A 288,358-nucleotide genomic window follows, 5' to 3' on the forward strand; every position below is an offset into this window, starting at 1 on the left:
ACTGCTGCTAAAGGTATCTTGAAGGGCAGGGCAGGTTTGACCCTTGAGCCATCTCCTAACAACTGAGTTCTACCGAGTTCAAACTTGCCTCGACTGAGTTTCAAGACACAGCTATAACCTTAACTATTGTGCGCTTAAGGCAGGTGCAGCTGTGATAAAAGAAATATCCCTAGTGGTCTTTATGGTTAGTTCCTAATGCATTCTACTCTATATGAACTTCAATTTAAAGAGTAGCTGGGTGAAACGGCTCCCAGGGCAAGACATCATTCTTTATTATAGCTTGGCCTATGGGTTCCGTCTAAAAAATCAAACAAAAAATCCTATCCTCAGTCTTAAACTATGATTAACTCAGAAAGGCTTTTATTAACAAAACAACCAATTTATAGTTTATGGGTCTGAATTGTTGCTGCTGAAATAACTGCTAAAACTTCTGCTGACTTGGAAGATGCAGTATCTCACTCTTCATAGGAACACAAATGCCATCCAATTTCACTGGTTCTGTGAAAGGCCAGCATTAGTTTCAAAAGGACCAGTTTTTCTTTTCTCACTACAGAGACACAATTGTGTGCCCACAATTAAAAGGTGACTTGGAACAATCAGCCTAAATTTACCAGGAGTAGAAGATGCCTTACAAGCCTGGTTGCCTTCTATGACAAAATGAATGTAGTTACGGAGGAGGAAAGAACAAAGGATGTAATTTACCCTGGCTTCAGCAAGACTAAACACACACAATATTCACTTATGGTAATCTTCAATTCAAATTAGTATCTCATATTCTGAATGGATGAACAAGTAGAGGCATAAAAAATTGTCTGGATAATCAGGCTTGGGGGACCATGGCTAAGGGATCGTATACCTCCTGAACAGTAACAAGGGAGTATCAGAATAATTTTCCTGAGTCCTGTTCATCCCACATTTTTCTTAATGACCTGGAGGAAGCAATGGAGTTGCCATCAGGTTCCCAGATTACACAAAATTGGAGAGACCAGCTAAAATGTCCAAGGATAGATGTGCCCTAAGAAGGACCCAAAGAAAGTGGCAGAACAGGCCAACAGGAACACCATGAAATTCAAGAGGGATAAATGCCCAGCTCCTGCCAGGGAGAGAAAACCCTCTGCGATGACACAGCCTGGCAATGAGCTTAATGGGTGGCAGCTCTGCAGAGGAGATCCTGGGTATCTTGGCACACAGAGAGCTGTAAGCAAGACAGCAGCATGCCCTGGTAGTAAAGACAGTCAACAGCATCCTAGGCTGTTTTAACAGTAGTGTAGCCAGGAGATTGCAGAAAGGGCTTATGTCTCTCACTAGTCCACATTTAGACACTGCATCCAGTTTTGGTGCCCTCAGTCAGTACAGGAAAGGTATTGATAAACTGCAGTGTGTAAGGGGAAAGCCACCAATATGGTTTGGAACTTGAGCAATTGCCCTTTTGGGAAAGGCTGAGGAACCAGGGCTTGTCCATTTTGATGATTAAATAGCTTCAGGGGCAGGGGGAGGGGTGCGTACCTGATAGCAGACCCCTAGTATCTAGAGGGAGGTCATTCATGCCAGGCTCTTGATGGCAATGCATACTGCAAGAGACACATCTGGCATAAATTTAAATAAGAGGGGTTCAGATTGCATGTTAGAAAAAGCTTTTTTCACCATGAGGACACTCAGGCATTAAAACAAGTTACCTAGAAAGGCTGTTCAGCCTCCATCACTGGAGGTTTTCAAGTCCTGACCAAAAAAGTCTTAACTAACGTGGCTTGACCTAGCTGGCTCTGCTTTGATCAGGAGGTTGGTCTAGAGATGTCCTGGGGTCTTTTCCAGTCCAAATTAGATCCTGAAATATGAAAGCAGAAAAACAAGAATAGACAAAGCTAGATAAGGGGGAATTGCGTGTGAAAATAAAGTGAACCTGGAGCAGTGAAAACGTAAACAAGAAGGCATTTAAAAGACTTTCTTTAGAAGTCGGGCATGCAAGCCTCATCTTCATAGGCCATGTTTCAAAGTTTCTCTCTTGCTTACATGAAAGGCTTTCCTCTCTCAAAACTTCCTTCTATCACCAGGGATGCACCCTTGACAAGTAGTGGATTACAGAGAATTTAGCAGTCGTGATTCTTACTGACACATTGAGTCCCCTTACTCATATGCACAAATCAGTAATTTTACCACAAGCTAAGTCTCTCATTATAGTAGGAACTGTCTTCCCAAATATTTCATGACACAACTCCCTAGCAACTATTCTGCAAAATCCCTGCCTAGGATGGGCATCTAATCAATTAAACACAAAGCTATTATAAGGCAAAAAACCAAAAGGTATTAGATCTGAACAGTGCTTCCAAACTTCCTTGTTGAGGTTTCATTGTTGTTAGCCATATTTGTACGTGAAAATGCTAAGTTGTTATCAAAAAGGAATCCTCCTTTAATTCCTCAGTGCTTGGCTTTGTAAACATAAAATCATTTTGTATGTTGGAAATAAGTGTAGAGCTGGATTGTACTGGAGCCAATGAAACAAAAGGTTGGCCCTGAGTGTTTTTCCTGCTCACATCTAATTCACGCACTGGAGGACAGACAGCCAATCCTATCAAACTTAATCTGGGAAGGACTCATTCAGTATCAGGCTTCACAGAATTGCCCTGATTGCTGTCTCTCTTAAAACACTTTGTTCATACAGAACAGCAATTATCCTCCTGAAAATGTCATGAGAGAGTGCCTCCATGCCTGTCAGAATTGGTGCTTTTCAGAGATAATAGATAATTAGTCTTTTGTTAGTGAGCATGACCCATCATGGAAGAGAGATTCATGAAAACCACTTTGACAGGCATAGCAACTTTATATCTTGCCTGTATGTTCATGTTATTGGATCTCTTTTTGGTATTATCTTGCGTTTTCCCTCTGATATGCTGAGGTGGCATCATTTATAGTATTACAAAAGCTTATTTTCATTTCTCTAAGAGCTTCCATATACAAACTCCTATAAGTAAGCATAGTATTCTGTTTACTATAGAAATAGAAAACTTTTTAAACTGAAATCCTATCTCTGTGTAATGGCTCACCCAAAAAAACCCTCTTCCAAGCTCACATTACACCTTTCTTCAGTTCTTTCGTCAGTATTTCAGTTATTCTGTCTTGAAATTTTGAACAATAAAACCCTTTTCTTATGTAGAGAGAATTGCACTTCTAGGGTTTCTTTTTTTAAGATAACAGCAAGAAAGATACGCTTTTAAAAGCCGAATTGTTTATTTCTTCATCTCTGAGATCAGGATGGTTTCTGTGTAACATATTCTAGTACTGTTCACTTAGTTGTTCCTTGACTCTTTCAGTACCACATTCTTGACAAGATTTTATAGATGCAACAAGAAAACTTTTAACATATATACAGAATCACTGGTAATCTGATGCCAAAGTTTCATGGATTGCATGTAGCTGATGCAAAATAAAAAATAATGGAGTATACGCACACCGTTAAGTTTGAGTAAGTAACTTTGGCACAGTTAGAATTTAAGATCTGCATGTTTAGAGAAAAGAAGCGGGTGCCCTGATAGAGTATGTCATAGCTGCTCAGAATACTTCATTAGGAGGCCAATGAATCTATCTGAATATTCCCCAATGTCACACAAGTATTTCAAAACATCATTAATCCCAGCAAAACCATTTCTTCTAAGCCATGTCTAGGTGTAAGGATGACCATTCTAGGAAATAGGGATAATGAAAGTAAATTAACAGCTCATGTCCTTTGTCCAACTAAATCAGAAGTGGAGCCACGTAGCACAATCCCATCCACAATTATTACAAATGAATTAATTGAGGGGTCAGTGTATTTTTACAAAGTTGGTGGGCAAGATCTTTTAAAAGTAAATAATTTTATTCTTTTTTCCATTTCCAAACCTCTAAGCAAAGGCAAGAAAACTTGAGTAAGAGTGAATTCATTTTCTTCTCTCCTATGTAGACTCAAATTCATATCATCTACCTGTTGGGGCCTAAATGCACCAAAAATGTTAACTGCAAATCCATAGCCGCAATAAATGTAAACTAGAGAAAATTTACAGAAGGAGAGCAAGTTAGCTGGTCTTCTAAACTGGGCATTCTCTGGCACCTCCTTTTAAGGCTGACTGAAATCCTAGGGGTATATATAATATCTTCAGAATGTGACCCTTATTAACATCATCAGAGAGAGATTCTCAGATTCAACGCTCCTGTTTAAGTCTTTTCTGGGCATAGTCTTTAGGCAGTAAATTGGTTCATAAGCATGCACTTGATCATCAAAATTCAAGGTGCTCAGTTTAGTTTTAATAAATCTCATGTTTAATTTTAGGAGATCTCATAGATTTCCACTAATCTACTAGGGTAGACAAGCTTTTCAGGTTTCCCCTGATGTGTTGGGTGCTCTGATACCATTTCACCTTTAGTTACTTACATATTTTCAATGTAACCACTACTCTCACTGGAATAACTAGAGACGACGCCATTGGAAACTCTTATTTTATTTACTAAAATACTGAAAAAAACCTTGATTATCTGGTTTTACTTCCTAACAGAGGTTTGCCCACCTGTGGTAAAAATAGACGTGAAGCCACATTCTAAGAGCACTCATGTGACTTTAAACTATCTGCAGCCACCAATACTGCATCGATTCCTCTCCCACATTCTTTTTCAATCATAGCCAGACTGCTAATCTGTTAAATGCAAGACAAACTTTTACCTTCAACAATCTATAAACTTATGGTTCCAGATATCTCTTTCTTATCAAGAAGACTGTTTTTGTAAAATCATATGTGGAAGTAGTTGAAAAAACCCTGTCACTCTAGGTTGTCATTTTCATTAGTAATCATCAAAGAAAACTCAAATTTTGAAGATTTCCATTGTTGTTTAAGTGATGTACTAACCCGATGAAGCTGAGGGACTTTGTGATGAATATTAACAGATTAAAGGTATTTGAAATCACCTTTAGCAAAAGTAGGGAAAAAATACTAATTATTCTCCTATAACTGAAACTTTTTATTTTGTGAAAACACTTATTCAGAATGCACATTCTATGATGCCAAAACAGTTCAGGAAAAACTGCTAGTTACCTTTTAGTGTCAAGGTGATTGGAACATACTGTTTACAAAACCTTTATCAATGCTTCCATTGTGTAGTGTACCATCATGAGGGAGAGAAAATACAAAATTTAATATACATTGCTAGCAATTTTGAGGAGATTTGCTGGCACTAAGTAAATGATAGGCTATTAACTGACAGCAAAAAAATAAGTGTGATATATCAAAATCTGTGTTTGCCTATGCTTAGAAGACTTTCTGTATGAAAAACACAGCAGCCAGACCTGACTCAAATAGAGGTCCATCTGTGGTGATAAAGCTATACTTCATTCAGGTGAAACACCTACACTCCTCTTTGCAGAAGTTACATCAACAGCAGCTGCTTTTCACTGGGGTACCGGCATGTTTTGGGGGCTTTTAACATCTCAGACAGGGCTTCACATCCTCATTCAACTTGGGCATACTGGCAGAGCTTAGTGTTTGAAATGCAGACCTAGACGCTTGAAGTATGAGGCAAATAAAACCAAAGCTTGACAGCTCTGTGACAAATAGTGCAAATCTACAATGATGGATGGCACAGCATGTGGAAGCTAAGATATTTCTATGCTTTAAATTCTGTGTATTGAACAGAGAAAAGGCGCTCTCAACTCTTTGTGAATGGCTTAAATGCTGCAGCCCATGTTATCCTGGGACTCGCACACATGAGCAACATGTTTAATTTCCATGAACTGAGCTGACCAGAAAGGGCTCTGCATTTAAATGAGAAGAACCCTGCCTCTCCAGGGTTCTGTGTGCTGAACACGTTAGCCTCTCACTCACTTCCACTTACTTCCTTCACATATCAAAGTGGGGCACCAAAGACAGAAATATTTTTAAGAGACATATCCAACTATTTTCTCAAAGATCATAAGAGAGTACATAGAATACTTACCTCGTTAAAGAGAAGGTCTTCCTAAGTAAAAAGCAATCTATTTCCCAGCTTGTAATAGACTACTGCTGGAGGAAAGAAGCACTTCTGCTGCCAAATATTCAAGCAGAACCAGGTTAGTCCAATCTATATATGTACCTGCATACATTATGAGAGAAATCAAGAACTAGTCTTTCCCTTGCAATAACTCAAAATAAGGGACACTGGGGTGGATCTTTGAAGTCTGTGGCAAAACTTTATTCAATACTATGTAAAAATAAAAAGGCTGAGCCTGTGCTTTTTCAATCACAGATTGAAATTATTTTAATAAGTGCTAAACACCTGCAGCTTTTATACAAGTAGAGACTATGAAGGTTGAATTTTTCCAGGAAACAAATGAGCTGCATTCCATTTTCCGAGCTTTTGACAATAGATGTGCAATTATCAAAACAGCAGCATATCTGGAATATCAATACAATGAGCTAAGAAATTACCCATTTTAAGAAGTCACATTCACTTAATCATTGCTCTGTAAGTACATAAAAGGATTACACAAAATCGTTTGTATTGGGTAATTTACCCAATAGATCCACCACACATTGTTTCTATGGCTCCGTAACACATATAGGGAAGCAACAAACTGAGGGTTTGTGAGCATGCCAACTTTCCCAATTTCCATGACTTTCAGTAAACAGAAATTCTATCCTCTCACAATTCTTGTTCTGAGACTTTTCCAATCTTCAACAGTATGAAAATATAGAATTACTATATTATTACTCTCCCTCTGTACTCGGCACTGGTGAGACCGCACCTCGAATACTGTGTTCAGTTCTGGGCCCCTCACCACAAGAAGGATGTTGAGGCTCTGGAGCGTGTCCAGAGAAGAGCAACAAAGCTGGTGAGGGGGCTGGAGAACAAGTCTTATGAGGAGCGGCTGAGAGAGCTGGGGTTGTTTAGCCTGGAGAAGAGGAGGCTGAGGGGAGACCTTATTACTCTCTACAACTACCTGAAAGGAGGTTGTGGAGAGGAGGGAGCTGGCCTCTTCTCCCAAGTGACAGGGGACAGGACTAGAGGGAATGGCCTGAAGCTCCGTCAGGGGAGGTTCAGGTTGGATATCAGAAAAAAATTCTTCACAGTAAGAGTCATTGGGTACTGGAACAGGCTGCCCAGGGAGGTGGTCGAGTCGCCTTCCCTGGAGGTGTTTAAGGAACGGGTGGATGAAGTACTTAGGGACATGGTTTAGGGAGTGTTAGGAACGGTTGGACTCGATGATCCAATGGGTCCTTTCCAACCTTGTGTGATTCTGATTCTGTGATACTACAGAATTAGAAAATACTATGAGTTCAGTAGTATATATATACTACTGTATATTTGAAACAGTATATTTGAAAACTCTTGGATTTTTCTTTTCTGATTCAGAACATATGAAAATAAAACACGGCTCTTTTTTCCTCTACAAGAAACAGATAAGTAAAAAAAACCCTACACTTATGAAAAAATATTTAATTAAAATCATAATGAAATGCATACAGAAAATGAATTCTCTGGCTTTTAAGTAAAGAATTGGAGTATGTAAGTACATTCAAGTAGGAAGTCTTTCATTATTACCCTGGATAATTTATGAATATTGAAATATAATTAATCTAAGGCTTCCTATCCAATAATTTCAATCTCTACATTCGGAAAACCACAAGGAATGTAAGATTTGTTTTCTAGAGGAACATATACAGTATGCAACTATTTATTGAGGCTGCCCTCCTAAATTATTTGGAGTTCAGGAAACTCTCAGAAAAAAGAAGAAAAATAAATCTTGAAAATTAAAGTCATCATTTTAGCTGCAGCCAAATTGTAAAAGAATGGAAGACAGCAAAGAAAAGAGAGTTATATTAAAGGTGGTAAAAATTAAACCAGCAGAAAAGTTAGACACATTCAGTCAATGTTAAGCTTGTACTTTGAACACAGAAGGTAATTGGTGGTTGAGAGAGTTTACACAGTAGCATGGCTGACCTTCCACTATTAAGTGCTGGACACTCATGTGGCTTTTTTCCTGTGATCTGCTCTGACTCAAGAAATAGTTGTGGGCTTGCTGCTAAAGTTGAGTTCTGACCTGCCAGAAGCCAGATTAAATGATTGGAACATTCTTAAAAGAACCCAGAGTCTGTGAACCTGTGACAACTCTGGCCTACATAACGGAAGGGAGTTTGACTTCAGAAGGGGACACAGGATAAGGGGAAATGTCTCCAGGTTCTTCAATTCAGCTAGGCAGCCATCCAGTGGTGAACTTGAAGCCCTTTGCATTTGGAGAAACATTTTAAGCACAAGCTAAATTTCAGCATGCATTCAACTCTCATGCTCACTAAAGTGTAAGGATTACAATTAAATAACACTATGTTGTCTTCAAGAGGGAGATTTCTTAAACTGGATCTGTAGTGACTCAGTAAATCTTTAGGATCAGTATTCTGTTGTTAAATAGAGGGGAGTAAGAAAAGGCTTCAGTACAAAATTTTCGCTAGGTAATAGGAGTAGTTCTTCTGGCCTTACCTTCTCCGTCAAACACCCATACTTCAAGAATAGTTCAAACTTCAAGTCAGGCTTTCAAAGCTTTGTTGACACCTAACCTCAAACACGTGTGTACTTAAAATAAAAACTATGGGCTTGTCCTTATTTTCACATCAGTGGAAGTGAAAGAAATTTCTTGGTTTCAGTGGACTTAATGAAACCCACAAACCTCTTTACCAACGTCTACTGAGAAATTACAGAGGTAACTGAATACTTGGGCAACAAAAGCCATCATCAGCTGGTGCAAACTGGCTTACTTTTGTTTACTGAAACAGTACAGGCAAGGAAAGATCAGGTGTAACAAAGACATCAAAAGACATAGTCAAGTAATAAACTCCAGTTTATACAAATGGTTTGGTTTGGTTTTCTTAATTTTCAAAGAAAAATTTAATTCCGAGGGAGAAGCTATTATAACAGAGCTACAAGTGCACAAAATACTGAATTAAAATGCACTGTCTGAAAACCATTTAAGACAGCTCCATATCTCACTATATGTTGGTTTTCATGCTATCATTAGTCCTGTAGGTGAGAACTGGCATTGCTGACTGTCATATTGTTTCCATGTTTAGGAGTATTCCAAAAGCAGAGCCAATACAGTCAATATAGAAGTCTTGAAGTAGCTACTACTGCGTAAATGAATCAGATGAGGGGAAAAAAGCATGCAAAGGTTTCCTTCCCTTAGAAGAAACTGTATATGGGAATTTGACCTGCTTTCCGCTGACAGTGCTGTGAAGTCTGAATAAAGGATCTCTTGGCAAGACAGAAGAGACAGAAGTCCAGCTCTCTGTACAGGGTACCACCTGCTACATACACTCCACATCTAATAACATTCCTCTAGCAAGGACTGCAGCCATCTGTCTGTCACCAACTCCCCCTTTGACCTGAGGAGTGGGTATAGCGTCAGAGTCACCTCAGAATGTACTTTAGTAGGCAGATTACCTAGGCCAAGCATCAACTGCGTCTCCAAGCTCGTTCTTTTCTTCATTTATCCAAAGCAGTGCTTTAAGTTTTCTAGAAAAATAGAGGAAAACAGGAAAGAGAATGCTTAAATTTATTTACTTTCATGATGGTTTTGGTGCTACATGAAAAACAGGCTTTTTCAGTATAGTAGAGTTGCATTTACAAGTCATTGTACCGGCAAAGTTGTTCTCAAATCCCAGCAGAAGTCAGTCCATAATATCCAACACAATCAGATGAGACCATTTCCCCAAATGTCTTTGACTTTTGGAGACTACTGTCACGATGTTATTTAGAAGAACATGCAAGTGGGCTAATCCACTTAGGTAAAACATCGGTTTATAGGCACAGGGTCAGTTCTGTGAATAATCATAATGAAATGCTATACTCAGCAGAACTTATTATCGTATCCTAGAAAGAGTTAATATTAATATGAGTGGGCAAGGGGAACACTAGAGAAAACATTCACTCATCTGTAATAGCTTTTAGTGTATACCGTTCCTTTTTTTTTTTTTTTTAGTGTAGAAAGATTTAGGTCAGGAAATATTGTTCATGGGAAACAACCAGTTCATTTGCAAACCCTTCTTGGAAGGCACATGATCTTGGCAGGTTAACATTTGCCTAAAGGAGTCTCTGATGAAGAGAAACAAGGACTTTGGTTTCCATCACAGTCAGTCCATTAGCATTAGCCTAGATGAACACACAATCTGCACTCAGAGACATGAAAACAATAGCTTTCCCTCAGAACAGTAAACAAAATCAGAGGAAAAAAAATAATTCTGGTAATGGGGGGCAACCAAAATTAAAATGAAACAAACAAAAATGTAAGATACCGCTTTAATTTGGGGTTTGATTTTTTTTTTATTATTATTAGGGGGGGGTTTAATGGTGTAATAGCCTCTACTTTAATTACCTGTCTGGTATGCCAAACTCGGTCTCAGAGGATTAAGCCTCCAAGAAACAGCTGCTCATTCAAGAACTTTACCTTCTTGCTCCCTCTAGTGTTCCGAGAGATCCTCCACAGTTTCACCTAGCCCTAAGCAGATTATTTTTCTCATTATTTTCTTCCCACTACATCCTACAGGAGTGATTTGATAAGAAAGGATCGAGAGTGACTTCGTTATGGCAATAATTTAGAATACAAACCTTCACCTGGCATGCTGCTAAGTAATCCAGACTGTTGTAAGGTCCTTTACATTGCTCAAATTAGTATGCCTTATCTTTCGCAGACAAAGAAACATTAGGGCTTGAGAAACAAAATACAAATATAGGTATCACTACAGCTGCTTTTAAGCACATGTTTTTAATTGGACGTTGGTGTTATAGACCAAAGCTGTGATCATCAATTAATCTTTCCTATAACCAAAGGGAAATAATGCCAGTATTTTTGTGCTTAGTTCTTTTTCTGTATCGTGGTACAAACCCACAAAACTAGCGGCTATCAGCTTCAAGAAAACGAGCTTCTAAGCTTAAAAGAAAAGCAGACCTCCACAACTGCCATCATTAACACTTATAGCCTGCTATAGATAGTGGTATTCCTGAATAATGAACGTCTGAACTACTTGATTATATATAAGAAGCAGTAATGCCACAATTGCTCAGGATAACAAGCAGCAAATTCATATTATTCCCCAAACATCACTGGCACTGTCTTTTAAAAGTTCATCTTTATCTTTAAAAAGAAAAGCTGTAAAGCTAAGATACAAAAAATGAACACAGCATGACACACTGGCTGCCTATAACTCCAAACTACTTAAACCAATGCTACTCCCAGGCACCCTCAGTGGAACGAGTTAAAGTCCAAAACGCCAAGCTAGCAAGACAAGATAGTTAATTAGCTTCCTGATGCGTAGGAGTACTTACAGCATCTACAGAATCCACTGTGGAAAACATTATTCTCTGATCAAAATACTGTCCAAGCCTAGAAAACTAGTGCTTCTATTTTTTCCAGTCTGACTTCTGCCAATGGCAAGCTGGAAGCATCCCCGGGGCAATAAAAGGTGAAATGATCAAAGTCTTTTCTGCTGCATCAGCACAATCCTGACACTGTCTAAAATCGAGACAGGGAAGAGCAGAGATTTTGGTTCTCGTCGTTTTCAAATAAGTTTTTAAAAGGTACTTTTGATACACACGGAAATATCTTGGATCAGAAAGATATAAAATAAAGATTTTTGCTCTTTTTTCCACGTATATAAATCACTGTATCAATCATGGGGTAAAAAATGGCAGTCTTTATATATAAGTAATATTTCAAGTTCCCATTTCTAGGTGAATGTCATATTCTTTAACGATATATCAGAAGGCAAAATTTTTCACTCATCTATTTCAATTTAAATTCTATTTCCTTCACCATGATATGTGCCTAAATTCTGGAAGGGACATTTAAGCCAAGTGCTATGTAGAGAAAAAACCTAAAAGATAGTGATGTATACCAGAGAAAGTTTTAACATAATGCCTGATCCTGAATCACTGACAGAGTGATAGGTTCTTTTGATACACAGATGTACCTTTTTGAGAAATCAACTCAAAATATTTTCAAAGGTACCCATAATGCTGTCTTAACAAACAGGTTCATATTCCTTCTTTACAAAATCAATTCAATGTGAATCAAGAAAATGAGTCATCCTTATTTCCTCACAGTCTTTAATGTTTCTGGCTGCTCATAGTTTAGTTTCAGATCAAAGTAACATAAAAGTGAATTAAAGATTCTTCTAATCTGTTATGCATATCTGACTAGAAATATATTTCTTTTTACCTACTGCATAATATTTCATGTACTTTCTTCTGTTGTGTTTTGGTAAGAGATTGGAACATAATATGTCTGTGGAAAATTAAATTTTATTTAAGTTTAGAGAGTACTTTATCAGCACTTACAAGGTAATAGCATATTAAATCTCTACACAGATAAGTAAATTAACTACAAGAATCATGAACCAAATCAGTTAAAATAGTGAACACTTATTACTAAAATAATTGTTTATGTTTGCTTGGTCAAATTTGTAGGGTAAAAAAGCATAGAGTTTTTAAAGGAGCCTAGGGGATTCATTTTCATAGTCAATTTAATTTGGTAGACTGAAAAATAAAATAGAGGCTTAACATCATCTTAAGAGATCTTCCATTTTGTTTGAAAAAGTTCACAGTCAAAAATATTTTCTTCATCCTGTCTTCCCATCTTCTACTTTCCTACATGAAAGAAAACCAAATCAACAAACCCTACAAAAACCAAATTGTCGTGTCCTCCTGCCCCCCCGACGAAAAAGAGAGAGCGAAGATTAAGAAAATGGAGAATAAAAAATGAAGAGCAGAAGAATGACACATATTTTACCAGCTTTGCATCAAAGAGCACTTGTCTTGTTTATGAAAGATAACAGACAATGCTTTTCAGTAGATGAGTTTTAATAATTGCAGACCAGATTACTATAAAAAAATACCCCATATTACAATATGTGTAAATTCCTCGTAAGGACTGATCCTTTCCCCAAACAAAATAGTAGGGGGAAGGAAAAGCACCGTTATATCCTAAACAGTCACAATCCTGTCTTTGCAATGCTGCCAGCTAACAAAACTGCTTTCTGCTGGAATAAACTGCATGAAAGAGCGGGTCCTTGTTTTCTTCATGCTTGCCAGTATACTGCCATTGTTTTCAGATGTTTCCCTACCTATTTTGCCCTTAGTTTAGTAGTTCTTCTCAGCAGGTGGTGTCCCTCTTGCCATCGGACCTTGCTGTCATAACATAATTAAGACTTGGACTGCTGTACCACCTCAGGGCTGCATTAAAGCCAAAGGGCCACGTGCAAACATACTATTTGCTTTTATGTCACTGTACATTACTGTGATCTAAATCAGTGTCATAACTATTTTACATGCTGCTTAGCAACAGAGGCAGAAACCACAGCAACTGAGGTCACCTGCAGCATTTTGTACATTTCTACATTTCCCGTTCAGTTGAGAAGGAAAGAACCATCCTGAAGACACCAGTCAGACCGCTACACCTATTCTGGCCTCAGGAGATTCAAACCTTGAACAGAAACAATTAATTCTAGAGTAGATTTCCCGACTCCGCTCTAACCCACTGAAAAAGCCCTAAAATGTGTCTATAGCTTTTGAGACACTTTTTCTATTTCGGCTCTTGGTCATGTCAATAAGGACCTTTCTGTGAGACATCCACATTTTTCACCACTTCCAAAATCACATGAAGAAAGGCTAGTAGTCAAACTGAAATATTTCCCCAGCCTGTGAAATCAACTAAAACTCTAATTTGTAAAGCAATCGATGAAAATTAGTTGCCAAAAGCCCTCCATAACTTACTGTAACTATTGAAGAAGCACGGTAAATGTCTTGGACTCAGATCTGATGAGGCAATATACACAAGAGTGACAAAGGAAAAAAAACTCTGACTTTTGCTATTGAACCTTGAACGTTGGCTCAAATAGACTCAAAGTTGGCTTTCTGTAAATATTATCTAATGCTTGTAAACAGTTGTTCTTGTGAACACAGCTACTAGGAAACATTCTTTAATGACTGGACCCCCATACTCATTTTTTTTTCTTTTTTTTGTGAAATCATGCAAAAGCATCAGCGTTTTCTTTAGTGTTTTCTTTCAGGTCGTCCTGAATAAGGTATTTTTCACCTGACAGCCAATAATACACCTGAAGCTGGCTAAGAGCAAGTGTGAGATTTGTTACTGAGTAGAATAGATGAAAAACATTGGCAACCTCTTTGAGCTCTCCAAGAGTAGTATATTTATTTAAAGAAAATGCTCTAAATATTTACAAGTGAAACAGAGTAACAATCCACAGGAAAAGTCTAAGGTCCTCTGTACTCCCTACAAAAACAATGTAGGGGAAGGTTTTCACACCCAAGATCTGGCAACTAGTATAGTGAGCGAAAGGCAAAGTAGCTGTCAAAGGGAAAATATTCCTTCAGATGCTGAGGCTATTTCAGCTGTGGTGTTTTTAAAGACTTGTGTTACAAGTAGTACCAAAAAAACATGACATGAGCTGCAGCTTGACACCAGTGGGGTAAAAGCCAAAGACTGAAACAGTGATTGATAAAAGCCTACTAAAAGAAGAATAAACTTGATAAAAAGTCCTAGCAAATGCAGCCTTGGTACAGACAAGATCTCATTCTTCCTGAAACACCTGTGGCAGTTTCTCTGTTATGTCTATATATGTGTAGTCACAGGTATTTATAAAGGAGCAAGGCTCACAGCAAGAAGCTTTCGACTTCTTCTCATGACCTATGTCTTGAAGAGGCCTCTTTCCACTTTCTAGAGACATGCACCCTTCAGGCACAGAGTAACGCTAGATATCTACTCTCAGACTGTCCCTGAGTTCAGACATGTAACAGATGCTTGGTGCTCCTGCGACACTTACCTGAAGCGTAAGGCCCAGAAGTCAAGGAAAGGAGGAAGTGCACAGAGGATGGGAAACATCCAAGCTGAATCAATTTACTAAGCAAGTTCAAAGCTGTGGTACTCTCATTATTGGCCTCCTCTAACCTTTCTTTTCTAATGCACTTGTTGAGAATCTGCATGAGAGAACGTTTTATTGTTTTCATGTAGCTAATTCAGTGAACCATAATTGTAAATGAATAACTGAGGGCTTCTTAGTGTTTGGAGAAATTTATTGTCACTGGTATTTTGCCCTTTACTCTTTTCCATTACAACTTCTGCAACAATAAAACTGTAGCCTGTGGTCAGCTTTTAATAATAGCTGTGTAGTCAGTTCTTTCCCCAACACTGTATCACATTTCTTCATTTTCTTGAGGCCACAAGTCACCTCCTTGCCTTCTTATCTGCAGTCAAAACTTCATCAGAATGTGCATATAAGATTGAGGTAAAATGCTGTGTAACATATGTTTTTTTACATATCAAATCTAACGTAATTTTAAAAAGATTATACATGTAGGAATAAATCCAATTCAGTATCACATAAGCAGAATCCATGGAACAGGGTGTGGGGGAAGCCAGTGAGTGGAAAATTGCATAATTTCGTATGATCAGGTTGCTCGAAGCCTCAACCAACCTCTCCATGAACACCTCCAGGGACAGGGCATCCACAATTTCTCTAGGCAATCTGGTCCTGTGTCTCACCATATTCATTCCTTACATCTAATCAAAATCTGCCCTTATTCAGTTGAAAAACATTATCCCTTGTCCTATCACTACATTCCTCGATAAAAAAAACCTCCCCAGCTTTCTTGTAGGCCATCTTCAAGTAGTGGAAAGCTGCTATAAAGTCTCCCCGGGGCCTTTTACTCTCTAGGTTTAACACCTGCAGCTCTCTCAGCCTGCTGTCTTAGGTGAGGTGCTTTGACCCTCTGATAATCTTCGTGGCACTCCTCTGGATCCTTTAAGCAGGTCCATGTCCCTTTTATGCTGAGAGCACCAGAACTGAACACAGGCATTTCACAAGAGCAGAGCAGAGGGGCAGAATAACCTCCTTTGACCTGCTGGCCACTCTTCTTTTTATGTAGCCCAGGATACATTTGTCTTTTTGGGCTGCTAGCATACATTTCCAGGTCATGTTGAGCTTCTCATCAACCAAGCTTCCCAAGTCCATCTCCACAGGGCTAGTCTTGATTTGTCTGAATCCATGTTTGGAATTGCCTCAACCCAAGTACAGGACCTTGCACTTGGTCTTGTTGAACTTCATGAGGTTTGCACAGGCTCACCTCCCTAACCTGTCCTGGTCCATCTGGATGATATCTCTTCCCTCCCCTCTAGAGTACAAACAACACTGCTTAGGTTGGTGCTATCAAATTATGTAAGTTTGTTGGTTTTGGTATTTTTTTTTTCATTACGTCTGCTTGAATATTTGAACCAGCATTCTGGTTTGTGGAACAACAGGCAAGGTAAGCGATTTTGCTAAAGTCTTCCCAGGTCCTGACTGAACTGTTATGTGAACACAGTGAACTAAGTTTTTGAGAAAACAGAATTTGACTCTTACCATTTGTAGGGATATGTTTGGCAACAAAAGGCAGCACAAGAAATAGCAACAAATACAGAGTCAAGCTCTGTGACATACTGAAGTAGCCTAGCTCCTACCAAAGGCCAGGTCTTGATTCTCTATTGCTTCACATCAACTTGAGAACACAGCATTCTGCTGTCCTGATGTGTCAGTGTTTCATCCATACCTTCTATTGGACAACACAATGTTAGAAATAATAATAATAAAATAATTTTAAAAAGGCCTTAGAAATTAGTAGAATTGTAGGTGATCAGCACGATACCGTCCAAGTTCATATACAGTGAACAGAAAATAAGCCTGGCCTAGCAGTCTTCACAGACATTAACAAGGAAAAGAGTACTGTATTGCATTGAGTTTCTTTTCCACAGGCATGAAAGGCTTTCTTTGTTTTCTTATGAAAGTCCTAGCCTTCCCTCACCAAAACATTCTATGTGAGTTGTCTTTTATTTCTCTGAGAAAGACACCACCACCAGCTGGCTACCTTCAAGGTTCCTCCACTTCAATCTTCGAGCAATAAAAATTCTGCCTCAGAAAACTTTTTTCTTTCACTCTGTTCCCTCTTTCTTTACTTTATTCCTCTTTCCTCTCCTACCACCTCTCTTTTGTTCTGGCTGCATACACAGATAGTAGAAACAGCTTGGATAATTGTCAGAAATGTAGAATCAATAGAGTCCAAATGGCTTAAAGCTCAATCTGTCCTTTTCACAATTAGAAATATGTAATTATGGATATATTTTTTCACAGTTAAATATAAGGTAGATGTCTATATATTATATACACACAATAATGCAGAACTTTGTAACATATTTCTTTTTATACTATTTTAAAATTTACTTTAAAATGTTTCATGCATGAAAATACTTAAATTCCTCGATGATACCCAGTTGCTGAAGATCTAGAAAATCTATTTCTATTTGTAGAGCTTGCAAAGAGCTAAAAAATCTGCGCTAAATATTCTGTATCTTTTTTAACACCAGTTCATCTAAAAAATGAACTTAGCAAAACAGAGACTCCTAAAATGGGCGCATAGGGTTGTCTCAATGACCAGCATGTAAACAGTATCAGCTCTAGGCCATCAATGAGCATTTTCAGTGACTAGCTGGCTACTGACAAGTGCCACTATTAATCACTTAGTTAACTTCGGAAGGGTAGAAATACCCAAACAAAACATCATTTCAAAATGTTGTGCATAACCTTCATTCTTACCTTTCATATACTGAGAATACTCTCTTATGTAGATTCAACCTATTTTGGATTCACATGGTGCTAACAGAATTATTCATAATAACAGACTTCTAAGAAACCAATTTCAGATTCTTCTTATTAGACAATTATCATTAGCTACAAAGTACTAGATAACTACAACCCCTCAGCTAGATCATTACATGCATATTCGATTTGACTCAGAATAAATGTCACACACTCCTTCACTCAAGTTCTCAAATATAATTATTAAAGTCTTAAGAACCAGCTCTGAATAAAATTAAAGGAACCCCCAGACAGACAATCTTTCACATTTTGCAGCAGTTTAGTCTAGTTTCAAAAGATTTAAGTCTGAGAGTACAGGTGAAGTTTTTTGGGGGGTCTGGTATTGCATATAGTAAGGTATGTAGACCAGGAATTAAGAGTGGTGTCAAAACGCTGTACGGAATAAAGGTTGCCATATCTCTATTTCAGTACCATACACAAAAATATCTTTCTGAAACTTCTCTTGAATTATAGTGATTGCACTTAATTATAAACTAGTAATAGTTGAGCATGGAAGGACTCCTGGTTGATCTTACTTTATACCACAGCATGTTACAGGACCCTATTCCTTTGCTGCTAGGTATCTTAGAGTCAGCTAAATCCCAAGGGAATTCTTTAAATTGTCATGACAAGAACTAGCAGCCTAAAAGACAGCAAAATTATGCATATGTGTTGTCCTACAGCTGGAGTAAATTAGCTGTTTATGGAAATCTCACCTATTGACTTAATCATTTGCTTATGTAGCTTATACTTCCCTTTTCTCCATTTGTATTTGTGCGAAATGAGGTATGAACCTCAGTGATCTGATCTGCTTAAGCTAGACACACACACACACTTCCACAGTGCAGATGTCTCTTATTATGGATTTTACAGAACCAATGTGAGAGAAACTAGAATTTGCCCCATGTGTTTCCATGTAGCAATAGGCATGAGGGGGGCTGCTGGAACAGTGCTCGCTGTGATGACACAAAAATTTAATAAAGAAGAAAAATGCTTTGATTTCTTTCAGTGATCCATGTCATTAATCAGCATGGATAATTCATCCATTAAAACATTCAGCAGTACCTTGCCTATTGATAGGAGCAGGCTGTTGCTTTCTGTGAAAGAATAAGATAGCTGTGATTCATGCTTTGTACCTGCTGCCCACCTTCATTGTACTTACAGCACCAGTTTTATTTGTAACGTCTCTATCACGCAACTTAGGAAGCATTTTCTTTTTAAGTTGCTGTAGGTCTTAGGAAAGCTGTCTGACCTAGTCAGCTCTCAGTCACTTAAAGAAATATCTTTGCACTGCTAGTTTTGATCTCCTTGTTCTTTAGAAAGAAAAACTGAAAGCGCTGACATAAAAAGATTAAATCATATTCAACTGAATCAAAGAAACTGTCGGCTTTCCTAGTTATGAGGAAAAGATCAGGAAAATAACATTCTTACCTAAATAACATTCTTACCTAAATTTAGGGGTTTAGACTGATCAAGGAGGGGAGCAGTTCCAGCAAGAGTTGGATTAAACTCCCTAATTTACAAGATTTCAGACCCCAGCCATTCAAATTTCACAAGCAAATACAAGCTCAAATGTCACACAATTTCTCTGCTAGAAATTTCATTACACACCGTCTGCTTCCCAGGTTTTGGTCATGACTGAATCAAACCAGAGAAAAGTGTTTTTTCCTTTCAGAAATTTAATGTCTAGCAGGATTCAAAATGACAATTCATGAGTTTTGCAATCATGTCCATTACTACCAACATCCTTTTCCATCCACAGAATTTATTGTATTTTGATTTAAAGTTCAGACCTACAGTTTCTTTTATCTCACCTCATTCTATAACTGTAATAAAATAAATTTAGGGCCTGAAACAATCTGCTCCACGGTTGGCAGAAGCCCTTATTTGACTCAGGTGGTGGGATAGTCACTTAAAAGTATGAAATTTATCTCCTCAATTTCAATGTTGAGCATTTTAGATATTCAGTTGATTTTCTAATTTTGAACTTAATTTTAGTCTACCATTTAGGGCAAAAAGTACACTTTCATAGCCAGAGAAATTTCCAGTTGAATTAACATGAAGATTTCCTAACAAAAATGTCACAAGAGAAGTTATTGTTTAAAATTCTCATCTTTCGTTTGTTCAAGATCCAGAGATCTTCTAGTAAGAGATATTTCTTTGTGACTTTTTAATTCAAGGAGTCTTTCATCATTAAGGTATAAATGACCTTTTCTGTCCAGGATCCTAGTTTGGGAATTTATGTTTTAAAAAACTTAAGAAACCTGAAAAATCTTCAAAATATTTTTCTTGAAATTTACATCCTTCAGGAATGGAGAGGGAAAGTTACATACTTCAGTCAAGGAGAGGGAAAATGTCCTCTGAGACAGAACCCAATATGCTGGAACTCAATTAGATTTTGACCTTCTTCAGCCATAAAGGATTGGTAGACAGACATTGTTTTCTACTTGCCTGAATTAAATTGGGTCTCCTGAGATGCATATGAAGCAATTTAAAAAAGAGAAAACCACAGTTAACTGAATTTATTCAACCATCAATCTGAAGTAAACCTTATTTACAGTATTAATCTATTAAACTAATATAATCTTTCACATTTTAATCAGAAAAAATGACATTTAATTACTGTTGAACAGCCAAACCTTCAAAAAGCTCCCCTATCTAGGCATTCAGCTAGGCTACCATTTTTCAGTCTCACTACAGTGAGTCTTGTACACTTTTATGCTTCCCTTGGTCTAAGTACACTGCAGGTCAGTTTTATTAATTCAACTCCTTGACATGTTTTCTAAGCAGGAATATGCACTATGCACTCTTGTCACCATTTTCATATAAATTACACCTTTTAGTTCAGCTGCCTTACATCGCAAGAACAGGCACTACCTCCTTTCCCAAATCCATTCTCCAAATGTCCTTGTTTCCTTGTACATCTGTTTTTCTTTTATTTTCTTAGCACTTGTGATGGTCAAAGAGATATAAGTTTATTAAAACAAACAAACAAACAAAAAAAAAAAAAGAAAGACAAGCAATTCTAATGTCAACTATTCACAGATCTAGAAACGCCAACAGGAAAAAAAAAATCCCTTTCTATTTTATTCATGTGAGCAAGAGCTCCAGAAATGTTCTCTTGTGAAGTAGTTTCAGACTATGACTTAAAGATGCTTGGCTGTGCCTTGTACATCTAGTTTCTTCCACCCTAACATCCCGAAACTGAGTAGGATGCTTATGATAACATACCCCTCTTTGTGCACAAATTTCCTGCATCTGCTTTTGTTTTCTTTCACCTCCACTTCTTTTCATACTCAGTTTTGTAACACTGACCTTTTTTTATTCTGACTGTGACCTTAGGAACTTTCCAATCCCAGCCTCCTGCAGAAGTTTGAGATAACCGATTTCATCTCCAACATACCTATCAGACTGTGCCATGACATTTCTACCTGGACAGTGACTATTGGGGTACAATGTTTCCTCTGTGTTTTGGATCTTGAGGAGCAGGGCAGAGTTCAGATATTTTGCAGCAGACTCTATATAATAAGCCATTCTAATGGTAAAACAGTTTCATTAACTCACTCACTCTGATCCATATATGCATGCATAACAGATCTGTAAATCTTCACTTTTTATTATTTTTCCAGAATTCATTTTCACATTTATAGAAACAGATAACCTGAATTTTGATTTTTAAAAAAGTATAGTGAGTAAAAACACACCAACAAATCAAGCCTCAGTCATTTGAGTCAGCTTGCAAAGCCTAAAATAGAAATATATATTTTTCAATATTTCATCATTGTACAAGCAGGGAATTAGAGCAGCAGCACTGCCAAATTGTCCATATAAAATCAAATTCTTCCATATCAAAGTACCCTTCACCCTCCTCTGCCCACCCCAGAATTATATTGCAGCAATTCACTTTTAAATCACTGGTTCTAAAATTTCAACTATCAGACAATACAGTCTAATAAAAGTGGCCTTAGCTACTTTTCACAGGAGCCCCAAACACTTTGTTTTGGAAGAGGCAGTGGTTTACTGTAAATTTTTTTTATAATTTTTTTTCTCTCAACAGAATACACAAGGTTTTTTTAGTTCAAGTCTTTATATATACTGAAAGCTGTGGCATGGCCTTGTCTGAAGTATCTAGCATCATAATATAAGTTTATTGAAAAGTTTATCAATCAGTGTCTGAATACTTATCTTATTATTCATTAACATGACCATTAATCAGCATTATGACATTCTAGTTTTTTTTTTTTTAAAAAAAGAAACAAAAAGATAAAAAAAAGGAAATAAGTCATTAAAAGAATACTTGAGGATTCTTCCTGCAGTAACCTGTAGGCATGAGGGAAAACTCATTGTCAAGTGTGATTTATGAAAACTTGTTAAATTTACTTAAGGTAACTGTGAAGCAGACTAGTACACTAACAGTCTTTTTAACGTAAACCCTTATGGAAGATAGTGCATCATTTATTGACTAAAAAAGCTTATTTAACTTGTCACAACATAGAAATTAATTAATATAGAAGTCAAAAGGCTGTCAATTTGTGCTATTAAATACAAATATTGGGTGGTAACCTAGCTATTGATACCATTCAATGGATTTCTCTCGCCTTCTCATGTAAAAATTAGATATTAAGTGCACATGCAAGAGATAACTATAGTGCAATAAATGTAGAGCCACTACAAAAAAAAAATCTACTATATACTGTGACATTTCAGATCAGCCTTTTTTTAGATTTTTCTTTTCTTTTTACACAAAGATGAATTATTAGGCCATTTATATTTTAAAACACCAGTTCATTAAGAAGTATTACTTTCTAGCAGATTTTTGGTCTGCATATAACAAATTTCTTCTTTTACTGAGAACTGGTATCACTCCTTCTGGCCTACAAAGGCAAACTCACCTCTGTTTCTACTATTTTTTCTCATACACAAATTCTTAACAGCTGAAAACTTATTGCATGTAAAATGCACTCATACATATATACATAAACATATATGCTGTTGAAGCTGCATCCTGCTCTGAGCCTAGACTGGCAGGTGGTCATCTCCAACAACAGGAGTTTCTTGTGAAGAATTCAAGACTCCTTGGTGTTGTGTAGCAAAATTAATGAATACCTGTAAGATATGAAAAAAAAGTAAGACTTTCAAAATAACGGTAGTTGAACTGAGACTCTGGAGACATAGCTCATGGTGGGTTTTAGTTGCTTTCCTAACCTTTTGTGACACAAGAATTATAGTTTATGTTGAGGGAACACACCTAGAGACATGTTTTGTGAACTCTAGAAATAATCCCTCTTCACATCTCCAGGTAACACAGACTGTGGTGGTGACAATTCGCAGTCCCACCTTCTCATCTCACATGTCTAGATGCATCAAAGTACTGATGAGGATTGCACACAATACAAATACATGGCTTTCTGCTATGTTTTTACTGTGCACACCTCCACTGTAAAAGCAGTAGGGTTCATGAAATTACTGTGTAAAGTCTGAGATGGTCTGGAACTGCTGGTTTATTGCATACTGGGTAATCCAGTAAACATAGTAGTATTCCACTACATCAACAATTACAATACATAGACTGTTTCAACCACAACAATAAAAACAAAAGAAAAGAAGGGGGAAAAAAAAAAAGAAAGAAAAATTAATTAAAGAAAAAAGTTACTTACCTGCTCTAATGTGGTTTGGTTAATGGAATAGTGTTTGATTTGAAGAAAAGCTTTGTGATTCTCTAAGACTCTGAAGAGCTCTGCTAAGCATCCCTGGCTTCGTGGTACATGGAACTCAAGCAGGTTATGGTGCTGTCCCTTAAAATGAGCAAAAATGATAAAACCAGACAAAAGTGAATGCATATTATAATGAAGTTACACTTGCTTGTAAACCAGTCTAGCTTCAATAGGCTCTCATTGGAGATTAACATGGAAAATATGAGCTTTTAAAATAAGAGTATATTTTGTCTACATTGGTGGCACAAAGAAATGTTCATACTCAGAGCACAGATTTGGTGCATGTTCTGACTTGATATTTTGTTAATCTCATAAAAGATATGCAAATTCAGGACACTTATATGCTATAGGTTTTTAATCCAACAAACTAGTCCTGTTACAATACAGTATGGGAGAAGACTTATAAATATGTATAAACATACACAAACAGGTCCGTATCTGAGGTAGTTATAATTTTACATTATTCTTTTCCTAAACACAGATGAAGTAAAAAAATAAATGAAAAATTAAAATTAAAGATAAATTTTTCTTGGGATATAATTCGTATACTGAGACTTATCTCTGGACTTTATCAGGAATTAATCAAACCAAGTACTCCCGTTGACTACAATGCACTCCTACTTCAGGTGAACATCAAGGTGAATTTACAGCCATCAAAAATAAGAGCAAAAGAAAATTTTCACTCAGAGAAAGTCCCTGTTTATTTTACATTTATTATACATTGTCTGAATGTCTGCTTGGAGTTGGCTTAATCAATGTCAGAAGTCATATTTTTAAGAATTTTTTTAGCAAGAAAATAGAAGGGATGCTCATACATACTTTTTCCAAAAAGATCAATATTTCAAAAAGTGTATGCATTGTTCTTACCAGCTCATACTTAATGCTGACATATAACAAATACTATGATGAGCTTTAGCTGTACCTTAAACTGTGTTCCAGGAAAATGCAGTTGTAGACAGTCCAAAACCATTCTTCCATAGTGTATTTCTTTACTAAGCCAAACCTTGACAGAATATCCATCTCCAAACCTGAGAATGATATACAGAAACATAAATCCATTTGTCTACACTATGAGGCCAGGAAGAACACTTGTTTCAACTATCTCCTTATAATTATGTCAAATAACATCATATATGCCTACTATACTATCACTGCAATTTTAGTATTATACTACTGAAAAACAGGATTTCAATCAGAAAGTTGTTAAATTAATGATAACAAACAGAAACAAAAAAAATACGTTATGCATACAGTTGAATCGCTGCAGTATGTTTCACTATCCAATGTACCCGAACTTCTGTTAACTAAACTGGGTTTGAATTGCTATATTGCTTTGAAAGTTTAGCAAAAAGCAATGAAGATAACCAATCGCATATACAGAAGAAAAAGGATCTTTTAACTTTCCTATTGAGAAAAATGGGTATGTAGTACTATTTTTCATTTTTTTTAACAAATCTGCACATTCATATGCATATTTCAACTGTGTGAGTGCAACTATATGCAAAGGAAAGTATAGGGGTACTTAGTGAGATGGCAAAGTTAATGAATTTTTTAAGCTCTAAGGCCACACAATCTGTCTCAGAGTAATTCAGGAAATGAACTTCTCTTTCTCAACATACACGTGATAAAAGCTAAGTACAGGAAATCTAACCAACAAATTATTTTTCATCAGATCTACTCACTGTTAATATTCAGTTGGGGAAGTTGCATTAAGCCCATAAACACTGAAAAGGCAACTATATTCTTATGCACATTGCCTAAGCCATTGAAATTATGCCTCACCTATTCCCAGAACAAGGCACAAGGCAGAGCTCAGCAGAGAGGTGGGGTGACGTAGAGCTGCTGCTGCATCCCTCCCCTCCCAGCCCTGCTTTGCAGCTATATAGCCTCTCTTTGGGTTCACCTTCTTGTTTAATTGCTAGCGGGGGAAAAAGAGCAGCAGGAGCTAAGTCAGAAGAGCTTTCCCCTGCCACTGTTGTTCCTTGATGCTGGGGACAGTAGAAAGGCAGAGAAGGTAGAGGGATATGGAGCTCAGACTGCACAGCCCATGTCCCTCCAGAAACCTGCCACTTCCTCCATCTTCCCAATGACCACCAAACGTACATCCTTCACTCCAGCATTACTCCCTTTTCTTCATGCGCAAGCTCTGTGATTACTCATCACTAATCTTTTACTCCAGTTCCAAAGTTTCTAGTCACTATCCTCTGTATTACTGCCTCTTTCTGGGTACAACTTGAGATTTAGGGTAGCAGCTGGATTAAATGGATCTGACAGGCATGAAGCACTTTATCACGTAATAAAAACAAGTATATATGACATCACAATCTACAATGCTGCCCTTTTCCAATATAGGAAAAAATGTCTATAGAATACCAATCAAATGTAATTAAAAAAATCAAAAGGACTATTCTGAGACATGTCCAGTTTAACCCACTGTCTGAGCAACTTCCAACAAAATACTTCACATGAAGCACTACATGTTCCTCATCTACACTATATGTACAGCAATGTAAGCGCTTAATTTTTATTTTGTGTTGGATCAGGAACTCTTTTGTTATAAAGTAACAAAGTTGTCATTGATTTTAGATCAGGGCAAGTTTCCTCAATGAAATGTTGTAGACCACAGATATTATTCTATTAAGAATTTCACATGAATTCAAAATATATTTTCCAAGGATCTTCTCAGACAAGAATCCTATTGCTTTGTGTAGAATGAAAACAGAGTTGCTACATTTCAGGTATTATAGTGGCAGCTTCTGCATAAAAAGTTGCACTGCACAAAAAGTCTCATTACAAATAAAGTACTCCAGGGTCCTTGGTCTTTGGTTGGGTTTTTTGTTTCTTTTTTCTTGCAGTTAAATGCAACCATTGAATTGCTTGAAACACAGTAAGAAGAAACATTCCTGATGTCCTCTTTGTTGGTTTCCGAAGGACTTTATTTAAATTAAATCCTATTTTGTCCAAGCTGCAGGGTATCACATATTCACTGGACAGCGTGACCTGACAGATGAATACTGCTGTTACACAAAAGAGATCCAGAATAAGGTGGAATCCAAAGAAGTGGCTGGCTGATTTGCTTTGCAATGATTTACTAACGCACAATAGATCTCTAATTAAATGTTTTATATGCATAGCGTCATCCTTGAAAAAATATGTGACAATAAAAAAAGATTTTACAAAGGTGAATACAGTTGAGAAGGGTGTTCAATTTAGTTGACAGCCAACTTGAGGCAACCTTTTACAAGAGATCATCGATTCTGATCAGTTTTCTGGCATCTCTACAGAGCCACTATTGAACTACAGTTTGAAAAATGCTGCTTTGTGGAGATGTTCAACAGCCTCATAAAACGAAATTGTATACAATGAAGTTTCCAAAGAAAATGAATCAAAATTCTGATTAGCAAAGACAGAGGTGTCTGTACAACTTTGGTTTAATTCTAAATTGTGAATGGCATAAATACCAGCATGGTACAAATAAAAAGCTTTAAAAGATTTTTTTCTTTTGGTTCGTCAAATTACGATGCTTCTATACCTTGATTTTATAATTCATTTTAGTACAAAAATTCCCCATATAGAGTGAGTGGATCAGCAATAAGCATTTCCCTTTGCTATAATCAGCAAGCTGCTTTCAGTAGAGAACTGAGGCAATGGAAATTGAGTTGACCATTTATTTCACTGTTTTCCTCTTTGATTCAGGCAATATAATTAATTCAGGAACCCGAAGTGGAATTAAAGAGAAAAGCACAATCTGGTTTGATTAGCACTATTAGGATCAAACCTTTAGCACCTGATAGTTCAGGACCTAAGGAGGGAAACATTATCATTAAAATGGCATAAGTTGAGCCAGCACACCTGTTCAGCAGCCATCTGCTACAAAAGAATCAACATCTCTTCAAAGCTATTCAACGAAGATATTTTCCACTGCTAATTTCTACCACATTACTTTAAGAACAGCTGCATTTTCATTTGTGTATACACACACACAAACACATATTCTGGCAGAAAATATATTTTTTCTCTCTATCCTCCTTCTTCTCCCTAAGTTAAACTCATTGTTTACCCTTGACTTTCACCTCATTAGCAGTTCTGGGAATACTACTTATTGACTGCTTTACCTACTAAAATGTCACCATAAGACTGAAACTGAAGTATAAATTCCCAGACTGATTGTAAACTGATTAAGTTGATTTTTAACAACACCATCAGATGCAGATGAATGAGCTTAGCAAACACATCCAAGAACTCCACACATTTAATCACACAGGTCCACAAGCTAGCTGAGCAGCTCAAATAACAAGGGAACAAAGGAACATAAAACGGCAGTAACAAATAGGACAGTTTCCATATTGGGTATTACTAAATAGGCTAAAACTTTTCAGCATTGAAGAAAGTTGACAAGATGGTAGAAAAGTGCCTTTACAGGGCCCAGAATTGTGACTGGCCCACAGAATATAACTAAGAAATGATTCTTCACCCTCCTATGTTTCTTGTGCAAGAACAGGGAACATCAAATTAAATCATAGGGAAGGCAATGCAAGATCAGTAAGAGGAAATAATTTTACTAAACCCGCCCTAGACTGGTTACAAGGGTCCTGAGAGGTACCAACCGAGTGTTTTCTGAGGTTTAACCTATGAAACCCTGTTTTCTGTGAAGGATGAAAAACAAGGAAGTCTATTATCAGCAGACTTCTATTGGCTTTAAAAAAAATAAATCTGTATTTTCATTTAAAACCTTGAGGAGTTTGAGTGTCTGTAAACAAAGAAAATCAAACCTAGAAACCACTGTTTTAACTTACTGCAGGGTCTAGAATGATGAGTTCATTGAATCACACTCTTCCAAAAGTCCATTTACCATCTCTTCTTTCCTCCAAACAAAACTGCTGAATGTAACTTCAGGAAGTTGAGAACATGCCCTTATTTTATAAACCTTGATGAATAAGTAAAGCATCTAATAATCCATATGCTTTTTTTCCACTAATCAAAGACTACATTTCCTGAAGAATTTTGCACTGTATATATATATACACATACACATATCAAAAAATTACAGCTTCCATAAAGTTTACTGCTGGAAGTATAATGTGCATACTTTATGTATGCTCTAGTTTGTTTGATCAAAAGATTACTTCAAAATGACATTATTGGATAACAAAATTTAAAAAAAAATAGAGAGAATGTTGGTACTTAGCATCTACAAGGAACCGCATCTTTTGGAATATATGCCATGAATCAAAGAGAGGGAATAATTTGTTACTGTGCTATTTGCTCTTCTCCTTTGGTTTACATTCATTTGCAGACAGATATGGTTCTACTTTCCATAAGTGAATAGACTTCATCTCAACAAGCTAACTTAGACATTCCAGTATTACTGCTGAAGCACAACATGCAGATTCAGGTTATTCCTCTTACAGCATAGATGCAAGTACAATTTACTAAGAGAACAAAGCTTAAACAGCATCGAAAACAACACACTTTGCAAAACATTGGGGAAAAAAAACCCCACAAATTGAAATAAAATTATTAAAACAATTAAATCACATTTTAAGATAGTTTAAAATCACACAATATATTTAATATTTTATCTATTAAGTAGCAAGTAAAGGTTATTAAATTAGAAATAGTTGTTTGGGGTTTTTTTGAAAAATGTTAAAATGAAAATGTATTATCACTTGCAAAATGTGAATTCCTTCTGCAAATATTCAGAACAACCTCAGTGTCGCTTAACCTGATTAGATGAAAACAAAGAGACATTACAAATTATAAAGTCACCTTCTACATACTATTCATAGATTTTGTTTCATCATTTTTTAAAGGATTACAGGTTTTCTGGGGCAACAATAGAAATATGAAAACAGTTATTTGAACAAGTAACATTTGTTCTAGTATACTATACATGCACTACTTGTTCACACACACTCCAGGCTTACATGTTGAGCCATCTAAAGTTAATTTCTGTATTCAATAATATCATTGCCATTATAGTGACAGGCTCATGTTACGAGCAATGAAGGGTTCAACTTTGCCACGCTCTTTGAACACAGGCATTTAAGTGCTTAGGCATGATTTCCAAATATATGACATAACCTTCAAAAAATCTTGTTAATTGTTCATATATGTGCACATACAAAATTATGTCTGATTATGAGCTTGTATGTATGCACATACAAGTAAGTATTAGAGATCAGTTACCCTTTTATTATTTATATATTACATTCCCAGAGAAAGATTAACAGCAGAACTGTAATTCTGTCTAAGGCTGATGGTGCAGCTTACAAGGAACAAAAATCGTTTCCTAAAAGTACCTTCTGGGTCTCAACAGTGAAAAAAACAGTGAGTAGTAACATTATCATTGTTTTGCCATCACTGTTTTCTGGTGTGCTTTATTTTTAAACTGAGTTTAAAAAAAAATAATCAGGATATGACATACTAAAATGTCTGTGAATAGGAGCTTATCAACCCTTCAAGGTAAAATTCTCAAGTTAAAAACTGCCAGAATGCAGACCAGATGTGAAATTAAAATTTAAAGCACTAATATATTTGCATTATGTAATAAGCTTTAATTACATCATCACATAGCATCTCTTCATGAAATCCTTGTTATGAATGCCTTCCAACACATATTGGAGGTACCTGCCCAGATAAGCAGCTTTCTTTACTGCAACATCTAAAAACGTAGCAAATAAGACAGCAGATTGATGAGAAAAAGAAAGTAAGTTCTTCACGGTGCTGGTTCTAGGCTTCCTCGCTAGTACATCTCTGTGATCTGTGGTAATTCACCCAGACCATATTTCTCTCTCTCATTAAGGGCCCACCTTGAGACCTGGGGCTCCAATTTGCAGAAAGAATTTGTAGCATTTTCACAAGCACCCACAGAAACAGCTGAAGATAACAAGCCTGTACTTCGAGTTTACTGTTAGACAAACAGAAAATATTTAGCCATAAACCCTTATTAAATTTAGCATGATGCTTCAGTTACTCCTCTACAGAATGGGAATAATTTTTTCAAATCCAGTTTCCTAGAAATATTGTGGAAAATATAGATGTTGATTGTTATGAAGCTTTGTTCCAATGGATGTTGATAATACTAGATTTAGAGAGAGTTTTGAAAAATATCTAGTACAAACAGTACACAGATCAGACACTAAAGAAAACAGGAGACTATGAAATCTTAATTAGCTGCTGCTCATTGAATGAACAGGTACACAAGTACAGTTCAGTGTCCTGTGGAACACATAGAATAAAGTGACAAAAAAATACACTGAAATGCACATACACAGTAAGGCTGAGTTAATGTTGCAGAAAGTTTTATAAGAGTGCAAAGATAGTGCTCATTTCTGAACTCTCAGTCTTTGTGTTTTTAAACTCGTAAGAACTTTTTTCTTCAAGTTTTCATCTGGGAAGATGAACTAATAGCTATATTACATAAATACACATCCTCTGCCTTAACGTATGTTTCACGTACAAAATGAATTTGTTTTCTAGTCAACAGGAATAAAAATTATATTCACTTCTGTATTTTATGTCACATAAGAAACTTACTGCTGGTTATCTGTTATAATACTGTTTCCACTGAAGGCTGAAATATTGATGGGATCTTTATACTTAATCCTTGCTTTTCGATTTAAGAAACCTACATGTGTCAATTTGAAAAGAACAATAAAATATTCTCAAATCAGCCTTTAAAAAAAGAGGTAAAGGGTCAATAGCTTGCCAACACATTTTCTACTCTAACTCTGCAATATCAAATGAATTATTTGTTGGGTAATGTAATCAGATGGCTTGCTGATAAAATGTGAGCGAAGACTTGAAGTGTGTCCAGCACTTGAAAAATTGGCATAGATTTTTCTGCTATGAGAAGCCTGTCCAGATGGCCCAAGAATGAAGGATAGTATTGAAAATGTTGTTCCCAGAGGACTGGCCAGCTGTATCTAACATTGAAATACTTTTGTGAATTTTTAAAAAAACATTAAGTATAATGGACAACACTGGAGAGAGCATTCAAATATAATCCATTCACAATTTGGAGTAATTGGTTCAGTTGGCAGGAGCTGTCTGAAATTAGGTTTTAACGAGCACAACTGCTAACATGTCTAACTCATACAAACTACATCTAGAACTAAAATGCTAAATTTTTGGAAATTGCCCTTCAGTTTGTTCTTTCCAGCTAACATCTTTCTTGGCATTATTCAGAAATTTTCCACCTACAACAAAAAGCCATTGTAAAGAAGTTCAACTCTTAATATTCTACTGAGAAACATTTGAGGGTATTTTAAAGGTATTTAAACATGGATAAATATAGCCAGGGCTCAACAGCTGGGAACAGAAACCCAGACACCTACATTTGTAGCAAGAAGACACTTTGGGATGAGCATTTTGTAAAAGGCTTTCACGAGAGCTGGAAAAATGAATTAAGTCTCATACATGAGAAACAGTATCACATTTTATATCCCTATGAAGATTTTAGGTTTCACAGTAGCATCTTCCTGGAACTCACCCATACCCTTCATAGAGAATTTTGTACCACCGTCTGACAAAGCTGTATTCAGTCCAAGACTATGGTCTTTCACACCTGAAAGGGCTGAGGTTGTACTAAGAGAGAAAGCTGAATCCTTGAAGCTTCCCACCACAAGGATGCAAATTTAACCGAGTCCCAGAGAAGACCCATTAAGCCTTCATCACACATTTGTCAGAAGGTGACATTTACAGGCTGGAATGGTACTAAAGGAAAAGCAAATAAAACAGTTGTGAGGATTTCCATCAAAACAGACAGAATCACTAGGAAGGAGAGAAAAAAAATCAGTTTAGTGGATGTAGTTACTTATAAACAAGAAAAGATTCTTGAGATGTGCTAATGTAATCATATGTCACATCAAAATGTGTTCCTACTGTTATCTCTTACAATAATGATACAAGACCCATTCTATCATAAATAAGAGCTGTAAAAAAGTTTTCTTTGGTTTAAGTGTTCATATGGTGTTTAGATTTCCTTCTTTCTTCCAGTCTTCAAAGACAGATTGGGACAGTTGATTTTAAAATATTTGTTCAATTTGATTTGTAGAAACAAATTGAAAACAGACTAAAGGATATCAAGAGCTGCTTATAAAAAAGAGCAAAGTAAAAAAAAAAAAAAGAAAAGAAAAAGAACTGTACAATCTAACAGAAAGAACATGATAATCTACAATTATTGTCCCCATTAATTTTTTTTAGTACCGTTCTTGCCTGTTAAGATGCATAAATATATTGCTAACATAATTCACTCATAGAATGGTCTGGGTTGGAAGGGACCTTAAAGAACATCCAGTTCCAACCTCCCTGCAATGGGCAGGACACCTTCTACTGGATCAGGTTGCTCGTAGCCTCATCCAGCCTGGCCTTGAACATCTCCAGGGACGGAGCACCCACAACTTCTCTGGGCAACCTGTTCCAGTGTCTCACCACCCTCACAGGAAAAGTTTCTTCCTAATAGCTAATCTGAATCTCCCCACTTTCAGCTTTAAACCGTTCTCCCTTGTCCAATCCCTGCACTCCCTGATAAAGGGCCCCTCCTCATCTTTCCTGTAGGCCTCTAAGTACTGTAAGGCTGCTATAGCATTTCCCCAGAGACTTCTTTTTTGGCAGTCTGAACATTACCAATCCTCTCAGCCTGTCCCCATAAAGGAGGTGCTCCAGCCCTCTGGATTCACTGTCCATTTCAAATAAATTGTCATAAGCATAATTATATTTTATGAGAGTTCTATGTAAATTCCTTAGGAAATGATCAAGATATTTGTGACCCTTTTAGTAAGATTTTTTCAGTGCTACGTATAAAAATAAGAGATACCTCCAAACAGAAGTTCTCTGTAAGCAGGAACAAGGTCACTACAAGGTCTCCCTTCTCTTCTCTAGACTAAATAAGCCCAGCTCTCTCAGCCTTTCCTTGTATGGCAGGTTCTCCAGCCCTCTGATCATCTTTGTAGCCCTCCTCTGGACTCACTTTAGCAAATCCATGTCCTTACTGAGCTGAACACACCAGAACTGAATGCAGTACTCCAGGTGAGGTCTCACAAGAGCAGGATAGAGAGCGAGAATCACCTTCCTTGATCTGCTGGTTACACTACTTCTGATGCCACCTGGGGTATTGTTGGCTTTCTGGGCTGCAAGCACCCACTGATAGCTCACATTCAAATACACGCACACATCACACAAAAGCATCATCAAAAACAATTGCTATTGCACAAGTAATTTAGATTAAATTAGATTCAGCAAAATCAGTTTTGCTTATGCTTTTCTTTACTTACATTGCTTCATGGAAGAGTTTTTTTAAACCAAATGTAAGGCGATGGGATTTTTATTATAAGGTGGAGCCAGGGACAAACACACTAAATAATACTAATTTCAGCAAAATACTGAAAACCAGAACTGACTACTGACTACACCAGTGGAGAAGATTGTCAAGGAAAATGTTGTTCTGTTGGTAGGTGTTTCTGAATAGTAGATTAAGAAATCCTTTCAGTCTATCACTTTAGAAGGTACAACGTCTTGCTCTGTAGGGCAGTGAGAATGATAGGGTTGTTAAGTCATCGGGAGAGAAAGAAAATGTGAAGGAAGGAATAACACAATAGTTTTACAAGTCCTTGAAGTTTTTCAGGATATTCACAGGTGGAGCGGAAAGTGAGAAGATGAAAAGGTTAAAATAATTTAAGTCTTAATTATTTCAGTGGTTTTCTTTGGAGTAATAAGTAAAAGCATCCTGCTTCTCTTCTGCTTTTCCATCTCATGTAGATACAGAAGCCTGCCATAAAGTGCACAGAAACATATCTGGAGACTGTCTTCAATTAAGTTTGGAACGTGAATTACACAGAAGGACTGGGTTTCTTAACCCCTTAAAAATTACTTTATTTATTAGGTGTGCAATAGCCTGGGGTTTATGATGAAGCATTTTGTTGACAGGTAAAGAAAACCACAGTCAGGAGTTCTGTATGGAGGGGAAATTTGGAAGCTAGAGTAAGCAGTAAAATAAAAGGAGTACAGTGACAGGCTTTGGCTTCTCTTCAGCTCTTATCAAAAGTTTTCCAAAGAAAGCATGGAAAGCACTTTTATTGTATGCTTAATATTAAAAAAAAAAAAAAGGAAAAGAGAAAGCTTTGATAGCTGTGTGTATCTGAGGTTTTAAGACTGCTCTCTACTGTGTCTTTGTTCCCGGAAGCCAAGAATATTAATTAGGCAGTCAGAACAAATACAGACAACTGCATGATTTTTAATTAAATCTTCTGATAAAGTTAGTGATTATTTTTTCCTAATAAAAGGTTCTAAAGTTTCAGAAAAAAATCCAATAGATTCCTGAACAATACATGTGGAAAATCTTGGGAAGTAAATCAATCAATAGGTTAGGAGAAAAAAGGATTTCAGTCTTGCCTTCGATGAAAAATCCTAGTGCAGCTTCAGCTACACAATTTCTATGGAAAGCCTCAGCAATATTAGTATCCAGAACACATATTATCCCACATGAATGCCACTGACGTGCATTAAGGAACTGCCATGGCAATACAAAGAACACAAACTTGCTGATAGTAAGAGATATTCTTAACATGGAGGTGGTGTGGGTTTTTTTAAAGTTACAATAATTTTAAACAAATAATTTCTATGAATATGACTGCCAAACATTCTTATCATGACCTTGCTTTGGAGAATTTAAGAGGTGTTCATACAGTCTTGATTCTTGAATGGTTGATCTGATATCCTCAGAATTAATTTTAAGGTACTTCCAGAGTATCATATAGTTTATGGTTCTGCATTTATTTGCTTGTTGTAATCTGAAAGAAGTATATCTAGAGAGACAGTGCAGCAAATTGAAAAATAACTGTCCTGTTTATATGAATAGGGGGCATACTTATGAGTATGCTTATGATGTCTTACTTCCTAAGAAGGTGGATGAAAAGGCACTGCTAAAAGAAACATCTAGAGTGGCAAAAGAATGACAAAGTCACTGAAAAGGTAAACATGAAGCTAGCATTTGTGGCTTGCCTATTTTGCCCTCTCAGGGTTAAGCTGGGAAGACAGAGAAACATGATCACTCCAGAAGATCTGAAATATAAAAAGGTGATACCCACGTTTATCCCAGCAAATTTTACACAGTCAGCTGAAGTGCCTAAATGATACCATTTGTCGTTATTAGAGGACATATACATCTTCAAAAAACAGTTTTATCTGCCCAAGACTGCGCTGTCCTCTACAGACATCTGTCTCTCTTACTGCAAAAGGAGCAAAGGGTGCCTGCACACCTGCTGAAGTACTAGCTAGTGAGACAACAGGTCACTCCATGTCATGAAATTTGGGAATAAGAGACAGGATGGCAGAGACAAACAGATTGTTACAAAAGAAATAGAAACTACTGAACAGCAATTGACTTCTCATGCCTCCAGAAATTGAGGCAACTGCGCTCTGAAAGGTATGCCAACATGAATAGAAGGCTATAATCACACAGAACAACCAGAAATGTAGATACAGACCTCAATTCTTACCACCACCCAGTTAGCAAGTCCCTAGCTGGAAGTTTGTCTTGATGAAAAAAAAAAAAACAAAAACAAAACTTGGAATGAGAAAGCTTATTAACTTAAGTGTGAACCAGGCCTGTCACGCTAATGTGACTGCAAAACAAGGATCTACAGTTCTGCCCAAAAGGAAGGACAGAAAACCAAATGTGCCCCAAGGGACAAGACATTATCTGAGACACAGATAACTTCTGCCCTATAACCCTGGCAGATAACAATTCCAAAACATTCCTGAAGAGCTTGTTTACATTGTTAAATGTATCTGCATTCTAAGAGTGCTAAATCTGAGCTAGTACAAAGCAGTGTAGGTTCACTGCTTGTAAATGAGCTGTTCCATTTTACACAGTTGACTGTCTGGGTGTCATAAAAATTCTGCTTATTGATGAATGTGAATGTTACAGCTATAAGTTACAGCAACTTTCCTCTCAGCTCCTGATCCTGTTTCCTTTGTGGTTTGAGCACAAACTGTAAATAAACATCCTCATTAACAGATATTAAATTAACTCATGAGAAGATATAAAGCAGAAGACAGGCTCATGCACACCAGGAAAAAGAGACAGAAAGATACATAAGTATCTATAATTGCCACTGAATTTGGTAGAAATTAGAGATGCTACAAAACACATTGTCTTGCTGGCTGCTGATCTGATAAAAGTACTTCTTCCTGTTACAAGAAGTGTATTTCACTTCAACGTCTTGAAATCTCACAATGGATTTCTCAGATTGAGAGCAGAAGTGCTTCATTTTAGATACCAATTTGTCTCTTTCAATAACTAGTGCAAACTACAAAGCATTTTAGCAAAGCCATATGACAATTTAACTTGCTAAGGTATGCTAATTGCTGCTTTTTTAACTTCAGTGATGGCAGGAAGAGAAAGATGTGTTTAGCGGTTGTATTTTTGCCCTGGTACTATTAAAATGTATAAGAGTACCAGTTCTTAGATTGAGTGTGGCTGCAGAAGGTTTGGGTATCACATATAATACCTGTTTTTAATGTGCTGGGGAGAACCAAGACACTTGAAACTTCCATTGACCATAATAGCAAGCCGCGTGCAGAGGGCTTCACATTCTTCCATACTACAAATAAAGTGAGGAAAAAAAAAGATTAAAAGAATAATAGTGCAAACAGAGGTCATTATTTAACCTAAATTTAGTTAAAATGGAAGGAATCTCGACAGCTACAAAAATAGGTACGTAAAACCTTTGATTTTAAAGGGACAGTTCAAATTGCAACTCTAGTCAGTACATACCAAAAGTTATTACTGCATAACAGCTAGAAGAGAGCCCTAAAAAGGAATTTATGTTTCTATTCCAGAAGTAATTGGACAATTCTGGCCACAATACAACTGTTTTGTTGCCACATGCTACCTGATAGGCAGTCTCACAAATGCCACTGAGTGTGAGAGTCATGAACTTGTTATTCCGTGTTGTATCTGCTTGTGGTCATTCTGAGTTAAAAGATATAGGGAAAAAAATTAAGTAACTGCTTTAAAAAGTAGTTATCCTTAGTCAGATTGCTGGATAGAAGGAGATGCAAAACACTACAATCCAAACAGAATTTAGGACGTGGAAATACAGGCCTAATAGAAAAGCAGAATTCTGTTAGATGCATTTGCTTCAGATGATAAATAGTAATTTTGACTTGTAAAGCTTAGGGCAGATGGGCTGTCATTCTACATATTGTACAGAATTGTGTAAGCAGTTCTTCCAAAACACCGCTTCAGACATAGGACATCAGTCAGGACATATTCCTCATCTCAAAGAGGAGCCAAAGTAGTTTGGTGTTCCTGCAATTCACTGCATGCACTCTCCAACACTTCTGAAATAACTAAACAAGAGTTGCCTTGTGTGTCTCAGGCATGTACCAGTCCAAATTAAAATGCTTTTACTGAACAAACATGGCAATTAAGTACCTTCTTAGGAACAATTTCCTTAAAATAGGACACAATATGGTAAGAACTGCCAAACCACTATATTTGAAAGATAGTGAGAGGGCTTTGTTCCTACAAATCAGCAAGTTAGCTGAGTCTTTTGGCGGTGCAGTAACTCTTAGTGCTCCCCTTGGCATAACACTCCCCAGCTGTTGCAAAATAACATAAATTGGCCTGTATGGGCAGTTATACAACCTCTTTCTCTCCCCCTGAAAACAAAAGTTAAGCATTGTCTTTGAAAATTAATGTAATAGACCTAAAAAACTAATTTTTACACAGGAAACCATCTCTATACCTACTTACACATATTTACTGATATGCATGAAGATTCATTTCATTAGAATGCCTTCACTTATACAAGAAGCTTTTGAAAGGACCTCAAATAAATCTCTGACAGCATCCAGCAAACAGTACACATAGCATAAAATAATTTCTCCTTCCTTCACCACGGCGCAACAATGTCATAATAATTAGAAATTAAATGCCTACATTATCGTTGTACTTTTAGCTGATTCAAGTCACTCATTTGTAGAGCTAAATGAGTAATCAGTAACAATTTGTTGGATATTTGTTTGTTTGTTTACAGCACATTAGTAATGAGACCATAACACTCTTCTGTTCAGCTGGTATTTTAAAACTAACCATTCTTAATCCAGACTGAAAAGTCAAAGCACAGTTTACTGAAAACCACTCAGCTTAGTTCACAACACGTAACTTGTGTTCCCTCAATGAGTGAGATGGTAAGCACTTGGGCATCAAATATGGATACGTGATTTTCAAGATTCAACTTCCATAAATAACACCATAAAAACTTTTGAGAGTATTTTTCTATTAATAATGTAGCACACACATGTATAGGGACAACAAATACATTTAGAGAACATCAGGAAATATCTAGAAAACATTGAGGGATGTTCTGCTGTATTCTTATTGATTCATCTATGCTTCTGATCTCATTTGGCAAAAATATTACATTGTTGTTTTGATTAATGAGTTCTGTCCTCTCTGGGCATGTTTTCATGATCTCTCCCTCATTTAAGGACATTTTATATATAATTATACATACTATACTATATTGCCAGAGGGAAAATGTAATTTATTCCATTTTACTAGAGATGTTATAAACCAGTATTGATGTTTCCTCCATTAAACTGATATACCAATGACCATAACAGAGAACTGACAAGATATTTAACGTAGAGAGACTCTTCTAAAAGGATAGGGTCACTCCTACCATTTCCAGAAGTGTATACAGAGAATAGCTGAGGCATCTGCCTTTATGATGCCATGGCATAGTTAATTCATACACTGATCCACAACAGAATCCTTAATAAAATCAGAAGAGGGTTTTTCACTCCCACCTCCCTTTGTAAGGATTTGTAAAGCATGCAGCTGCAAGAGGATAACCTGGTGTTCCGAGCAAGAAGAGACACTACAGCACTAAATAGAAAAAGCACAGAGAAAGAAGAATTAATTGCAGCATATTTTATGTGCCTGCAGCCCTTTTGAAACATATATTAATTCCTGAGAATTAAATATAGAAAATATTTAGGATCTACACAATTTCAACTTTCACAAGCAGGAAGGAATTGCCATAATATACCAGGACATATTCTGCATTTCACATCAGGGTGAACATGCCTTCAGAATATGATGTTGACAGCAAGTAGGGAGGGAAAATAGGAATATGCTGTCTGCTGGGAAAAGAGTTTTACCTGTGGGATGTCAGCACAGCTGCACAGCCATCCTGAACTTCCTTCAGGATGGTTTTCCAAAGGTAGCGTTTAGAACAGGGATCCATCCCAGAGCTGGGCTCATCCTACAGGAGAAATTAACTTGACAGCAGCATGGGAAAACAAATTCACAGCTCCAACCCACATGAAGAATTAACAAAACTCACAATAAAATCATACATTTTTCTCTAAGAAAGCTACATTTTCAGGAAGTCATTTAAAAGACACTCTGATCAGTTTTTCATTTTAACACATGTAGTTTCAATTCTAAATTTAGAGAAGGCGCTTTTTTATTAAGGAAATTTAGATATATAATAATATGTTTATGTATTATATAATGATGTATTAAATATAATGTAATTTATAAAGATACATATGTTTAATTATATATATATACACATATATATACAAACGAGTGGAGGAGAGGTCTTGTAACTACCAACTGCTTGCACTGTTCTCCCCATAGACAGATGTGAATAATATTTTTGGATTCAATATCCTCCAGCAGTTATTCCCAGAGTCCCTTCAAGAAGAACTGTCACACATGGTGGAGAGAATCCACAGGATTAAATAACAACTCATTCAGTGCTGCCTAATGCAAACTATTTGGAAAACCTATTTACCACTCAGATGGCTTTTGTGGAGAAGGAAGCACAGCTACAAAAACTACATTTCCGCTTCCTAGCTAATCCTGCTGTCCCCACTAAATAAAATTTTCACCTGGTTTACTTGTGGAAGCAGAAAAAATGACATCTGGTTGTCAAAAGCCAGTCTCTATACCTACAAAACTAGGGAGAAGGAAACTCTTCCTGTTTCTTTTTATACTATGGATTTCATGAGGCGTGTCAGCACCTATTAGCGTGGCATGTAGCCTTAGCCAACGTATTTGCAGCAAGTAATCCCAGCTGAACACTGGAAACAAAGTTCTCGAGAAAAAAAGCAAAGAAAACATCAAGTTCAATGCTGATTTTGGTATTTAGCTATCAGTGGCAGAGGAGAAAAAAAAAATCAGTTCAGCCTGCTATTATCTGTGGATGGTTAATAAAGAAGACATAAAAGGTAATAAAAATAAAGCAACCAACCCGCACTATTACTTAAATTAATAGCTATGATCCAGGATGCAATCTAAAAGCAGATTCAGTGGTTTACATTGGTGTTTTTCTTTTCAGACAAAAAAAGCACCCTTTAAAATACTGAATAACTCCATTAAAATCTGCTAGCTTTCCAAAGCCAGCCAAATGTTTTAATGCATTTGACATGTTTAGATATTTTTCTTTCCTCTTGTCATTACATATGCAATAGTCTGTGCCCTGTAGCAAGAAGTGGGTTGAAATGGATACTTGCAGTGGCATGCTGTCGTAAAGACATTAAAAAACTGTTGGAGCGTTTTCTAAGATCAGGAAAAAACACTGATTTAAGATTATCTCCTCCTTTTACTAACTGAGCCAGGGTCAGTTTAAGCACAAAATGTAAATGAAATAATTTAGCTCGGAAGCAAGTCGATGATAGGAAGTTAGAAGCAGCAAAATGTGTCTGATCATGAAGCCTGTGAGAACACCAGTTTTATCTGGTTCTACTTAGCCTATGATCTAGTACTGGAAGCAGTGGTTTCCCCCACCCAACTCTGAGAAGTCTAAACCTTCCTTCTGACAGGTTTCTTGCACTATTGAACTTGTTCAGCTATTCGCAGCCACGGCTCATGAAAGTGATTCTTAATCTCTAGTGAAACAATGGGCAACAACAAGAAAGAGAATGGGGTGTCATAATGATATAGTTACTATAGCTTTGTAATTCCCTGATCTTCAATACTAAAGGCATTGTCTAAACTGGAGAGGCAAGTTTCAAGCCTAAATGAGCAGCAGGTTGCAAGCACCAAAACAACATGTGATAAATAATGCAAATTAATACCATACAGGAGTAGCAGTTTAACTGTGTAATTTGTGAATGCAACAAAATCTATAACAACTAGCTAGATTTTTGGAGCATGATGTAGCAACGAATTTAAATATCCTGTAAAGATGGGTCAATAATTAGTAGCACCAGCTCCAAATTTCTCATTATAATAAGAATCCTTAAAGAAGCCAGTATAATTGTTTGTATATCTATTTCTCATGTTATGCACAGAACAGAAATATATAAAGCATTAATATATTTCACATTACATTTTTTTTTCTTCTATCACATAAGAGAATCCTCAAAAAAATTACACATCCGTGGTACAATGGCATTTGTGTGGATTTAGGGCCTTTCTTTTTCTCCTGTTCACCTAACTACCCAAAGGCGGAGGGGAGTGGGAAAGGGAAAAAGAACATCGCTTTCTAATTTTGTGAACACGAGAGAATAAAGTAAATTTAAAGGGTTCATACAGCAGAACAAAGAGGATAGTTGTACATCCATGTGTCAATCACTCCCTGACTGACCAGAAAACTACCGGATTTTCTTTAGAGCAACAAAATTCAATGTAATCTATTTATCACAGGCACAGTATTACCTTTACTCACCAGTAAAAGTATTTGAGGTTTCCCAACTAAAGCCACAGCAGTAGAGAGCTTCCTCTTTGTGCCAGCACTGTACGTTCTCACCAGCTGGTCAGCATGGGCACTGAGATGTAACCGGTTAACAAGATCCTCTGCAACCTGTGATTTAGAAATTTGAAGGCCAGCAAAGATAAGCCAAATTAGGCAGTGTTTGTGCTTAGATTGAAAGAACACTCTATTCATGCATATCAAGCAAATGTACGTGTTGTATCCTTATTTACATCCACTTGCTGCATATCATTATTTTTGAATCCTAGACACGTACAAAGAGCTGTTCCAGAACGCTTTAGTTCTCCACAAAGCATAAGGATTTTCTAACATAGAAGATTTGGGTTTGAAATTATGTGTAACAGTCATTTGCATTCATTTTGCGTTGATGGGTTAGTGATCTAAAATGTTCCTCAGTTCACCTCATTCTCTGGTATTTATTCGATCAAACATATTAATGACTAAATATTCAGAAAATAAAAGTCTAAATTAGCCATAAAGATAAAAATGGAAGAAAAGCAAGTCACAGGCTGAAGACTTAGAGTTTCTTAAAAACAAAAGGTAACTTAAAGTTAAATTAATATATGTTTCTAGTAACTGAGAGGGATAAGTTGACCCTAGGTATTTTGATTGTAATTGCTTAAATAAGTATGTGTGATGTGAGTAAGCTGGGCAGGCACATAAGCAGAGATGAAGACAATGTTCATGCTGCCATCTATGGTGTTTCTTCTTCATCAAAAGGTAATATAATTTGTAATAGACCCAGTATGTCTTCAACCTGGATGTACCACAGCTGGGAGATTCAAGTCATGGCATGGTGCTCTATTGCCTGAGATCAGCTGCCAGAACATCTCTAGCAGTATGGTGCATCCTTCTTGCACCCTCTGCACTATGTTCAGCAAAAAGGCAAGGAAGGATTGAATCAAACCAGATAGACAATCTGCAATTAATTCAGAACATCCAATAGAAAAAATATATAAATAAAAATATTGTTACTTAAATATTCACTATTGATTTTGAATAAACTGTCATAAGAATAATCATATTTTATATATGAGTTTTATGTAAACTCCATAGGAAATTATCAAGATATTTGTGACCCTTTTAGCAAGACTTGTCAGTGCTATGTATAAAAATAGGAAGTTCTCTGTAAGCAGGAGCAACACTGCAGTGGTGTGAATATGCAGTATTCAACTGTGGATTCTAGCACTGGTATTAAAAGTCACTTGAGTTCCATGTACCTTAATGTATAACCTGACAACACCACCCATTCTCAGGCAAAAGCTGCATTTCATAAATATTGTTCTGACTACACTAAATGCAGACTTTTGAGAAAAAAGACAATGCAACCAACAACCATTAAACCACCCATGGGTAATTTTATACTGAAAAGTTCAAGTCTTCTGCTATTTCACAAGTAATTCACAGTGATTTACTTTGGTTTAAACACTATTGCTGCGTATAAATAGAAGTGTTGCAAATTCAAACATTCTGTGGGTTTAGAAGTGGTCAAAATTTTTAAGCTATATTCCAAGATATAATAGCTGAGCTTTTCAGTTTGTTTGGGGTTTGGGGAGTTTTGTTTTGGTTTCGTTTGCTTTGTTTTTTTGTTTGTTTTTAATTCTAGACGTTGGTCTCATTATACACTGAAATAGCCTGTAAAGTGAACTCTTCTAAAGTGTATGGTAGACATCTTATGCAGTTTGCTAAACTGACTTGACTTCACTCAAGCATTCATTGCACTCATGTCTATGTCGTGTCTTGTTTTGTACAAGGAGAGAAATGCTGGCAAATCCTCCACTATGGCAGTTTTGAGAGACAAATTTTACTTAAGGTAAGAAGGGAAAGGTGGAATCATTTCACATTACCCACTTTGCTGCTTCTTTGAAATGCAGAACTTTCAAGATAAACCTTGCAGATCATTGCAGTACATACCACAATCTGGCTTGATATCTAGATACACTTCTTTGGTGCAAAACATATCAAATTAGAACAGATTTTTATGCTGAGTCACATTAGCAAGACAAAGACAGAAGAATTACCAGCTTTGTTACTCCTAATGATCTCCCACTGCAACTAAAAAATCTCCTATTCCTGCTATTCTCCTCAACCTTTATATTTCAAAGGAGCATTGCAGAGCGTGTTTCAGCAAATTTATGAGCATAGAGCTCATTTATCTTTCAAGAGATGGCCCCAAACTTTTTTCTTTAATGTATATCATAAGATTTCTAGTAATAACAGTCCAAGCCTCACCAATACGACCAAACAGCAACAAAAATGTCAGCTGAATGAAATATTATGGATATTGAGTAGAAGCCTGCACATCTCCATTATAACTTCATTTATCTGTACAACCAGTGGTATCTTGTGATTTGTAATATCGTATACTATCAAGCAAAAATGAAAATCCCCTTTAAACTACTTCAGAACTGAACATCTGACAAACCTCTAAACCAATACACAAAATGATACAAGAGATTTACAATTCTAATGGTTTTACTTCCTTTAGTGAATGTGAGATATATACACAAGCACCTTCCCTCCTTACTTGCCATATTCATTTTAGTGTTCTATTTCTGGTTTCAATTACTTTCAACAGTGAAGAGTAAGGAGATAGATCAATTAATTTAGCAAGTGGGTAACATTGAGGTCAAATTAAAAGACAGTGAGTTACATGCAAATATATACATTCTGAGTGCGCTTGAACCATAAAGATGTTTTATAACAAGTTATGGCTGAAGTAATGTATTTAAACTCTTTCTTCCCCATTCCCAACACCCCCTACCCCAACCCCCACCATTCCAGATTACAACAGATTTTAGATCTACAGTTAAAAATTTACTTATTTTCCAATATTCCATAAATTATTTACTTTCCCGTCACCAATTCTAACATCCTTAGCAAAAGATCTTTTTCTCCAAATTAATTTGGACTAGTTCCCCTAGGTTTGAAATAGGCATTGAAATGAACCCTTCAATCTGTAAAATTGAAACTAAACCCTCCAAAATCCTGCATTTCCCAGAGACTACATCCATCCCAGTGGAGGCAGTAAGGTAATTTGAATTTTTGTACAGACGTTAGTATTTGCGGGAGTAAAAGTTAAAGTAGGCATGGTGTACTCTATCCACCAGGGAACCAAAAGGCACATCTACCTCACTGAAAAGCAGTAAGTGATCATAACTATGTAACCGCTAATGCTAATGACTTTCCACTCTCCTTGAAATTTACCATTAAGATTCAAGTAAAAATTTAAATGGTACTGAGAGTTGTCAGATAAATCTTAAAAAAAAAAATTGAGTTAGAAAAGACTCAATCTATTAGAAAACTAAAAATGTGATAGCGTGTCTATCCTTACTTGAAAGTTTCCATGTATCAGTTTATTAATTTTTCATCATTTCTGACAAAATAAATACAATGTGAAACTCCTTGCTATTTTATTTTGAACAAACCCTCATATAGCAAACCTGACATAATACTGAAATTGTGTGACATATCTAACACAAATGATAATAAACATGTGATGAATTCCGGAATCATCTGAAAAATAACGAAACATTACCAAAATAGTTATTCAAAGTGTCAGGTTCTAGTAGGTGAACGTATTGTAGTTTGAACATCTTAAGCAACAATCAGTCATCAATTCCACACCAAACAGTGTTCATTCTGCTTCAGAGTAAAGTCTAAAGTATTAGATTTTTTATGCTAGGAAAGCACATATCCATGGCCAAAGTTCTAGGGGAAAATAGTACTTTATCTCAGAATCTTATAAAACTGTATACACAAGTCCCGCTTGGGGTCAGTGCAAAAGTCTTCATGAGAGTGAACATAAAGAGAAAACATACTGACTTTCCAAGCAGTTGCTTCTGAAGGTCTGATGAAGCTGGTTTTGAGATTTGCAACACAAGTTTTAATGTGGATGGCATCTATAATTTAAGTGTGTGTCCGTTTTTCATATTTTTTAACAAGCTGTATGCTGTCTTTTGGAACAAATCGAAATATTGAAACAAAGAAATAAAAACAAGAATGAAAAACCTGTCTAAATAAATCTGTCTGATTTTTCCATTTTTCATGCAAAAAGAAACTTTCACAGAGTATTTGGAAAGTAAAGTAAAGCTTCGCATTACATGAAGCTTAACATCAATACCAAATGACCCGTTTTTCTCCTCCTTTCCCATTCAGTTAATTACTGTTTTGGAACATTAAGTGCACTCAACTTTATGTCAGGCACTTAACTCCTGCTGCTGATAAATCTGTCTAGCAAAGGATTTGATCCTTGAAGTAAGTGCTTCAATAGATTACTTTAGCAGCAGCATATCCTGTAAGTCACCTGCCTGCTTGCCAATTTATTAAAAAACAAGGTGAATGTATATTGCATTCCACATCAAAACCGTGTATGTGAGTGTACATGTTAGCATACACTCTCACTGGTAGGCATTCAGAGACAGGCCTGAAGTGCTGTACCATAGGCAGGACGGAATGAGAAAATGGCATTTCCATACAGATGTTATTCCAAAGCATTCCCAGGCCTTATTTTCTTTATAGGGAACTAAAATGCACACATTCTCCAGGCACCAGCCATTTCTGAGTTGAAACACAGCAGCTGTTCAACACTTGACAGCAATGCCACACAGTTGGAAGGGCCCACTGACAAAGACATTTGTTTTCCTCTGAGATAGCTGCATTTCAGTTTTTGATGAAGATAAACCAGAGTAGCTAAATATTATTTGCAAGGGCTCTTTGGTGTCTTGATCACAAGCGTATGGCAACAAAGTCTGCTCTGCAATCAATACAGACAAAAAAATAGGACAACTGAAGAGGAGTACATTCTCTATATCACAAATGTGAAACTAAGGCACAGAAAGCTGTCTATGAAGAATAGTCTAAGCCTACAACTAGATAATCTAAGGTCCAGGATAATCAGAAGACTAACTTCCGAGGAACTTCTCCTCAAACAGTTTTGAGAACAGCCGTTGGAGTAGCTATGTACTAACTGTCCAGGGAATAGCTGGATCTGAACATCAAGTGGAAGCTTGTAGGTACCCCAATTATTCATAAAGCCTTCTGCATTTAAAATGGGTTTTATGAATGCCAGATATTTCAGAGAGAGCACTAGTCTCACATTTTCTACAGAGAAAGTATAGAAAGTCAGTTTACCATTATGGCTCCTCACCAAATACATACAGGAGACAGCATCTGCAGTAGTGTTCACTTACATATGAATATGTAGAGAGTGTAGACACAGTATAGAATTCTCTTGGTATTGTCTCGCTCATAGCAATCTGAAAGACTTCCCAAGCACCTGAGATAAACTCAGAACCACATGGGACAGTTAACTTATGAAATCCAGGTACTTAAGCACACCCCAGATCTCTCTTCATTCTAGAGCTTCCATACAGATTCTGATCATGCTTCCTATCCTCCAAAGCAGTTGCTGGGAGACCAAATGATCCAAAGGAGTCATAAATCAAGCAGCAACAGCAGGATTCATGTGCACACATGGGCACTTTCTCCTCTACTACGCCGTGTTGACAGGGCTTGAACAGAGTGAAAATTAAAGCATTAACAGCCCATTGTAATGCATGGATCAGTTCACACTTTTCAAAGCTATTGTCTCCAGTTGTCTGCAGGTGAGATATTACCAATAAGAAAGTGTCTGCCAGTGCCACCTGAACAGTTTTTTCTCACAGCTGTAAGTACTAAAATAAACCAATAGCGTAGAGTCTCCTGCTGCAGGAGTCAGAAAGGTAGCACAGCACTAAGAGCCCTACTCAGCTTTCACTCAGAGATATCGCTTTTGGCAAAATCAAGTCAGGTACAACAGCAGCTTTTCTAAGGAGATTGCAACAATTATTTTAACCTTGGGAAAGTCCTTGTTAGCTTACATCATAGGTTCATTCCTATTCCATTTCTCTCTCAGAGAATCACCACCTACACGGATTTCTGTGCTCAGCCTATTCGTATGCAGGGACTACGCTTACTCTGTATACTGGAGTGTGCTTACTGATATTAACACTGTATGTATAAAACCTAAAGTATATTAGTTAAGAAAGTACCATGAAATTTAACTAAAATTATGTACTTTAAATAGTCAGGTATTTCTGAGATTTCCATTCTTCTTAGAGGGTCTTAAAAACTGCTTCATTTATAGTACATGGTGTACCATGGTGTGAGTCGTAGAACAGGTTGCCCAGTGAAGTTATGCATGTCCCATCCCTGAAAGTGTTCAAGACCAGGCTGGATGAGGCTTTGAACAACCTGACCTAGTGGAAACTGTCCATATCCATGGCAGCTGGGGTGGAACTGGATGATCTTTTAGGTCCCTTCCAACTCAAACCATTCTATGATTCTGTGATTTGGACATAAGCATTACAAGAATATATTGTCTTTCCTCAGGAAAATGATAAGACAAAAAAGCTTAAAAGCTGTGTTCAGAGCATTTTAAGAGTGCACGGCTGCATAATTAAACAATCAAAATGATTCCTGTTTTAAAATACATTTAGGATAAAAAGTATTCAATAATATATGTAAGAGGTAAGGATATTTAACAGCATCCTTTTGAATAACTACAAAGCATTAGAGGAGATGCCAGAATCTGTTGCCACTTCTGTGTCTATTAAAGTGCCATGATAATAGATGCTAGTTACGATAGGCTTTTAGCCCGGCTGTTAGAGAGGAGCTGTCAGTTCACAGAGAAAACAGGTAATTATAGTTGAGGGGTTTAGTGCAATAACAATTATCCCTTAATATATTTCCTTTAGATCAATGGAAACATATTCAAGTTCTCAGTGTTCTGCTATTACTCAGAAGAAAATACTACCACCTATGAGTTATGAAGAACAAACAACTAAGCAAAAGACTGTATGATGATTACTAAACAGCGTGCAAGAAATGTACAGTCAGTCCAGTCAGGCAGGATATTGCCAAAGAGACAGGGCAAAGACTTGTATCTTTTATTTCCCTCGGCCTCTCTTCCAGAAGCACACAAATGATTAACTTAAGACAGAAAAAAAATAAAATATTGCCTGTCCTTATGCTGTTATTTGAGAACAATGGCAGTTATCTCTGAATATTCAATGTCGCAATGCAGGGATCATATGTTTTTCTGGAATAGTACCTAGCTACTGAGAAAAAAGCTGCAAAGAACCAGAAGACATCCCTCTTACATACAGACAAGGAACTGACTATAAACCACCTAGTGGACCTGTGGTGACAGCCAGGAAAATGCTGGGTAGGTAGATAAAAAGATATTTCCCTTTTGTGCAGTTTTACTTCTGGAAAAAGGAAAAAGAAGACAAGTAGCATTTTGGAGGTTACAAGGACAACCCTACAGCCACAGTGACTAAATGGGACCCATTTACACAACAGGAATGACACTGATTTCATACTGCCCTCCAGTTTTCTCATGTTAATAGAGATGTAATTAAGCACAAGAGACTGAGCTGTTAAAGTCTGTGTCAGATCAAAAACTTCCATCTGCAGAAACAGAGAAAACCCCCACATTTTACACTCTATCCATTTGGTACTTAATTTCTGGTATTGGCTGACTGAGTGCCTCATTACACAATAAAAGCACTGTTTGTTAGTCAGCAGAGGTATATTTGTGTCTGTAAATTGAAAAACTCCCAGTGACATTCCCAGATACTGTCGTTGTGTATGTTAGCAAGCCCTTAAAGCATTTTCTGACATGAGTTTGCCCTTTCTCTTTGGACAACTCCAGGCCCAGTATGGCAGCTGGAATATTTTAGGGATTGTTCCCAGCAAGTGCTCTGAATGCAGCCACCATCTGTGGTGGCTGAGATGAGGTTGTGAAGGTTAAGGCATTTACTAGTAGAGAGCTGACATCTCTCATCTCAGCATCCAGATGTTTGGCTTATTTATGTAATCAATCAATAATTTTTAACTCCTTTGGGTCTTAATCCCATCTCTGAAGAAAATAGTTTCTCAGAGGCACATGATTCAGGACATGCAAGGTCCCCTCCTGTTTTTTTAAGTGTGATAATGAAGGTGTTGAACCATTAATAAATTTCATTTCCTCTGGAGGTTTTGTGTCTGAGGTTTCATTTTCATTACTGTTCTTTTAGTATTCACAGTGACGTTATTGTGTTTTTAATTGGCATAACAGACAGGAAAAAAATCCATATTTTTAAATATGTAAAGAAAAGTGTTATTACTAAAGCTGTTCAGATGAAATATTACATATCCTCTCATGTAAAAACCTACAACTGTTTTATAACTCCACAGCCCAACTTGTCTCCAGCTTCCCCTGCAAATCTCTTCTGAATACTTACCCTATGGATATCCTGTTCTGGAATTCCACGCAGTGTGCAGTAATAATAAAGATGCTCCCAACCCGTTAAACGTTCATCCAGGGCATCTTGCTGCGGACAATAGCCAATGAGAATGCCTTCAGAGCTAGCAGACAGTATATCCATTTCAGACCTGTTTAAAGAAAAAGCAAAATATTTTAATGTTGTTTAAGAAAACCAAAGCCCTGGGCTTCACTGTTGGGATACAGTCTTCAAGACCAACACCCTTACCCTCAACTCCATGGGTAGATGAGTTTGAATCTCCTCACTATGTTCACTTACCATGGCACCAACCATACAGAATACATGCTTTTTATCCCTTTCACATTAGTATTGTTGCCCAGGTATCACTATTCTAACAATGCATGTGTCAAGGTGAGCAGATCAACACAATAGTGCAGATCTATGAGAATTAATTCTTTCCAGGTTTACCTCCCTTATCTTTTTGGTAGACTCTGCTCTAGGAGACATATCTCAAAACCATACTGCATGCATCACATTCAGTATTAAAGGGACAGCAGATGAGAGAGAGAGAAAAAAATGTACTGCTGTGTATTCTTTGTGCATCTGTGCACACGCATACACATACATGTTTTCTCTAAACAGCAAGAGTAAAACAAAACACAGAATATTAAAGCCAAGAAGGTTAAAAGACAACAGAGGAGAAAAAAAAATAAAGTGATCCTGATTTAAGAGACTGCAGCCATCACTTTGTAGCTGTACAGCATTACTTGAAACGACATTCATTGCGAAGAAGTAAGCTTGATTGCAAGGGTGTCTCATTACCCATAATGACACTAAATCTATCCTATTTATTCCAACATCTAATTCAACATTCAATGATGCTGATTTACATGTACAGAAAAGACCTGTCAAAATTAAGATACTTAACAATAAAAAAATCTGAGCTTTGAAAGAAAAAAGTTTTTAAAAGGTTCTGAGAACAGAATGATTTTCCACTTAGTGATTTTCTACATTTCTTGTTAAGAGAGCTAAATTTATGATTAATCACTTAGACTCAAAGTGAATGTATTAAATGCGGGACCTACAAATACCATCACCAGTGAAAATATAAATATGTACCTCCTGTTAACAAGATTCAGGAGTCTGGGGAGAAAAAGGAAACACAAAAATCTGCATTTTACATAATGAATCACAGCATTAAAATATATTTCAATGCTATCAGAAGATAAATTATCATGATTATGATGAAACTTGCTAGGGACTAAATAGAATGGTCTTTTGCTCTTAATGGCAAAGATGCAAAACTTCACTATCTTTGTAGGCTTGGATGGTGTCAAGGAAGTTAACTGCCTGCAGACATCTCTCTAGACAAAGACTTAGCAAAAAAGAAAAGGGATGTTAAAGGGAAGATGATACCAGAAGTGTATTTCTTCATTGATTTATATCCACTTATAAGTTATTTTAAATTACTTATATAGAGAAGTTCTAACAGCTTCCAGCCATACCTAAATCAAATTAAATTATTTTTTCAAGGTCATCTTTACCAGAAGCTATGGATTGATTAATGTTGAGCTTTTTGCATAATCTGTAAGATGCAGTGGTTTCCTTATCTAACAAACACAGTGAAACATTGTCCACACTGAAGTGCCCTCTTGATGCTGCTAAACACAGAGAGATGTGTCTGAGGTTTGTTTTACTAGGAAGATTCAGGCACTCTAGTAAGGTTTTCTTTTGGTGCAGCTGCTCTCTACGGGGAAACAAGAGACTGGACTTTTGGTAATATGTCAAGTTCAGTCACAAAAGAACAAATCCCACTCAGGGACATTTACTCAGCCTAGACCCCGTAGCTGGATAGCTATATCTAGTCTCAGATAGGTCCACACAATGAAGAACAAAAAATAAACATGCACAGCTGCAAAAAACAAGAGGCATCTAATGTTCTTTTGCTAGAACTATATTAGACAGTAGTTACTCAGTTCGCATCAGGAAATAAAAACACTCCAGTGTCTCCAGGGCCAGTCGTACAGATATGATTTGAGTGCTATGCCTCCTGTGAAGCACACAGTCTTAGATGACCTTTGGCTTTCATAAAGGAAAAGTACAGTGAGAATAGATTATTTAATATTCTTATCCAGTTTAGTCCTTATCTTGAAATTTTATCTATTAGTGCTGACCTTGAATACTTAAAGAGTTCCTTTTAATAACGAGATTCTAATGTATTCACTAAAGAACTCACAAATCTCTTTTTTTTCATCTCTGTATCTGTCAAAGCAGAAAACAATCTGATCAGAATGGGAAAAAAAGAAGTCTTTTACTGAGATTTTTCTTTTTTTTCCTTTTTGTTATGCATCTACAATGCCTACTCTGCCCTCAGCAATATAACTGAGTAGATTTCCAAATCGAAAAGCTGGAGATCGTCCTGCAGTTTTGTTTAGCCAGATCCTAAGAGTTTTCTTAATACGGAAAGAATAAATGAAAGAAAAACACAGCGTAATTTTTAATTATTGCATGTATCTTACAACAGAAAACTGTTTTCATTTCTGGAAATTGATTTTCCTTGAAATTCGGTTAACCTCTCAGATTTAATTTTTGTGAGTCTAACTGAAATAAATGTTTCAAGCAGTGATGTCATGATATCAAAAAACCTTTTGACTAAATGATATCTTGTGAATTCTTTTGGTTTTTAAAAAAATTCACGTATGATGTTATCTGCGTTAAATTAGAAATGTGCATTTTTAATATTTTCTGAAATATAGGTCAGAGTGCAGTAAAATTCTGATTTTTTTTCTGATGCTAGAGAAAAACAGGCATTGGTTTACTGTCCTTCTATTATCAGCATGCTAGCATTGCTCATTAGGCCATTCATACAAACAACAGGACATACAGGGAGGAAAAAGTCAGCTTATTTAATAAATAAAGAACATCTAAGTACATACTCCAACCACTCTCAGCCTTTTTGTCCTTTAGTATAGCAAACACTATGAATTCCAGCTTAATATCCAAAAACCATAGGCAAGAAATCAGACTTTTACATTGAAGCAGGAATTTCTGTATCTTTATAAAAACACTGAGCAATTATTATCTTTAAATTCTGTCAGTAACTTTGGTTACATATCCTGATCAAGTTAAGACATTGTAAAACTAACTTGGAACATGAGTTTTCTCCTTCCTTTTTAAGACTTCAACTTTAGACTATATTGTTATGCTCAGTTAATACTTCCACTTACTATTTTTTTTCCATTAAAGTGGAACAGCTGCAATGTATGAACCTAACAGAACATGTCCAGAATACTCTACACGTTAAACCGAAACTTAAATTTGTAAAATTACATTTGTAGTACACTTTCAGAAAAGGTCAACAGAACCTATGGAATCCTCATGAAAAATAGCACAGTCTACTAATTGAAGTGTGGAAGATGTTGAATTTCATCCCTTTCTAAGCGCTTTGTTCTCCATTACGCATTGTTTCTCCATCAGAGAGAACTATGATACTTTGGTGCAAATCATCCTGAAAAAAATCAAATAGGACTCATGGAGGCTTCCATAAGTTTGGTGTGCTCTTCTTACAGAGTTTCATACTGTTGATGAAAGAAACTTGCAAGTTACTGGGGATAATATGCTAAACTCTGAATGAATATATACATTTTTTTATTTTAAGTTGTTCCTCCACTGATCACTTTAAGGCCTTTTATGTCAATCTATTTCTTTTGTGCATTGAAAGACACCCCTGAAATCTGATTCCAGCCCTGAAAGATATATTTGGGGTACTCCAGTAGGAAGCCTTTGCTGGCACTGGAAATAAACTAAAACACTAGAAAGAGTAAGATTGATCTTGGATAAAGTCTCTCCTCCCTGAACTGGACCTGTAGTTTCCAGATGGCTGGGGTGGTTTTTGCAGAAACTAGATTTGTTTCTCTTGTGTTACATTGGTTAGTGGCAACACAGTTTATAAGTAGCTGTGGATTGACATTCAAAGCTACGCCTTAGTTTCAAGTTCCAGACACAACTTAGTACCCTCAATTTCAGCCTTATGGCTATCTTCAGAAAAATTGTTTAACTATTGAACTGACTGCACTTTGCTGCACTTTTGTATGCTTTTTCTGCAGTTTTTGAGGGCAGTTAATATAAAGGCAGTGGTATATATAGCACCTACAATGGCTTCTGTAGAGAGATAAATTCCATTAATTAGTCAAAGTGAAATATAAATTTACAAATTGCAAAAGTAGTTAGACACTCCATTGTATTCTTAACTACATATTAAATTCAGTGCATACTAATGCTCAATTAACATTACAAAAAATCAAAGTTAAAATATAATTAATGTAACTATAGCTTAGTTATAATTAAACAAATTATACTGATATACAGTGTAACAACAGCTCTCTCAGTCATTATACTGATGCAAATTTATTCTGCCTTTCAAGTAAAGCTATTTGAATTACACTTTTAATTATTTATCAAGTTGAATGTCATAACTACCAAAAGAGTCCAAGTTCTAGCTATAAAGAAATATTTTACTTTCCCCTCTTTAGAAACCAGTGCTTTGGTCCTATGCCTTTGTAATCCAACAGCTGAGATGACTGATTTTTAATTCAAATAGGATGGGGAGTTCCTGTCATGGAGGATCTCTCTGTGCAGAAGGAAGATGGAAATTCATGGGAGATAAATAAATTACATGAGGAAGACAGCCAAATGCTTCAGGCCTCAGTGGAGTAACTTAAGAACAATCTTAAGAAACAGCTTATTTATTTCTTCCTCTGTGTACCCCACTACAAGGGATACCCTATGTATGAACTTAAAGTTAATTCTAATCAGCAAAGTATTGTGGCAAAGACTGCAAATCAGTGAGAGCCAAAAAGGCAAACAAACCATGAATAACAGTGTGACACTTAACAGGATTTTGACACTTTCCCTTCAAAGCTGTGTTTAGACCTTCTCTATTGAAGGAGGCTTTATGACAAAGCATCACTAAAAAAGGCTAAGATGGAAATATGGAAAGGGGAAGAAAACAAAAAAGGCCCCCACCACCATAATATCTGCTGATGCATTTATTCAAAGCCTATGAGATCTCACTTTGTTCTCCTTTGTCTTACCACTTTGTTAAGCGTCAGCTTTTCTTAGTACCCACTTAATACAGAACTTATTTCTTCAAGCTATTTGACAGAAAAAGTAACTACAAAAACATTTACAGCTTTATACTAGTTTACATTTAAGATAGCTCGCGCACGGACGGCAACCTAGTTATGGCAGTAGATATAAGCATAAGCTAATTCGAGTTCATTCGTACCCAGTCAAAGTCTCCAAATGTCATATAGCACCATACTTTATAAATACAGGTAAGAAAATCTTATTAAAAACTCTTCTTTCTAGTCATGCTTTTAATATTTCTGCCCTTTATGAGAGGGACTGCTTGTTTTTCAATATCAGTATTTTATTTTCACATCTTCCAAAGTAACCGTTTCAATGCTGCTACTTCTTTTGGCAGTCTTTTATATTTGGGTTGTAAATATCCATAATATGGAGAAAAACTCTCTGTATGATAATTATTTCTACATTTTATTTGGACAGCTATGTCACTGATAACAAAAACGTTAATAAAGGATACGAAATTATAAAGTCAAAATAGTCTGTGAATGGCATTTTACTATTATCTTCACAAGATTGGTAGCGGGTAGTGACATGTTCCTATTGTTTCTCTTACTAGACTGTCTTTATCACATCACAGTTACAACCAGAATGGGAATGCAAAGGTTAAAAGATGCCTGAAAACATTTTCTGCTGAAGGATTGGAAAATTTTTAAAAAACAGGGTTTTGGTACACTGTTTGGCTTGTATACTATAACCATACATTTGCATACATGTAAATGCTAAGACACAAACTTTAGGCACACAGTGTATTTAAAATATCTATTTAATTTGTAGTGTATCAGAAATATAATTACTTAATAAAAATGTATCAGAAGGCTTCCTTACCTAAAAGAATGCCCCCATCAAGAAGGTCCCCATCAAGAAGAATGCAGGGAAAACTTGTTTGTAGAAGAGATGAAGTTGGCTCTAGTATTTAATAAACATTCCTGTTTAATAACACCTCAACTTATGAATTTCAGTGATATCGAAAACTGTTACGTAACATCTCACTTTTATGATTTTACTAAGCTTTTTTTTAATCTAAACAGGCAGAGTTTTTTCTCAGATTCTTAGGAATAAGCTCCTTACTTGCTGTATGAAACATCAAAAAAAAAAACCTAGAGGCCAACAAATCTTTTAGAAGTGCTTGAGGATGTTATGAGTCTGCTGTTCTGCCCTGTTAAAAAGGCAACTACTGCTGAGAATTACATTTTTCTTATTTTCTTTGAGAATGTAGGAGCAGTTCCCTGTATACAACACGATTATCCATGTGTGAGGCTCTTTCTATATAACCTCATGCATCTCTGAGATGTTTTAGGTTGAACTTCCCAAAATTCTAATTTGCAATTCAACATGCACTTTTGAAATAACTCATCTTCCATTTCTAGTCCCCTGTGTTGTCTAAGAGTGCAAAATGTGTCCTGTAAAATTCAAAGCTGCTTTCAGTGAGCCTTCACCAAAGAAACACTTCTGACTTCATTCTAAATTCAGTGAAACAATTACAATAGCAATCAGGAAAATGTATACATGTTTTTGTTTGGGGTTCTTGTGGTGGGGTTTTGGGGTTTTTTTGGGGGGGAAAAAACCCAACAAACAAAAAACCACAAAAAAATCCCACAAAACTGCAAGAACTTCCAAGCATGGTTATTTAAGGAAACAGGAACTATTATGAATTAAGGCCATTAGTTAGGTTCTCCAGTATTTGCAATGATAATTTTGCATGCTCATTTCGTTCTTTGATCATGAAGAATGTATCATGGAGTATCCATTCGATTATAGCATCCTGTCCTTTCAGGGTCACAGAGGAAAAAAGCTGTGTTGTTTCTAGTCAAATCCAACAGAGATAGGATCTACATCTAAGCTGCTGCCCAAATTATTCATTAAGAATTGCTATCAAAAGTAATTTCTCTGTGGAAGCTGCTTCATGACATAGATCTTATACAAAGAAGACTAGATCTGCTGACCAGCAAATGGTCTGCAACTGTGACCAGTGACTGTTTTCGTCGCCTGACTCTTGTTCTCTGTGCCAGGAATATTAGGTTTTTAGCACACTACTGCAGTAAGAAAAAGACAACTTCTTACTATGCTATCGCCCTTCCGCCATTTATCTCAGATGTAAATACATATCAAACTACCTATAAGTGCCTGGGTTAAGCAACTTTAGCCATTCTTCAACTGTTGAGAAAGGGTTCACCACACCTGTTGTGGTTATAATCCTACCTATGCAACACTCAATAAATTTGCCTTCTAACGATTTTAAGTAATACAGCAACACAGTATGCCATTATCTGCTTAACTGCAGTTGCCAAAATATGAATAAGTTACAAAGTCAGGAATGGCATGACTCTCTTCTCTCAGGCTCAAAGGTTTTTGTTTCCCCAAGTTTAGCTCCTGCACAACTGCAGCTCTTGCTTGAGGTTGCCTTCTCTACTTAGTAATAAGCTCTGAAAACTTGGGGATATTGGTTTTAAATTCACTTCAGCCACTTCAAACCCATAAAAATCCATAACCTGGATTGATACCACCATAATACAGGTGATAATTAATGCTAAAAAGGGTATTTTGGACACTTAAATGCAAATGTGTAAGGCTTCATCTCAAGCCTCCTAAATGTGTCATTACCTGTTTCTTAATATATGGTAAATAACATCACATCTTAAAGTACACTTTAATATTGGATTTATAAAACACAGTGAGGGTATAAAATGTATTACACACAATGTGCAGGGAGAGCATTTAACCTATTGTTAAATGCCAGTAGTATACTAAAGTTGACCTCAGAAGAATTTCTATCTGTTTAGCCACAGGCATATAACACGTCTAGTAAAGGAATAAAGGCATTATTAAAGCGTTTTGTGGTTTTTCAAAAAGCATTCTTTAGCAATTCCGATAAAATAAGTGATGCAGACAATAAACATATTGTAAATGCCAATATATGTAACAATTAAATATACACATATTCTTATGACTTTACAACCGCTTTCAAGTTGTTATTAAAATTTTGGAATTGTCACACCATATCAAATCTTTTGCCCTCATATAGATCTTGTACCGCATTTTACAGGGAAAGCCATACGCAGTCTACGAATGCACGAGTTGGACCAAAGGCAAGTCCCATAAAAATCTATAGAAAAATATCCCTCAAAACCTAGGAGCATAAATTCTCCCTTGAGAGGAATGTATTATGAAGAGTTATTACAGAGTCAGACTTCAGAATCATTTAAACTTCTGACTTCCGCAATATTGTGGTACAAAGCATTCCACCAGTTTCAAAGAACATCAAACATGACTTTTACCTGATTGTAAATCGCTTTTGTTAACATTATTGTTGTTGCTTCTTGTCTGAAAATCTTTGTGATCCAGGAAATTGTAAATGAAAGCAACCATCTAAGTCTCAATAACCCCTACAAAGCCTCACTCATATAATTTCTTATTCTCTTAAGAATAAATTTTTCAAACCCTTTTTAGTCATTCTTCATGCTTAACAATTATCTGATGGTCATTTTAAGAATTCCTTGTTATCAAATTATTTTTACACTGAGTCTCTTGAAAAAAAACCAGTTGTTATGAAAGATTATGAAAAAATCAAACAAAATACACTTAAGTAAAATCATGTTTGGTAGCAGTGATTGTGTTCATTTCAAAAGAAGTGTAAACTTCCCAGAAAACTGGATTTTGCCTTGAATGAAACAACTTACATTTTAAAGTTAAGCCTGCTGATCATTCTCTTTGTAAAGAAGTGAGGAAATACTAGCTTATGCAAGAGTTTAATTTCTAAAACAAAGATATGTAATATGTCATTTTGGAAATCTCAAAATGCTTCCTTTAAAAATGTTCTGAATTAAACCCTTCACCTGTACTTCTCCAAAACACATTTTGAAACAGACATAATTTAAGAAAACAGATATTTTAAAATTGTTAATTAGTCCAGGATATATTTATAGATATATGTAGACATTTTACTTTTGCCTGACTGAAAAATAACTTTACTTCCCCTTCAACATTGCTGGAAAAAATGGTAAATGTTGGTTACATCTAATCAAATAAGTTCATTATTCACTTATCACTCCATCAAAGTTAACCGCAATATAAGCAACACTACCTCCTATTCTAATTACATAGGATATCAATCAAATAATTAATTAATGACTCTGTAGGACACGTGTCAGAAAATATTTTAAAATTGTCTAATCCAAGAACTGGTCGTCAGCCAAACCCTGAAAACTTTCAGTGCAGCACTACTATAGGGGATGTGTGTCATGCATCTGGACATACATTCATAATTGTTACTATTTTAAAAGGCTATATATTAAGGCTTCCTAGAGCCTGCTCTTTTGTGATCAGATGAGTTTATTCTCAATTAACAAAGCTGTCAGATGGAATTAAATAATGCTAAATTACTTTCCTGCATAGACTAACAGCAATAAAGCAATATACATTTAAAAGGGAACAAAATAGGTCCTTAGAGTACAGTATAAAGGACTCAAGACATGCTCAGTCTTTGATCATTGGCATTATCAATTACCGTTATTCTGACCAAACCCTGTGTTATTTACCCTGTAGGAGTCCTGATAACAGCACGTCCTGCAGATGGGCTGATATCTCCAGTCAACATCTTAAAGGTTGTGCTTTTCCCAGCTCCATTTGTTCCCAGGAGTCCAAAACACTAACAGAGAACAAAAAAACCAAAAAAAAACCAAAAAAAAAAAAGGGAGGAAAAGTAATCAATATTATCAATATTAATTATTCTTCTCCCATTTTCATATTTCCTGTTCCATTTTTGTAAGATACAATATATGGATATTCTGTACGTGCAAATTCCCTTTCCCACAGAAAATAAGTTTTCATAAAACCCACAAATACAATATTTTCATTACTGCGTAGGACCTAAAAGTGATTTATTCAGAATCCTACCCCTCCACTTAAAACCTTGCCCAATAACTGTGTTATTTATCTATATTGTTAGTAAATGTTAGATTTGAACCTAGGGATCTAAAGCTTTGTTTGAAAGTCCTGACTACCAGTCTACAGAGTCAATATTTCTGTTTCTCATGAGCTGCTTCACTCTGTACAAGTAATGGAAAATTGAATAACCAAGACACATCCTGACTCTCAACAGTTGTTTCAGAACCCCAGCTGCAATGAATATATGCTTAAGCTAGGACAGGATTCATATTAAGCTTACATAGAGCACTCCATAATTTTTAAAATACCTGTTTCATTAACTTTTTAGATGGTAAATAGGCTTCAATCAGCAATAACATCCTCCTCGTTACCTCAGTTACCTAACAACTGACCTATAACTGGCAGGATATCACTGGACCTGTGCTGCTGCCATGCACTAATTTCTCATATCTTCCAATTTGCTTTTGCTGTTATGAATCAAGAAAAGTCTTTTCCTAATCAGTAATTTTGAAATTAATATCTGCAACTACCAAAAGCATGAAAATCATTGAATTAAAAAAAAAAAACGTGGCAGCTGTTCTGAAATCTTAAAGATTACCACATTGAGCGCTAAATTTGAATGTATTAAAATAGTATGTGATATGCTATATCAAAATATACTGTGATTATTTCAGCACAGGAACTACAAGTTTGCCACAGTGACAAACTCAGGATTCCATCTACAGTTACAACAGACCTTGGTATTCTTTGCTTTCTCTTTTGCCATTGAACTGCTATGCTACCTACTTGTTTTTTATGTTAGCCTATAAAACAGTAATTTGGTACAGATAAACAAGAAGAAAAAAACAAGGCTTTCATGAATTTTTAACACAAAAAATAGGTGAAGAGTTGCTTCTTAAACACCACCATAACTTCTGCTTTTAACCAGTTATTTGTTTTCAGAAAATACTACAATTGAAGTTGTTTTGCTATTGTCTACAGATCTTGCTACTGTCTATAGATCGTGCTACTATCTACAGATACAGTCAGGGACTGGTAGGAACTACCCACTGTAAGAGAAGATCAGGTTTAAGACCACCTAAGGAACCTGAAGGTGCACATGTCCATGGACCCTGATCAGATGTATCTGCAGGCCCTGAAGGAACTGGCAGATGAAGTTGCTAAGCCACTATCCATTATATTTGAAAAGTTGTGGCAGTCCAGTGAAGATCCCACTGAGTAGAAAAGGGGAAACGTAACTCCCACTTCTAAAACAGGAAGAAAGGAAGAGCCATGGAAGTAGGGGATGGTCAGTGTCACCCCTGTGCCTGGCAAGATTGTGGAGTGGATCCTCCGGGAAACTATGCTAAGGTATATAGAAAATAAAGACATGATTGGTGAAAGCCGATATGGCTTCACTAAGGGCAAATCACAGCTGATGCATTTGGTGGCCTTCTACGATGGGGCTATGCATTGGTAGATAAAGGAAGAATAACTGACATCACCAACCTGTGTTTGTGCAAAGCATTCAACACTGTCCCACACTACATTCTTGTCTCTAAATTGGAGAGACATGGATTTAGCAGACAGACCACTTAGTGGGCAAGGAATTGGCTGGATAGTTGCACTCAAATTGCTGTGGTCAATGGCAAAATGTCCAAGTGGAGATCAGTGACAAATGGCATTTTTCAGGAGTTGGTATTGGGACCAGTGTTGTTTAGTATCTTTGTCAAGGACGTGGACAGTGGGATTGAGTGCACCCTCAGTAACTTTGCCAATGAGATCAAGCTGTGTGGTGCAACTGACCTGCTGAAGGGAAGGGATGTCATCCAGAGGGACTTTGACAGGCTTGAGACTTGGGTCTGTGTGAACCTCCTGAAGTTCAACACAGCCACATGCAAGGTCCTGCATCTGTGTTAGGGCAGCCTTAAGCACAATTACAAGCTGGGAGGAAAATGGATAGAGAGTAACCCTGAAGAGAAGGACTTGAGTGTGCTGGTGGAAGAGAAGCTCAACATAAGCTGACAATGTACACTTGCAGCCCAGAAAGCAAGTCATATCCTGGGCTGCATCAGAAGTGTAACCAGCAGATCAAGGGAGCAGATTCTCCCCCTCTACTCGGCTCTCGTGAGACCTCACCTGGAGTTCTGTGTTCAATTCTGGAACCCACAGCACAGAAGGGACGTAGATCTGCTAGTGCAAGTCCAGAGGAGGGCCACAAAGATGATCAGAGGGCTGAAGCACCTCCGATTTGAGGATAGGCTGTGAGAGTCTAGGCTAGATGAGGCTTTGAAGTCCAGGCTGGATGAGGCTTTGAGCAAAATGATCTAGCATAAGGTGTCCCTGTGCGTGGCAGGGACGGTGGACCTAGATGATCTTTAAGGTCCCTTCCAATGCAAACTGTTCTATGATTCTATCCTACGATTTGACCATAGACATTTCGATTATGCCTGAACAATTGTTCAAAATTGTGTATATTCTGAAAGGTGAAAAAATATCTCTTTACCTCACCCCTCTGTATTCCCAAGCTAATGCTTTCCACAGCTGTATTCTTCTTACTGAAACTTCCATAACACTTCCTGAGGTTGTACAGAAGGAGGACATCATTATCAGTTCTTCCACCAAACAGTCGTTGTCGCTCCATTTCTACATCGACATCTTCTGAAGGGCTGACCATGCTGTTAATTGAACAATGACCCCTAAAACAGAAGATGGTAATAAATGATATATCGCAAATTTGACGTTGCTGTACTCTGGGTATTTCTGGTTTATTTCCCTGATTGCAAGCCCTTAAACTTGGTGATCAGATCTCAGCAGAATCCAATGGAAAGAACAACTACTCGTACTTTTTCTGCATTTTCTGCTAGTTCAGATAGACAGTGTTATCAGAAGTATACATCTTCAGACTTCAAGGAAATCTATAATTTTCTTTCTTTAAAAATATGTTAATTGTCCGCTATGACAGAATACAAACGGCAACACACCTTGGTTTCTGGAGGAACTCCCAGTGAAGAAAAAGCCGTAGAAGAAGAAGTAGTGTTCCTTGTATGGCCATTTCCACAAAAATCCAGCCCAGGAAATTCATCTCAAAGGGGCTCACGTATGAATCTATTCCAAAGTTGCTGGTCAGGTCAAACTTGATCTGATTGTATGAAAGTTCTATTAAACCCTGGCCTAAGCAGAATTGTGGGAATATGATGAATGCCCATTTGAGGATACTGTAAATGTTCTGAAAACTCTGCATTAAGAATCATCAAGAAGGAGACCAAAGGAAAAAAAAAAAAAAAAGGAAAAGGAAAAATATTAGCCTTCTGTGACAGCATATTAAGCACACTTAAAAAGTTGGATACAGCATTCAAATCTCCCTCAAGGTCAACTGATTTCAGAAGAGCATTTTGTAAACTAATTTGGGACAGGGTTAAGCTCTTGTTGTATTTTAGACTGCCTAGGACCTTGGGACTCTAACTTTAGTTGAGGTTCACAGACAGTAACAAAACACGTGGCCATGATCATTCTATTTTCTTAAAAATTTGGTACTTGAATGTTATTAATTCTAAAACACCAATTTAAATCAAAATGAAGACTAAATCTGCCTCCAAACTGGAGTAACATGTAATTTGACTTCAAACATCAAGTTTTTGACCTTGTACATGCATAGATATTCATACATATTCTGGACCTCCTCTCCAATGAGTTGCATAATTACCATTACAATTAATGAAAATTACATAAATAGAGTGGCAATGCATATTACAATTCATACAGTGCACTACACATCCTAGGAATGCTTGGCTTATCTCTTATGTCAATATTTTTCAAACACATTTTAGAATGCATATAATCTATTCAATGGACCAGAACAGCTCTCATTATGTGTCAATTACAACTTAATGGTCTGGAAAATGTTAAGATTTCCAGTAACACTGTTTTTTTCTGTTATTATGGAGCATTTTTTTTTAAAGTTATAAACAAGATAAATTCAAGATAGTTATACTAGGACAGAATAATAATGAATGTTTAAAACACGTGCTCTTCTGCTGGAAAAAATCTTTTCTGTACATATATATAAACATACACATACATAAACAAACACATTGTAAAGCGGAGTTTTTATACTGACCTGCACTTTGGAAATAATAGCTAGCAAACGAGGTAAGAGAGTAACCAGCATGGTACACAGGCCAAACACAAAATTTAAGGAGATATAAGAAATAAAAGCTACATCTGAACTTGAGAAGAATCTGGATATAAGATACATCCATGGTAAAGTTGCATATCTGAAAGTTTAAAGAAACAAAATTATCACAATCACTTATGTTTTGGCTCCATAAAAAAAAAAAAAAGAGACAGTTATCATACTAGAAAAAATATATATGCTTTCTCCTTTTAAGATATGCAAACAACTCTTTTGATCAACTGAAAAAAAGGACAGGTTTGGCATATATATACTTAATTATATATATAATATATTATATATTTACTTAATTACCTCAAATTACCTTAAGATTCTGTAGATGTATAAATACTTATTGCCATGCAGTGAGCAGATATGATTCATTTTTGCATATATCAACTGCATATATTTACTTTCTTGTTCCAGAAATCTCCCAAACCTGATCTCTGAATGAGTACAAAACCATGCATCTTGACAAGCCGCTCACATAGAGACAGAATTAAAACCAAATATTTGAAACTTAAATCATGGATGGTGAGCAATCACCTTTTCTTATAGGCTTTCATAGACAGAAAAAAAATCCAAAAACAAAACAAAAAAAAACCAAGGAAGGAGATAATGAGATATTGAGCAAGGAAATGAAAAAGAAAGAAAAGAAGGAACTTTCCTTTAACGGGAACTATAATTTGTGCCAGTGATAAAAAAGAACTGAAATTTGCCAGATATAGTGTTAGAATGGTAATCAAGTATTCAGTTTGTAGAGTAATGGGCATCAAAAATGAGTGCACAGTTACTTATTGTCCTTATAAGCCAGCATGTTCATGACTATGTAATTTTCAATGTAAATCTTTAAGAAGGAAGATGCTCTCCATTCTGGCAAGACACCTATCCAAAATGGAGCAGTCATTTTTCATAAAGACTAAGATATGTCTAGTTCCACAAAACAAATGCCCAGGCAATTCGATGTACATGAATGTCATGAAAACAGAAATTTGTGTTCCACTGAACGTAGGGCAAGAGTTATCTTTCCAGGAAACAGTACATAGACTACAGGAGCATAGAGCATAAATATCAGCATAAAAAATTACATGATGATAAGTATGTATGTAGTGTGTATATTTACAGTTGTGTTAGGTGTTTAAGGAACGGGTGGATGAAGTGCTGAGGGACATGGTTTAGGGAGTGTTAGGAATGGTTGGACTCGATGATCCAATGGGTCCTTTCCAACCTTGTGATTCTGTGATTCTGTGATTCTGTGATATAAATCCTTCTTAAATAGTATTAATATATGTATCTATAATAATTTTAACAGTGAGTTCAATGAAAAGCAACTAGCCAAAGATCTGTGGATCCCTTCCTTTAATGCATTAAACAGTAGTTTAGATTATAAGCCATAAAAGTCACTTTAAAATTCAATATTGTGTGCTTTACAAATTATTTTTTTCATCTAAGGATGCCAAAATCCATCACCTTAAGAAAAAAATTTTCACAGAACCAAAAAACCCCTTAGGTTGGAAAGATTCTCAAGATCATCAAGTCCAAACATAAGCCTAATACTGCCAGGTTCACCATTAAAACATGTCCCCAAACACCACATCTACACTTCTTGTAAATACCTCCAGAGATGGTAACTCAACTGCTTCCCTGGGCAGTCTGTTCCAACACTTGGCAACCCTTTCAGTGAAGAAATATTTCCTAATATCAAATCTAAACTTCCCTTGGTGTAATTTCCTCCTGGTCATTTCCCCTTATCACGTGTTACTTGGGAGGCCAACACCCATCTCGCTATAAACTCCTTTTAGGTAGTTGTAGAGAGCACAAGGTCTCCCCTCAGCCTCCTCTTCTACAGACTAAACAACCCCTGCTCCCTCACCTGCTCTGCTTAACACTTGTCCTCTAGACCTTTCACCAGCTTCATTGCCATTCTTTGGAAATGCTCCAGCAACTCAACTTCTTTCTTGTAGTGAGGGGCCCAAAACTGAACACAGTATTCAAGGTGCAGCCTCACCAGTGCTGAGTACAGGGGAAAAAAATCATTTCCTTCATCCTGATGGACTATTTCTCATACAGGCCAGGATGCTATTGGTCTTTCTGTCTACCTAGGCACACTGCTGGCTCACGTTCAGCCAGCTGCAGACCAACACTCCTGGGTCCTTTCCCACCAGGCAGCTTCCCAGTCACACTTCCCCACGCCTGTAACATTGTATGGGTTTTTTGTGACCCCAGAGCAGGACCTGGTACCTAGCCTGGTTGAATGCCATACAGCTGGCCTCAATCCGTCAGTCCAGTTATCTAGATCTCTCTGCAGAACCTTACTACTCTGAAGGAATTGCTCTGAATTAGAATACTGTAAATACAAGACAAGTCAATCCTTGGAAATACCTCCAGAAAAAGACAAGATTTAGAGTGCTATTACTATGCAGTAAATGAAAGCAAAATTTGGTTTGTTTGCATATAGCTGCTGAGAAATGAGTAAGATTTTTGGAACACTAAAGTTGTATGATGTTCCAATGCAGCCTTTGAAGTAGCTGCCAGTCACACCTACATTGCTATCCTCTTTCTTTTCCTTCAGCTTCAGCTGTAGTTACTTTGTAAGTATCAAAGACAGAGCATTTTGGACAAAAGCGCTTAATCAGTTGTACTATATAACACTTGTGTTATCAACTAGAAGAGAAAAAAAATGCAGTTGAGTTAAAGGAGCACCATATTTTTAAAAGAAATCAGTTGTAAAGTAGCACGCTAGGAAATCGTTGATTAGTCTTTCCAGCACACCATTTTCTGGGCACAGGTTAACTTTTTTATATAACTGGGCGATTTTTCTCTTTGTTCTAGACCAGAAATGGTTTACAAATGTACCTTGAAGAGAAAAATAAAACTTTAAAAGGAAAAAGGATGCATTATGGAACGCAGATGAATGAGAATTACATGAGCAGTGCTGAGAAAGGATAAAATGACCACATTAGGCTTCATCAGATTTACTGTGCAGTTAGGCTGAGTGAAGGGTAGAGTAGGAAGAGTGGAAACTCTGAAATTTATCAGAGTGCCCTTGAAACATGTTAAATTTACTGATCAACAGCTGTTTTGTCTTTAATATATATTAATACACACTGAATACATAAACCTTCTTGTTAAAAATCACTATAATGTCAGACAAATCTGAATGGTACAGGGGGGATTATGTTGAGATGATTAAGCTGCATCTGCAGTCAACAAAAAGACATCAAGAGACATTCCAGCTTTTCAGTGAATGCTTGTTTCTTCTGAAATGCCCGAACTTTAACTCAATACTTTGGTTAAAACAATGCCAGCGTAACTCTTACTAACAGAGAAAATGTCATGACTCAGTACCACAGAAAATGTCATGACTTCAGCAGACATACGATTATGTACTGTATGCTTTGCTAGCTGCTTGTCTAAGATCTTTATAGATAGCTTTTGTTATGCTAAGCTCAGAGCAACTGGATGACAAGAAGGATTCAACAGCTGTAAGTGTAAGACCATCTTTACACTACGACTGATAAGAATTTCTGCCTTGAAGAAACTTGAAGAAATTAATTGGTAGTAATGCAGGAGGAAAGAGAAGGAAGACAATAGGAAAAAAAGAATGAACTTTGGATGTTCCATCTACGTTATTTACAAGATCCTGGCATCATGACCTCTAGAATATTATACACGAGCCTGACCACTCATGCCCAGAAAAGATGAGTGCAAACTAAAGTTATAGGGAAAAAAGATAATGGAATTCTCCAGGGAACGGATAATTGTGACAGAGAAGATGTTTCATGAGGGGGAATTATTATTATGGCTCCAAATAAACTTAGGCTGGAATTTCAAAGAACACATTCAGCTATGGAGGCACAGAAAGAGTTTTCCAAAAAATGAGTTGGTGGAGGCATGACATCTTGAAAACAGTTGGAAGATTAAAATAAGGGTTCTGTTTTGTTGTTTTGATTTGGTTTTTTAACGTTTGTGTGTGATTACTCCTGGAATGGAACATGTCCTGATCTTGTAGAAGGTAATTTCTGTTGTAATTTCCTCCCCTGTGATTTAGTCATGGAATAGTTTTATCTAAAAATATGTCTCATAAGATATGCATTCCACTATACAAAAGCAGCAAGAATTAGTTCTTTGAAATAGGAAAGAAACTTCTTCCCAGAACGCTTATGCTGTAACTATTAGTCTTCAGTATATCTTACATCACCAGGGACTGCACATAGAAAGAGTTAAAGGAACAGAATACACAGACCATTATATTGATAGAGCCCAAGGCTCAACAGCTTTATTTCTACAGAGAAACCAACCTTCTGTTTAACCAGTTATTTTAACTTTTTATGACAGTTTTTCCACTGAAACCAAGCAAGAAGGTGATATAGAAGGACTATTTCTGTCACAGTACTATTTGGAGAAAACCTTCAACCAGCCCAGCATTGGACAACCTTCTTATTGGAAATTGGTGGAACTGTGATGAAGGACTGTCACTTCTTACCTTCTTGATGGTATTCAGAACAGCTAAGTACTGAAATTCTGACCTATATTGTTCTTTCATTTTTTGGAAGATAACATACAGTTTCTAACAGCAAATAATTGTTATACAGGCTGAGCATTTCCCCTTCACCTTCTGTGTGGAACATTCAAGATCATGTTTCAGCCTGTTTTCTCACTGCCTTTTACTGAATTATAATCATTCCCAAAGAGAAAAAATCATGCATCCAGCAGCAGGTGTAAACCAACTCTAAAGATTTCTGTTTGTTTCTTCTAAGCTATAATTCCATAGCAGCATTTCCAATCACATACCCAAAAAGTATTAGCAGGAGAACAGTGGCTGCCAAGTTCTTTCGGAAAGTGAAGGCTGACAGCTGGAAGGCAACAATAATACCAACACACAGGGTGACTGGAACCATGTAAAACAGCTAGAAACAAAAGAAAAAAAGGCACTTAACTGCTGAGCATCTCATACTGGTCTTACTTAATTAACATTGCAGGGCTCTACAAATTAACTTTTCCATATTTTCAATAGAATTACACTATAAATTAAGAAGAATTAGACAGAAGAGGTCCAACATTTCATAGTACACACTTGCTGTGAAACTGCTCCTCTTACACCTATACACATGAAAATGCCTGACAAAATAAAATCCGACTACTGAATATTTCCCTTAATTCCATTCTATTGATGCTTCCGATACACCCATTTAACAAGCTAAGTTTTCAAGATAATGAGTCTATGTGGAACTATTGCTCCAAAACATCAAATTATACTGTGAATACAGAGTCTTGGATACAGAAATAGGAGTTTCTGGTTATTGCTTCAGTCATAAGAGTAATAATACAATTTTAAAGGAGACTTTAATGAAGAACTGTGAATGCTGATCAAGCAAACAAGAACTTTTAATGGGAACAGACATGATATTTAGAAGAGTTACAGCTATCAGGCAACAGGCAATATAGTTTCTCTTTATAGTCTCTTGACATCCTGGTAACCAAATACTTCAGGTAAGGAGGATGTGATTGGTACAGGGGATTCATATCCACATATTCAAGAGAGATGGGTTCTGCTTGCAGCTAGGAATGCCAAGATCTGAAAATTTCTGCTCAGTCCCAGCCTCAGTGTTTGCTTGCTCTGTGCAATGAAGGTGAGATCATTAGGGAAGTGACTGCTCCATTTCTGGTTATATAACATTTAATCTCATCCTAATATAACTGAGATTTTGAGGTGCAACTTCAATTGAGGCAGCAAATCAGTCTAGCTAAATATTTAGTGTAGAAGAACAACATCCTTACCATTAAAACTGGACTTTCTAACTGATGTACAATGCAAACCTGTTCAAAATTAAACCCAAGTGCATGACTTCTTTCCAAATGACAAGACAAGACTTTTTTTTAAAAAGAAGGGCAATAGAGTGAAATGTAGGCAGACATAATGTTCTCATCTTGTTCACAGTGTACCTTATTCAGTGACATGTATAAATATCATACCATACCATCGCACAGGTTACGTTTCAGTTATTATAGAGCTGTTAAAAATATGATAGAGAAATGACAAGGCATTTGAGTCCTGGTATGTTTCAACAGACCTGGGACTTTTTCGCGATAAATAGATAGATAGACAGACAGACAGATAAAGTTTAAACATTAAATTCTATCAGAAATCTTACCTGTAGTCATGGTATGTTATAGAACTTGGGCAAAAATAAAATAAAATAACCTTAATTTTGCCCCTGTAGTGACACAACCTTAATCTGAACAAAACATCTATATTTGTCATTAATTTTTTTTGTATTTACACAATTTCCATTTGCTGAGTTTAGTAAAGAATACCATTTACATGTATAAATAAAGTAAGAACAGCCTGATTCTCATGACAGCAATTTCATAATTTCATATACCAAATATTTTGCAAGTCTAGTAGAGATTATGCTACCAATAGTATAGGACATAGTCTGTAATACTTAAAATATGTACAGGGATTTCAAGTTTGACAGTTCATATATTCATGTGTTCACTGTCTCTAAATGATCTGCAAGCATTAAAGCAGTGTTTTTTCTTTCCCAGATCATGATTGATCATGTAATATTGTGCTGAATTTTTGAGAATATTTTGAAAGGAAGAGATTGGCAGAAAACGAGAAGTTGAGTTTGCTGCACACGGAGAAACTGAATGATGAAGGACTGAGATTTTAGCCGAGCCCTCTTATCTGACACAGCAGAAAGGGAATACAAAGATCGACCAAGAAAATAAAATTTGGAGAAATGTGCTCTTACTTTAAGCTTGCTCAGCTGTGAAAATTCTGATTTCAAGCATGGATGGGTGAAGCTGTAATGTTTCTGATTTAGAAGAGTCTGAGAAGAGTGTTCCAGAAATCTCTGTTCCTGCCCAAGGTAGTTCATGTATATGTTGCCTATGCTAGATCACAGCCCTTCCTCCCATGACCCAGTGTGTCAAGCGAGGTGCAAAAAGTTTGTCCCTTCTTTGGGGCCAGGAATCATTTTACTTTTGAATAATCCAGGTGACACCAATTGTTCACAACTGCCTCTGAAACCAATCTTCCAATCCAAAACAACTTCTTTAAAAAGCAAACTATCAACACACAGCATGCTAGCTCTTTAAAAACTGTAATTCTCCCCCTTTCTCGGAAGTAGATGATCTAATCTCAAATTCCCACTGAACACTCACCTAATGCTATAGCCAGCCTCATCACAAGTGAATTATGAAACAGCCTTTCAGTAAAGGGACGTATATGAATGCCTTACATTATATATATACACACACATACACCCACACACCAGTGTGTGTATATATATATATATATACTGTATATGTGTATATATATATATACACACACACATATATACAATGAAGCAAATTTTAAAATTAGTTTTTAAAGAGTCATCTTTGAAAAAGTTATTTGAAGATAATTTGTGGAATTCTTGCCTACATGGAATCCAAATGTGCACCACTGCACAACTGATGAAAAATCAATGACTGGGGACTAGCAGCATCTCGAAAATTTCCTGTTTCATTTAAATGTGCTGGCCTAAATGTGGCCTACCACAGTGAGGTCTCAGTGGCATTCCTGTCTTTACATTTGATTAAAAAAAGCAAGATTTAGAGAAAAATAAATTTTTTGTGGTATTTTCAAATAAACTTTTGTGGTATTTCTAAAAGAAAAGAAAAGAAAATTTTCAGATTTGTTAATGAAATTATACAGACAATACTATTTGTAATGTTAACAATAGTAGAAATAACTTTGTATGAGAAAAATAAACATTCAAGACAGAGACTTCACCTGTTTCTGATCTAAGTAATTTTGTGTATGTGAATTAATAAAGAATATTTTTTACTGCCAATCTAGCCAGAAATAAAAGGTATCAGTTATGAGTATCTCTCGTATTACCCACCATCAGACAACATAATTATGCCTTTAAAGTACCTGACTAGCATTTTCAGGCCTCTGCAATAATGTGGAAGATTCTACCAGTGGCAAATCAAAGCACAGAAACTCCTGTTTTGAGCTGCTGTCTGGAAGATTCTCTTTGTCTAGGCTGATCAGCCAGCTTCCTTCTATTTGTAAAATAGTATAGTTATCTAATGATATCATATGCTTCACCTTACAATTCAACTTTGGAGAACAAAGAACACAGTCCCTACCTTAAAGAATTTTCTTTCACAGTGTTTAAGTAGGAATAGTGTCCCAATGCCTGTTAACATGATAGCCAAGAGCTGCTGTTCTGCATAATTCAAATCTTATTCACGTGCCTTGTAACCTTATCTTCTTTTGCTCATTTATGAAAAACTAGCCAAAAATTTACACCTGAACACACACGGCCCCAGATGATACATACCATATCATAGCAGAAGTTAGCAAGCCAGTAAGTTTTGTAACCCAGGCCTGTGATGTGCTGTAAGCGTTTTGTGCCAGATACTCTATCTTTCACTATTGCACTTCCAATGGATGCAGTAAGGATAGAGAAACCCAGCATGATACACAGTGCTACCCCACACTGCCGAACATTCTCCATTCTAGGGTAAAAAGCAAAATGGTATAATGAAAACACAATGGGGAAAAAAATCTCACCAAACATAAGCATTTACAGGGCCAGCTTCTTACCAAATGAAAACTAGACATTAGGACCTTAATCCTGTTTGCAGACACTGCGTTTGTACACTGTCAATGTCTAATCAGAGAACAGGAGCAAGATGATGTGTTAAGTCACAAAACTATATGCAAGTTATAGAACACAGCATGTGTTTAAATCTGAATAGTAAAGTGAAGCTTTTGCAAATATTTTTTATCTACAGAAAATTGAATTTTAAAAACTAGACAACCATTTGAAGCAGTTAAGCTGTTTGAAAATGTCATGACCTGCTCACAAAACCACTCTGTAAAGTACAGCCAGTGTAAATTCAGTATTTTTCTTTACAAAATAAGGCAGTTATAGCTGGTATAATCTCTAGACTTCACATAGAAACACCAAAATAGAGAAAATACTTCACTCAGTGAAACTGAACTGCATCTGTGGAGTCACAACATCTTTTGCATGCAGCATACATGCTTACTGGATTAATAGTTTCAACTGTCTGCTGATTACAGCTGTTACGTATTTTTTGAGATACAGAGTTTGCTCACATTTTGTCCTCATCCAGCAAGGCTCCTCCATATGGCTGGCTGTAGAGTGTGATCCCTGTGAAAAGAAAAGTAAATTATGAAACAGTAAATGCTACATCAGGACTTCAAGTTCTAGAGTGCATTGCTGCCTTCTTATTACACAAGATGAATGAAAAGGCTAAATACTTCAGAAGCAACAGAAAAAATCAACCACCAAGTTGCCACACCAAATACTATCTCCTATTGAGTGATTTCCAGAGTCTGGATCGATGAAAATCTAATGAATAAACATAAATAAAAGCTGGTTTTCTGCATTCTGAACTGCAGAAATGCATTTAACAATATTGTATAATACTGCAGGGTCTACATCATAGAAGAGACTAAATACAAAACCTAAGTACATGAAGATATTTCACTTTATCTTCCAGAGTAAGGCAGTTGTATTTGAAATTTATATACTTGGTAGTTTGTCATTTTTTAAATATTTTTTAGATTTTTTTTTGCAAAGAAAAATTGTCTAGCTAAGTTCATCCAAAAAGCAACCCCTCAGATTGAAATCGTAGAGCTTCAAATTAAAAAGATACTCAGTTTGGGAGACCAAGAAAAACTCCAAATAGACAATGGATTCTTAGGCTTATTTTGGTTCTTGGCACTGCCAGTCTGTAACAATCTAACAAATGAAATTTTGGAATCAGAAAGTAGTTGAGAGGAAAAAATGTGGCTCTTTTCTTTTCAAACCAAACAGTAGTTAAAAAAATCAAAAGAAGATTCAAGCCAATAATGTTTTGATTCATCGCTAGTCGATACATGTGATATTTGCAGTTTTTCTTGTTGTTTGCCTAGGGGGACTCTCTAAAGTTTTTCTTTTACATTATTATTTTTTTAAACAATAGGTGCTATTTGTTCTGAAGCAAAAAAATCAGCATATCAAAGAAAACTGTTCCCATTGGAACCAAGTATTAGTCAAAATTCCATTTTTGTAAAGGAAAAGTAGCATGATAGAGAGAAGTTTCATTCCCAGGAATTTTTTCTAAGCTTTTCCAATGGTTGTATAAAGGTGTGCATATTAGAAAAAAAGTCTTTAGTCATATATATGGGATTCCTATTGAATCAGAAATTAGTAGTCAGAAATACAATTAAACCTGATTTTTACTGTACAGACAAACTGAAACCAGCCTGAACTTCTTTTCAGATCTGGATAGGAAAAGCAAAAGAGAAAAAAAAAACCCAAAAACCGATATTCAGGCAATCTACTTACAATGGAGGAAAGCTTTTGGAAAATGGGAATCTTGATGACATAAGTACTGCTAAAACTTGAAGCTAACAACATGAGAAGTGTTTCTTGTACATACTACTCCTGATTCACATCTATTTTACCTGATTTTTGAGAAGGGTAAAACTGTCATGTGGACTGTGGCAGAGCCCATAAAGTGTCCAGAACCAGGGCAGCTTGCCAAAAATTCAGGAAAGCTCTCTACTATATTCCATTAATTAATCCAGGCTGGTATTAATTATCCCACTGCTCAACTGCTATCAACTATCTGTTGTATTCAGTGAGAAGAACTGCATTAGCAAAACCAGAAACATGAATTCATGCTTGTGCATTTTTCTGTGCAACTGAATTCGTGCTCATAAACATCGTTTTGACCACTTGTGCATTTTTAGAAACTAGTCAAAGAATTTTGCAGATCATCTGCAACGCCGAAATTTTTCAAAAAGACACACAGGAAATTAATGAAACATGCAAAACATAACCAAGAAAAAACATCATCAAATATTTCACAAGGAATAACTTCTCCTCAGGAATATTTACTGTGTTGGGAAATAATTTCTCTCTTGAAATCACCATAGCCTGTCCCTGCTAACTAAGTGCACAGATCCCAAGCAGAAATAAAATAAAATTCAGACTACTGCATTGTATTAAACAGAAGTCTACAGTAGGTGACCTGGGTTCCATACAGAGAAAGACACTCATTTAACTTTCTAGTATAGACAGAATAAACAGAGACTATGAAAAAGAAATAACTGCTGTGGGAAATAAAAAACCTCCATGACATTAAATAACATAATGCTCATTGCAGTTTTGTATGACACAATACTGATCAAAAAGGAAATTGCACTGAATTAATTTCCTTCAGTGGAAGGGTCCAAAAAAGTAATTGCTCTTCTTAAAAGTAGTAACTATTTTCTACAGTCAATTTCTATTTAAACCATGTAGATTAAAAAAATGACTGCATTTTTTGACAATTCATACACAGAACTGAGATCAAATTTCCTGGGGCTGCTGAATTACAATTAGCCAAAATATGATCATGTTAAACTAAGTTCAATTCTGAATTAGAATTCAAAATTGTATCAATGCATTAAATATAATACTTGCCTTCATTCATTATTTTAAATATTTCAATTACTCTGGAGCATACAGACCTTCTGCATTTGCTACCTTTTTTAGTATGATTTCTTCCCTCCCTCCATCATCCAAAAATAGATAATTAATTTATACGAAGGCAACAAACTGGCTTGTAATTCACAGAGAAAATAAATGTTCCTTTGAACCTAAGGAGGAGTAAATGATAACTATTGTCCAACAGCAAAATGAGCCAACAGATTTTATACGCGTTATTTGCTAGTATATGTATTTTTATAGAAAAATCTCTTCCATGTACTTTCATAATCTATTCCTTCCTGAATTTCTCTGAACCACCTAGATAACCTTTCTTTACGTATTCTCTGTTCCAATACAGCTGTTACCGTGATGTAAAATGTACTTATTGATTCTTTCTTGCCTTTATATGCTCTCTTACTATGTAAAGCTGCTATAATGATGCTCATTAAGTTGAAAACTGAACACTATCTTTGAGGACTTAAAATAAAACCCAGAAATGACAAAAACCCAAGATGGTCTAAATAATAAAGCTCCTATTAAACAGATTTATGTGGTGTTTATGCAAGGGCTTTTTAAGGATTGTATGTGCAAGCTTTGTGTGAACAGCCTTCAGGGTAAATTTTACCAAATCAGTATTCACAACTTAAAAACAGGACAGGCAATATCAACAAACATGATAAGATTCATCTCTGTCTGCTTCTTTTCATAGATTTCTTGACATAAAATTTTCTTTAGCATCTACAGATTGCCATTACGTTCTCCTGACTTAATCACAACTAGAATTTCCCCTATTGTCCTAAAATATCCTTTGGCTATGACCTTGGAAAAGTGTTGGTCATATTATTTTTACATTGATTTAGGCTTCTTTATGGGCACAGGTGAAAAATTATGATGGTAACCAATACCAATCTTTCCAAAGCCCTGCATAAGCAATTCAGGAACAGCAAAAAAATGTGAGCAAGGAGATCCTTATACTATATCAGGAGTTTAATGCCGTATTCAGAGAGTAAGTGAATACCATGATGCTGAGACTTTCTTAGACCATTTAACCCTCTCTAATGTAAAAAAATAAGAGACTGAGAAACGAGAGGCATTATTTTCCTCCTATTAGAGTGGTGTGAAGAGGAAGGGAAAAAGAAAGATGCTATGTCTGTATTCTATCTCAAAGAAAGAAACACAGCTCTATTTTGGTAATATAATTTTCTTAGCTGGTTTTCAGCTGAGTAACTTCTTTTTATTTCTTTCCTTAGTTGTTTTGCCTACTGTTAAATACATTTTTAAAGTGTTCTTTCTTTCTTTCTTTTTCTCTTTTTCTTTGCCACTATGAGCTTCATGCTGCCTGCTTCATACTAAGAGAGGCAATAAAAAATTAACAGTACCCTCTTCAGCTTCTCCATGATTTCCACTTAGTATTCTCCCTTCCAGGCTGAAAAATCCTATTCTTCCATTACACTGTTCTTGATTAAACAGAATTTAGATTCTAATATGTTAAAAAGGCAACCCTAACCTGGTGAAATAAATTAAAAAAAAAAGTTTTAAGTGTTACAACATTCTCTCGTATAAAACTGTCCTTTTCCATTCTGGACAGGACAGTTCACGGGAAAAAGGGAAACACATCCACATTACACATGTTTGAAATGAAGAGCAACTTGGTTGTAGTAGGAAAAATCCTGCTTTGTTGTCATTCAGGAGTTGAACAACTGAAGAAATCCTTTACCATATCAACATCTTATTAACAGTCCACAAATGGTACCGTCAAGAGAAAGTGCACGAGATCCATTTAAAATCTGAAACCTGAACTTCTGCCAGAAAAGTTAGGCACATGCAATTCAGCATAGTCATAAAGACTTGGAATGTTTCCAGCCCAGTCCATCCTGCCTGGGTGCAAGTTTCCACATAATCACATGTTACAAAATCTGTGTTTTTGCAGTAAAAATGAGGACAGTGACACGAATCAAGCAGTACTTTTTCAGTATAGGGTGGAGAAATCTAGAGGAAAAAATCTCAAGGATATTCAAGATTGTGTGCCACCACCATAAATTAATCAGAGCTATCTTTACGTATATTTTGTGGTTCTGCACTGTATTTTGAGTGTGTCTGAGACTGTCTCTTGGCACTCCTTCTCTTTCTTCACGTAGCATGCCCAGTGTTAAGTACATAGATCAATTTGGATCTGTACTACTAATTCTAAGTGTCATAATTGTTACAACTTGAATAGAAGACCAATCTAGGGTTCTTTGTTCCAAACATTTTATCTCAGACTAGGAAAAAATAAAATAGTATGTGTGACAAAAAATTAAGATAGCATACATATGTGTATATATATGTAGGAATGCTTTTCCCAAGCTCTTATTTGTGGGCATTTAAAATTCGCTAGGCAGCATCCCCATTAAAGATTTATATTTTACTTTCCCCCACTAATTAGACATGGTTAAGAAGGTGCCTGCAAAATGCCATTTCACAGGCTACTTTGAAAAGAGGCTTAAAGTTACAATTTGCAAAGTAGTAAGGAAACTATACAATAACTTTCCACCAAAGCTCAGCTGAAAGTGGGTCTCTTGATCCCTTTAGTTCTTTTGAAGAACTGAATCTGAAATAAATGAGGATGCTGTATGAACATTCACAATGAGCCCTAGCATGAAAGGTTTTTGAAAAATTGATGACATCTATTGAAGTTCTGAGATGGGCAGGTGCATCACACAAGGCCTTTCTATATCGATACATTTCCATTATTTGAGTAATGATGTGAGAACTTTCATTGACCACTGTACTTTTCAGACATCATTAGATATGACTATTACTACTCTTTAATTTATATAGCCTTACCCTAGCAGGTAGGCAATAGTCCTTCCCATACATTCCAGAACAAAAATCTCATTCTGAATCAGCCGTGCAGTCAAGCGAGAAAATTAACATAATTTCCCTTCATGAAACTTTCTATCTTAAGCTTAAGTAAAATATGTTTCCTTTTGGTTTTCTATTCCTCTTATTTCATTATTCCATTTTTTTGTTTGCTCACAATTACATTATCAAATAGTGGGGAAGCAGAATTTCAGAAAGAAATTTTAAAATATACAAACCTCATTCACATAAGCTTCAAGACCAGCCAGAGCTGAAGAGTTTTGACGAAAACCCAGCACATCCTACCTTGTCTGTTAAATAGTCTTTCTCACATTTGTTTTGTTGTTTAACACTCTCATTTACATTATCTTCCAATGAATTTATAAACCACTATAAAACAGAAATGTATTTTGTTTCCTTTCTAGTAAGACAGATGACTTTGATTTTTTTTCCCACAACAGAAAAACAGATTTACATGATTATGAAACTAGTGGTGGCTCTCCACATGGTACAGAAGCCAAGATATTTTCATATAAGAAGAATTCCTGAACTGCTGTTTCAAAAAGACATCTGATCCATTAACAATGATAAACTGACATAAATCTATCCGGCTAACTTCTGTTCCTCTATTTATTTACATGCACTCCCAGCTGGCGCACAAATCTTCAACAACAATACCACTCTCTACAAGAAAAATACAAGAAGAAAACATTGTAACTTTCCAAGCAGCATCACAGAGAAGCTTGCTGATAATCCTGTGAAGGATAGAGGAGGAAAAAAATCTCTCCACTTGCCAAGAGAGAATTTGAACAGCAGATTACATAATAATAAACTGTAAATATTTTTCATCAACAAATAACTATCATTTCCTGCTCCTATATGCTTGGAATGATCAAGAGTCAGTAACTTGGCATGACACAGGAAAAATAATAATCAATATTTTTCACAGCTTTTTTAATAGATACAAGCCTTCCTGGCTTGTATCAATACCGTACTAATTACTACTCTGTTTAAAATCACAGCAATACTCTACCCTATTGAAGTAAGTCTCTTGCAACATAGCAAGATTAATTCTTTGTGAAGAAAGGAAAGACCATTTCCTCACACTTCCTTTTCAAGGGTCAGATTATTTTTATGTCACTTAAAAGCAACACAGAAGCACCAGTTCTATCGACTTGAAAAAGTTATCCCATAGGAAAAAAAAATGGCAGTGTATGTCAGAATTACAAAGCTACATTTTTGCAACATCCTAACAAGTTTCCTTGCAGTAATTTCTTATAATATTCCAGAACTGCCCTTGCATTTAAAAAAGAGAGGTTGCAAGGGGGGAAAAAAAACCCAAAAGAATAGATTAAAATGGCAAAACGCAGTATGTACAGGACTGCATAGAACTACTTTATTAAGAAGAGTATATAAATAGTTCTTTCATCAGAGCAGTATCATTGTGTAAGAGACAGTTAAAGTGAACTGAGCAAAAGGGCCCTGTACAGTATTGGAAAACTGCTGAGGGTTTGGTTTTTTTAATAAAATATACGTATGTATTTGTCTCTCGAAATACACACATATATATGTGTGTACACACAGATGTATATATATATTTGTACATACACATATATATACATACATGCAGATAGATAAATGACTTCTCTTTCTAGGTTCGCCCTGACAGGTACTTCTGCATTATTTCTCAAGGGCATGGTCAATCCATCTTTATTGCACCTCTCCAGTAGTTATGCACATAAATGCACTGCTTTCTAGTTCATAAACTCTACTTCTGCAGAGACTTAGCCAACATATTCTGTCAGAAGACTGTATAATGAGCCCATAGTTGTACAGATGACAGTCCAAGACCTGAAATATTTATTTAGCACTGTTTTGCTTGTTGGGTTTCTATGTCATGCAACAACATAAAATATATTCCACCATCCCTGGGACATCTATAATTTTCTCTGATTGTAATCGCCAACTCTCCATAACAGATATAAAAGTAAGGGTACATAAGCATTTATGTTCCAGAATGGTATATCAAATGCTGCAGAAAATGAGTCACCATCAGTAGTATTCATGAAGTGCTGGGAAATTTGATTAAAAATCAATTTCTATTAAAAATTCTCATTCTCTGTAGAAAAACATTATCTTTGACTGGTTCTCATAATTCATTTAGAAAAATAAAACCGCAGTCATCTTGAAAGCAAGTAATTATTCTTTTCTCATTGACATTCTGGAAACTTGTATTAACAAATTTTTGTGTATAGATACTCAGGATTCTTTCCCTCTTTTCACTGGTTTTTGTTTTCTTTCTTCCCTTTTAATTATAAACACACTTAAAATCATTTTACCATTGCAGATAACCACCCAACCTTTCCCAAAGCTCTTAAAAATTCATCAGAACCTATTTTTAAATTTCTCTAAAACAAACCTATTCCTTTTTAAGAGAATCTTAAAAATTAAATAAACTGGGATGGACTGATAATTAGCCTGAACTATCAAGCTCAGTTTTTAAACGAGATCTCAACATCCTAAATATTCACCTCCATTAACAGCAGATTCTTTGGCTGCAGTCATTTTTTAAAAAGTCAGTTTGCAAAATTTTTGTTTTAACTATTTTTTATACAGTTCAGGGATATCTGAATTAGAGATTTCAGGTGTGAAAAACACTAATCTCTCTTTTTTAATATACAGCAATAAGATATACCAGCCTCTCCTGTTCCTTGAGTAACACGATGCTATGGAATATCAACCAGAAAAAGAAGGCATAACCTGACTGATGAATGAAAACGGTGACCTCGTATCAAGAGACGAAAAGGCACAGGTATTCAACAAATTTTTTGCCTCAGTCAAAAGAAGTGTGATGAACAGGTTGAGGGAGGTGATTCTGCCCCCCTATTCCTCCCTTGTGAGACTTCATCTGGAGTACTGTGTCCACTTCTGGAATTCGCAACATAAGAAGGATATTAAAACTGTTGGAATGGGTCCAGAGGAGGGCTACAAAGATGATCAGAGGGCTGGAGCACCTTCCCTACGAGGACAGGCTGAGAGAGTTGGGGTTGTTCAGCCTGCAGAAGAGAAGGTTCTGGGGAGACCTTATAGTGACCTTCCAGTACACAAAGGGACTACAAGAAAGCTGGGAAGGGACTTTTTATGAGGCTGTGTAGTGATAGGATGAGGGCAAATGGCTTTAAATTGGAGGAGGGAAGATTTAGATTAGACATTAAGAAGAAATTCTTCACGATAAGGGTGGTGAATCACTGGAATAGGTTACCCAGGGAAGCTGTGAATGCCCCCTCCCTGGAAGTGTTCAAGGCCAGATTGGATGGATTCTTGAGCAGTCTGGTACAGTGGTAGGTGTCCCTGCCCATGGCAGGAGGGTTAGAACTACATGATCTTTAAGGTCGCTTCCAACCCAAACCGTTCCATGATTCTAAGATCATGTTACAGTGTGAATTTATAGGATACTCCTCATATAGCCTGGATATTTACATAAGGAGAGAGAGTAAAGTGAAAAAGAAGTTATAAATTCATAGTCTGTTGTGCATCAGTCACCCCATTCAAACAATCCATCACAGTGATTTCACAGTGACGATCATCCTAAGTGTAGCAGACTAACTTGCACATATTCCACAGCAAAATTCTTTGTAAGAAACTTCATATGGGATAGTGAGTCGTAAATTCAAATTTCACCTTATTGTGTCATAAATGCCTCAAACAAACAGACTGTACATGTAATTAAAAGTTCCACTTTCAAATCCTACCAAGAAATGTGTAACTGTGCAATCCTAGTTTATGCTATGAAAAATTTCCACACCTAAATTTAGTTTATTTTAAAACTCCTTTTCTAAAGATATGAAAAAGGACTTAAAGAAGGACTTTTACCATACTGTCTCCAATCCACATTAGGAGGCAAATTCATCCACAGAATAAGGTTATTGAGTTCGTTTAAGTAGGATGGCAGTGAATGGAAACCTTTTTGATTGTACCACACCTAGAAGAGAGAATGGAAACTGTGAATCAAAATGAGGTGAATCTGAACACTGATCTGAGATCTCCCGTGCCTTGAAGAATTGCATGAAGATATCAAATTCCCCTGTTAAGTTATCTATTCACAGAAGAAGGTGAACTAAGCAAAACAGAATCAGTTAATTTGTATGGGTCTTTTAAAAGAATGTATCAGATTTTTTCCTACAGTTGGGTCTGTACACCTATGTTAATTATTAAATTTATGTTCTCTGACCAAATGGAACATCATGTTCTTTCCTTTATACACATTTGATTGGAAAAATAAAAGGAAAAACCACTTAATTTAACTGCAAATACAGAGAGATCAGTGAAACCAGTGTTACAAGTGGAGAACAATATTTAAATACAAAAAAAATCCCTTATATAAATAATAACTGCAAGTGGTACACAACAGAAAATGCCTAGGAAAACAATATTCTAGAAAGTGGGGGGAGAAAGAATCAAGGAGACGTTATTTACAAGGTGAGTATGAAACTATTACATAAAGGACAAGGTTATGTCCCCACTTTCAAGAAGTAATTATTAGTGGAGGAATGGAGCATGGAGGAAACTAATAGGGACAAACTTTAAGGCAGAGGAGGCAAGCAAATTTCTCAGAGGAGCACAGGGAAGCAATTCTGCTGTAACATATACTTCATCCTCAAATCTTGCAGAATCACACGGACTCAATAAATATACTGAAAATTCACACTTCCACATGCTAGAAACATTGCCAAGAGACTGACATATCCCAAAACCAAATATACTGAGGTCTGAGGGTTTTTTTCCTTTGAAAATCGATTCTATTTTGATGCCTCATTACTGTTAATCACAGTGCACTTGAACCTACATTATCCATCCAGAAAACTGGGTCAAATTTTTATGTATGCTTGTTTTCTGTTTTAGTGACATGTTTGAAATCACTATCTGTTCCTCAGTGAGCATCAACCTTTCATCTCCCCTTTTTGTTTACAGCTTTTGCTATTTGATAACAGCTATTTGTTAATCTGCATTTTTTATATCTCAGGTGGATGCTGGACAAGTCTCACAATTTCTGGAATCATACTGTAAACTGCAGTTTTTATTACAGGTCTTTCTTACCCTAACAACCTTCTTCTGGGATTTGTTTTCTTATATTCTTTCTAAAATTACTATCTATATAGTTACATCTTGGAAATTTCCCTGAAGATTCTTTTCTCATGTCACTGATGCTGTTCTCACATAGTGCTCTTCCATATGTATGTGCCTGCTCTTGATACTGGTGTAAACTTTGACTTTGTTTCCTGTTTTCATTTTATTTGCAGATAATTCTATTTTTTCTTTCTTGCAGTATCCAGCTACAATCATTACTTGGACACCAGTTCTAGATTTTGACTGGTTTTTTTTGTTTCATTCTTCTCTATGTTTCTCCCAGTCTATGTTGTTAATTTCCCCATCTTAATAATTATTTTCTTCTGATTTATTTTTCTAACTACCTACTTGTTTGGATCTCCACATTGTACTCTGTTCAAGGCAAGATTTATCAACACTCTAATTGTTCATTCAGTTTAGCCCCATCTATCCTATATCATGCTTTCAAACTTCACTGTGAACTCCACTGTCACTTCTCCTATGCCACTCACCCTCGAATCTTCTTTGCCATAAGCTCTGTTAATCATTATTTTAAAAAATTAGTAGCTTTAGTCTATGACTGCTCTTACTCGCGTCAGCTTTCACATTTTCTCCTCTTCTCTATGTGGTCTTCACTACTGCTTGAAATCTTAACAGTATCTTATGCCACCACATTTGAAGAAAAAAGAACAATTCCCAAACTCTTTCCTTCTTTGCAAACTGATTTGCGACTCCTTTGTTTTCCTCCAGTTCATTTCCCACAGATTACTACACAAACTAGATCTCACATTGTTTAATCAACAAGAGAGTTCTTTAAAGAAATGAAGTGAAATAGAACCTTTGCACTGATGGATCTTCTGTGCAAATAGCAAACAGGGCAAAGAGACATAAACAAGTGATGAAAAATAGCCAGTCTTTTTTACAGCCTCACACAGCCGTTCTTATTCTATCTTTCTTTAAAAGTTTTGTGCGAAATAGAAAGTTATACATACATAATGAAACTTCACTGCAATTGCGTTCATTGTATTGAAAAAAAAGACAATTAACAAAACAATAAAGCAAAATTCAATGACACATCCTCGCTTAATGAAGAAAGGCAAAGGTGTTCATAGAATGCCTTAGAAAGATAGTAATGTGATCAATAATCAAATGAAAATACAAACCCCACAATAGACCATTCTGTGCAACAATACATTTCAATATCCCACACATTAATTAGAATTCTTCCTTCAAGCTATATTATGTAACTGAATCAAACTGCCAAGAAATAATCAAATTGAAGCTGGATATTTAATTGTTTAGAAACTGGCAAAAGAGGCATTTTAAATTGCTCATTTCAATAGAAGCTCTTTTTTTTTCTAAAATTTTTGGTTTATTCTAAATTGGTTGCAAAGCTAAAATATAAAAAGGGAAAAATTTTAGTTCCAGCTGAAACATCTTTTGTATTTTCTTGCATGCCACACAAGCGATTATTCACAGAGGGATGAAAAGAGAGGAGCAACAGAAAAATATATAGATTAAGAGGATTATTTTTTATTTTCGTTATTTTATCTCCTATCCATGGTTGATAAAATTCCTTCCTAAGTAAAACCATGGCCCCTCATCATATTAGATACGAGTTCTGTAAAGATGTGGATTTCATTATTCCATATGATTCTTACCTTCTATTAATATTCCAGAATAATACTAGACTGACATTTTGACCAGCCTATGGCCTATCAAGAAAAAAGGCTGAGGAGAGGCAGAGAAATCCCTAAGCATTGCTAGACTAGATTCATAGTAGGGAGGCAGAGACAAGAGGTATTAGACTGGAAAGATATATCTTCCTTTGGACACTTATGGTATTACTATACAGAAAAGTTTCAAATCCCAGCCTTTGAGATTGGAAAAATATACACTTCAGAAGGCCACATAAACAGCAGAAGTTGCCTTTCAGGATTATTTTAAATTACTACATCTTCTTCCTATATTTTATAAACAACAGTAACTATATAATCACAAAGGAACACTTTTTGCCCATATTATCAATAGGTATCAAAGAATATAAAATCGTGAAACCAAAAAAACTGAAGAGGAGTTGTGCTTTTCACACATAGCAGCAATCATCAACGAATGTCAGTAACCAATTGTTTTAATCAGACACATTCGTCAAGTGGTAGATATATTCCCTCGTATATGCACAAACACACATTCTCTGTATACATGTATATACCCCACCTATGTGGTGTATAAAGGATGGTATGTTAAGGTAAAGTAAAATAGGCATTGAATAGGTATTTTCGATTTGAACTGTAAAAATTGTTGACTTTTTGAATGGAGGAGAATAATATTTAAAGATTCAGGAATTTTCTAAAATGAAATGAATTGTAAAGTAAGTCTCTTCAAATGCAAATTTTTCATTTTCTTTCATATAAGGCTATGTAAGCGGTACATTCACTGTCTCATGAACAAGCCTGAAAGGTCAAAGTAAAAGTCTGGTCATTAATTACTGAAAGGTTAATGCAATAATTTGACATTGCATCAGTCGAAAGACACTTCCAGGAGGTTTTTTAGATAACATTGTGCCCTTTGTAAATCTACTCCACTATTTTCCTGGGGTCTGAAATAGGAAGCTTACTCACTAACAGTACAACTGCAATGTATCCCTTTGCTGATGGCAGGTGGAGCTCACTGCCAAAGACACTTAAAAAACAAAAAAGGAACCTGACAAAAAACGCAGTGAAGGCATGTCAAAACAAGAGTCTAAAATGATTAAAGATACATAGGACAAAAGCAGCAGCCAGAAAAGCACATGTTACTGCAGTCCTCTCAGGTTTCAAGTTCCTAATGAAGGATTGATGGAATGAAGTTCAAAGCATTAGAAAGTTGTGAGTAGAAGGGAGATCACAAATGACCTAAATAAAAATATATCTCAGGTAGAGTGTGTATTCAAGATAGAGAGATTTTTAATGAAACAATATGGAGAAGACATTGCAAACAGGCAGTGATTTTGCAAAACTAAATGTGAAATTATACTGAATTGGAGAATACCTTTATATTGTTTTAAGACAGGGTTTATTTAACACTTTGTACCAAAACAGATTTGGGGTTAGAACTTGTTTACACTGTTCCTTCTATTCTTCTTTTATAAGAGCAAATAAAATCTAGTTTCTATACCCGCATAAAACAGTTTAAAGAAAGAAACATCTTTCTTTCATATTCTAATCTGGAAAGTCCACAGCTTCCTCTTGGCAAATCTGTTTTACCTTGAATACAAAAATAGACACCACTCAATGCTATTCTTCAATACTCCTCCAAGACTGCCATTCCTCTGCTCATTGCTCGTCTACATTTGAACAGCTCTCAAAAGAACCTTTCAAAGCATCCCAAAGGAAAAAAAAAATCCCTTGCACTAATAATTGGCTGTTAGCCTCTAGTTCCCACTCCAAGTTTTCACAGGATCACCATATCCTTCCAGAGCTTACCAAAAGGCCTAAAGGAAAAGCTCTTTATTTCAGTTGCACTTAGAGTAATCCTCCTTTTCTTAACTTCAGAGGTAGCTCCAGACAGAAAATTATGTCTCTGTGTAGCATTGCAAGACAGTGTGGTATACTGTCAAAAAGAGACTCAAATTTCACATGACTAATTTCAGCAAGGCACACTTCTGTTTCTCTGGGGTAAAAATGGAAAGTTACTCGTGTATGAAAGGGGGATTGTAAACACAGGGTAGGATATTTGTTACACACAAGTAGCTACTCCTAGAGGCTAAACCTTTACTTTGTTTGGGGTGGGAAGGAGGGCATGGAGTGGAAGATGGGGTATGGAGAATGTGAGAAATGTAGCAAAGAAAAGTCTTCCTCGCAAAAATGAAAAAAGAATTAATAATATATTTTTTGAGATGTTCAATGAGCTTTTGTTAATACTGACATTGACTTTTTGTAGAAAACAAACAAATAAACGGAAGTATCTGGGCTGACTCCTTGAAAATGTTTTAAAGGTGAGCTCAGTTAAGACTATGAAATAAGTTCCCAGGAAGAAAAAAACAACAAAAGCCGTATTGTTTGACTCATTTAAAACTGCTTCTCAGAACACAGGAGAATACTTAAGAATTGTGAACAGAGAAGTGGACTATAACAGAGACTTTGTCTCCCAATTTCAAAATGTAAGTATTTTACGTGATGATTTATTTGCTAAGCGCTGTGAAGCCTAGAGCCTGAATAAGTAAGCAACAAATACATATAAATATGTACACATACATGCAACCTTTACCTTAGCCAGAGGCTTAGATTTGGTGCTATCCATTGTTTCCCCCTGGAGTTCAAATGCTTTCCTCCCTTCAAAAGACCAACCACCATATCTGGTAAGGGAAAATAAAGCAGTAGCAAGTTACCTCTCTTAAGAATAGCGGTCTTTTCTTGCAATTATAAAGTGGCAGTACCTACATTAATGTTTTATTTTTCACAACCCCATTCTCTGTTAAAAACAAAACATCAATGTACTTTGAATCAGGTGAATATTATTGCTTTTTTCTGAGGAAGGGATTCCCTCAGATAACAGTTTCTACTTTCTGAAAGCTGAAATCCCTGAGCAACATGAGGGTTTGTGAGTAAGTGAGGTATTACTGGCTTTCGGAAACATCTTAAACAGCCTGATTTCTTCATACTCTTTTCATATTCCAGTTCAAATCTTTCTTCCTAAAATGTTTACCTCTATTTTTATCAAATCAGACACACTTTTTCTTTAAGGAATAAATGGTTAACGCTTTCTTCTCTTTGATAACATCGTATTTGTTCTATGCATTTATGTCAAAAGCAGTGATTGAGCTGTAAAGGCACCTAAATAAACCTGAACATACTGCAGATTATGTGGCTGGTATAAAATATGAAGTCTTGCCATGTGGATACTAGTTGTTTAGTTCAAAGAAAAGATTAATTTGAGTATATCCACCTCTATTTGACTGAGTCTCTGACAAATGGAAGCTATATTTTTCATCTGATTTGCATATGCATATGCATTTTCACTCTCTGAGATGCTGAAATAACTTGTGGTGTAGCAAGAAGAGCCAGGGTATGCCTACAGGCAATTATCAAGCAACTGCTGGAGGAATCTCTGAGAAGTGAGATGAACCATGAAGGTGGTTCCATGTTACCTTAGCCTGACTCTACATCTTGATAACAACAAACAGAAAAAGGCAACTACCCCTTATAATCTCAGTGACATAGCTCTATGCTGTGGATCAGAGAGGATTCTGGGTTTTATACACAGAAGACAAACAAAGGTTAGTTATTTTAAGGTTACCTTGCCTTGTTGGAAGGTCTCATTAAATATTCTTCCACGAGGAACCCTGAAAGATTGTATAAAATATGTCCTTTCTTATTCTTCACATAGGGAGCAGAGGTATTGAAACTTAGACACATCTGAAAAACAGTATCCATAAAATAAGTAAACAAATCTTAAAAATCAGTGGCACTACATTTTGCCATATTTTTTTATTTTTCCATAGATTTTACAGCATTGCTTTTCAGCTGTATTTGCCCTTCTCAGGTTTGATAGCTTTTCATTAAATTATGTATGGTTTTATGTTTATGAGTCACCTAACTATTGGACCCAAATTTGAATTCTCTTGCCACCTTGTCATTCAATTTTGTTTTAAAAACACCAAATCTTGTACAAAAGTTTAGAAAAGTTTTCAAGAATGAAAAAAGCAAGACTGCTATTCACTTGTTCTTAAGAAGAAATAATAATAAAAAAAAAAAGCACCAGATGAATAAGAGATGAAAATAAAATGTTAGTAGTTAATGCAATAAGTTTCCAGAAAGTTCATTGATGGACTGAAGAGAAGAATAAAGGAAGATATTTTCTAATGATTCATTGGGATATTCTCACAACCAAAGAAAAGGAGACAGGTATTATGATCAGTATCTCAGGAGCCTTATGAAGTATATTATGTATATCAACTGAAAAATGTTAAGTCTTTTTTGACATTTTGACCCTACACAAATTAGAATTCACTCTCAGAGATTCAGATTTTCCTTAGCTCCCAGATACAGGGAGCTTCCACCGTCAAGTGACTTCTCCCTTTTGAGCTTTCATGGTTAATGGGCCTCTCCCTGTGTGAGTTCCCATTCCAATTTTATTTAAGCTTCTCATATTTTAAGTATACGTCTCACTAGTATTATAGGCAAATCTGTTCCTTGACCAGCAAAATAAAAAATTAGTTTCCTCCTCCCACTTTTCCCAAAAGTGTATTGCTACGTTTCAGATGCCAGTGCTATGAGGGTTAATTTCCTCATCTCTTTCTCTAGCTTTTCAAAAAGAGACAAGGTATTAGGTGTAACATACACACACATAGTGTTTACATACATAAGTAAACGTCAAATGACATACCTCTTGCTCAGCCACACATCTGCATGAATCCTGGGGCAACACAGATTCCATCTGCCAACATGAATTATTTTTTCTAATGGGAATAAACACAATGATAGGAACAACCATTAAATGGAAGGAATATATTATTTAAGAGAAGAAATCTGCAGAGTAACAAGAAGATCTGACATCTTCAACATCCTGTTAGCATTTTATCTCAGTGGCAGCAGTCTCTAAAGCTATATCAGTTTTATTCATTTATATCAAAGGGGATTAACAAAAAAATATATATAAGTAAAGCAAATGAGCTGCATGCCTTGTGTTTGCAGGGATTCCATAAGTAAAGCATGGTCACCATTCTGCACTCCTAAATTTGGAAATCCAGAATGTTTCTTGAAACATGTTGTAATTATTGTTTAACCTTCATTCATATGGACACCAGACCTGATCAAATCCCTTCTGAAATTAATCAGAAAGTTCTCACTGACTTTAAAGGGATTTGTATCGGACTTTTAACAACGAAGCCTACTTATGCACTTTGCCTGGATGCCAGCTCCTTCATCTGAGCAGATTTGTCATTAACCTCAGGATGCCGAGAAAAGCTTAAGACAGTCCACATTATGCAGACATAAAATAATGAATTTACAAGATTTACAATTTACAGTTAAGGAAGTAGATATGTTATTCACAGTTACCCTTGTTTTGAACGCATGCATGTGTGGTCCCAATCTGAGAAATATCTCAGCAGAATCTGAGAAAGATTTCCTAAGTTATCATCTTCAATGCTGTTCCAAGTGGGTCACAGGGGGGTGCAAAAATAAAAAAAAAAGAAAGAAAAACACAAATGTTAATATGTCTAGTTCTATTAGCTTTCATGCTCAATATCCTACATATTTAAAGAATTAAAGAACTATATAATATATCCATATAGGCTTTGTTAATACTGTATGCCACTTTCAAACTGGAGAACTATTTTTAGAAAATGGCAAGTAAAAATAAAGCATGCAAAGGCTTGTTTAAATGCATTTGTGCGTTTACATATAAATGGTCATTACTGGTATTGAAACATACCATCTAGTTCAAATTGCTCCAAAGTCTTTGCCCTTTTCTCATTAAAATCCTTTGCACAATGCTTTTCTAATTTTCGCCCTCCATCATAAAAACATATAAAAATGTACTAAACATCTGAAAACTATACAGCTATTGTAAAAATTAACATATTGTCCTTCCAAGCATGCAAATAATCTTTAAAATATGAGAACTCAAGGGTAAAGGTCCTAGAATCCGGGATACTATGGTGGATGAGCCCTTTACCTAAAGAAGGATTCCGCATTGTCATAAATTCTTGGTGTCAGCTTGAGAGAAGGATAGTCAATAGCCAGTGGTTTCACACTAAACAAGGCCATTGCCAGTGCAACAAACAGGACAGGCATCAGTACATTTGACAGACTTCCTCTCCAGTCTCGCCTAGTGCAGTGAAACCTTTTCATCAGAAGGGCAATGATCTGTGCAAGAACAAGACGGGCTCCACACACACTTGAGGCCCTCGTAAGTGAGATATCTGAATGAGACAAAAAGCAAGTAGAAATTCTGTCTTTAAGCAGTTACAATCCCAAGAAGCAGATCAGTTTTCAAGGGATGACTTTTTACAATAAAACAGATCTGTAACTGTTTCCAGCTGAGCATCCTTGAAATTGTAAAATATACCCTCTCTCACTTATGTAAGTAGTGAAATGCCAGAAAAAGAGCATAGATTGAGATATTTACTGTAGTCCTGGACCTGTTCATAGACTATAAGCATTCAATGTGAGCAAAAGATGCTTCAAAATTTGCCCCTTTGAATCGCTGAAAGAGGACTATGACAGATACTTTCTGGGGACAGAAAGCGAAATAAAAGCTGCCATTCACTCTTTTTTCTTGACAAATGGAGCAGAGAGAAATTATAACAAATTGATTCAGATTGAAATAGGAGGAGAAACTGTCATCCTGAGCAAAAATAATTGTTCATTTTGTCCAATATCCTGCCTCTTACTCAATATATTTAATGCTGGTCAGCCAAGATACATCACAAAAAGAAGCAATAAACCATTATGTTAAAAATATACATTTGCCTCAGTTATTTCTTCTTTTTAAAATGATTTGTCTTTTCTAAAACAGGTATATGTTTATTATCTAAATTCTCATTGAGAAAGGTGACAAATATCTTTTTGAACCTTCTTTTCATTTCAGTCTTCATTACTTTCAATTCGACCATTACTGTGGTTTTCAGGTAAAAAACAAAAATCTTGTTTATCTGTCTTTAATTTATTCTGTTTGGTGGTAATACATATGCTCTTCTATAGAATCATAGAATCACCAGGTTGGAAATGACCCACTGGATCATCAAGTCCAACCATTCCTAACACTCCCTAAATCGAGCCCCTAAGCACTTCATCCACCCGTTCCTTAAACACCTCCAGGGAAGGTGACTCAACCACCTCCCTGGGCAGCCTGTTCCAGTGCCTGATGACTCTTTCCATAAAATTTTTTTTCTGATATCCAGCCTGAACCTCTCCTGGCGGAGCTTCAGGCCATTCCCCCTTGTCCTGTCCTCAGTCACTTGGGAGAAGAGGCCAGCTCCCTCCTCTCCACAACCTCCTTTCAGGTAGTTGGAAAGAGTGATAAGGTCTCCCCTCAGCCTCCTCTTCTCTTGGCTAAACAACCCCAGCTCTCTCAGCCACTCCTCATAAGACTTGTTCTCCAGCCCCCTCACCAGCTTCATTGCTCTTCTCTGGACACACTCCAGAGCCTCAACATCCTTCTTGTGGTGAGGGGCCCAGAAATGAACACAGTACTCAAGGTGCGGTCTCACCAGTGCCGAGTACAGAGGGAGAATAACCTCCCTGGACCTGCTGGTCACACTGTTTCTGATACAAGCCAAGATGCCATTGGCCTTCTTGGCCACCTGGGCACAATACTGGCTCATGTTCAGTTGGCTGTCAACCAACACCCCCAGGTCCTTCTCCTCCAGGCAGCTTTTTAGCCAGACTTCTCCTAGTCTGTAGTACTGCATAGGGTTGTTATGCTCCAAGTGCAGGACCCAGCATTTGGCCTTGTTGAACCTCATGCCATTGGTCTCAGCCCAGTGATTAAGATCCCCTTGCAGAGCCTCCCTACCCTCCAGCAGATCAACACTTCCACTCAGCTTAGTGTCATCTGCAAACTTGCTAAGGGTGCACTCAATGCCTTCATCCAGGTCATTGATAAAGACATTGAACAGGGCTGGACCCAGTACTGAGCCCTGAGGAACTCCACTTGTGACTGGCCTCCAGCTGGAGTTAACTCCATTGACCACCACTCTCTGGGCCCGGCCATCCAACCAGTTTTCAACCCAGGAGAGTGTGCGCCTGTCCAGGCCAGAGGCTGACAGTTTCTGAAGCAGAATGCTGTGAGAAACTATGTCAAAGACTTTAGGGAATTCCAAGAAGACTATATCCACAGCCTTTCCCCATCCAGTAGTCGAGTCACTTTGTCATAGAAGGCAATCAGGTTAGTTTGGCAAGATCTGCCTTTCGCAAACCTATGTTGACTGGGCCTGATCACCGGGTTCTCTTGCATGTGCTTCATGATAGCACTCAAGATTACCTGTTTCATGACTTTCCCCAGCACTGAGGTCAGACTGACAGGCCTATAGTTCCCTGGATCCTCCCTGCAACCCTTCTTGTAGATGGGCACAACATCAGCCAGCCTCCAGTCTAGTGGAACTTCCCCAGTCAGCCAAGACTGCTGGAAGATGATGGAAAGGGGTTTGGAAAGGACATCCGACAGCTCCTTCAATACTCTTGCTTTAGGAGGCAGGTTATAGTAGTTTCCAATCTACCTTCTGCATAAATAATCTCAACTTTTCACGCTCCTCTTATAAGAACATTTATAGTCCCAATCACCCTCACCATTTGTTTGTAAGTCCCTTTATATTACCACTATATCAGTCTCAGGATATATCTGTCTATCAGATGTGGAAACACTACTGAATTATACAGCAGCATTATGCATTCTTGTACCGATCCGCTTGTCTTCTTTATGCATCATACCATTTTGTCTGACTGCAGCCACGCTGTGAAAAGTAGACTTGCACTGGGCTTTCCATAATTGACTCAATATGGCTTTCAAGATTCCCAAGGCATTCATTTATGAAAAAAGAGATTCTGATTACCACCAATAGTCATAAAGGCTAGAAGACAAGACCAGCTGACCTCTCTGTTATTAAGTTAATTTTTATGTTGAAAGCTTATGGAAATACTCCCATTAATATTTTAGATCACAAAATTAAAAGTCTGACCTAACTGTTAGAATCTGTCTTGCTTGACTTACGATTGCAATTACCTGTAAGAACTGCAATTACGTTCACAATTAGGTTGTACTTCCCAATTCATTCAGAATCACCTTTGTATTATGGAAAAGATTTGTGGCACTTTCCAATTCATATGGTTAATAACAGGGAAACACAGATAAAATTTGGGAACGAAGATTTTGGAAATCCTTACCTATAGACTGCTCTAGAAGACCAGAACTAAATATTGTAAGAGTCTAAGTGGATATTAGACAGTTTTCTCCCCCATTTTACACGTCTAGAAAATAATGCAATTTTAAACTTTTTTCATGGAATAATAAAACAAAGAAAAAAAGGGCTATACAATGGCTATGTAGCAGTCACGATTAGGCATTTTCAATTCTGCTTCTGTCATTTTGGCATTTAGACAAGTGATTTAGAGGAGGTCTCAGTTTAGGGAAGATAATGCTGGAACTGAAATAGCCTGGCAAAACAGTTCAGATAGCTCACATGAAAACGATTGTATTTAAAAGCCGTATATATTTATTAGTTTATCAGAGGTTCTGTGCAAACAAATTGTAGGCTGAACTAGTGATCTAACATCACTCTGCATTTCTGCACGCCATAGTGGCATAGAGTTAGCTGTAGCTCACCAGTCTGCACACAGCATCCCATTAGAAGGTATAAAAATGTCTTCCACCTTCGTACAATTTGCTTTACTTATCATAAAAATAAATATAATACTGAATTTTTTTTCAGGAGGATTTTGAGAACTGATTTTCATATAGGGCTTTTGAATAAAAGGCACTTCAACAGTGTGAGGTATAAAGGGAGTGCCTCTAGTCTGTGTTTTGTACAACGATTGACTCGTGCTTATTTGTAACAGGATCATGAGCTGTCTCCATACAGAGCTTGTCAGAAAAAAAACCCTGTATTTTGGGAGAATTTCACAAGAGAAATTCCCTTCTGACATTTTTAGACATAAATCCTCCCATTTTAGCCCCAGAGCATGTGTCATTTTAAGCGTGGTAAATATCTCTTGTAAAAAGTTGATTCAAATTGTTTCCATCTTAAGAATTTCCTGTCCAGAAAAGCAAAACTTCAGCATATTCCCTCCCCCATATATACTACTTAATCCAGTTAAGTGACATTTTTTGCAGGGAAAAGGTGTTTTTAATTTAAAAATTCAGCTTTACATCCTTGGCTCCAGATTCTAGAATAGAATTCTGCATGGGCCTTAAGATCTTTGAGACAAAATAATAGATGTCTAGGTAACTGCAGTGTTCACCAATAAAATGTTTTGAAGGCAAAGCATTGATGTCTGTTACTTCACAACCCTGTGGAGAATCCCCATCACAAATCATATCTCCCAAGCCCTTTTCCTAAGCCAGACAGATGACTGATAAGAGGTCTTCCTTACTTTATCTAAGACATTCTTATGGTTCAATATGCAACATGTTTAGTATTTTAGCACAGTGAAGACCACTGAAAAGTCAGCAAGAAGAGTGTAGCTGATTCCTATGGAAAATCAAGAAAGAACCAACATAACCAGAAAAATGTGTTGAATATTGTCTCCACGAAAACTCAACAATAAAACTCCACAAACTGAAAAACTGTCCCTAGAAACACTATTGGCAAACTTGTAAAGTAGGCTGTAAAGTAGCTCCTTATTTTTGCATTTCCCACAGAAAGGTATAAGAATTTTCATTTCAAGTTCAATGTTCATTTGCTGGCAAGAAACCTAGAAAAAAAATAAGGCAAACTTCATTCAAACTACCCACTCTCTATTTAGAAGAAATTAAGTCTAAAGTCAGGCCTAAACACAGCAGCTATGGTCTCCCCACAACAATGCGTAAGATGCTGGAAAATCGATTGGGCACCACTGTATCTAAATCTTTTAAAGGCAAGAACATTTTACAGCAACCTCACTCAATCTTTTGAAAAAGACATACATTTGATCTTCTCTTCCTAGACGAAAAACACATCCATATCCATCCTTTTGTGCAGAAGGAAAAGTGTAAAACATGCAGGAGTTGAAGAACAACAAGGCTTTATCTAAAAATTCTTTACTGTTTCCTGCTGCATTGTTATCAAATCAGTGACAAAGTTGCTTCCAAGCAACAACATTTGATCCTAGATATCATTGTTTGCATCCAGGATTTTCATTCAGGTTTGTTGCAGGTGGCAAACACATTGTACAGATTCATATAAGGCACATAATTAAATGGAAGTGGAAAACACATTGCTAGTATCCACCAGAGAAAATCAAAGAAACAAGGCACATGTATAACAGGTTTATGTCCCCTTAAATCCTGGTCTTTCATTTTAGTTTTTCCACAAAGCACTATGACATAATCTGAAAAAATGCATAACAAACACATGAATTTCTTACCAAGTAAAAGAATATATAAAATATATATATATATATATTTTTGTTGGGAGCAAAGGCCAGTCATGGTTTCACATGAAGTAAGCCTGATACTTAAATCTAAAAGATTCCACTTCTCTTGCATGCTAATGCATCCTAACCCTTTCTTCCATGAGATACCTTTGGGATGGCTAACTAGCAAATGTCGAAATAATTAAAACCAGGAATAAATTTGGGGTGCTGAATAACAAAACTAAATATATTATATTATAGTCCACAAAATAATGAATGGAATAAAATACATTATCTAGATTCTCAAGAGCTCATTAAACGGATACATTGCCTTTGCTGATATGGGCTAAGCAGTTAGAGGTGAAAACGTGGAATCACAGTTTCAACACTGCAGACATGTCTGTATCAAATTACTACCACAAAAAGTTTGATTGCTGACCGCCAACTTCTTCAGCTTTTGTACAGATTATTAAGTAAACTTGAACAGAGTTCAACTAATCTACCTATTCCTACAGCAGTCCAGCATCAGAATGTGATGCTGCAAAGATCTACAAAAGACTCAGAACAGTAGATTTTTAGTATAAGAATGAATCAAGGTGTTTACTTATTCTTTCCAGATATACCGCAGCCTTTTCCACATAATGAATATCAGCCTTTGAGTTCAAGAACTTGCAGTCTTTTCAAAGTAGAATATATTACCAGTATTATACGGACAAATAGGTGAGCACCATTGAATACAAGCCAAAAAATTCTTAGGAATTCTACAAATTAGAGAAAAACTAAAACAGTTAGATCCCAATTTTCCTTTCCTTTGCACCTTCACAGGCATACATGATAATTTATATTCTATCACATGAAGTATTAATTTAGGCAACTGTAGTATCCATAAAAGATAAAAAGAAAGAAAGCCAGTCTCTTGAATTCACATAAAACAAATACTGAACTGCACAAAGCATCTCCTGACTGCTCTAACTTTCTATTTAATGCAAGAATACCCAGTTTTATACCACTGCAAAAATTCATTAAGCTCTCTCATCACTCATATCAAAATAAAAAAAGACCCTCCAAAAGTATAATTGCCACGCCACGCAACAGCACATCATGTGCAGTAATAAATAATAATCTTAGAACAGATGTGCAACACAACTATTCTTTATTTTAAGGGTAAATTAGGGGAAGCAAAAGAGTCCAAATGGCATTTAGCAAGTCAAGTAAATATGATAGAAAGTCAGAGAACCAAGACCTCTGCACTTAATTTATGGACCTGATTTGTAATCTTACCTTCCCAAACCTGATCTTCTGTTTTCTCTACTTCTTGCATTCAGCCTTAATGCTAGACTGCAAGCTGTCAAAAGTAGTGAGAATCTTGGGGACTTTTATCCTTACTGTTAGCGTGTAGGGTGTTTGGAACAACAGGGTTGTTCAGATTGGGTTTCCAAGATACCACTACTAGTAAAATAAACAATAATAGTTACCAGAACAGCTAGGAAAAAAACATCCTACTTGCTGCTGAAGTGTTAGCCAATGAAAAAACAGCACTTACTGTTTTTACTGATATGAAAATAGGCATTTAGCCATGAAAGAATTTTAAATTGAGTACACATTTATTTGGGAATGTAACACATTTAGTAAATGGTACAAGCACCTACTCTGGTTATAAAAGCTCTGTCTTAACTTTAAATTAAAGGAATTAATTTTCTATGACAAAAATAGTCAGTTTTCTTCCTTTTCCCATTCAGAAGTACACAAATAGTGTACAAGCATAAAGAAATGGGAAACAACGGTACTGCCTTCCTATCCATACCCTACAGACTCCAAGAGAACCAAAAGGGATTGATACGTTGACAATCAACCTGATTTGATGAAAGGCCATCTAAACTAGTCTGATTCTGATGGAAGAGAAGGACACACTGCTGAACGCACTGCTCCCATAATTCATAAATATAAGGGTTAATTTCTTTCCACAGCTGTGTCTTTCGGTGCCTACTACAACATCTTTTGTTACATTTCCATGTCTTCTGCTTTGCCTTGATTTATCTCTCCTCTCTGCATTTTAGTTGGGGTTGCTGCCAGCCTAAAACACATTGAAGAAGATGGAACTAGGAACCAAGTATTTTTTTTTGGTTTTATATGGTAAAATCTGCTGGGCCTAGAACACCTTCATCATGATGAGATGGGCATATTCTTTGGAAACAAATAAAACGTAAATATTCAGCCAGGTGGACACAATCCTATCATACTCTGAAAGGGAAATTACTATAATTTTGGAAGCCCTAATTCTCTGAGTTTCTGCATGATTAACTTGCAACATTAACAAACATCTTAATTTCAATTTCCAGGAGATAATTTTCCAAATAGATACACTTTTATTGTAGCATTTTCTCCCCTGCAGTGATGCACCTGCAATGAATTGCCATGTGGAGGAGGGGACAAGAGGAGAAACAGTTGAAAAACAGGCACAGAATGGTGGCTACAAAACGGAAGTCTGTTTGCACCTTCTGTTTGTATTCTTTAAAACTGCAAAAGCAGAGAAGTACCGTCTGTCAGAACTGCCAAAAAAAGATCCCAACTGAGTTCGTACATATATATAAAACTCAGATTTGGCAGGGAGAAAGAATACATTTCTACACGCACAGTCAAACATCCAACAGTTACATCTGCACTAGAATATATTCTCTTATGACAGTAAGTCACACACCTCTTGAGATCAGTTCCTTTCCTTCGTACAAGTGTAAAGCGATATTCAGAAAGCTATTAGAATTCAGTCCACTGAAATCAGCCCGTAGACTCAGGTTACAGTATTTCAAGGTTGAATCCAATGTAGACAGTAGGGCTACAACCCACAGTACTTTTGCTATGTTTGAAGAAGAACCGATGAAAGAGCAGGAGAGCAATACAATCTGAATGTTTTCTCTACCACAGCACTTAAATGTGCAACATTTTCAAATTAGACAAATTAAATATAGCAAGGGCTGAAGGAGCTAACTATTAAATACAGATGTTCTCAAGTACTTCCCACTGGTAACTTGCTTCCCAGAAAGGGGACTCTTAAACTGTAACTGTCCAGTTTTGTACTGCAGATGACTTTGCTATGCAGCTGCTCTGACTGCAGTGAGTAGCCTTTGAAAGCACTGTATGAAGCATTCTTGAACAGGTCTTCTGGAACTGTTCACAGAAATCTCAGGCAAGAAATAGAGCAAATCTCTCCAGCAAGGCCAATATTTCACCCTGATAGATAAGGACATCCTTAGCCACTTTAACTTCTACAGTTTGTGCAAGTATTACCTTAATATGAACAAACTATTTGGTCTAAAATATTGTAACTTCCATAATCGAGAACATTTTTAGACACTATCTCTACTGGAGTTATTCTATTAGCAATAAAATCCTATCAGAGTTAGTGCAGAGAAGCAATTGAAAACTGAAAGATGACTGTGTTCTGCAGGAGGCATGTTTTATTCAGAACCACAGCTACAGCAAACAATTGAAAAATGTATTTGATGAATAGACTTTCCTCAGGCATTCTGGTATCTCATAAATAATGGCATTAAATAGCTACAAGGACCTTGATTAACAGAACCAACTGTTCCATTTTTTCTCATGACTCCAATGAATATGGTAACCTAGATAAACTGCAAAATAGAAAAAGAGACATATAAAGAGAAAAAATTTTACGGGTAAAAATTTCTACCTGAGTAACAGTCCAAGACAAGGTCCATGTATCCTAAAGTCCTACTTACATATTACAAATAAGGAATTACCTAGCAACAGTGCAATATACAGATCTTATCAAAGTGTCACCTTGTGACCTATGTAATTCTATTGCATGAATGTTTAGCAAAAATAAGTGCAGTCCTAACCCCTGGCTGCTCGGCATTCTGTCTTTCATACTGAATCCGCTTTGGAAGTTGTCCCTGTAACTTCTAAAATAGGTTTTTGTTGGCTCTGAGAAATGAAAATCTTTTAGTCCTGCAGAATGTTTTTAGTATCGAGAAAGCAGACGTGATTTCCCAAGTTTTTGTGGGTTTTCGGTTCAGCGACAGAGCAGAGACAACTATTTCACCTAAGGAGGTACTTCTGAGAAGATAACAGACACATGAAAATCTAGTTTCACATAGAAGTGTCAACCTCAAATAAAGTCTTGATAGCACAATAAAGATGAGTAGCACATCTTCTACACACGTGTTATTTACTCGTTAGACAAAGCAAGATGTTAAGACTGCATCAAGCCCTTTTCCTAAACAGTGTTCCCTTTGAGAATGAAAAGTAAGTATACTCAGTTTTGATAAGCATTTCTTAAAAAAAATTGGCATTTGCACTAAGTTACTTAGATAACTGAAATTAAAGTATCCGTATTTGCTGGTGGAACAGCAGTTATGTTTCAAAACATCTGTGTGCATGTGTATACATACATTATCTTAATCCATTGAAACATATAGATACATACACACAGGGACATTGTGTATATAAATAAAATATATACTCCACTTTGTAAGCTAAAGCAAGGCAAAAAAACACCGGTACTTACTTTGTATGCAAAACCTAAAGACTAGCTATTAGCAATAAATATTTTGTGATACCTGATGTGTGACCTTGTGAAAATTATATAAGGGTCAAAATTTTCTGCAACACATAGCCCCATTTTATGAGGGAGAGAAATAATCAGTTCGTCTTGAACACGCTGTGTTTGGAAAACTCCTGCTACTGAGGAACAGAAAAAGCATAAGCCAAAAAGGTTTTCACTATTTGAGCTGGGAAAAAAAAAAAATTGCTAAAGATGTAGCAAAAGCCACATTAGAGTTACACCAGGCAACCCATCATTGCTGTTACATCAGGCAACTCATTGCTGCTTGACTTTCAGTTGTTTTTTCAGATAACAGATCATCATACACTCCATACAGTGAATACAAATTTTTTTAGGATGTTGCAAAATTAAAAAGAGTTGAATACCTCTGAAAACTGCAATCGGGTCATTCTCAAAAGCGATAACTGAACACAGGAATACTGTCTGCCAGATCTCATTTATCCTCTGAGGAAGAGTTCTACTTCTCTGAGTGTTTTCTTTTTTCCTTTTATTAATAAAAATTACTTAGGAATCATTACAACATGAAACAGAAGACAAGCAGTCCTGTAGAGTGGAGAACAAGACTCCTAAATATTTCATTAAAAGACAAGATTTTAAAAATATCATGAAAGATCATAAAGGCTGCCAATGTCTTTCCCCTGCCTGCAGCTGTTGTAATAACCTCAACAAAAGAAATCAACAGGAAATCCTGGAGTGTAAAGGAAAGATTGGTGAAAGAGAGACAGAGGGGTGCTCTTAACAAGTCTGGGGGAAAACAGAGACTGTAGGAAGAAATATACAGTCAAGAATAAATCAAAGAAGCGCTTATGGGCATGACATAAGAGCTACACAGATGAGATGATTTGATCACTTGTTTTTCAAGATGTTAAGGAAGTTCACATTCTAACAATTACTTTTGGACAAATAAAGCATTTCTAGTGCACCCACAACCATCTGTATTGGTTGTCTTTCAGCTAGAAGAAATATCTGAGCATAATGGATGAACTTTCAAGTTATTTCTTGTTAGCTACTTAATAACTAACATGACAAACAATTCAGATTGTGGCAAAGGCAAAGCAGCATGTTGTTTGGAAGAGCAGGTTCCAAATATTTGCATACATCTACATCAGACAGCTAGAGCTGAGAGATGTTAATATCAAATACAATTTTATGTTTAGAAGGTGCAGAAATTCAATATATAGCCATCACCATCCAAAGTTATGCACATATCAGTTATGGTGACCCACAAGTTACAATAAAGTCTCTCTGATGATTCTGTATCTTCAAGGTAAGATAGAAAAGGTATCATCTCTTCCACTGTAAAATGAAGTGATGGAACAACCTTCCTCAACCGTTTCCAATTAGAAACTGGGAATACTCATAAACTTCAGATCATAATCTGAAGTATGGATCTATATCTATGGCAAAAGCCATTTCTTCAGGCATACCTTTCAGTCTAAATGATATTCATACATTTTAAGAAAAAAAAATACCGAACTAAACAGTGAAGGAAAGCAGCTACTAAATCACACAGGTGACCTTTTATGGAAGCAAGTGAATCCCATCAACAGGACACATTCACAAGCAATTGATCAAATTTTCAAAATAGAAATTTGAGAGAGGATTTTTGATTTGTTCTCTGATGCTCTAGCACTTGCAGAAAACTATAGTCTTTTTTTTCAGCTGAGATCCAGTATTGGCAAGTCTATTTTTTTCCCTGGAGTTGGAGAGGGCAAAAGAAGGTAGGCAGGGTTCACATTTGTCATTTGCTGGCAGTTAGGAAATGAATGTGAGGACAAGGTTGTGGGGAACAGGAAGTGGATAATATTTTTGGCACTGTAGGAGTACTTCCCATTACTAGAAAACAGCTGTCTTTCCATTGTTTTCCTAAGAGTCTCCTGATGTCTGAACCTGTCTAATAAGGAGCCCAGGACGTCCATATTATGGATGAAAAGTGGAAAAGGACCAGGCAGCAAGCACAAGAAAAGTAGGCAGGGAAATTATTTGCACAAGAGAAGAAAGTAGTGGGTGAAAAGAATGAAACAAATTTGAAATAAGTGAAAAAACCTGATCATTTACTTTCAGAAAGATAGGAGTAGTTAGTTAAGCACTTGCATACAAATTTGAGTAATCCTTAAATGAGTTAGATGATCATATTTTTGAGATCAGATATCTTTTTGTGACTACTGATAAGTAACGTTATAAAAATGCTCCATCCTCATTTTATGCTTCATGCAATTCTAAAAGGGTGACAAATGGAAAAGGAAGCAATATTCAGGGTTGTGAAGTATAAAGCTAAATAACTGGAAAAGGCAAAATTAGTTTTCAACATTTGCTAGGTGTCCTGCAAGAAACTATTTAAAACAACAATAAAAAAGCTGAAGGAAAATATAATGTATCCAAGAATTTTAGATCACTTATTTTGGCACTTCTTTTCCAGGGTCTAGTGCTGAACTTAAGTGATAGTATCATCTATACTAATAGACCACCAGAAGACTGAAAGGTATGCTGTATCTTCTCCATATCAGTAGTTGGCAAAAATTTGAAAAGTTTAATATCTCTCTTTGTGTTGGCAGCAATTTCCTCTAAACAGAGCCACCGTTACTTATTGTCCACAGTTTTGTATTCAGAAAACAAGTTCTATTTTGCAAGCTGGATGATTAAAATCATTCTTATGTCCTTTTACGTGAACTTTACAGGGAAATGAAAGAAGGAATATCCAGTTAAGAACTTATATGTGATATAACTTCAAATATATTAGAAAAAATACTCCATCAACCTTAAATTTTTAATTACAGGAAACACAATTTGCCACAGTGGAGTAAAAGCTGCTATCTAAGAACAGAAGAAATTACTTGATCATCTATCAACAGACATCAAATTCCACTCTGTTACCCATGTGCAGAAATCAATAACACTTTTTACAGTAGCATATTTTCTGTGAGGCCTCAGGCTTGTGTCAAATGCAACAGGAGAGGGAACATACTTCCCTGGGTAGACTAACTCCAACTGTTAATTAACCTCTAGGAGAAATGACTGCCTTTAGCTTTCAGCTATTTGTTTCTGTTATTTCTTCCTTTATTGCATTTACTCTTCTGCCTCTATAAAAGATAGAGCTATACTTTAACAGACACACAAAAAACTTCAGGCTTTCTAAGCAAAGCCCTTCTCTATCTTTTTGAAGATTAACTGAGCCCCGACACTGCCTTTATACTTCATTTCCAATCTCCACTATGAATTCTTCTTTGTTCCTTTTCCAAATTTTCAAATTTTCCTTTCAAACTTAAAAAAATACAGACACAAAAGCTGTACATAGTATTGTAGCATCAGTCTCATCAATTTTGTATTGACAGTCAAAACAACCTGTTTATGTCTTTTTGAACATTCCGTTGAAACATAAATCATCTCAGTCATACTTTCTTAAAATGCCTTTTCACCAGGATTACTAGGTAACTTTCAAAGTCAGTGTTTTCCAGGATAATAATCCCCATTACATAGATTTGCCCATCATTTGGCTTAACTAAAACACATTTTATTTAGAATAGATTCAGATTTTCAAGTGATCTAATTCACTCTTTCAGATTGGGCTGACACATAACCATTCTACCAATCCCTTGCAACAGTTGCTTTTTTTTTCCCAAAAGCAAGGTCATATTTACTTCAGTATTACTGATTAAAATAACCAAAACACAGAGTTGAGATGCATTAAAAATTCCCTGAAAGGTCTCCAGTTTTACGTTTTGGTATTTATGAATGCTTTTTGTCAGCTACTATTTCTTAATTAAATTAGCTTTCAGATGTGCTTTATAAGTACTGTATGTTGTTGATCTCTTGAATCTTAACAGGAGCAATGTAAAATTTTGCCCAATATCCTTCAAAATGGTGAACACCAGCTGCTTCAGAGCAAGGTTTAAGCAACGATAAAATTTAGTTATGCATCAACTTGCTTCCACTCCAACATTTTCAGTGGCTAACATATCTAAGAAGTTCAAAGACACATAATCTCTAATAGCCCTTCTGTTGTTATAGTTATTCATATTATATGTACACTAATAACAACCCACTGGCTTTTTTAAGCCACAGTCTCCATAAAGTTTTATGGCAATGAATTTCAAATATTATGTACCACTGTGTGAAAATTATAGTTTTGACTGTGCTGAATTTTATACAATTTAGTTTCACTATGCCTCAGGTTCCAATTGTATTTTACTGCTTGAAGAGGTTAGATCCAAAGTTGGTATCTCCCAAACATTTCCAAGACTTAGAATGCTGGAAAATTAATTCATTTCACTCTTCAGCAAGACATCTGAGTATCTTAATGTTGCAGTATTGGTCCCTTAGCAATCCAATGACCCCACTCTCTAGCCTATTGCCAGATTTTGCATATGCTCAGAATATTTTATTATTTATCAACAGTTAGCTAGTCACCCCTTAGACTTGCTCTTAGCTCTCCTGATTATTTTTGTACATCTAGTGCCTTCTGTCATTTATGATAATTTTATTGGACTCTATAGAGTTGGTTTCTCTGTTTTCTCAAGGCTATTTGGCTCCAATGATCTTGTCATGCATCCATTGCAAGCTCAGTCTAGCATTTTTTCTGCATGCTCTGTATACATCTACAAAAAAATCACTATCAATTGTGTGCCCCAGCTGTGCAGAAATCAATTATGCATGTCTGGATTATAATATATACATTTATTATGCCTACACACGTAGGCATTTCCTTTGTTAAAAAGAAAATGCTAGCTGTTCTCACCAGAAGGCGAGTTTTATTCCTAGTTTTTTTCATTAGAATAAAACTAAAACTTATTAGCAAATCTTCCACAAAGGAAACTTAAACCACTAGAAATTATACAGCGTGCTTTAAAGATACCAATATTAAAATTGTTACAATTAATTTAATTAATGGACTGCTACTTACTTCTAATATCTGAATTTAGAGAGGGTCAAATAATTTTCAGTTTATTTTACATTATTGCAGTGTGCTGAACCACACAGCTGCTCTCTCACATTTCCCCCTCCTCTAGCAGGATGAGAGAGATAAAAGGAAGTGAATAAGTGAGAAAACTTGTGGGTGAAGGTAAAGATATTTTAAGAAGTGAAGGAAAAAGAAAGGGGAAGAAAAAAAAAAAAACACAAAAAACCCCAAATGATGCGAATGTCACCACGTCCCACAAGCAGACTGGTAGCAGTAGCTATTTCCCCCCCAAAAAAAGCATCCTCCCAGTTTTTATTGCTGAACTTAACACTATACGGCCTTCAATAACTGTCTGGTCAGCTGTCCAGGCCATATCCCCTCTAGCATCTAGCTCACCCTCAGCCTACTCACTGCAGCGAAGGGGGGCAGAATGGGAAAAAGAGAAAGCCTTGGTATTGCAAGTACTGCTTAGAATAGCCAGAACACTGGGGTCTTATTAACAATGTTGTAGTCACAAATCTGAAACACAGCACGTAAGGGCTCTCATATGACAAAAATTAACTCCATTCCAGCCAAACCCTGTATGATAAGACACTATAAAACACAGCTACAAATTATCAGAGCTCTGAATTCAGTGACATACTGTCAAATTTTTCTAAAGTGACATCTCTTGGCTAGTTTTGGCATTGGTCATTAGCCTAAATGTAGTGATTTTTTGCAGTTTTGTTTAAGAACGAACGTGCACACCGCTCCACTACACCTCCTGGTCTGGGAAACAAGGGACAACACTTTGGTTTCTCTACAATCCGGACACCTCAAGGTTCATATCAGTAAAAGACAGCTAACGCTCTTGCTTGCAGTGAGATCCATGCTTTGACTAAGCAGCTCTCTAATCCAAGTACTTTCACAACTCAAACAGCAACATCCTGTGATCTTCTCAAAAACCCAGCTGTTTGCTCTAGGGGGTTTTGAAGATTCATTTGACTACTTTGACAACAGAAAGTTTGACTGCCTTTGAATGTGCTTTCAAAGACAAAATTATACAGGTCAACCTATTGCCCATGGACTATTCTGGTTAGCTTTGACAATGATGGATACCATTCATGACCATTTCCCAGATCCCTTATGCCTACATTTCACAACTGTCCTTAATGATGAATGACAGTCATCCGCAACAAATGACAGTTTTCCAGTAATCTCATCCCCAAAGAAATCGTATTATCATATTTTCTTGATATAATTTTTCAGATCCTCTTATTATAAATTCACTTTATTAATGTAATAACTTGAACAAATACTAATTTGTGTGTTTTGAAATGTGGATGGTAAAAGATATCAACTTGTTAGGTACAGTATACTCTGTTTTCATTAATTTAAGAACTGTAAATCTTTAACAAAAATGTGATGTGGAGAAGAGAGACTGTTTTGATTTGAAATTGGTTCAGATATCCTAGCTGAGTCTTGAAGAAATGCACAACTGACTGTTACAAAATAAAGGGATATTCAAAGCTGTATTTTTAATGGATGTCTTGTTCTCACATTCAAAGGAATGGATATTTTATTTGCTCAGTGAGAGTTTTTTGCTATATAATTACATCTTACTGATTCAACAGGGACTGAAATAGTCCAGCAAAAAGACTCTCTGGAAAATTCATCAAGTCAAGTTTGTACCTTGTAAGAAAAGTTCTCAACTTAGGCAACAATTCTTGGCACTGAATACTCATTACTGGCTGATCCAATTGAATTTATCTTAATAAATAAGAGAAGCTTGGTTCAAAATTAAAATTTCCATTAATGTGTGAAAACAACGAAGGTCCTCAGTCACAGACCAGGACCTCTCTGCATCTGTGTTCTATAAAATTAAAGCAAAAAAGCACTGCATATAGAGCAAAATGTTTGACATCTAACTGAAGAAGACTATAACCCAGATACCATCAAATAGAAAGAAACATGATGGATATACAAGCATGAGAGTCCCAGGAACAACAAGAAAATATCGATGAGCTTGATGGGCACTGTCATTACAGAACCTGAGTCTTGCATTTTGTAAAGTGTCACATTAGTTACTTCTATGAGGAGTTTTTAAGAAGAACAAGCTTCCTAAGGTTTCAGAAATCTTAATGAGCACCTTCTCCCAGGCTTGTAGGACAGGATAATGGAAAGCATGAAGGTAATCATTTTAAAAGAAACAAACAGTGAAATAACATATCTTTTGAGAGGACAAATGATTTTCTAACATGGGAGCATCAGCTTTTATTTTTTTTTTCTCCTGTTTGCACATATATGGACATGAAAACACCCTTCTAATGGCTTGCAGATTTTATATCTGTGATATATCTTATATCTCAGCAATATTTATCCATTGTCAGCACGATTTAAAGAGAGCAGTTTCCAGAGACTGGTAGGAAGCAGTACATTAATGCTGATGCAATGAAAGAATTCTTGTGAGCATGTCTACAAATAGTAGAAGGTGTGAAGGTGACTGTGAAGAGATACAGAGGTGAATCACAGTAGACACAAAAAAACTAGTACCCAAGGTAGATCATGTCACACACATACAAAAAGAATTACAGGATGGTAACAGGCAGTATTCTCCATCTCCTGTGCATTCCTCAACTTCAGGAACTTCATGCATGCTCATTTTTGCATTTGAGATCTTTATAAATCTGGCTGCTTCAGAATGCACCTAATTTTCTACTTACAGGTTGATTTAGCACCATTTGTATGGTCCAGGTGCGCTGCCTGTGGAACACGAGGCATCTTCTCCGAGTCCTGCAGGAGCTTCAGAAATACCTTTCATGAAAGAGGAAAAAAAAATAATTTATAATCCATTTTCTAAAAAACTACTTTATATATACCTTAAACCACTCAGATTGTCAGATAACAGTAGTGGCTGCTATAACTACTCTGCTGTAATATGACTGTAAAATGAGTCAAGATGTCCAGAAGAGAATTCTTGGAGATAAGGTTAAATTAATAAATGCCAATAGATGGAAAACCACCTATGCAAAGCATCGTTAGCCCATGCACACTACTATCTGAAAAGATTTTTCAACAGACTGGCTGCCCTTGATTGACATTTTATGCTCCTAAGTTGTGGTGTTATCTTGGAACACAATTACTGCAGTTTTTACCAAGGGCATTTTGACAACTTCAAGTCTCTTCTGATACTCTATCTAGAAATCTGTGGTCACAGCTGGAACTGCTACCAAAAGTTTTAGTTGTATCAGTACAATTAAATGTAATGTACAAACTCCTACAGAACTGAGAATCCACAGAGCTCTGGGATGTGTCTATAGATAGTTAAGGAGACTTTATCACTCTCTATAACTATTGGGAAGAAGTCTGTAGTGACATGGGTACTGTTCTCTTCTCCCAGGTAACAAGTGATAGGTCGAGAGGAAATGGACTCCAGTTGTGCCAGTGGGTGTTTAGATAGGATATTAGAAAAAAAAATGTCACTGAAAGAGTGGTAAAGCATTGTAACAGGCTTGGACATCAGCGGAGTCACCATCCCAGGAGGTGTTCAAAAAGTGTGTAGACTTGGCACTTTGGGATATGATTTATGGTAGTGTTGGGCCGATGGTTGGACTTGATGACTTTAGAGGTCGTTCCAACCTTAATTATCCCACAATTTTATGGTTTATGCAAGCATGTGGGCAATAACGCTACTGAAAGACATTTATTGGACAATGCAATCATTAGACATAGCCAACATTCACAAAGTCCTGTCTAACTAATACTATGGAGAAAACTATGCAACAATGCATATTTCATGACAAAACTATTAGCATGCATAACCCAGATTGGGAGATGACAGGATAGTGTTACCTGAAATCAACATGGAAAAGACTTTATATATATATATATAAAAGACTTTATATATATATATAAAGTAACAATATAAAAGTCTGCACTGGAGTAAAATTGTAAAGGTTAAATCTTTCGAAGTGTGGGGATGCACATCAGAAGTGAGTTAAAGATATCACATAAAACAAAAGAGCAGAATTCACCAAATTTGTAATTATGGGATGTGTTTAAATGGTATATACACTTTGCCAAATAGATTCGCATTCAACCTACTACCTCTTGCTTAATCCTGTTTCACAGTTCTGTCCATATAAAGTCCTTCCAATTTCATAGAGATGTATTTCATTTATCAGTCTCTCATCCTTGCAGAAGCTTGGACCAGCTTTCGTAGCAAGTCAGTTAAAACACTCACCCCACTTCTTGTAAGGTAAAATGAAAAATAGCATTATCATTTTCTTGTTCTAACTAGAATTGCAATTTAAATAGTGAACGAGGAACTTAAGATAAAAAGAAAGAAAAATGAACAGAAAATACAGCTATCATGAGCATTTTTAATAGAACAGGCAAAAGTACAATCAAGGTTTACTTTTCCTTGATAAAAACCTTCTCTCGCTTTCTCTTCTCTGTTCAGGTTGAGCTGCAAGACTCATAACAACAGTGTAACTTTCAGAAACCATTAAAAAAAATTTATTTCCTCCCGTAAAAGAACTTAATATCAGATATAACAAAAAAATTCCTTGTTTCCAAGGAGCATGTATGATAAACAATAAAAAAAAAAATCAATTTGAAATAGTTTATAGTTGCAGAAAGACATTTTTTGACTTGTTAAGGTTTGACTGCTGCATAAACCATATTTTGCTTAGTCAGTATAACTGCAATTTAACAGTAGTTATTGATTACACTTGTTACCTGCCATCTTTCAGAGAACACTTTTGGCCATTAATAACTGCAAGGCCAGAACTCAATACCTCCCGAAATGTCTATGTTAGACCATGGAGGGAGATCCTAACTGCCTAAAGCCACATTCTGATTTGTTGCCTTGGACCTATTTGCTGATGGCTCCCCTACACACTAATTCTGTCAAGAAAACCAAACTAAACAGAACCAACTAAAACCACAAAGGAGCTACTCCTGTGTGGCTAGAATGAGGGCTAGGCTGCAAAATATTGCCTTTCACTTCAGTGAAAAAAATTAGGCTGGGATTGCAGAGAAGCTTTCTCTTGTTTAATCACATCATTTCACTTGAAGAGAAGATGTAACTATATTTTAAAAAGAAACAAAACCACCAAACCCTTCTCTAATACAGACTATGCCTACTGTAGCTTCACTAACACAACTATTCTAATACAGCTATAAAGTCAGAAGGCTACCTGCATCACCCAGCCCTTCCCACAGTAATCAGACAGCTCTCAAAAGCCGCATTCAGAAACCTTAAGGAGCACATCGTACAGAAGAAATGATAATTTATCTCGTGTTTAACAGAATACACTGGACAAAATTGTACTTAACAATGTTTTTAGCAGACCGAGTACCCTCCAAAACACAGATCTGGAAAAGTCAGAACGAGACACAATTACAGAGAAAATGTGTTCTTGTCGTACCTAAAAGACTGGATAAATTCAACAAGAGAAGGTCTCTTCTATACCTCAGCAGAGCATTCACTTCCCTACATCTCTTAGCAACTCCTGCTTAATTTCTTCTTCTTCTAGCAAGTCCATATCTGACCAAGAACTTCTCCAGATGGCTGTTTGTAAAGGAATCTGAGGAAACAGACATTTTGTGTACTCCCTCCAAACTGTACCAGGCTTCCTATTTTCTTCTTTGGGACAGCATCATAAAAGCAAGCCTGGTTCACTGTTGCAGTGGCACAGTGTCCTCAACACTTCACTGCAGAGCATGGAAACCCTGTCACATTCTAGTTATCATTCCTAAAGAAAGAGAAAGAGGAAAGCGGGGAAGCAAAGAAGCAACATATATAGGCAGTTCTTTATCACCTAAACCCACTGATTAATATCTTAGCAACATTTTCGGCCCTCCTATCCCACAAATCCCATGTTTACCCTAGGTATTTTGCAGTGAGAAAGTGTTAATGGCTTGAATTGCTTGTTGTCAGTTAGCATACAACAAGAGCCTGAGAGAAAAGTAGTCAAAATTGTGAGTGGTAGTGTATTAACTAACACAAAAGCATATAAAAGTCCCTATTAGCAGCACATGGAATCAGGATCACAGGGAATTATCGCTTAACATTTTTCCAATAGTTTTTGTAGACCTATTCACTAGCACAGGTACACTCCTATGAGCATATGAGTCAGCACAGTCAGTGCTAAAACTCAGTCGGAAAATCTCCCTTTTAGGAAATATTAATCTTCACCTGTGAAATGTTTACATTCAGTATTATTCAGCATCACTGAATTTTCTTCAGTAACTGAGTGGTACCAGGGCAAGTATCCCCGCTAGGTTTCCAAGTTTTAAATTTACATATGTAATCCATATTTTACCTTACATAACTTCACTGTGTAGGAGCCAAATTTCACCTTACTACTTTTTCTATTCACACTGGTTTTATATTTTCTTCTGGGTAGTCCACGGTCAGTATAGCCTTCTGTAGCTACTGGCATGTTTCACTAAGCAGAACGATGCAGAGCCAGTCTTGGAGACATTCACTGAGGATGACTGTTGACTAAGAAACATTTGCAAGCACGCCAATGGTTATCTACTAAAGAGGAGCACTTCTGACTGTCAAACTTGGATATACGCACACAGAAGGAGACAGACACTTGACACAGCTCAAAGCCAAGGGAAGAAACTTGTTATGATTTGGAGGGAAGTGCTTGAAATAGGTGATGAGTAGCCTGGCTGATTTCCAGCATTGCCCCTGTGAGATTGCTCAATGCCAGGCACTGAAAGATCACCTTGGTTGCTCTTGGGGATGGTGGTCATGCTGTCTGTTGAGACAGACTATCCTGCTTGTAAGCAGCAGCCACTGTACTGGCTGCTTCTTTCAAAACACCTGATTGTCAGTAGGTATAGGAAATGTTTTTGCCTTCTAGGAGAAAAAGGTCTGGCCAGATGGTAATATTACAGTGACATAATTTAATGTTATTGTGTCATTATCAGATGTTGTTAGAGCACTCTCTACAAAACTGAATCTCATTAGCAGCTTCATTCATGTTTGAAGGCAAAAATATTTCAAGGAAGAGTATGGCTTTTGCTGGAAAGTTTTGGGGCAAACTCTAGGAAAAAGAATTTAAAGTATTACTCCATTAACAAGTATTTTGACACATCTTATTTTTCAAAGAGGTTTCAATGGTTTCATTCTCCCCATAAAACAAAGCAAGAAAGCAGTAAGCTTTGAAGCCTCCAGAGTTGCCATAAAGCGAAACGTCATCCTACAGAGGGCTCTCAGTATACATTTAATGAAATTAAAAACCTTCCTACTTTTGGTTCTGCCAATGCTCTTTGGACTATTATAAAGTAGACAAATATAAATGATTGGAAAAGAAATTTAAAACATAAAATGAAACAAATCTAATATTAGATATATTTGAAAGTGTCAAGAAATGATTTTGTTAGAATTACAAGATTGGTTTGAAGTATGAATAGAAGCCTATTTTTCCTTGAAGAGTAAGTTTTTTAGAGAGTGAGGATGTCCCTCAGACTGAAAAAGAATATTGGCAAGTGTATGAGAGAACAAAAAGAAAAGATAAAATAAAAATTATAATACCATTCTTCCTTTAAAGTCAGAGTTCTTTGTTTCCAGATTGAATTGTTTGACTAAGTAGTGCTATTATGTGCTATCCATTTACTTACCAATGCAAAGAGGCTTTTGATAAGAAAATAGAGAATTGAGATTGTAACAAAGACTAATGATGAGATGCAGAGATGACAGAAATAATCTAAATGACTGCATTAACTTTTCAAGCTGTAGAATAATACATTAATAACTAATACCACCTTTAAGGCTTTTTTTTAACCTCCCCTGCAGAAAACAACCAGAAGCTAGCTCTCGAATAACAGGTGCAGTACACTGAGAAAGCTTCCTCACATTCCATGGCAACTTCACATTTACTTTACAGATGTCAGTTCTGAAAAGTCCTATGATATCGCGCAGAAATGTATTCAAAAAAATTCTCAATATATACATTACCTCAAAATCTATAAAGTTTGGCAATGAACAGTAATCTTTCCTGTAACACATCAATCACCCTATATAATTTGAAAGAAAATTAAAATTTCTCAATAAGATCTTTCAAGTTTTTGATTTGTCTCATGGAATTGTATAGCTGGAACATCATTTACTTGTATGATTTTTTTTCCTCCACCCTGACTCCTTGGCATAGCAATGCTTGCCTTACTAGCTTTATGTCCTGCGGCCACTTATGAGAGAAACGCTGAAGAGATGATTTTCTTTTTTTTCTTTATAAATAACTCAGTTGTGTAGAGATTAACTTTAAAGGAAACTACGTTACTGGTAGATCGTTCTTTGGAATGCAGTTTGAAAACAAATGTGCAAAACCATATCTTTTATGCTTGTGCAGGGCCCTAAAAACCTAAGTAGCAAATCAATAGAGTCCTAAAGATGCCTCCCAGTAGACCACTTCAGGATACACCAACTTCACATGATGGCATATTGGTTCAATAATCTTCACGAACAGTGGTCATTTTAGGTTTACTTGCCTTATTAGGTTTCTATTTATATTTTTCCACGGATTATAAAAGATGAACAATTCTAAACTTGCAAAACAAACCCAGAACTGCTGACGCAGTTTTAAATATCCGAGTACACTAATTCCCATATGTATAGCTCACACAGCAAAAATACAATGCATAAGTAATGTCTGACAGACTATCATCTTCATAAAACCAGGAAAGTTGAGCATCTTCCCTGGGGAATCTTGTGTTCCAGCTGACCACAGTACTACATCGTATCACCTTGTACATTTTCGGGGAACAGAGAGAGATGGGATACACCCCTTTTCTATACATATATATATATATAAATATCACTCTACAGGAATCTGTATTTCATTATTTTTGTGGGGGTTTTTCTAACATATATTAACTTTCCTGTTACAAAACAGTCCAACCTTTTCTGTCTTTAACACTGTAGGTAATCACTGGAAAATCAGTTTCACAGTAATACTGGATGAATTGCATTACCAAATAGAAATAGGTGTGTTTTGTGCATAAAAAAATATTGACATTCAAGTCTCCTTGAAGAAGCAGAAAAAAAATATATTTTTAAAAGGATTTATAACAGAGAACTCAAGCAGTGGTGGCTTAGGGAATCTTAAAGTTTAGAAGTTATAGCAGGGATAAAAATTGTTTAAGGAAAATAATTTCTCACTGATATGGCTTTTTACACAGACCTAAACTCAAAAGCAATGAAAAAGCGTAACAGAGGCTCTTTCTCTTGTCTCTTTGATGTATACATATATCCACACACATACTAATATATATATATACACATATTAGTGTGTGTATATGTTCATTAACACATGTATGTAAGTCTGGATATACACTCTGAATACTCTTTAGAGATTTCCTCACACAGTTTTGCCAAGTCCTAAGCTTCAGAACTTTGTAAGTTAGAGAGTAATCTCAGCATTTTTTTTCCGTACCAAGAGAAACCTGAACTGAACCTCCAGCCATGCCAGTTCAAAGCTCATTCCAGTGCTAGAGATTCAGGACAAGAGTGATACTCATTAAATTAAGGATATGTTAAATTTTCCTTAAGTGAATGCAGAAACAAACATTGAAGCATTACAGAGTTCTTTGATGCTCACATCAGATTCTTGAAATAAGAAGTAAGTCATAGTAGAGCAGGTGCTGAAAGTAACAGAAAGAAAAATGTATACATTTTGCCCAGAAATTTGCCGGGGTTTTTTTCCAATAAAACATGTTTTTCACAAGAATTGTTTTGAAAAAAATGAAAGAGATGATAAGAACAACTAGAAGTCAATACAGGATTCTCTAACAAAGAAAATGCCATTCCACAGAAAAATTTAAAGTACCTCTTCCAACGTGGTGTCAGAAATGCCATAGCCAGTCACATGTAGATGATGAAGGCTTTGATCTAAAGCCTGAAAAAGACCTTTAAAAGAGGTCTGATCTGCCCTTTCTGGAATCACATAGGTCAGCTCAGTACCGCTGTTCTCTTTCAAGAAGGCTTCGGGGAAGTGGGTCTGTACCAAAGATGTGACCTGAACAATATGCTTAGGATCTTGGATTTCAAAGACACAGGGCTATGAGGAAAGAAAGATAATCATGCAGAAAATATTAAATGTTACCACAAGTATGGGTCTCAATAGGAAAACACATACAGCAAAATTTCCACTGATAAAATTACATCCAGCCTGGGACACAGACACTAATTCCCAGGAATAAAGGATAGTAAGACAAAAGTCTTTGCAGCTAAAAATTGCAATGCATAATTTTCAAATATGTCATAACATACTTCTAAATAGTAACAATAATAATAATAATAATAATAATAACAACAACAATAATTGCACCACCCACACAAAACACCAAAGAAAGTTGACAAAAATCACATTTTGTTGGCTTTTGAATAATTTATATTGCATATTAATTCCTGGCAGGGACATACAGGCCCATTAGAATACACACGTATTATTTGGCAGTCACTCTTAAGTTCTGTACAGTGCATTTTAATATACCTTTTTTATGAGTGTTAGACTGTGTCCCTGTCCATATGTTTCTCTCAGATAAGAGGGAGAACCACAGCACCTCAGCTCGCCACGCTGCAAGATGGCAATGCTATCACTGAGAACTTCTGCCTCGTCAAGATGGTGAGTGGTAAAGATCAGAGTGCAACCTGCATCAGAAAGATTGGTACATATCTACAAAATCTGATTTCTAGAGAAACACTTCTTGCTTTCACAAGGGTCCTTTTAACCTTAAGGGAACATACTGCAGGTCCGTTCAAAACATAACCACAAGACACAAACAAAATCTACATTCAGTTACAGTCAGAGTTAGATTCAGGTTGAAACTTGCTTTGCCTTGTTTTAGACATAGTAAGCAATATTAAGCCATTACAACTTCAAGCTGTTTTAAGAGCTTAACAGATCCCTTAAAACTATATAACAGCAGCGCCTGCTTCAATTAATCATTCACTCTGAGGTATTACAGCTAATTGAGTGTTCACTAGCCGAAGAGTTTGCTTCCCACAGTCATTCTGTAATTTTATTGCACTTAAAAACATTAGTGTGACAGACTGACTGAACAGTCTATTTTCATTAGAAGTACATAGGCATGTATACACAGATACATGCAAAAAGGGAAATGAAAGCCAGAAAATAATTTTGAGAAGCTAAGAAAAAAGTAAAATAGAAACTTCAGGACAGGACTCAGAACTTAAGATCAGTTTTCTTTTAGATTGGGCATCTTTCTGTGAGACAGCAGATAATTCTTGTAATCTCACTTGGCTGCTTTAAAGTTTACTAAATGAGATTAAATGCTATTTCTGAAATTAATGTATTTAGTTACTGCACAGCAATAGTAATATTCTGTCCTGTTTAAATTTATTGAAACAGAATTTCAGAATGGAAAATAAGCAGTAAATTATGTGCATAAGTTTTGTACCAGCTTTGTACTTCAGAAGAACATCCCAGATGCTACGGCGAGAACATGGATCTACTCCACTGGTAGGCTCATCTAGAACAACCGTCTTTGAGTTTCCAATAAAGGAGATGGCAATTGACAGTCTCCTTTTCATTCCCCCAGAAAGGGATCCAACAGGTTTGTACTGATGTTGGGATAAATCCACATCTTCCAGAGCTCTGAAATCACAGTATAGAAACAAGACCAATTTGGAAAAAGGTCTTTCAGTCACATCATGTCCACAGAGCAAAATTACCGAAAACTCAATGCAAATGGAAAGTAAAACGAACACCACCGCTGACTAATTATACAATTTGGTGACAAAAATTAATGGAAAAAAAAATTCTCTTTACCTACAAAGTACGAACATTCATCACCACCAGTTCTGGAAAAGTATTGTACAGGATAAGAACAGGAAATTTTGAAATTAAGTCCCAAAAAATAAATACCAGTTTGTCCAACAATTTCAACAAACTCTAGATCATTGTCTCTTAAACCATGGTAAAGATAGTTAGTTTCATAACTCAAGCAATACTTCAGGTTCTGCAACCACATTAAAAGTTAAACTCCTGAATTATTCAAGTGAATATACAGTCTGTAAACCACACTACTTACCCTGAGAAACTTTTTCATTTTTAACAAAGCAGATTTCTATAATTGTTGCATAGATAAGCATTCAGAAAAATTATTCCTAACCTCTTTAGAAGCCTTTATTTTGTTAAATAAAACAGAATTTTTCCCTTTATTTTGTTACTTTTCTAATTTTTAAAATCTTTTGTTGTCTTTAAAAAAAATCTTTTTCTTAGCAAAGCCTGCAGAGTCCTGAGTATTCTTATGTGCCATTAGTATGACAGACCGTTGCTGAAATTACAATTCAGCAGTCTAAACACAATAAAATAGAGAATATTATTTTACATTAATTTAAACCAAACACTGTTTGATTTGTCCTTGTTCTAGAGAGTTCTTTCTGTTGCTTTTAGAGAGTATGCAATGTCCCACACCAGAGATTTTTCAGATCAAAATTTTAAAGTAACAACTACTTAAAAGGAAAGTCACTTTGCCACAAATGTGTCTGCATATGCTTAACTGTTCACTTAAGAAGTCCCATCCACTTGTCATTTATTTCCATTGAAGAATGGAAGTGCCCAGTCCTCCACATAGTCCAGCATAAATCAGAAGTTAAAGAGAAAATATTTCCACTGCAACACTATTAGAAGAGCATATATTTTATTCCAAAAGTTCAGAAAATGTAATTTGCTATTAGTGAACAAGATTTCATCTTGTATGGTTTACTAGTAGTTTAATAAACTAGATGCAAAAAATGATGAAGATGTAGATTTATATCAAAGACGTAGCAGCCTAAAACCAGTAATAAACATCATCAAACTAAGAACTGTCTAATTCTCTCTTCTGCAATCATGTCAGAGCTCTGGCTTGTTTTTCCTATTGGATTGTTTGTTTTGAAACCCCTTCACTAGTTAAACACATTTAAAGTCTGAATTTGACAAAGAATGAAGTTGATGGTCTATTTAAAAAGATGTAAGAAGCACTGCATTTACCTGTCCTTTCTGGTTTTCCAGTCTTCCCTCTAGAGCAGGCAAGGGAATACAGGATCATAACCACATAAAGTCAGTGTTGACTTCTCTGAAAATTCAGGGCAAACAGCAGTTTAACTTCTATCTGCCTCTCCAGCAATGATGGAGGTAAGGCAAATAGCACAAGGTACAAGCCACTGCAGCTGTTACCCAGTGAACCATCTCCACTCCAGTCAAAACATGATTATTTGATAGTTCTTTAATATCAGGTTTAAAACATTGATGGTTTCGCTACAAATACATTCAAATAAAGGTTAGAAACTAGGAAATCTATTTTCAAAGCACAATTTCAGAACATTAAGTGTGATAAAAACTCACACAAAACCTGTAGTTTCCTTTCACTTCTTCTTGCAATTTTGCTTTAGTACTTTCTTCCCTGGGTGGCTTGCAATAGACTCTGCTGATTTGTTTGACAGATTTCAACAAATAAGAGGAAAACTTACCCATTGACCTGCTGATTCAAGTGTTCCTTTGTCCAGCCAGGTGCCTTCACTGATCCATAAAGCAGTAGATGTTCTCGCACCGTGAGTGTATTAAACAGGACATCATACTGTGGGCAAACACCTAGCTCCATCCTAATGGCAGCCAGATCAGTGCATATATCCTTTCCATTAATAATAATGGTACCAGAGCTTGGTGGATACAGACCAGTCAACAGTGATCTGATGCAAGAAAAGAAAGAAAATCAGCAAGATCATGTGTAACGACTGTATTATATAGCCCACTCTTGGATCAGGTACATCTTTACATCCTTATAACAACACCAATGAACTTGAGCGTAATTACAGAAACACATTGATGCTTAGGGCATTTTTTTTTTTTTTTAAGAACTATCAAATAAACAAACAATAGTCTTTCATTTCCTTACTTCCAGAACAAATTCCATTTTCCCCCAACCAAATAGAACAGACTACTGCTTCTTTTTCACGTGTGTATTCTAGATGAGGAGTAATTCCTAACTGGATCCTATCCCGCACACTGGTTTTATTAAAACTGATAATAGCTAACAAAAAGGTAGAAACACAGAGTTCTTAACTGAGACATTTTGAAATGTAATTTTTATGTTATTTTCATTTCTGGCCAACTGCCAAGAAGTCCCTTGCAACCTCTGGGAACAAAACACAAAACCACATAAAATTTCACACTTTCCATGTCACAGAAGTATACATGAGATTCCTGATAAGAACACTTTCCTGAGGTGTGTTCAACTCTACAACTCAACCTGCCCAGCTCTTACTTAAGCTGCTCCTGATTTATTACACAATAGTTTCGTTGGCACAGAGGACCCTGTTCTCTATTCATTATATTGCTTTTGTCATGGATACATAGCTGTTAATTTCCATTGTGCTGGGGATTTTATTAAATATTTATTTGGAAGGAAAAAAAAAGACACAGGAAAGCGTTCACAACCATTTTGAAGCAAGAAAGCATAGCTAAGGTGGAAGCGTAAAAGCATTGAATGGCAGACTTACATTACTGTTGTCTTCCCAGCTCCATTAGGTCCCAAGAGTGCTGTTATCTGTCCTTTATGGAAAGTGAGGCTGAGATCTTTAACAGCAGCTTTCCGGCCATCTACGTGCTCTTTGGTGAGAGACACTAGCATGACACCAATAGTGGCTTCTTCCGTGCAAGGGCCTTTCCAGCAAGGAGGTGCTGGGTCTGTATGGGAAAGGGCATCAAGGGGGCTGCTGAATGTATGTTTATGTGTGTGCGTATGAACATCAAATTAACTTAATCTCTGCTGCGATTTACTAAAGCCTGGAACAGACGTTCACATGCTCCAAACTGACATAAGCTTCACTGAAATCAAAGATACTAAGACAGTTAAAATTTGCTAAGAATTTCGCCTATTTGCAGATTTAAAAAGCAACATAGAAAAATTACGTAAAGTTGTGTGCATGCCCACATATATTTCCACAGAGTCATAAAAAAATCATTATATTTTATTTCTAGTAGAAAAAACACAATAAGATTGCTTGAATCAATTTTTTATGCCCATAAGTAAGAGAAAATTCTGTGTGAAGTACTCCACATATGCCATCCAATTTCAGGTAAATAACATTAAAATAACATCAACAGACAGCTAGTTAGTCATCTTAGTTCCCTCTGACAATAAAGCAGAGCAGATGTCTCTGCAAAATGATTCAGAGCAACAGTCTGGTCTAAACATAATTCAAGGTCCTCAATGCAAGTTAATACCCAGCATTTTTCTGAGCGTCAAGTAAACATGTCAGCAAACTAAGATGACCATGACACAGATCAAGCTGACTTCCTTTCTATGTTAGGAAGAAAGGTTGGCGCTACAAATTATGTGTGAATGCATTTATCCCTTTACCAGTACAATGACACCCAATCCTTGTGAAAGAGAGCAAGTTCCTTTGCATGCATGGCAGCACTAGAGTTCACATATGGGCAGTTTTCTACCAAGTACAGACGTACATCAGTTTAAGCAGCAGGGAAGTGAGACAGAGATCTATGAAGTGGTACGCAATCACTTGGATGGCTTGAGCCAGGGAGCACACTAGTGGTGTTTCAGGCAGAGGAGAGTTTTTCCTTTGCTTTCCAAAGAGGGTCTGGTGAACCCAATGGAAAACGTTTTTAGTAAGGGCCAAAGACAATCACCTCAGCAAAATTTGCAAAATTGGGACAAAATTAACATGATAATTTTTCAGTGTTTAAATTAACCTCAAGACATTTTGAAGTTTGCCCTGCTGTAAGAGATACCAATACACAAAACTGTTTAGTTGTTCAGTTTCTTCACCTACGCTACAGATGACTGAATTGTTTCCAAGCTCCTGTAAATTCCAAATAAACACAACAACCCATCATGATGTTCTACAGCTTAAGATGGAATATAAGTGAGGTTGACTTACTCCTTCCTTCACAAAATATAAATGAAATGTGAGAAAGTCATGAGAGAGGGAAAGGGAGAGGGAGAGGGAGAGGGAGAGGGAAAGGGAAAGGGAAAGGGAAAGGGAAAGGGAAAGGGAAAGGGAAAGGGAAAGAGACTTGGGAGGAGATAAAAGGAAACTTAAAAAGGTAATTTAAAACCTGGATCAACAAATAGCAAATGATCATAGCAATGATCATGATCAATGATCATAGCAAATGATCAACAAAGAGCAGTGAAAGTATGTGGAGATGGATAAAAATTAGTTAAAATAACAGCAGCTTTTTAAACAAAATGTTAAGAAACAGAGACAGAAATTACAGAAGAAGGAAATAAGAAATAGAAAGAAAAGAAAATAGCAATGTTAATTTTACCACTGAAAACAAAAAGTAAATAAAAACAGCAAATGAGGAAGAAGAAAATCAGCTTTGGGGGGGAGGAAGTTAGTAAAGCAAAATGCATTTCAGGTTCATTAAGAGCATGAAAGTGTTCAAGGAACTTCTGAAGATCCTAACAATGCAAAGAGGTAATAGCCAGGGACAGGATGAACTCAAGAGATACTTATTTTATATTTGCTAAAGAGTTTTCTTATAATTGTGTACAATAGTTTTAACCGAACAATTCAAGCATTACAGGTGACAGTGCAGTTAACAATTAGTAAATCTAAATACATAGTATAGTACCAAGCAATGATAAAAGCAGATTGATCACAACCAGCACACCATTCAGGAATAAGCCATTATTAAAATTCTGCTATGACTACAAACCTTTTTCTTGGAAGGTTTCATTGAAGAAAAACATATTAGAATTCAGATAATGTCTTTTCCTCCTATCTCCACCAGACAGGTTCTTCCAGTAGGAAAGAGTAAAGGGAAAGTACCATCGGTTCTTTAATCCAGATTTTCCTAGATGACAATTATGATACAATCTGTTGTAAAATTTATATTAATTTCTTTTTTTTTTCTTCTTAGTAGACTAGTACTGTCCTATCATTACTTACAAAGAGCCAGTTAGATCATGTAATTAGTTCAAACTCTTTGCTACACATAGCAAAACTTAATAAAGCGGAAAATAGCCATTTGGCCACAACACAAATTCCTGCCATGAAATAATCGATCCTCATTGATACCAATTTAAAGCGTAACAGAACCACAGAGTTAACAATATGCAGGCATAGCCTACCATAATCTTGTAGAGGACAGGCACCAAACAGCCTGCCAAGGCAAATAGCCTTATTTTTATTTTTTGTTAAAAGAGTAACCCATTGTACAAATCATCTACCAGTACTATCTGCATGGTATAGACAAATCAGTCAGCATAAGAAACAATTTTTGTAATATGCAAACACAAAAGGAAAAAATGTGCTAAACTTAAATATGCACAAACTGAACATTGGCATTTCCTGATCATTCCAGGCTTCACTTACTAATCACACAATACACTCTCTGTGTGTTTGGAGTTGTATTTCATGGACGCTGAAAGGCATGTGTCGATTTAAGATAAAGTTTGTAAAATTCAGTTGTATATTACCCACACCCCCACCTTTCAAGGAAAAATTCATTTTTTTATTTTTATATTTTTAAGCAAATACAGAGAAGCTGAAAGAAAAGGTGACATACGCCAATCAGAGGAAAGGTAAATTTCAAACATGTAGTGAGGCATTAGACTATGATTAAAAATGTATTAAACGGCTCAATAATATTCATAAAATTTGGTTAATGAAAAAAATCCCACTACTTTACGAAAATATACTCGGAAGTTAAATAGTTTTCTTTATGCATTGGACTGTGGACTGACTGGGAGCAAGGTACAGTCACCAAACAGTTTGAAGTCTTTGTGATCCAAAAATACAGCAATTTTCATGAGTTTCAGCCCAAGCACTGAATCAGAAGGTTTACCAGTTTCACAGGAAGTTTGGCTAAGCTTCGTACCATCAAATTCCTAGGTCCTTCAAACATTAGTCATCCCCGTAAGCAAACAAAAGATATTTCATACCTGGCTAGACATTCTAGTCTACATGTTAGCACTACCCAACATTTATGTGTGTAGGAAGACTTTCTTGCCCAGTCATTAAAGGCAATCAGGCAGTTTTTCACACCAAAACCTCAGCTAAAGAAAAGATATGTTTTTGGTTTAGTTGCACCACAATGAGGAAAGCTAATTCCGTACATGCCATTTAATAACTTCTTCTATAATGTGAAAATAAGGACAAGTCCATGCTCTTACCAGGAATAATATTGCTGAAATACCAGCCACCTATAGAATATAAAATGGAGTCAAAGAACATCATCCAGCACATCCATCCAAAGGTCATGTATCCTCCTTGTTCCATTGACTGGTGCACATTATTCCACTGAATTCCTGGTAGTAATAGTAATGACAACAATAATAATAATGATTTTCAAAAGGTCAAAGCTAAATCAGTACAGCATTAAAGATCACAAACACATCAACACTGCACAATTCTGTGTATTTAAGCACTGACACAAAAAAGACCATAGTTAATAACAGTAATCCTAATGAATAGAAATGAACTGCTATGCCTCTACAAGCCTCTGCATAGAACAGCAGGCGACACTGCTGCTGGGAAAACGCAGAGAGGCTGTTGTAGAAAGGGCTGTTTACGAAATTTTAGTTGGCCCTTAATTTGGCAAAAGAAAAACAACTACAACTCTGACAAAATAAAACACTGACGTCTTTAGTGAATTAGGCTTTATGCCATTCTGCTGATATTAAAAGAAATGGGTTACACAAAGTTTAAAGTAATTTCTATGAATACTGAATACTTAAATCTGTGAATTCTAAGAAACAAGTATTTGTGTGCATTTACTACACTCACAGGTAAACAGGAACAACAAACTCACTGAATAATTGCTTCATAAAATTATTACATTGCAGAAGACACAAAAGGAAAAAAGGTACAAAACACTAATTCTACAGAAAGCTGTCATACTGCTAAATGGCAAACAAAAGTAACCAAATTACAGATGTATGAGAAGCACTACATTTTTTATCAGAAAACATTATTTTGTTTGCATTACAGTAGGACATGATGTGGTTTCTACATTGCTTTTGCTGTGATTGTCAATGAAAGCAAGTTTTCCACAAAGTATGTTTTGCCTTTTCTTTAGTAAAGACGAGTCATTTTGATGAGGTATCTGGTGGGAAATGTAAGTAATATTTTCTGCAACTGTCTCTTCCATTCTTACAAACTTTTGTATGATTATGATGTTTTTCAATGCCTGGTGGTTTGAAATATCCACGATCATAAATATTGATCTTGCAGTAGCAGTGAAAAAAAGAAAGGAATTACATTCCTTCACATACTCAAATACATAAATGCATATCATTTGCAGACATTTGTCAAGGGCCAGGACATTCAATTCTTATTTTTCTAAATCTTCAGCTTCAATAGGGGCAGCTCTTAGCTTGGGGACAGCAGAGACCACTGTGTAGCAGCCTACCCAGTTTCCAAACACTTATTTCTTCCTAACGCTTAAACATAATAGGATGTTCCCATGCACTTCAGCATCTGCACAGTAGCTCAGCAGGTATTTCACCAGCTGTCTCTAAGCTTGCAGAAGCAAGCTGCTACTCAGGCTGACTACAAATAGGTTCACATAGGAAAAATGTACAAAATACTTTACAAAGTAAAGGTATTTTTTTCTTGTTTTCCAATGCATAATAATTAAATATCAATCTTAGCATAAAGTTGAGAGTGAATAACTTACACTGTTCTTGTTCAGCATATTCTTCTCATAAACCTCCATTGTGTTATACACTACTGCATGTATGAACTCAGACATATCTACCGAGCTCAAAGATAGTTCAACCCAATAAATAGGAAGTCAGGTAAAATGCCAAAAGGCCTGTATGGATGAACAAGAGGTTCCTGGCCAAATTCAAACACAGAAAGGAAGTGAACAGATGGTGGAAGCAAGGATGGATAACCCATGAGGAATATAGAAACATTGCTCAAGCATCCAGGGGTGAAGATGCAAAACCTAATGTACAAATGGAATTTAATTTGTCCAGGGATGTTAAAGACAACAGGGAGGGCTTCTATAAGTACATGGGTGGCAAAAAGAAGGCCCATTGCTCAATAGGAGAGAGGACCTCATTACACAGTAGGTAGAAAAGACTTAGGTACTGAATGTCACCTTTGCCTCAGTCTTTTCTACTAGGTCTGGTCTTCAGAAATTCCATGTCTCAGAGACTAAGAGAAAAGTGTGGAGCAAGTGTGATATACCTTGGGTGGAAGAGGATCAAGTTACAGAATACTTATGCAAACTGCACATACCTATGTCCATGGACTCTGATGGGAGATACCCAAAAGAAGCTGCAGATGTCATTGCAAGGCCACTCTCAATAATCTTTGATTGATCATGGCAATTGGGAGAAGTGCCTGAAGAGTGGAGGAAAGCAAGTACCACTCCTATCTTCACTTCAAGAAGGAAGACCCACGGAACTAGAACCCAAGAACCAGCCTCATATCAATTCCTGTGAAGGTGTTGGGGCAGCTAAACCTGGAAACTATTTCTAGGTACATGGAGGAGAAAAATATCACCAAGAATAGTGAGCATAGCTTCACCAAGTGGAAGTCATGCTTGGCCAACTGGATTAAAATTCTACATTGAAAGGAATGGCCTAGCAGATATGGGGAGACTAGCTGATCTTATCTATCTGGACTTCAGTACAGCTTCTGACACTGTCTCCCATAAGATCGTCCTAAAAGAAGCTGAAGAAGTATGGGCTGGAGGAATAGATAACAAGGTGGATTGCAAATTGGTTGAATGGCTAGACCTAGAGGGTGGTGATCAGTGGTATAAGGTCTAGTTGAAAACCAGTAACTAGTGGTGTACTTCAGGGGCTAATAGTGAATTTGATCCTGTTTAACATCATCATTAATGTTCTGGATAAAGGGGGTAGAGTGTATGCAGAGGAGTGGCTAATAGGCAAGATGGGTATGCTGCCACCCAGAGAGGCCTGCACAGGCTGATGAAACAGGCTGACAAGCACCTTATGAAGTTTAACAACAAACGCAAAGTCCTGTACCTGTCAAGAAACAATCACACGTTCCAATATATGCTGGGTGCAACCCAGCTGGAAAGCAGCTTTGCAGGAAAGGACCTAGGGCCCTAGAATTATAGAATCACCAGGTTGGAAATGACCCACCAGATCATCGAGTCCAACCATTCCTAACACTCCCTTAAACCATGTCCCTAAACACTTCATCAACCCGTTCCTTGAACAACTTCAGGGAAGGTGACTCGACCACCTCCCTGGGCAGCCTGTTCCAGTGCCTGATGACTCTTTCTGTGAAAATTTTTTTTCTGATATCCAGCCTGAACGTCCCCTGGCGGAGCTTCAGGCCATTCCCCCTTGTCCTGTCCCCTATCACTTGGGAGAAGAGGCCAGCTCCCTCCTCTCCACAACCTCCTTTCAGGTAGTTGGAGAGTGTAATAAGGTCAACCCTCAGCCTCCTCTTCTCCAGGCTAAACAACCCCAGCTCTCTCAGCCGCTCCTCATAAGACTTGTTCTCCAGCCCCCTCACCATCTTCGTTGCTCTTCTCTGGACACGCTCCAGAGCCTCAACATCCTTCTTGCGGTGAAGGTTCCAGAACTGAACACAGTATTCAAGGTGCAGTCTCACCAGTGCCGAGTACAGAGGGAGAATAACCTCCCTGGACCTGCTGGCCACACCGTTTCTGATACAAGCCAAGATGCCATTGGCCTTCTTGGCCACCTGGGCACACTGCTGGTTCATGTTCAGTTGGCAGTCAACCATTAGCCCCAGGTCCCTCTCCTCCGTGCAGCTCTCCAGCCACTCTTCCCCTAGTGTGTAGCACTGCATAGGGTTGTTGTGCCCCAAGTGCAGGACCCGGCATTTGGCCTTGTTGGACCTCATGTCATTGGCCTCAGCCCAGCGGTGCAGCCTGTTAAGGTCCTTTTGCAGAGCCTCCCTACCCTCCAGTAGATCCACACTTCCACCCAGCTTAGTGTCATCCACTAGTGGACACCAAGTTGAACACGACACAGCGATGCGCCCTTTCCACAAAGGAAGCTAATGATTCCCTGGCTTGCATTAGGAAAAATATTTCTATCAGATGGAGGGAGGTGATCCTTTCCCTTTATTCAGCACTGGTGAGGTCATGGGAGGAGTACTGTGTCCAGTTCTAGGCTCGTCAGTACAAGAGAATCATGGAGGCACTGCAGAGAGCCCAGCAAAGGGCCACACAGATGACAAAGGGACTGGAGCATGTCTCCTATGAGGAAAGGCTGAGAGAGCTGGCACCACTCAGCCTGGAGAAAGGAAGGCTCAAGATGGATCTTACAAAAGAATATAAATACCCGCAGGGAACGTGCAAAGAAGAGGGGGACAGGGCCTTTTCCATGGTGCCCAGTAACGGGACCAGAGGCAATGCACACAAACTGAAAGAAGGGAGGTTCCCTCTGAATATCAGGAAACACTTTTTCACTGTGAGGATGACTGAGCACTGGCAGAGGTTGCCCAGAAAGGCTGTGGAATGTCCAGCCTTAGATATATTCCAAAGTCATCTGGACATGGTCCAGCAATATGTGGCCCTGCTTGAACAACAGGGGTGGAAGAGTTGACCTCTAGATGTCCCTTCCAACCTCACCCATTTTGTGATCCTACATAACTTCCTGTTGATACACTCACCAGAAAGCAAGCATTTTACAGCTGCCATGGACATCAGCAAAGACTTCTAAGAAATTGCTCTAAATGCCTTGCCAAAGCTCCCTCCACTGGAATGAGAGAAATACTGTACTGAATGAGTGAAATATTTAGTCAGATGCTCACCTTTAGAGTAACACTTAGGTAACTCTACAGAATTTCACTAAAAATAAAGTTAGCATTTGCAGTAACGCAATTTCTTTAGCTGAGTACACTCATTCCGTCATCTAACGGAATGTGGAGATTTTCCTCCAACCTGCACTGCAAATAGAGCAATGCTAAGCCCACTTTAATTTCCTGCTAGAAAGCAGCAAAAGTCTAACTTGATCTTCAAGGAGCATTAAAAAAGTGTTTTCTCCAGTTATGATATACCCTGTTAACCGATGATTAGAGATTTTTTTCAGAATACAGTGAAATGTTTTTCAAACTGTATTTTTTGAAATAACAATTACAAAGATTTTCTTCTAACCGGAGAGCTTACCTATTTGTTGGCCCTCAAAGAATGTAATGAAAAATACTCCTTGCCCAAAGGCAGTTGTAGACAGAAGACACTACAACAGCAGAGGAGAAACAAGGTGTAAACATCAAGTATAGCACATTCTTAACAAGGTCCATGAAGAAAAACAACTTGCAACACTACAAGCAAGCACTAAAACTTTTGTTTCACATAGGCTAATGGTCATTATTTCTTTTTATGTTATAACTATACTATTCCACATAATGCAGTAGCATTTTCTCCACCTTAAAAAGCTCCACTGATCTAGTTATTAATATTCCAAAGCACTATTTAACCTTATAACAAGATATAGACCATCAAAGAACTACTACATACTGGAAACATATAATGTATAACACTGTAACAGCGTGCAAAGGAATAAACTTTCTGTAGTAAGAGCAGTGGTCTAACTCATTTTCGAAAGACCAGAAATCAAGAAGAGGCAGAGACAGAAGGAACATGCACACTAGGTACTAAATGCTGAGATGGCATTTTTTTACAAGGAAATAACATTTGACTTCAAGAAGCATCATAGTCATGCTGTATCACAAAAGTACAAAATAAAAAATGAGAAAATTAGTGATGTAGTATAACTAGGAAGTGTGACTGATGATCAACGGGAAAACGCTGGTGATCTTGTGAAGGCTGATGAGGAGATGCAAAACATTACTAAAATTAATAAACATTACTCATTGATAAAGTTTTGCAGTTTGAAAATGAGCTGAAACAGAAGTGTGTTTTATCTCTTTTTTTAAAATAATGCAGTTTAGTAAGGTTTCTGCAATATTTGATACAAAAGGAACACATCCTGCCAGCAGTCTGAAGAAAGTTGTATGACATAGGCTGGTCCTTAGAAAAATAATCAAAATCACTAGCAGCATGGATTGCATTTTTGTACAGAGAAGTTTTTACAGAGAAGTTCATGCTAATTCCCATCAACAGAATCCCTGCCTCTTACATTGCTAAGGTTTCACCATCTTACTTGACGGCCTCTCCCTTCTCTTCAGAAATTAATGCCTTTCTGATATGCTGTTGCCTTTGATTTTCAGCAAATCTAGGACACCTGAGGACATATTTTGAAATAACTGATTTTAAAGTGTGCAAGTTATCTGATTCATACTCTTCCCTCTTTGTGGCCCAAAGGAGGGGGTGAGGGAGAGGAAGCAACAACAATAAAAGTAAAAAATTCCACCCTGCCTATTTATGCCTGAATTCTGCAGTCGTACATCTGTGCTTACTTCTATGCAAAGAAAGAGTATATTTTGTCTGACCAATTGACACTGACAGTGTCCATTTTTTTAATAGTGTATGAATTATTCCACTAGCTTACTTTAATATGTGAGTTATTTCAAAAGAGAGAAGCCGTAATGTATGAAATATTGTTTGCATTGTGTGATGGTGATATTTGATATCCCAAGAAGGGATGTAGTATATTAAGACAGTACAAAGACATAAAGCAGTCTACGGCATACATATAACAGGAAAGGACACAGAACAACAGATACCAAAGAAACATATAACTCAGACTGTATAGATAATTACTCACTACACAAACACAAATTCCTAGTATAATCCCTAATTGCACTCAACAGAGAATCAATCACTAGTTTTCCTCCAAACAAGTAATGACTTTCCGAAGTGGAATATCATCAGGTAAGCTTGAAAGTACACTAACATTACAAATATTTTGAGGCCAAAGCATAAAGAGAACTCATGAGCATGAGGAATGCAACATCCTTATATTTTCTGTATTTTTATAAAATTTCCCTGAAAATTTATTTTTTATTCCTCTCCACATTCAAAACATTTTCTCAATTGGATACCTATTCATGTGATGTGTTTCACTAGAAGTTATTAATGTGACTTATTTCTAGTGAAACACAAAAACAAACAGAAACTTGGGAAAAATTAAGTAAATTAGGATCTAAAGTTTCAAAATTACAGAAATTCACAGTATGGTTGGAGGACAAAAATTAGAAAAGCAAAAGAAATATTTACCATTATAATCTGGTTGGTGAAACTCAACTGGTTCTGCAAGACCAACAAAACTATGTAGGGCAAAAAACTGATCATATACACAAGGCTGGCACACAGAGCTGCTGTATCGGCGCTGCTAAAAAATGCTCCCAGAAAATAGCTCAACATAATAACTGTAACTCCAAAATCCAGGAGAAAGAAGAAGATAAGGAAGCCGTTGCTATAAGCAAAGATACCACTTGCTTTTAAAATGATGGCCAGAGTGCAGCTGCTTATTGTGAGGACAATTAAATTCTCCAGAAACCAAGCAAAGAAATGAATGGCTGGGTGTACACCCATTGTCTTCATGTACTGCAAGACAACACAGCAAAGAGAGTTAAAGTTAGGAAACAAATTTTCTTCTTGCTTTCTCTTTTTTTTTTTTTTTTTATACTGTTTTAAGCAAAACATGTTGTCACCAAGACAATACCAGTTCCCTAAATGGGTGTCATCTTCCTGTCAAATTAGTAATCTTTCAACATATTTTATTTTCTTTTATGCTACCCTTTCCGCTGCTCCCTCCTGGATCGAATGTAGTTCTGAGCAGCACTGCCTCTGTATGTTTATCACATACAAACACAAAGAATCCCAGTACTCAGGCAAAACTCTTTTGAATAGGGTTACAGGACCAGTTGTCAGATTACTGCGTCCTCCTGAGGAGTTTGCTTTTTTATGCTCTAAAAAGTATTGAGGATATCTACAGCTACGTATAAACAATTTTTTTTTTTCCCAGCCTGTTTCTGGACTTAAAGTAGCATATGGATACGTTTGTAAACCATTACATATTAGCACGCAAAAAACAATTTTGCCATGTGTGAGGAATCACTCCTCTTTTCTGAAAAAATTGCTTCTGGAAACAAGCCAATACTGCTCCTGAAGCACTTTTGAGAAGATTACCAAAATTAGCTTTACTATATTGATTTAATATTTTAAAACACTACAAAAAATAAGACCTATCAATTCCCCAAATTAAAAAAAAAAAACCCTTACTCCAGCAGTACAAAGATCAGTATAATTCTTCAAAAGAAGTATATATATCCATACAGAAAAGGTATCATAAACCCCCATGTCTTCCTGTATCCTTAGCACTTGCTAAAACCAGCCATTGATACAAGAAAATAAGTGTCTCATTTTTTCCTATGTGATCCTCCCCTATATTTGTGATGATTATACAGTGTACGGTGAATCTCCAATTTGGTTTAGGAAGTTTTATGACTTTGAAAATATATAGCATAAAATAATTCAAAATAAAAACTATTCTAATCACAAGGACTTTTTCCAAACAGCAGTTTTGAGCTTCAACTTTTACAGAATTTTTTGCTTGTTTCTCTTTGTCTCAGGGACAATATTTGTATACTAAGAGAACTGATGCTCAAACAGTGCTGTGAATATGAGTTGGCAGCTAGAACTGGAACCTATTGCCCAGAGGAGAATAAGTGAAAACAAAGCCAGCTGGATTTTGATCATGTAAAAGTACTTCAAAGTTTACAGTTTGTATTTTAGTACCCTCTAGTAAATAAAGTTTATTTTCAGAGGCTAATCTGTCTCTTACCTCTTCAAGATTAATTTCTCTTTCATAAACCAGCTTGCGAACCATGCCAGCAACTGAAACCATCCATGTTAACATCATCATAAGTGGGAAAAAAAACCCTATATTGTTCAAGAATCTATGAAAGATATATATGCAGCATTGTTAGCCCCCAAAGTTAAAATAATTTTTATGAGAATGTTAATAGGTTAATACTGGGACTATTCTCACTGCATGCACAAAATGAGATCAAACAAGAAACACTCGTCCTTGTTCTAGTCAGAATTACTTATTTTTAAAGTAACAGGCTAAATGTATGAATTGGTAATGTAACGATATATTAGTGTTTTTCAGCGATACAACTGATGTAATTACTCTTACGGGTTCCATACAAAGTTAAACAGAATTCAGATTTTCGTCCGTGGCTAAGTAAGGAATAACATGAGCCACTCAACTTTTGCTCCACTTTAGCAGATTTATTACCACTGACTAGTTTTAAAGTCTCGTGGTCAAGATGTTTTGACAGCTTTACAAAAACAATCCTGCACTTTTTCTCTTGCTTCATCAACTTCACACTGTATTTCAACACATACCAGAAACCAATTTACAGTTTGTGTACAGGACAACTAAGGATAGAAAGTGGGTTTCTTAGCATAATCTAAGTTAGTATACAATATGTTGATACAGTCTGAGTCCAGCAAACTACTCCACAGTAGAGCTGCAAACAGCTTGTAAGGGATCATTTGCCAGAGAGACATAATGTGTTGTGGTCACAGTTATTAAACAACATTTGTTATGCTGTGATATTATGGTATTGGACATACCAGTTCAGTCCTGTGCTGAGGTATACATTCACCCACTACAAAGACCTAGTAGCTTCCCAAGTCCTCTAGTACTAATCGTATAGGATAATATATTAAATTTAAAAGCTGAAAGCTTACTCACAGATCACTGGTATGACAAGGGTAAGGCATAGCTTGCACCTGAATGGCTGGTTCCAAGATATCTGTTCCAGTCTGTGCTGAAACAATTGCCCTTTCAATCATGTCTTGAAGAGGAATAAAGATGTGGTTGTATTTAAACCCATCAGCTGGCAACTTCTGGGGATGGGATTTCCACATCGGGTTTTTAATCAAATCCGTTCTCATGCTGTAGAGAACACTGGTTCTAATTGTATATGAAATATGTCGTGGAAGGAGATTGCTAGAATCTTGAGTCTTGTTCTTTGGTGAATCAAAGATGACACCTGCCACAAGAAGAAAAGGAGTTATATACCCAAGCTTATATGTTTTATGCTATTTACATAGCCAACTCATTGCTAATTATCATACGATAGTAGAAACATTCATTTGCCAGGGCAAGCCTCTAATGTTTCTTGACCTCCACAACACAATAATGGTAGGCTTCATAGATACTTACATTTTTTACATTCATTAATATGAAATGTAAAAAATAATTCACACAATAAACGGGTTTGCAAGCATCATTTTTATCTGAGAAAATTCCCTCTATTGGTTTGGGGTTTTGTTTTTTAAACACGGTTTATTCTCTTTGGATTCAGATTTAACCTCTTTCGGAGGACTGATCTCAATTCCACAGTGAAAGCAGTGGCCATAAAATTTTCCATCAAAGGATAACAACCCCTGGAAGTGGGTCACAAAGTAAACAGTACCAACTCAGTAAAATTTAATCTGATTTTTAATTTCAGAGTCAATTACAAAACTTCTCTTTTAGCACATCAAAATTGCATGTCTGTTTTCCCTAGCTCTGTATTTAAAAAAAAAAAAAAAAAACAAAAAAACAAACAAACAAACCAAACCAAAGCAAAAAAGCAGATAAAACCTTTTTGAAACTTTTTAGGATTTCTTGATGAATGTGAAATGCCGACATTTTTTCCTTAGGAAGGAGGATAGATGTCTTACCTAATCATGTCTCTCTGAAAGATAATATCATACAGGATACTTAAGGCTGCTGTAAAACTTATTTTTTTAACTGGCCAATCTCATTTTCTCATTTACGCAAACACTTAATTTTCTAAGACATTTCCTGAGGCTATGAAGGCTTTGAAGATTGCAAATAAAGAAAGCAAGGAAAATTCCACAGTAGTTTCATATCTTCCATATCTTCCCTCTTTAAGTATGTGAAGATATTTTAAGGCCACAGAACAAAAAAAAACTCTGAAGTCTTTGTTTATGCTAGGATATTATCCTTTCCTATGTAAGTTGAAGCAAAATGGATCTAGAACTTGACAATTCAGTTTTCCAGAGGCCAAGAGCTATCTGTCTGTTAATTCCCTTGAAGAGGCAAATAATTTAACTTCTTAAAAAGTGTTCCTGAGAAATTTTCCTCATCTCATTGAATGGCTTCTTTGTTTTATATTGATGAATTTCCACATTCTGGAAATAGGAGGTTACAGAACAAGCATAGGATCCAGACAGAGAAGTTTCATTCTCAAGAACTGCTTTGACATATCTTCTATTGTGTACTCATATGACTCCAGGAAGACAATACAAACAGAAACAACAGGCAAGGGGGAAATATAGCACCCTTTACATAGACTTTAATGGGGCTCTATTTCAGAAATGCTACACGGAACTTAAAGCATTTGTGTCAGCAGAGAAAATGTATGTAGTAAGAAAAATGTCTTGCCTTTTAAACTCTATTGTACAATTGATTCTCAGCAACAAGGATATAATGCAGGAAAAGGATAGAGAGTGTAATCCCAGGACCGAAAAGAAATAAGTAGACTTCTTAAGAATTTATTTACTCTGAATAAACAAATTAAATTATCTGAGGTGTTGCTGTAAGAATAAAACTCCCCCCCTCAAAAATGCTTTCTTTCTTTTTCACAAATCCAACAACATAAAAATTAAAATTCGAAAAGACGTAAACAAGATGCTCTTGTCATAAAGAAGCAGTCAAATTTCCTCAGTAATACACACTTTTCAGCTCTTTTTATCCTACTTTAAACATTTATGACTATTCCTTTCAACATTTTGTTAGAAATAACGGACTCCAAGATTCATTTGGCAGATGATAATTAGTCTTTACAGCATATGTTACAGCTCTCAAATGCTGGGTAATACTTTTAAGGTAAATGTGCTTTATTTTGCCTGTATTATATGTGTTTAAATACACATTTTGAAACTGTGCAAGCTTAATCTACCTTATCGACAAACACAGACAACACCTACAAAGTCTGACGTTTTCTGTCAATATACATCTTAAATAATGTACTTACTAGCCAAAAAATTATTTTGCTGCATGAGTTCGTGAGCCTTCTCCTCCAATTTCTCAACAGAGTCAAAAGGCTGGAAACGGTCCAGTAACACACAGGAAGAGATATTTACTACAAGTTGTGACAACAAGTCAGTCTGTTTACTTGCTGAGCTGTTAAGCATCTTGTTCATGATAGTTTCTAAGATGAAGAAATAAATTGGACTTCCTTAGTTTTAATGAACAAAACAGAAAGTTATATTCTCACTTGCACATCCTATAAGAGTAAATACCCTCTGTAATTAAAAAAAAAAAAAGAAGGAAAAAAATTAAAACCACTGGAATTTTAGTGTGAACATGTAGCAGTGCAGTTCATGTTTCGGTGGCTTTTACATGTCCTCAGTGTCCTCAGTTATGTTTCCCTTCAAGTTCAAAGCAGTAAAAACGTAATAAATTCTAGCAAAGCTCTAGAAAAAGACCATGTCCTAGAAGATTTAGGAGTTTTAACCTTTCCTTATCTTTCCGTAACTGCTCACACGTGAACAAGCAAGTTACTGTACTTCAAACATCACAACAGAGATCTCTCTCTTTCATCTAGTAATGTGTTGGTCAGTTCTTTACTTCTTGACACAGCAAATATTTCAAGCATTTTGTTATGCAGGGCATAAGCATTTTAGCTGAAAACCTACTTTTAAAAAGCATTTGAAAGAAAGCTTACAACTTCTCTGTTTTGACTTTGATCTTACATATGGATCCAGATGAATGTATATACCTCAACCAAATCCTCGTTTCCAAAACTGACTGAACCTTTGGAGGAATTCAGATTTTTACCCATTGATGAGTAATAGAGAAACAGTGCTGTACTTACGTTTGAGAGAAAAACTTTAAGTAAAAGGTCACAAGAAAAATAAATTGGAACGAACCAACAGTAAACAAATATAAGTCAGAAATTAGGAGAGAGTTTCTAGTTATCTGGCAGTTTCAGTGGTGGCACAGTTTTCAGTGATGATGTCAGTGTTGTTTCCAGCTTTCTATACGTACATGAAACTATTTGATTGCAATGATGGCAGCAGAAGGGGTAGCATGGAGAAAAGCTGCCTGCAATATTTTTACCCTGGCTAGGTCACATGTAGCCCTTCACAAGAATGGCTTGGCAGTGGAAAAAAAATTCACATCTAGGAGAAATCACAGATGAATGACAAGAGAAACTCAACAAGCAAGAATCTAAAATAAGAGCCTGCACCACAACTGCCTCCCATTGCCCCTTGAGAGGTTCTTAAGGACAGTGCCCAACAAGGTATTCAAATGGTCTAGCAGGCCAAAGTTTCTAAAACATTGGTTACATGCAGGAAATAATTGCAATGTGCTGAGCTGGAAACCAAGCATAGAGGAACACAGTTGCCTTGCCCACATGAAACTACCTTAGAAACTAAAAAGGGGTTTAGAAAGAAAACCACAAACTTTTCCACCCTCATTTAAATGTTTACTTTGTTCCATATGATTAAATTTGACACTGTCACCCTGTAAAACTGTTTTAGAAATTAATATCTTTGCAAAATCTTACATGATAATTTTTTAGAGCCTTTCCAACCTCTATCAACCCACTCTGAGTCCATGACACTTTCTAGCAGCAGTAGCAGGGTGAATAACATATAACTAATGATTTCTATAGCATCATAGAGAAATAAAAAAAGACACAAACACAAGCACCATGGATTTGAGTATAATTAAAAATCAGCTTAATATGAGAGTAGCTGTAATAAACCAAAAGAATATTTGCCTTAGTTGTAAGACATAATCACACAGAATATCATAGAATCATAGAATAGCTAAGGTTGGAAGGGACCTTAAAGGTCATCTAGTTCCAAGCCCCCTGCCATGGGCAGGGACATCCCACTGGATCAGGCTGCCCCAACCTCGCCTTGAGCACCTCCAGGGATGGGACATCCATAACTTCCTTTGGCAACATGTTCCAGTGTCTCAATACTCTCATGGTGATATGTGAGTTTAGAAACCTTGAGCACTGTATGGAATAGACTATGAGTGGTAAAACCAAGAACATATATGGATACAATTAAGACTTCGTTTGGATCCAAGCAATACAATTACAGGACTAAAAAGCTGTTGCAATATAGGAGTAATGAATTAAAAAAAAAACCAAAACATAAGAATGGAGCCTTACAGTAACATGATTATGTGCATGATTATAGACTAATAAAAGGAACAAAAAAAACCCACATACAAAACCAACATAAAATAAAAAGGCATAGTTATTTTTCAAAAAGCAAAACAACAAAGTGAATGTGTAAAAAGAATTGTAAACAAAATGTAATCAAATTATAAATGCAGAATAGAGCTCTGGCATTTTGGACAGTACAGTTTCACAAAGGCATAAATGGTATTGTGATCTATAGTTCATATTGATTTTCACTTTTTATATGATGTTAATTTTATTGACTGTATTCTTATAATAAGGAGGTTCTAGTTTCATATGGCATTCTACTTAAATGATTTTCTGTATTGGCAGTCCAAGACTTTTAACCAATTATAACATATTGTCAAATGCTCTTAGTTCTGTTAAAATGCTAAAACTTGAGAAACACAGGCATAGATTTCTGTGAGGATGTTGTCAGCTAACTGTAAAGATCTTGATATCTACTTAATAAAATATTTTTTGCCCATAACCTATCATATAGTTCCCCAGTGTTACTTCCAAACAAAAAGAAATCAATTTATACCTCAACTAACATATTGAGACAGCTATGTTTCCAGCAGGCCTTGTGGTTTAAGAGACTTGTTCTTTCCTGCCTCTCAGCTTTTCAACTGTGTGATTCTGTGTTTTTTTCATTTTTCAAGTGTATCGTGATCTCCCTTCACCATGAGGAGTGAGATGTGCCTGACCCAGACTAGGCAACAATTCAGTGAAAGAAGAAAATCTTCCTAAGAGATAGCAGATTCAAGTTTGTGTCTCACCTAAGGAGGATACTGAGCACAGATTCTTACATTCTAGATTGAATTCTGGACAACATTTGCCATTTTTCTTACTGAAAGTTGCACAGCTAGTCCTAACCATCAAACACAGCACTCAAAGCAATGCCAGTTCTAAATAATTCTCTCATCCTGTGTGCCAAAATAAAACCAAGAACTTCAGTTCATACCAACCATGACAGCACAAGTTGTACTACTGCCCTAAACTGAAGACTGAGAACACAATTCATCATTTACTAGCTCTCATGGATTTTGTCCCTCTCCTGCCTAGGGATTAGGTACTGAAAACCAGTAAAAGTTTTACTTTAGGTACATTTATTTATTTTAGTTCTAGACTTAAGTCTTTGACTGTAGAGCATACTTAATAACCTGTATTGTTGTAAAGTCCTTTTTTTTCCAGCAACAAGGGCAATACAGTCCCTTCTTGGAGGCACCTGAGAGGTCATTACTGTCCTCCTGCAATAAAGGATTGGAATACTTTGTTCTGACTCAATTATCCTAACACTCACTGATAAAAAACTACACAGATCTGTCCTCTTTGCCACTGTCCCCCTCTAGGAAGCATTCAGCCTCTTTTGTACATGATGTCACGCTATCTGTTACTGCATTTTATCCCACTTATCTCTCTTTCTGGTCCACAAAATCATGAACTTGTCTTAAATGACATTAAACTGTGCTTTGGTAGGGACAGTTCCTTCTGGTACATGTCAGCAACAAATTTCATTATCATGCTTCTACCCTACTGACAGCGGGACATAATGAGATTTTCAATTATCAAATTCTTATTAAATCTTTAAGTAACAAAGTTCAAGAATAACTCTCTCTTTTCTCTTCTTTAAATCCTTGTATACTCAAAATTACTCATAATAATCCCCATCTTGCCCATTTAACAGTTCCCCTTGGGATATCTATCCCGTCCCAGAGAGCATACTCTCTACTCCTGGAAGTCTGGCTGTGAGGGCTTTGTATTAATGCAGAAAGGGTGCAGCCAAGGACGACTGTGACCCAGGGGAACACTGCTGGGCAGCCCCATGCGGACATCTGAGCCAGGGCCACTCCTTTCCCATCAAATCTGCACAAAGCTCTGGTAGGCTGCAACTCCCACAACATTATAGTCTGGCTGTGGATGTGGCCGTGGACCTGGCCGTGGACCTATTGATCTGAGCCAGACCCCTTGCCTGTGGGGTGATCGTCTAGCCTTGGCTTCAGCATCACACCCATAGCCTTGCCTGGCCACCCCAGGGCTGGTCTGACCCTGACTACTCTCTGCTGAGTCCAACCACGCTGCTCCCTGACTATAACCATATTTCAGGCTTTTCTGTGGCTCAACAAGAGGACATCCAACTAATTGTCAATAAAAAGGAGAAAAGAAAAATACAGACCGCTTTTGGTTAAACACACTGTATCCAATCTTATTTTCTGTTTATTTCCATTTGAAGTATATGGATTTCCTTCACAATTTATCTCAAAAATCTACTACTATGTAAAGGAACTGTGGGTACTGGGATTACTTCTCCCTTCCCTTCTTTTAAGTATAGGTCCTCCGTTTTTAACTCTTCCATGATAGTTTGCCACTTCTAATTTATTACCAGATTTTTCAAGCCTTTCAATATTTTGAAATGCAAATTATCCAGTCACTCAGAAGAAAAAAAAAAAAAAACAATTAGAAATATTCACAACTGACTCAACAAGTAGATTTAAAGTCTGGTGCTTTAGTACCACTTAAGTAGGTTAAACATTCAATCTCTACTCAACATAGCTCTAAGTTCAAGTTAAAGTCTAACAAGCGTAATCAGTAAGTGCACTTTTATGTACATACCATATACTTGCATTTTTTTAAAGAGGTCGTCCATGTCAATATCCAAATTACTTTCTATGAAGTGCTTTATGAAATTGCTTTGCAGCGCTTCCTAAAATGAAAAGTGTTACATGTTACATCAGGTTTATTTTCACTAAAGAAATATTATATTCATATGTATATGCATCTATGTCCAATTCTATTGCCAAGATTTCCTCTGTAACACTCCAGAAGTCACTTAGCCTCTCCATATCGTCAGTCTTCCCCTTTTATCAGGTTATCTCCACACATTTCAAATAAGCAGCAGAACATACGCTCGTCATTGCTGTACATCACTGTCCTCCTTTACTGCAAATATTTTAACTGTGAGTCTGTTCTAATATCAGTGCAAGTCTGTTGGGATAGAAACCCATTTTCTTTTCCTGTAAGACTCTTGGGCCTGTATATTATCAGCACTGGAAGTACTAAAATAAAAAACTTTTAAAAACTGGCATTTAAACTTCCTTACCATTTTTGCCAAGGTTCTTTCAGTTAATCTTTCCCACAGGAGTTCTTCTATCAGTTGTACATATTGTTGGAAAAAGCAAGCAGTAAACAAGCAAGTTCCAGAAAACGTTTTTTTCCTACAATCTTATATTTGTTTTAAATAATTGTATAAAGCTTGAAGGTGTGTCTTTTTATATTTTTCTGTTTCCCCTATTGCCTGGGAATACAGGACACAGTGAGGTAACACTGCCTTTAAGTACCTTCTGCTCAGAAGTTTCTCAGTATCACGCTGTATGCTCATAACCTAAAGCTATTCTGCCTCTTTTTCAGCTCTTTTTAAATCTGAAACCAATACACAGGCAGTTTTATACATACAGAAACTCAATCTAGATCATATAACAATTCTAAAATAGGAACCTCTCCCACAGTTAACTAACCTGCAGTCTTGAGATCATGAGGACATTTCCACTGGTTTTAAAAACCTCAGACATCCTAAGCCATGCCTCGGAATAAGTCTTCAAGTTTTCCACAAAACCAAAAGTAAAATTAGCCTGTGAAAAAGAACATATGGAGACAAAAAAAAAAAAAAAAAAGTAAAACTGTCCATAGAAAATCCTAAGAATTAGGAAAAACTGGCATGCTTCATGTTTTCTGCAAGTCCTTTCCATTTCACTTTGGCAGTCAGCAGTAAGGATATCTATGTTTTCTTTTTTCTATTTAAGAAATAAAAAGTGTTTATTGCAGTCTCTGAATACCAAGCAAATCAAAGAAAATTCTTCCTGCAGCTTTTACGTTTACCACCTGAAGTATCACACAGACCTCTTTATTTCATAATGTCTCTTTCAAACAGAGTATCATAGAAGTGCTTCAGAAAGACAGAGGAAGAAATAAGGTTAGGACATATATTAAAAAAGGCGGGGGGGGGGAAGGCCTTTGCAGAACTCGTGGGTCTTTTATTCAAAGTATTTTGACAGAATATATAATAAAAGTGAAAGTTCGAATCATGATCTGGACTATAAATTCAATTGACCTATCAATCTATTTCAAAATATTCTCACAGTGGAAGTCTTGAGTACCGCAAAACATTCTCTGTCGCAGTCAAACATAAGCTACAATTTATTTCTTAAGCCACTAGCAAACAACCATCCTTTTTTTTTTTCTGTTATAAACAGATCATGAGTGTACTCAAGATTAGAAAATATTGGAGTATCTTTTTGTTTAAATTGGTGTTATCAGTCACAGAAGTGCATTTAAGAACAATCCAGCATTGTTATCATGGTAGAGATCATGACGTTTCCCAGCAAAGAGTGCCTGCGATGAGTTGTAAGCTCCAATTTGGAACCATGTTTTTTGCAGTAATTCCTGTTGAAAGCACATAATTTTTGCCATCATATTTTAAGCACCTTTTGCAAAATTCCACCTCTAACACAACATGGGAAAGCAATTTGTGGCGATTCTTTCTTCCCGTCTGTAGCACAGTAGACTCCAAAGAGACCTTTGCAGATAATTTCATTTTCCTGAAATAACTTATGCTTTGACTTCTATGAGAGTCCTTATTTCACTTTTAATGGGAGAGTGACCCTAAACATTAAACTGAAATTTGGTGTTAAATGAACTAAACAAGTCCTGTTAACAAGCAATAGAGAAACCTTACGGACTGAAATCTCAAGCTTGAATACCAAAATCATGCAACACACTGTCCAGGCATGATGGTGAAAATCTGAGGGAGACCAGAAGGGCTGCAAGGGTAGCAAACAGCCAGAAGGGAAGATTTCTATTTCCCCAGTACAGAGTAACAGGTCACACCAGAACACACGGAGATCAGATTTTCAGACATTGTTAGAAATTGTAATATCAAGCAGCTCATAAGATCTGAGCCCTATTGAGTGCTCCTTGGCTTGATTCTGAATAGCACAAAGGATTTTAATTTTTTTTTCTGAAGTCACTTTCAAAGAGCTACAGTAACCATAATGTCATGTATTCAGCCTCCTTATACAAACAATAAAAAAAAATCACTGTATCAACACAGAGTTTTGGAAAAGATGAACTTTATACAACGGAGAAGCTTATTTGAAAGACATTAAAAGCAGAAAAGGGATAAATTGTGTGTGGGAGGTAAAGAGACTATTTAAGGCAGCATAGAAGAAACTGAACAAATACATATTGCCTACCAAAAAAAGATATAAGAAAGACCTGAGAAAGGCCATATGCATGCATACACAAGCTACACAGCAGGAAGCTATTAGAAAACAGTCTTTTAAGAATTCGAAGTTATAACCAAATAGGAGAAGAAAGACTAGGAGAAAAAAGGTTTTCATTTAACATGTTCTTGCTTTCTCATTCACCACTGTAGGCCTTTGGGAAGTTCCTGTATCAGAAGGCTTCTGTATGAAAAACAGACTTTAGAGAGTCTGTCACGAAATGAAGGTAAGAGCAAAGTAAGTTAAAAATTAAAGTAAAAAAAAGTCATAGTAATTAACAAAGTGACCAGTAAGTAGTTCCCAGGGCAAGATGACTTTCACCCAAGAATTCAAGAGTGCCCAAGGATTAAATAGTTGAAGTATTCACCTTCTTGATTAAAATTTCCTTGATATCATGGGACTGGAAAATAACAAAAGCAATGCTATTAATAAAAAAGACGCTGAGGTAACCAGAGGATAACAGACTGATAATTTTGAAATCTGTACAAAGCAAATTTTAATTTTGCTATAATAATAATAATAAATTTCAATGAAGTTTAGTAGGGGAAATGTAAAATATAAATAAATATAGTCGGGAGATATAAACACAGGATTTTAAAAAAGAAGTTGGGTCAGTTGAAGCTAAAGAACAGGCAAATGAGAAAGTGGTTGTTGATGCAGAAAGTCTCACTGCAGGCACTATGAATAGCAGAGTTTATATAAGCTCTAAAAGCAAATGAAAGATTTATAGCCATGAAGTCCTGGCAAACCTGACCCTCAAGTTTTTGGAAGTTGGGACAGTATTGGAGGGGGATATCACTTTACTGATAGGTTCTTCAGTTCTTCCCTATTCAGCCTTTAAAGATTACTGTTGGAACCAGAATCTAGGGCCAGATGAATGTTTAACCTTACATGATAAAGAAATTCATGCAAGTTTGTATGCTAATGACTAGCTAGACTTTGAAGTTTAATAGAAACTATCTTCAAGTTCTCTTCTTCCTCATCAGTGAATATCCATTTAAAATACACATTCTTTCCTATACCCAAGCTGAATATTGCCTTTGATTAGAGTCTTCAATATCAACTATGGTCCTATCTGGATTGAGCATGTCTACACCTCTTTCTGATGTAAGAATAAATAAAAATGCAATTCTGAGCTTACTAAACTGCTTTTATAACGACAGCATTTAACAGGCTGACAACTCAAGTGTGCTTATGTGAAACCAAACAAATATTTAAGTTTTGAATAAGAACTTACTCAACTCATTATCAATTTTGCTAATTACACTAGATAAAAAGGCAGGACACTGAAATTAATGAATTTGCTAGATGAGTCTTATTTCTTTGATTTCTCAATTGTCACATTTAGTTATATATATATATATATATATTTCTGACTGTTCCAATTACAAAGAAATTCCACAAAGTCATCCAAATGTGATTGTCTGAATATAAGATCAAGTCTGAGAATCTTTTGAAATGAAAAATACTTTCACAAGATCAGCTCATCAGTGGCAAAACATTCAAGTGTGAAAGCAGAGATCAAAGACACCACAAGTGGTCTTTGAACTCCTGGATACCGGTTGCCACTGAACTATTTTTGCTCTCCGTTAGCACTGCAGCCTGTAACTGTTATTCTACACAGTAGGATTGTTGAATTCTCAGAAACTAAAACCAGCAACTTCACAATTTGTTGAAGAACAGTAGATAAGACACTCTTGAAAAAAATAGACCATGTGAAAAACTTACTATGCAAACATCAATGTTTTAGCTTTAATCCTCTACTTTTCCCTTCTAGCAAACGTCTACCAGGAGGTCACATAGTCTAAAATTAATTAGAACTTCTGTTCCGATTTCATTGGGAGAATTGGCTGTGTAAGTTAGAGGGCTGGCTTTCAGTAGCTGCGTACAAGATATCTGGGACAATATTTTGCATTTAAATTTTGTTTCTGTTCAGACAATGGCTGATAGGCTTTTGTAATAAAACAAAGGAAGAGAAGTGATGAAGAAACTTTCCTACTGTCTTCATAGTTACACATAAAGAGATACACATGCATAATTGCTCGTTAGATCTATAGGTTTTGGGGAAGCGTGGGGGTGCATTTATAGAGATTTCTGAATAAGCTGACGGAACTTTTGTGAGCCTGAGAATACATAATGAGAAACTGTCCTAAGAACACAAGCAAATCTTATTCTGAACTGTACTGCTCAGTCTTGATTTCACTAAAACATATACGGTAATGTATGCTGGGAGATCTACCTGTCTTACAGAGGCTTTTAAGAATAGGGGTTTGGGGTATTAATTGGCAAAATAATTTAGAAACATCTTAAGTGCATTATTCTAAATGTAACTGTAACACAGAATATAATTATGTATTCAAAACTATTTGAAATTTTCATAATTTCTTACAAGTCATTGTTTATAGAAATTCCATCTATAAGCATCAAGAGAAGTTTTATTTTTAATAGACAAAAAAAATAAAATTAAGTATACTCAACTCCAGGCAGATGGTCTGTTGCCCAAATTGAGTTATTTAACTGCAAAATGTGAAATCACTGAAACCTGGTTTCCAGTTCACAGCAGAAACTATAAAGTTACCTAGCACCACTATCTAGTATGTGGCTTTTGACTTAATTTTTTATGTTGTCTTTTAAGAGCACAAATCAGAATACCACACCTTACTCCATTTATATGGTAAACAGTTTTCATCATATTTAAAGTTACTACAGATTTTTCTATACCACTTAGAAGCAGCGAAGCTTTTTTCTGGATTTTAAATTAACATAATATTCCAAGGTAAAGAGGAGACTGAGGGGAAACCTCATCACAGTCTTCAAATTCCTCACAAAGAAAGAGAGGGGAGAAGGTGATGATATCTTCTCTCTGACAACCAGTGATAAGACTGGAGGTTATGGCAGGAAGATGTACCAGGGGAGGTTTATGTTAGATATGAGGAAAAGGTTCTTCACTCTGAGGGTGATGGAGTACTGGAACTGGCTCCCCAGGGAAGTAGTCATGGAACCAAGCCTGACAATATTCAAGAAGCATTTAGACAGTGCCCTCAGACACATGATGTGAAAGTTGGGGTTGTCCTATGCAGGGACAAGAGTTGGACTCAATGGTCCTTGTGGATCACTTTCAGCTCGGGACATTATATGATAACTCTAATGTTTATTTTAAATAAGTCATCATCCTTCTTTCAATGGAAGCATCTCAAAGGTAGTAATGAGCAAACACATCATTGTAGATAATCACGCCCAAGACAGAGCACCTACCATGCTAAAACTGCAGAGACAGTAATAATTGTCGAATAATATCAAGTCATAAGCATCAATACATACAGCAGCTCAGCTACTAGTGATCATTCATAGAATCATAGAATCACCAGGTTGGAAACGACCCATCGGATCATCGAGTCCAACCATTCCTAACACTCCCTAAACCATGTCCCTAAGCACGTTGTCCACATGTTCCTTAAACACCTCCAGGGAAGGTGACTCGACCACCTCACTGGGCAGCCTGTTCCAGTGCCCGATGACTCTTTCCATAATTTTTTTTTTTCTGATATCCAGCCTGAACCTCCCCTGGTGGAGCTTCAGGACATTCCCCCTTGTCCTGTCCCCTATCACTTGGGAGAAGAGGCCAGCTCCCTCCTCTCCACAACCTCCTTTCAGGTAGTTGGAGAGAGTAATAAGGTCTCCCCTCAGCCTCCTCTTCTCCAGGCTAAACAACCCCAGCTCTCTCAGCCACTCCTCATAAGACTTGTTCTCCAGCCCCCTCATCAGCTTTGTTGCTCTTCTCTGGACACGTTCTGGAGCCTCAACATCCTTCTTGTGGTGAGGGGCCCAGAACTGAACACAGTACTCAAGGTGCGGTCTCACCAGTGCCGAGTACAGAGGGAGAATAACCTCCCTGGACCTGCTGGTGACCTCATTTCTGATACAAGCCAAGACACCATTGGCCTTCTTGGCCACCTGGGCACACTGCTGGCTCATGTTCAGGTGGCTTACAACCAACAACCCCAGGTCCTTCTCTTCTGTGCAGCTTTCTAACCGCTCTTCCCCTAGTGTGTAGCACTGCATAGGGTTGTTGTGCCCCAAGTGCAGGACCCGGCATTTGGCCTTGTTGAACCTCATGTCATTGGCCTCAGCCCAGCGGTCCAGCCTGTTCAAGTCCCTTTGCAGAGCCTCCCTACCCTCCAGCAGATCCACACTTCCTCCCAGCTTAGTGTCATCCGCAAACTTGCTAAGGGTGCACTCAATGCCTTCCTCCAGGTCATTGATAAAGACATTGAACAGAGCTGGACCCAGTACTGAGCCCCGAGGAACCCCACTTGTAACTGGCCTCCAGCTGGAGTTAACTCCATTGACCACCACTCTCTGGGCCCGGCCATCCAACCAGTTTTCAACCCAGGAGAGTGTGCGCCTGTCCAGGCCAGAGGCTGACAGTTTCTGAAGCAAAATGCTGTGAGAAAGTGTGTCAGAGGCTTTACTGAAGTCCAAGAAGACTACATCCACAGCCTTTCCCTCATCCAGTAGTCAAGTCACTTTGTCATAGAAGGCGATCAGGTTAGTTTGGCAAGATCTGCCTTTTGTAAAATCATGTTTACTGGGCATGATCACCCGGTTCTCTTGCATGTGCTTCATGATAGCACTCAAGATTACCTGTTTCATGACTTTCCCCAGCACTGAGGTCAGACTGACAGGCCTATAGTTCCCTGGATCCTCCCTGCAACCCTTCTTGTAGATGGGCACAACATCAGCCAGCCTCCAGTCTAGTGGAACTTCCCCAGTCAGCCAAGACTGCTGGAAGATGATGGAAAGGGGTTTGGACATCCACCAGCTCCTTCAGCACTTTTGGGTGGATCCCATCCAGCCCCACAGACTTGTGGGTGTCTAACTGGGCAAGCAAGTCTCTAACCACCTCCTCTTGGATCATGGGAGCCTCATTCTGCTCCTCTAACTTCAGGGTTTGTACACAGAGGGAACAACTTTCCTTGCTATTAAAGACTGAGGCAAAGACGGCATTAAGTACCTCAGCCTTGTCCTTATCCCCTGTCACTGTCGTTCCTTCTGCATCTGAATGGATTCAGACTGGGGACTGAATATTCTCCCTTGTCCTCCTTTTCTTGTTAATGAATTTGTAGAAAGAATTTTTAATATCTTCCACAGAATTAACCAGTTTGATTTCTAGTTGGGCCTTAGCCCTCCTGATTTTTCCCCTGCATGATCTCACTTCCTCCCTGTAGTCCACCCAAGATGCCTGTCCCTTCCTCCAAAGCTCATAGACATTGTTCTTCTTTTTCATACATCTCAATATCTTCCTGCTCAACCAAGCTGGCTTTTTGCCCCACCGGCTCCTTTTCCGGAACACAGGGATGGCTTGCTCTTGAGCTGCTAGGATTTCATTTTTTAAGAGTGCCCAGCCCTCATGGGCTCCCTTGCCCTGAAGGACTATCTCCCATGGGACTGTGCCAACCAACATTCTGAACAGTCCAAAGTCTGCCCTCTGGAAGTTTAATGTGACTGTTTTGCTAATCCCCTTTTTTATCCCACCTAGAACTGATACTACTGGTGTTCAAAACATAACCAAGGAGGATGGACCCTATATTTCTTTATTTCTTTCTTTTTGATAAATGGAGCTCAGTGACTCCCTCAGAATAGGTTTTCATTCCTGTGAAGTTGCTTCCCCATCAGCTCCTTACACTACCCCATTAGAGTTCCCATCGGAAGAAAATGTTGAGGGTAAAAGCTTACATTCCTACACCTTGATACAGTATATTTGACACGACAGTTCTGCTAATGTGTTCTTTTTGATCTTTTAATACAAGGTTTAAGGGACTTTGAACAAAATTCTGCTTTTCACATTGAAGTGAAAGTATCATAACAAGTAGGATAAAAGTTAAAAGAAATAGTAAGCTTAAAGTGGAAACAAGGTGAGAACTCAAGGGGGAGGGTGGATCCAGTTTTCTAAAAGGCAATTATCCAACTGTTTCTACCTACCCTGAAAGACACGTACCTTTAAATTCAAGTGCAAAGAAAAAATCAATGAGCGGAAATAGTGTTTCTTTTGACACTCACCTTCTCTATCACCAGGTCAATCATGTTGATGTTTGAATTGTACAGTATCTTCCCGTGTAATAAAGGTTTCAGGAAAGTCCATAGCAAAGCCCCATTAGAAGACTGCAAAATCTCCTGATAAAGCTTCAAGCAAAATGGAGCTGCAAAAACAAAGACAGATTCACATTTAAGACCGACTGCAGAGGTGAGGTGGGATTATTATTAATTTTTTCAATTTAAAAAAATCTGGAGTTTTATTTTAGAATCTGCCACAGCACTATGTCAAATACCATCCAACTGCCACCAAGCAGTCACTACAGGTTCTTAAACAGAAAATGCACAATAGTGCATTTTAGAGTGGATGGATGCACGCAAAACTTCTGTCCAAAAAATTGATGCTAAGGGAATAGTCACGTTTAGAAAAAAGGACTGCCTACACATCCTCAGCTGTTCTGCAGCTCTTTATTCCTTCTTAAGAAAGAAGTAGCAATATACAACTTTCTTCACAGACTTTATTTGCATATTTTCATAAGAAACTAGCAAAAATATAGGAAAAATATTGGCATGACATCTAACTTCTTGATTTGGAATATCTAGCCAATTTACTTTTCCATTCCTTAATAAAAACAGGTTCCTACATCAGATGTAGTTATTAATGTATTAGAGTGTATGTCTTTCAGAACTAAGAACCAGGAAATAGCTTCCAAGATATCCCACTGCACTTGCACTCACATAAAGGCAATAATTTTCCTGTAAGAAATATCTAGACTTTTATGCCCAGCTCGTGTGTTTGGGGACTTTTTATGTTATTTGACTGGATTTAGAAATATCCTGCTTCCAGTGTTGTGGGGAAATATTAAATAATGTCATTAACTCCTCAAGGAAGACAAATTATTGTACATAATGCTAAACTAGGCAAAAAAAAAAAAAAATCTTTCAGAAAGTAAAAGAAACAAGCCTCAGAAACGTATCATCAAGAACACCTAGTTCTTTGTCCAAATTTTTACTTTCTTCAAGGAAACATTCATTACTAAACATAATCATTGCTAAATGACAGCAAGGAATTAAGAGGCTCCGAGCCGGCCTGTTAGAAACATCAATATGTTAAAGACACAGAAGGATTGCTAATGTGAGTTTGCTGTGATTTCCAGAAAGTCATTAGCATGTGCCTGGTACACGAAATACATACAAGTTAATCACTGTTGAGGGAGTACAAATCAAGTTTCTGTGGCCTCATGCAATTTTTTTTTTTATTTCGTCTTTCATTGCCTCATTTAGCAGTTTGTAAAATATGGGAAACTATTAATTCATTATAGGAATGTTGGAACTAATTGATGCTTTAAAAATATTTCAAGGCCCTTAGTTAAAAGGTGTCTCAGCATTCCAGAGCTGTGACAATATTTAAAAATAAAGACAGAAATTAAAAAACAAATAGTGTTTCTGGCCTAAATAGTTTTGAAAGAGATTAAGTCCTGAATAATCAATCTCTCTAATCAGCCTACTAACTCCATTCTTCAAAAGAGAAGCAGAGCTGTCTGCTTCCTGCTATCCCACACACAAGTGAAGAAGGATAAGGTAGAGCTCTGGCTCCCTCCCAAGGGTTTCAACCAAGCCAGAGCCAGTTTTGGCTGTAGAAACTGATAGATGGTAGACCCATGATTCTCAGTCACAGATGCTTCCCTAGTGGCACTTTATCACCATATTCTTCTCATTGCACAGGGTCACTGAGGCACTAACACGGATATTAACAATATTAAAATTAATCAGGATAAGTCAAATATATATTGAGGAAAGGGAGCAAAGGTGAAATTATGTAAGAGCTAAGAGATTTTTCTGAACACTTGATAAAGAGAATAGGAATATTAACGATTAAAAAACTCATTTTACCCATAAGGCTTGCATATTTTACTGCACAATAATACCACAGTATTGCTTTCACAGAAGAAAGGCATGCAGCAATAAATTCTCCATCTTCTATCTCAAAGATATTTTAATGCCAAGTGCTTTAAAAGTTGTAATAAATATGCCTCTAAGAATGAAATATTCTTATTTATTACTTGAAAAGACAGAAAACAACTGGAATTGCTTGTGTCTCATCCACAATTACCTCATAGCCATAAAAATTTTATTGATCAATTCTTCTGCTCCGGATTACAGTGTCAGTTGAGATATCAGCTGGTATAAAAACATTTATGTTTAACAGGGAAAAACTTCTCTTAACTCTGAATACATACATGTAAGTTGTGGTTAATGGTTTTTCTTACTTGAGTCTTCAGGAATGCCATATTTTGCCATATTGTCCTCCAAGAGTCCCACAGTTCTGGGCATGTTGATGAATAGGTTTGCATTGCTGAAAAATGAAGATTCTTCTTTACACATCGCCTTGATTACAGAGTCCATGGATCCAACAGCTGAACTTCTGAACTGCCCAACTTGTAAGAACTAGAACAAACAGAAATACAGATGAATCAAAGTTGCTTTTAATAGCTTCAGGGAGTAGCCCTGGTGGTCTCTCAATATTAGCATCCATAAAGGTTGACAAAATTAGACTGCTGAAACTGCTTACAAGAATGAGGTCCTGCTGTGCTCTTTTATGTTCTCCTGATCACCATTGTCATGGCTGGGGGAGTGTGGAGGGGAGGTATTGCAGTTTTAATTGCCAGGGTACTCAATGAAAGATGGTAGTGTTATGTACTGCATTAAACTCTGAAAAATGCTGCATATTTGTCAGGCAGAAAAGGAAAGAAAATATCAAGAGACTTGGACTACAGATTCCTTGATAGTAACGTCAGTTTTCACAAAGTCTACCTTTCCCCATGCAGGTTCATTTTTCAGATATCATGCTCAGTTTTAACTGGTACCTCATGGAAGGCTGTACAGGTGTGCAGTTCTTAAAGAGGATAAAACTGCAAGACAACTTGCTGCTGGAATATAACTGAAGGATGCATTGGCCCACCTGATACTCAATATTTTTGCAGACACTTTTCAAGAAAAGCATAACTAAACTATTAGACTGCATAACTGGCAAACAGAAGAAAGAGGCTGCGATATATCAATCAAACATATTTGACACAGAAATAAATCAGCATTTTGTCACTGGACATTTTTTTAAGAAGAGTCAATTTTCAAAGTAGTACAGCACTTCACATAAAGAATAAATCACAGACAGTTTAGAGAATATGCTGTTAGAAACAGTTTATCCTGATCAATGCATTTATTGAAGTGCCAGGTGCTTCTTTAGTAATCCTGGAGGAACATTAAGAAGTGTTATTTAAAACTCAGTGCTGGCTGCTCCCAGAATCTGAGTTTTTGCATACAGCTTCAGCATACAGCATAGCAAACAAATAATATCCAGATTTCCTAATACCATCATCTACAGCTCTTGAATGAATCTTTTGGCATGAACTTTACTGGGGGAATAAACTTTATGCACAATGCTGAATAAAAGTGGTTTTGAATCTTTATTAGTAACTATTTGCACTAGAAAGATAAATAAGTCTTCTTTCAGTCAAAGAGCACAAACTTTCTAATTAATTCCAATTCCAATCAAAATAATTTGATATTCAAATAATGAATATTTATGCAGTAAGCTGCCACCAACAGATTGAATCTACTTACTGTCTTTCAACAAAATATCCTCTGACTCAATAAGATATGTTTCCTAAAATTTGGTTTGATAAAGTGCAAGAAGTATATAGGATGGATGTTCACAAAAAGTTATCTTTGATCCAGTTGTTCTACTTTAAACCAAATGAAGTCTGTCATTAAGGCTAATGATTCCAAACAAGCAAAGGGTGGTACTGAAGATTAAAAAGCTCTCTGAAACTGGATTCTCAAATAGGGGCAAAAACCTAATAGCATAAGGGCTTCGGACCAAAATGTACAGCTGTATGCTTAAAAAAAGATATTATGGATAAATACAAATTCATGTGGAATAGAAATATCAGCTATTCAAAAAAGGAAACCTAAAACTCAAGCCAGATTACAACTTGCACGTAGAACTCAAATAAGTTCAGAATCACTACATTAAAAGAGAAAGAAAAACATGCAGTTTCCCTGGAAAACTACAAGGAGGTTAAACGTAATTCAAAATTTGGTGAAACTGAAGGATTAAAGGAAACAAATGTGGAGAAATAGCTATTCTTAATCCTGTGCAGAACCATAAACAAAGTCTTTATTGTACTGAAATTGACAGAATGGAGGGGGGGAAATGAAAAAAAAGGCAAAATTGCTGATTTGGTTAAATTACTTTTCATAAGCCTGTCAAATGTAGATGGCAATATTTGAATGAAAAGTAGAAAAATCATCTATACTCAAGAATAAGTGATATAATGATTAAGGAAATAATTGTTCTCTCATTGTGATGTTTAATAGGGCAAGTTATACAATAAATTTTACAGCATTGAAGACAAAATATATGTGAGTAGAATTTAATGCATTATCAAATTATCATTCCAGACCAATACAACACACTATGTGGGAAACCAAGCGCTTTCTCCTGAATAAGACATATGCTATCTCTAAAGTAGGTTAACTCTAATGACCAATTCATGCTCATCCCATAATATATTAATCAGCATTAATTCAATAACTGTCTGACAGTAAAAAGCAGTGTTAAAAAGTTATTCCAGGGGCCTTATTAGAAGGAAGGAAAACACTGCATCACAGAGAAATTGCTAGTGTTATTTCTGTGAGACTGATCTTAGATCCACTGTGACAAGATTTTTAGCCCTGAGAGAAGCAAATTGCTGAAATTAGCCTATAATTTAATACCAGAAAGTATTCCAGATGAAAAGAAGATCAGAATGTGACATGGAAAGAAACCAATTACCTAATTTAAAGTAAAATCAAGTAATTGAAACTGAAAGTAATTGAAATATAAAGATAACCAGTGCAAAACATCACTTAGCAACTAAAACCATTGATGCTGTTCTAAAATGGAGCTTACCTGTGTATACCATTGATCCTTGATCAAGTAAGAGGCAAAAATATGTGCAACTTACGAAAAAGCTAAATGCAAGATTAAGAAAGTCATTTCAGTAGGTACAGACATGAATGAGCAGAACTACAATTCCCCTCAAAACTTGTATGAATTTCTTGTCCGAAACTTTCACGCTTAGCCTTAAAACAACATGTGAAGATAACACTAGGATGTCTGAGGTAACTGAGAGCCTGCTAGAAAAAAGAACACTAAACCAAGCAAAACAAATACTAAAATAAATCTGGTTAACCGATCAAAACAGAGAAGGACTATGACTGGATTTATACAAACACGTGGGTGATACAGAAAAGTTATAAAATCTACAGAACATTTTTGATACAAGAGTAAACATACTAGCCATGGATAAACCTAAGTCAGAATTTTATACGTTCATAACACCAAGAGGCTTTTCAGTAATGGCAGTTTAACAGAGAACTTGTTGAAGTTTGTGAAGGGATTAGAGAATGAGACCACCTTTCACAACTGACAGCATTTAGTAACTCAGCAAATCCTCTCTTGCTTATTTATTCCTGAGTGACAAAGGTATTGACAATTAACTATGGAAATAAGTGATTAACTGCAAACTACTAACAAACAAGCAAAAATCATGATGTACATCAGCAGAGTTTTTCCTCAGGGACTTCACCAAATGTTGCTAAGAGTAGAATGTAGCTCTGCATTCCAATTTCTATTAATTTTTTACACAATACTTAGCATACCAATTCAACTTCACATTTTACAGATATTTTAAAGGTATTTTTTGCTTTTCATTTTGTTTTTCAGGCAAAAATCCACCCGCATATTTGACAATTACTTTATTACCGCATTCATTATATAGGTAAATATTTTTTTAAAAATCAATTCAAAATAACTTATTCAGTTAGATGCTGATGAAAGACATGATCTGTCTTACTATGTGCTGAGGCTCCACATATTTTTTACTTCAAAAAGATTCACATACTTTATTTGGTAGTTCTCTTAGATCAGTGAACTACTTCACTGCTGGCTATCATGCAAATAAAAAAGAGAAGAAAGACAGAAAGATGGACTCTTTTGGAAATTAAATAAAATATTTAAGGACAAAAGTTACTAAGCAATATTGCACTTTATTAGCACACTTATTCAGTAGCACAAGTTTGGATACTAGAAAAAAGAACCAGAAAAATTAATCAACAATTAAAGGTATTATTGGAAAGTAGAAAACCACTCAGTTAAACCTGAAAAGGAAAGGATACTTAAAAGTAAACAACTTCTATTAGTCTACAAAATGAGAAAAAGTGACAGACAGAAGAGCCCTTCAATACACCAAACGTCTGATTCCTTAAGAAAAGGAATAGACACTGATTTTTTAACCACCCACAAATTATTAGTTGACAAAAACAAATGGCAATTTCTCAAAAAAAAAAAAAAAAACCTAAGAAAATTAATATTCTGTCAGGTAAAGAGACCAAGACAGGTCAGTTGTAAAAAGGAATAAAAATTCCAAGGTTAAACCTATTCTATACTAGAGGATGCTATGAGTAGCATAGGAGCAAACATTAAAACTGTGAACAGATGGCCCTCTGCTGTTCAATTTATACCTTCGCAAGTTTTTTGAACCGGACGTTTGGAGAAGTTCTTCTATCAAATAAGCAGCTTCAGGATTTCACCCCAAAAAGAATACTTCCCTTGTTCGAAGGAAAGTCTGTGACAAACAGAACTAGTTTAAAGAAAGCGTAAAATATACAGGCATCTGATGAAAGCCACATCTGTTCTTAGGCCTGAGAGAGGCCTAAGAACAAAACTAATACGCACAGAACATTGTTTTAAGACATGTCTCCTTGTTACACAGATTAGAAGATATTGAGAAAGACTCTTAACACTCAGGAAAACACTATTTTAGGCAGCGTTTACTCTCTACTGTAGTCACAAACCTATATGCCCTTTTTACCACTGAGGGATCTTTTAGAGCTTTGCAATTTTAGAACCAGATTCAATCCTAAAGTTTCCATGCAGAACAGGAAATCCAGAAAGTAGTGCCATAGGGGACAGAAAGTCTTCCTATGGAATTGTACCCTGCTTAGAAATAAAAATCTTTTTTTCTGATTTATTCAATAGTAGATCTACAGATTTGCTAGCTGTACAGATGTGCACACAGAAAGTGCCCTTAAAGGCAGGAACAAAAGAAATGTCCTAACTCACATCTTATACTACATTTTTTTTAAAAAAAAGTCAAGCAGAATTGTCCTACAAAAAATTTGAGCGACACTAACAGAAGCCCACGGCAGACACAAGAAATGCATATGGTATATTTAAATCTTATTCTTTAGAAAGCAAAGCTATTTCATATAAAAAAAGTAACAGTATGCTCAACAGAAAAAATATAGCATTAGCAGAAAGACTATCTCCAAATCACAGAAAACACGTGATATTTTTAATTAGTAGGCTAACACCATACTAACGTGGGCTATGATCTCATAAGTTAATGAAAAAGAAAGAGATGACAGAAACAACACTTTGATAGTCTAAAAATTACTATGGTGCTTGAAAGAGACCAAAAGAATCTTCCTAGGTTCTATGGAGTTTCTTCTCTAAAAGTTACCAACTTTCTAGGGCACAATTTCTATTAGTGTTCTTCCTTACTAAGCACACATCCCTAGCAAAGCACTTCATGAAGGGACTTAAGTTTGAACACTGAAATCACACACTTACCTGCTGCAATGAGGAGGTGTCAAGCACATCAATATTTTTAATTCCTTGGAGGAACACTGGAAGGTTTTCCATAACATGGTGGGCTTTATTGACAAGAGTGCTGATACTGGTAACCACATCCAGTAGTATATTTAATACATCGCCTATCTCAGATGGGATCTTAATCTTGGAAAAGAAGGATAAATCACAGTAATAAATTCCAGTTATAAACAAATGTTAACCTTTCAATGAAACACTCATTCAGTCTTCTTCTAAAACTGAAGATAAAATGTTCCTGCAAACCATATTTAACACAATTCCTTTTAGTGTAACTCCCCAGATACTCTCAAATTCGGCTAAAAAAAAAATTCTCTTGTTATGTCAGAACCGGTCTATGACAAATCAGGGATTAAAACTGAGAGAACATGTTCACACCTACCAAACTGAAGAGACCTCCCCTGTCCAAGATAAAAATGGGATTTGCAACATCCTGCCCCCTTGACATTCAGTGTAAATGAGACCTTTCCCTATAATAGGTTCAAGTTGATCAATGCAGAAGTTTAATACTTTAAAGATAATTCATTAGTCAAATTAAACCTAACAGCCAATTTACTTGCTTTAGGAGTCATATTAGACGATGAATTTTCCTGTCACATTGCTCCTCCATTTGCATTTTTCATATGCACCGTCTTTTACCTAAAGTAATTGCATACAGGTCAATCTCTACTTGACTAAAGTTCAATTGGTTGTTTGATGTTTCCAACATACAAGTTTTGGTATGATTTTTCTCTTTATTTCTTTTGCTTTTATAGGCTATTTAGATTATATGGTAATAATACAAACTGATTCATTGTTACCTGCCCATGCATGGTAGTAAAAAGAATATAATCTCGTTATATACTTCCAGTGGCTTCCTTTGATTATCCGTATTTTATCCACCTTTATTTGACTTCCTACTAAAATGATGTCTGTGCTTAAAAGAAACTAAAAAAAAAAAAAAACCAAAAACTACTAAAAAAAACTTATTGAGATTAAAAAAATTAGCAAATCTTCCAAACTTATTTAGGATGATCTGACAAATTTTTTTTTATTCCTGGCTAGGAATTAATTATGCCCAGGTAGGGTTCAGTAGAAAAGTCCATCAGAATAAGCACGGTGGGTTTTTTCTCCTCTATGTTGGTGTTGTGATGATTCATATGGTAGAAAACTTTTCCCTCTGGCATCTTAAACTATTCTGGGAAATTGCTTTGTTTTTAAAAGTGTGTGGTGGCCAACTTGTTTAACTGCACATACATCCAGAATATAAACTAGCACTTAAATCTTTAGAAGAAAATATTTTTCCTTCCAATGCTATAACTATTTTTCAATGATTTGTGGTTACATTATCTATCCTGTCAATTACCTCAAAAGAACTGAAACAAACATCTACTATCAGAAATCCCATCCAATAATTTTAAAAGTAATAATATTATCTCAGTGAAAAGCCACACTAGATTCCAGATTATCTATATCTGTACAGATAATAAAGTTTTGCTACAAAATTCTGCATACTTTTATAATAGTTTTTGGCACTGAATTACTCTTTACAAAGCTCTTCAGCTTGGTTTACACAAAAGTCGTTTAGCCTTTTAGAGATGCAACCTGAGAGTTAGAAAAGCTCCTTCCTGAAGGAGCCACCTGAACTGCCAACGTACTTTCCGCAGTAAATAAAATGCATTCTGGAATGCTACAGATTTTTCCTGGCAAATAAATTTGCAATTCTTGTAACGTGAGTTCCCATGCTTGTTTTAGTTCCAATGTTCCCAGACCAGTCATCCATACTTACAAATTAAGAAGTGACCAATAGCATGAAATGCAAACTCTGTTAATGATTAGTAAAATTATGTTTCCATCCTCCTATGTTTTCCCTGAAGCTTTAATAATTAAATTCTCAGTGACAATTCTCCTGAGGAAGCAAGAAATGGAATACAGTAGCATCCACCAACCCTGTTCTTCAACCTTTGTGTTTGCTTTGAGGAGCTAAATGAAAACAAAAAAAATGCCATACATCCATTGTTTGCTTCCACACAGAAAAAACACCTGAAGAAATAATAGAATTATTCATTTATCTACCTAGATGATTTAGACCACTTTGAAAAGGAAAACACAGGAACTGAATGCCTCTTTTCTCCCATCTTACCTTGTAAATGATGTGACGTATGTTCAAATTCTGTATAAACAGTACAAACATGGTGTACAAGTCCACTGCTGGTAAAGAACATAATTCTTCCACTGCCATGGAAGTTTTACTGTTTTCAGGTAGCTTTAGCAGCAGCTTAAGTACTTCTTCATCACATCTTCCAGTTAAAGCTACAGCAAAGGCACTGTAAAAAACCTATCATAATGTATGTATATTAATTTTTCTCCCTGAAATGCATCACTTTCTTTAATAGCCAATAAGGTGAGAATTTGTGTCACAGTAACATGACTATTTACAGTCATCAACAGACCTGAAATAAGGAACAATACAGCTCTATATCATATTGGTATGTTCTTACTTTGTATTTTCTGCACATATAAGGATGAAGTATATTTCTTATGAAAATTTACTTCCATTTGTGAACAGGTTGATCACTCATTCTATGAGCATTCATACCAAAAGCAGGTATATTTACAATGCTGAACATACCTGTTCTGGCAGAGATACACCTTTGTTACAGAAACACCTAAAGATCAAAATCTAGATGTATGACTCACTAAAATCTAAAAATATGAACCTTCCTTCTTTCAGAGGTTGCACAAATTTAACATTTAGTGTCTATATGGCACAATGTTCACTCTGAGCCATCTCACAACTCTCAGTTCAACACTTCTTTGAAGTGTTATTTTTTAATAGCGGATGATGGAACAAGTGCCTAAGCAGACCTTGGGCAAGAGTACAATAAAAACTCCTTGGAAAGTGATAGTTTGTTTATTCCTACAGAAACGTCACATCAAAAGACAAGTGCTTGCAGCTGAGACCTCAGGAGTTCTTAGCTATTCTTTCTTCTGAAATGCTTGAAAGAAAGCAAATGACAGCAAGATCAGAAAAATTACAGGTCTGGAGCCTGTACAAGCCCAAGTACAGTACTCAGGGCTCTGTTGTACCCTTTAGGACAAAACTTGCCTGTACTGCCTCCGCTGGATGCATCTGTAGCTAGTGACAGCAATCAGGGAGATAGAGGAACCCCAAGAAGATCAGATTAGGACCCAAAGTTGCTCAAGATATGCAATTTAACTCTTTCGATTCCTATGACCATTTTAATTTCCAACCTATTAACTTTACTTTCTGATTTTTATTCCAGAACAGAATTTTGTCTTTGTGATTTCAAAGGATTTCCTATATAGTTAAATACTCACTTTTGGTGCACGTACAAGGAACAGGATAAGAGTATAACTATAATTCTACTAGCAGCATAAAAGGATACTGATTTGGACTTCTTATTGTGAAAAAAATTTGACTCAGTGATATGATTTTAAACTTATTTCCTCATGCCCCATAGAAATAGAATGATTTCGGTCCAGTTTTAACCCATTCAGTATTTTATCCACCGGATTAAGTCCTGAATTTTCCTTGCAGCTTTGTGAATACCAGAGTTAATCCAAATTCTTACATTCAGTAACAAATGCTTATGGTATTCACGTTACAGGATTTAAGCAGTTTCAGAACACTTAATCAGATGTCAGTGAGCATGGCCAGAGCATAATATTGTGACAGAAATTAAGGGTAAGTACAATAAGCACAAACACCTCACAGGCTTACTCATACCTTTGCAGAGGCAAGCACAGTAGCAGCGTACAATCATAGAAATATAGGATTGCAATGGGCCTTCAGCTGTCATTAGGGTTATCAGACAGTGGCTACATAGACCATAACCATAATGGGCATGCTTAAAGAGTACTTGTGCTTCTTGAATAATCAGTAAGAGACATATGCTTTACCGCTCCAGCTGGACTAGGAAAGGATTTAAGCACTTAAGCAAATAAAATTTCTGTATAGATATGCAAATGTGGGACATGTACGTATATCTAAACTCTGCACAGGACTTTGGAAAAATAAGGATAGAAAGTAATTTTAAAATTCAGTCAATTAGCATTATTATTCTGAAAGATCAAAGGTGCACCGAATCCCATTTAACTGAATTGCTTCCAGACGACTTCTCTTATTACCATTTACTGGCATCAAAATTACAAGCTAACATTAAAGGCAGTCACACTACCAAGGAAGCAGAAGATCAAATCAGCTATAAGTAGTTACAATGGTCTGAGCCGCCTTTTTAATAGCCACACTTTTCGTAAAAAACTAACGGGCAACTGTTTCTTCAAGTGGAACACCAGTGACATCCAGTGGCTGCTTGATCAACCTGATTAGTTTGTACCAAATATAACCTCAAATCTTTTCAGTCATAAAAATATTAACAGGAGAGAGAACCTGTTAGGTAGCATTTTTCATGATTTCTAATAACTTATGGGATCACAGGAAACAGCAGCAACAATAACATACACAGTCCTTCACTCAGAATATTTAGACAATCCACCCTTTCAGACAACACTCAAGAGACAACAGACAAATAAAGTGGAGGTAAGACAAAATACTGATAAAATAATGTAAGAATAGCGAGGAGTGCATGAAGGAATATAAAGGATCAGAGATGGGAAGTTATGAAATTATTTCTCCAGAAACCCTCACCCTTTCTACAGTTCTGAGACAGCAAAGCTTAAGTTCCGTGTCAGCACAAGTGGGTAAAACACTGCTGAAAGTAATGAAGAAGTTTATGTAGACCAGAAGACTAGTGCTACTATAAAATGATATCTTAATGCTTCAGATTATTATTTCAAAGTCCTAAAACTCACTAGATTTTCCAAGTGAAAATATAAGATTCCACAAAACAAGGTGTCTCGTTTTGTTTCAATTGGCACATCAGACTATAGGTTGACCCATTAATTTAACACTTCTTTTAAATTTTTTTACCTCTGAATGAGAGATACTGGCTTCCAAAATAGTACTGATAGTTTCTTCAGAAATATTGACGGAAGAACCGATGTCCAGCCTCAACTGAGTAAGATTCTGCACACACTCTTTGACTTTCACACCTGGAAGGGAAGAAAAACAGTACCAACAGTAGGAATCATCTTGATTAAATTGTCCACAGATTATCCTTTTCATAAGGTTTATTCTGAGGGGTGATAAAGGACACAAAGAATTCATATCATGTAATTCAAATGTAAAGGTTACTCTCCTGTCAGACTGAAGGGCTTGTGCATCTATTTGCATTACCCTATAAGAGCACAGGTTATGCCACATCTCTGTAGTAATAGAAAATCTGAAATTAGTGAAGCAGCCCTTAATCCTTTAAGATTTTCTTTCCCATTAACTTAAGGCTCCGCTATTTCTAATGAACCCCTGAATCTTATTGGACAGGCTCTGACGGAGTAAACTATGCTGCTCTGTGCCAACTCAAGTTTGTATATATGTACATGTGTACAATGAAAATACATTGCATTTTGCCAGTATTCTCCATTAGCAGTATATCTTTCAAGTTTGAGGAATAATAAAAAAATTATTGCCCTGCAAAATTACACAGCAGTGATTTGTAATAAAAAAAAAAGTGAAGAATACTGGAACCTACCATTGAAAAGATTAAAATTGTTGAGAAAAGCTGCCGCTGGATTTTCTGACAACTGTAGCTCCGAATTTTCAGCCACCCTGAAACAATAGCCTTCATTTCACATGCTATCACAACTAAGTCACTCACATTACTATGTATAAAGATTAACGTGAACAGTGAGACCGCCACTCAATGAGGAAAAAGAGTCACATTGTGCTCTATGTGCACACACTGCACATGCAGCAAACAAGTCTACAGACTTTCCCATGCTGTATTTCTATGGTGCAAGGATAATGATATTTCATGCCTAAATGAGATTACAAATGTAGAGATCTTCCCATGATTGCCAAGTGCTCTAGCAAACAGTAGCTCAGTAGCTTGCAGAGAAGCACAGGTCTAGCAATGTCTCACTTCCCATGTTTCTTACTGAACTCTCATTTTCAAAACCTAGAGATACAAAGCACTGTAGTTCAGGATAAATCAAATCCTTCTAATTGTAATTTAAGTAATAAAGAGTACACATAGAGTTGCTATAATTTACAAATTGTTCAAAAAAATGGACATAAGTCTGAGGTCCACAAGAGCAGCATTTAAGCTCAAGATCTTCTGGTGTTTTTGCTATAATTCACAGGCACCATTCAAGTCCATTATGAAAACAATGCAACAGTCAAATCAGTATAGCAAGAATCGTAACAAGGACAATTTCTAACTGACAGCAAGTTATTATAGTTTTATTCATTTACTTAAAACATACTCTTTTTCCTCAAGGGAGTAGCAACTATCTGAAATTATTTGGAGTTCAAGCCTGTCTGTTTACAAGTACTACTCTATGTTTCTGTCTGAACTGCTGAACTGCTTTGAAAATTTAATGTTTTGCAAAAGATATCCAGCTACTGAGAGGACAAGGCCATCGAAATACAGCTTTAAATAAAAAAATTAAGATATCAAAATTTTGACCTAACTCAGGTCATGGAAAATTGAAAGATTTCTTAGTTGTGCTTCAAAGCATTATCTTTGTGGAGCAGCAAAATCTACTGTAAGCACTTAGCAATCATATAAGATCTTTCAGAAATAACAAGAATTTTGCCAAATTACTTCAATAATTTGTGCATTGTATCAGCTCAATTTTCATTTAAATGAACAATGATTAAAGAGGCTTCAATAAACAGTATTTCTCCTGTAATTACCTAATTGAGAACATGGAAACATGTATAAAATAACATCATTAATAGGAACAATTTGGGGTACCAAAATGTAAAAAGCTTTACATTTGCAGTTGTCTCTGTATGTTGCCCAAGATTAGTTGACATTCACATCTGTTGTTGGTGGTATTCTGCAAGGCTTTCAGGAAGTTATCCAAAGTATTGGAAATTTTTTGGTTTGTATACACCATACTCTCACAATCCCCACTGTTGAATTCAGGCCACATTCTTTCAATATCCTGCAAAACACAGCCATCATACAAGTTTGCAAACTCATCAGATTATGTTATTGCTTGAAGTAGCAGGTCTTGGCAACCAAATGATGCATATTTTCAAGTGATAATGTGGGTAAGGTAATACTCTTTTGCTCACTGTATTGCAACTGAAACTAGGTGAGAGGTTTTCAAGAACTACAGAATTTTCAAAGATTTTAATTTTGGAAACAACTAAAAATATTTGTGAATTTTACCTAGCCTATCAAGGAGATTCATGCATTAACAGATATGCCAAATTTTCATCTGAAATGTAATTTCAAAATTAAATTATATTTTCTATTTTTTTTTTCTTAGTCTGAGCATTTTTCATCTTTTTCCCAAAAAATTGTTTCTGTTCAGCAGACAAAATATTCAGATGCCTATATCCAAAGTTTTTCGGTATCATGCTTTGGGTACTATTAACTTTTATATTTTTTCCTGAATATTCACATTTCTGATTTTGCAAATCATTTTTAATATTTGTAGAAATAGGTCATAGAATGGTGGTGATTAACAAAATGCATTTGTTCCGCAAAAGTCTGCTTTGAGATATGAGTGATCCTTCTGATCTCCGTTTGCCTTAAAACATCGCTGCTACTATCAGCAAAATGTCCAGGTAGACAAACTGAGAGCTATTTCATAAAGAGGATACAAATTCTATACTAAAACCATGACATTAGTATTTTGGCTGCATGTGCACATGTGTGTGCACTATCCAAAGGCTGGTTTCCAACTCTGTATGGGTGCCTAAACGTCAAATGTTACTTTCTCCTGCTAGTAATTTCATGCACTGCTAAAGAAAAACAGACTAATTGTGATAACCACAACTGTTATGTTAGCTTGAATGACTCTGATCATGAAGTTTATTTGTATCTAGCTTGATTTCACACTATTCCTGTGAAGATTTAAATGTACTCGGAAATTAAATTAGTAGTATCACAACATTTAAAGGAATTAAAGATGAGCTGTTGTTTGGTATTGAATGGCAATCTTGTTATTCTAGTTGTATTTACAGTTTTCATATCTCACCACTGTTTACTTCTGGAATTCCTTCTGGGTATCAGTATCAAAACTATCAGAGTTATACCTATACAATACTCAATATAGCCACCACCGCGGGCACTCATCATTCAAACAGCAGGAGAAAATTTTATTAGTTTCCAAAGCTCAATGCCTGTTGTAAAGAACATATGTAGGTGTGGAAGCCACTCAAACCTGGTAATGATCTCGATACAGAGTGATTCCTTCAATGACAGAGAGGAGTAGGCGATTTGTTAATCCATCTTTACACTTTGTAACAACACAGAAAATGTTGCTAATGACAACTGGTTCTTCTGTAAGAGAAAATGTCCAGGCTTAATCAGTTAAAAAAAAAATAAATTCCTACAATCAGATGAAAAGTTAACCAAATAATAAGGAACAGAACACATTTTAAAAGGAAAGAAAGTCTGATGTGTTAAGGTACCGAGAAATATTTCTACTAAATGTATTCATTGCAGAGGGCAAGAGGGGCTGGTTTGACTCCTTTTCCATTACTCTTCTCCTGATCAATAGTAAGAACAGAAATACCTGCTACAGAACCAGAGAACAAAACTTCATTTTTGCTCTTTGTGAGCAAGAAGCATAACTCTGAGAACCTGTTTACGTTAACCATATCTACCTCCTCCTCTGTCAGGCTAACCTTATCCTACTTCCTTGTGGAGACATCAGGATGTTACTAACCCTCTAGTGAGTAGTGACTTTCAAACCCTAGCTGCAAAATGAGGGAAACAGCACTAGGCAGGCATTTTGCATATCTAGGGATAGAGAATCCATATAGGGGATATTTATTACCTGAGCACCCATAGAGGAAGTTTCTACCCAAGCTTGCAGCCCCCATGTCCCTGGAAAAATCTCCGTACCCCTGCCTGCAGTGAGTTTGTGCAGGGAGTGGCAGACAAGGTGTTCAGCTTGAGAGCTGAATTCTGGTTTATGGAAGGATCAAATAGTGAAATGCTGCTATTAGGCCTTCCCAGATCCTTCTTTTCTCTAGGCTAAACAAGCCCAACTCTCTCAGCCTGTTCTAGTATGGGAGGTGTTCAAGCCCTCTGATCACCCTTCATGGCCGACCTCTGGACTCACTCTAACAGATCCATGTCCTTCTTCTGCAGAGGACTACAGAACTGAATGCAGATAAAACCCAGCTGCATATACATTCTTCTGCTAGGTATGTGAGTCAAATAAATAAAGGAAGAAATCTTGGTATGTCAGAGTAAGCCCAGGAGGAATGAAACGAGTAGATGGCTAAAAATGAGATAAGAAAGGCGTCAAGACTTCCTGCTTCCACTGAGATTTTGAATCAACATGACCACTCAAGAAATAAACCATCCCTTTACACGATCTGCATTGATTTTTTTCCTGTGCCTCTGTCAGTTTAATTTCCAGGTAGCAGTATGCTTGCCTTGCTTCACGTCATCCAAATTAACTTATTTTTACAAAAGGCTGCTCAGAGTAAAGCCTTAATATTATAGTACTAATACATACGGTGACCTATACAATGACTACTGTGGTAACCAACCTGAAAAGATTTTAAGAACATTCAAAATGGCGAACTGCAACTTCTGCAATAGAAGGACACTAGTAGGGTCTAAATGTTTCTGAAGAATCTTGCAGATTTTAGATGCTCTGTAGAAAGATGAATAAGAAAGAATTATTTTCATAACAAGGGTACCAAAAAAAATTTTCAACAAGTGACTATGTACGGTTACCATCTTCAATGGAGCATGTAAGGATTTCAGTATTACAAATACTTGATTTGTCTGAACTATTTCAAAATCAGAACGCAATACTTCTATGTAAACAAAAAAAAACAAAACCAAAAAAAAAGCAGGTTTTCATCAAGGTAGCAAGTCGTCAGCTTTCTTAAGACCTTAGGAATGCTAAGAAGTACCTTAGCAAAATAAGAAACATCATGATGTCTTCAGAAATACTGAAAACCCACAGCATATATTGACTTGACAGCAAAGAGCAGAATGCTCAAAATCTCTGATAATCAGCATTTGGGGAAAATAAGCCACCTTTCTAGTAACTGCTTTGATTTTTCAACAGATTTGGCCAATACCTGGCCCTGCTAACTGCTGGTTTAACATATTTGAACAAAATTAACCATAAAGGTCTAAATACCACTTCAGTCATGAATCAACTTCAGTATGCCATTTCTCAGTTGGTCTTGTTAGTAGGATCAGTAGCTCTACCAGCAAGACACCCTAGAGCTGTTGAAGCAAGCATCCTGTGGAATTCATTCAATTAAGATTTACTTAAATGCACCAACTCCTGTCTAGAAGTATCTTTATTAAATAAGCTGTCAATAAACATTGTCCTGAAGCAGAGATTCCTCTGCTGCTGGGTTACATTTGATTTGAGTAATCTGGCAAAAACAATCTTTTCCTCAAGATTCCTTCAGAAACTGTAATTGTTAAACTGGACAACTTAACTCTACAATTGCCCCCACATTGTCATTTTGCTAGCACAAACTGCAAATCTAAGCCAGCAAATTTAAGCTGAAAACATTTCAAGTGCAGTATAGCTGCATTTGGATATAAAAAGAAAAAAAGAAAAACAACCACAAAATATTAGTTCCAAGGTTTTCTTAATGTTTATCACCATAGCCAAAATGATTCATAGTAACAATTGTTCAGTATTAACACCTGCAAGGATTTTAAGACATTATTATCACCAAAATTTTTGTTCCATAGTAATTCCAAAGCAACCACTTCCAGTACCAATACAGATGACTAAACACATCAGTAACCTGGTCCACACAATATAAAGTGATACCAAATATGACTAGTCTTAAAGGTATAAGTGACTAGCCATTATATCATTCTACTCAAAGACATAAATCTGAAATGAAACAGTAATTAACTTAATAAAAGTTTTGACTGAGCCATTTACAAACAAAGATTCCCTTCTGTCATTGGCAGTACACTCTCAAAATGAGTACAAAGAAAACACTCACCTTATTTCTGCCATTATACCCTCATGTAAATCCTCTAGTAAAAAGGTTATTTCATTCCTGTTACGTTCTGTGGTAGACTGAAATATCATTTTAAAGATGTCTCGCATGATCTCCAGAGTTCTGTTTTGGGACTGAGTAGAAACTTCTCTGTATTTTGCATTATCAAAGAATGAATCAATAACGTCAGCCATCTGAAGTTCAGTATCGTTTTTATGAAAAGCTTCTTCCATATCACTAAGATCAGCAATTATATGAAGGAGGCTATCTAGAAAAACTGAATCAGTGGTATAAGTATTGTTTGATTTTTCTCTGCTAACACAATCATCAGCAAGGAGTATACCAGACATAGAATTATTTTGGAAGAATTTCAGAATGTCAATAACATCTTTGATGACTAGTAGTAGGTCATTTGATGAATTTTCATCAGTCATAAGGATAATTAGAGCATGCATTATTTCAGAATAATTTTTATTGTTAAATAAAAAGCTGTTCACAATCTCTTGTATGTCTTCATAAGTCCTTAACATAGATTCTACAGATGATGTATTAAACTGCTGTATTACAAAATCAAGAGACATTGAAGAGGACTGTCCAGTGGCTAACCTTACTACTTCAAACTCTTGGTCTAAGACAGCAAGTAATTGTCCAACATTAAAATTCAACAATAAATCTTCTATACTTGTAATTAGAGAAAACCAGAAGTTCTCAAACTCATCCAATATATTACTGCTTCCATTTAAAGCTGATAATGTCATAAGCATTGAGTATGTCTGGTTTCCAAAAGAAGACAGTCCCATTAAAGGCCGAATTGTAGAAAGGAATGAAAGGATAGCTTCTGTATGCAGGAGTCCAGAAACTTCACTGGTCATATTCTTAACGTTAGTAAGGACAGCCTTTATAAATGATGTTCTTGAATTGTTCCAACTTAGACCACCATAAAGATCATGCAGCTGTTCAAGAACACTTTTGGCCATTTCCATTTCTACCATTTGCATACTGCCTAGTGTTTCTACGATTCGTAAAACCGCTTGTCTCTTTGGTGTGGAGGAGCAATTGACTGAGTATGTATTATTCACATGCAGTGGCACAATATAGAGGGATAGCTTATTCCAAAAATTTAGCAGCTCTTTGAGAACTGAGCCATTTGCATGATGGAGCTCAGAAAACTTCAAAAGAATAGTGTTCCATTCTTTGATCTGATGAAAAAAGCAAGTCAAGTTGTAAGTGATATCCATCTGAAAGTCTTCCATAGTGCATGAGGAACTGTCCTCCAGAATGATGAGTTTCAGCTCCTTAATGACTTCAATGACTGCACCATTATCAAGAGTAGAATTGCTATGCATAAAGTCACAAGGTTCAAATGTGGGATCATTCTGAGGTGTTGCTGTTGTAAGAGTCCAGCAGAATGCTGCAGAAAAACAAACTGAGACCTCTGCAGACTCACCAGATGTATCAGCTAGAATCTCTAGTAATGTTAGAAGACTGTCTACTAGATTAGAGAACTCCTCTTCAGTAAACATTGACATTTTTTCTTCCTGAGTCAGTATGAAAGTGTATACTTCAGCTAGTCCTTCTGTGACATTTCCATGAGCTAATCTTTCTGTAAGGCTGACGATGTCGAAGAGAAGATGAAATGTCTCTTCTATATCATAGAGCTCATCTTGTTCAAAAAGCCGTGTTATTTGCCGTAAGCCAGTCAGGTTCCAATTGCGTGAATTGTTCTCAAATATATCCCACCAGTTTGTTAACACTCCTAACTCAGAGTTTTCAATAGAGAAAGGTTTGATACTTTCAAAGAAATTATCTAGGCTCCTCTGAACCTGTGTGAATTGATTTACCAAGAACTCAGCATCCATGTTCCCCATATTTTGCACCAAGGCTACCATATGCTTTAGAAACTCTTTATCATCCCCTAATAGAAAGCCAGTAAAACTAGAAGCCTTGAAAATTTCAAGTGCCTTCCTTATCATTTCAATATTCAGAGCTGCTGTTTCCACCAGTTTCTGGAGAAATGTCTTGTGCTCACCTGGAAAGTTTGAGTCAAGTTTACTAATCACATATTGGAACCAATCCATCAACAATCTGGTATTTTTCTCATTCAATAAAGATTCAATCTCAATATCCAAATGAGACGAGCTGTTTTCTTGGATTTTGAATGTTTTATTTCTCAGAAGAGTTTGAATTTCTGCCAAGAGTTCCACTGGTGGAAGCTGAACATGATGAAAAGGATTAAGGAACATCCTTGAAGTCCAGTTAAATCCAGGGACTGAGTGACTAAAATGGGTCTTATTTGATATATACTGTAAGTGCCCCAATAAATCATTGACAGACATTTCTGTTTGACTTCCAGTGTTGTTTAAAAGTGTAAAAATAAATTCAAGCATGCTAATGTAATCTATTACATGAAATTCAGGGTTAATGAATTTTAAAGTTTTTGCAATAATATTGAAATAAACATTTACACAAACCACATCAGAACCAGCTAGGGAACATTCAGGTAGCATCAAATTAAAAATAAAATTAACAAAGTCCGTCATATTAATTAGATTAGCATCTGTCTCAAAGTTTCCCAGAGATTTCAGTAGAAATAAAACATGTTTTGCACTTTCAAGGTGGGAAGGAAACTTGTATTTTTCACTTAGATGACTTAATTCACGTATAAATTTGTTACAATCCTCTTCTCCATCTACTGCAATATGAAAGTTTAGAAAGGAATTAAAATTAGATGAAAATTTTGTTTGTGAATTCCTTATGTCTTTCAGACTCTTGTCTAAAATTAGTTTGGTAATATTCTGGAAAATGCTGATACAACACATATATTTGCCTTGAGCTACACTTTCAAAGAAAGCAGCTGTGTCTTTTATATCAGTGAGAATAATTCCGAGTTCCTTCGGAGAGAGCTTGAGAATAGTAGAAATGGAATCACCAATGGTAAACACACCAGAAGACCTATTTTCTCCCTCAGATCCTCCTGAGATGAAAGTATCAAGCCAAGAACTCAAAAATTCTCCATTAACAACCTTCAGTATAGATTTCTGCAGTTCAGTTATCATGACTCCCATCATTTCTAAAACACTCTCTAAACTGTTACTTTTAAGAGAGCTTGTGATATCAGTTATGTTGTTAAATGCATTTTGAAGATGAGCAAGGAAAGCTTCAAAATCTTCCCAGTCATTTAAATCATTACCTCCTTCAAATATGATCTTTAGTAGATTCATTGCTGCTGCTGTAGCTTCAATAATAACCATATCTGTATTATTGCACGCTTCGTCATGAGTTGTGTTTAAAAGACTTTCAGAGAGATTTGCCAAATCTCTTCTAAGGGAGTCAAAATAGGTTGAATTCAAATTTAAGATTATTGATGCTCCTTCAAAAATCTCTGCCCAAGTTTGAAGCCATGTGAAAGTGCAGTGTAAAGCAGAAGGCACACTTATATTACCTCCCAAGTTAGTTACATTAGACAGAACACCATCCAATGGAAGCAGAAGTAAGTTGTAAACTTCTGCTGAATGATCTACAGAAGTAATGTTTGATAGATAAAAATCAATGCATCCATTATTTAACAGGCATTCTGGGGAGATATCAAGAAACTCTTCCAAATAACAGAAGGCAGCTGTTTGGAGCTCTTCATCTATAAACAAAGTTTTTAGACTGCTCAGAGTGCTATAGACAATTTGCATCTCTTTTTTTCCTTTCTGTGCAAGAGACTGGGCCTGAAACTCTGTGTAGTTGTAAAAGACTAGTAACTTTTCACAAAGAGACTTACTGGTGATGTTCCAGAGCAGATCAAAAGTTTCAGACAGAAAATCAAAGACTTGGTCCCTATCTTGGAAATCACGCCATACTCGAAAAGGTGAAATATCTTTTGAAGTCTCATAAAGAAATATTAAAAGAGTGCTATTGCTCTCAATATTTAAGACCAGATTATTATTCTGATACAGAGAGAAAAGTACTGGTACAAGTGAGGCCACACTAGTATTGTTAATTTTTTTTATATTTTTTAAGAAATCATGCACAATTTCTCCTAGTTCTTGTACTCTGTATATAAAAGTTGCATTTGAGAGTAATAAAGAGGAGGCATTACTCATTCTATGAACTGTGTTGAAAGGCACATTGATATCATCAGCAGTCAATGATTCGACTTCATCAAGATTCCTTAGGAAGAGTTCAATTAAGTGTTTTAGATCATTCAGAGCATCAATATTTAACTCTGGCAAATCAGTCATGATATCTTGGAGTAATAGCATACTTCTCTTAAGGATTTTATTTTTTGTAATGGAGAATATATTTCTAGATAAGGTCTCCAATATCTCCTCCTCTTCCACATGAGTCAAATGAGAGAGCTTAGAATCAAGTTCATAGAACACAATTTTCACTATATGCCAGAAAATCTCCATCTTCTCTTTTGTCCAGAATCTCCGAAGAGGCAAAAACATCTTTTGTAGCTCATTATGGAGTTCAGAAACTGCAAGCAAGAAATTGGTTGGAGATTCCTTTCCCTCAACGAAATTTTTCATCCATATAATTGCATTATTTAAGCCATTTTCAATTAGAGACTCATTTAAAGAAGCTGAGAAATCAAGCATTTTAATTTCTTCTATTAATTTTACAAGATGAAAAAGATTATCAATTTGCTTCTGATGAGAAAAGTTTTCTTCTCTCTTCAAAAATTCTTTGAAATGTGTTAAAATCCTGAAAAATTAAGCACAAGTTTTTTTCTTGTTAGTTACCTAGCAGACAAACAAGAATTAGATAAATATATATTTTATAATTTTAGAATATACTTTTATTTACTTAACTCAAATAAAGTTCAAATAAATAGCAGTCACAAATTAATCAACATAAGGCCTGAGATAGCAAAAATGTAAATCACTTTTGTTTTAAAAGATGTGACAAAACTCACTGAGAAGTCACAGCCACATTCAAATAAAAAACTGAATGTAGGCTGCTAGGTTAAAGAAGTGTGCATTTATCAGTAATTATAATCAAGCTTCTAAGCACAGAGTCAAAAAATTTAACTGTGTCACATTTTCAGCTGCTGAAAAAAGCAAATCCCTTATTCTCCATAGACTAATTATTTTATAGAAATCCATAAAATCAATCAAAACTCTAATTTTCAGTGAATTTGGAAGCTCTTTTTTTGTTTATTTTAATTATTGAAAGTTGAAACATTCCAGTTGACTAACAGCTGAACATAGCTGTTGCTTTAATATCTAAAAAAAAAATCCAAACAAACCAAATATAAAATGAAATCAAAGTGAAAACTGGAATGCTCCAGCTGATGCTTCCATTGTGACAATACTATATATCAAAAGGAAAAACGTTTACTAGCTCTGTAAGACAGAGCAGTATCGAGGTGCTAGGAAAAGAGGAGCATTGCAATTCGAAGGTTTAATGCTGAGAAATACCTTCTCCTTAAAAACACTTTCTTTTGATAGTTAAAAAGAACACCGCACACCATTAACAAGATTTGTGAGGGAATGTCTGTGTCAGCTACTGGAATGGCTTCTACCGAAGAGAAACCAAGACGTCAAACAGCGGAAAAAAAACCCAAACCCGTTCCCCACATAGAATCTCTTGCATAGACTTATTCAAGACAAATAAATACTTCTGCATTTCAGCAAAGAAAACCCAAACAACTGAGGTCATTTTGTTAGCATTACTGTGTGCAGAAAATAGTGCATCCTCTAGAAATAACATTCAAGACAAAAATCCAAGTACTTGCCCTAACAGGTGTGTCTGCATTAATCTCTATATCAAAGTTGCAAAAGAGCATAAAAGAGAAGTGATTGAAAATTCAAGACATCAATTTGTATTCTACTCCTGAACTTCCATTTTGGTTTTACTGTAGATACCAAGAATATCTAAGATTTTGAAAACTAAACCTGTTCTTTGCTTCTAGAGAGCATTTTAATCAAGCTGCTGAAGTACCTGTCAGGTTCTGTTTGAATTAAAAGCACAACATGACCTATCTAACAGTGGGTGAAATATTCAAATTATGCCATTTATAAACTTGATTATTCACCTTTCATTGCACTGATAGTGATTATTTCCATTTGATAGGTTAAACAAGGGATTGATTTAGTAGAGAGCTAAATAGCAACATAATGAAAAGTTCTTAGTCCAGAAATGAAATTAAGAAAGAACTCTTATCTATTAACAATTGTGATCACCAGCATAGCACAGTAAATCAGTTATAGCACTCAATAGAAGAGGCAGCACCCAACAGTAAGTCTGTTCCTTGAGGGATATCTTTTCCTTTTTTTAAAACAAAGAGATGATTAACTGTCTTCTATTTCACTCTTCATCTAAACATTAGCAGGGATATAATGCAAGTAACTTGGTGACAAGAAGCCCTTGCAGCCACAATCCTAACTCCATCAGGAGTCCAGCACTTTGGTTACTACTGATAACTCAATAGAAAAGGAGATATCTTAATGCTTTTGAGTGTCAACCACAAGGACATAACTTTCTTTGCAGGATTCTATTTCTATTCCCAGCAATATTGTTAACACCAGTCACTTGGTGAAAATAAGCAAGGTAGTTATGTTCAAGAATTACAGAAGTCCAAAGCAGAGGTGGAGTAAAAGATTTCTGGAAAACGGTTAAAAATATAAGTGGCATTGACTAGTTAAACCTCAGCCTCAGAACACAATGAAAAACATTGGTAGCTACATCTGCATATAAACATATAGTATTGCATGGTAATTCTGTTCCTCCTAGTGCACTTCTGTTTCAAAATCCAGAAGATTTCAGACGCACTGGACTTGTTGTACACGAATAGAAAGATCCTATAGCATACATCCACAAGAAGCATTACCAAATCACAGCAACTATTTTGGTGAATTAGACTTTGTTTGCAGAACAAGACAAAGAATACAGACTCCACAGTTCAAAACACTTAATTATGCACAACTGCTGATTCCTATGAGTCTTGATCATGCACTTGTGCCCTCTGCTGACCTTGTAAGTATCTGTGCTCTGAATCACAGAATTAATTTCTCTTTCAGAATGTGTGCATCAGCACAATTATTTGACTGTAAGGTTTTGAATTACAGAATAAAAAACACAACCAGAACCCAGACAAAAATCAGAAATCAATTAAATATAATGTGAAAACAAATATTCAGATTAACTTGAATTTTATTAGACAAGGTACAGAAAGATAACTCACAGATCATGAGATGCAGTATAACCTTCTGAAAAGTAGGAATCTGATATCTCATTCCATTGCTGGATCAGGGTATTTATCTCTGAAAGAAGCGTCCTGGCTTCCCTGTCGTCTAGAAACTGAGACATTAAATCACCTGCGACTCTTTCAAGTTCCAAAAGGAGTTTCTGAGAGGGCCTGCTGCTGCTGAACCATTGCTCAAATATCTAGGAGATTGAAGACAAAACAGAATGCACCTTGTTAGAGAATCAAAGCTTTCTTATTTAGACAATAAATGGAATTTGCACATCTTTAAAAAAAAAACACAACCACACACAAACAACACAATTAACAACGACAGGAAAATGTCTCCCTAACAATGTGCCTACACTCTAAAATGACTGGCCTCACAAAAACTGCTTTTCAATACAGTTTGGACTGACCTGCAAGGTGGCAATATAACATGCTACATCACAAAGAGAACTAACATCCTGTGTTGTGCTGTCCTCACCCAAAGACCCAGGAATGGTAAGGAGATGGCCTGAGACTAAACTCAACTAAAAGCAGACTTCTACAGGTATGAATTAAAAATTACACAGGCTTGCTTTCCCATACTGGACTTCTGCCTATACTACCAACAGAGAGAGGGCAGCAACCTTAATATTTTTGGGGGTTCCATGACACAAAGACATGGAGAAGCAGCCTGCATGCTCCCATTGTGTAGCCCAAAATAAAACATACAAGGCCTGGCCAAACGAACTGACTGGTCTCCTTTCCTCCACCATTATATATTTTTTAACTCCAAGTGGTTATAACAGATTTTTACTGTAAGAGGCATCCTGTTCAGCAAGGGTATTCCCACTGACCAGCAGCTTACAGTACTTCAAGCTGTCATTATAAGGATGAAAGCTCTTGCAAAGAATTTTAAAATCATGGCTGAAATTATTACTGGATTTCCCATGACTACAATATGAATTAGTGTATTAGTTTGGGCACTAAATTACTACTTCAAGTCAACATATATGAGTGAAACCTTTATCAAGAGAGAAATCAAAGGCTACATTTTTGAGGAAATAAGATAAGTTCTACAGGCTTTCCTTACATGATATTACAAACTTCTCCAGAGCAGCTTGATACACTGTTAACATCATTTAATGGTGAAAAGAAAATCATATTTAATTGCAGGCACAAACAGCAGCATTAAAGCAGCTAGGTAAAAGTTTTCCCTAGGAAATATCTGAATGGATTATCCTTTTCTCCACGCAATTCCACCGTGTCATCATAGAGACTGAATGCCAAACTGCTCTACTGGAGCAGAATTTTAAGATGCCAAACCAGAGATTTACTCTCATACCTTCAACGTGCCTCAGCCACTATTGCCAGAGATAGTGGAGGGAAATTAAAAAATAATTATACAACATATCAATGTAGGCGTGCAATCCACTTTCAGTTTTGCTCAAAATTCAGGCTCAGGTGGGACAGTAAATGGGTCTTCCCTCTGTCAGGCCTCAACAGTGCAGTATATTTCACAATATTTCCTATTAGATTTCAAAATTGTGTTCGAGTTAATGAGAAAATCTGATTAAGTGGACACGTGGTGATAGATTATACTTCCACTGTAATGATTCTGTATAAGGATTACTTTGTTTTATTAGCATGATGAAAAGAGCTCATGACAGTAACATTTAATAGCTTATTCAGGTCTTTTGACTGAGTTACTGTTGACAGCCTACATGTAAAAATTAGGAATTTAATCTATTAACTTATTAAAGTATACCTGTGCATAGAGTCTGAACTTGCTGACATGATGAACAAGATACATTTTGGCTTCATGCCGTCCAGAAATACAGGTGTATTCATTATTCTCTTTGTTTGCTTCATCTTCTGTCACACTGGACAGAGCAGAGCACACAAACTGCTCCAGTGTCTCTCCTGTGGGAATCTGCGGGAGATATGAGAAATTGATGAGCATTTCAAGAGAGCTCCTGAGTGTTCTCTCTACTGTCATCTTACTTATCCAGTGAAAAAAGAACATCATATAGTCTACTCCAGTGAGAACAGAGCCCATTTAGTCCGGCCCCATATCCTGGGTCACATACTTCAAAGCACTTCACACATGCAGAGTGCTGCATAAAGTACCAGGGGCCCCATTAGGGTCTTCATACACCAGGCAGGATGATGATAGATGGATATGCAAGGAATTTTCACCATGTAGCTACACTAGTTTTGCTAGTCTGCAGTCATTTTCAGGCTGATGCTGAACTAACCTGACAATGATACAGTATACCTACACTAGAAATTTGCACTAGAATAACTGTATTGAAACAACTTCCCAAGTATAGAAACTACTAATGTAAAAATCACTCAGTACAATGTTACATCTCAACAAATGATTACACGCAGCAGACTAGTTTTAAACTGAAGTTGGCAGATTACATTGTGGTCAACAGGACAGATTATTTTTCCTCATAGTCTGACTCTACATTCTCTGATGAAAGATTTATTATTCCGAATCATATAAGTTTTATTAAAGCATACAAAATAATTTAGCAGTTTTTAATTCTCCCTGCTAATATCTTTCTGAGATAGTCCTAACTCCTTTCAATTGTCACTAGAAAATTTATTAAGAGTTTTGCAGATGTTTTGACACTAAATGAACTGGGGCATTACAAACAGAGCTGAAGTGCTCAGAACAGACGTTGTCCAGGCTTCCATACTGACCTTCATACTTTTGGAGGGCCTTCAATGCCCCACCACAAGTACACAATGTCAAGATTTTAGTTTAATCTATATAGAGCTAGCAAATGAGTTGCCTGGGATTACACACACAACCATAGTTAATAGGCTGCAATCAAATTTAGTTCAGTTGATCAAACGGGCTATCACTAATTTTTCAGTTAAAAAGCCATTCAAAAGTCAAGTATTTTTATAATTTACCCCTTGGTGTAAATCAGTTCTTTTTATAAGATGATCTTCAGGAGTACAACCCTAGACTGCACCTGGCACAGAGCAAATAGATTTCAAATAAATATCAGCTCTTCTATCAAAAAAACTGCGGACTTCCCTAGAAATTCAAAACAAGGTTCAAGTTTTCTGCAGTTCAAACCAGATGATCACAATAGATCACTTTGGTCTAGAACAGAGTTTAGAAAGCCCTCTCTGAGAAAAGATATTTTCTTCAAAATTTGACACATCACTCGTATATTTCAATAACCTTCCCTAAGACAACTAATCAGTCCAGTATATTCATATCAAGACAGCACAACTGAGAATAAAGGAGTCTTGATGTACCTCAGTTTTCTGCACAGAAGAGACAGGCATTCTTTGTCCAGCAACCATATAAAAAAATACTACCTGCCAAATTAATCGAGGCAGCTTCAAATCTAGGATCTGGTTTAAAAGCTTAGTGGAGAAAAAAACAGAATTCTCTACAGGACTGGATAATAAACATATGATTTCAGCACATTCGGTGGTGACTACAGAGAAGCATAAATTCATTAATGTACACAACTAGACCTATCAGCATCTACATGTACCTCTGTAGGGCATAAACAAATCCCTTCAGCACAGAAATAAAAACAAAGATGAAAGGGATGTAGGGACACTGAAATTTTTCAGTAGTTTACCTGTGTTAATTGTGCTGTGTAGCTTAGCAGCTTCTCAACATGAAGATCATCAAAACCAAACCTGGATTCAAGTTCTGATCTCACAGCATGTGGATTCCACAAAACATTCCCAAGAGAAAGATTATACTGAAAACCTGAAAGGGAAAAAAAAAAAAACCCTTCTGTTTACATCAGTCCTTGATGATTCATACTTGATGAGATCCAAGTGTTTTATTTCCAGGTTTGGCAAAGAAAAAAATTATAACGTGCACCTGAATACCAGTTTCACTGGGATAAAATCCATTATTATATTAGTAATAGGTAAGGTCAGTTAATCTGATTGTATTCTGACAGCTGATACGATAATGGACAAGATGCACAGTCCATTATCTGCACACCCAGCAGACTCAGCAGGGTGCCATTCTGAACTGTGTGTCTAATTCTGTATGTAGTCATGCAAATGTGTGCTTGGGCTGGAAGTGAACCATTGCTGAAAGGGAGAATACTAGAAGAATACCTGAAATTCTGTCAAATTAAAGCTCACTCTGTGTGCAAAGGCTCCAGCATATTACCTTTGCATCACTTCTGTCTTGGTTTTGACAGCTGAAGCGGGATTCAGGTCGCATATAATTCTTAGTTTGACCTTCTTTGCAGAGCAGAAAGCTGTACCTAGAATCTAATTGTGTGCCACCAGACAATTTGCCAATGAAACTTGTTCCTGACCTTTTCTTGAGTAGTTGTCCTGGGACCAGCCTACCTTCTCCAGTTAAAATCATCTCCCATACTCAGTCAGCAGAAGCAGTAATGTAGCTCTTCAGCTGACACCAGAATTTATGGTAACAAAGGAAAGAAGCTTAAAGTAAAAAAGCCATAATGCTGAACACGTATATGAAAAACACGGCTATTCTTCTATCAAATTGAAGCAATTGCTGTTTGCAGTGATTTAGTCTCTATCCAAAATTGACCACTGAAAAAGTCTTTCTGAACACGATATATTACACCAATGTGCTCCGTTTATCAAATAGTTGCCAGCATCTGATGGAAGTTAGTTATTAGTATTTAAAAAACAGGCCAATAAAGAAATGAGTTAGCACTACAGCAATATAGTTCAATTCCTAGACATTTTATATTAGGAATTTATCAGAACTCAGATAGTTATTGCTATCGCATACTCCCAGTGTGCTTATGTACTTAAAAAAAAAATCTGAAGAGAATTCCTTACCATCTAAGCTCCTATCCTGTATTGATGCAGCAGTTAAATTCAGTGCTGTTTTCACCACATCATAGAGACTTTCACCCAATGTCATCGTAGCTAAATCCTTCAATGATTCTAAGGTACTGAAAATTAAATATAAAACAAAAATCAAGCATTCTACACACCCAGAACAAGCAAAAGGCTTTGGTGGGGAAAAAAATTGAAGTTCAAACAATTGAATATTAAAATACTTTCCTTATTTTTGAAAAACTGAACTTTTGTCATATTAGACTTCTCATGAAAAAAACACCTAAGTTAAGATTTTACCTATGGTGTTTGTCTTCCAAACTAACCATTAATCATGGTGAAGCCCAGATTTCCTGGAGATGGCTGAACACCTGCCTGCTGATGGGAAATAATGAATACCTAGTTCTGCTTTGCTTGTGTGTGCAGCTTTTGCTTTCCCTATTATGCTGTCTTTATCTCAATCCACAAGTCTTCTCACTTTTACTCTTCCAATTCTCTCCCCCCTCCCACCAGAGGGGAGTAAGCAAGTAGCTTTATGTGGCTTAGTTGCCAGCTGAGATTAAAACACAACGTAGGTAAAGCAAAAGTTGTGCATGCAAGCAAAGCAAAACAAAGAATTTATCCACTACTTCCCATCTACAAGCAGGTGTCCAGACACTTCCTGGAGAGCAGGGTCTCAGTATACATAACAGTATACATAACGTATAACTACGTGGAAAGACAATCACCACGACCATGAACACCCTCCACTGTCGTCCCCTTCTTGCTTTGTCCATACTATAGGCTCAGGGTAGAGAAATCACTGCCGAGATTATATTAAAAGACTAATAACTTCACCCAGCACAGCAGCCAATGGTTACTGCTATCTTTGCTTAATGTTGCTGAAGAAGAAAACAATAACCATAAACTTACAATCAAGTGTCTGTCTTACTTCAGGAACACTCAGACTCCAAACGTCTGCAAATCGTTCAGAAAAGACTTTTGCTTTTGGGATATAAGCACTACAAGCACGGTTAATGCAGGTTTGTGTGGTAATAAATCAGAGAACAAGCTGGGATAAAGTTACAAATTAATCAGGCATAAAGGGGAAAAATAAAAAAAAAAGCCATAACAGTGGCAATTCACATATTGTAATTGATATTTATTACCTGATTTTTTAAAAATCGCCATCATAGCTTTATATATTTCATTATTAGGAAAAAGTGGGATGCTAAAGGGTAACAAAATCAGTACAGCAATTCCCACTCAAAGTCCTTGGGCCCCTGCCTCCCCATGGGGTAAGGGTGATGAAGTTCATGGCCAGCCTTGCACAGGCAGCCAGGTTTGGTGACCTCCTCTCGCCTTATAAATACATTAATTGACTACAATGACAATTACCTATCAACCTATTACAACCAACTACCTACTCTGGCAAATACATTTTTTACTTTTTCCCAACAATTCCCTTATTTTACTGAAAATGCCTCTAGATAATTGTCTTAGTCTGTGCTTTTGATACTATGTCTTCCCCTGAACCCAGCTCTCCTTTACCTGAGGCAGAAAACTTCATATTCAGAATAAAGTCTCTGTGGGGTCTTTTTCTTACTGCTTCTTTTCTTGCAAGAGAATAGCCAAAGCTGTTTTGGCAGCAAGAGGCTTGAGAAACAAAATGGAGTAATTTTCACAATATTAACCAAGGGCTAGATGAATATTAAGTCAATTAAAATCCAAACTATTATTTTCTTATATTCATATGTAAATATTCTGTCTTTCAAGGAGTTCCAAAGCACGTTACAAAGTCCAAAGCCACGTTTAATGTGATGGGCTAATTTCAATTATTGCAGAGATGAAGCTGCTTCTTGGAGACTCCTAGCAAATCTCTGCTGAGCCAGAGATGAAAAATACAGTTAGGAAGGAATCAGAATTTGTGACATCTATCACAGCTCTGTAAAAGAAGAATCTGGTAAACAAAAGAAAATTTCAGCCTCTTCATACCAATAAGGATGCTTATTTTATTAATTAGCCGTCAAGAAGAACAAGACTTGCAGGTAAAATATTAAACCAGGGCACATTCAAGCATGTAAAAGTACTTACTTTTCAATAACTTTTAGAAACTGTGCTACGGCAGCTAACCCATCTTCTGTGTAAATACTGTTCAATTCAAGGCGAGGGAGTGAATGCAGAAAATTCCAGAAATGTGGTTGCTTGTACAGGTTTTCTGCTCTAGAAATCATTTCTTCTGCTTCATTCAAATCCATCTTTATGTGAAGAAAACACATTTATATGCAACATTTCCATTAACAGAAAAAAATATCAGATGCCTGTTTCTTCCCCCACCCCTGCCCTCTTACATTTAAAAGATTTCCAATGTTCTTTTTCAAGAGGAAAGATACCTCCAGTTTTGATAATTCACCACATCACTTTGGGGGTATTTTGAACTCATGACAGCTTTGTTTCAGATGTTTCTCTGCTCTGTCGGAAGAGGGAGCTGGGAGAAAATTTAAGCAATCTTTCTGCTCAGAAGTGTAACTCCCAAAGAGAGGGATCATCTTCAAGATGTCAAACACGAGGAGCTCTTTACCTCTGCAATGAATTTCTAAGTCTAGGGTATAAAGACCAGGGGACTGCCAGGGACATTCTTTCCTTGCATCACAGCTCTATAGGGAGTGTGTGGGAGGGTGAAATAATAACTGATAAGTATGGCTCTCTGAAGATGGACTGGGGTAAAACCAGGATCTACCATACTTGTTTATGATGTGAGCTTTGTTTCTCTAGATGAACATTTTACTAGGGGTAACAGTAATATGGGCATGGTTTATACAAAAAGAAGCTTGCTCATACCAGCTCTGTTACTTCAAATGATAGGCTACTTACAACTAAATATTTTCTTAATTTTGATAAATATTTTCTATTTTACATTCCATTCCAGAACTCCAGTTTCATATCAGTACAGCTTCTTTCAATCAATTACCTTATGAGCAATTTTAAAATGTTACTATAAAAATGCTACCTAATTTAGAGTTACAGATTGGAAATCAAGTTCCATGGAGTAGCAGTTACAGTCAATCACATGGAGAAAATCCACTGTAAAATGTTTTTTTAAGTTAAACCAGTGATCTGTGAAAGGTACAAAAATGACAGTAATGTAGATCCACTACTGTGCCCCTTCAGCCTTCTCTTTTCGTTGAGACTGCAAAGGTGAAAGTCTAACGCATTAGGAAAACTAAACTTGTCTCACATAAACTGTCATATTGATTAGGGAAGGAATTACGTTACATCTTGCAAATCTGTCTTCCTTCATCCCCATTTATGTCTGCTTGCCATATTTGCTAGATCACAAATCTGAATTCAAAGCAGGAGCCCTATGTTTTCAATCTCACTGCAGTCCATTTAAGTCTTGCATCTCTTTTGGTTGGTTGGTTTTGGTTTTGTGTCAGTTTTTTCATTCCAATAATTTCTTTGCAAGACATTTTGTAATATGATTTTATACAACCACACAAGGTCTAGCAGATACACTTGTAAACTGCTCCTAATGATCAATTAATCTTCAAATAGCTACTAACAACCTATACTAGTTTAGATTACTAATTTAGGAGCCACTGAACCTCTATCAAATTTGCAAGATATCATTTTCCTTCAGCAGCACACCAAACTGTTAAAATGGTTTACTAAAACGTGACAGAATACAGATTTCTAACCGTTATAATAAGGATGCCTCAAAAGCCAGAAAAATAATTTAAAAATAGACTGTAAAAATACTTACAGTAAGAAAATCAGTGATGTTATGAAGCCCTGTAAAATCAAATATTTTCTTTACAGAGAGGCATAGACTTCAGTAGAATCGATTTAATAAGCTATAGCATATAGTACACAAAGGGCATTTCTACAAAAGTAAAGGCATGTGAAACAGCTAATACCCTGGAAAGCATAGTGATTCACTTTGTCCCCTGTGCTCTCCAATAGCTTTACTATTATCAAAAAAACAATTAAAATAAATTGTTGACAATTCGCTTTTCAGTAAGACAAACACACCACATCAATATTAGATTAAAGTACTAGCTCCCAGACAACTAGGTATGAAAATCTCTCTTTTGCCTGAATCTTCCTGCTTGAAAACTCAACCAAAAAGGCAGGGTAGTAGTAGGTCTTACATGCCCACTTGCTGCAGCACCAAGGCTGTGCAGTCTGGATTAGAACAGAGCAGGAGCACAGAACTTGGTGTTTCTGGTCTCACTTATTTAGTGCAAGACTGACTTGTTTGCCTAAAGATCACCAGCTGTGAGCAACTGAGGTTTTCCATCCCTATACTCTCTAGTACAATAGAAAAACCTGAGAAAGACTTCAATCCCAATAACCTAATTTTGAATACGTTAGACCAAGTAACCATGTACCAGATTATTAATGCTTGCCTTTCCCTCGCCATACTTCGTGAACTATCAAGTAGTAAAACACAGGCACAGTTCTAGAAAGATAACTTCAAAACCATCAAAAAAGCTGTTAAGTCAAGCTAAGGCCACAGTAACAGTAATCATAAGCATGGCTCTTTTTCAAATCAGCTAATATTTTAGTTTGTTCATTTCCTTTTTAGGATAATAGTATTCCTTTGTTTGATGGCTATCACTACCTGACAGACAAAGCACTTCATTATTAGAAAGACTGCAGCTTACCTGAGAACTTTGAGTTTTCCTCCCATAGCTTTTCTAAAGACATGGTTTTCTCTGTGGTCTCAATAAATCCCCTTGCAAGTTCTTCCATGTCTTTCATGAAGTCTAGATCAGGTCCCATTAAGCTATTTGGACCACTTTGGACACCGGAAGCCCTTTTTCACAGAAAGAAATAGGACAAGGGAAGTCATTACAAACTGGAAATAAGAAGCTGAAAAATGTGCATATACTTACAGCAGTATTTTGGGTGTTGGAGGTTTGAGGTTTTTATTTTAACTATTATGCATTTAGACAGCTTTTATTTATTTCAGTTCATTAGCATACAAGTTGCACCACTGAGTCTCAAACCCTCAGGAAAGAGGGCAGCTCACCTACACCAGTAACCCAATTCTGGCAGCAGCCAGAGACAGATACATCCAAAGAAGTCTTTGATGTTTCTGAAAACACTCAAATTTTTTCTCATGGTTTATCATAAGTCCAGGTGATGGATCTTTGATGGCCTGTACTCAGAGGTTCAGGCTTTCCTATTGCATCTAAGGCAACACACTGCCACAAGAACAGGTATATTGGTCAGTGTCACCAGATGAAATACAGGCAAGTATTTTTTTTTCTTGGACCTGAAGAAAGTTGGTGCTCCTTCTTTAGTTAATTTACTAAGCAACAGAACCACGATCACAATTCCACCACCTTAACAAACAGTGTCCATAATAACCAACTTACGCCAATGCCAGATGACTTATTCCTCAAGATACCTCTCTAGTTCAAAAAGAGAGAAGAATGGTGTGTCTGGCTACATTTTTTTGCCTTACATTGACCCAGCCCACAAGAAGTGTCTGCTGTTTAGAAAATCTATACATCTAGTATTTGTGATACAATAGTTTGCTTTGCCATATACATGCCACAACCTATAAAATACTACCCTGCCATGATTTTAGCTATCTTAATTTTAGCTTACAGCTAAACCCCTCCTACATTCACTCTCTATTATCTCAATCATACTACCATCTGGTGGCTATTTAATTGAACAATTTTCTAACCCTACTTTCAAGAAACCAGAAGCCAGTCTCATTTAAACATCTCCATATCTCACAAGGCACCACAAGCAATGGAATAATCATATTTAGATAGGAATAATCATCTTTTAGTAGGCAGTTGAATTCTGTTTTATCTCAGAGGAAGTTAAAATTATCTTACGGTAAAATCCTCTGTGGCCAAAATATTGCTATTTTTCATTCAAAGCGCAATTAACTGTCACACAAACCCCACTACAAAAACATAATAGTCACAGTCCCTTCTTGGCAATCTTGTATATGACTACTAGTTTTCAGCACAATTCTTACCTATTGGTAAAGAAAAACCTAATGAGCTAGATTCACAAACTGAAGAAAAACATCAGCAACTGCGTATGGATTCTCTCATTTCTCTTTCTTTGCCTCCCTGATCCTCATTTGTTCAGACACCTGCAAAGCTGCCTGTCACTTTAGACGAAGGGATGAAAAGAAAATTTAATCTTAAAACAATCAAGCCCTTGATTGCTTCAGTGCAGTTTATTTTCCTCCCAACTTGGCTGACAGTCAGTAGGAGTTTGGAAAAATCTTTCACCAGCCTCAAACTTTAATGGATTAAAGGCTGAACAGTTCCTCACCACATTTTGTTTCCCCTTTAAATGGAGTTTTAAAAATGTTTCTGCTGTTCAGAGGGCAGCTCTTAGGGTATTAATAGATGAACTTTAGCTCTTCCTTTGAAAAACTACCACAAAAATACCAATATCACTAATACAACTACTGCCTGAAATTCCAGACAGCTAGAAACACTGGTGTTTGGGAAAAGAAAAACAGGAAAATTAAATATGCGCTGAAAATCTTCTAGCGCTGTGCTTTTTGAGCATGAACAAGTGACCAGTGCTTGACCAGAATGACAACCACCATATTGGTTAAAACACAAATCAAGTTAGAACTTCACTCTGGATCACTTACCACAGGATTTTCCATAGGTTTGGGTTTTGGTTTGTTTGTTTGTTTAGGAGGAGGTTCAAATACTCACTGAACTTTAAATTGACAACCACTCTCACAAAACAAGATAACTTAATCACAAGTATTCATAGAAGTGGAGAATAAAGGTACTATTTCAACCCACATTGTATTCCCTCCAAACTAGACATAAAAGCCTTGCATACTAATGTACAATTTTCCCTGTTTGAGAAGGACTGAAAACAATAATGCCCTGGAGGGAAAATATGCTTTTACTTGCATGGGAGTGTTGTCCAAAATACGGGTCTGTTACCCAGTGTGCAATAAGCCAGTAACTACATTACCAAGAGAGATAGTGTTTTATTCAGGTCTGTGCAAATCCCGGGTACTTGGAGGTTTTCCTCAAATCAAAGCACACCTCAAGGGGTTTGTTACCTTTATTTATACATAAAGTTACACAAAGCCATACACTATTTATCGAGGATGTAATCATATATCTACATGTAACCACAATAAATGCCAAGTCATTCCTTGCATCTTCTGCACATGCTCTGAGGGGGGTCTTCAGGAGTGCCCGGTAGTCTTCACCCTAAAAATTACCTGCCAAATTCACTCATCAGTCAAGTACACCCAATCTCCCTCCTGGTTATTGTTATGTTCAAACTTCTAGCTTGTGACTTTTTAAATTACTTAAATTCCCAGTTCCACATTGAGAAGCCACGCTAGTGAATTGCAGTATTCTTTAACCACACAGATGAAGAAACTTTAGTCCCATATCACAAAAATTACAAAAGATACTCATTAACTGGGACCCATCTTGTGTAAATCCCCTGCCTGCCTGATGATTCTAAGATATTTTTTAAAATATTAAAACTGTCATGGGCTTTTAACCAACATGAGCTCACGGCTGGGCTCTACGTTGGCACCAGGGCTGCCGGTACCGCCTAGCCTCCCTGGCAGCAGCAGGTTGCATAGACACCAGTGACAGAGGAGTTAATAACTGCCCTTACTCTTCCTGATTCAAGGCCTGGACTGATAAAAAGCCGGGGAAGAAAAAAATCGGAATCTAATTTTATGTTCTATAGCTATCTGTTCAATACACAGCAGAAGCAGCACACCTGATAACACAGGCTGAATTATGTGAATATTAATCATTTCTGAATCTCCTAAGAGTACACCCAACCCCAAAGCTATTCAGCTTCACACTGCACGAGCAGAGCAGCAAGTGGTTTTCTGGGAAGGAAGGTAGCAAATGTAATAGATAAGCATGGTCTCTTTAGCAATAGCTTTTCAAACAAGAGGAAAACTGAGCTCCCCCACTCCTCCAATATGAGCAAAGAAAAATGCTATCTGCTCTTCATTGCTTAGTTTCAAAATGTTTCATTGATAGTTATAAAGCTTCCTCTGAAGAAAAAGTTGGGCAAAAGGCTTCAGGTCACACTGCCCTAGGCACTGTGTGAGGCAACAGCCTGCTTAGCCCTTCTGCTCTGCCCCTTGCCCAAGCAGGACACCAACCTCAGTCCCTTCAAGTGTCTCTGGGCTTGAGGGCTAGGAAAATAAGTCACTGCCCTGCAAGCGATCCCATGGAGTACACAGGGTCAGGGAAGATACACAGACTAGAAATATTAAAGAAAATAGCTGGAAGCACTTGGAGCTTGGTGGCTCTGAAGAGCTCCAGGGAGAAGTGCAGGGAAAAAGAATTTGGTAGTGGAACTACAGGGGGAGATGGAAAACAGTAGGGAAGTGTAGATGTTATGGGCATGAAAGAAGAACCCCAAACCAGCCATGAGACACAGCTATTACAGAAGAGAATGCAGCAAGTGCAACCTGTAAAAAAACCTCATAGCTACACCACACTCCCAAGTCCAAGCCTCTCAGCAGGATGAGAGCAGCTGTTCAAACATGCTGTTTCTGAACTATTAGATTTATGGGGATTTCCAGGGCAGGAGCAACGTCAGCCAGCTGCCATTCATTCCCATCTTTTGCTGTCATTGCCACAGCTCTTCCTCTGAGCACTCGGAGGTAAGTGGCACCTCCTTTGGAAGAAGAAATAGCAACAGGCATCATATTAGTTATCAGGCTCAGTTTTACAAAAGATTAAAATATGACAGAGGTTCCATTTCCTGAATATCCATGCTATTTTTAAAGAATTTTATATATCTTCAACACAGTAATAGGAGACCATATTTATCTACTTATAAGAACGCTATGAGATACTACTAGTTTCCTAATTCAGCACAAGTTACACAAAATTGCAGGAAAATATGATCTTGCTGAAAAGATAAGAAACTCTACTTCAAAACCAGCTGCAGGGACAGTCAAGACAAACAATACCCAGACAATGTGCCAGCAAAAATATTTGTTGTACTCTTAGTCTCCCAAAGACACTTCAGTGTGTGCTTTCTGGGGCAGAAGATGACATTAACTTACTTGTGTATGTGTAAAGGAAGTCAGCAGCAGCAGTTGCTAGGAACAATAAAAAGGAGAAGCAAGGGATGACAAAAAGGATGAAAGGAAGAAGAAAATATGTAGGAAAGGAGATACATAATTAAAACTGGGATGCTGGGAAAAGGTACGTGCATACACATATCATTTCATTATCATTCATGGTAACTCTTTCCTTAATGGTGCATTTCCAGAAAGACTTGCATGGAGAGAGAAAAACTAAATACATGCATTCATGCCATACATTTGGCCATGACCAAAACACTGCAAAAGAGCAAAAGTCTGCATCTCTTTGGGTGTATAAAAAAAATTGGCATTCCTAAACCCATGACTCAGAAATGCTAATTCCGTCCAAATTACATAGTTACTAAGAACGACAATAAAAACATTTTGGAGCTCATCTGAAATCTCAGCTATGATGCCCAATGCCATTTATTCTAGAGATTTTCATACGCCTCTCAGCAAATTCACCTCAACCTCACTCCCATCACCACATTAAAAATTTCTCTCTAAATTTGCGAAGCCCCAGCTGTGCTGGCTCCTCTTCTGCATCATCTCAGGACAGCCTGGAGACATGACATGTCCATCAACACCAATACACATACTGGACAATAACTAGCTTTGTGTCTGTCTCAGAAAGGAAATATTTCCCCCTTCTGTGTTGCATACTTTTATAACCCTTCTAAAATGCTATGCACAAAAAAAAATATATAGAATCAAAAAAAAAGTGTTGTTTTTAATTGGTTATAAAATGGAGAAAACTCATGTCTACAATTTCTTTTCTCCCCAACTCTCTGGCAATCCGTAAGATCACAAAAACTGTTTAGGTTTCTGGTTTCCAACTATATCACACAAGACTATAGAAGGTTGCCCAGACTACATAGTGTTATAATTCCAATAAGTTGCTGCAGATGTACAGCTATCTTGCAGAATTATTTCTGTTATCATTTGAAGATACACATCATCAAAGAAAAGTTTGACCCTCTAAGCAAATCTTATGCAAATGCTATCATTGCTGCTTAGACCTTCCTTGATTTCATTTTTCTACACCTGCTCTCCGTACACGAGCTCTTCTGACACTGCTCCACTAGAGAACCACAGAGCCCTGGGTAATAATAAAACAAGTAACAAGAAAAGGACCAGTACAAATGGGGATGTTCCTGGAGAAGGCTATGCCCTCACAGATGGGGCACCATCCCTCAGGATCCTAGCCAGCAAGCAGAGCCAGAGTCACAGGTTCCAAAAATAGCTCTAACAACGTCGGATGAGCCCAGGAGTCCAGTCAGGTGCCAAAGGAGACAAAGCTACCACATGGGTCCAAGGGGTCCATCCAGGAGAAGATGCCAGTGACAGATCTGGGCTACTGACACACCTACTTGATGAGGCTGCTCAGACTGCTTCTACATGTAGCTAAATAAAGAAAAATAAATAACATGCTTAGAAATAATGATTTAGAATATTGTTTTCATTGTTTTTATAGTTCTAAATCCAAGCAAACCTAAGCCTAATTTTCTTTAAGGTACTGAGAAGTATAACAAACATAGATCTGGGGGTCTGAGCTGAAAGGGCAAAACCCAGTACACTCTGCAAGATTTGCAACGAAATTAAGAATACAGGGTATACATTATGCTTCCATGCACATGCACTATTATTTGTGGTCATAAGGCCATAGAACACTGTGATGCATGGTTTTTATATGCATATTCTTAATATTAGTGCTCCATTAAGATGAGACGGGGCTGGAACACTCTGGAAAGAGCAGGGAAAAAAGCGTCCTTTGCCATGGAAGCTCCTAAATATACTTCCAAAATATTTCCTCACTCCTCTGCTCTGAGATACTGCTGCGTATAAAATTCTAGGGAATCACATCAAGGAGTTGCAAGCCAGGAGTTTTTGCAGTAGCTGAAGAGAAGAACAAGGAGCAAAGCCTTGAAGCTACTGAGAAATGGATGCTTTTTGAGGCATCAGAGGACATGGCAGATTTTGCTGCAAATCAAAGTTAGTGAGGTAGTTGTAGCCTTTTCCTGGCTTACCTTCTCACTGTGTCGGTCTGGTAATGCAGCCTGTTGGCTGGGGTGGGGGGAGTAGGTTGGTGGCGCCACATCCGTGAGGGCATGGCATGTATCAGGATGACTTCAACCCCTGGTTCAGCCCCACTCAGGAAACAGCCCTGCTCAGTCTGCTTACTGACAAATAATTATTGGATATTTTATGGTTTTCATAGTGGAGGTTACAACAGAAGCCATAGAATTATGTTTTCCAAAAGACAGCTATAGAGACTGATAGCACCAACGTGTTATACACAGTGAAATCAAATGGGTTAAATGTCTGTGTAAACTGTGCAGTCTTTGATTTACACTTAAGCGCAACAACAGTTTTATATTAAAAATTGTCCTTGAAAACAATCGTAAAGAACCACCTATCATTTGACAGAAATCCTCAAAGGGGAGACAATTGGTATTACTGTTCCTATGCCACCCCTTCTCTCCAGTCAACACAGGGTCATGGTAGGATTCAGTTATGTTTGGCTGATCAAGCTGGCAGTCTGTATTCCTAAGGCTGTTGGCAGCCAGCACAAGTCAGAGCAGCTGTGAGGCTGATTTGATTTGTACTGACGGACCTGCTGGAATAGACTGACCTCAGAGTGAACTTCATCCTACCTTTTTACGTCTTTTACCTAGGCTATATGCTACTCAGTGTAGCCTATTTAGTGTATAAATATGCATACATGCATGTGTTTTATTTTTTAGCTGAAAAATTGAAAGCCATTGAATAATTTCCTCAATTCTTAAGTAGGTCTCAGATTGCCTCCAGGAATTTTTTTCTGCTTTTCTTTTGAGATGAAATACAATTTGGGCCAGTTCAGTCAAAGCAGCATAAATAATCATGCAGAGCAGTCAATACAGTTCATAGTTTCTAGAGCTTTAACACACTCAGAAGGCATCTGGACTGGTGATATAAGTAAAAAAATCTATCCTTTTAGGAAACAATTTTTAAAAAGGCCAACAGCCATTGTAACTTTACAACCCAGTAATATAGTACTGCTGCTGCAATGGCCATGGCCGTTTGCTTTACTACTATTTGTCATAGTATAATACCACCATAGTTTTATACAGATGGTAGCAGCCAGCGATCATTCAGTGCAAAACGAGGTATGTAGAGGCCTTCAAAAATGGGGACACAGGATACACTGTACTGAAGTACATGTCTAGGATGACAACAGGTAGGGCATCAGCTGGCACTGAGGACCCCACACCTACAAGGAATTCACCAGCATTCAGTCAAAATGCAGAACTATAGCCAGACAACACCAGTTTCTAAGTACCAAGAAAAAAGAACAGGTGTCTAGCATATGTAAAAGATATCACAAATTCAGGTGCATCGTATTGCTGCAGACCAATGAAGAACAAACAAGGTATGAAAGCACATTAGTAAACATCAGTGATGCCAAGTGCACCCCGAGTGAAAGAAGCAGCAACCAACACCACATTCCTCTGGGTAAAGGCTTCCAGATCATGACTTGCCATAACCCCACTACCACCAGATTGCAGCCACCCACCTTATGACCCAGAGCAGCAGTGGAAAGGTGAGCATAATACTGCATTAATAATATTAGGAGAGTTTTTGTTTAGAGATATTACTATAATACTGTTATTTCTGTATATAAGTATCCTGTGTAATAATAGATCCAGACTAATAATGATTCATGGCTTAAGCTGCTAATTCTTCAATCCTATTAATGAATTATTGCTTTATGTAAAAAGTGTTTGCCTATAAACAAAATTTTTTGTGCATGGTCTTAGGCTCAACTAACAGCTCTCTATATAATATAACTAACTAGAACAGACTGTCTAGATCAAACAGTAAGTATTATGGCTTATTACTGTGATACCGAAGATTTCCAACTTGCTGCATGAAGAATTTATTGCTATCTATGAAATACTACAATAATAAACTATAAAAACTGGATGCTCTCACATATCTAGTGCAAGCCTCTAAGATCTTTTTGGTAAATAATCCCAATTTTCTGACAATAAGCATACAAACTTATGTACAAATGTATATTCTGATTAGCTCACCTTAATTTTGCTTGTCTAATAGTTTGTGCTAGTTTTGGCTGGGATAGAGTTAATCTTTTTTTTTCATAGTACCTAGTATTGGGCTTTGTTTTGGATTTGTGCTGGAAAGAGTGTTGACAACCCAGCAATGTTTCAGTTACTGCTGAGCAGTGCCTACATAGAGTCAAGGCCTTTTCTGTCTCTCACGTGGCCTCACCAGCAAGTAGACTGGGGGTATGCAAGAAGCTGTGAGGGGACACAGCCAGGAGAGCTCACCCCAAATGACCAAAGGTTTGTTCCAGACTATATGACATCATGCTCAGCAGTAAAGCGCTGGGGAAAGAAGAAAAAGGGGGACACTCAGAGTGATGGCATTTTGTCTTCCCAAGTTACGTGAGATGGAGCCTTGCTCTCCTGGAAGTGGCTGAACACCTGCCTTCCAATGTGAAAAAGTGAATGAATAGCCTATTTTGCTTTGCTTGTGTGCGCGGCTTTTGCCTTCCCTATTGAGCTGTCTTTATCTCAACCCATGAGTTTTCTCACTTTTATCTCCCTCACACAGCTGTGGAGGGAATTGATCAAGAAGCTGCATGGGGCTTAGTTGCTAGCTGGCATTAAACCACAATTATATGTTTTGAAAGGCTGCTTATGACTAGAGCCTTCAGCTAACTTACATAGGTGTTTTTGCATATCAATGCTTTTCAACATTTTAAAGTACATGAAATTACTCTATTTCTTAAAGAAAAACAGAAATTCAAGTTCATCTTTCTTCCTTCTGCATCTGGGTTCCTGTGGCAAGGCCCTCTTAAAGACTACTTTTCCAAGTTCTTTGTATTACAGAGCTTCTGTTACTCCTTTTTGCCTCTGTGAGGTTTCTTACTCAAGGACTATCCTTGTTTTGCTTTTCTACATACTTCTGCCACCATGTATGTTCCCAAACTACTCAAAGTTTAAAACCTGTCTCTTTTTCTTCTTTCCCCAGCGCTTTACTGCTGAGCATGATGTCATATAGTCTGGAACAAACCTTTGGTCATTTGGGGTGAGTTCTCCTGGCTGTGTCCCCTCACAGCTTCTTGCATACCCCCAGTCTACTTGCTGGTGAGGCCACGTGAGAGACAGAAACATACCATACATGTATGGTATGTTTCTCGTTGCTCAATCTCACCATCATGGAATAGAAGACTTTCTAGTGAAGGGCAAAAGTATGCTTTCACAGGGCAGCAGTGAAGGAAACAAGGTATCTGTGCAGTTTTCCCCAAACCAGTTCTTAAAGTCAAAATGATTAAATGACCATGATAGGGAAAGAAAAGTTAGGAAAACTAACCAAACCCCTAAATTAAACTAAAATCCTACACTTCTCCATTTATAAAGACACTGAGGAAACTTTTAGTACAGAGGAATGAAGATCCTATCCTATGTGTATACAAAGAATATGAACATTTGCTGCAGAAAAAGATGCACTATGATACCAACAGCTCTGTGAAATTTGCATATCTTACCTTAAGTGGTTTATTTTCTGTGTGGTGAAACTAGTATTCTTGCATCTTGAACCAACATTACAGAAAAGAGTCCGCACAAAAGGATAAAGGCCCCGACTTGGCAAATCTCGCGCTTCTAAGTAACCTAAAACCAAAGAACAGCAGGAATAAAACCAGTAACATTGAAAAAAACTGTACCATCACATTATGTTCCCTTTTCCAAGAAATTCACTTTGTCATCAGCTAATAATGAAGTACCTATAGCGGATGTTCCATTTAACAACAACCGATTCACCACAGAAAGTTGGTAATTTCTGTGCCAACAGATCAACAAAATGACAACAAAATAACATTTGAAAGCAGTCTTTGGAAAGCTGACTTTCATAGTTGTAATGCTGTCACAACATCATAGGCTTGTTAGCCACTGCGCAAAATGTCTTGTGACCTAGATTAGTATATAGAGTTCTTCATGAAACAGTATTTTGGGTTTTTTTTATCCCAGGCTTTCATGAGATAAAGGAGCTACTATTCAGCATGGTCTGAATTTATTTCCATTGAGACTGTCTAAATAACTCTCAGATTTTAAACTTCAAAATATAAAGCAACTTTCTGCTTTTTTTGAAACATAAGGAATAGCTTTGGGGTTCTTAAAAAGGCAGATGATACATTCCAAGAACAAATCTAACGTTCTCAAACCAGTAGCATGCATTGCATCCTTGGGCCTAGGCTAGAGATAGTCTAACTTAGATGTGTGTATATATATATATAAAATACACACTAGATTCTGAACAGGTGTTTCATTCCACTGATCTACAATTGTTTTACCAAACTGATTTCTAACATAACTAAAGCTGGTTTATCCCTAGCTTACCGACATCTGTGAATAATGATAAACTCAATAGACTATACTATCACAAGTCACCCTTTTTTGGAATGAAATTTGTTTGACAAGATAAAAGCAAAAAGGAACTTTATAGGGTAGAGGTAGTCATAAAAGTTTTGAAGTGTTGATGGAAATGGAAGAATTTACCATTTTCAAGAGTTCATTCTAAACCACAGGAAGTAGACAGGGATAAGAGTCATGTTATCTAACTATTAACAACTACTGCACAATTATGAACCTCTGAGCTAGTGATCCAAATTCTATTAGTCAACAGAAAGAAAAATATACAATTAAAACCCAACTAATCTACTTTACTTCAACATGGCTGTCTAAAACTGGTCTGACAAATCAAACCTTAAAATCTGTAGTTCTTTCCTGCTGAAACATGACTTGCTGAGATCCACAGCTAGACAACATTGAATCCCACTCTTTGTCTCTTTCCATTGACTCCCTTACATTTAAGTCACTATTCCTAGGGATCATTAAGATTTTCTAAATACATCTACAAGCAGAGGTGACCAAAAGAGAAGACAGCTGAATGAAAACATACAGTTGTCCTTGTATTTTGGGGGCTCCTGGAAGCGGATTGCAGCCAGAATCAAGAAAAGCGCACATGGCCAGAGTATTTCAGTGAGAGACAGGACCTGAAAAGGGAAATCAAAACATCATCAGTACTATAGAAAACAGGATTTGGGAAATAATCATTGAAAATCATATATCTTTTAATTAAAAAAGCATTAAATATCGCCTGTACAGCTAGTAAAGGTAAAATAAGATCATTAAAAGCAAATTATTAACACTTTTATTTAAAAATTTCCAAACACATTGCTTTCAGAGTACAAAAGCAGTTTCTATTTCTTCCATTTATAGTGTTTGTAGATATTTCCCTCTGGTGAATACAAAGTGACTCTGACAACATGATAACAGTGACATCCAGCTTTCCCATACCTGAGCCTCCTAAGAAGCCAGCAGCATTCTGCACTATACTGCAGCTCCTCCTGCTCCTCTGAACCCTGCCCAGCAACACACCTCCTTGACCTTCCCTGGCTCCCTGACTGCTGCCATTACACCCTTTTTTTTTTCCATCTGCAGTCACCTGTCTTCAAAAGCTGCCTTCGTCACCTCCAGCAGCAGGGCATTGCGAGACCAAGCTAACGTGCCTCAGGCTGCCCACTGCTATGCTTCTCATTTCTCCATCTTCCCACTTCCAGGGCCACAATGAAAAGGCATCTAAGCTGGTGTGCTGTAGGGCTCGCAGATTTTAAGCATGCCTCCAAGCAAATTGCACGTAACATCATGTGCTTGCACCTTTGGAGAGGGGCTGAAAATTAACAGGTGGAATGCATGGAGCCAAAAAGCCCCAAACAAACAAATACAATTGCATGATTTTCAGCTCCAAGAAAGGAAAAAAAACCTGCCCTTCGGCCAACTTTCAAGAAACTTCTAGATTCACTAATTATCATGCTAGGGAAGTGTGAATATCAAACTCAGTAACAGAAATGTGGTAGAAATGATGAAGAACCACACTAAAGCTCTCATTAGAGGCTATTAACTTCTCCAAAGGGAAAGTGACTCCCAAATTTGGATACATTAGAAAAACACCTGAGAAAAGTATCATATTGCTTAGAGACAAAGTCCAGCAGCAGAGTTCTCCCTGTGGAAGAGGCCTGCTCTGCCAAACTTGAGGCAAAGAATAAATGGCTTCTTGAAATGTAGGGAAATTGCCATTTATCTGACCTGAACACGTTCCAAACCCAATAGCAGCCAACCAAAAAAAAAGTGAAGTCTGTTGCTTACAAATTTTCAGGCACCAGCAAGATCCACACATGGTACACCTCACAGCAGGACAGGGACCTCACCTGCTGGGATCCACCTCATGAGGCAAGCAGGGCAGGACCCGTCAGCAAAACCAACTTCAGCCAAGAGTCACAGTCTTCGGGCATGCTCACAGCAATGAGGCAGGACTACAGTCAAGCCAGAAAGACAATGGCCAAGCACAAGAATTGAGCTGGAGAGCAGCACTGCTCTCGCTTCACCCAGGCAGGACCCGAGGTTCCAGAAGCCCTATTTCAGCTGAGCTCTGGGCCTAGATGGAGCCTTAAGTGAGGTCAGTCAGGACCATCAAGGCTTTACAGTGTCCCCAGAGCCTTGGCAGCAGCCTCTTCTGCTTGGCATGTTCATCCCTATACCTCCCATCTGGGATCAGAGGGACCTTGTTCTGGAGCAGTGCCACTGCTGCAGGGTATCAGTGGGCTGTTTTGGGGGAGGTGGAGCCAGGTAAAACAGGTGAGTCAAGGGACATCACAGAAGATACCTAGAGAAGGCTTCATCAGGCTGCCCCAGAGATGAACACCATCACACACCCCATCGTATGGTCAATGCTGGGGAAAGATCCCACAAGAAGTCCAAATGGGGGTCAAACCTGTTGAACTGCAGACCTCAGTGGGAGGCTCCTGGAGGGAAAAGCCCTGGACAGCCACAGGCTGGTCTCTGGTTCTCACCTCAGGACTGAAGGCAGTCACAGCATCGTGCATCACCACCCAGCTGCTCCCAAAAGGGCAGGAAGCCAAAGGGAATGCCAGGCCAGCAGGGTCCTTGCCAGGCAGGGACCATCCTGCAGCATCCTAGCAAGGCAAGTGGGCTGGGCAACAGCAACAAGGTTCAACGGAGTCTGGATCTCCAGGCAAGTCCGCAGCAATGAGGCAGTCCTAAGACCGTACCAGACAGCTAATCTGCTACTGAATGGTCACAACCAGTGAGATAAGACAGGGTGCAACACAGTCACCAACAACATCCACAGAAAAGTACAGCTGAGCCAGAAACTACCTCACCCCTGACTGAGTTTAAATAGAGCTGTGTTTGTGGGTGGACACCCCAGGTGAGCCTGTTCAGGGCCATTAAGACCTACCAGTGCCCTCAGAGCCCTGACACCTGTGAGCAGAGCTGTAGGTGTATCTAAGTATTCACTTGATAAAGTACTATAGGCAGGGTAGAGTTACTTATTTTCTGTCCTTCCTTGCTCCTACTTAACTTTCTGTAATCTGGAGAAGGATTCCACTAGGAATTCTGCATCACAGACTATCTCTGAGAAACTTGTGGACTAACCAAAGCCTCTGATTTCAAGCCAGCTATTGTGTACTCCATCTGTCCAACTGCACTCCACTTTTACCAGGAACTTCCATTAATTCTTGCAAGCAGGTCAAACAGAAACAAAGAAATTGAAAGTGTGGTTGGCTCAATAGTTTCCAAGTCCATTGCATGATATTCGGAATCATACTTACGAGCCCTGGGCACTAAAATAACAGTGCCAGCTTTGTGCTCTTTCAGTAAACAGCCAGAACAAAACACAAAGTCATGTAAATAAAACCATGGCTAGGAGACACCACAACTAATTCCAGGCAACTCTACCTCTGAAAGCCAGGACTGAACTTCCTACTCCTGCTGGCCACACCATTTCTGGTACAAGCCAGGTTGCTGTTGGCCTTCTTGGCCACCTGGGCACACTGCTGGCTCATGTTGGGCCGACTGTCAACAATGTCCTCATGTTCTTTTCCACCAGAAAGCTTTTCAGTCATTCGTCCCCAGGCCTGTAGCATTTCATGGGTGTTTTGTAATGCCAGTGAAGAACCCAACACTTAACCTTGTTGAACCCCATACACTGGGACTCAGCCCATAAATCCAGCCTGTCCAGACCTCTCTGCAGAACCTTCCTTTCCTCAAGAAAATCAACACTCTCACCCAACTTGATGTTGTCTGAATCCTAGGGAAAATAATTTGTGACTGCCCACCAATGGGATTTAACTACATTCTTCCGTTCACCACAACTACTTGGGCCTGGCCATCCAGTTAGTTTTTTATCCAGCAAAGAGTACACACATCCAAGCCATAAGTTTCTCCAGGAAAGAGAAACCCCATATATAGATATCACAGAGTGTCATCTGACTAGACATACTAGAAAAGTCACACAGGCCGTAACAGTAGAGTATGCCAAGTACAGAACATTAAAGGTGAGAACTGTCCTCTAGTTTCAGCTCTTTGAAAATAAATTTGCATAGTCTGAAAATCCAAAAACTCTGGCATGCAGGGAAGGATTGCTATTCCAAATCTGGGACATACAAGCCAAAGAGTCTTAAAATACAACAAAAAATACAACAGCAGCATTTTTAAAAATGGCAAATTCTCTGTATTTTTTATTATTACACAAACTTAGGGATCAAAATGAACATTGCACAATGCCATTAACATTGGCACTTGAGGACAAAGGTGTCAAATGGAAGTATAAGAGATGCAAACAATTGTTACTCTGATTGTGGGCTGCTTTCTCCTTGATTCTTGCCATTTATATCTAAAGAATAGGGTAAATAGCAATGATTCTGGTGAATCTGTAAAATTCAAGGTTTGTTAAACATATTGAATTTGTGACTGGACAATACCAGTGAGCTAAGCAAGTACAGGCCTACTAGAATAACTTCTGTTGTTTAGAAAATTTTAGGAAAATAAATAAAATCCCCATCTTCTGCTTATCTCCAGAATTTCAGTTTGCATTAGTAGCTTATCAGAGGTAGATTTCTCAGTCTAACCGTTTTACACCTTTCTTTGTTAGAGTACCAGGAATCTGGATGTTGATAATAGCAATTGCAAAGAACCTAGGAATATTAAGAAATAATCCCATTGTCCACATGGCCATAGTCTGCTCCAGCGGTCCCTACTACCATATCAACTATGGCCAAGATATCAACAGCAGTACCACACAGCTGATGCTTGGATGTGGGGGAGCCCAAATAGCGAGAGGTTTTTTTCCTAGCCCTCAGAAGAGCCCTTAGTAATCCTGTCCTTTTGTGAACTAATGATTTGTTTTACAACTCATGTCAACTCTGGTGAGTTGCACCTAGGAAGAATGGTGAATTTGGTAATAGAGGTTTAGGAACCTGGCTGATAAAAGCAGACAACTTTGTAACCGAAAAACAATGTGTGAAACAACGCACTCAACAGTAAGCAACATTTAGCGCTGGTTATATATTTTAAAGTGTTGAAGAAACACATGCGAACTTTAAAAGTCAGAAGCAGGGCAACGATTACACTCATTGTAGCAGCAGATGAAGAGCAAGAATTGTACCAGCTTTTTTTTTCATGCTTAATATTAAACCAAAATTTAAAAAATAATAGCTACTTTTTTAAAAAGGCATGGTTTTAGGATAGACTGTGTTTCTGTTTCTTCCTAGTAGCCGTATGAGCAATTCCAAGCATTTCACAACATGATTATAATCCAAATTCTCCTCTAAACTGGGGTAACAAAACAAGGGAATTTGGGAATCATATTTCATCCTTTATCTATCTGCAAATTTGGATGGTAATAAATACTACATAAACAACAGTTAGGAAATGCGGTGACAGAAAACTTAACTAATACAGTTGCCCGGTAGTATCTCCAGAGCTCCCAGAATCTGTAGTTCAGAAGCAAAAGCTCCTGAAAACTAAGAAATGAGATGGCATCATCCATGCAACTGTAATTTCAAACTCCAATTGATGTCCAGACATAGATATTATCCTGTGCTGGCTTTGAACCATATTAATAAAAGGTGCTGATGCCTGCCTGAATTTCAATCAAAATACCAATTTTTTACAGAACACATACATCTTTCATAGCCTCTTTACTCTTCATTGTGTGATATCAACTAATGCCATCTGACACTCATGACACATCATTAGTGCAACAAACCACATTTGTCTTCTAGCCCTAACAGCTGATAAATAACCATGAGAAGACAATCGCTTTCTATAGATACATCTACACAATATAGCACAGAGCTGAAGCACACCAGATCTTTCAGGAAATGCATTCCACTTTAGATTCACAAGGGTCTGACCTGCCCTCTGCATATGTAGATGATCCACCTAGATTTCTCCTTGTATAATTGCAAATGGAATGCCTTCATAGCTCAGCGTTCACACAATGAGCACATAAGGAGGTTTTGCAAATTCCCCAGGGCAGCTCCTGGCTCTGGACAGTCAGAATTAAGTTTGCTCATTCATTTCAATTCCAGGTTTGGGGAAGCCTGGCATCTCAATGAACTCTCCATTCAGGAAAGTAACTAATAAGGCAAACTTAAATGAATTAAGATTTTGTCCATCAAAAATACATACAAGGGAAAACTAGATCACAACAAAAAGATAAACAGATCTGCATGGAGGAAAACAGAAGATACTACTTAATGAACACTGGTTGAAGTAAAAGGCATAGGAAGTGTGCGAAGTTCTTAGGAATGGAGAAGAATATAACCAACAGTAACCCTTCCCCAGAAATGTCTATCATATTAAAGCAAAATCACTTGAAATCATTTAGAGAAGAAATTCTCTCTTTAAATCACAACCTTATTTATGTGAAATATTTCTGAAATTAAAAGCTATATGTTTATTTGATGTAATGCTATCTGAAGCAGCCAACATACCTCACTGAAAATCCTCAGATCATCACAGACAAGGGAAATCAATGAGAAGCTATCATTTTTAGTGACATATTTTCCCATAAAAATGTTATCTCTCCTGAGAGAATTATTTTCCTTCTGACTTAAATTTAAAAAATCATGTCAATCACAGTAAAAGTGAACAACGACATTGCATCTCATATTTGAGTATTATTTTAATTTTGAGTACTGCTGAAGTAGCTGCCTTATTCTTCTGCATATTGTAATTGGAAAGGTTAAATTAGGCTTTCCAGAGTGGACAAAAAAAGGGACATTTGGAAGCATATACAATTTTAATATACAGTCCTGTATCTGCACTCACTGTATCTAGATTTTGATCTCTATTGTGCAAGCTTTCTTACATTGTCAAAGAGTATTTGTAATGTGAAGAAAATTGATTTTCATCCTTACTACTGCTACAAGCACTGGTAATATCCAATGATAATTAAAAGATAAGCTGTTGTTCTTCAAAATTTTTATGAGGTTTTCAGTCTCACTTGTAAATTATGGAGCATTTCTATGTTCAGCCATTTTAGAGTTAAAACACACTGTTGTTCTCTGGTTTTGTTTTCAACAATTAGTAAACTAATGGCAAAACAGGAACCACTTGCAGCCAGCCATCTCTAACAATCTACACTGAAATGGAAAAATCAAGTGAGATACACTCTTTCCAACAAATATGAAAAGATGATTTAAAATATTCCTTTGTTCATAATTTCCAAAAACTTACCGGTTGTCTGACACGGCAGAGCCAATTCTTCCAAAACAGAGCCTTGAACTGGTGCACAGCATGCCCCATATTGTCTCTTCTTTCTTTCATCTACTTGCAGAGTGGCTTTTAAGGACTTTCTAAGTTAGAATCATGTCACCAAGCAGCCTGAACGTATTATTCAGCAGCTGATTAATTCCAGCACTAGAGAAGGGTGCAAGAGATTTCCCTGCTTGCTGAGAAAAGATGAGATTATATTTCTACCTCTTGTTTTGTGTTCGTTGAGGAATCTCATCTTTCCATTTGCTTAGTGCAATGAACAGTAAGGGGATGGGTTTGTATAAATGCCTTCAGGGTGCTTTACTCCACAGTACATATTCTGCACTTGTTTCCACTTTCCTGGAATAAAAATGAATGCAAACAACAGGAAAAAAAAGAAATTTGTCTTTTTTTACCAGAGTATAGTGACTTTCTGTCTCTGCAGTGTTAATCTAATTTTTTGTGCATATGCTTAGATTTTTGAAAAAAAAGTTATACTAGGAAAATAAGTACACTCTTCAACCACATATCCCTATAAATTTCTGTGTATTTCCAGAACACATCTAGCACTGTGGTGGTCCACTGCATCATCCTATAACTGTTTAATTTTATCTTATAAAGGGTGTGTGTTTGGCATTTCATTTTCCTTTTTCAGTATGCATTACCTACGTAAAGGTGGAATATGGGCAAGTCAGGACACTGTGTTAATTAATTGTCACATGCCACCCAATGAAAATTAGTCTTCTAGTATTAAGTTCAGCAAAGAGGAGGGAGGACAATTCCTGGAGCTGTGTAGAGGGGTCTGCAGGAGGGAAGCCTGCACGTAGCTGTGGTAGCAGGGCCACCTGGTGATGCAGCAGGTATCTGGTGGTGCAGAGCTGTGCTGTTTTACAGGGGCTTGAGGATGTTTGCCCTACTGATCGGGAATGCTGCCTTGAGCAGAGGAGTAAACTCTCTAGATGTTTTCTTCTATTCAAATCATAGAATCATAGAATCATAGAATCGTTTGAGTGTAAAAGACCTTTGAGATTATCGAACCCAATCGAACCTGTCCACTATTAAACCATATCCCTGAGCACTTCATCTACCCATCTTTTAAATGCCTCCAGGGATGGTGACTCAACCACCTCCCTGGACAGCCTGTGCCAGTGTCCAATAACTCTTTTGGTGAAGAATTGTTTCATGATATCTAATCCGTACCTCCCCTGGCACTACTTGTGGCCATTTCTTCTCATCCTATCTCTAGTTCCTTGGGAGAAGAGACCAACACCCACCTTACCACAATCTCCTTTAAGGTAGTTGCACACAGTGACAAGGTATCCCCTCAGCCTCCTTTTCTCCAGGCTAAACAGCCCAAACTCCCTCAGCCGCTCCTCATAAGACTTGTTCTCCAGCCCCTTCACCAGCTTCGTTGTCCTTCTCTGGACACGCTCCAGCACCTCAATGTCCTTCTTGTAGTGAAGGACCCTAAACTAAACACCATATTTGAGGTCCCTGACAATGAATTGCCTAAGACAGAATGAGTATATACCTGGAGTATTGTGTCCAGGTCTGGAATCCCCAACATCAGTATATGGAATAATTCCGTATGACGGGGTGTCTACTGAACAGATAATCTATTTTTCCACTAACCAGTGTTTCCTGTTCCACTCCTCTGTCATGGTACTGGAAAAGTGCACACCTCCAGCAGTCATCAAGCATGTCACTATGTTTCTGCTTCCTCCAGCACTGAAAAGCAGCCACTGTGCTGTGCAGCAGAGGCGTGTCCCCCTACCCCTCATCACTTCCATCCTTTTCCCAGCTCTGGGTCTCTCCTCATGGCATAGAGATGGCAGAGTGTTGCTGAGCAAACAATCCAAAAGGAAGAACATACCTCACTTCACAGCTTGCTGGCACTTGCATAAGGGATGTTTCAGCTTTTAGTAAAGCGATGTTAAACCCCTGCTGTTTCAGAATATGCACAGTAATTTTGCTCATCCAGACCACCAAAGGCAAAATTCTGGGATAGCTGAGATGAAAATTCTGTGCAGTCCAAATATGCATTTTTTAAACAAATGTATATCAATAATCGAATATTGTATGTATGGGTTCACACAATCATTCTGGAGAGCTGGGGAGCAGAATCTATAGTGCATGATTTGCAGGAAATTACGAACTAATCAATCAGCATAATGAATTACAAGCAGTTATTTATCAGTGCAACTGACAGTAGTCAGCTCCTGACTGGTATATAAACTACATACAGCTTACATGAAACATTTGCCAAATTATTTTGAACACGTAATTCTGCAAAATCTTGGCTCATCCAAGTGTGTGATGTGCATAATTTATTATGCTCTATATAATTACACTCTCCTAAATGTTATATTCTAATTTTTAATGCTAAACAGCTTTTCATGAATATAGGAAACAACTACTTTGTAGGTAATTAGTATTCAGTACTAATGAACTATTGACTCCTCATTTTACTACATAAGACATGAGTTGACAAACACCTTTCACCAGAGTTCTTTTAACTTCATTTGCCCTCAGACATCATTGTCCTTTCCTAAAGAATTAATTCTTGCCTAGTCTGGCCTCCAGCAGTAGATCGGGTTTTTCCAAAACAAAATTTATGAAAGTAAAGATGCTTCATAAACATTTAACCAAGAACAATCTCTGCAGTGGTTTTCCAGGAAATTACTTCTAAAAGTAATTTTTGAAGAAACAAGATGTATGAGCTTGATTGCATTATTTGCAATGTTACGGAAATAATGAGAAATATGAAATCAACCCACACACCCACATATCCCCTACAATAAATCCTTGGCACAGAAGAAATGATAATATTAAAAATCAAGCACACAGGCCGGAAAAGCAAATTACTTCTGAATATTTTTTGAAACACGTGTCAGCTATATTGTTGCCAGCCTGGAAGCTCTTTTAAGTGATCTAGGTTTCATCAGTACTATGTCAAGCAGTACCTGTGCAAGTACCAGCCTTAAATAGCAACTCTGTTTAGAAGTTGCATATACAAATTGCTTTAAAATGTTCAAACACACCACAGTTGCCGGTAGACTAAATAAACTACATGCTTTCAGCGCTCCTTAACAGGATGGCTGCAGTCAACAGCAAAATCTTGAATATTGCAGGGCAAATTAGAAGGTTGTAGATTTTATTATATGTTTCCCTCATTCTTTCTGGCATGGAAAAATAAATATGCTAAGAACCAGGTCTCCAAGTGAGGACAAGATTGTGATCTGCCATTTTCTGCTTCTGCTTAGCTTTAGCAGGTTTGTCTTGGTTCCAACTTAAAAGTTTGCTATTAGAATATGCAAGATAGCCAAAACCACTGGGGCAGAAAAGGCAGAGAACCTTCTGACAGCATCAGTCTCTGTTTTTAAAACTTGACTTCTTTATAACATGATAACATCAACATGCCACGTCTAGCCTACAGTTTTAATATGAGCTAATTAGAGTACATTGGCAAGCACATTCAAAGAAACATAATTTTATATGATAAATAGGTTAAAGCCCGGGAGCCAAAAATACTTTTTGTTAGACAGGAATGCAGTCAAATCATGTGAGAATATGGCTGGGAATCTAGCATATTTTCCTAACATCACCCACAATTTCTTTCACAAGGTTTGCTGCCTGATCACAAGGCTTTCCTTTCAACATTATTAGAAGTACTACTTGTACTTACACGGCACAGACCTATTTTGCAGACAAAGTGCCTGCAGGATGACATCAATTAGTAGTCTCTTTCTTGGGAGACAATTCCTGTGTGCAAAGTTAGGATATAATGAAAAATGTTAGTTGTGGGCAAGATCAAATAATAGATTTTATTAAAATGAAGCTATACATTAAATAAACAAACCAGATCCAGCCTCACAAGGAGGACAGTGGTTTGTTTGAGCTTCTAGGCAGCTCTAGGAATTTTATTCTTCTAATATGACAGACTGATAGCAAACTGAAATTTTTCTCACAGTTACAAGGTCAGCGCTGACAAGAAGCTTCTGGAATCAGGTTTCTGTGTCGTGTAAAACCAGCTCTGTCTTTTCATGCTGCTGCATTTTGTTTGTGGCCTGAGAAAAAGTATTGCTCCTGTCAGCATTACCCTTTCTTCTGTTATTGTATCACAGAATTTCAGATTTAGTGTTGCTCTGTTCAGTGACCTCCTTTCTCTTCAGAGAGAAGATTTTTTACTGTAATTTAATTCATACTCTAGAGTGTAATATTAAATGGTTGCTATTTCAGAAAGAGTGTATTTAAGTCGCTCTAACTCAAAAACCGAGAAAAAAAAGAAACAGAGAAAGCAAACCTCAACATCTTGTAGCAAACCACACTGCCACACGACTGTTTTTTCATATTCAGTTGTTGCATGCAAATCCAAACCTCAGTTTGCTGCTTGCTCTACTGAGCGCTGCTTTCAGAACTGACTGCTGATGAGCAAATTCAAACACACTTACACTTAGGTTTCTTTTACCTAGCTTGTCAATGAAAATGAAATACATCTGCAATTCCACTGTAGAAACATTTTATTTAGGATTATATTGAGATCCAGCAGAATTTGAGAAGAAAACTCAGTTCTGTTACATAATGCACTGAAAATCCTTTGCAAGAACTTAAGAAGTGTGTTAAAAAAAAAGATATGGCATTGTGCCTATTTTCAAGAAATACTGAAGTTACTGAATTATTTCGCTTTGTTTCTGAAGGACTGATAAAACATTAATACTGTAAGCACTTTTGGCAATAGGTCATTCAAAACAGTTCCTTTTCAGGATTTCTCATATCTTCCTCTGAAGCACATCAAGAAGCCGAAAATAAAAAAACCTTTTCTTCAAGTCATCAATCAAGTTCCTGCACATTCTCAGTCTCTTGCCAATGTGAAACACCAGTTTTCTAGCCTACCTTAGTGATGTCAACCATTTCTTTAACCAAATGGTTAACAGGCCAGAACACCATGAATCACAGAATAAACCCTTGGTAGAAACTACTGTTTTCTCCCTTCATATTTCCGTCCTATTTGTATCACGGAATCATAGAACAGCTCAGGTTGGAAGGGACCTTAAAGATCATCCAGTTCCAAGCCCTCTGTGATGGTCAGGGACACCCCCCATCAGACCAGGCTGCCAAAGGCCCCATCCAACCTGGCCTTGAGCACCTCTAGGGATGGGGCAGCCACATATTCCTTGGGCAACCTGCGCCAGTGCCCCACCATCCTGTGAAGAAATTCCTCCTGATGTCTAGTCTAAATCTGCCCCTCTCCAGTTTATAGCCATTGCCCCTAGTCCTATCACTACCTAGGACTAGGACTACCTAGTCCTGTCACTAAAGGACTTTCTTTGCTTTTATCCCTTCTGATCTTTGGACTAAACTGACTCTGTTGTGTATTGCTAGGTGCAGAGTGGCACAGAAAACAGAAGGGAGACTTTGATTAGAAATTGAGGTTTCTAGGGTTTGCAGGATTTGTAGATCTACCATAAGACACTGCATTATGCAATATCAACCATATATGTAATATCATATACGCCATTAAAGACATCACCACTCCAAATCACGATCCATGTTCAGCAGTATGTGTCTCCTGTTTTTCTATAAAAAACAGAGATAACATGAATGCCCAATATTAAAGGTTTGATTTGCCTGTAAAAGCCTGACAATTATAATTCTTAATGGACATCTTTGTAAAATCTACAGGAAGGTAACTTCACTGCCGGATGCACACAGCTGAGTCATTCTCTTATCTCTCTGTGACAGATACAGTCACAACGGAAAATACAATTGTTTTTATCAGGTTCCATTCTGGCCAGCTTCCTCTGGAGCTAAGAAAAGAATCTTCTTGCACATAAGATCTGTTGATAGAGCACCCTCTTGCATTAGGAATACAGCATTACAGGATGTTAACGAGTGGAAAAGAGCAGGATATCTGTTCTCCTTTGAATTCTAATTTTGAGTTATCATACATCCCTTTACTCCATCTATTAGAAAGCACTGAAGAAAAGTACTTTAGCAGAAAGTACAATGTCTTAAGGAACAGCAGGGAGGGGACAGAATGTATCAGCAAAAAGTGAATTTTATTTAACTTTCATATTAGTTAACAAAATAGATGTGCTTACTTCATATGACTGTAAATATAAAAGCTTTGTAATTTCAATTGATAGTTCACACTTAATTATTTAAGAACTTTTTCTTTTTACCCAGTTTTCAGATTCTTGCTGCCCTTCCTTTAAAAAGACAAATCACTCCAATTCAGATTCATACATCCAGGATGTGTAGTAATACACTTCCCCAAAACTTTACAGTGCCACATTAAGTGTTTCTTTGTTTTCTTAATAAAGTTTTTTCTTCTTTTTCAGTAATTCATAGCTAAGTATTTCTTCCACAACAGCAAACTCCCTCCTCCAAAACCATACTCGTCAACTCAGTATGAACTTTTCTTCAGCCTAGAGTGCAACACATTGCTTCTTAACCAATCTTCTTTTCATCTCCTTGCTGCTGATACAGGAGGTTGCAGAGCAAGGATATGCTTTGACGAACATTTCCCAAGGGACCTCACAAGGCTTTGTGCAACGTCCAGGCAAGCAGTAGGCAGAGTTAAGCCCAGATTTTTTTTTTATTATGGGTTGGGTATTTTTGTTTGTTTTTTCTTATTTAAATAAGAGAGGAATAGTTCAAATAGAATGTGGAGCTTAGGAGAAAGAAATATTTTCTCTGACAACTTACATTCATTATGTATCCCAAGCATAAATGAGAAAATCTGTTTTTAAATTTAAAGGAAGACTAAATAAGTAAATCTTAAAAATCCAAAAATTTTATTATCTTTTTATCTGTTTTCCAGTTGGAAATTCATCAAATTTGAGAAGATTAACCCTCATTGGCAATTTCCCATTCACAAGAGCCACCCCTTCCTTTTTCAGTGTTTTCTTCACATTGCTTCCAGTTTCTGCCACATCCTGATGCATGTGCTTACTACTACCCTCTCAGGTCTAACTTGTATGCTTGTTAACAGACTGCTGCCAACCACAATCCTTGAAAAGAAAACCTCATTTAGCTGGATGAGTGACAGTTGTTTTAAGAGTCCATTCAGACCCTTCTGACCTGTGTCTCCTGCTAGGACTGGGCTATTGACTGCAGTAGAAAGAGACATAAACGTATTTTTCCTTGGCGTAGCACATATTTATATTCCAACCACAGCAGCAAAGCAGCAAGGAGTATGATTTTAAAAAGGACTAGGCCAATGGTAATAGAAAAAAAATGCAGAAATTGTTTTGATGTCAGGCACAGTCAATAGGCATTCTCCAGTTCTTCAGAACTGGGAACCACTACAACTGGATTAGACAAGGAGATGAAAACCAATTTAAAAAGAAGGAAAGTAAAGAAAAAAAAAGAACTACCATAATGCAGTCCTGTGACTATGCTGTGCACCTCATGACTGCCCCTGGTTCCACTTCGTTAAGCAGAGGCCTTGATTCAGCAAAAGATTTCAAGATCTTCAATGCAAAATTACTTAATACATAAATGTTTCCTGGGTATTGATTCAATCGTACAGCGAAAATGGGATATGAAAGGCCTTGTTGTTGGATCAATATCTAGGAAGTACAGATATTCAACAGCTCAGTGTCAATTCTTATTAATGTTTAGAAAATCCAGTCTCACACTTTGCAATTTTGTGGAATTTTAATATATGAAAATAGTATTGTTTATTTGTCAAAGTCTGCAAAAAAATAAACTGCATTCACCTTAAGTTTTCCTTACAAGTAAAGCAACAAAGACAATTCTAATTTATATAATTTTTTAAAAACAATGAGAAAGACATCAGCATTCTTAAGTTAATTTTAATTTTGTGGTTTGCAAGTACTTGTCAATAAAGTTTGATTTTCTTCCTATAGTTTTTCTTTTACAGCAGCGATAAATAAAGCTTTTTCATATAATATAGTAGACACGTCCTTCACAACACACCCCCTTTCCAAGTTACAGAGAAGTGGGTCTCATATTCAGCAGTGCATAACTAAGCAAAACTTAACTGAAGTCCATTCAGCACATTCAGTTCTCAAAGCACAGTGACGTAAATGATTAACTTCCACAGACACACAGAATGCCGTAAGCTTTCTGAAGTAAAAGACCTTTAATGCACTGAAGTCGTCACCATGACTTCAGCTGTGTAAAAACCTTTTGCTTCTGTAAAACAGAGATGGATATCTCATACTTTCCCAAGACTTTTCTTAATGAAATATCCCACTAACTTCTGCGGTCTCTGCTGATACTCCACCAGCACATCATGTGAGCTACTAATCTGATCTCCTTCAAGCCGATTCAGAAGAGTGACACACACAACGGCAGCTAGAAATCGAGACAGCATTAGTTAGGAATGACACTCTGGCACTTACAGTTCAAAAGCATAAACATTTGAACGAAAAGTTAGAAGATTAAAAACGTGAAAGAAAACAAACCCCCCAAAACGGTGTACAGTACCATAAGTTGCTGAAGGACTAGCATGCTGTGGATGATATCAGAAAAATTACAAACCGTTTAAGACAATTTGTCACTCCGTTAATAAACCAAGTAGACAACTGCAGATACTTATTGTTATACCATGATTCTTACATTTTTCTGGATAGGAACTGTATATTTCACAAGTAACCAAGCCTTGACTGGTAGGAATTGATCGGAGACACTGTTCTAGCAGACGTAGTTACAGCCTTCTATCTACATAATCTCTAACTCAAATCCCTGTGCCATAGATACCATCCCTCAGGAAATAGCAGATGAGCCACTTCAACATTCATCAATAGGGAGTACAGCAAACACATGAGGATTTCACGGATCAGCTCAGGAATATCTTCTGCCTGATCCCCCAGATCCCTCCTTTCACTCAAACTGAGCTCTAGTATCACTTCTGCGTATCTGGGGTTTCTGCTGGTGACAATTCACAGAGCACAAGCAGAAATACACTTCACAGACCTACAAGGTAGAGACCAGGCTCCCTCATGGCTAAGTGATAGCAGGGGTTGTGTTTTTAATCACTTTCAAGTCAGTAAGAACTGAGGGTATTTGATGGAACTGTTGGCTTTTTTGCTTATTTTTCTTCACTTCGTCCTCCTTGAGTTTAAGGAAGTATGAGAAACCTCAGTGTTTTAAATTGGCAAATTCCTTGCCAAAGAAAGTGAAAGATTACAGTTAAAAAGGCAAGTAGAATGGCACTGAATTACAGTATTTACAATCACTTATTTTTTTAATCTTTACTGAAAATTAGTTAGCTTGTGTAAAACAAATTAAAAACATTTAAAACATTTTATATCTAGGTACGGTTTCTTCATGATGCTATTAATAATCTTTAAGAGATAAAACTGTAAACCTACACAAAATACATAGCATAAGAACTGATTATAGTTTTATGCATACAAGACTCGCCTGATTGATTAAATTAACCAGTTGCTTTCTGTAAACTTCAAAAACTAACTGAAGAAAACAAATTAAAGCAATAATAGGGTAATTACATAATGCTCTATGTGCTTGCCACAGGCTGAGACAGCAAATGAAAGGGCTAAATCATCCGAGAATATTGTGAGGAATTTTGCATAAATTTCAATACATATGACACAAATCAAACAATTACAGCAACAGAACTATAACCACAATTAGTTTTTCTATATGCAAAAGGTACATTAACACCTCATTTGCCACTTTTAGCACAACTCCCCTGCAACACAGAAAACTTCCTACAGCTTTAACAAAGTCACCTTAAGTTTACCTTTGAGACCGCTGAGATTGCACATTGCAGCAAATACAGAAGACTCCATCTCTATATTTCTCACACCAGAATCATAAGCTTCCTTCAAATATCGTAGTTTCTCTTCTTCATTATATAGGCAGATTGCACCATCCAACCTGCCCTGTCCTACAAAGTAATTTTGTAAAACTTTTCAGTGTGATGAAGTCACATAAAAATTTTAGTTTCTAGAACACCCAATTATTGTAGTTTCTCCTATACATTATCCAGCTTCTACTACCATTCTTTAATGTACAAAACAAATAGGATAAAGTGATTCTTAAGCTACTGTGAGCACTTCTTATATTTTTTTATAATGTCAGCCATGGTAATTTAATTGGTCTTCTCCAGCTTAATTTCTCAAATTGATAAATGGGAAAATATAAGCAGTAGTTTCCTGCATGTGGGACATGCATTAAATGTCATCAACAAATCTGAAGCTGTGTGGAAGTGCTGCATTTTTACTATGTGTAATTATAGTCTGAAAAAACTGCCAGCCTTCAAAATGACTTCTTGACGCTACCTTAAAGGATAAGCATTTTATTACTTACACTTTTCAAGGTAAGAAATAAAGAGCTTCTTAAGCTAACTAGCTATTACTATTACCATTTTTGAGAAAATTATAATTTATTCAAATTGTTCAAGACTAACACCTTCAGATAAAACAGCAACAGGTTATGTACAGTGAAGTTAAATTACATGGTGGTTTACTCAGTAATTTTTTTTTATTTTCAGGAAATGTATTTCTAAATTAATACCCTTGAGCCTGTTCTAGTTTTTTGCTGTTGAAAATATTCCTGACACTATTTTTTTTTAGCGCAGCTTGCACCTACGATTGGTGTCTGAGGAGATACACAAACTGACAGTGTCTGCTCCGGGCCAAGCTTTGAGCACCATTAGGAAGACCATGTGCTCCCTTTCATACTGCACCCTTTCTATCCCATCCAGCAGGAGCTAGAGAAAGTTGTACCAGGTGTTCCCACAAGATCTGAAAGATGTTTGTGAACAGACTTGGGAGATACAAAATGCATCTGCATGTCTATCCAACGTAAGCCTCAAAAGTCTGGCCCCTTCCTACACAGCAGCACTGATGTAACTCAACAAAATATTTTCTTCAGTTGGCTGACCGCTGCTTTGCTCAAAAGGTGCAAGGGAAACAAGTTCTAATGTTTCTTTTAGAAAAGATATACTTTAGATATTTAACCAGTTCAAAAAAACACAAAACAAAACAACGCAAAACATCCACGAATAATTCTCACTCCTCTAACTCTCTAGGATGCCTCAGTACATCACAGAAATTATGATAAACATACACAACTGACAAGTACATGAGAAGTGTATCGTAGACTATACATATTCCAGAGGATCTTTTAGAGCTGGGGGAGGAGAAACCTCCACAAAATTAGAAGTTTAATACAGTAAACTGCTAAGCAAAATGCTTGACTTTATACATATGAAAAATAGGCTCATCAAGCTCACAAGACATCTCAAAGTAGGGAACGTATTCCATTCAGTGAACTGGAACTTTAATGTTAAAATATTATTCAGTCTTCATCTATTGCTGCTTACCAATATACTTCTGTTAACCTGTTGCTGGCCTTACCTTCATAGAAATCTAAAGTGCACATCGTGTTTCCAATTACTGTATTGAATTGACTGATTTCTTTACTGCACTGCATCAGTTCCTTAGCTAGCTGTTCATCTAGGTTTGTACTGCGAATTATGGTCTTTCCCAGAACAACCTGTTCAAATTGAGGTTTGAAGGTGGCATCTACAGACTGCCTAGTTATAACCACTGAGCCTGGTTCCAGACCTGCAGGAAAAAGAAATAGACGTGGCTTTACAATGCAGTTAATCCTTTGTTTCCACAGACAAAGCATACATCTTGACCCAATCCTGCTTCTTTTAAAGGTGGCAATTTTGCCTCTGAATTCACCAAGAGATTGGTTTTGCATGCTTAGCTGTTTATTATTACAAATAAATTCTGAAAGAACAAAATATTTCCTTTTTGACCATATATTTTTTTTTATCTCATACTTTTAATACAGGTAAGAAATGTCCTTCTCCTTGTGTTGTCAGATCTCCAACTGCATTTTGTCTACCCAGAGGCAGATATTGCCTTTTCTTTCAAAGTTACAGAAGCAAAATAATTCTGCAGTTCTGTTCTGACCATCAATCACTTACTTGCAGAGGGATGCTTTACTCTCCTACAAAGTTGCTTTGGTTTGAAGAAAAGAAAGAAATCAAAAGGGAAAATACCTATTCCACCAGAGGTGCCAATGCGAATAATGGTTATGTTGGAACACTTGGCATGATACAACAGTTTGATCAGCTCGTGCAACATGATTGAAATAGAAGGAATGCCCATACCATGCTGAAATGAAAGCAGAAATTCATATTCGACATTCACATAGACAATGCAAAAATGAGCCAGGCAATATCTCATTCCTGATAATTTTTTTCCCCAAATGTCACTTTATTCACTCCCACAAAAACCCTAACCTCTAGGCCTACTGAAAGGCAGATAAACAAGCAAACAAAGACTCTCAGTGGCTTTAATACGCTTTGGATAAAGTACAATATTTCTAAAAATCATTAGTTATAAAATATTTACATTCTTAAAAGCATAAGTAGTACCCTTTCCTAATAGTTGATGAATCCACTTGATCACAGAAATTTCCTTTAACACATAAAACCCCCTCACCATGTTTTTTTACCAAATTGAAGTGCTAGTGAATAAATTCTTTCAAAACACAGATATTGTGGTTTAGTTACAAAGCTCAGCACATGTGACTCCACCTTAACGTTCATGATAATGCAGTAATTACAGCTCAAAAGAAAAGATGCAGAATGATACTACAGCTATGCAATTGCAATAGAAGTGTGCAATCATATCTACAAATTAGAAGTATGAAGGTTTAGAATGCATACATGGGAGCAACAGTCCCATGGAATGCTATTCTCAGGCCATGTTAACACATTTGACAATGCTACTACAGATACTGAGCTCTGCATGCAATACAGCCCTTTTTTTCCAGCACCCCACATGCATCAAGTGACCTTTTTGCCCCATTATACAGGATACAGAACAGGGACAAGGCAACAGTAAGCCCGATAATAAAATCTATAAGGACATTCCTGCAAGATCTCAGTGGTACACTGAGGAAAAAGGAGACAAGAAAGGAATGAAGGTCTCAGAGATTTGCCCTCTTATAATAAAGGGCTAAGAAGGAATTCTTAAATAGCTGACTGCCCTATTTTGAGCATGCTGACACAAACTTAAAAACCTGACTGTCTATTAAGTGTTTAAGAGAAATGTGCATTCACATTTTCTGCCTTGAATAATTGAAATGTGTTGCGTATCTGTTTAAGTGAGGTACTTACACTGACTGACAAAACAGGTCCCACTTTGTACATTGCATAACGGTCAGTTCCCGCACAGATGTTAGGATAGTCACCACCAGGGCTTCCAAGCCCCAGTTCTTCAGCTATGTAGGCAATAAAAGCTTTCATCCGTGAAGGGCTTCCTCCAACACATACAAACTGAGGTGGATGATATTCAACAAAACAAAAATCAATTGAGTGATTCAGTATATAAAAGAACACGCAAAGATCAACATGAGCATGCAAACACCTTCAGTCAACAAAAATCTCTTCCCAGATGTGGTTCTTCTCACAAGCATTCTAAACAGGCCATGAAGAATAATTACGGAAAATAATATCCTTCTATGCATTCAAAAGCCTTCATCCCATCTAAACAAGTAAAATACAAATATTGGCTTGAAAGCCCTCCAGAAGAGAGTTCTACCTGAATAGAGACTGCAGCATTCGCATTTTCACTGGATAAAAAGAGACAATCTAAAACAATTATCTTTAGTTTTGCTTGATATTTACAGCAACAAGAACACACAAATTCTCATCCGCTCTCCATTCATTCCTCAGTTGGTGGTATGGTTACACATTTAGTCTTGCTTTGAAGACAGCTACACTTCCACCTTCTGCAGAAAAACTTAAGCTTGTTGAATGAAGTGAAGCATCTTACCTTTACATCTCCAAACAATGCCGGAAAATCATGGGTACCAGTCCCAAGAGCAAAATGGTACAGGATGTCTTCTTTCATTTTCTCCAGGTGAGGGTTGCAGAGATGGATAAAATTCTCTCTGTCAGGACAGCAGCATTAAGAAACACAGAGTACATGCATACCCGTCCACTGAACAGATGCTAATTTTGCAAACTTAAGCAGTAAAAGCTGGGAAATGCCAAAGCCAAGTATACCTGCACTACTTTATTTTGGTTCCCCATACATTACATTAAGGAAATCCTAAATATCTTTATCACCTTATGTCTCTAATAAATTGCATCTTTAACGTTCCACTCATTACACAGGGTGAAATTGCTGAAGAAAAGCCCAGATGGTAGAGCGCATTAGCAACAGTGCAACCTTTATCTTAAATCTGTGAAGCAGGGTAGGAATTTATGGTGAGAAGAACAATGGGAGCAAGACCAGGGAATATTCAATAGACCATTTGACTACACAGACAATCTATATCAAAGCTTGACCTCTATGTTTTGACTGACCCTCCTAGGAACCTGAGAGGGGTGGGAAGAATTGGGCTTTATAAACAGGCAAAAAGGGGATTTCTGGCAATACAGTTTACTGTAACTCTGTGTCATCCAGCCAGGAGGAAAACTGTCTACAACATGAGACTGGCAACAACACTACAGATGATCTGAAATAGGAGAGGAAAAAACCAATTGAAATCTGAAGCATAGAGAAAACCATGGAAAAGGGAAAAAAAAGCAAGAAAAGGGAAAGCAAGGAAAAGGTAAAAAGAGTTCACTTCCTCTTAAGTTGCGTCTTGTAACGATGCGAGATAGCTTAATATATATATATTAAGCTATATCTTTCTGAAGAATCAAGAAACAAGGCAAGGAAGGAAAACTGAACTACTTAGCATGTGGGATCACATTCATGGAAAATTTGGTAGAGGACTAACCAAGCAAGCTGAATGATTCATTAAATGTCTGCCTTCTGTGCTTGATGTTTTAAGTTCAATTGAAACAGGTAGGGAAGACTAGTCAATAATCACAAGCTTAAGTAAAATACTGGCCAATACTTCAAAGTACTTTCTGAGAGATGAAATCAAGCAATAAATATCTTCCAGACTCAAGAAGATGACTTAATAGCTTAATGAAGTCTCACTATAACCACACCACTGCTCAGCAAATTCAAACTGCTTTGTCAGAGGAGACAAACAAAAAAGTCTGCCTGGAGCTTATGCAAAAAAAATTGTTAAGATTTCCCAGGAACAACTCTGAAGCCTAAACATAGGCAGTCAGTGCTGTTTTAGATGGTTTAGGTTATCTTGTCTGCCTCTCCAGAAAGGCTGTGCTTTTCTGTAGGTCCTACATCTTACGTGTCAATCCTATGCAGGATGTACTGGTTACCTTAAAAAGCCTAAAGTGGCCTAGATGCTCATACTGAGGCCACTGAACTGTTCCTCAGGAAGCAAAGAAAAGATTTACACAACCCCAATATTCTGAATATATCAATTGTTTCTGTTCTTGAAGTTCTCTCTATTCTCTCTCGTGTCACTAACTATCCAGAGGCAGCTACAAGACCAAAGTAAGAGCTATCATTCCAATCCACCTTATTTGTCCCTGACCACCACAGACTACCACCTTCAGCTACTCAAAAAGCAGCCCAACATGGGTGGTTCATTCCCACCTTCAGTAGTAATTCCTTTCCACCTCCTACATGCCCCATTTGCCTCTCTTCATACAAACCCCACCTGAGGTGGAACCCAAAGGCTTTGGCTGCCTTCCTTCTTCCCTCCGAGAGACCTGTTTGACTCCAAAAGAAATAAGAGCCAGGTTTATGGCTCTTCAGAAAGGTACACACAGCTCAGGAGTTTGCCAGCTCACATGAGCAGAATTGCTTCCTCTGAATTATTCCTGTTCAGGTTTGTGGGACTCTATCCCATACTCAATGGGTCACACACTAAAGCACATTAAATAGCTGTCTGTGATGATGTTTACTGGAATAGCTTTTGCATACAAATAGGGTATGATTTGCAATCACTTTACAATTTGTTCTCAGGCAAAAATATTTCCTTCTTTATAAGAATACCAGCAATAAAGGCTCCTCTCCAGGAAATAAACTGGGAAAAAGCAAGGCCTCTATTAAAGTACGGAGAAATTCCTGCCGTGTGTGTCAACCACCACTGTCCTCACACCTCACAGCTTCCTTCCTCAGCATTGCCTACATTGCACCATTTTTCATTTAACTTTATCAGCAACACTCCTCAACCCACCATCTCACTGCAGTCAGGGACTGCTACTAACTTTTACTAGTTATCTGCTCATCCAGATCTAATTGCAGACTTAGACCCAGGGGTAAAACGGGCAATAAAATTAAGGATATTATTATGTGTACACAGGACCAATGCCATGGATTTACAGTAGAGGCAAAGTTTGCCTGCAAAAATCTTTGGCCTCTAACTCTAAGAAGCATACAGTTTACTCCCCTGAATAAACTGTGTTTATTCACATTGTTGTAAAGCACCTACAATTTCTGGGGGTTTAAACAAAACGTGAATACCTGATGACTAAACATGTGCATATGGTTTTACTACAATAAGCTTAAAGTATTAGAGAAACAGATTGAAATATTTGTTCAAACTCTTGAAGCAGGTATGTCCAGCCATATGCAGAAACCAAAGTCAACATTTCAATAGTTCTCTAGATTAAAAAATAAATAAACAAAAATATCACTTATGCTTGAAAAAATTCACTGACGTGATAAATGAAAATGGGTAGCCATCAACGTCCTCTGTGTACATCTGGTTAAAGCAGATAAAGACTCCATTTGTCAAAACATATATGAAATATTTGATGTTATAATCAATATTTGCACCATAAATTTTATCTCAAACTGAATGAGTGCATAATGCGTTTGTGGCGGAAGGTAAGCGTAAACTTCAACAAAATAATTAATTACTGAATCTTACTTTAAAGACTGCTCATCATCAGTTTTCTTCTCATTTGATTCACCAGGAGCCATGTATGCTTATACCTAGAATTATGAAAAGAATTAGATTTAAGTGCATCAGAACAGTCCCATCTGTAAAACTATCACCGTTAACAGTGACAGAAACTTTCTCTATAGATGATAGTGTCCCAAACTCCAAAAATAACCCATCCACACTACAACTTTTAGCAAAATGAACATCTCCAACATTATACAGCCGAGCATCACCACTTTCAAACCACTGAAGCCCAAACTAATCTCGTGCTAACATAAATCCCATCTCACCGCTACTTCTGTTCTTTGGTACACTGAACACCCGGCTCATGGGCCAGACAGAGGTATGTCTCATAGCTAACTCACCAATCCTCTTTCTTCTATACCTCCCACAGTGACAGTGACTGCTGAACTGGCTTTAGCACCATTCCACCATTGGTTCCAGAAGGTCTCCAAAGTTCATTTCTAACTGTCAAATGCCTGAAACCTGTTTCAAGGAAGCGTCTTGCTCATAATATCCTCTTCATTAAACTCCTCCTACTGACCTTAAAAGCACTTCTATCTGCCCCAGCCTGAGGGTGAGGAAGACTAAACCAAATATGACTCAAAAAAGTCACAACACTGTAATTTATCATCAATCTTGATGCACTTGGTTTTTCCTACTTCATTACCCTAAACTTTACAAAAATAAATAAATAAATAAATAAATATCTGCCTTCTGCATTCTCCTTTACATTTAAACGGGCAAATGTATTACTGAGGCTTTGGTAATGATACTATGACAGAATTATAATTATAGATGTATTCATTTGTCATTATTTTGAGAAGTGACTAAAGCTACGTGCCAAAGTTGGTACCTTCTGGGAATATCCTTAGAGGAAGTACTGAATCACAAAGTTTTGCTCCACCCTCTCTTACAAATGGCCTGACAGCACGTAAGAGTCTAACAGAGACAGGATTTTAATCCTTCGAAACTCCGGGATAACAACACAAGGAAACAAAAAGAAATCAGTTTTGCAATAGAATTACATAACATGAAATTTGAAAGAACTAAAGAACCAAATGAAATATCCCCAGAGTCTTCCTGTTAAAAGCCACTAAATAATGAAAATGTGTCAAAATTCATAAGAACTAATAGGTTTTCTTTTTCATCTAAAATGTCAGCCTTTACAAATCAACTCCACATGTACTAGATGCACTAAACGTGTACGAAAATCTATTGTTAAGGAGATAAAGTATAAGTCATATTTAGAATTGATTATACATCTTCATAGTAATATGATTAAAGTTAGTTAGTACAGGGTATTGCTTTCATACCGTGGTTATTATGGAAAAAAATGCTTATTTTTTCCCAGTAAAACTGCAGTGCCATCAGTCCGAATAATAAGGACTTATAAGGTAAGAAGAAATAGCAAAGTGATTTTTATGTCCCTAGATGATAAAAGGCTGCAAATAAACCATGGATATTAATTCAGTTGCTGTTCATAGTACTAAGCAACCACGTTCTTTTTAACAGTGTTCTTGGTTCTGTGATCCCCTAAGCAATGATGTGCTTCAGAAAACTAAGAACAAAGTTCTGACAGTCCAAAGGTCCAGGATACCCTCTCCAACAGTTGGCAAGAACAGAAGAAAGCTGCAAGCATAAAGCAGTTTTCCCGTGGCAGACCCTTCCGGCAATCAAGCAGGAGCTGACAGGCAGCAAATTAATATAAAGCCACAAAATTCTCACACTGTGTAAACAAAAGGAAATTTTTATAGCCACGACAAAAGCTCCAGCCGCCTTCCTCACCCAAAGTTAAAACTGATGTTCATGAGAATAACATGTGCACAGCAGGGCGCGGCTCAAGAAAGGGCATGGCCCACTTTAACGTGTGTGCAAACCCTCCGATTGATGTTTAGAACCCATTATTGTTACTATCCTTCTTATTTAAGGTTTTCTTTTATTCCCCCATCCCCTTTTTAAAGGAAAACCTCAGTTAATAGTATCTTTAAGGAAAAGCTCTAGCTTGGCACTAATCCATCATTAGAAAAACAACTGAAGTCATGGCAAAACTGATTTTTACGCTGCAGGTACCCCGTTGGTGCTGTACAATATCCCCCCTCCCCCCTCCCCTGGCTCGATGCCGGTGCGCATCCCCTCCGGAGCACCCCGCAACGCGTCCCGTCCATCCGAGCCGGGAGAACGGGGCACCCCCGCCCTGCAGACCAGACCTCGGTGTCCGCGGCCCCTCCCGAGCCCCCCTCCCGGCGGTACCCACGCTCCTGCGGTACCCTCCATCCTCCGGTACAACATCCAGCACTCCCCATCCCGTCGCATCCCCGTTCCCGTGGCACCCCCGCTCCTACCACTATCCCCCATCCTCCTGCCCCCCATCCCGTGGTACCCACGCTCCTGCGGTACCCTCCATCCTCCGGTACAACATCCAGCACTCCCCATCCCGTCGCATCCCCGTTCCCGTGGCACCCCCGCTCCTACCACTATCCCCCATCCTCCTGCCCCCCATCCTGTGGTACCCACGCTCCTGCCGGTACCCCCCATCCTATAGCCCCTCATCCTCCCGTCCCCGATCCTGTACCCCTCATCCCGTAGCACCCACGTTCCTGCCGGTACCCCCCAACCTAGAGCCCCCCATCCCGTGGTACCCCGCTCCTGCCGGTAACCCCCTTCCTCCCGTCCCCTCCTTCCTGCCAGTACCTCCCATACTCCAGCCCCTCATCCTCCCGTCCCCATCCAATACCCTCCCATCCCGTGGTACCCCCGCTCCTGCCGGTATCCTCCATCCTTCAAGCCCCTCATCCTCCCGTCCCCACCCAATACCCTCCATCCCGTGGTACCCCCGCTTCTGCCGACGTCCTCCCGCCCCCCCCCGCTCCTGCCGGTACCCCCCATCCCGTGGCTCCCCCGCCTCTGCCTCTCCCGGTGGGCGCTGCGGGATGCAGGTTTCCCGCACCTCCCGTGCTGGGCTCGGCTCTCACCTGGCGCTGGGAAGCGCTGGGAGCCGCTGGGCGCACCCAGGCGAGCGGAGACGCCTCTCGGCAGCGGCGGGCGGGCACCGCTCCGCCCCGGGTCCGGTTAACCCCTGTGAGCCCGCAGCGCGGCGCCGGGGGGGGGGGCGCAGTAAAGGGGAACCAGAGGGGCGCGGGAGAGAGAGAGACAGAGAGAGGGGGATGGGAAAGATGCGAGAGGGATGCACAAGACCGAGAAGGAGAGATGTGGGGGGTATGCAAGAGAGAGGGATGCGAGGGAGAGAGGGGGCGAGAGGGATGCGAGGCGGAGACGGAGGGGGGCGAGAGGGATGCGAGGGAGAGGGGGGCGAGAGGGATGCGAGGGAGAGGGGGGCGAGAGGGATGCGAGGGAGAGGGGGGCGAGAGGGATGCGAGGGAGAGGGGGAGCGAGAGGGATGCGAGGGAGAGGGGGAGCGAGAGGGATGCGAGGGAGAGGGGGAGCGAGAGGGATGCGAGGGAGAGGGGGAGCGAGAGGGATGCGAGGGAGAGGGGGAGCGAGAGGGATGCGAGGGAGCGGGGGAGCGAGAGGGAGAGAGAGGGATCCGAGGGGGAGACGGAGGGGGGGTGCGAGGGGGAGGGAGAGAGGGATGTAAGGGGGGGGGGGGGGGGGGTGGAGCACCAGAGAGGGGATGCAAGAGGGAAGCCAGAGGGATGCAGCTCCTGTGCTGCAAGCATGGGTCTCCCGCTGCTCCTCAGGAGATCTGTCTCAGGGCTACAAGTTTTCAGGATGATTGTATAATATAAATATATAATCGTATGTTGTCACCCTGAGGATTCCAGAGTTTGGTTAGATTACATGGACGTTGGTATCCGTGTCTGTCTCCGTAAATCTGTATCCGTATAGGCTGCCTTTAAGTGCATTTCTTTTACTTGCACTTTGGTCTGGCAAAACAGGGTGGTGAGAGAAGAGCACAGATGACTTTTGGTAATAGACTAGAGCAGAGCAGTTCAGTTGGAAGGGACATACAATGACCATCCAGTCCAGCTGCCTGACCTGTTCAGGGCTGACCAAGTTAAAGTGTTGTTAAGGGCATGTCCAGATGCTTCTTACACATTGACGGCTGGGACATCAACCACCTCTCTAGAAAGCCTGTTTCAGTGTTCGACCACTCAGTAAAGAAACAGTTCCTAATGTACAGCCTGAACCTCCTGCCCTGGCACAGCTTTGAATCATCCCCAAGCATCCTATACTGCATACCCAGGAGAAGAGATCAGCACTTTACTCTCCACTTCCCGCCGCTCGAGAAGCTGTAGACAGCAATGAGGTTGCCCCTAAGCCTCCTTTTCTCCAAACTAGACAAACCCAAAGTCCTTAGCTGTTCCTCATAGGACATTCCTTCCAGGCGTTTCACTAGTTTTGTTGTCCTCCTCTGGATGCATTCTAGGGCCTTCACATCCTTCTCAAATCGTGGAACCCAGAACTACACACAGAACTCACGGTGAGGCTACACCGATGCTGCATACAGCTGGATAATTGTCACTTTTGACCTGCTGTCAAAATGCCCTATCGACCCTTGGCTTATCTTCAGCAATTCTGCTCATATCCCCTTGCCCCACTGATTCTGGTTTAAAGATCTCTCGATTAGTCCCACAAACTTACATCCAAAGATGCATTTTCCCTATCAGGACTGGTGGATCCCACCCAGCCCCAGCACCACAACGTATTCCTCTACTTTAGTTGAGAAATACTAACTCAGCAAAACAAGCACTAGAGTTTATCATCACTGGTACCAAATTCAGCACATCAACCAAATAACAGCTACAAAGCATGTAAAATGCAGCCCTGCATTGTGGTTGGAAAACCAGTCTTAATACAAAGACGACCATATGAGTCTGAAAACTTTCCTTCAAAACTGAACCTGAGTCATCTGACCAGTAATTTTACTAGGCTGTTGCACCAGCCAGTATTAATGATACGATATTTAAAATAAAAGATCTACTTAACATCAATGAAACCAACACAACTGTGAGGTATTCTCCATTATAACAAAAGCCTGATTTATGTCTGGCATCCTAATCATACAAAAAACCTAGAAACACTACCATCTTAAGTCAGATCTTTTAGGGTAGAAAGCTTGAGCACCAATCAAAAGGTTTTACATGCTATATCACTAAAGCAGCTAGCTTGCAACTGTTGATTCACAAAGTTCTCACAAGTCCCCTCTACCTAAATAAAAAGAACATATTCTCCACAACTTGCTATGAAATAGCTCCTAGCTAAGCTCAACGTTTTGCAAAGCAAGGAAATAAAATATATACCCTTACCTCCTAAAGCTAAATAGGTAAGTGCAGCACAACTGTAGATGTGGCATGTCCAGTGTTAACTTGGATACAGCTGACCTTACCAGGGCTACGGCAATTGGCCTGAGAAAAATAAGTGAAATCAAGCTGTGAATTCATCTCATGCCCTTTTTATGTTCTGAAAGAGTGGTACCTGTTCCTTTTAAAGCACCAATGAGATCCTGAACAAAGGATGAAAATATCTGCAAGAGGGATCCAGCACATCTAGCTACAGAAGTAACACTGCAATGGAAATAGAGCTATAATCTACAAATTTTGAAATTATAAGCGACCTATAAAGAGAGAATGCAAAACACACTTAGCTTGACATACACTTTCCTAAGTCTATTTTACAGACTCAAGTCTCCAGTTTTTACGTGAGACTAGGCCAAACATTGGTTCTTCTGAGATAAGATACACTTACTCTGGCAGAATTTGTTCAAGCTGGAAACAGAGAAATTTAAAACTATCGCAGGATTATCCTTTCTCATCAATTAGCGAGATAAAAGCAAAAACAAAGAAAAAAAAAAAGAAACAACTTACAGCACTAGATAAGCATGAATTTAATGTTGTTCATACAGTAACTGAAGCCATGAAGTTATTAAGCCCAGAGTCCTGCAATACAATTTAAAAAAATTGTTTTTCCTATCAGAGCCACACTGTTGTTTCCCACAGTAGGGAATTCTTGGGAGACAGAGCAACTAAAACCTTCTTGGTGCATAACCTTCTGTATATCAGGAGGGTAAACACATTGGGCACAAGACACTGCCAAGATGCATTTACTACAAAATTACACGTTGGGCATTTAGAGTAAAATCTCTTCATTTTGTGTCTCACATCAAAGGACATTGCATGGGAATATAAGAGTTCCAAGAAATCCCTTCACACAGATGCATTTCTAGCCATGAATGGCATAAAAGAGATATTGCTCAACTAAGTAAGAAAACATCACCTGTTCAACTTGTTTAAAATCCTCATAGGCAAAAACAGAATCACAGCCTCTTAATGTATATTCCGTTTTTCTGTTACTTGAATATTTGTCAACACTTGAAAACTATGGTAGTGGACAATCCAAATTAAGTATCTTAGGGCAGTATTTTAATTCTGTGGAAGAAACTTTTCTTTAAATAGGAATATTACCTGCACCTTCACCTCAGGATCCACTGAAAAATCTGCTTTGGCTTTCAGCAGGTTTGTCATTCAGCTATATAGAAAGAGAATAATCAATGTAGATTACTTCTTTTGTAAATAACAAATAATAAGGTTACTATAGCTACATTGTCTTAAATGTTCAATAAATAATGCATCTCTGAGTCTAATATTTAGTAGTAACCTTTGCCTTCAGTCATCTCTAGAAAACCTCTTTAAAATTTAACTTGTTTTAAACTTCCTGTCTTTGTAATCTTTGCATTTTTACTTCATTTCATATTCTAGTGGGAAAGATACCTTTTAAGTAAAACCAAGAAAATATATTAATACATGTTATTTTAGAAGGGTGAAAAATACACAACTACATACCAGGATTATTACAACAACAAATTACCAAACCTGCAACTGGCCTCACTTCTCAGATTTTTATATTGCATGGATGAAGATTTGCCATCTAAGGAAAGTAAGGCTGTCTATCCTTTTATAATCAGAAGTATACTCCTTCCTGCTCACCATATGCCATTTTTATAGTCAATTGGTCAAATAATTCAGTGCAGCTGTTCAGACACTTACCTACTGCATTTCGATTCTTCAGTCATTCTGGACATTTAGTATCATTAAAACCATTAGTAGGAGGACAAAATGTCCTAAGACTGAACTTCTATATTTCTATTTCTAGTTGTTGTTCCAGGCCATAGCATAATATGCAACTACATTCTGAAAAATAATCCGCAAAGAACTACAAAAGCAGAATATTAGGTCATTTGTTTACAGGAAAAAACAATGGCTTCAAGCTACATATTTTACAATTAAGTCTCCATATTCAGCACAGATAGAAGTATTTAAGAAACAGATATGCAGAAGTCAATTATATTTTACATGCTTAAGAAATACACAGGCCAATTCAATTTTTGCTTGCAGTGCTACACAAATTAATTTAAAGTATATATACCCTTGATCTCTGAAAACATGCTTCTATTTTAGTCTAGTCTAAAAAAGACATAAATGGTTAAGAATTAAGTATATATTTGGCCACATTATAAGAACAGCCATTTGACTTCGCTACAGTGAAACAGTTGCATGTAAAAGGAAAATTACTGTTCAATACCTAAAGTGCCAAGTTATTTTAAAATCTGCATCTGGAATTCTCTTAAAAATATTCACATATTCAGCATCATTGGAAGTAATTCATAAAATGTAACTGCACTTTTATTTTATCCTTGGGCTTGCAAAGCAATCAGTATTCAAAGAAGACACTATCTCCCTCATTACTCAAAGGTATTCATGTCAGAGATGGAGCACAATACAATTAAATAAATGTTTCAGCACTTAAAACAATATGGCTTGATTTTTTAAGCAGGCACACAGCTTTTGACTTTAATATGGCTCTTAAAAACAACAAACATTTAAAGTCCTTCTACACCCAAAAGCTTCCACTGCTTTTATATGGAACTGCTGATGACTGCTAGCTGCATGATTGCACTGACTCAGAGATTAATACACAACATAATTATTGGGATAAGGTGAACTCAAGCTACATATTCCCATCCTTGAATTCAGTTGGATCTTTTTCATTTTTTACAGGTATATTGATTTGATATCCCTTGAAGAGCTGGTAAGTTATGCTTCTGCTGCAGCTCTCCATTATTCTAAATGTACAAACACTAATCCCACGATTCTCCACCTGCTCTTATAAAGGGAAATCTTAGTCGGAAGGAGCATTTCAGCCTGTTAATATTCTAACTCATGGCATTCAAACTGTGATCCATGAAGACTCAGCTGACTAACAGTGCAGAGCAAACATCCCTTGGCTTGAAGGAAATCTGAGTACACATTAATGACACATTAGCAAACTCCTAAGAATTTGAGGAATGTCATATGGAGATTACCTGATGGTTACCAAGGTAAAAAGAGCCAATTTTAACAATAGGATATTGTGTACCGTTTTAAAAGTGTTTCAAAACCAGCACTATAAACACTTCTAAAAATGTAACTACAGTAAAGCAAAATAACAGTGCTGAGTGCCCAAGTTAGGATCTCAGTCGTCTTCTGTCTCTGCCTCTAACAACTGCCTAAAAATACGACAGTTTTGGACAAGAACTCCCAGTACTGAGTAAAAAGTGTTCTGAAGTTAAGAGGACTTAGACATCAAACAAATATACCGTTATTTAGGAAACTTTGTACAGATCTTATTGAGAAAAGGAGATCATCCTAAGGAAAAGAAAGATTAGAATTCTTATTTGCAGGTCAGCAGTATCACAGCTGCATGGGAATTCTTATTTTACAGGATAGATTTTGAGGGTTTTGGCATAGCAAGCACATTCAAGTCTATGTGAACAAGTGATCTCCAAATCTGTCAGTATGCTGGGGTATTTGGGTGTTGGGTTTTTCTGGTTGTTGCATTATCAATCCCGATGTTTTCAGTAAATTTGTACTAAAAACCTTTAAAAAAATCTTTTCATGGATAAAGAGATTGAAATGGATTCAATAGAAGCTTACAAGAACAAAACACCTTATTACTCAACTGATGAGCATTTTAAAAAAGGCTTGGGTGCCTTACCATTAAGCAACTTGATCCCAGAGAGTTTCATCATCATCTCATATTTCCCCTTTCATGTTTTGCCCAATAAAGTACGTAACTTCAACTAGTACTGGCAAAAGAAGTTTCCCTATGATAATGGCAGTCAGAAGATCAAAGAGGGACTGAAATGTAGTTGTACAATTAAAGTATACTACAGCGTCTGTAAGACACAGAACTTATTTTACTGTTTAAGTTTATAGTTGGTGGGCACAGCTAACCCAGATCTCTGCTACACATTTTATAGACATTAAAAATAAAAAATGAAACCTTATCTAAAGACTCTGTCAAATAAAGATACCTGAATTCCTGGATATGACATGTTCATGTAACTGAAGAATTCTGAAAAAATTCATAAAATGGTACTTATTTTTTGGAGAACATCATGTAGCTAATAGCAATTTCTGCATTAGGTGTAAAATTTTATAGTTGAAATCCTAAGGGTATCAGCAATTTGCCTGTTATATACACACAGTTTTTTCACTCAAGCTTATTCTTTAGTGCTTTTTTATAGTGACAGTTTTTTCCACTCGTCAGGTTTCATACTATGAGCTTTATCTCTGGCATCCCCTAGTACTCTAGCCTAAAAAAGTAAATTTCCCCCAAAGCTCTGCTTTCACAGTAAAATTAATGTTTTCATTGTATCTGAACATAATCCACAATATAAATTGCAAGTGAAAACAGATATAAGGTAGTAATTTCCAGCCCCTACCTCCTCCCTCCACCATCAAGTACAGCTAATGTAAGCTGTTTTGTATCTGGAAAATTTTGCAGACTAACCCATAACACCACATCTAGGTCTCTTCATGTGTTTTAGCCTTTTATTTTTGTAAATACAACTTAGCTGAATTATTCATTAGAATGAACAACAAAGACTGACTCATTACTGGGTCTAACAATGTCAACAGGAAAATTTCCACACTTTCACTGAAAATTCTAAGAGTTCAGATTAGCAGTAAGTTTACCTATTTCTAATCAACTTTACTAACAAAATTCTAAAGAAAAACACTGTTAAGTCAAATCCCCTAAATAGTCCGTTCCAATAAATATAAATTCAGTAACACATTTTAAAATCTTCATCTCTCTGATTCAAAGGTGTACAGAGTGCACTCTGAAATGGTAACAAAAAAATCACTCTTCTTCTTCTTAAAAACTTCACTTTTCATAGAATTAGCAAAAATTACCTTATTGAACTAGCATCCACTTTCTAATGGGCTTTGTAATAAATACTTAATTATCGATAAGTTTTCAAGGATATAACCTAATTCAAGCAGATAAAAGGGCAAGTGTTAATGTATCTAACTCTTTTAGAATATTAAGATAATTTACATACATTGCTCTTTCAAAGTATAAACTGTTTCACTGGTGTGAACACAGATCTCTAGCATACAATGGGTTTGTTTCTGTCAAAACAGGATAAATACATTTTTATTTAACAGCTGAAAGCGCAGACATCATGCGTAGCTCAAGCCCACACTACTGTTACCCAGTTATTCATTTCTATATAAAAAGACTATAAAATACAATTACACCAGGTCTTAATCATGTAGCTGGACATCATGACTGATCAACTAGTTGGTGTACAGCAGGCATAGCAACAATATTGTCCTGGAAAGCTGAATATCTGGTCTAAACAATGTGCTTTTCGGACTAAGAAGCCATTTTTCCAGTGAACATTTGACACTTTTACTGCAAGTATCTAAACCAGTTAAATTCTTTCTGTTTACATTTCACACCATACAGTTCCCCTTCACCTTTCTTTATGACATAGGTCATGACTACAACTTTAGTTAAATAATGAAACTTGCTGTTTTGGACACATTGATACCATGCTCATCTCTGCTCAAATTTGAAAACAGCAAAGGCACACTAGTCTGGTATAGGAGAGAACTTCAGTTTTGCTTTGTTTTATTTATTATATTAAGAAAAAGTGTAGGAAAATGACAGCTGTTTGTTCTTTAAAATTTGCTGTAATCAAGCACAATTAGGTTCATCCAATCAAATTAACTTCTCAATCAGGGATGAGTTCAACTATAAAAAGTAGGCTAAAAAACATAGAAATAATGGAAACATAAATACAAATTACTTGGGAGAAGTAAAGCCTTAAGTTACTTATCCCATCCCAGATACAGAGGCCTCAACTCATTGCTTGCAGGTGCTGATTCAGACTGCGATGTCTCTGAATCTGCAATAAAGAGAGATTAAAGTTCTTAGGATTACTGAAATCATGACAATAAAAAGGTCAACTAAAATTTTCAGGTTCTGCCTCACGTCAACAAGCGTACAAACACCAGGACTTTTAATTTTTAACTAACAAGACAGATAAGCTACCTATAAAGTCTGCAGTATGATGCGAATCTATAGCTCAATACAAATGGGCTACAGATTCACATGTGAAATGGGTTATGTCTCTTGTCTGATGTGTCTTGGACTTATCCTCTACAGGAGATAACAGAGAAAGCTCCATCTCAAAAGGGAGCTGCAAGATGCTCACGCTGCCGGTTGCTTTGGATGAGCAGACAAATGTATCCAAGTGCAAAGAAAACACAAGCACTACTTTCAGTACATACCTGAAAGAATGAAAAGGACAAGGTCAAAACAGAATCAAGGTACATATCTAGATAAAATCATACTGTTAAGAGCATTTAAAAAAAAAAAATCTCCTTTTACAGAGATACAGAATCAATTGGAATAGCTAAGACTGACAAAGGAGGGCAATATAAGCACAGCAGGTGTTATGTTATCTAAGAATTTGTGAAAGAAAATAATCTCAAAAATAAAATGTATCTATATATCAAACTAGGCAGCATACTGACTTTTCAGCAGCCTTTACAGTATACCCATCATTTCGTTCTCAATGCCTAAGTAGTATAAGCAAACCAATATCACGATTATTCTGAAAAATCTTCAACTTTATAGTCCAAATGTGCCATTAGAGACACATGTCACATTAAAGAAATCAACTACCACCAAATGAATGAATTTGAGGGTTCAAAAATCTCAAATCCTTTCATTCTACTCACAGTAGTGGAAAAGAAAGAAGTCAGTGTACAAGAAAGTTAAATAGAGTCCAAACTCAAAAGAATAATATTCAAGGTTTTCTTTCAGGCTAAGGAAGCGCACTTTTAAGCTCCATGGTTAAACTATATAGGACACTACACCTCCCAAGGCAGCATCCTCTGCATGATCGGTGTGGATACTTATGTTTACTTGGAAGAGTGGCTTCTCAGGTTATGCACCCTTTCTGGTCCAGACTGAGATCTGGCTTCATCCCTTAGTTTTATAGGATTTTTTCTTTTGAACAATAACACACAACTACTAGGTTTCTCTTTGCCTGTTTTCTTCCAATGCTTCCTGGAGGGAGAGGTTCTGCACACACAAATGTAGTGAAGATATATTAATGGAGGACACAAAGATGAGTTCAAGAAGTCCTAAAGTGTTGAAGGAACTGAATTAACTGTCCTCTAAGACTTCCACACATTGATATATCAAGGTCAAGGGAGTCATGGCAACCCCTCATATACACAAGCATTTACCGATACAATTAAAATAAAAACCCAGTGACCCGAATATTTCAATGTGTACATTCAACAGCATTTTAAAAGGTTGCTACAGAAAACTCATATACCCGCCGCGGTTACCAAGGCATTATAAAAAGCCTAAGCAAAAGGCCTTTGACAGAAGTAAGGGGAATTTTCCCCCATTTAACTCTTATGTCAAAGTCATGAGAGTTTTCAAGTGATGTCTTTCATTGCTGTTACCATTATGCATGACAAAGTCAGGCTTCAAATCACAGATAAAAATTGGATAACTTTTTTTCTCTCTAATAGACCTGCTGCAACGCCACTGTCTTCAATGATGTGCATATATTTTGACAAGTTTTTAGGAAGAGTAATTTATTTCTTAATCATGAACATCAATGACATTTGTCATACAAGTTTTGAAAAAAATATTAGGGGCCAAAGACTACTCACAACAAACAAGTAACAAATATTTTATGGTCTGCTTAAATTTAGGCAGGAGGACAGATGTGTGTCTATAGCATTTTCCCAAAATACATCACACAGAAGCCCTTGGATCCAAACAGAGCATACCACTGCAATTACAAAGATGAGAACAATCCACAAAAGCCCCTGCCCTCCCTGACTACAAACAGGAGCACCTTCTTCTTTAGCTGGCCATGAAGTATTGAAAGCTAAGCATGGTAATTCAGTAAGTCTCACGATTTTTAAAGAGACATGCAAACTATTCAGGGTGCCCTCTGCTGTTACTTTGAGATCCCAACTCATTTTGAAAGAAGCAGCCTTCGATAATTTTACTTTTGGTCTGCTCACTGTTTTCTCATGTTTCTTGAACCTTTTCTTCCCATCCAGTACGCTGTTGAAACCAGTCAATCCCATAACTATTGCTAATTAAATTGCTAAAGCTTAATGCTTCACTTTTTCTCTGAACAGATCTGTAAATCTAAATATATTAAGGAAACAAACAGCATAACTAAACAAAAATGGGGATTGGGTGGGAAAATTTCATTTTGCACAGAAAGGGCAATAATCTTGTAATTTATTTCTAAGTAATTGAACATATACATAGGACAGAAACATATATATAAACTTATATATGTAATCATTAAAAAAAAACCAAACCTAACAACAAAACCCTCCAAAGCACACAACTATGCCTGATTCAATAATACGTAATTTTACATGAGGAGAGCTATCCATTTTATTGCAACTTAACATGTATAATTCTTACTCGGTTCTGGTCTCAGAGTTGAAAAAGTGAAAAAGGGAAATCATACAAAGAACGCATAAGTTAAAAATGCTGACTGCACACATTCTGTGCTGCATAAAGGTGAAATTTTGCCACAGATTTGCTCATAAGTTCATTAGATAGTTTAATCATTTATTTTGCATCATTAACATATTTCTAAAATATACTAGGGGTACTGATGACAGTGTAATAAATTTTTAACACAAAGTACACAGAAACAATTCAGTTGTGCACACAGCTGATGATGTGATTACATCACATGTGATATGATAATTTGCTTAAAAGACTGCTATCTTCCAAGTGCTCATGACAGTACTTCTGCTGTGTCTGACCTTATATAGGCTATAGTTTATGTGTTTTCTTAAAATGGTAGTCCTACTTGTGTCTCTGTAGCCTATCCTAACAATGTACATTATAGTTTGCATCTGCTTACTGGTACTGAGGAAAAAAACAGACAATCTGCAATACAACAAAAGTGTGCTACATGAAGACGTGTACCTAGATGCTTAGTTTTCTTAAAGAAAAATTATATTTAATAGCTTTCCTATGCAAATTAAAGTGCTGCTGTTTTAGTTGTTTGTAAAATTGTTTTAGTGTCACACATGATAGTGAGTTTAGTAGCACTAAGGATCCAAAAGTCCAGACGCGTATCAACTAATGTCTGCAACATCACAAGGAGTATTGTTACTGGCAACCAAGAGTAGTTGCAGGCTTAGGAGTTCAATGAATTTCAGAAGCATACTACTTACAGAGGTGGAAAGGAAAGGTTATTTTTCCTGCTAAATTCCTTGTTTGTAGGAACATTTGGCATTCTGCTCGGATATTCGGGGTTTATAGCTGGGAGCTTTACCTGTGTAAGAGAAATCTTAACTTAAGAAAAGGAGCTATGATAAAATAATAAAAGGAGCTATGATAAAAATAACAAAGAAGATTATATAACTTTCAGAAGTGAAGGTCAAAGACCCCAGAAGTCTTCAAATTTTACTATCTTATCTACATTATTTCCATAAGAACAGAAGAGTATAAAGGAACAGCAAAAGATAAAGCAGCACCTTAGTTAGTTATTCTAGATAAGGTCAGCTATTTGTTCAGTATGTCAATAATGCAAATGTCCTCTCCACAAGGTTTTCTCTCACAGTATACTTCTACCCAAAGTTAAGCTTCAAATTCAAACTTAACCACTGCAACCTCCCAGCTTTGCTCATTTCTCTGTATGCTGCATATGAAAATATCCTAGTCTCACTGCAGTCAGAGGAGCCAGAAATTAATTTCCACTTTATTAACTACATTCTTTTTTTCCATAAAAAGCATAAAGCATCCCACATAATAAGGAACATTCTTTTTTTCCATAAAAAGCATAAAGCATCCCACATAATAAGGAAACAGTTGTGGTATATTAATTAGAGGTTTGAAACTCAAACAAATAAAGAAGCCTGAAAAGTGTATTTTATCCTCTTTCACTTGCAAATGACAGGTAAAAAAACTCAGTGTTGACTGAAAGACAGATAAGAACACACCTAGGAAGCCAGTGAATTGACACCACAAACTCTAGGATTGAAAGCTATAAAACTGAAAGTAATGAAGAAACTTTAGTAACACATTATCAAAGCTGTTTATTTTAATTCTCACCAAAATTAACAGCTGCTGAACGGTCAACTTACTTCCCTCTAAAACAAAAGCATTAAATTAAATATCCCAAGCAATTCCCAGATATGTTTCACTAACAGAGGCTAAAGAAAAATCAAAACATATTTAAAGACTGTTTACAGCTTCCTTCATTGCATGGAGTGTGGAAAAGAACGTGCTGAAGATAGCATATAGTTTGCAAAGCTTATTAACCAATTTTTATGTGTTATATTAAAATATCTTTTTAATTAGAACCTACATGTTATTTGGCCATTTTCTCTTTTAAACATCCACATGGGCTAGTTGTCCATCACTTTACTATGAGCACAAAGACCAAATCCTTCATGCACCAACATATCTTTGCTGCTTTGCAAAATTCCCAGAAGAACAAGGATTATCCCTGTGATTAAGGGAGCAACTACAGTATATATCCCAAGGCATGGTGAACCATGTAATGCAGTATCATCACTTAGTCAAACAAATAAATTGAATATTCCTTGGAAATTTGCCTACGATATATTGGAATACATCTCTTAACGTTTCAACATACAAGATGTAAGGTGAGAAAACTAAAATCAAGACTGCAGGGGCTAGATACATCATCTCACTTGAAGACTCTTCAGAAATGTACTCTTAAACCACAGGATAGAAACTTACTATAAAAGGAAATATAATAAATACCTGTGAAAGATGCAACATGTGATGTTTCAAGATACACGAGACATTTTTCAGGGAACAAGATAAGGTACTGTGTAAGGCAATCATTTTAGAGTTGGTAGTGTGGAGGTAAAGCTAAAGCCAGAGACACACAATCTGCCTTCTCAGGCACCTAATCTTAAAGTTTTGGTAGATTTAGTACCTTAGACAAAGTTCAACTTCACCTTCTAGAAGATAAGTATAAATTAAATACCAGGGCCTCAGCAGATTTGGTATCTGATCTGAGTATATAACATGTATTCGTTTTGTATTCGGTGATAAATAAAAGACATGAGAACTTCCATTCATGTGACTGAATGAAACCGTGTCTTGATCAAACTCCACCCAAACAGAAATGGACCTCGGTCTCACTTTACCAGTCACCTCACATGGACTTCAATTACACAGTTATTAAAGTTAAATTTGACTCTTAGAGTACTTCTTACTTGCTAACTGAAATATAAAAATTGCTTCTGGAATATGGAAATTTGAGTGGACTACAGCTTCCCTTCCATAAGGACCAACAAGTCCCGCTAGAAGTGTCTTCCCAAGCTCTACAAAGCATGCTCCCGGAGTGCCTTTCCACCATACCTTCTCTTTCTTTGATTTTCTTTGTGTTTTCTTTGGCAGGCCGCTGCCAAACACTTTTCATATCAAAATCAGAAGGCCCTCTTCTTGTCTCGTAACTATTACCATGATGGCCATCAGCCTTAAACTCTCGATGAATCATGTAATCTGGTAGAGAGGAAACAGAGCTCCTGCAGGTAAAGATTTAACACTTTTTTGTGCCAGGGATATGTATCTTGCACTTTAGTACAAAAGTATTTTGAAACACTGACAGGTGAAGAGAGATAAAAGGAGTTATGTGGGGTCTCAGCAGCCTTACCATGGCTTATTGGGTGCTGGGGGATTGGAGCAGTGCAAGTACCAGTTAGCACATCCTGCTGGAGAGGACTTCATAGTCATAGGAGTGTAGCATTTCAGTAGCTCTCAAAAGAAAAAGACAAAAGAAACTACTCTTTTGATTTCTTATCTGGTTGCAAAAGCGTTACCGTTGTTTTCAGGTTGCTATTTTACCAGGTAAAAATGCTCGCTTTACTCAGTAAAAAGCACTTGGACAGTCAGAACCTTGGAACATCATGCTCCTCTCGTACCTTGTTTCTCTTCCTCTAAATTCTCTGACATGCTTCTATTGGTCTGTTAATTCATATTTTTGTCATCCTGCTCTAAGCTTACATGCAAAGCATCTGCTCAAGTTGTTCAAACTTTCTTCTTTAATAAAGGATGTAACAAAAGCGTGGATCACATTGGTATGATAAAAGAATAGGTACAGCACTGTAACAAACTGTCATTGTGAAAAACACTTTACAGGCATTTACCAAGTTTCCCGATGATGCTTTTTTTGTGACAACATAATTTTCACCAGACCGCTATTTAAATAGTCCAAGCATAAACTGTAAAGACCTTAGTCAAGTGCAGCTAAACCACTATCATCTGCTTAGATTAGAAATAGTGCAGAACTACACATTTTGCTGAAAGGTACCTACACACGACAGACTGCAAGGATGTCTTGACAAGGTGACCTCTTCCATCACCTCTTCCATCTTTCAATTGCTCATTTTTTTTCTATAGGTCACTTTCAAAACTCCACAGGATTATTTTTTTTTTTTTTTGTAGTACATACAAGCATTTTTCACCACCACACTCAAGCAAAGCCAAGGAAAACAAAGGAAAAACAAACAAGTGAAGGAGACACTCACCAGGTCTGACTCCTTGCCTTGCCACTCTGACATAAGCTGAATCAGTCTCTGACCCTGCAGCACCTAGATGGCAGGAAGAAATGCTCGCTGCAAAACTGTGGGAAGGTTTTGCAGGGTCACCAAGACATGGAATCTGTTGGAGGAAGTGTGCTTTTTGAGGTTATCGGTGTCTCTTGTTGTTTCAGTGGCATGTGGTGTGACCCTCCTGCAATAATGGAAAACAAAATGTTTATGGTAACAGTTAACTGCCAACATCCTTTTTTAGGCAACAAATCAAGCCCACATGAAACTTGAGCAACATGCTGGATTTCAGCTTAGAGACACAAGACTAGGCTTGATTATTCTGGGGGATACAGTACACACAGTTCATAGAGGATCAGGTGCAACAGGGGAACACATTGGTTTCAGTCTTGAAACAGCATTCAAGTTTTCAGGTAAAGTCTTCTAGTACAGGAGATTGTACACCTTCATGCAGAAAACAACTTCCAAAGACACCAAGAGCAGCAAGAGGCACAGAAGACAGCAGGAAACACTCAAGCCTTTCATTTCCTTTCCTCCTCATCAATTAACAAATGCAAAGACAGCACCTGTCAGCACGCAGGTGCCCCTTTTTTGCAGGTCTTGATTTGTCAAGCAAACAAACCTAATCCCCAAACCACTCACCTCTCCAGATAAAAAATGCCCAACACCCCACCTCCCTATACGTTCCTTTCTCAATTTCTACTGAGCAAAAATAAAATAAAAATAAATAACCATGGATGTGAAGATGCAGTGGCAGACAAACAAAACAAACCAAAACAGACTAAAAAATTACTACAGGAACGGAGCACAGGAGACTTACTGAAGTGACCCTAAGTGCAGCAAATGCTGTTTCGTGGATGAAAATTAAGTATTTTAGGGCAGGTATCCTATTAAGGAGTTCCTTTGGTAAACAAACAGCATTGGCCGTGCTGAAACCCCAACATAAAAAAACCCAAAACAACCCAAAGCACTTACTGCCCTCAGTGGCAGTATCAGTGGCAAAGAAACACTGCACTCTTGCTTTTTTGCACTTCACTAATTGCTCCATCAGAAATTACCCAACCTAAACACCGCAAATGGTCTCCCTGTGTTTAGTTTGCTGGGTTGGCACTGTCTTGGATCTCTCTCTACTACGTGCAGTGGCTCAAAAATCAGGGAAGTATTATAGATCTAGTGGGAAGTGTCCCTGCCCACGGCAGGGGGGTGGGATTGGGGGGTTGAAACCTTTAAGGTCCCTTCCAACCCAAATTATCCTATGGTTTATGATATATAGGAAGAGATCGATTTCCTTTAAAACAGAGCAGCAATCCCGGATAAAAGGCAAGCAGCTCAGCTCTTCCTTTGGAAAACTGGGAGGGAGAAATAATAATTGCAGACCCGAGGGAAAGGTTTACTTCCAGCTTAAGCGCTTTCAAAAGAGATCGTGAAAATAGCAGTCAGCTCTAAGCAAGGGTTATTCGAGCGGGTTAATGCATAAACTGCCTTCTGAGCACTCTGCAGGGGGACGCATTCGAACCACTGCCGAGGGCAGGCAGCGAGCCCCGCGCACTTAGGGCGAAAGCAGTAAACCGGACACTCCGCACAGCATGGCCCCAGCCAAGCGCCACGGAGGCGTGCCCTTCGAGAGGGATGTGGTCTCAGAGGGCGTGGCTTTTATGTGCTCCAGGACGCTGGTCTCCCAGCACACGGGGGGCGTGGCTCTCAGAATCCGGTGGGCGTGGCTTCTAGAACGAGAGTGTGTTTCCGGTTGGGGCGCGGCTTCATTTCCCGTGGGCGTGGCCTCGCAGCACCGGGGGCGTTGTTCCCACCACCTGGGGGCGTGGCCTTCAGCCCCCAAGGGGCGTAATCTCCCAACCCGAGAGCGTAATCTCTCAGACCGGGGGCGTGGCCTCCCAGCCCGGGGGCGTGGCCTCTAGAACGCGGCGCGCCCCTCCCTCCCCCAGGGCGAGGGGCCGCCATTTTGGCGTGGTGCGGAGGGGGCTGCGGGTGGGCTGTGTGCCGAGTCCCTTTCCTGCAGCTCGCCGTTTTCTGTCTGTGGGGGGGTACCTCATCCTTCCCTGGGCTTCACAAGAGAAGTATTTCATAGCAGGTGTTCACGCAGCGTGAGGGGGAAGGGGAAGCTGGGAGTGTGTGGAGGTCCTGAGCCCTGTCTGCCCGTGCTGCAGGCTGCCACGGGAATGGCTCTTTTTCACAGAACCACAGACTCGTTAAGGTTGGAAAAGAAGATCGTCCAGTCCACCTGTCCACCCAGCACCACTGTGGCTTCTGAGCCGTGTCCCAAAGTGACATATCTCTGTGGTTTTTGAACGCCTCCAGGGAAGGAGACTCCACCACCGCCCTGGGCAGCTGTTCAATGCTTTACCACTCTTTCAGAGAATAAATTTCTCCTAATATCCAATCTAAACCTCCTCTGGTAGAAAGTATTACTGAGGTCCACCTGTTTGTAAGAGCTTTTGTGCCATGGCTAGGGGTTGCTGAACTTGAAAGAGCTGTTGCAAATGTATCCACGGCATTGGGAAAACCCATTAGTGAAACCACAGAGAGTGTTAGCATTACAGGAAGAAATCAAATTACTATTACAAATGGTAATAGAGAATCGATTAGCCTCACACTATCTATTAGTAGCACAGAATCTGTGAATTATTAACACCAGCGGCTGTTTTTCCCTGTAAAGACACAAAAAAAAGTGGCAACTGGTGCAGAGAAGACTCATTAATTATTACTTTAAGTAACACAAATTTTTTTTCTAAATCTATTCAAGTGGTTAATCTCATGGCTCTGAAACTTAGTCATAGGACTGTGAACAAAAAGAACTAAAGAATTTCGGTTGTGGTATTCAGTAGCTTATCTGGTGTTCAATTATAGAAGTGTGTTTGCAGTGTTGTACGACCACATGCACTCCACCTGCTATCAAAATAACGGACTGTGTGACCCTGATGGGTTCACAGCCGAGCGGTTGTTGAGAAGACAGATGCGCAATGAAATCATGGAGATAAATCCCAAAGGGCGCCGTTAGGGACAAGTGCAAAACCCACTGTGGCTACCTCTTGTACTCAGTCTGCAAAATAAGAGTTGGCTTTTAATGATTAATTTGCCCTGGAAAGTAACAAATGGCACCTGACGTGATTGCAGGTGCCCTCCAAAACTAAATCCTCGTTTGTTCCCTTGCTCCTGTGGTTACTCATTAGGTGACTGGAACATTAGGGAATGTTTTTATACCTGCAGTTTGTGCTAGCCTGTCTTTTCCAATACCGAATAAAAGAAAGGCGACGTTTAAAATAGCATGTGAGAGTTGCTAGCAGCCTATAAGTTTTTTCTCAGTGCTTTTCCTTTCCCTTCCCCTCTTTTTTCCTTAGGTTTAGTTTTGATATATTTGGGCTTTTGTCTATCTCTAGACAAAATCTGTTCAGGCTTCTAACTACCGCCCATCTACCTTTTAATTACTAGGTTTCCTACTAGTAACTGCCTTCTTGAGCAGGGCCACAGCTATGCCATCTCTGGCAGTATCCTGCAGCTGCTCTGTGATGTACGGCAGCAGGATAAGGTTTTTCCTTGCCTGTGGGAGACATTTTCTTTTTGTAAAGCAGCAACAGGTTGCAGGGATGAAAACTCTCCAGGAACACTGGCCTCCCCACCGGCTTCTCAGCAGGCAGTGCAGATTACAAGGGCAAGGTCCTGTCATGGGACCCTGCCCACACTCAGGGAAAAGGGGTAGTAAGCAGCTGAGACCGGAGAGCCTGTGTTTTTAGAATGATGTGAGTTGTTTATTTGATGATACAAAAGTTGGACACTTTTGCCACGATCTTGGAGAGCTCCATCACGGCCAAGGTCTCCTAGGGGAACAGAGTCATGGGGGCAGCCATGGAAGCCTGGGGGCAGATGGCCATGACCCCGCAGTGCCCAGGAAGGGGCCTCAGGTTGGGGGAGTCAGCTGTGGTTCACCGAATGTGTACCTTGGAGTAGAGGGAATTCTGGGGACTCTGGCTGTCCTTCTGCAGAAGCAGGTAGAAGATGCTGCAAAGCACAGGTGGAGGAGGCTGCGCTCCTCCTGCAGAAGCAGTCCTGCTCTGCTGTGGGGACAGAGGTGCTCTTCAGACTCAGCAAGGACGAGGCAGACCCTGGGGTTGGAGACCTGGGTTGATCCCAATGTGATGGGGGACATCTCAGGCCCCTGTGACACTGACACTCGATCTTGGGGTGAAAAACCGTATGGCACCCCCTCTCCACTCTGCCTCTCTCTCAGACCTAGGGGTGGCACCAGGGACCATCAGGGCCACCTGGCAGCGAGGAGGCCAAGCTGAAGGCTGAGGCTGAAGCATGGAGATCATGGTCAGCATGGATTGCTGCCATACTGTGGTTCCCCAGCTGTAAATGGACTCCTTTTGTAGCAGTACTTGGAGAGCACAGCAGGGGATGATGGGTCAGTATGGGGCAGTCTTCTTCACCTCCCTACCCAGCACCCAGTGTTCCGAAACCCTGTGGCGGGAAGGGCTGTACCCATCCCAGAGCCATAGGCTGGCCAAGGGACCTGCAGACATCATTGGTTCCAAGCCCCATGTCCAGCTAGGCTACCTAGGTGACTCTGGAGCATCTCCCAGAATGAGGAGCCGGAGCAGCACTCATCCATGCTCTCCTGCCCAGCCAAGCCCTCTCCTGTCCCCATGGCTGTGCCCCTGCCCCTCCCTCAGCCTGTCCGGCTGTCCCCTCTCCTTGATGCTCTACATCACCTTGTCCGAGACTGAAGCCAGGAGGGTTTCTTTGTGATCCCCCATATGAAGATTGAGACACAACCAGGGTCAGATGTTGTATGTCAAAAAAATCTTTTTTCATTATGAAAAGCAACGAGATAAGGCAATAGTCATAGAAAGGGAGGAACAACGATAGAAATTAAGCCACCTTTTGAGATAGTGTCACAAGAATAGTCACTATCATGGGTCTGCAGTGTCTTGTGGGTCAGAATCTTGGGGTCCCATGAAGAGTTGGTGGTGGGCAAAGGTGCATGGGAGTCTTTCAGTGGGTCCTTTTACATCTCTCTTCTGCCTAGGTTGTCATAACACCCGCTTGTATTAGACATACTGTACATCTTCATAGATTTGTGCATGTGCAGCCAGGTGGGGAAATCTGTCCCTTCCACACTCTGCTTCCTTGTGGGGTCTTGAAAGGGAGAGGGTGCTGTCTCCCAGAAGGAGTCAACATCCCCCAGCATCGTGAGCATTAGGCGGTCTTCAAGGCTGCCACCCTCTGTCCCGTATTCCAGGAAGTCAGAGACCTCATGGAAGCAGGCAGTGCTGAAAGGGTGGTCGGGGACATCAGGGATGGTGTTTTGCTGTCCACCAGCTCCACCAGCACCACTTGCTCCTTTGGGCAGCTGCCCTCCACCACAAACTGTAAGAGGCTGTGGAACTCATCAAAGACCTGGGTGGTCAAGTTGGGAACATTGGCAATCAAGCTGATGTCCTCACTGTCCCCTAGCCACATCATTACTGTCTTGTTCTGGGGGCAATTGTTGTCCACCACATACTCCGTGAAGTGGTGGGGTTCATTAAGGAGAGTTGGGCTGAAGAGGCTGTTGGGGAGATCAGGGATATCAGGTATTTTGTCTTCACTGTCCCCTAGACCCACTGCTCCCATTTGCTTCTTGGGCAGCTGCCCTCAATCACATACTTGGAGAAGTTGGGGAGCTCACCAAGAATGGCAGTGAAGTTCAGGACACTGAGGATGGTGTTTTCACAACGCATGGTCTCAAGGCAGGCGAGCGTGTCAGTGATGTCCGTGGTGAATGCCTGCTCATCCTGAAACTGCAGGTTCTCCCTTTACAGCTCAGGAAAGGCCTTGGTGAAGGTATCTCGCTCCAGCTCAGGCAGGGCCAGAAGCTTCTGTAGGGCTGCTGGCATGGTCACTCCTGCTGAAAAAGCCGTTAGAACCAGATCAATTCCAGGACAATGCAAGAGTTCCTGTACATGGGATTTCTGTCTGCAGGGTCTGCCAGCCCAAAAATCACCTTCAGACAGGATGTGGAGCAGAGGGAGGCCGTGCACCCGGTGATGAGACATGGGGTCCACAGACTCCCCCTGGACTATAGTCCCGGGCACCAGCCCCATTGGCTGGTGGGGCCCCAGCATCCCTGTGACCACCTGCTGTCCCTAGCCACAGGGAGGGGGACAGGGAGCAGCCATGGTGGGGAGCTGCACCCCACAGGGTACCTGGCCCACAGCAGAGAGTTGCACCACCTGACCTGGATGCCCCAATGGCTCTGGCATCACATGCCAAGGACTGGCCAGTGTTTCACGGAATCAAACCCTATAACTCAAAATTTGTTATAAAGCATGTTTGCTTTCAGCGCTGGGGTGCAAGGGGTTCTCCTGCTCGCTTGGACACCGTATAACTTAACAAGCAGCTACTTATAGTGTGAAGACATGCATAGTTATAAGTGCCTACTACATATTCATAACTTTTCCCCGCTTCATATTATAATTAGTTCTGGAAAGTTCGCTCCAGTCTTGCGCCTGCATAGTGCCTCCTGGTGGTCGTGGGCCGGGGTCTTGGGGATGAAGTAAGGCGGCTTCCTCAGGATGAAAAAAGTTTTTTCCTTGAACTGTGCATAAACACAGTCTCTTCTGGTTGTTTTCCAGCTTTCTGCATTCCAATGCCCACTTATCAGTAAACTTCTGCTAGCTGGCTCCTTTGTTATCAACTTCCAAGGTCTTCAAGAGGAACAACGCCAAGCTCTAACGAACACTCCGAACCTCCCCTTGTCTGCTTTTGCTCGTCAGTTCCCCCCTATCCTTTTAACATGGGCAAATTCACTTGTCAACTGTGTAATTTATCTCTCGAAGGGGAATTGGAGGATGTTTTGTTGGAAAATTACCCTTTTAATGCATTCTCATGGGCAATAGACATAGAAACCAAAATTGTTAGTTGTTGTAGCATTCTCGAATTCCAAGTAAATAACATAGCAGAGAAAGCAAAGCTAACTAAAACTAGCATCAGAAGTACAATAATGGGGTGACACAACTTATTTAGAATGCCAGTCACGGTAGGGCCCATCCAAACAACACGTCCCTCCAATGATAGTTCACATTGTCTTTTATCCTTTTTAGGACCCTCTTTCTTTCCTCTGTGTCGTGGTGGACTGTTATCAGGGTCTTTTCCCGCTTTCCTGGACCTCATCCAGAATTATAATCAAGTCCTGATGTTTCATTAACTGTTTCATTAATTATTTTACCAATGTAAGATTCATTCTAATAGGTATAGGTGATAATTTGTGAAATATTGTATAATTGGATTTTATCAGCAGTTGAGCTACGACTGCTGCTAAATAAGAAAAGTCACACCCAACAATCTTAACAAGATTACAAATACAGAAATTAGAAATTAGAATGATTCTTACTATCCGTAATTATCTTGTCTGTTACTGCAGAGGTACAAGTGGTTCTCAAACACAGACATCCCTGGCCCATATATAAAAGTGCAGTACTCTGATTAGCGTCTGGATGGATCTCAAAGTGACAGATGCTTTGGTCAGTGTCGAAGCAGATGTCTTGAGCATTGATTGCATTATTTAGCAAATGAATCCTTGTTGTTCTCATGTAATGCAAGATTCTAAATTTACAGTTAGCCATTTCCCATTTGTGCCCATGTTCTGTGTTCAGAAGGGTAGAGCACAGTTTTATCATGGTTTAATCCTAATGCAATGATGGGATGGATTACATGTATAGAAGTGTTACATATAGTAAGCACAAAGGCTGTGGCTGTGTTAGTGGTGGGGTCATAGGTGAAATTTACCGGAGTCTACCAGGGTTGAAGCTTTTTCTCTAAGCCAATGCCACTGTCCCAAACCACTTTCTGGATTTCGGTGGGAAAGTACCCTCACTACCTTCTCTTATAATTAAGGCAGCCACTGATTACATCCATAGTTATGACTGTATACAACTGAGAGCCGTTTCAAATACGATATTGGGGGTAAACTGTTGACATTAAAGAACCAAGGAAACCAGCAACCCAGTGCATGGCGGAGACGGGTGACAACAGTAAATGCTTCCCCCTAGATCTTCTCCAGAGCCCCCTCAATCACAATAAGGGATTAATACGCTCACAAGGTATCACTCCAAGCTTTTGGTCCTATCAGTAATGGTGTAAGTGCCTGGTTAGTGGGTCATTCGAGTGTTACTTTGCCAAATCTTTTTGTGTAACCTGGTGTTATTAACTTTGATTTTACTGAACAAATACAAGCTATGGTTTATATTCCTTTCCCACCTGTGTATATCACTCAAAGCAGTTATGTTGCTCAATTAATGCCATTTCAAAGATGTCACCTGGCTTGGGATTCTGGTTTACACCAATTCTGTAGGTGAGTGGATATTGAGGATACCACAGGTCAGTTACTAGACAAACACATGGGAGATGAAGACTGCAGGAAACAGCGAGCTGCAGGCTTTGAGGTCTGCAGAACAGCCATCACCCTGTCTTGTCTATTGTGTCCCGTGAATGCCTTACCCATGCTTTGACCTAAAGGCTCTGCTGTCAGCACACGTCAAGTGTTGGGCCCTGTTACAATGATGTCACAATGGGTGTGACGTGGCTGCACTATGGTATAAAATGGGACGCAGGGTGGTGGGTCCAGCACTCTGGAGAGTCGTCCAGAGGGCAGACACGGGGCTGAGATCCCTACGTGTTTCTGTCAGTAAGGAGTGACTCCCGGTGTGAGGCGGACCAAGATGGACTTCTGGGATGGGACGGAGCATGCCTTCATGATGCCCAGCATCACTGCTGAAGGTACAGGCATCCACAGCCACTGCAGCCATCTCAGTGGTGTCTGCATTTGGGACTGGGGACAGCAACGACAACTTACCTCTCCCAGTGTGCTGCAGCTCAGGGGATATTGGAGGGTTGAGAGCTGGCAGACGCAGAGCATGACCTGGTTTTCCTTTGCTTTCCAGAGCGAACAGCCATCTGGGATGTGGTGGCTGGCTACATTCAAGAAAGACTGCTTCAGGACAAGGTAGGGTGATACCCACATTGTCCTTGTGAGCCCAGAGGGATGAGGGGTCCCCATAGCCATGAGGCGCTGGCTCCCTAGAAAGCAAGAAACTCACCCCAAAAGTCCCCACTGAGAGACAAACTGGGCTGATCCAAAGTACTAACACCCCTGGTTGGCGGAGTTGTACGGCAGGGCTGATGTTGGTCTCTGGAGACGCCCTGGCTGCCCTCGGGCTGCTTCTGCCCAGACTCCAGCAGTGATTTTTTTGGAGTGGCAAGGGAGGAGCGAGCACTCAGCATGTCCTCCCCAAAGCTCGTCCCACTGCCCTGGCTTGTGCCTCTGAGCATAGGGATCGGTCAGGATCCAGCCTTCAGAACCGCCCTTGCACAGGGCCACCCTCAGCTCTTCCCTCCTATCAGTACTCACCCTTTGGCCCTTCCCTTCTCTTCCACCTGCAGGGTGTCCGAATTCCCACCCTCGGCTCCTTCGACATTGTCCCCACGCAGATCAAGGTGGGAGATGAGGCCGTGACTATCCAGAGGCCGATGTTTTACCTGGCAAGAAACCTTGTAGCTGAACACAACCTGACAGACGACAAGGACTATCTGCCTGGTAAGACAGCAGATGAAACCCTGGCTGGCTGCACGGTCATTGCATCCCTTCCCTGGGTCTGAGATGCTTCTCTAAAGGCAACTTCCTCCCTGCAGAGAAGGCCCAAAAATGTAACCTGTCTCAGTGATGCAGTGGTTGCCTTGTGCACCCTTGGGAAAGGTCTGCAGAAGTGCCACTGATTGAGCGTCTCAATCCCTTTTGTGTGGTTTTCCAGGACACAAGGAGCTACAGCCCCTCAAATACTCCAAGGTGGCCACAGCCGCTTCTGTGTCCCGACGGAAAGCGGAGATCTGCATCCAGGGCACCATAGCCTTCCTCTCTGTCTGCCTGGGGAAGGGGAACAACATCGCCCTTGTCCTGAAGGACATAGGGGTGCTCGTCATTGAACGCAAAAAGGTGCAAATAAAGTTTTTTTGCGACTTCCTAGAGACGATGTCTGGGAAGGAGAACTGGAAAAAAGCTGTTTCTAAGGTAAGCGTTTAGGCTTCTCCACAGTTCAGGCAGTCTCACAGCAGTGCTTGAATGTGGCCCACCAGGACATGGCCAGCAAGTCAGGCCAGGCAAGAGCTACGCTCCTACCAACCCTCACTGCCTCAGGGTCCTCCAATATCGAGTGTCTCGTCCATGCTGAGGATGTGCTGCCATCTGTGGGCTCCTCTGTTGCAGGTTCCCCGGCTGCTGGACATGGTGGTGTCCCGGGATGTACCTTTGGGCTCACTGACCGATTCCGGCCACGTCATCACCTTTCCTGAGTGAGTACATCTGCAGAGGAAGCCTCTGGCAGCTCTGATGTGATTTGGTAGCGTTTGCTCCATGCAATCTCAGGTGTGCTGCTACAGGGGCACCAGGCAGGAACATGTCCCTGGCCGCAGTCAGTCCTGTGAGGGAGATCTGATGGGAAAGGTGGGCCCTTTCTACCCATCATGTCCTGAAGTTCTTGGCAGGGTGATTCCGTTTCCCAGGGTGGCCTTAGGGGACGGGTTGCAGTCAGCTTGGGGAATAAAGAAAGGGTCATTCTGTAGTGCCAAAGCCTGCCTGTGAGCAGGTGATCACGGCAAGTGCCAAGGGCTGGTGGTAGTGTGGGTCACAATGGTGCCATCTCTTTGTCTCAAGGTTTGCCCGGCAGTTCGTGCCCAAACCGCCTAGGAGACCTCTCAGGCACTGCGGAAGAGTCCCAGGTGAGGACAGCTGGAAGCACAGGAGAATGCTGAGAGCTCTCAGGCAGGACGCAAAAGGTAAAGCTGTTCCTGGCTCCTTTCCGCAGCACAGCCGACCAGCTTCTCTGGTACGCTGGGGAAATCCTTCAGCGATGGTTGTCAGAAGGCTCAGATTTGTGTCAAGAGCCTCATGGCAGCTCGGCACAGCCTGTTCTATAATAACTCATTGATTTCCCCAAAACGGAACACCAGGGTGGGATATGCCCAAGGGCACAGTGGGAGGATGGCGAGCCAAGGCCCCCAGGAAATGACCCCTCTGCAGCAGTACCTGTCCCATCACCAGCTCCACCCAGCTCCTCTTTCCCAAATCTGGGGCTGATAACATGGTCACAAAACCACACTGTGCCATGGAAATGAGAACATAAAGGGCCACTGTCAAGGTGGCTGTGAGGGCAGCAGAACAGCTCCCTTCGAGGTTTTGGGAAAGAGCCTGAGCATGTCTAAATTCTACCAGGGCCAGCAGCATCCCAGTGATGCTCTTCTGATAAGTTTCTCCTTCCCATTTCCAGGGGCATTTGATGAACTGCCATCGCCTACTGCTTCTAGCTTGAGCCATATTGAAATGTCAAAGCTTTGGGAAAAAAAGAATATGGTGGCACAGAAGTCTCGACCCAGGTGAGATGGCAGGTTTAGGGCTGGCATCTGCATGGGGTCACTTGTGGACCAGGCTAGAGCCCCTTCACAGCCCCAAACACGTACCATTCATCACCCAACAGTGGTGACAGCAGCGCACAGAGGGGTGGGATGGCGCTGCTGGGAGTCCCACATTTCACAGAGTTGGTTCCTCTGTGGCTGTTGAGAGCCCCCGGTGGCCACCTAAGCTCTGTTCAGGGGCAGTCGCGTGTCAGCTGAGCATCCTGGCTCAGGGACATTCCTCTCCTGAGCTGAGGGCAGCCAGCGGCTGAGCTGAAAGGCTGCACCAACAGGCACATGGCTCATTGTGTCCTAAGGCATTCCCCTCCCGTTGTGTCCTTTCAGGCGGCTGCCAGCCATCCCAGAGGACTCCACCAGAAAAAAAGCTGCTGGAAAAAAGCCAGCTGTTAGCAGCCAGCATAAGGGTAAATCCACACACGGTGGCCAGGCAGCAAAGCAGAGCCAGGCACAGGCAGCAGAACTACAGAGCTGCATAGGAGGAGGACAAGGAGAACAGGAATTTCCCATTGGACACAAATTACTGTCAGCAAGCTCTGAGGCCAGCATGCACAAGAAGTCCAAGGTCTTCATTACACAGCCACCAGGATCTATGACAGCAGAATTGCTAAAAAGAAGACCTGAGGCATTCTGGTCGGTGGTGAAAGAACCTCAGAGGAATGTATTAGCAGGATACAGCTTCCAGCCCTGCGCTTTGGTGTCCAGGTCTAGTCAACAGCAGTCACTGCAGACCACACCCATGGTCTGCACGACTGAGTGGCCCTGACTGCAGTGATCGGGGCTTGGGGTGCCAGGAGCAGCAGGAGCAAAACAGGTGCGTGGCTCAGATCCATGTGGTTTAGAGGGAACATCGAGAGATGCTACCAAACCTTCCAGGTGTGGCACAAAGCCCTGTTTTGAGGTGGTGAACATTGATCTGTAGGGTCCGAACTCTGTTTTTAGGGAATGCGCGCTTGGGTTTAGGGTCAAAAGCTTTTTCCAGAGGCTCCAAGGCCTCATTTATATAAGACCTAGAACTTTTGGAGTCCAAATGGGGACTTGCGGTGGGTTTGCCCTGAGCTGTTTAAAGTTCCCAGCCTGGCCATTCAATTTGCAGTTGAGGAGTGGGGTGTGCCGGCGCTGAGCCCTCAGGAGCGGAGAGTGAATAATAACCTAACAGGGAGTTCCAGGCTGTGATCCCTGCTTTAAAATTTTCAGACTGACCAGTCACTAGATAAAATAAATCAGTCCAATGTAAATGTGTAGCAGCTGGAGAACCTCTTCTGGCAGTGGGGCCCAGGCGATAAAATGCAGTGCCTCTATTGCCCACTTCTGGTGAGAGAGCCTTTCCACCCCTTCTAAACTGAACGGTGTACTAAACAACTCTGGTGGAAGGTTTTCTTCTAAGAGCTTGCACTTCTTCAGTGCACTCCATCCTGGTGGCACGCCAGCTCTTTTTGCTGTGAGGGTTCCGTGGTGGTTTCTCTCCTGCTGCGGGTACCTGGATGGGGACTTGATGGTCTAACATCTCAGACAGGCACTTGCTGTGAAGCCAAGGTGAATGGTGCTGCACTGGACTCGGAATGTTGTGCTGCCTTAGGAGCAGCTTGCAGCAGCCCTTGTAAGCAAAGTGAGTGAGGTTTGCTCTCTTATCCTGCGTCTTTTGGGAGGAGAGGGGAAGTGGCACTAGACAGATTCTCCATCATTCTCTGTGTAGGGAACGACCAGACAACACAAACTGTGAACTGGAGTTGTCTTAATTTCGCAGCACTTGCGATCTCCACCACCAGAGATCATTGAAACACTTTGAACCTACCAGGAGAAAGTAAAATGACTTGAGTCTTCACATAATTATGTATTATGTTTTGTCTCCACAAGGCCTGTGGCTTCACGGAGGACTACAATAATAGTTGGAAATGCATCTTCAAGGTCTTGGGGGGTTTTATGTTGTGGATTGTCAGCACTTTCTGCAGCTGTTTTCAAACAAGTGTTTATAGCTGAATACTGTTCAATGTAGGGATAGGTCTAGGAATTGGATAGGGATAGGTCTAGGTTCAATGCAGGGATGGGTCTAGGAATTGGAAGCAGGAGTGCTAACTGTGTGCTCTGATTTGTGGAAAACATATTGTGATGCAATTTCCCATAAGGGTTGAATAATGCTGTTTGCAGCAGAAGCAGTTATGTTTTTTCAATAATGTGCCTGGCAATCAAATCTGCACAGTAGAGCAAAGCCAGTTGTCCCTCTCCTCTGCCTGCACGGAGACCGGGTCCCTCTTATTCTGAATGTATTACCTGCTATCAATGAATGGGTTCATGTGGATCACATGGGGAAAAACCCATCCTTGCTCCTCAATTCCTGTAAATATGAATTAGAAGCCCTTCTGCCTTGTCTGGGGAGCCGCCCACTGGAGACTGGAGCAGCAGTTTTCCTGAAGGAAGCCCCATCTGTGATGCCACATCTCCGAATGTTGGTGCCTCTCCTTCTCCATAGGCCTATATTGCTGGTGAGTTGACATAGGATAGTGGTGAACTGTGTCTTTCTTCTTCTGTGCAGGGGCAATGGATCCAGCACGGATTGGCTGTTGCGTTCAGCTGCAGCATGTTGCTTCATCTGAGCAGCCACAGTTCCTGTCGCCAGGGTTCAAGCAGTTGCAGTACCTGCTGCAGAAGTTTGCAGAGCCGCAGTGTCTGTCGAGTGGGTTGGAGTAGCTGTGGTGCCCATCATGAGCATGGCAACAGCTGCACAGCACCCACATCTGCACTGATGTTTGACCCTGAGCGAGAACTGAAAGAGACTGAGGAGACCTGACAACAGGACTGTGCTAGTTTGAACATCCCAAAGGTGTTTGGAATTAGCAAAAGCTGTTGGAATTGACCTGAAAGAGAAGCTGAAAACGCAGGAAGATACCTCCCCCGGTGGCTCTATGAAACAAAACAAAACACGTTACTAATAATGTCTGTGTGACAGTTCATTCAGTACTTGGGCAAAGCTGCCTCTGACACTTCACTCTACACACCGCCTGCCAGCCTTTCCTTAGAGGAGAGATGCCACAGTGCCTTCAACATCTTCATGGCCCTTTGCTGGACTTTCTCCAGTATGTTCATCTCTTTCTGGTATTGGGGAGTGCCAAACTGGATGCAGTGCTCCAGGTGTGGTATTATCAGTGTCATGGAGAGAGGAAGGATCACCTTCCTTGACCTGTTCAACAAAACTCCTAACACAGCCCAGGGCAGCGTCAGTGTTCCCTGTGGCAAGGGCACACTGCTTGATGTCGATCAGCTTGGTGCCCACCAGGACCTCCAGGGCCTTTTCTGCCAAGCTGTTTTCCAGCTGGGCAGCCGTGCTGGTGCCTGGCATTGTGCCTCCCTGGGTGCAGAACTTGGTGCTTCCCCTGGCTGAGCTGCTTGGGTTCCTGCCTTGGCATGTTGTGACCCTTGGTTGACGCAGAGAGCAGCACCAAGTGGTGACTCCATGCTGTAGCAAGGCTGCAGTAGGCTACAGAGACCAGAGCCCCACGACATGGGGACAGAGGGTGCTGAGCAATGGGGCACAGGCTGGCCCTGGAGACCCCCCTGCTGGAAACATCTGCCCCAGGAGAAGCTGCAGAGATGTTGGCCTGGAGCTGGGCAGCACTTGACTTTGGAAAGCTCACTTTCTTTAGTAGCTCTGGAGTGCTGGAAGCCTTCTGATGGACTTGGGGGCCATCACGTGATCCAGCTGCTGGTCCTGCTCTGGTGTTGGAAGCTACTGAGCACTGCCAGTGGGATGACCTCTGGAGAGGCTGAGGAGAGAGAGCTGCAGTAGATGCCAGTCTCCTTCTTCAGTGGTGGTTGTGGCTGTTCAAAGAGGCTGGCCTTGTGCCGGCTGGCAGTGGAGGGACGTGCCACAGTCCCCCCTGCATCCTCATGAGGAACTTGCTGCTCCCTGATGGTGGAAGTTAGGGGATTGGAGGAGTTGCTTGGACACTACCTCGAAGAGTAGCAGCTCAGGTTCTGCAGGGGTTGGGCCAGGGGCAGGAGCCGCACATCAGGAAGCAGCAGGATGAGGGACAGCTATGGGGTTGCCCTCCTGTTCCACAGAAACACGGTGAGCAAAAGCTCATTTCAGATTCTAAATCCTCATTTCAGTATCCAAACCTTACATTAAAATACTTGCAAGTTTTAGATTCAGGGCCTAAATTCTCATTCATAGGGTCCAAGCCTGTTTTTTACAGCTCAGTCTTAATTTTAGGACTCACCATCTTACATTAAGGCCCAAAGCTTCATGTAAGGGTCTAGACTGTTATTTTGGGGGCCAAAGCCACTTTTTTTCTAAGACAAAAGCTACAATTGTAGAGTCTGAATTATCACTGTAGGGTCCAAAGTACCATTTTTAGTTTCCAAAGTAATTTTTAGAGTCCAAAGCATCAATTCTAGGGTACAAAGCCTCAACTTACTTGTCCAAATCCTTTCTCTAAACTTCATTTAGGGTCTTAAAGCCTCATTTTTATTGTTGAAAGCCTTATTGTATCGTTTCTCTGGACTAAAAGCCTTATTTATAAGGCTCAAAGAATCATTTTCAAATCCACATCCAGCTTCCACTGGGAACAACACAGAAAACCTTCTTAAGAGCCAGGCGGCACTCAACCATTGACTTTGGTCACCTCACCAAGAGTATAAATCTGGCTTTTAGAATCCTTTATTTGGAGGATGGGAACTCTTAATTATGGGATGAGTCAACAGGCCTGAATCTCTCTCCTTTACCCAAACAAGGATGCCTCTTTGGTAAGACTGGTGCTTCCAACTGTGTAGGAAGTTACTGGAGAACATATTGTTAACTAAACTCCCAAGTTCTTAATCAAAGATGGCTTTTGCAGCATTTATCCATGGCAGTTCCCAATCTGTTGTATCTGTTGCTTTAATAAATTGCTTCTCTTTCAGAAGGGGTTTAGGAAGCAAGGGGGTCCTTTCCAAATCTCATGACTGAAGAGGAGGGCCTCCCCCCTGCCACAGACCATACTCATGCTCTTAACAGGACAGAGCATCCCTGACAGATATTTAAACCCTGAAGGAGGATGAGGAGGAGACTTTGGAGGGTCCCGGAGGTGCCTGCAAGCCTTGGGCAGCAGCTTGACAGGAGCTCCTGGGATGAAGGGCGCGCTGCCACACCCAGCAGACCCAATCTTAAACCGTTCTATTGTTGTCTAATAGATTTGGGGCAAATATTCCTCCCTCGAATCAGTGCGTCTCTTCATCCAGGCTCTCACACCTTTTTGCTTTTACCTAGGGAAAGATACAGCTCACCTGGATAAGGCTCCCTCTGGCCTCCACTTTGCTTCCTAGCAATCATAGTAAAAGACTTGTGGATGCTGTGTTTAAAAATGGAGATGTTTGGTACAATCTGTTGATATTTTATAAGTAGCCAAGGAATGTCACTCAGCTGACACCCACCCCCCTTGCTGCTGGCCTTTGCTCTGAAGGGCCATGGGCTTTTCCACCCAAGCTACACTCCCTACGAGAAGTGTAAAATACCTGGGCGGCATTCTCCCACAAGGAGTCATTTACTGGATGACTCAAAATCTTCCTGGAACAGTTACTAAAAGCAAACGTGAGCCTTTTCAGGAGCTGTAGGATTCTGTTGCCTGGGAGACATTCTTCTGTGGAAACTCCCAGGACAAACCACTGCTCCAGATGTATCGCTACTTCTAGGCAGGATTCTGACTTAGTGGCGTTCAGTCGTAAGCCCGCAGATGGTAGCCTCGCGCCAGTGGCTCCTCAGCCAAGCACACGCACCAGGGGTCTGAACCTGCAGTTCCTCTCGTACTGAGCAGGATTACTGTTGCAACAACACATCATCAGTAGATGCTCCAGATGCCAGAGAATCCCTACCCTGGACAACAGACAAGGTAAAGCCCATGGAGATTTCCCAAGAAAGCTTTAGTGACTGCACCTGCTCTGTGACTGCTGGGCTATGAAAAGCCATTCCCCTTGTTTGTACATGAAGAAATTGAACTGCCCTGTCCAAAACCAGCAGAGCCTGTCAGCTCAAGGATCCTCTGCTTGTGTGCCTTGGGCAGCTGGTGCAGCACTCTGAGCTGAAGAGAGTGGAAATATGCTCCTTGGATTCCCTCGCGCGGCAAAACAACCACCTGAAATGGAAAAGCTGCTGTCACAGCACCTCCTCCAGGCACTGTCCACGGAGCAAATACATCACTATGGACTGACTTCTGCAAGTGACAGGGCCTGATCGATCGACAGGCCTAAAACAATACGGGTAACCCATGGATGATTCATATCACATTGCTACATATACTGTTTAATCTGTAACCTCTCCCATTGCTATTATCAGTGCTATTGTTCTGTGCTATTCTTAAATGCACAGAGCATTAGGAGGTGTCATAGTTGTATTGTCAGTAGAACTGGACTGTGCCAGGAGTGGGGCAATGAGCTGCTGAGACCAGAGATCCGGCATTTTTAGAATGACACAAGTTGTTTATTCAATGATATAAAACTGGACCCTTCACAGCAATCGATGGAGATGGCACCTACAACTGGACACACTGCGTAGGAACCTCAGTTGTCTGAGACAGACTATCCAAATCTGCACCACAAAAAAAGGGGTTCCAACAGTGACTGTGTATCTGGAGGATGATAATAGGACAATTGATGATATATCTTTCTTAATCACTATACTCATTCTCTTGTAGTAATGATTAGACACATTGCTTGGAAAGCTGTTACTGTTAACTTGCTGTTAATCACTATTAATCATTTGTTACCTTTCTTGTTGTAATAGGTTAAGTAAAACTTCATTGCACAAAGTACTTGTGAGTTTGAGCTTTTATGCTGATGGCACTTCGTGCTTAGTGCCCTGTGGTAAAACATCTCTTCAGGGTGGGAAACAGGAGACTGGAGTGAGATCAGAATCTGAGCCCTGTGACTGTTCTCCCTCTGCCTGGGGGAGAAACTCCACATCATGAGTGTGTAGGAACAACCCGTGAAGCTGAAAAGACTCAGAAATATTTCACAGATGTTCCATTTCCAGACCCCGATCTTAAACTACATGCAGATCTGTCCTCATGCTATCCACAGAGGAGATGCAGGGTCCAGCAGCCAGGAGGGGCCCAGGACATGCTGGAAGCTGCAGTGCTGGGGCAGGGACTGCCAAGGAATGTGCTGGATCCCAGGACACACAATGAGCTGCAGTCTTGGAGCGGGGACTGCCCAAGGGCTGTGTTGGATCCCGGGACGTGCCATGAGCTGCAGTCTTGGAGCGGGGCCTGCCCAAGGCCTGAGTTGGATCCTGGGACATGCCATGAGCTGCAGTGTTGGGGCAGGGGCAGCAAGTTTCTGTCTCCACTCTGACAGTGCTTCCCCTCCTGCTGTCGTGCTTCCTTCCCCTGCTGTGCCACAGTCTCCCCTGCATCCTCATGTGCACCTTGCCGCTCCCTGTTGATGGAAATGGAGGATTGGAGAGGCTGCTTAGACACCGCCTCAAAGAGTAGCAGTTCAGGCTCCGCAGGGGTTGGGCCAGGGGTAGGAGCCGCACATCAGGAAGCAGCACACAGCAGCCAAGCACCCAACCAGAGCCAGGCACAGGCAGCAGAACCTCAGAGCTGCACAGGAGGAGGACAAGGAGAAAAGGAATTTCCCATTGGACACAAATTACTGTCAACAAGCTTTGAGGCCAGCATGCACAGGAAGTCCAAGGTCTTCATTCCACGGCCACCAGGATCTATGACAGCAGAATTGCTAAAAAGGAGGCCTGAGGCGTTCTGGTCAGTGGTGAAGAACCTCAGAGGAATGTATTAGCAGGATACAGCTTCCAGCCCTGCGCTTTGGTGTCCAGGTCTAGTCAACAGCAGTCACTGCAGACCACACCCATGGTCTGCACGACTGAGTGGCCCTGACTGCAGTGGTCGACGCTTGGGGTGCCAGGAGCAGCAGGAGCAAAACAGGTGCGTGGCTCAGATCCATGTGGTTTAGAGGGAACATCGAGAGATGCTACCAAACCTTCCAGGTGTGGCACAAAGCCCTGTTTTGAGGTGGTGACCATTGATCTGTAGGGTCCGAACTCTGTTTTTAGGGAATGCGCGCTTGGGTTTAGGGTCAAAAGCTTTTTCCAGAGGCTCCAAGGCCGAGATCTTTTGGAGTCCAAATGGGGACTTGCGGTGGGTTTGCCCTGAGCTGTTTAAAGTTCCCAGCCTGGCCATTGAATTTGCAGTTGAGGAGTGGGGTGTGCTGGCGCTGAGCCCTCAGGAGCGGAGAGTGAATAATAACCTAACAGGGAGTTCCAGGCTGTGATCCCTGCTTTAAAATTTTCAGACTGACCAGTCACTAGATAAAATAAATCAGTCCAATGTAAATGTGTAGCAGCTGGAGAACCTCTTCTGGCAGTGGGGCCCAGGCGATAAAATGCAGTGCCTCTATTGCCCACTTCTGGTGAGAGAGCCTTTCCACCCCTTCTAAACTGAACGGTGTACTAAACAACTCTGGTGGAAGGTTTTCTTCTAAGAGCTTGCACTTCTTCAGTGCACTCCATCCTGGTGGCACGCCAGCTCTTTTTGCTGTAAGGGTTCCGTGGTGGTTTCTCTCCTGCTGCGGGTACCTGGATGGGGACTTGATGGTCTAACATCTCAGACAGGCACTTGCTGTGAAGCCAAGGTGAATGGTGCTGCACTGGACTCGGAATGTTGTGCTGCCTTAGGAGCAGCTTGCAGCAGCCCTTGTAAGCAAAGTGAGTGAGGTTTGCTCTCTTATCCTGCGTCTTTTGGGAGAAGAGGGGAAGTGGCACTAGATAGATTCTCCATCATTCTCTGTGTAGGGAACAACCAGACAACACAAACTGTGAACTGGAGTTGTCTTAATTTCGCAGCACTTGTGATCTCCACCACCAGAGATCATTGAAACACTTTGAACCTACCAGGAGAAAGTAAAATGACTGAATCTTCACATAATTATGTATTATGTTTCGTCTCCACAAGGCCTGTGGCTTCAGGGAGAGAAGTGAGGACTACAATAATAGTTGGAAATGCGTGTTCAAAGTCTTGAGGGGTGGTTTATGTTGTGGATTGTCAGCACTTTCTACAGCTGTTTTCAAACAAGTGTTTATTGCTGAATACTGCTACTGTTCAATGACAGGGACAGGCAAAGATGTTGGCCTGGAGCTGGGCAGCATTTGTCTTCAGAAAGCTCACTTTCTTTAGTAGCTCTGAAGTGCTGGAAGCCTTCTGATGGACTTGGGGGCCATCATGTGATCCAGCTGCTGGTCCTGTTCTGGTGTTGGAAGCTACTGGGGTCTGGTATGAAGCACTGCCACTGGGATGACCTCTGGAGAGGCTGAGGAGAGAGGGCTGCAGTAGATGCCAGTCTCCCTCTTCAGTGGTGGTTGTGGCTGCTCAGGGAGGCTGGCCCTGCGCCGGCTGGCAGTGGAGGGACGTGCCACAGTCTCCCCTGCATCCTCATGAGGATCTTGCCGCTCCCTGATGGTGGAAATGGGGGGATCGGAGGGGCTGCTTGGACACCGCCTCAAAGAGTAGCAGTTCAGGCTCTGCAGGGGTTGGGCCAGGGGCAGGAGCCGCACGTCAGGAAGCAGCAGGATGAGGGACAGCTATCGGGTTGCCCTCCTGTTCCTCAGCAGCATGGTTGTTCTCAAGGACCAGCAGGCAGTGAGCCTCTCTGCTGCAGTGCTCCACAGCAACATCGAGAAGGTGTCATACAAGTGTCACTATGCAGTTCTCAGGAGTGGCCTGCAGCAGGACCAGGACCACTTCGTCCGGCCCAAAGAGATTCCGGGAGAACATGGTGAGCTGCTCTGTCACGGCTGCTGTTGAAGGCTCCTCAGCAGAGAACTGCCTCAGCTGCTGTTACAGCTGGAGCAGGCTACATCGGAGGAGAACCAGGTGGTCATCAAAAAGCCCTGGGCAGTGACTCCATTGCCAGTGGTTGAGATGTCACAGGGCACTGCGGCTGTGGGTGTCTGGGTGCGCCCCCCTGGCAGGTGCCTGTTGATGCTGCTGCCCACCCAGGTGGGCTGATTACAGTCTCTTCAAAGTCATGGTCCATCCGCACCAAGCGCACAATGGATTGCACTCCCTTCTAGCAGGGGGGGTACTGGGGCTTGCTGTTAGCCCACTGCAGGATGTATTGGTAACATGCTAGATGTTGGTCTCTGGAGATGCCCTGGATGCCCTCGGGCTGCTTCTGCCCAGACTCCAGCAGTGATTTTTTTGGAGTGGCAAGGGAGGAGCGAGCACTCAGCATGTCCTCCCCAAAGCTCCTCCCACTGCCCTGGCTCGTGCCTCTGAGCATAGGGATCGGTCAGGATCCAGCCTTCAGAATCACCCTTGGACAGGGCCACCCTCAGCTCTTCCCTCCTGCCAGTTCTCGCCCTTTGGCCCTTCCCTTCTCTTCCACTTGCAGGGTGTCCGAATTCCCACCCTCGGCTCCTTCGACATTGTCCCCACACGGATCAAGGTGGGAGATGAGGCCGTGACTATCCAGAGGCCCATATTGTACCTGGCAAGAAACCTTGTAGCTGACCACAACCTGACAGACGACAAGGACTACCTGCCTGGTAAGACGGCAGATGAAACCCTGGCTGGCTGCACTGTCATTGCATCCCTTCCCTGGGTCTGAGATGCTTCTCTAAAGGCAACTTCCTCCCTGCAGAGAAGGTCCAAAAATGTAACCTGTCTGAGTGATGCAGTGGTTGCGATGTGCAGCCTTGGGAAAGATCTGCGGAAGTGCCACTGAGTGAGCATCTCAATCCCTTTTGTGTGGTTTTCCAGGACACAAGGAGCTGCAGCCCCTCAAATACTCCAAGGTGGCCACGGCCGCTTCTGTGTCCCGACGGAAAGCGGAGATCTGCATCCAGGGCACCATATCCTTCCTCTCTGTCTGCCTGGGGAAGGGGAACAACATCGCCCTTGTCCTGAAGGACATAGGGGTGCTCGTCATCGAACGGAAAAAGGTGCAATGAAGTTTTTTTGCGACTTCCTAGAGACGATGTCTGGGAAGGAGAACTGGAAAAAAAGCTGTTTCTAAGGTAAGCGTTTAGGCTTCTCCACAGTTCAGGCAGTCTCACAGCAGTGCTTGAATGTGGCCCACCAGGACATGGCCAGCAAGTCAGGCCAGGCAAGAGCTACACTCCTACCAACCCTCACTGCCTCAGGGTCCTCCAGTATCGAGTGTCTCGTCCATGCTGAGGATGTGCTGCCATCTGTGGGCTCCTCTGTTGCAGGTTCCCCGGCTGCTGGACATGGTGGTGTCCCGGGATGTACCTTTGGGCTCACTGACCGATTCCGGCCACGTCATCACCTTTCCTGGGTGAGTACATCTGCAGAGGAAGCCTCTGGCAGCTCTGATGTGATTTGGTAGCGTTTGCTCCATGCAATCACAGGTGTGCTGCTACAGGGGCACCAGGCAGGAACATGTCCCTGGCCGCAGTCAGTCCTGTGAGGGAGATCTGATGGGAAAGGTGGGCCCTTTCTACCCATCATGTCCTGAAGTTCTTGGCAGGGTGATTCCGTTTCCCAGGGTGGCCTTAGGGGACGGGTTGCAGTCAGCTTGGGGAAAAAAAGGGTCATTCTGTAGTGCCAAAGCCTGCCTGTGAGCAGGTGATCACGGCAAGTGCCAAGGGCTGGTGGTAGTGTGGGTCACAATGGTGCCATCTCTTTGTCTCAAGGTTTGCCCGGCAGTTCGTGCCCAAACCGCCTAGGAGACCTCTCAAGCACTGGGGAAGAGTCCTGGTGAGGACAGCTGGAAGCACAGGAGAATGCTGAGAGCTCTCAGGCAGGACGCAAAAGGTAAAGCTGCTCCTGGCTCCTTTCCGCAGCACAGCTGACCAGCTTCTCTGGTACGCTGGGGAAATCCTTCAGCGATGGTTGTCAGAAGGCTCAGATTTGTGTCAGAGCCTCATGGCAGCTCGGCACAGCCTGTTCTGCAAATAACTCATTGGTTTCCCCAAAACGGAACACCAGGGTGGGATATGCCCAAGGGCACAGTGGGAGGATGGCGAGCCAAGGCCCCCAGGAGATGACCCCTCTGCAGCAGTACCTGTCCCATCACCAGCTCCACCCAGCTCCTCTTTCCCCAATCTGGGGCTGATAACATGGTCACAAAACCACACTGTGCCATGGAAATGGGAACATAAAGAGCCACTGTCAAGGTGGCTGTGAGGGCAGCAGAACAGCTCTCTTTGAGGTTTTGGGAAGGAGCCTGAGCATGTCTACATTCTACCAGGGCCAGCAGCGTCCCAGTGATGCTCTTCTGATAAGGTTTCTCCTTCCCATTTCCAGGGGCATTTGGTGAACTGCCATCGCCTACTGCTTCTAGCTTGAGCCATATTGAAATGTCAAAGCTCCGGGAAAAAAAGAACATGGTGGCACAGAAGAAGTCTCAACCCAGGTGAGACGGCAGCTTTAGGGCTGGCATCTGCATGGGGTCACTTGTGGACCAGGCTAGAGCCCCTTCACAGCCCCAAACACGTACCATTCATCACCCAACAGTGGTGACAGCAGCGCACAGAGGGGTGGGATGGCGCTGCTGGGAGCCCCACATTTCACAGAGTTGGTTCCTCTGTGGCTGTTGAGAGCCCCCGGTGGCCACCTAAGCTCTGCTCAGGGGCAGTCGCGTGTCAGCTGAGCATCCTGGCTCAGGGACATTCCTCTCCTGAGCTGAGGGCAGCCAGCGGCTGAGCTGAAGGGCTGCACCAACAGGCACATGGCTCATTTGTGTCCTAAGGCATTCCCCTCCCGCTGTGTCCTTTCAGGCGGCTGCCAGCCATCCCAGAGGACTCCACCAGAAAAAAAGCTGCTGGAAAAAAGCCAGCTGTTAGCAGCCAACGTAAGGGTAAATCCACACACGGTGGCCAGGCAGCAAAGCAGAGCCAGGCACAGACAGTAGAACCAGAGAGCTGCATAGGAGGAGGACAAGGAGAAAAGGATATCCTGCGTCTTTTGGGAGAAGAGGGGAAGTGGCACTAGATAGATTCTCCATCATTCTCTGTGTAGGGAACAACCAGACAACACAAACTGTGAACTGAAGTTGTCTTAATTTCGCAGCACTTGTGATCTCTACCACATCACTGAGATCATTGAAACACTTTGAACCTACCAGGAGAAAGTAAAATGACTGAATCTTCACATAATTATGTATTATGTTTCGTCTCCACAAGGCCTGTGGCTTCAGGGAGAGAAGTGAGACTGCAATAATAGTTGGAAATGCGTGTTCAAAGTCTTGAGAGGGTTTTATGTTGTAGATTGTCAGCACTTTCTACAGCTGTTTTCAAACAAGTGTTTATTGCTGAATACTGCTACTGTTCAATGACAGGGATAGGTCTAGGAATTGGAAGCAGGAATGCTGTGTGCTCTGATTTGTGGAAAATATACTGTGATGCACTTTCCCATAAGGATTGAATAATGCTGTTTGCAGCAGAAGCAGTTATGCTTTTTCAATAATGTGCCTGGCAATCAAATCTGCACAGTAGAGCAAAGCCAGTTGTCCCTCTCCTCTGCCTGCACGGAGACCGGGTCCCTCTTATTCTGAATGTATTACCTGCTATCAGTGAATGGGTTTATGTGATCACATGGGGAAAAACCCATCCTTGTTCCTCACTTCCTGTAAATACGAATTAGAAGCCCTTCTGCCTTCTCTGGGGAGCCGCCCACTGGAGACCGGAGCAGCAGTTTTCCTGAAGGAAGCCCCATCTGTGATGCCACATCTCCGAATGTTGGTGCCTCTCCTTCTCCATAGGCCTATATTGCTGTTGACTTGACATAGGACAGTGGTGAACTGTGTCTTTCTTCTTCTGTGCAGGGGCAATGGATCCAGCACGGATTGGCTGTTGCGTTCAGCTGCAGCATGTTGCTTCATCTGAGCAGCCACAGTTCCTGTCGCCAGGGTTCAAGCAGTTGCAGTACCTGCTGCAGAAGTTTGCAGAGCCGCAGTGTCTGTCGAGTGGGTTGGAGTAGCTGTGGTGCCCATCATGAGCATGGCAACAGCTGCACAGCACCCACATCTGCACTGATGTTTGACCCTGAGCGAGAACTGAAAGAGACTGAGGAGACCTGACAACAGGACTGTGCTAGTTTGAACATCCCAGAGGTGTCTGGAATTAGCAAAAGCTGTTGGAATTGACCTGAAAGAGAAGCTGAAAACGCAGGAAGATACCTCCCCCGGTGGCTCTATGAAACAAAACAAAACACGTTACTAATAATGTCTGTGTGACAGTTCATTCAGTACTTGGGCAAAGCTGCCTCTGACACTTCACTCTACACACCGCCTGCCAGCCTTTCCTTAGAGGAGAGATGCCACAGTGCCTTCAACATCTTCATGGCCCTTTGCTGGACTTTCTCCAGTATGTTCATCTCTTTCTGGTATTGGGGAGTGCCAAACTGGATGCAGTGCTCCAGGTGTGGTATTATCAGTGTCATGGAGAGAGGAAGGATCACCTTCCTTGACCTGTTCAACAAAACTCCTAACACAGCCTCCAGGGTTTTTCCTGCCAAGCTGTTTTCCAGCTGGGCAGCCGTGCTGGTGCCTGGCATTGTGCCTCCCTGGGTGCAGAACTTGGTGCTTCCCCTGGTTGAGCTGCTTGGGTTCCTGCCTTGGCATGTTGTGACCCTTGGTTGACGCAGAGAGCAGCACCAAGTGGTGACTCCATGCTGTAGCAAGGCTGCAGCAGGCTACAGAGACCAGAGCCCCACGACATGGGGACAGAGCGTGCTGAGCAATGGGGCACAGGCTGGCCCTGGAGACCCCCCTGCTGGAAACATCTGCCCCAGGAGAAGCTGCAGAGATGTTGGCCTGGAGCTGGGCAGCACTTGACTTTGGAAAGCTCACTTTCTTTAGTAGCTCTGGAGTGCTGGAAGCCTTCTGATGGACTTGGGGGCCATCACGTGATCCAGCTGCTGGTCCTGCTCTTGTGCTGGAAGCTACTGAGCACTGCCAGTGGGATGACCTCTGGAGAGGCTGAGGAGAGAGCTGCAGTAGATGCCCGTCTTCCTCTTCAGTGGTGGTTGTGGCTGCTCAGGGAGGCTGGCCCTGCGCCGGCTGGCAGTGGAGGGACGTGCCACAGTCCCCCCTGCATCCTCATGAGGAACTTGCTGCTCCCTGATGGTGGAAGTGAGGGGATCGGAGGGGCTGCTTGGACACCACCTCAAAGAGTAGCAGTTCAGGTTCTGCAGGAGTTGTGCCAGGGACAGGAGCCGCACATCAGGAAGCAGCAGGATGAGGGACGGCTATGGGGTTGCCCTCCTGTTCCACAGGAACACGGTGAGCAAAAGCTCATTTCAGATTCTAAATCCTCATTTCAGTATCCAAACCTTATATTAAAATACTTGCAAGTTTTAGATTCAGGGCCTAAATTCTCATTCATAGGTTCCAAGCCTGTTTTTTACAGCTCAGTCTTAATTTTAGGACTCACCATCTTACATTAAGGCCCAAAGCTTCATATAGGGGTCTAGACTGTCATTTTTGGGGCCAAAGCCACCTTTTTTCTAAGACAAAAGCTACAGTTGTAGAGTCTGAATTATCACTATAGGGTCCAAAGTGCCATTTTTAGTTTCCAAAGTAATTTTTAGAGTCCAAAGCATCAATTCTAGGGTACAAAGCCTCAACTTACTTGTCCAAATCCTTTCTCTAAACTTCATTTAGGGTCTTAAAGCCTCATTTTTATTGTTGAAAGCCTTATTGTATCGTTTCTCTGGACTAAAAGCCTTATTTATAAGGCTCAAAGAATCATTTTCAAATCCACATCCAGCTTCCACTGGGAACAACACAGAAAACCTTCTTAAGAGCCAGGCGGCACTCAACCATTGACTTTGGTCACCTCACCAAGAGTATAAATCTGGCTTTTAGAATCCTTTATTTGGAGGATGGGAACTCTTAATTATGGGATGAGTCAACAGGCCTGAATCTCTCTCCTTTACCCAAACAAGGATGCCTCTTTGGTAAGACTGGTGCTTCCAACTGTGTAGGAAGTTACTGGAGAACATATTGTTAACTAAACTCCCAAGTTCTTAATCAAAGATGGCTTTTGCAGCATTTATCCATGGCAGTTCCCAATCTGTTGTATCTGTTGCTTTAATAAATTGCTTCTCTTTCAGAAGGGGTTTAGGAAGCAAGGGGGTCCTTTCCAAATCTCATGACTGAAGAGGAGGGCCTCCCCCCTGCCATTGGGATATCTCCATGCAGTGCCTCCTCCACCAGTGGGGCAAGATGCCGATGATGATGGGGGGGAAGCCGGGGGGCCTCACTGGGGGACTCATCAGAGCGATCTGGTGTGGACTCAGCAGGGAACGCTCTGCAGGACTCTTCAAAACTTCTTTCTTCATTGAAAAAAACTTTCCAGAGGATCTGCCCTGCAGTTTCCAGAGAACTCTCTGGAGAACTTTCTGGAAAGCTTCCCATAGCACACCATGTGTCCACAGAGGAAGAAGAGGCAGGCAGAGTGCTGGGGAGCTGGGACTCAGCTTACAGACCCCACCCTGGGGCTGCCTCCAGACCCTCCAGCCAATGGGTGCCAACACGACCCTATATGAACATGAGGCCACTCCCCCTTGAGTGTAAACACAGCCCTGCTGGAGGTCATTTTGTGTGTTCGTGGAGCAAGAATGATGGGGGTGGGGTGCTCTGAATGCTAGGGACACCTACATGGTCTTCTCCTTGGGGCTGGGTGTCCTCCCTTCATCGGGTCAGTGCATGCGCTGTAGGATCCTCCCCCACCACCTAAGGCCCTAAGAGATTCTGCTTCCCGTTTAGTAGTGGTGTCCCCACTCAGTGATTGGCACCAGCTTGTGCTGGAAAGGACTTTCCATAGGACTGTACTCTGAAATCTCCTCTGAAGACCAGTTTTAGAGCCTGCAGCTTCATTTTTTTGTTCTAGAGAACCATTTTCAGTCTCCAAACACCTTTCTAGAGCCCCCAAAACCCTGTGTTTAGAAGCCAAAGCTTTATTTTTAAGTTTGGGGGGTGGGGAATTGTGGTGTTCCAGATCCTCTTTTTTAAGGTCCAAGTCTTTGGTTTTGTGCCCCAAAGAAGCATAATTAGTTTACAAACCGTTGTTTCAGGGCCCAAAGCCTAATATCAGGGTCAAAAGCCTCAGTTTGAAGGTCCAAAGCATCACTTAAGGGCACGAAGCATCACTGTTCTCCAAAGCTTCATTTTAGAGCCCCAGGGCTGAGGCTGTTGCTGGGCGTGCTTTTTAGCAGGGCAGAGGGCTTTGGGGCTTGACTGCCCATGACTTGGCTGCTGTCGCCTTCCGTAAAAGGGAGGTGCCAGAGGGTGCCAGTACGCGGGGATTGCAGCTGCTGGGGAGACATCCTGGCTCCCAGCGCACCACGGATTTGAAGCGTCATTTTAAGATCCAAAGCTTTGGTTATAGGGTCTAAACTCTCACACAAATGAGGCGAAACATTGGTATAGTGGGCCTGAAGTTGCGTTTTGAGGGTCCAAACTGTCATTTATTGGGTGCAGATCTAATTTATATGATTCATATAGCCTTATTTTTACTTTTCAAAGCCGTTCTGTGTTTCCGAGTTTCATTTCTAGGTCACAAACGTTCACGGCATCTTTAATTTCCGAGGCGTGGTTCTAGGTTCCAAATCTTCATTTTAGGATCCAAGGCTGCATTTTCAGGGCCTAAGCCCTCAGATTTGGGATTCAAGGCTCCACCTCTTCCCAGGTCCAGCATCCAGACCCTCTAGCCCGGCAGCAGGTTGGGACCTGAGGAGCCTCTCAGCTGCCTGTGACCCCACACTGAGCCCCACCAGCACAAGGAGAGACCACTTGGCTAGACTGGGTCCTCATGGGGCTAAGCAAGGCCTGGGGTGCTCAGTTCTCATACGTGCTTGTTGAGATTCCAGAGGCACCCCCCACACACACCTGAAGTGACAGGGCATGATCTGTAGGTGATCCATGAATGATTTGTATCGTATTGCTATGTGTACTGTTTAACTTCTCACATGGCTACTATCAGCGCAGTTGGGTTGTGCCTTTATTAAATACAGAGAGCGTGAGAAAATGTTTCATTTTCAGTAGAATTGTACTGTGTGAGAAAGTGTTTCATGTCTGTCATTACCAGCAGAATTGGGCCGTGCTACTTTAGGCGTAGCTTCTCAAGCACACAAGATGAGAAAACTGAAGCACGCTGGCTGACGAGTCAGCATGAGCATGGATGCTGTTTGAAAAAGAGAGTAGGAGTGCTGCATCTCAGCAGTCCCTTAGCTTAAAGATGAGGGCTGTCCAGCTGCATCCTCTTCTCCTCTTCTGGGATCTTGGCCACATTCCGGAAGAAGGGAAGAGCAGTAAACAGCTAGGACCAGACACCACTTCCTGTGGTGAGGTAAGATGTTTATTGAATGGTGTAAGAGCTGGGTCCCTCACAGCAATTTTGGGGATGCCCTGCCTGTGAGTGGATGCATCGTGTGGGACCCTAATTGCTGGGTCAGGCTCTTCATAGCCTTGCTGTGTGAAAAGAGCCCCCCAGGCGACTGTGGGTCTGGATGATGATGATGATAGGGTAATTGGTGATCTATCTTTCCTAATTACCATACTTAATTCCTTTCTAGTAATGATTTAGACACATTGACATTAAAAGCTGTTACTGATAACTTGTTGTTGATCACTACTAATCACTTGTTACCTTTCTTGGGATAATAAGCTGAGTAAAACTTGATTTTACAGAGTATTCAAGAGTTTGTGGGTTTATGCTGATTGTGCTTTGTGCTTAGCACCTTGTGGTAAAACACTGCCCTGCCCGGGCTCTGGTATGGACAGCAGCATGGTGCCGGGAAAGAAAAATGGCCTTGGAAGAGGCTAGGCAAGTTACTGCGTTTCCATATACCCCAGCCCTGCTCAGTGCATGGGCTGGAAGAGCGAAAGCCTGCTGGAGAAGTTGTGCCATGTTCCATCTGCAGCTAGAAAGCCACAGAGGACTCCAGCGAGTTTCATGTCAGGCTCTGGAGTGAGCGTGGGAATCACACTGCTCAGGAAGCTTATTCTGGCTTTATCAACACAAAGGAGCCTCTTCTCCCACTCCTTGGAGGCCTTTCTTGGTTTGCTGAGAGACAGCCAGCTCTGTGAAGGATTGCAGCTGAGCAGGCTGGGAAATGTCTGTCCTTTGGTGTATTGGGTTTGACTGGGATAGAGTTAACTATCTTCTCAGTAGTTTGTATGGAGCTGTCTTGTGGATTTGTGCTGGGATCAGTGTTGGTAACACGGGGATATTTTAGTCACAGCTGAGCAGCACTTACACAGCATCAAGGCCCTTTCTGCTCCTCTCCCTGCCCCAACAGAGGCGGCTGAGGATGCACAAGGAGTTGGAAGGGAACACAACGGCAGCAGCGGACTCCGACTGACCAAAGGGTCATTCCAAACCATAGAACACCATGCTCAGCAGTCTGACTGGGGGAGGTTGGCAGGAAGCTGCTGCTCAGGGACTGGCTGGGTATCAGCCAGTTGGGGATGAGCAAGTGTCTCCATTTGCATTGCTTTTCTGTCTCAAGTTTTATTTTCCTCTCTTTCCTATTTTTTTCCCTCTTTTCCTTAGAATTTGTTTAGCTTATTATTATTGCTTCTTAATTCTTGAAAGGATTCTATCTCAGTCCATGAGGTCCATGTCTATGACAGCAGAATTGCTAAAAAGAAGGCCTGAAGCGTTCTGGTCAGTGGTGAAGAACCTCAGAAGAATGTATTAGCAGGATACAGCTTCCAGCCCTGCGCTTTGGTGTCCAGGTCTAGTCAACAGCAGTCACTGCAGACCACACCCATGGTCTGCACGACTGAGTGGCCCTGACTGCAGTGATCGGGGCTTGGGGTGCCAGGAGCAGCAGGAGCAAAACAGGTGCGTGGCTCAGATCCACGTGGTTTAGAGGGAACATCGAGAGATGCTACCAAACCTTCCAGGTGTGGCACAAAGCCCTGTTTTGAGGTGGTGAACATTGATCTGTAGGGTCCGAACTCTGTTTTTAGGGAACGCGCGCTTAGGTTTAGGGTCAAAAGCTTTTTCCAGAGGCTCCAAGGCCTCATTTATAAGACCGAGATCTTTTGGAGTCCAAATGGGGACTTGCGGTGGGTTTGCCCTGAGCTGTTTAAAGTTCCCAGCCTGGCCATTGAATTTGCAGTTGAGGAGTGGGGTGTGCTGGCGCTGAGCCCTCAGGAGCGGAGAGTGAATAATAACCTAACAGGGAGTTCCAGGCTGTGATCCCTGCTTTAAAATTTTCAGACTGACCAGTCACTAGATAAAATAAATCAGTCCAATGTAAATGTGTAGCAGCTGGAGAACCTCTTCTGGCAGTGGGGCCCGGGCGATAAAATGCAGTGCCTCTATTGCCCACTTCTGGTGAGAGAGCCTTTCCACCCCTTCTAAACTGAACGGTGTACTAAACAACTCTGGTGGAAGGTTTTCTTCTAAGAGCTTGCACTTCTTCAGTGCACTCCATCCTGGTGGCACGCCAGCTCTTTTTGCTGTAAGGGTTCCGTGGTGGTTTCTCTCCTGCTGCGGGTATCTGGATGGGGACTTGATGGTCTAACATCTCAGACAGGCACTTGCTGTGAAGCCAAGGTGAATGGTGCTACACTGGACTCGGAATGTTGTGCTGCCTTAGGAGCAGCTTGCAGCAGCCCTTGTAAGCAAAGTGAATGAGGTTTGCTCTCTTATCCTGCGTCTTTTGGGAGAAGAGGGGAAGTGGCACTAGATAGATTCTCCATCATTCTCTGTGTAGGGAACGACCAGACAACACAAACTGTGAACTGGAGTTGTCTTAATTTCGCAGCACTTGTGATCTCCACCACATCACTGAGATCATTGAAACACTTTGAACCTACCAGGAGAAAGTAAAATGACTGAATCTTCACATAATTATGTATTATGTTTCGTCTCCACAAGGCCTGTGGCTTCAGGGAGAGAAGTGAGGACTACAATAATAGTTGGAAATGCGTGTTCAAAGTCTTGAGGGGGTTTTATGTTGTGGATTGTCAGCACTTTCTACAGCTGTTTTCAAACAAGTGTTTATTGCTGAATACTGCTACTGTTCGATGACAGGGACAGGCAAAGATGTTGGCCTGGAGCTGGGCAGCATTTGTCTTCAGAAGGCTCACTTTCTTTAGTAGCTCTGGAGTGCTGGAAGCCTTCTGATGGACTTGGGGGCCATCATGTGATCCAGCTGCTGGTCCTGTTCTGGTGTTGGAAGCTACCGGGGTCTGGTATGAAGCACTGCCACTGGGATGACCTCTGGAGAGGCTGAGGAGAGAGAGCTGCAGTAGATGCCAGTCTCCCTCTTCAGTGGTGGTTGTGGCTGCTCAGGGAGGCTGGCCCTGCGCCGGCTGGCAGTGGAGGGACGTGCCACAGTCCCCCCTGCATCCTCATGAGGATCTTGCCGCTCCCTGTTGGTGGAAATGGGGGGATCGGAGGGGCTGCTTGGACACCGCCTCAAAGAGTAGCAGTTCAGGCTCCGCAGGGGTTGGGCCAGGGGCAGGAGCCGCACGTCAGGAAGCAGCAGGATGAGGGACAGCTATCGGGTTGCCCTCCTGTTCCTCAGCAGCATGGTTGTTCTCAAGGACCAGCAGGCAGTGAGCCTCTCTGCTGCAGTGCTCCACAGCAACATCGAGAAGGTGTCATACAAGTGTCACTATGCAGTTCTCAGGAGTGGCCTGCAGCAGGACCAGGACCACTTCGTCCGGCCCAAAGAGATTCCGGGAGAACATGGTGAGGTGCTCTGCCATGGCTGCTGTTGAAGGCTCCTCAGCAGAGAACTGCCTCAGCTGCTGTTACAGCTGGGGCAGGCTACATCAGAGGAGAACCAGGTGGTCATCAAAAAGCCCTGGGCAGTGACTCCATTGCCAGTGGTTGAGATGTCACAGGGCACTGCGGCTGTGGGTGTCTGGGTGCGCCCCCCTGGCAGGTGCCTGTTGATGCTGCTGCCCACCCAGGTGGGCTGATTACAGTCTCTTCAAAGTCATGGTCCATCCGCACCAAGCGCACAATGGATTGCACTCCCTTCTAGCAGGGGGGGTACTGGGGCTTGCTGTTAGCCCACTGCAGGATGTATTGGTAACATGCTAGATGTTGGTCTCTGGAGATGCCCTGGATGCCCTCGGGCTGCTTCTGCCCAGACTCCAGCAGTGATTTTTTTGGAGTGGCAAGGGAGGAGCGAGCACTCAGCATGTCCTCCCCAAAGCTCCTCCCACTGCCCTGGCTCGTGCCTCTGCGCATAGGGATCGGTCAGGATCCAGCCTTCAGAATCACCCTTGGACAGGGCCACCCTCAGCTCTTCCCTCCTACCAGTTCTCGCCCTTTGGCCCTTCCCTTCTCTTCCACTTGCAGGGTGTCCGAATTCCCACCCTCGGCTCCTTCGACATTGTCCCCACACGGATCGAAGGTGGGAGATGAGGCCGTGACTATCCAGAGGCCCATATTGTACCTGGCAAGAACCCTTGTAGCTGACCACAACCTGACAGACGACAAGGACTACCTGCCTGGTAAGACGGCAGATGAAACCCTGGCTGGCTGCACTGTCATTGCATCCCTTCCCTGGGTCTGAGATGCTTCTCTAAAGGCAACTTCCTCCCTGCAGAGAAGGTCCAAAAATGTAACCTGTCTGAGTGATGCAGTGGTTGCGATGTGCAGCCTTGGGAAAGATCTGCGGAAGTGCCACTGAGTGAGCGTCTCAATCCCTTTTGTGTGGTTTTCCAGGACACAAGGAGCTGCAGCCCCTCAAATACTCCAAGGTGGCCACGGCCGCTTCTGTGTCCCGACGGAAAGCGGAGATCTGCATCCAGGGCACCATATCCTTCCTCTCTGTCTGCCTGGGGAAGGGGAACAACATCGCCCTTGTCCTGAAGGACATAGGGGTGCTCGTCATCGAACGGAAAAAGGTCCAAATGAAGTTCTTTTGCGACTTCCTAGAGACGATGTCTGGGAAGGAGAACTGGAAAAAAAGCTGTTTCTAAGGTAAGCGTTTAGGCTTCTCCACAGTTCAGGCAGTCTCACAGCAGTGCTTGAATGTGGCCCACCAGGACATGGCCAGCAAGTCAGGCCAGGCAAGAGCTACACTCCTACCAACCCTCACTGCCTCAGGGTCCTCCAGTATCGAGTGTCTCGTCCATGCTGAGGATGTGCTGCCATCTGTGGGCTCCTCTGTTGCAGGTTCCCCGGCTGCTGGACATGGTGGTGTCCCGGGATGTACCTTTGGGCTCACTGACCGATTCCGGCCACGTCATCACCTTTCCTGGGTGAGTACATCTGCAGAGGAAGCCTCTGGCAGCTCTGATGTGATTTGGTAGCGTTTGCTCCATGCAATCACAGGTGTGCTGCTACAGGGGCACCAGGCAGGAACATGTCCCTGGCCGCAGTCAGTCCTGTGAGGGAGATCTGATGGGAAAGGTGGGCCCTTTCTACCCATCATGTCCTGAAGTTCTTGGCAGGGTGATTCCGTTTCCCAGGGTGGCCTTAGGGGACGGGTTGCAGTCAGCTTGGGGAAAAAAGAAAGGGTCATTCTGTAGTGCCAAAGCCTGCCTGTGAGCAGGTGATCACGGCAAGTGCCAAGGGCTGGTGGTAGTGTGGGTCACAATGGTGCCATCTCTTTGTCTCAAGGTTTGCCCGGCAGTTCGTGCCCAAACCGCCTAGGAGACCTCTCAAGCACTGGGGAAGAGTCCTGGTGAGGACAGCTGGAAGCACAGGAGAATGCTGAGAGCTCTCAGGCAGGACGCAAAAGGTAAAGCTGCTCCTGGCTCCTTTCCGCAGCACAGCTGACCAGCTTCTCTGGTACGCTGGGGAAATCCTTCAGCGATGGTTGTCAGAAGGCTCAGATTTGTGTCAGAGCCTCATGGCAGCTCGGCACAGCCTGTTCTGCAAATAACTCATTGGTTTCCCCAAAACGGAACACCAGGGTGGGATATGCCCAAGGGCACAGTGGGAGGATGGCGAGCCAAGGCCCCCAGGAGATGACCCCTCTGCAGCAGTACCTGTCCCATCACCAGCTCCACCCAGCTCCTCTTTCCCCAATCTGGGGCTGATAACATGGTCACAAAACCACACTGTGCCATGGAAATGGGAACATAAAGAGCCACTGTCAAGGTGGCTGTGAGGGCAGCAGAACAGCTCTCTTTGAGGTTTTGGGAAGGAGCCTGAGCATGTCTACATTCTACCAGGGCCAGCAGCGTCCCAGTGATGCTCTTCTGATAAGGTTTCTCCTTCCCATTTCCAGGGGCGTTTGGTGAACTGCCATCGCCTACTGCTTCTAGCTTGAGCCATATTGAAATGTCAAAGCTCCGGGAAAAAAAGAACATGGTGGCACAGAAGAAGTCTCAACCCAGGTGAGACGGCAGCTTTAGGGCTGGCATCTGCATGGGGTCACTTGTGGACCAGGCTAGAGCCCCTTCACAGCCCCAAACACGTACCATTCATCACCCAACAGTGGTGACAGCAGCGCACATAGGGGTGGGATGGCGCTGCTGGGAGCCCCACATTTCACAGAGTTGGTTCCTCTGTGGCTGTTGAGAGCCCCCGGTGGCCACCTAAGCTCTGCTCAGGGGCAGTCGCGTGTCAGCTGAGCATCCTGGCTCAGGGACATTCCTCTCCTGAGCTGAGGGCAGCCAGCGGCTGAGCTGAAGGGCTGCACCAACAGGCACATGGCTCATTGTGTCGTAAGGCATTCCCCTCCCGCTGTGTCCTTTCAGGTGGCTACCAGCCATCCCAGAGGACTCCACCAGAAAAAAAGCTGCTGGAAAAAAGCCAGCTGTTAGCAGCCAACGTAAGGGTAAATCCACACACGGTGGCCAGGCAGCAAAGCAGAGCCAGGCACAGACAGTAGAACCAGAGAGCTGCATAGGAGGAGGACAAGGAGAAAAGGAATTTCCCATTGGACACAAATTACTGTCAACAAGCTTTGAGGCCAGCATGCACAGGAAGTCCAAGGTCTTCATTCCACAGCCACCAGGATCTATGACAGCAGAATTGCTAAAAAGAAGGCCTGAGGCGTTCTGGTCAGTGGTGAAGAACCTCAGAGGAATGTATTAGCAGGATACAGCTTCCAGCCCTGCGCTTTGGTGTCCAGGTCTAGTCAACAGCAGTCACTGCAGACCACACCCATGGTCTGCACGACTGAGTGGCCCTGACTGCAGTGATCGCGGCTTGGGGTGCCAGGAGCAGCAGGAGCAAAACAGGTGCGTGGCTCAGATCCACGTGGTTTAGAGGGAACATCGAGAGATGCTACCAAACCTTCCAGGTGTGGCACAAAGCCCTGTTTTGAGGTGGTGAACATTGATCTGTAGGGTCCGAACTCTGTTTTTAGGGAACGCGCGCTTAGGTTTAGGGTCAAAAGCTTTTTCCAGAGGCTCCAAGGCCTCATTTATAAGACCGAGATCTTTTGGAGTCCAAATGGGGACTTGCGGTGGGTTTGCCCTGAGCTGTTTAAAGTTCCCAGCCTGGCCATTGAATTTGCAGTTGAGGAGTGGGGTGTGCTGGCGCTGAGCCCTCAGGAGCGGAGAGTGAATAATAACCTAACAGGGAGTTCCAGGCTGTGATCCCTGCTTTAAAATTTTCAGACTGACCAGTCACTAGATAAAATAAATCAGTCCAATGTAAATGTGTAGCAGCTGGAGAACCTCTTCTGGCAGTGGGGCCCAGGCGATAAAATGCAGTGCCTCTATTGCCCACTTCTGGTGAGAGAGCCTTTCCACCCCTTCTAAACTGAACGGTGTACTAAACAACTCTGGTGGAAGGTTTTCTTCTAAGAGCTTGCGCTTCTTCAGTGCACTCCATCCTGGTGGCACGCCAGCTCTTTTTGCTGTAAGGGTTCCGTGGTGGTTTCTCTCCTGCTGCGGGTATCTGGATGGGGACTTGATGGTCTAACATCTCAGACAGGCACTTGCTGTGAAGCCAAGGTGAATGGTGCTACACTGGACTCGGAATGTTGTGCTGCCTTAGGAGCAGCTTGCAGCAGCCCTTGTAAGCAAAGTGAGTGAGGTTTGCTCTCTTATCCTGCGTCTTTTGGGAGAAGAGGGGAAGTGGCACTAGATAGATTCTCCATCATTCTCTGTGTAGGGAACGACCAGACAACACAAACTGTGAACTGGAGTTGTCTTAATTTCGCAGCACTTGTGATCTCTACCACATCACTGAGATCATTGAAACACTTTGAACCTACCAGGAGAAAGTAAAATGACTGAATCTTCACATAATTATGTATTATGTTTCGTCTCCACAAGGCCTGTGGCTTCAGGGAGAGAAGTGAGGACTACAATAATAGTTGGAAATGCGTGTTCAAAGTCTTGAGGGGGTTTTATGTTGTGGATTGTCAGCACTTTCTACAGCTGTTTTCAAACAAGTGTTTATTGCTGAATACTGCTACTGTTCAATGACAGGGACAGGCAAAGATGTTGGCCTGGAGCTGGGCAGCATTTGTCTTCAGAAAGCTCACTTTCTTTAGTAGCTCTGGAGTGCTGGAAGCCTTCTGATGGACTTGGGGGCCATCATGTGATCCAGCTGCTGGTCCTGTTCTGGTGTTGGAAGCTACTGGGGTCTGGTATGAAGCACTGCCACTGGGATGACCTCTGGAGAGGCTGAGGAGAGAGAGCTGCAGTAGATGCCAGTCTCCCTCTTCAGTGGTGGTTGTGGCTGCTCAGGGAGGCTGGCCCTGCGCCGGCTGGCAGTGGAGGGACGTGCCACAGTCTCCCCTGCATCCTCATGAGGATCTTGCCGCTCCCTGTTGGTGGAAATGGGGGGATCGGAGGGGCTGCTTGGACACCGCCTCAAAGAGTAGCAGTTCAGGCTCCGCAGGGGTTGGGCCAGGGGCAGGAGCCGCACGTCAGGAAGCAGCAGGATGAGGGACAGCTATCGGGTTGCCCTCCTGTTCCTCAGCAGCATGGTTGTTCTCAAGGACCAGCAGGCAGTGAGCCTCTCTGCTGCAGTGCTCCACAGCAACATCGAGAAGGTGTCATACAAGTGTCACTATGCAGTTCTCAGGAGTGGCCTGCAGCAGGACCAGGACCACTTCGTCCGGCCCAAAGAGATTCCGGGAGAACATGGTGAGGTGCTCTGTCACGGCTGCTGTTGAAGGCTCCTCAGCAGAGAACTGCCTCAGCTGCTGTTACAGCTGGGGCAGGCTACATCGGAGGAGAACCAGGTGGTCATCAAAAAGCCCTGGGCAGTGACTCCATTGCCAGTGGTTGAGATGTCACAGGGCACTGCGGCTGTGGGTGTCTGGGTGCGCCCCCCTGGCAGGTGCCTGTTGATGCTGCTGCCCACCCAGGTGGGCTGATTACAGTCTCTTCAAAGTCATGGTCCATCCGCACCAAGCGCACAATGGATTGCACTCCCTTCTAGCAGGGGGGGTACTGGGGCTTGCTGTTAGCCCACTGCAGGATGTATTGGTAACATGCTAGATGTTGGTCTCTGGAGATGCCCTGGATGCCCTCGGGCTGCTTCTGCCCAGACTCCAGCAGTGATTTTTTTGGAGTGGCAAGGGAGGAGCGAGCACTCAGCATGTCCTCCCCAAAGCTCCTCCCACTGCCCTGGCTCGTGCCTCTGCGCATAGGGATCGGTCAGGATCCAGCCTTCAGAATCACCCTTGGACAGGGCCACCCTCAGCTCTTCCCTCCTACCAGTTCTCGCCCTTTGGCCCTTCCCTTCTCTTCCACTTGCAGGGTGTCCGAATTCCCACCCTCGGCTCCTTCGACATTGTCCCCACACGGATCAAGGTGGGAGATGAGGCCGTGACTATCCAGAGGCCCATATTGTACCTGGCAAGAAACCTTGTAGCTGACCACAACCTGACAGACGACAAGGACTACCTGCCTGGTAAGACGGCAGATGAAACCCTGGCTGGCTGCACTGTCATTGCATCCCTTCCCTGGGTCTGAGATGCTTCTCTAAAGGCAACTTCCTCCCTGCAGAAAAGGTCCAAAAATGTAACCTGTCTGAGTGATGCAGTGGTTGCGATGTGCAGCCTTGGGAAAGATCTGCGGAAGTGCCACTGAGTGAGCATCTCAATCCCTTTTGTGTGGTTTTCCAGGACACAAGGCGCTGCAGCCCCTCAAATACTCCAAGGTGGCCACGGCCGCTTCTGTGTCCCGACGGAAAGCGGAGATCTGCATCCAGGGCACCATATCCTTCCTCTCTGTCTGCCTGGGGAAGGGGAACAACATCGCCCTTGTCCTGAAGGACATAGGGGTGCTCGTCATCGAACGGAAAAAGGTCCAAATGAAGTTCTTTTGCGACTTCCTAGAGACGATGTCTGGGAAGGAGAACTGGAAAAAAAGCTGTTTCTAAGGTAAGCGTTTAGGCTTCTCCACAGTTCAGGCAGTCTCACAGCAGTGCTTGAATGTGGCCCACCAGGACATGGCCAGCAAGTCAGGCCAGGCAAGAGCTACACTCCTACCAACCCTCACTGCCTCAGGGTCCTCCAGTATCGAGTGTCTCGTCCATGCTGAGGATGTGCTGCCATCTGTGGGCTCCTCTGTTGCAGGTTCCCCGGCTGCTGGACATGGTGGTGTCCCGGGATGTACCTTTGGGCTCACTGACCGATTCCGGCCACGTCATCACCTTTCCTGGGTGAGTACATCTGCAGAGGAAGCCTCTGGCAGCTCTGATGTGATTTGGTAGCGTTTGCTCCATGCAATCACAGGTGTGCTGCTACAGGGGCACCAGGCAGGAACATGTCCCTGGCCGCAGTCAGTCCTGTGAGGGAGATCTGATGGGAAAGGTGGGCCCTTTCTACCCATCATGTCCTGAAGTTCTTGGCAGGGTGATTCCGTTTCCCAGGGTGGCCTTAGGGGACGGGTTGCAGTCAGCTTGGGGAAAAAAGAAAGGGTCATTCTGTAGTGCCAAAGCCTGCCTGTGAGCAGGTGATCACGGCAAGTGCCAAGGGCTGGTGGTAGTGTGGGTCACAATGGTGCCATCTCTTTGTCTCAAGGTTTGCCCGGCAGTTCGTGCCCAAACCGCCTAGGAGACCTCTCAAGCACTGGGGAAGAGTCCTGGTGAGGACAGCTGGAAGCACAGGAGAATGCTGAGAGCTCTCAGGCAGGACGCAAAAGGTAAAGCTGCTCCTGGCTCCTTTCCGCAGCACAGCCGACCAGCTTCTCTGGTACGCTGGGGAAATCCTTCAGCGATGGTTGTCAGAAGGCTCAGATTTGTGTCAGAGCCTCATGGCAGCTCGGCACAGCCTGTTCTGCAAATAACTCATTGGTTTCCCCAAAACGGAACACCAGGGTGGGATATGCCCAAGGGCACAGTGGGAGGATGGCGAGCCAAGGCCCCCAGGAGATGACCCCTCTGCAGCAGTACCTGTCCCATCACCAGCTCCACCCAGCTCCTCTTTCCCCAATCTGGGGCTGATAACATGGTCACAAAACCACACTGTGCCATGGAAATGGGAACATAAAGAGCCACTGTCAAGGTGGCTGTGAGGGCAGCAGAACAGCTCTCTTTGAGGTTTTGGGAAGGAGCCTGAGCGTGTCTACATTCTACCAGGGCCAGCAGCGTCCCAGTGATGCTCTTCTGATAAGGTTTCTCCTTCCCATTTCCAGGGGCATTTGGTGAACTGCCATCGCCTACTGCTTCTAGCTTGAGCCATATTGAAATGTCAAAGCTCCGGGAAAAAAAGAACATGGTGGCACAGAAGAAGTCTCAACCCAGGTGAGACGGCAGCTTTAGGGCTGGCATCTGCATGGGGTCACTTGTGGACCAGGCTAGAGCCCCTTCACAGCCCCAAACACGTACCATTCATCACCCAACAGTGGTGACAGCAGCGCACAGAGGGGTGGGATGGCGCTGCTGGGAGCCCCACATTTCACAGAGTTGGTTCCTCTGTGGCTGTTGAGAGCCCCCGGTGGCCACCTAAGCTCTGCTCAGGGGCAGTCGCGTGTCAGCTGAGCATCCTGGCTCAGGGACATTCCTCTCCTGAGCTGAGGGCAGCCAGCGGCTGAGCTGAAGGGCTGCACCAACAGGCACATGGCTCATTGTGTCCTAAGGCATTCCCCTCCCGCTGTGTCCTTTCAGGTGGCTACCAGCCATCCCAGAGGACTCCACCAGAAAAAAAGCTGCTGGAAAAAAGCCAGCTGTTAGCAGCCAACGTAAGGGTAAATCCACACACGGTGGCCAGGCAGCAAAGCAGAGCCAGGCACAGACAGTAGAACCAGAGAGCTGCATAGGAGGAGGACAAGGAGAAAAGGAATTTCCCATTGGACACAAATTACTGTCAACAAGCTTTGAGGCCAGCATGCACAGGAAGTCCAAGGTCTTCATTCCACAGCCACCAGGATCTATGACAGCAGAATTGCTAAAAAGAAGGCCTGAGGCGTTCTGGTCAGTGGTGAAGAACCTCAGAGGAATGTATTAGCAGGATACAGCTTCCAGCCCTGCGCTTTGGTGTCCAGGTCTAGTCAACAGCAGTCACTGCAGACCACACCCATGGTCTGCACGACTGAGTGGCCCTGACTGCAGTGATCGCGGCTTGGGGTGCCAGGAGCAGCAGGAGCAAAACAGGTGCGTGGCTCAGATCCACGTGGTTTAGAGGGAACATCGAGAGATGCTACCAAACCTTCCAGGTGTGGCACAAAGCCCTGTTTTGAGGTGGTGAACATTGATCTGTAGGGTCCGAACTCTGTTTTTAGGGAACGCGCGCTTAGGTTTAGGGTCAAAAGCTTTTTCCAGAGGCTCCAAGGCCTCATTTATAAGACCGAGATCTTTTGGAGTCCAAATGGGGACTTGCGGTGGGTTTGCCCTGAGCTGTTTAAAGTTCCCAGCCTGGCCATTGAATTTGCAGTTGAGGAGTGGGGTGTGCTGGCGCTGAGCCCTCAGGAGCGGAGAGTGAATAATAACCTAACAGGGAGTTCCAGGCTGTGATCCCTGCTTTAAAATTTTCAGACTGACCAGTCACTAGATAAAATAAATCAGTCCAATGTAAATGTGTAGCAGCTGGAGAACCTCTTCTGGCAGTGGGGCCCGGGCGATAAAATGCAGTGCCTCTATTGCCCACTTCTGGTGAGAGAGCCTTTCCACCCCTTCTAAACTGAACGGTGTACTAAACAACTCTGGTGGAAGGTTTTCTTCTAAGAGCTTGCGCTTCTTCAGTGCACTCCATCCTGGTGGCACGCCAGCTCTTTTTGCTGTAAGGGTTCCGTGGTGGTTTCTCTCCTGCTGCGGGTATCTGGATGGGGACTTGATGGTCTAACATCTCAGACAGGCACTTGCTGTGAAGCCAAGGTGAATGGTGCTACACTGGACTCGGAATGTTGTGCTGCCTTAGGAGCAGCTTGCAGCAGCCCTTGTAAGCAAAGTGAGTGAGGTTTGCTCTCTTCTCCTGCGTCTTTTGGGAGAAGAGGGGAAGTGGCACTAGATAGATTCTCCATCATTCTCTGTGTAGGGAACGACCAGACAACACAAACTGTGAACTGGAGTTGTCTTAATTTCGCAGCACTTGTGATCTCTACCACATCACTGAGATCATTGAAACACTTTGAACCTACCAGGAGAAAGTAAAATGACTGAATCTTCACATAATTATGTATTATGTTTCGTCTCCACAAGGCCTGTGGCTTCAGGGAGAGAAGTGAGGACTACAATAATAGTTGGAAATGCGTGTTCAAAGTCTTGAGGGGGTTTTATGTTGTGGATTGTCAGCACTTTCTACAGCTGTTTTCAAACAAGTGTTTATTGCTGAATACTGCTACTGTTCAATGACAGGGACAGGCAAAGATGTTGGCCTGGAGCTGGGCAGCATTTGTCTTCAGAAAGCTCACTTTCTTTAGTAGCTCTGGAGTGCTGGAAGCCTTCTGATGGACTTGGGGGCCATCATGTGATCCAGCTGCTGGTCCTGTTCTGGTGTTGGAAGCTACTGGGGTCTGGTATGAAGCACTGCCACTGGGATGACCTCTGGAGAGGCTGAGGAGAGAGAGCTGCAGTAGATGCCAGTCTCCCTCTTCAGTGGTGGTTGTGGCTGCTCAGGGAGGCTGGCCCTGCGCCGGCTGGCAGTGGAGGGACGTGCCACAGTCTCCCCTGCATCCTCATGAGGATCTTGCCGCTCCCTGATGGTGGAAAGTGAGGGGATCGGAGGGGCTGCTTGGACACCGCCTCAAAGAGTAGCAGTTCAGGCTCCGCAGGGGTTGGGCCAGGGGCAGGAGCCGCACGTCAGGAAGCAGCAGGATGAGGGACAGCTATCGGGTTGCCCTCCTGTTCCTCAGCAGCATGGTTGTTCTCAAGGACCAGCAGACAGTGAGCCTCTCTGCTGCAGTGCTCCACAGCAACATCGAGAAGGTGTCATACAAGTGTCACTATGCAGTTCTCAGGAGTGGCCTGCAGCAGGACCAGGACCACTTCGTCCGGCCCAAAGAGATTCCGGGAGAACATGGTGAGGTGCTCTGTCACGGCTGCTGTTGAAGGCTCCTCAGCAGAGAACTGCCTCAGCTGCTGTTACAGCTGGGGCAGGCTACATCGGAGGAGAACCAGGTGGTCATCAAAAAGCCCTGGGCAGTGACTCCATTGCCAGTGGTTGAGATGTCACAGGGCACTGCGGCTGTGGGTGTCTGGGTGCGCCCCCCTGGCAGGTGCCTGTTGATGCTGCTGCCCACCCAGGTGGGCTGATTACAGTCTCTTCAAAGTCATGGTCCATCCGCACCAAGCGCACAATGGATTGCACTCCCTTCTAGCAGGGGGGGTACTGGGGCTTGCTGTTAGCCCACTGCAGGATGTATTGGTAACATGCTAGATGTTGGTCTCTGGAGACGCCCTGGATGCCCTCGGGCTGCTTCTGCCCAGACTCCAGCAGTGATTTTTTTGGAGTGGCAAGGGAGGAGCGAGCACTCAGCATGTCCTCCCCAAAGCTCCTCCCACTGCCCTGGCTCGTGCCTCTGCGCATAGGGATCGGTCAGGATCCAGCCTTCAGAATCACCCTTGGACAGGGCCACCCTCAGCTCTTCCCTCCTACCAGTTCTCGCCCTTTGGCCCTTCCCTTCTCTTCCACTTGCAGGGTGTCCGAATTCCCACCCTCGGCTCCTTCGACATTGTCCCCACACGGATCGAGGTGGGAGATGAGGCCGTGACTATCCAGAGGCCCATATTGTACCTGGCAAGAAACCTTGTAGCTGACCACAACCTGACAGACGACAAGGACTACCTGCCTGGTAAGACGGCAGATGAAACCCTGGCTGGCTGCACTGTCATTGCATCCCTTCCCTGGGTCTGAGATGCTTCTCTAAAGGCAACTTCCTCCCTGCAGAAAAGGTCCAAAAATGTAACCTGTCTGAGTGATGCAGTGGTTGCGATGTGCAGCCTTGGGAAAGATCTGCGGAAGTGCCACTGAGTGAGCGTCTCAATCCCTTTTGTGTGGTTTTCCAGGACACAAGGAGCTACAGCCCCTCAAATACTCCAAGGTGGCCACGGCCGCTTCTGTGTCCCGACGGAAAGCGGAGATCTGCATCCAGGGCACCATATCCTTCCTCTCTGTCTGCCTGGGGAAGAGGAACAACATCGCCCTTGTCCTGAAGGACATAGGGGTGCTCGTCATCGAACGGAAAAAGGTCCAAATGAAGTTCTTTTGCGACTTCCTAGAGACGATGTCTGGGAAGGAGAACTGGAAAAAAAGCTGTTTCTAAGGTAAGCGTTTAGGCTTCTCCACAGTTCAGGCAGTCTCACAGCAGTGCTTGAATGTGGCCCACCAGGACATGGCCAGCAAGTCAGGCCAGGCAAGAGCTACACTCCTACCAACCCTCACTGCCTCAGGGTCCTCCAATATCGAGTGTCTCGTCCATGCTGAGGATGTGCTGCCATCTGTGGGCTCCTCTGTTGCAGGTTCCCCGGCTGCTGGACATGGTGGTGTCCCGGGATGTACCTTTGGGCTCACTGACCGATTCCGGCCACGTCATCACCTTTCCTGGGTGAGTACATCTGCAGAGGAAGCCTCTGGCAGCTCTGATGTGATTTGGTAGCGTTTGCTCCATGCAATCACAGGTGTGCTGCTACAGGGGCACCAGGCAGGAACATGTCCCTGGCCGCAGTCAGTCCTGTGAGGGAGATCTGATGGGAAAGGTGGGCCCTTTCTACCCATCATGTCCTGAAGTTCTTGGCAGGGTGATTCCGTTTCCCAGGGTGGCCTTAGGGGACGGGTTGCAGTCAGCTTGGGGAAAAAAGAAAGGGTCATTCTGTAGTGCCAAAGCCTGCCTGTGAGCAGGTGATCACGGCAAGTGCCAAGGGCTGGTGGTAGTGTGGGTCACAATGGTGCCATCTCTTTGTCTCAAGGTTTGCCCGGCAGTTCGTGCCCAAACCGCCTAGGAGACCTCTCAAGCACTGGGGAAGAGTCCTGGTGAGGACAGCTGGAAGCACAGGAGAATGCTGAGAGCTCTCAGGCAGGACGCAAAAGGTAATGCTGCTCCTGGCTCCTTTCCGCAGCACAGCTGACCAGCTTCTCTGGTACGCTGGGGAAATCCTTCAGCGATGGTTGTCAGAAGGCTCAGATTTGTGTCAGAGCCTCATGGCAGCTCGGCACAGCCTGTTCTGCAAATAACTCATTGGTTTCCCCAAAACGGAACACCAGGGTGGGATATGCCCAAGGGCACAGTGGGAGGATGGCGAGCCAAGGCCCCCAGGAGATGACCCCTCTGCAGCAGTACCTGTCCCATCACCAGCTCCACCCAGCTCCTCTTTCCCCAATCTGGGGCTGATAACATGGTCACAAAACCACACTGTGCCATGGAAATGGGAACATAAAGAGCCACTGTCAAGGTGGCTGTGAGGGCAGCAGAACAGCTCTCTTTGAGGTTTTGGGAAGGAGCCTGAGCGTGTCTACATTCTACCAGGGCCAGCAGCGTCCCAGTGATGCTCTTCTGATAAGGTTTCTCCTTCCCATTTCCAGGGGCATTTGGTGAACTGCCATCGCCTACTGCTTCTAGCTTGAGCCATATTGAAATGTCAAAGCTCCGGGAAAAAAAGAACATGGTGGCACAGAAGAAGTCTCGACCCAGGTGAGACGGCAGCTTTAGGGCTGGCATCTGCATGGGGTCACTTGTGGACCAGGCTAGAGCCCCTTCACAGCCCCAAACACGTACCATTCATCACCCAACAGTGGTGACAGCAGCGCACAGAGGGGTGGGATGGCGCTGCTGGGAGCCCCACATTTCACAGAGTTGGTTCCTCTGTGGCTGTTGAGAGCCCCCGGTGGCCACCTAAGCTCTGCTCAGGGGCAGTCGCGTGTCAGCTGAGCATCCTGGCTCAGGGACATTCCTCTCCTGAGCTGAGGGCAGCCAGCGGCTGAGCTGAAGGGCTGCACCAACAGGCACATGGCTCATTGTGTCCTAAGGCATTCCCCTCCCGCTGTGTCCTTTCAGGTGGCTACCAGCCATCCCAGAGGACTCCACCAGAAAAAAAGCTGCTGGAAAAAAGCCAGCTGTTAGCAGCCAACGTAAGGGTAAATCCACACACGGTGGCCAGGCAGCAAAGCAGAGCCAGGCACAGACAGTAGAACCAGAGAGCTGCATAGGAGGAGGACAAGGAGAAAAGGAATTTCCCATTGGACACAAATTACTGTCAACAAGCTTTGAGGCCAGCATGCACAGGAAGTCCAAGGTCTTCATTCCACAGCCACCAGGATCTATGACAGCAGAATTGCTAAAAAGAAGGCCTGAGGCGTTCTGGTCAGTGGTGAAGAACCTCAGAGGAATGTATTAGCAGGATACAGCTTCCAGCCCTGCGCTTTGGTGTCCAGGTCTAGTCAACAGCAGTCACTGCAGACCACACCCATGGTCTGCACGACTGAGTGGCCCTGACTGCAGTGATCGCGGCTTGGGGTGCCAGGAGCAGCAGGAGCAAAACAGGTGCGTGGCTCAGATCCACGTGGTTTAGAGGGAACATCGAGAGATGCTACCAAACCTTCCAGGTGTGGCACAAAGCCCTGTTTTGAGGTGGTGAACATTGATCTGTAGGGTCCGAACTCTGTTTTTAGGGAACGCGCGCTTAGGTTTAGGGTCAAAAGCTTTTTCCAGAGGCTCCAAGGCCTCATTTATAAGACCGAGATCTTTTGGAGTCCAAATGGGGACTTGCGGTGGGTTTGCCCTGAGCTGTTTAAAGTTCCCAGCCTGGCCATTGAATTTGCAGTTGAGGAGTGGGGTGTGCTGGCGCTGAGCCCTCAGGAGCGGAGAGTGAATAATAACCTAACAGGGAGTTCCAGGCTGTGATCCCTGCTTTAAAATTTTCAGACTGACCAGTCACTAGATAAAATAAATCAGTCCAATGTAAATGTGTAGCAGCTGGAGAACCTCTTCTGGCAGTGGGGCCCAGGCGATAAAATGCAGTGCCTCTATTGCCCACTTCTGGTGAGAGAGCCTTTCCACCCCTTCTAAACTGAACGGTGTACTAAACAACTCTGGTGGAAGGTTTTCTTCTAAGAGCTTGCACTTCTTCAGTGCACTCCATCCTGGTGGCACGCCAGCTCTTTTTGCTGTAAGGGTTCCGTGGTGGTTTCTCTCCTGCTGCGGGTATCTGGATGGGGACTTGATGGTCTAACATCTCAGACAGGCACTTGCTGTGAAGCCAAGGTGAATGGTGCTACACTGGACTCGGAATGTTGTGCTGCCTTAGGAGCAGCTTGCAGCAGCCCTTGTAAGCAAAGTGAGTGAGGTTTGCTCTCTTATCCTGCGTCTTTTGGGAGAAGAGGGGAAGTGGCACTAGATAGATTCTCCATCATTCTCTGTGTAGGGAACGACCAGACAACACAAACTGTGAACTGGAGTTGTCTTAATTTCGCAGCACTTGTGATCTCTACCACATCACTGAGATCATTGAAACACTTTGAACCTACCAGGAGAAAGTAAAATGACTGAATCTTCACATAATTATGTATTATGTTTCGTCTCCACAAGGCCTGTGGCTTCAGGGAGAGAAGTGAGGACTACAATAATAGTTGGAAATGCGTGTTCAAAGTCTTGAGGGGGTTTTATGTTGTGGATTGTCAGCACTTTCTACAGCTGTTTTCAAACAAGTGTTTATTGCTGAATACTGCTACTGTTCAATGACAGGGACAGGCAAAGATGTTGGCCTGGAGCTGGGCAGCATTTGTCTTCAGAAAGCTCACTTTCTTTAGTAGCTCTGGAGTGCTGGAAGCCTTCTGATGGACTTGGGGGCCATCATGTGATCCAGCTGCTGGTCCTGTTCTGGTGTTGGAAGCTACTGGGGTCTGGTATGAAGCACTGCCACTGGGATGACCTCTGGAGAGGCTGAGGAGAGAGAGCTGCAGTAGATGCCAGTCTCCCTCTTCAGTGGTGGTTGTGGCTGCTCAGGGAGGCTGGCCCTGCGCCGGCTGGCAGTGGAGGGACGTGCCACAGTCTCCCCTGCATCCTCATGAGGATCTTGCCGCTCCCTGATGGTGGAAATGGGGGGATCGGAGGGGCTGCTTGGACACCGCCTCAAAGAGTAGCAGTTCAGGCTCCGCAGGGGTTGGGCCAGGGGCAGGAGCCGCACGTCAGGAAGCAGCAGGATGAGGGACAGCTATCGGGTTGCCCTCCTGTTCCTCAGCAGCATGGTTGTTCTCAAGGACCAGCAGACAGTGAGCCTCTCTGCTGCAGTGCTCCACAGCAACATCGAGAAGGTGTCATACAAGTGTCACTATGCAGTTCTCAGGAGTGGCCTGCAGCAGGACCAGGACCACTTCGTCCGGCCCAAAGAGATTCCGGGAGAACATGGTGAGGCTGCTCTGTCACGGCTGCTGTTGAAGGCTCCTCAGCAGAGAACTGCCTCAGCTGCTGTTACAGCTGGGGCAGGCTACATCGGAGGAGAACCAGGTGGTCATCAAAAAGCCCTGGGCAGTGACTCCATTGCCAGTGGTTGAGATGTCACAGGGCACTGCGGCTGTGGGTGTCTGGGTGCGCCCCCCTGGCAGGTGCCTGTTGATGCTGCTGCCCACCCAGGTGGGCTGATTACAGTCTCTTCAAAGTCATGGTCCATCCGCACCAAGCGCACAATGGATTGCACTCCCTTCTAGCAGGGGGGGTACTGGGGCTTGCTGTTAGCCCACTGCAGGATGTATTGGTAACATGCTAGATGTTGGTCTCTGGAGATGCCCTGGATGCCCTCGGGCTGCTTCTGCCCAGACTCCAGCAGTGATTTTTTTGGAGTGGCAAGGGAGGAGCGAGCACTCAGCATGTCCTCCCCAAAGCTCCTCCCACTGCCCTGGCTCGTGCCTCTGCGCATAGGGATCGGTCAGGATCCAGCCTTCAGAATCACCCTTGGACAGGGCCACCCTCAGCTCTTCCCTCCTACCAGTTCTCGCCCTTTGGCCCTTCCCTTCTCTTCCACTTGCAGGGTGTCCGAATTCCCACCCTCGGCTCCTTCGACATTGTCCCCACACGGATCGAGGTGGGAGATGAGGCCGTGACTATCCAGAGGCCCATATTGTACCTGGCAAGAAACCTTGTAGCTGACCACAACCTGACAGACGACAAGGACTACCTGCCTGGTAAGACGGCAGATGAAACCCTGGCTGGCTGCACTGTCATTGCATCCCTTCCCTGGGTCTGAGATGCTTCTCTAAAGGCAACTTCCTCCCTGCAGAGAAGGTCCAAAAATGTAACCTGTCTGAGTGATGCAGTGGTTGCGATGTGCAGCCTTGGGAAAGATCTGCGGAAGTGCCACTGAGTGAGCATCTCAATCCCTTTTGTGTGGTTTTCCAGGACACAAGGCGCTGCAGCCCCTCAAATACTCCAAGGTGGCCACGGCCGCTTCTGTGTCCCGACGGAAAGCGGAGATCTGCATCCAGGGCACCATATCCTTCCTCTCTGTCTGCCTGGGGAAGGGGAACAACATCGCCCTTGTCCTGAAGGACATAGGGGTGCTCGTCATCGAACGGAAAAAGGTCCAAATGAAGTTCTTTTGCGACTTCCTAGAGACGATGTCTGGGAAGGAGAACTGGAAAAAAAGCTGTTTCTAAGGTAAGCGTTTAGGCTTCTCCACAGTTCAGGCAGTCTCACAGCAGTGCTTGAATGTGGCCCACCAGGAC

At 39.6% G+C, this 288,358-nt stretch overlaps 4 protein-coding genes and 1 long non-coding RNA gene across 7 annotated transcripts; 2 read left to right on the forward strand and 3 right to left on the reverse strand.

Annotated features, from left to right (window-relative positions):
- Positions 1–20,142: 20,142 nt before the first annotated feature.
- Positions 20,143–203,470, reverse strand: ABCA13 (ATP binding cassette subfamily A member 13). Its single transcript, XM_054060143.1, has 55 exons — positions 203,275–203,470; positions 196,631–196,724; positions 195,219–195,342; positions 185,250–185,401; positions 184,346–184,374; positions 182,677–182,840; positions 180,604–180,719; positions 179,403–179,536; positions 177,554–177,718; positions 175,801–176,003; positions 168,627–173,318; positions 167,187–167,293; positions 165,845–165,963; positions 164,442–164,614; positions 163,195–163,271; positions 162,537–162,658; positions 159,726–159,920; positions 157,568–157,732; positions 152,160–152,337; positions 149,917–150,056; positions 142,093–142,206; positions 141,191–141,281; positions 136,409–136,585; positions 134,113–134,413; positions 133,192–133,306; positions 131,622–131,951; positions 129,609–129,678; positions 124,657–124,791; positions 123,198–123,335; positions 121,013–121,199; positions 119,984–120,202; positions 117,928–118,124; positions 117,000–117,157; positions 116,334–116,564; positions 109,212–109,302; positions 91,653–91,899; positions 91,034–91,123; positions 90,360–90,432; positions 89,271–89,389; positions 88,242–88,329; positions 82,761–82,869; positions 73,682–73,736; positions 72,897–73,074; positions 69,349–69,464; positions 64,501–64,657; positions 63,365–63,618; positions 62,887–63,079; positions 60,053–60,162; positions 50,388–50,538; positions 42,076–42,210; positions 39,557–39,660; positions 36,895–36,987; positions 24,303–24,408; positions 23,324–23,461; positions 20,143–22,772 (listed from the first exon to the last, which is right to left on the reverse strand). Exons 1-55 carry the CDS (start codon positions 203,362–203,364, stop codon positions 22,683–22,685), a joined length of 12,399 nt encoding a protein of 4,132 aa, XP_053916118.1. The 5' UTR covers positions 203,365–203,470; the 3' UTR covers positions 20,143–22,682.
- Positions 203,471–207,989: 4,519 nt separating this feature from the next.
- On the reverse strand, positions 207,990–223,135 carry UPP1 (uridine phosphorylase 1). 3 transcript variants are annotated; one of them, XM_054057429.1, is made up of 8 exons: positions 222,954–223,000; positions 220,057–220,121; positions 217,089–217,206; positions 216,431–216,589; positions 215,306–215,420; positions 214,650–214,859; positions 213,029–213,175; positions 207,990–211,617 (listed from the first exon to the last, which is right to left on the reverse strand). In XM_054057429.1, exons 2-8 carry the CDS (start codon positions 220,107–220,109, stop codon positions 211,478–211,480), a joined length of 942 nt encoding a protein of 313 aa, XP_053913404.1. In that variant the 5' UTR covers positions 220,110–220,121; positions 222,954–223,000; the 3' UTR covers positions 207,990–211,477. The 3 variants fall into 3 exon arrangements, with proteins under 3 accessions (XP_053913404.1, XP_053913402.1, XP_053913403.1); XM_054057427.1 differs by lacking the exon at positions 222,954–223,000 and adding an exon at positions 223,047–223,135 and having other exon boundaries at positions 207,991–211,617; XM_054057428.1 differs by lacking the exon at positions 222,954–223,000 and adding an exon at positions 223,022–223,073 and having other exon boundaries at positions 207,991–211,617.
- Positions 223,136–231,191: 8,056 nt separating this feature from the next.
- Positions 231,192–239,915, reverse strand: C2H7orf57 (chromosome 2 C7orf57 homolog). The gene is given in 8 exon segments (XM_054057874.1): positions 231,192–231,268; positions 233,355–233,539; positions 234,603–234,703; positions 235,579–235,583; positions 236,767–236,933; positions 237,062–237,164; positions 237,936–238,068; positions 239,688–239,915. Coding segments are annotated over 8 exon segments (999 nt in total).
- Positions 239,916–246,673: 6,758 nt separating this feature from the next.
- LOC128851154 (coiled-coil domain-containing protein 81-like) lies at positions 246,674–249,384 on the forward strand. The gene is made up of 7 exons (XM_054057875.1): positions 246,674–246,731; positions 246,851–246,957; positions 247,395–247,548; positions 247,763–248,019; positions 248,215–248,300; positions 248,662–248,783; positions 249,275–249,384. Exons 1-7 carry the CDS (start codon positions 246,674–246,676, stop codon positions 249,382–249,384), a joined length of 894 nt encoding a protein of 297 aa, XP_053913850.1.
- A 33,490-nt stretch (positions 249,385–282,874) lies between these two features.
- Positions 282,875–284,336, forward strand: LOC128851125 (uncharacterized). The gene is made up of 4 exons (XR_008448387.1): positions 282,875–282,969; positions 283,165–283,250; positions 283,612–283,732; positions 284,225–284,336. It is a non-coding gene; the product is annotated as an uncharacterized LOC128851125 (long non-coding RNA).
- The last annotated feature ends 4,022 nt before the right edge of the window (positions 284,337–288,358 follow it).

The sequence above is a fragment of the Cuculus canorus genome, chromosome 2 (genome assembly GCF_017976375.1).
Source record: "Cuculus canorus isolate bCucCan1 chromosome 2, bCucCan1.pri, whole genome shotgun sequence".
NCBI lineage: Eukaryota > Metazoa > Chordata > Aves > Cuculiformes > Cuculidae > Cuculus > Cuculus canorus.

Excerpts from the sequence above, each read along its gene's own strand:
- LOC128851154 (XM_054057875.1), top strand. The coding sequence starts at position 246,674 with ATGGACTTCTGGGATGGGACGGAGCATGCCTTCATGATGCCCAGCATC. Across the intron at positions 247,549-247,762 it reads CGACAAGGACTATCTGCCTG|GACACAAGGAGCTACAGCCC; the intron begins GTAAGACAGCAG and ends GTGGTTTTCCAG. Across the intron at positions 248,020-248,214 it reads GGAAAAAAGCTGTTTCTAAG|GTTCCCCGGCTGCTGGACAT; the intron begins GTAAGCGTTTAG and ends CCTCTGTTGCAG.
- ABCA13 (XM_054060143.1), bottom strand. The coding sequence starts at position 203,364 with ATGAAAGAAAGAAGAGACAATATGGGGCATGCTGTGCACCAGTTCAAG. Across the intron at positions 195,343-196,630 it reads CCCAAAATACAAGGACAACT|GTTACTTAGAAGCGCGAGAT; the intron begins GTATGTTTTCAT and ends CTTTGGTTTTAG. Across the intron at positions 167,294-168,626 it reads GGTATAATGGCAGAAATAAG|AGCATCTAAAATCTGCAAGA; the intron begins GTGAGTGTTTTC and ends ATCTTTCTACAG.
- UPP1 (XM_054057429.1), bottom strand. The coding sequence starts at position 220,109 with ATGGCTCCTGGTGAATCAAATGAGAAGAAAACTGATGATGAGCAGTCT. Across the intron at positions 214,860-215,305 it reads TGGCACCTCTGGTGGAATAG|GTCTGGAACCAGGCTCAGTG; the intron begins GTATTTTCCCTT and ends TTTTTCCTGCAG. Across the intron at positions 213,176-214,649 it reads CACTTTAGATTTCTATGAAG|GACAGGGCAGGTTGGATGGT; the intron begins GTAAGGCCAGCA and ends ATTACTTTGTAG.